This window comes from Pituophis catenifer, unplaced genomic scaffold (assembly GCF_029215685.1).
Source record: "Pituophis catenifer annectens isolate HBS135680 unplaced genomic scaffold, rPitCat1.0.hap2 SCAF_13, whole genome shotgun sequence".
Lineage (NCBI taxonomy): Eukaryota > Metazoa > Chordata > Lepidosauria > Squamata > Colubridae > Pituophis > Pituophis catenifer.
In genome coordinates, this window is record NW_027256893.1 from 8,075,708 (window position 1) to 8,349,259 (window position 273,552).

The window sequence follows — 273,552 nt, forward strand, 5'->3', positions numbered from 1 at the left end:
TTACTGGAGGACTTCCACTTGTCATCTTTACTCACTGGTGATACAAACGTTTACTCAATAGAACTACAGGGGTCTGTGACTTGGCGGTGAGAGTAAAGTCATTCCTTGCATCGACAAGTCCCTAAGTAGGTAATATTGGATATGTATTAGTGGCATAATCACAGACATTTGAGAAAAGAGCAATGGAGGAGAATATCTGTAGCTCAGAGATGAGCTATGGAGTCCTTTGGTGCTCTCTGAGTGTGGTGCTTTTCTTGTAGACATTTCATTATCCAGCTAAGTAACATTCTCAGTGCTGGCGAGTGTGGGGATTAATATCAGCCAATCAAGTGGAAACCAAAACCCTAATCAAGGAACTACCAAGGAGAAAATCATACTCCCACCAACACTGATAGGGCAATCTACTATATATAAACAGAGAACAAACCCCACTCCCTACTACCACTGATGAAGTTATCTAGTCGGGTAATGAAACATCTTGCCATCAAACAACCAAGCTCAGAGAGCACCAAGGATTCTACCAGGAAAGCAGTAAAGGGAGTTCCCACATGCTCAGATACCTGTCCTCAGAGGTGTGCAAAAAGGTGTCAAAAGCATTTCTTGTGCAAAACCTGGTGCACACCCAACAAGTCTTTCAAAGGAACATCCTACCTCCCTTATCTGAATTTTCATCTGTCTCACATCTTCAGTGTTAACAATAATATAAATTAGCCATGACATGGCATAACCTTAAGATTGCCTGATAATTCTGCATTTCAAAGTGCTCTGTTACAATCAAGCTCCAATAATAACCCGACACCAGATTCAACAAAAATGCTTACACGGGTGTGTGTGTGTGTGTGTGTGTGTGTGTGTGTAAAATGAGACTGTAAAAATAAAAGTTAGACTCAGAAATTCTGAGCAAATTTATAAGCAGTTTAGATGCAAGTGCTTGCATCTAAGACAAAGAGGAAAAGGAATAATATACAACTTTAATTCAGTAAGCCGTAATATTTTTGAGATGCTGGAAAGCAGTAAAATCAGTGGTAAGGGTTCCTCCCAGTTCGGCCGAGCCGGTAGCGGTGACGATATGATGTCACCGAACCGGTTCTCTTTGTTTGGGAGCTGGCCCCTCCTGCCCCCACGCCCCCCTGCGTTATTCTTACCTTTTATTTGGGCCCACCCCCAATCTATTGCTGCCTCCCGGGTCCCAGCTGATTGGCTAGAAGGAAAAAAACTGTTTAAACTCTTGCCGCGGGGCTTCAAAAGGCCACCCTACAGCTGATCAGTGTTAAAAGGCAGTGTGGTGGTAGACCGGTGCCTCCAAAAACAAATGAGTAGACTGGTGCCTCCAAAAACAAATGAGTAGACCGGTGCCTCCAAAAACAAATGAGTAGACCGGTGCCTCCAAAAACAAATGGGTAGACCGATGCATCCAAAAACAAATGGGTAGACCTGTACAGCTCTGCAAGCAATTAAAAGCCTGGTAGACCAGTACCTCTGCTAAATCCTAAAGAATTGTCACATGACCATCACAAAACAAACATCAATTCAGTCCCATGACTGACTCTGAAAGTTGCTACATCGGTGGATTATTTTCCTATTTCTTTTATCATTCTCTATTCGTATCTATATCTATATTTACATATTTACATATTTGTATATAGAACATTATAATTCACTCTTTGCTTAATTTTATACATTCCTATTAAGTAGTCAATAATCATTTTTATTTTCCTGTTTTTCCCCCCAGCCAGCTGTACCATCTTTGCCACACTAAATAGTAATCAGTATCGTCTTTCTCTTGTAGTTCTCTTGATGTTTGTTTGTTTTGTATGTTGTCTTAATGTATTTGTTTTTGTTAGTATATTTTTTTATCAATAATTTTTTTTTAAAAAAAAGAATTGTCACATGACCATCAAGCCACACCCACAAAATAAGCCACACCCACAGAACCGGTAATAAAAAAATTTAGAACCCACCCCTGAGTAAAATGTATTCTTAACTATCCTTAGAGGAAACCAAGCAGCATCTTTTAAAACCAAAGAATAATTCACCATCAACGTTTTCTTTTATGTTGCAAAATTCAGGATTCTAGGCACAAGTCCTGCGGTATGTTCAGAACGGATCACCCACAAAAGCTGTTTGTCATAAACAGTTTTATGAACTATATAACAAACAAGTTACATTTTGGATTGGATTAAAAAAAGACAAGCCAAAATTTGCAGTGAACCAGTTAATAGTCTGCTTTGAAGGGGGGGGGGGGGAGGCCATGATCCAACTCTATATTTGTGGCAGGAAGGCAAAAAAACCCGCAAACTGGAATGGTAGATGTTTTTGCACATTTTTCGAAATGCTGGGGCATGGGACATCAGCCCCTGAAAGAGATCAAACATCTAAAAGAATGCCCACACTGCAATGCTATGCCCCGTTCCTTGGGAGTAAGAACCAATTAGTTCAATTGGCTATGAAGTAGTTTATTTCAATAGATGATTACACTGGGATTAACAGTGGAATAAAAGAAAAGGTTAAAGATTATGTAAAAAGAAAACATATTATTTATTTATTATTTATTTATTTATTTATTTATCATATTTTTATACCGCCCTACTCCCGGAGGACTCAGGGCGGTAACAGCCAAGATAAAAATACAAAGAACATACAAAAGTTAAAAACTTTTAAAAACAGATTAAATAATTTGGGCTCAAAAAATTTAAGACATCCAATTTATCTAAAAACATTTAAAACCCAGTTTAAAAGGGAGAGTTAGGCCAGACCAGCCTGTTGAAATAAAAATGTTTTTAGGGCACGGCGGAAGATGCGTAAATCTTGGATCCTCCGTATCTCCAGGGGGAGCTCATTCCAGATGGCAGGTGCCCCCACAGAGAAGGCTCTCCCCCTGGGGGCCGCCAGTCAACATTGTTTGGCCGACGGCACATTAATGGCATATTAATGGACATAATGAATCAATTTTTATTAAGATGTTGGAAGGTATTATTTGAGAAAATCAATAGCTATAATAATTGGGATATTGTTTAGATATGTATAACAATAGTAATAATTTGGACATTTTTTACTTAAGCAAAAAAGAAAAGAAAACTGAAACAATATATGATTATGATTTACAAACAAAAATTACTTAATTGGTGTTATATAAATGGTATGGGTAAATACAGTAGATAGAATTTAGGGAAATAATCAGGAAATTGTATTAAACAGCATTATTTGAATTAAGAACTATGTCTAAATGTCAAATGTTAAATTGCTATATTTTTAAGATTAGAGATAAGATTTAAATTTGATAAATGTATTATGAGTTATTAATTGAATTAAGATTTTAGGTGGGTTAATAGAAGGGTAATTGTTTTGATTAAGTAAATATGAGTAAACTCTTTCGAAAATGGTATTACTTGAATATGTGATTTAAGATTGAGAAATAAGTGTTATGGCAAAATAGAATATATACAATTTTGTTAAAGATGACAAAAAATTGAACAAATTGATGACCAGACCAAAGCTCTGTTCCGAAAAGATGTAATTTGTATGTTTGGAGAAAAAAATAAAAAAAACACTTTTTGCAAAAAAAAAAAAAAGGTAGTTTATTTCAATCAAAGATTATATCATGCAGAAAAATCAGGTTACAAAAATTTTTTTTAAAAAAAGGACAAGAACATCAACCAGCAGGAAGCAATGGTCCAAACTGAACGTGTCTTGTTCTAATAAATTATAACACAGTCTTATAATATGTCGAAGAGCTTTAAGGTAATGCTCTAAGGTAATGCTTTAAGGTAATGCTCTTAAGTAAAGTTGGCAACTCTTACGATTTGGACTTGTGAACATCCAGAATCGGCTGGAGAATTCTGGGAGCTGAAGTCCACACCTCCTAAAGTTATCAATTTAAGAATAATTAAATTAGGAGGAGTGTTGCATTCAATAGAAGGCCCATAAAACCTAAACAAGATTTTGTATCTATTTAAGTTTAATTATTTTACACACGTACAAAGCAAGAACAGAATTTTACACATGTTTTATATGTTGCACCTCCTTGCTGTGTTATAAAACTCTCTTTCTTTTTTTCTACTGTTCAAAGGTGTGTTGAATTTTTTATTAGGTCTACGTGTGATTTTTTTTCCCCAACAGGCAGTTTCATTCTGATTTGTACAGTGTATGATTTGCAACATGCTGCTTTCACTATGAAAACTGCAAATTTTTCAACCACAAAGCTTACTGTAATTAGTTTAAGCTTTTACTCCTGATGATTTGAAGTTACCTAATTGTAAGTCAACAATTCTAAATAGAATTACGCTGATAAATAACGTGGGATAAAAATGTAAAACCACATAAGTTTCCCACAAGCATTATACAAAAACTCACAACAATAAAAGTAAAAAATACATTTCCAAATCTGCAATAAAAATGTTTTTTTTTATTTTTGCCACAGAAGATAATATTTTTAATGCAATATATTTAATGTAATATAATATGTAAAGAAGCTGGGGCAAGTAACGGGAGCTCACTCCGTTACACGGCGCTAGGGATTCGAACCGCCGAACTGCCAACCTTTCTGATCGAAAGCTCAGCATCTTAGCCACTGAGCCACCGCATCCCCTTTACCTTTTCATTGTAAGTCAACAATTCCGAATAGAATTACACTGATAAATAACGTGGGATAAAAATGTAAAACCCCATACTTTCCCATAAGCATTATACAAAAACTCACAACAATAAAAGTAAAAAATACATTTCCAAATCAGCAATAAAAATGTTTTTTTTTATTTTTGCCACAGAAGATAATATTTTTAATGTTATATATATATATATATATACATACTATATATACTATATATACACATGCTAGCTTCAAGACCGCTATTTTTAAAGAATGAATGTAAGCCCAATTGCAGAGGGAATTTCGTTCTTACTAATACTTTAACACTTTTTTAAAAAAGTTATTTTAAACTGCAGTCATGCATGAAACCAAGATAATTCTACCTTTCTGCGTGCTGATGAAAAAAATCTGGTTCAATTTGAAATGCACTCTTTGAGACCCGCTTAAATTCCAGTCCGCTTGAATCAAAAAGAAATGTATTCATTTGGAAATGGTAACACTGGTAGAGGTGGTCCTCGGGTTACGACGGCAATCGAGACTAGAACTGCCATCGCTAAGCGAGTCTTAAAAGTGCAAAGCCCTGAGGACCACATTGCTTAGTGACAATAATCCCAGCAGTCTTGGTTGCCGTCATAACCCCAAGATGCACTGGTTATGAAGGGGGACATGGCAGGAGACCCAGTAAAGGAGCGGATGGGGGGGCTGTGGAAGGACGGAGGAGGCTCTGTGCAGGTTGCATGTGGTTTAGGATAGCCTGAGGAAAGACAGTGCAAGTACAGGAAGGCCAGGCGATGTTGGGCATGGTGCCACGCAAACATGGACAGGCTAGTAAGTGGATAGCAGAGCGCGAACACAGAAGAATGAGAGGATCTGACCAGATCCGCTCCTGACCTTGCCTGCAGGCTTCCCCACTGACTTTCCTTGTCGGAAGCCAGCAAGGAAATTCGCAAATGGCGATCTTGTAACCACGGCTCTCTGTGATGCCATAATCACAAGCTTGACATCCGAGTGCCCGGTTTATGGTCATGTGATCGCAGGGAGGCTGCAATGGCCAAAACTTCAAGGATCGGTCACATGTTCCTTTTTTCAGTATCGCTGTAATTTTGACTAGCCATAGCAACAGCACGTAGACTTATACACCGCTTCACAGTGCTTTTACAGCCCTCTCTAAGTGGTTTACAGAGTCAGCAACTTGCCCCCAACAATCTGGGTCCTCATTTTACCCACCTCGGAAGGATGGAAGGCTGAGTCAACCTTGAGCCTGGCGAGGTTCGAACTGCCAAACTGCAGGCAGCCGGCAGTCAACAGCAGTAGCCTACAGGACGGCACTCTAACCACTGCACCACCATGGATAAACTTCTTGTTCCTAACCACCGCGTCTCCACAGCTCAAGAATGGCCACTGAATGGATCTAAGCCAAGGACTACCCATAAAACTTAATTCTTTAGCTACTATTTTAAAAAACACCACTATTAAAGGACAAAATTTGTAGCTCAGGGTTGAAATGAGGAATCTTTGGTGCTCTCTGAGCTTGGTTGTTTTCTTGCAGGCGTTTTGTTGCCACACTAGGTAATATCATCAGTGTTACCAGATACAGTGTTATTGACAATGTTACCTAGTTTGAGTAATAAAATGGCTGCAAGAAAACAACCAAGCTCAGGGCCCTTCATAAAAACACACTGGATATAACTTCTAGTCTCCAATTAACATGCTTTTATGCTATGGTGGCAGGTCAAAAATTGAATGGGATGGATGGATGGATGGACGGACGGACAGACGGATAAGCAAACGAGCAACATATAAATGTCATCTGATTTTGAAGCATTTGTACAAACATGATGAATATCTTATCAACGTGACTATATTCTGATCTTATCTTGAGATATTAACAACTGCGCTAGTAATTGTGAAAAGGGAAGTTCCTTCCAGTTCATGTAGTAGATCGACCAAGATGCGCATGCTAAATTATGTTTTACATGTACAGCCACTGATTAATAACTATTTTCACCAATTAAAGGAAGCTTTAACATCATAGGCTTTTCTTTATGGAGATTAACTATGTGTGCTGCATCAATTGCCAAAACTATAAACGGATAACTTTATTTGGTACACCTTACTACTACATACCATATTTTTCAGAGTATAAGACGCACCTACCTTTTTTGGTGAGGAAAAGAAGAAAAAGAAATCTCCCTCTGCCTCCCAGCAATTTTGCCTCGTTGCAGCAAACAGCCTGCTTTACTTTCAGTTTCATTTTCAGCACAGCTTGATTAGCACACGGGAAAAAAAATCTGCTCCAGCAATTTACCTCTTTGCAGCAAGCAGCAGAGCCCTGTGCAAATCAGCTGAGAGCAAATCAGCTGAGACCAATCAACTTGTGCTAATTAGGCTGTGCTGAAGCTGAAAGGAGCTGTTTTTTCTTGCTGTTTGCTTGCAAGGAGGTAACGGCTGCAAGGCAGAGGCCAAAGGGTGGGGACCAGTGGGTGGGTGGGGCTACATTCGGTGTATAAGACGCACCTAAATTTTCACCCCCTTTTGGGGGGGGGGGAAAGGTGCATCTTATACTCCGAAAAATACGGTAACTATGACGTGATGCAATAGCTGAGCTGCACCAGTGCATTAAGCTATTATTTTTTCATCGCACATGTGTTATCTCATTAACATGACCAGACTTTATTTCAGTTTATTATTTATTAGGGTTGCACAACATTTTTCAATTTGATTCAGGAGAGGTGCTCTGGAATTTACAGAAGCACGGACACAGAATTTCTTTGGGTGTCATTAAAGCCACCAATGCACAGCAGTGTCAATTCTGGAAACAGATGTACAATAAAAGATCTATTCTTGGGGGGGGGAAATTCATTTTCTTGCTACCTGCAGCCTCTATGCTAAAGAACAGGTAGATTAGGAGCATCTAATGTAAGTTCTCGATTTAAAACTACTTGTTTAGGGACTCTTCAACGTTACAACAGCACTGAAAAGAAGTGACTCACAACTTGATTCTTGTGCTTAAAACCAACGTAGCATCCTCACAGTTACAGGATCAAAATCCAAGTAACTTGGCAACGGGCATGTATTTAAAATATACTTGTACATTGCAAATACATGCCAGTTGTATTTGCACCATCCTGGTGTCACATGATTGTTATTTGGGACCTTCCCAGCCAGCTTCCAAAAAGTAAAGTCAATGGGAGAAGCCGGATTCATTTACCGACTGCATGATTCATTTAACAACTCTGGCAAAAAAAAAAAGATTGTAAAATTGGGCATGGCTCACTTAACAATCGCCTTAACAACGGAAATTCTGCTCTCGATTGCTGTCCTAAATCAAGGACTACCTGTAGTTAACATCTATTGTCTTCTCATCCTTTCCAAGAATGCTTGCAAGTGATCTATAGGTGATGACCAGGCTGAGCCCGAAGGAGGGGTCAAACGCATCATCAGTCATGAGTCCCTTTGCACCCACAAGTCCAGCCCACCTTGAATTCCTTTGACTCTTATCAACCGCCCATTTGCTTTGGTTGTTAGTAGTTCAGGTTCTTATAGAGAATAAATAAATAAAAGCAATAAATCTTTATGCTTATTTGAACTGCCCAGATTTTCAGATTTCTCCCGGCGCCTGACACGATCAATTGCAATATTTACAGTGATGCCGTGAAGGCAGATACTCACAAAATCCTTCTATCTTGTCCGCTGTTTTGCTCCAAGCCACCTGCCTGGTTTCCATAATAACCTGAATTGTTCTCCTCTCTGGATTGCTTTTCTTGAGGCTGTACACAGTCATCACCGTCCCCAGTTCCAAGGTCCTTTTGATTTGACTCTTCTCGTACTCCGGGAGCTGTCCATACTCAACGCTTTGGCTGAACATTTTCGGGTTGTAGAGAGCAAATCAGATCTTCAGAAGGCTGGAAGGGAAGCAGGGAGGAAGATGTATTATTTTAAACCTGGCCCTCCTCTTATGTTACAAATGGTTTTTGCTGTTAGTTTCCTCTTAAAAGACAAAAGAATTTCAAGAAGTGAAACTTAGGCTCTCCGTGAACCAATAGCTTGTGAGGTCAAGGTTACAGAGTTCTCCACTGGTCCCTGACTTCTGTAACACAAAGGTTTTATCCAAATTCAGTGATACAGAAAACAAAAACATGCCAACACCTTGCTGTCATAGAAGCAGAAGTGAGCAAACTACTAGCTAACATAAAACAATTCTAATGCTGATTAACAATGTCTAGGGCAGTGATGGCTAACCGTTTCCAGACCGAGTGCTGAAAGCACATGTACACCCGAACCCCCAAAATGCAATACGTGCGCAGTCCATGCATGTGCCCCTCCCCCTACGCATCCACGCACAGCCCCCTGCACGCCCCCCGCACATGCACGCATGGCCCTCCGCATGGCAGAGACCCAAAGACCAGCTGGCTGGCAGGAGGCATGCGCACATGTACAGTGGAGCTCAACTGGGGCAACGACTCGCATGCCATCAGAGAGGGTGCTGTGTGCCACCTCTGGACACCATCACGGGTCTAGGGTGAAACAGAAGAAGCCTGGTTATCGACAACCAGCTGAACGTGAGCCAGTAGTGTGAGAGAGCTGCTAAAAGAGCCAACACAATCCAGGAATAAATCTGAAGAAGCACGGTATCAAAAACAAAGTTCTAATTTTTCTCTATTCTGTGTTTGGGGGGTGGGGGGTGCAATGGCTCAGCAGTTAAAGGATGCTAAGCTTATTCAGCTGGCAGCCCGGGTTCAATATCCGAGCGCTCTGCGACGGGGCGAGCTCCCGTTACTTGCTCCAGCTCCTGAACATCTAGCAGTTCAAAAGCATGCAAATGTGAGCAGATAAATAGGTACCACTTTGGTGGGAAGATAACAGGGTTCCGTGCACCATGGCATATAGGCATGCCAGCCCCTTGACCACAGAAGTGTCTTCGGACAATATTAGCTTCCCATGACTAAGAAACAGAGATGTGTATGACCCCCTAAAGTTGGACTTGACTGGACAGGGAAAATCTTTACCTTTACTTTGTGCTGATGAGACTAAAAGTGGACAATTGTGGACCATGGTGGCACAGTGGTTAGAATGCAGTACTGCAGGCTACTTGCAATTTGGCAGATTGAATCTCACCAGGCTCAAGGTTGACTCAGCTTTCCATCCTTCTGAGGTGGAAAGGATGAGGACCCAGATTGTTGGGGACAATAGGCTGACTCTGTAAACTGCTTAGAGAGGGCTGTAAGGCCCTGTGAAGCGGTATATAAGTCTAAGTCTAAGTGCTATTGCTATTGCCCTTCCTTCCTTCCTTCCTTCCTTCCTTCCTTCCTTCCTTCCTTCCTTCCTTCCTTCTTCCACCCACCCACCAATGATGCACAGTGGTTAGAATGCAGTATTGCAGGCTAATTCTGCTGACTATCAGCAGTTCAGTCTTGACCAGCTCAAGGTTGACTCAGCCTTCCATCCTTCCGAGGTCAGTAAAACGAGGACCCTGATTGTTGGGGGCAATAGGCTGACTCTGTAAAACTGCTTAAAGCACTGTGACGCAGTATACAAGTCTAAATGCGATTCCTATTGCTATTCTGGCACTTTATTTCCGAAAGGCTATCTTGACAGAGTAGAACAGGCCAACAAAAATGATTTGTGAGATTTTAGACATGCATTATGAGGACTTGGAACCTGAGATGTTCAATCTGAGAGAAGATTCAGAGTGGTGGGAAGACATAGTATTAATGTTCATCTACATAAAAGGTGTAAATAGAGATTAGACTCTTCTCCATTGCTCCCACAAAAACTGGGAGAAAAAATAACAGGTGTTAAGCTATAGATACCTAAATTCATTTCACTTTAAAGAACAATTCTTGCTAGTTTGATCTATCCACATACAACAGTCAGTCTGTGGAGGTTGTGGGGTCTCCATCTCTGGAGAATGTTAAGAAGTCTGGACAGTCACCCCCTCAACGATCAGTAAAATGATTTTCCTAATCTTTTCAGAAGATGGATCATCTTTGTGGTTCTATCCAACCCCATAATTCCACAATTCTAATTTATGAATAAAGGATAGAAATGCCTCTCATTCATTAATTAGTAATGAAAGATAATCACTGTCCATAATGTTTTAGGTCCTGCCTCTCACTCACCGTCATCCTCATTCTAGATCAGGAGAGGTATCCAACCTTGGCAACTTTAAGACCCGTGGACTTCAACTCCCAGAATTCCCCACAGGTCATGGCTGACTGGGGAATTTTAGAAGTTGTAGACCACAGGTATTAAAAGTTGCCAAGGTTGGATACCTCTCTTGATCTAGAGCAGGGTGGATAAAAATCAATGATTTTTTTAAAAAAATCAAAAAAAGATCAGATTTTTTTGATTTAAATTGGATTTTTTTTTATTTAAATTGGATTTTTTTGATTTTTATCGAATTTATTTTAATAAAAAACTTTTGGGGTGAAAATCTATCGTAAGATAGTTTTCTATTTAAGATACATAAATAATTTAGTTTATTCAGCATGAAATGGAGCCTTAGTTATGTAGTATGAGGCTGTATATTCTGCAACATGGGGACTATCGGTGAGTCAACGGTGGGTCAAAGGAGTAGCAGAGATGACAGTTGCTCTTTAAAAATTATGATTTAAATCGAGTTGATTTAAATCAAGCCTTTTTACTGGTGATTTAAATCATGATTTAAATTGTGATTTAAATCAGCTCGATTTAAATCTAATCCACCCTGATCTAGAGTAAAAGTGATGGGGTGCTTTTTCAAACTGTAATATTAGATTTGGTACAACACTGTCAAGTTTGGCTCTTTCCCCTTGCAAAATAATGATGAGGTTGAACCTTAAGGATCAATGAAGATGTCATTTCCTAAAATGCAACAGATTTCTTATAACTTACGAGAGGTCTACTAGCCATCCTTGAGCAGTGTTCTGACCTAGGCTCTCTTAAAAAGCAGGAAGCAGAGTCTTGGTCCCGGCAAAAACCCCTTTTATTTACACGACTGTGAATTCCTTTCATTCATAGTCAGCAAGACCTGTCCAAACAGTTTTTCAAAGGAATATTTATCAACACAGACCTTATCTCGCTTGGAAAGCTGCCGAGTAACTAGTTTCCAAACGCAGTGCAAGGTAAAACTTGGCACAGAGTCACGGATAGATCTTCCCACTCTTGAAACGACCAAACGACTGAATTGTTTCCTGCAAAAGACCCCTCCCTGTTTGCTCCTCTTTTGTTTCCTATGGGAGGGGCCAATCACCTCCAAGGTGTGGCTTTACTCCTAAATCGACCCTACTTTCTTAGTTATTCTTGTCTTCTGGTAGCTCTGCGCATGCACACACTGGGAACAGGCTCCAGCTGTTCCTCTGCCTCACTGCTGTGTAGCTCCCTCTCTGCCTCCAACACAGAGTCTTTGTCCAAGCTTTCCCCAGCCCCCAGGACTGGCCCATATTCCCCCCCAACCTCCTCACTGTCCGACTTTGCTGCTAACTCTGCTGGCCACCGGCGGGCCACAACAAGCAGATGCCTATGCAAAAAATATGCTTTGGCTCCAAATTCACTGCCCTAAAATGGGCCATGGCTTATGCTTGGTTACTTCCATCTACTCTTCAACTACTTGTATTCCAGCCCTTCTCTCAAAACTTGTAGCCTCGTTTCTTCAGAAAGCCATGAAGGTATCTGTGTACTGCACTGTGGCTTGGAAGAGAATATTCAGCCTTTGAGTGTATACTTTATCATACCCATTTCCTTATTTCCAGGCACCAGCAAGGCTACCGGCTATGTTAGCCAGAAGTCCTTCATTCAAGTCCAGCAGATTCCAAGAATGAAAGAGGTCCCTCAACCTTGCAGGGCTTTGAAGAAAACCCAAACCAACAGTATGTTCAGACCACAAAAACACCAATCAAGTGTACGCCCAGCAATATGAGTCAGACTAAATAAAAATTTGAGACAGACCCAGGGTTGTCATAGAAGCCAATAAAACTTGAGCCATCGCAGACGAAGTCAACCTCAGCAAAAATTCAGAGATCTCCTAAAGTCGCAGCATGGAGCCGCAAGATTATATAGGTTGCATTTTGCCCTGGAAGGACAAAACTGATGTGGTGTCAGACGCGAGAGACGAGGTATACCCATGAAGGTCCGATTAAATTGATTTATTGCTACTTATGCCTATGCACTGGATTCTTCTCAGCTAAGAGTTAGCTTGGAGTTAGATAAAGGTTCATGGAATTCAAGGGAAGTTGGACTTCGCTTGCTTCTGACTATGTAAGGATTCTAGGCTGATCCCTCTTTTAACTCCTCCCCCAGGATCTGCCACTCCTTCTCCTACAGGTGAATGGTGACAAGTGGATTTATTTGCCTTTCCAAAAGGAAGCCCTTTTTTTCCAATTATACTGCTTTCTTTTAGGGTCATTTCTGAGCAGAAGTAGAGTTTTTTTAAAAATGCATTTTTTTAAAAAAAGAATAATACTGCGGGTAAAATTCTACAAATTAAAACTGCACTGAAATATAACCCAAAAGTAAAATAAGACTAAGATATGTAGCAAACCCTAAACTTTTAACATGTTAAATTAATATAAATCACCTCCATATATCATATTTTCATTGAATCATTTAATAACAGTGCATTAAATGGTGCATTAAAACTGTCTATTCCTCTAAATTATGAAATGTATACCTAAGAAAAATGCATTGCCATTTTTTTTTTTTTGAATCAGAGAAGGAAAAAGTCTTTTATAAAACAAATAAATTGTACATCACTTGAATTCAGCTTTTGTTATCTGGATTAGTACAGTAGCATTTTCCCCCCAACCTGTCGTATTTCTCTTGGTTATACCCCAGGCTCAAACAAACACAATATTCTCCAATACAATATATATTCTAGCTTTCAATTAATTGTGTATTATATTTCAATGAAGCAAAAAAGTTTACTGTATCTTTCTACAGTAACAAGTTTTGGGAAATACACAAAACAAATTTTTGTTGCTTTTGTTTTGAGATAAAAAACCCCACAGAGTGTTACCCTGTTTTCCGCAAAATAAGACATCCCCTGATAATAAGTCCAACCGGGCTTTTGAGGACATGGCAATAAGGCCAAGCATTTATTTCAGGGTTCAAACAAAATATAAGACAGGGTCTTATTTTCAGGGAAACACAGTACATGGATTTGTAAACAACTTTCACAGAACTAATTCACAAAGTCAATGGATATTCTACATTATCAGACTGCTCTATAAATTCTAGGGTTTGTCTATATTCAAACTGATATAGTTTTGAATAAGACCCTTTAAAAAAATCACTACGTTTGCCCACGTTGTCCGGAAATAATGATAAATTGACTATATCTACAGATTACTGCTATATAGTGTGCAGATAGCCAGAATATTCATGCAGCATATTCCACTCCTAAAGTTAATCATTGCCTTATATACACACACATGCCTCTTTTAGTTATCTTAATAAAGTTTGAGAGAAAATGTACTTAGCTCATCAAGATAAGAGGAATAATTAGGAAAAGAAAAATGTATCAAGTTTTTACAAGTTCTGCTTTCCGCAGCAGCGTTTAAAATTATCAGCAAAGTCCAAACTAAGTGTGAGGGCAGAGAAAATAAATCTTCATTTAATTTTCGCAAATAGCAGTGGGATACCATGGGGGTATTTAATCTTTCCTTTTACATGCCTCGATCCAACAAAATCTCTAATTAATTGCTAATTAGCAATGAATATACTTTTTTTTTGAACTGAGGAAATGGCATCTCAAGGTAATAAAGACTGCAATTTTTAAAAGCACAGAGAAAGAGTCTATATCCTGATGATGAATGTGTAGTTGCTAAAAGGTATAAATTTTTGTTGAAATTTTGAAAGAGAGGAAGAACAGGTTAAAGAACGTATGATAAAGTAGGCTAAGAATTTTGGTTATAATATAAAGATAAGTCAATTGGAAAATACATGGCTGAAAGGCCTAAAATTTATTGTGTTATGATCTTAAAGAAAATTTCTACAAAATAATATATCATTGGTTTTTGATGCTAGAGGGACCATCTAGATTCTAGAATGTATAAAGGCATTCAGAATAGATGTTGTAAATGTACAATTTATCATGCTTGGCAGACATGTAAAAAAGTTTTAAAAATTGATTCAAGTACATGCTTTGATACAGAGGATTTTATATATATTTTTTTTAATCTTTTATTTGTTTTATTTATATAACATTCAATTTTCATCAAACTGTGTGTGGTCTGGGTACAGTTATTTTTAAACAATCATAATACACATATTTATTGTGGTATTCATCACTATAATATTGGTAATATAATAATATAATATGATAACGTTAATACTTAACATCATCTTCTTTAAAACTTTGACATTTCCTCCTTTTATATCTCCTCCTTTTTAACTTCTGTTTCTATTGTCTAGCCATTGATAAAATATGTCCCATATCAAAAAATATTCAGTTTCTTCTTTATCCTTAATAATAAGCATTAGTCTAACCATTTCAACACATTCTAATATTCTGATATTCCATCTGAGGGAAATGTGATTAAGAAAATATTAGAATGTGCAGGATTTGGCATATTAATATTCAATTCAAGCTGGAACTTTTCCTTTTAAGGCTGATGGAAATACAATTAGAAAAAGCCATTGAAGATTATTTCAACAACTGATTACTGCAACAAGATTATTAAATGCAGAGTTAGATTCAACACTATCCACTATGGAGGAATGGTTTGTGACATTGACAGATCTTGCTGAGATGGATAAACATTTTTGATTGGATTTCTATTTGTTAGTAAAACTTTACAACCCTTTAGTTGTAAAACTTTACAAACCTTTGAATGTTGCAAGTCATTTGATTTATATTCTACACTCTGCACATTCTTCAAGCAAACTGCTTTCAATAATTACTAATTAATTTGCGTAAAAGATCATATTTTTAAAAAATAGAAGAAGACATAAACAGGAAAATGATATGCTTCAGAGGATGAGCTAAACACACCAAACCAGAATCGTTAATTTGGAGCTTAATTTATACATCACTTAATCTGGGAGATTAAAGTAAACCCAGAAGATTAAAGTATTGTAAATCTAAAAGATTAGGAATTTGTTTTCAGAAGCAGTTGTATTAAGTGAAATACAAAATATGTTTCATATTTCATTATGCTATTGTAAAGCTTAAAAATGTAAAAAGCATTTTGTAAAAATGATCCACATTAAAAAGCACCAAAATTTAGAAGTCTAATTCCCATTACAATCAATTTTTTTTTATTAAACTTTATGAAACCATATATCCTTTCAAAGAATGCTGAATTAGCTTTGTATATGCTAACTAGTTCAACGATGCTACAATATATACTTCTTAATAGAAAAAAATATTTGATTCCTTCCTTGGAAAAACAGATAAGTTATAAAAATATGCTTCAATGCTCAGAATAATTTCATCCTTTTAAGAATATATCTGACACAGAATTAAATTCTAACTTCAAATCATTACCGTACTAAAACTTAACGAGTGGATTTGTATGTCATCTAAAATTGTGGATATTTCTATAGAGTCATGCATTCATGCTACTGTGTTTTCCCGAAAATAAGACCCTGTCTTATATTTTTTTGAACCCCGAAATAAGTGCTTGGCCTTATTTTCGGGGAGGTCCTATTATTTTGGGGCACGTGGAGGAAACCAGTAGAAATGGCGGGGACCGGCTGAATATGTGTTTAAATATTCAGAGAGGGCTTATTTTCAGGGGAGGCTTATTTTAGTGCATGCGCTCAAAAGCCCAATTGGGCTTATTATCAGGGGATGTGTTATTTTAGGGGAAACAGGGTAGCATTCGTGATAGCAACAGAAAGCACCATGCTTTGATCTGGACTCATAGCCCCTACTTACTGCACACCATACAATAAAACTCCCTTTTACGACTCTGTAATCTCTTAACCCGGGGTAGAATCAGGGCAACTGAATGGAGCTGAGCGTTTACTAGCTGGATGCCCTTCCTGACGCCTATGCTGAGTTCACAGCAGATATCTTTTTCTTTGCACCCTAGGAGAGAAATATCTGCAGCTACCTAGGTTTAAACTCTCAATCTTCCGAATAGGAGGTGAGCATCTCCACCACTAGGCCACCAAACTGGTCCTGGTCCATGCCTTACTGGATCATACAATAAGGCAATAAAAACATTTCTATTACAGCATTTCCCTTCTTTTTCTTTCTTCATTTTCTTTGCCTGCCACTGTTCATGCTTTCCTGAAATCAACGCCTTTCAGTTTCCTTATTAATAAACTGACACCTTAGTCTACACTTTTACAAAAAAAAAAAAAAGTTGTACTGGACATAATCTTTTCAAATGACTTTAAAACAATGCATAAGCTAACACAGATATTGGTTCAACATCCGTTTTGCTCCCTGTGGGATGGGAAGACACCAAGCAAACCCACAACCATACTCATCTTTGTCTTCTACATTGCAAATGACCAGTAGGAAAAAACACAATTCAGCCTTCTCCAAATCTCCCTGGACAAAGAATACCTGATAGTGAAAACACAGCTGTTTCAAGTCTATAGTACAATGATGGCTAACCTTTTCGGCACTGAGTGCCGAAAACGGGTGCTCGCCCATAATGAAATGTGTGTGACCCCCCCGTGTCCCCCCCATGCATGAAATTGTGCCCTGCCCCCTGGGCATGCGCATGCGACCCCATGTGCCGCCCACCCCCCACGCATGTCCATGCAACCCCGTGCATGCACGTGCAACCATGTGCAACCTCCCGCGCATGTGCACGAGCACCCTGTGTGTGCACCACACCCTCTGTGCATTTGTGTGCATCTCCTGCATGCACCCCACCCCTCACGCATGCATGGCGGGGACCCGAAAACCAACTGGCCGGCGGGAGGCGCATGCACAGCGGAGCTGGGGCGACGGCTCGCACGCCTGCAGAGAAGGCATGTGTGCCACCTGTGGCACACGTGCCAAAGGTTCGCCATCATGGCTATAGTACAACTTTATATAGAACTAAGTCTCTAAACCCTCAAAGCTTTAGCTTCTCTGTGTCTTTCGAGATCACACCAGAAGAATTTACTCAACACCTGAAAAGACATTTGTGCTCTAAACAAAAAAACGAACAGAACAAACGTAACTGTTTATACAGGATGAACATCTGGCTGCAACAAAGGGAGCCACTGGAGGAGCCCCATCAACACCTTGGCCTCAAAAAAGGCAACTCTAAAACAAACAGATTAAGAGAAGAACAGAATTTTGGTGGTTGGGCATGAAACAAATCTTGGGGGAGAATTTAAACAGCTGCATACAGTAATACATTTCTCAATCCTTTTCTATTAAAGTTTGGACAACTGTCAACTTTCTTCATCCCTCTGCAACTTTTGAGTAAATATTGATGCCTTGAGTAAATGTGCCTCCTGCGGCTCCGAAGAGAAATATTGCACTCACTTTTTATTAAACATCTTGTTCGTTTGCATTAGGACCTAAAAATAACACAATTCGGAGAAATAGTCCTGAGATGACACAAAGAAGGGCCCGGCACAATGCAACCTTGCAAACTACAATAAATAAACAAGCAAATACATTCCGACGGATAACACACACAACCACTGTTCCTACTTATTCTGTGAAAGAGGTTTTACATGCCATGCTCCCACCTCTCTGCATTTCCACAGGTGGAAACAGCATCAAGTAAGCTTCTGCAAATTTCTGCACAAAAGCCGGCACATCCTTACAATGGGGGATTGGGGCGGGGGGGCAGGCTATGCCAAATTGCAATTATTGCAAGCAAAAGCAACAACCAGTTTGGGGTAAGGAACCAGGCAAGAATGTGGGAGGCCGTGAGTTCAAGACATGCCTTACCCATGAAAGCTGGGTGGTTGCTTTGGGCCAAGCACCAGGAGACAGTGAGGGTGTGGCTAACTGATGAGGACCAATCAGTCCGAAATAGATCTATATTAGTCTCCCAATAGGCAACAAAATGCTTGCTTGCTGTCTGAAGAAACCTAGGATAGTGGATGTGATTTCACTGAGCTATGGCTGCAATTTGAGAAACTTGGTTTACGTAGGAAAATACCCGGTTGAAGAAAAATGCATACAAACACCTATAAGAGAAGAAAGCAAATATGTGTGTGTGTGTGTGTGTGTGTGTGTGTGTGTGTGTGTGTGTGTCTGTATATGTATATCCTGTTTCCCCAAAAATAAGACCTAAGCATGAAAATAAGTCCTAGCATGATTTTTCAGAATGTTCATAATATAAGCCCTACCCCCCACAAATAAGCCCGTTAAGATTGTCAGCCAGATGGATGCATTTAGTACCATATTTCCCCCAAAATAAGACCTAACTAGAAAATAAGCCCTAATGCATTTTTTGGAGCAAAAATAAATTTAAGACCTGGTCTTATTTTCGGGGCAACACGGTGCGTATATGTATATAATGTTTATATTAATTGCACTTTCGTAGAAATACATGAAACTGATAAGCCAGTACTAGTGGTTAAGGCAATAAGGACATCATGAGTTCAAGATCTGCCTTAGATATAAATACTGGCTGCGTGTCTTTGGGCCAATCACCCGGAGACAATGAGTTCTAGTTACACTTTAGGCATGACAGCCACTGAGTGACTTTGGGCCAGTCATTCCCTCTCAGAAGAGGGAGTCAAACTATTCTTCAAAGCACCTGAGGGTAGAACAAGAATCAATGGGTGGAAACTAATCAAAGGGAAAAGCAACCTAGAACTAAGGAGAAATTTCCTGATGGTGAGAACAATTAATCAGTGGAACAACTTGCCTCCAGAAGCTGTGAATGCTCCAACACTGGAAGTTTTTAAAAAGATGTTGGATAACCATTTGTCTGAAGTGGTGTAAGGTTTCCTGCCTGGGCAGGGGGTTGGACTAGACCTCCAAGGTCCTTTCCAACTCTGTTATTCTATTCTAGAAATGGTGTGGGGTCTCCTGCTTTGGGGGGGTTGGACTAGATGACCTAAAAGGTCCCTTCCAACTCCGTTAATCTGTTAAAGAGCCCAGCCCACCTCAGAAGACTGTTGTTCTTTTTCCTTTTCCCTCTCTTTCTTTTCTTTCTTTAGGTAGGTGACATGATTAGAAGTTAGGCAGGATAGAAAGAAAAGGTCTTTTAATAAAGGGTGACATGATTAAAAGTTAGAATAAGTGATAAAAATAAGAGAAGAGGGAAGGTTAGTGTATACATCTTTATATAATAAAACAAGAGAAAACATGGAATAATTGAATAATAACAGATTGCAACTTATTATAATTGTGCATCATTATTAGAAATATATAAGTTGATTGCATCTAATAGTTATGATTGATTTTGCTGATTTTATTTGTATTAGAATGTTGGACAACCCAGGTGCCACGCTGTTCACACATTGATTTGACACATTGATAAAAAAATAAAAAACTTATTTAAAAAAACAGAAGGCTGTTGTTGTGGGGAAAATAGGAGGAAGGAGGTGTATTGGATATGCCTGCCGCCCGATGCTATTTGTAAAAATTAAAGTGTGATACAAATAAATAAACACCAAACATTCATCTCCATAATGAACAGAAATCCACGTTTCTCAATCAGGAGCTCTTCCATCTATGCCAAATCCGAACGATGGCTTGGACATGAACTGTCCAAGGAGCCTGAGTGGCGTAGGAGGTTAATGCCTCCTAAGGCAGCATTTAATATCCAGCTGCCTGCAATTACTGCGAGTTCAATTCTCACCAGGCTCAAGGTCGACTCAGCCTTCCATCCTTTCTAAGGTGGATAAATTGAGGACCCAGTTTGTGGGGGCAATAAGCTGACTTTGTATAAATATACAAAAGTATGAAGGCTATTGCTTAACGCATTGTAAGCCACCCTGAGTCTTCAGAGAAGGGCGGCATATAAATCAAATTAAAAAAAAACAAAACAAAAGCTGTTATTTCCCAGACTTTTTTCAAAAGTTTTGATGCTTTCACCTGTCACATCAAGGTTGCAAATGAAAAGAAATATATCCCAATGCAACTTCTACCTCCTAGTAATCTGCTCCTTCGTTATGTGAATGAGCTAAGTTACCTTTTCACTCTCTTTGAACTAGTAAAGGTAAAGCTTCCCCTCGCACATATGTGCTAGTGGTTCCTGACTCTAGGGGGCGGAGCTCATCTCCGTTTCAAAGCTGAAGAGCCAGCGCTGTCCAAAGACGTCTCGGTGGTTATGTGGCCGGCATGACTCAACGCCAAAGGCGCACGGAACGCTGTTACCTTCCCACCAAAGGTGGTCCCTATTTTTCTACTTGCATTTTTACGTGCTTTTGAACTGCTAGGTTGGCAGAAGAGAGATAAGCTCTGAACTTTTGCCTGCTAAATCCCTTTGAAGTCGGGTTGTCGTGGAAATGAAGAGGGGGGGAACATTCCTGGGAAATGACGAGACAAGAAGTCTGAAGAATGACTTGGAAGATAGCCAATGAGAAGCAGAGATTTGGGGATCGGAAAGGGAGGGATTGGGGGGCAAAAGGTCAGTCTTGTCCGCATCGAGTCATGATCCGGTGGCTGTGCTCAATTAAAGAAAAGATTTCCTTAAAGATTGGCAGTTTGGAAATTCATTTATTTTGAGATAGCATCGAAGTCTGACACTGGGACAAATAACGGGAGCTCACCCCATTACGCGGCGTTAGGGATTTGAACCACTGAATTGCCAACCTTCTGATCAACAAGCTCAGCGTCTTAGCCACTGAGCCATCGTGTACCTCTCTTTGAACTAGCAATGATGGTCAACTAGCCAGGATTTATACCTCAATTTCAAACTCTGGGCAATGATTTGTTTTCAACCCTGGCTTCCTTGGCTGGGATGTGGGGCTTTGAGAAGATAGAGGTGGATATCAAATGTAACTTATTATCTTGCAGGATGCAAGAGAGAGAACACAATTAAAGGCAGGACTTTAAATTAGCTCATTGCATCACTGCCGTGTTGCTTGGAAAGGCCTTGATCCTGGGTTCGCACATTAATTGCAATTTCCTGCTTTGTCTTCCTGCAAAACAGAAGCAAGTTACAGGATCCATCACATTGGTAATAAAGGCTAATGTTTTATAAATCCAGCCTTAATGGGATAACTACTATCTCTTTCAAGCAGAAACCAATTCTTGAAATGATGGAATAAATGTGTTATAATAAAGAGAAATGAATGATTTTCAGATGTATGATCCCATAATGTATAATTTCTCTACTATAAAAGGTGATCTTCCATTAGCTAAAAATAAAGGTTTCCCTATCCAGTTGTATCCAACTCTAGGGCTCAGAGGTCATCTCTGTTTCTTGGCCAAAGGAGCCAGCATTGTCCAAAAACATTTTCTGCAGTCGTGATTATATGCCGAAGTGCATCGAATTGCTGTTATTTTCCCACCAAAGTGGTACCTATTTATCTACTTGCATTTGCATGCTTTTTGAATTGCTATGTGCGCAGGAGCTGGAGCAAGTTACGGGAGTTCACTCTTTTTTTTTAAAAAAAAAACAATTGTAAAGCTGTCAAGACAGAAGCCATTAACGCAGCCCTCTAATAAGTTATAATAATAATGATGAATTAGACAGATTATCTGTAGGACAAAAAGCACTCTAGACCTATTGAGTCAACTGAGTGAAAAAGACTGAGCATGCGCAGAAGGAAGGGGCGGAACCACACTGCAGAGGGAGATAAATATTTGACAAGCACTCAGTAAAACAAATCAAAGGAGTGAAGGTTCCCATAACTGAGGAATGTCGGCACAACGATGCGTGAAAATATGAACTTCAACTTCCAAAATTCCCCCAACCATCCATGTAACAAGCTCTACCTTAAAAAATACAGGTAGCTTAGGTTAGGTTACTGATTGTTTAGTTTAGGAAAAGGGATGTTATGTTCAGATATTAATATATGTAAAAGATTTGAATTAAGAGATATATGTATGGGGGTGGAGGAAATGGGTAGATTATGAGTTGAATAAATGCCAAATTAGGATTTATTTTATATAATTTTACAGCTGAATGTTGCTCTGAAATGTATAGTATAGGGGGGATGTAATAATAATGTTAGAAAGAAATGGTTAGCATACGGGGGGTGGTGTAAAAGGATGATAAAGTATTATATAATGTGATATCAATTTGGATTTTATTTTGGAGAAGCCATGGGGGGAGGGGAGGGGGAGGGGGGTTAGGGAGGAGGGGGGAAAAAGAGGGAAAAATCTGTATTTGAAAAACTTTTTCAATTAAAAAAAAAAATACAGGTAGCCCTCAACTTACAACCATTGATTTAGTGACTCAATAGCATCATCGAAATTAGAGGAACTTACAAATAGCGGCAGAGATGCAGGTTCAAAACTGACTCGTGACCATTTTTTTACACGAACGTGGCAGCATCCCCATGGTCATGGGATCAAAATGCAGATGGCTTCGCCACTGTCTCGTATTTATGACGGTTGCAGCATCCCGAGGTCATTCTGATCTGATCCCCTTCTGCAACCTTCTGACGAGCCAAGTCAGTGGGGAAATCAGGTTCAACTGACAACCTCACTACTAACTTAACAACTGCATCGATTCACCTAACAACGGTGCCAAGGAAGGTCATAAAGTGGGGCAAAACTCACTTAACAACTGTCTCACTTAGCAACAGAAACTTTGGGATGTATTTTGGGTCTATGCATAAGTCTGTATTTATTTATTTATTTTGTTATATTTATATAGTGTAGGCCATATAGGCAATGGTTTTCCCAGTTGCAATTTATGGCTGTGAAAGTTGGACCATAAGGAAGGCTGAGCACCAAAGAATTGAGGCCTTTGAGCTATGGTGCTGGAGAAGACTCCTGCGAGTCCCTTGGACTGCAAGGCAATCAAACCGGTCAGTCCTAGAGGAGATCAACCCTGACTGCCCTTTAGAAGGCCAGGTCCTGAAGATGAAACTCAAATATTTTGGCCACCTAATGAGGAGGAAGGACTCACTGGAGAAGAGCCAAATGCTGGGAACGATGGAGGGCAAAAGAAGAAAGGGACGGCAGAGAAGGAGGTGGCTGGATGGAGTCACTGAAGCAGTCGGTGTGAGCTTAAATGGACTCCAGGGGATGGTAGAGGACAGGAAGGCCTGGAGGAACGTTGTCCATGGGGTCGCGATGGGTCGGAAACAACTTCGCAACTAACAACAAATATACTGTATATTGGAGGTGGTGGCCCTTTGAGAGCTGTAGGCAACAAAATTTCATTTTAATATATGCCGATCAGTGTTCATTCAATAAAGTTATTGTTCTATTTTGTTCTATTCTGTCGAGGTCTTAAGTCGAGGATTACTCGTACTATTTTTGGACACCTATCTGTTGACTTTGAGCAATAAACTCCAACTTTCCCTTCTCAAAGGGGATGAACAAAAAAAAATAAACCCAAACAAACAAACTCTACTTGCATTCATTTTTTTCTGCTACAAAGCCACACGCTCTCCAAACAGAAGCCAGCTCTCCCGCCAAACGACTGCTTTTCTTTATTTTTAACCCCAATTCTCAGCTGGCCTTGTGCTGCTGCTAACCCGGATCAAAGGAAAACGCAGCAAGGAAGTGGGGTGGACAACTGGTTTCCTTCCCCCTTTTTGCAAGGGCTGGGCGGAAAAAGCGGCACAAGAAAACTATGCCAGCGTGTCTCAACCTCAAGCCACTTTTTTTTTTGTTTTAATTTATTTTAACTACAAGTAATGCAAACAATACGAACATATACATACGTTATACATACATATACATAACATATACATACATATACCTAAGTACAAAAAAAGAAAGAAAAGAAATATAAATAATACAGTGCACCCTCACCCCCTTATATTTCTTCTTCTATAGCAGCTGAAAAATATATTTATGCCCTCAAAAACAGAATATATTCTTGAGTATATTCCTTTGCCTTCCGCCAACACTGATTTTATAAAATCCCCCCCATATTTCATAATTGTTTGTTTTAATCACTTTTTAAAATTTAATTTCTGTTGTTAATTTATCGTTTGTTGCCATGCTCCAAATTTCATTATCCCATTCATTTCTTTGAATATCCCAATTTCGTCCCCAGTATTTAGCCATCACTAATCTAGCTGCCATTATAAAATTTACAATCATTTCTTCTTCTTTTTTTGTTTCATTTATATCCCGTTCTTACACCAGCAACAATAATGCAATTCTCGGTGACTTATCTAAATTTACATTCAAAAGTGCTCTAATTTCTCTAAACAAGAGAAGGACTTGTCCCATATTTTTTGTGCACTATCACAATCCCACCACATGTGTTTATATGTTCCGACCTCTTTCTTGCAACCTCCAACATATATTTGTATATTTACCATCTATTTGAACCTCAGCCACTTTTAAGATGGGCGGACTTCAAATCCCAGAATTCCCCATCCAGCATGGTTCTTGAGCAAACCACCGTAGTTGTTAAATGACGAGTCATTAAGTGAATCCAGCTCCTCCCCCCCCTTTTTGAGTTTGCTTGTCGAGAGCCAAGCTGGGAAGGTTGCAAATGACAATCAAGTGACCCAAGAATGCTGCAACCGTCATAAATACACTTGTTGCCAAGCGCCCGAATTGTGATCATGTGACCGAAGGGGGGGGATGCTGCGACAGTCGTAAGTGCGAGGACTGGCCGTAAGTCACTTTTTTCAGTGCCGTTGTAACTTCAAACTGAGCGCACATCAAGGAAACCCCATCATGTATTGATTCTATAAATATAGGTAGTCCTCGGCTTACAACCACAATTGAGCCCAACATCCCTGTTCTTAAGTGAGACATTTGTTAAGTGAAGTTTTGTCCCATTTTACGACTTTTCTTGCCACCGGTTGTTAAGTGAATCACTGCGGTTGATAAAATTAGTAACCTGGTTGCCAAGTGAATCTGGCTTCTCCACCGATTTTGCTTGTCAGGAGGTCGCAAAAGGGGATCCCGTGACCCAGTGAAACTGCAACCGTCGTAACTATGAGCCAGTTGTCAAGCGTCTGAATTCTGACCCCGTGATCCTGGGGATATTGCAAAGGTCGTAAGTGTGGAAAAACTAAGTCGCTTTTTTTTAAGCGCCGTTGTAACTTTGTACGGTCACTAAACGGACCGTTGTAAGTCGAGGACTACCCGTTGCCTATCTTTGAATTTGTAAATAGAAGGAATAGTTTCATGTTAGACACACAGATATTAACAACATCTCTATCTGCAAAAGAGATAATTGCCCAGCCCAAAAGGGAAGGGCCCAAGCAATTCCTCCCCCAGCAATCGGCACCCAGATCGGCATAGATTATTAACTCCAAGGTTAACATCAGACCAACAATCAAGCAAACAAGAACCCCAATCGAGAAACTGCCAAAGAATCTCTAAGACCGCCCACACAGGGCAAGCCACCAGACTATCAACTGACGGCAAATCACCCTCCTTACTAGCACTGATGATGTTAACTAGTCAGGTCATGAAACGTCTGCAAGAAAAGAACCAAGCTCAGGGAGCAACCAGGACCCCATAGTCATCCTCCTCCTCCTTCTCCTCCTTTCTAGCACTGATGCCATTACTAGTTTGGGTAATGAAAGGTCTGCAAGAAAACAAGCACGCTCAGAGAGCACCAAGGACCCCCCCACACACACACACAGTTTCACATTTGCTCATGTAATTGCGGTGGGCTTTTTAACATTTGGGCTGCATGCTACAAAAATAAATAAACTCAAGACATGAATGGCCGTAAATCGAGGACTCCCTGCAATTAAGCAAGCAGAACAGATGGGCCCAGGCCAGAAGGCAAAAGTGCCAAGTCTCCACAGTGAACGAAGGACTCTGTGTGTGTGTGTGTGTGTGTGTGTGTGTGTGTGTGTGTGTGTGTGTGTCTGTTGTGTGTGTATTTCACTGAGAACAAGGGGTGGAATATCCCTGCAGAGCCAGGCCCAAGAAAGCAGCTGCAAACATTGTCAGCAACTGTCAGCAGCGAAGAGAAATTAAGAAATGGACTAACCACAACTGGACGAATGTGTGAAGCTGAGCCCCAGCAAACCACACACACAGACACAGAGAGAGAGAGTGAGTAAAGTGCAACCCTGCTTCCAGGGCTTAATTGCTCCAGGGCCTTTCAGGTTTTTCTAAGAGCAGAGCCTCCGTTTCATTCATCCTGGCTATATTTTGTATCCTGGTAATTGAATCATGGTTTATTTTTCAACAGCACACAACACAGGGAAGTCAAGGCTCACTTTAATTGTGAGCAGGTTTTGCAAAAGAAGGGGTGGGGGGGTTGACTGCACCATGGTGCAACCATCCCCATTTGGGGGGAGAGAGAGAGAGAGAGAGAGAGGACTTCCAAATCCAAGGAAACCAAGGTTCTTTGCCACCCACAAACCGAGGTTGGGTTCACTCGAGGCCCCTCATCAAGCAAATTCCAGCTGGTGCCTGCTTGCCTGCCTTCCTTCCTTCCTTCCCTCCTTCCCCACTCCCTCCCTTTTTCTTCCTTCCCACCCTCCACCTTTCTCCTTGTTTCCCTCCACCTTTCTCCTTCCTTCCTTCCTTCTCTCATTCTCCACTCCCTCCCTTTTTCCTCCCTCTCCCACTCTCCACCTTTCTCTTTCCTTCCTTCCTTCTCTCATTCTCCACTCCCTCCCTTTTTCCTCCCTCTCCCACTCTCCACCTTTCTCTTTCCTTCCTTCCTTCTCTCATTCCCCACTCCTCCTTTTTCCTCCCTCCCACCCTCCACCTTTCTCCTTCCTTCCTTCCTTCCTTCTCTTGTTCCCCACTCCCTCCCTTTTTCCTCCCTCTCTCCCACCCCCCACCTTTCTCCTTCCTTCCTTCCCTTGTTCCCCACTCCTCCTTTTTCCTCCCTCCCACCCTCCACCTTTCTCCTTCCTTCCTTCCTTCCTTCCTTCCTTCCTTCCTTCCTTCCTTCCTTCTTTCCCTCCCACCCCAGGGCTACTACAACTTCCCTCGGCTGCCAAACCCCGGAAACGTAGTGCATTCCCCCCCCTCACCAGAGTCCCTCTGCAGAAACAACGGGGGGGGGGGTCGTGTGAACCCCTCCAAAAGCGCCAGGACCCATCCAGAAAGAGCCCCGTCCTCCCTCCTCTCCCTTCCGAAATGGGGGCAAGGGGTGTGTGTGTGGGGGGGGTCTTCCCAGACCACCGCAGGGGCGCCTTTTCCTGCCGGGCGTGACCCCCCCCTTGGCTAGCAGGCTGCCCACCCCCCCCACCCCACCCACCCCCCAAAAAAGAGATGCCTTGGGGTCCCCAACACGGGCGGGGAGACCCCTCCTCCCCAAAGGGAAAAAAAAAAAGCCCTTCGAAAGCAGGCGGCTCTTCTCTCTTCTTGCCCCCCAACCTGCTGCGCCCTTCCCCGGCGGGGGTCTCTAGCCGGGTCGGGAGGGACCCCTCCTCACCTGCAGCTCCTGCAGAGACGGAGCGCGCTGGGATGCGCGGCGGGGCGGCGGACTGGGTGCCCCCCACTCCGTCCCCAGCCGCTGGCTCGGCTCGCTTTGCTGGCCGCCGCCGGGCTCCACTTCTGCTTCTCCGACGGCGGCGGCGGCTGCGGAGGTTGGGCCGGCGGGGCGGAGGGAGGAGGCGCCACGTGACGCGCCGCGGAGGGCTCAGGAACGGCCGCCGCCTCTCGCCTCTCCACCCGGCCTGGGGGGGGCGCCCTTGGCGGTCCGGCCGCGCAGGGGATTTGCAGCCGGGCGCCCGGGGGCGCGCAGGAGTGGCGCCCACGAAGGGGCCCCGCCCAGACAGATGGAGACCCCCCCTCCCCCTGGACATTCCTTGGACATGAATAGAATGGAATAACAGAGTTGGAAGGGACCTTGGAGGTCTTCTAGTCCAACCCCCTGCTTAGGCAGGAAACCCGACACCGCTTCAGACAAATAGAACAGAACAGAATAGAAAATAGAAAATAAATAGAAAATAGAAAATAGAAAATAGAATAGAAAATAGAATAGAGCAGAGCAGACCAGAGCAGAATAGAATAGAATAGAATAGAATAGAATAGAATAGAATAGAATAGAATGCAGAATAGGAATGGAATGGAATGGAATGGAATGGAATGGAATGGAATAGAATAGAATAGAATAGAATAGAATAGAATAGAATAGAATAGAATAGAATAGAATAGAATAGAATAAGGAGTAGACTAGAATAGAATAGAATAGAGCAGAGCAGACCAGAAGAGAAGAGAAGAGAAGAGAAGAGAAGAGAAGAGAAGAGAAGAGAAGAGAAGAGAACAGAACAGAACAGAACAGAACAGAACAGAGAATAGAATAGAATAGAATAGAATAGAATAGAATAGAATAGAATAGAATAACAGAGTTGGAAGGGACCTTGGAGGTCTTCTAGTCCAACCCCCTGCTTAGGCAGGAAACCCTACACCACTTCAGACAAATAGAACAGAACAGAATAGAAAATAGAAAATAAATAGGAAATAGAAAATAGAAAATAGAATAGAAAATAGAATAGAGCAGAGCAGAGCAGAGCAGACCAGAGCAGAAGAGAATAGAATAGAATAGAATAGAATAGAATAGAATAGAATAGAATAGAATAGAATGCAGAATAGGAATGGAATGGAATGGAATGGAATGGAATGGAATAGAATAGAATAGAATAGAATAGAATAGAATAGAATAGAATAGAATAGAATAGAATAGAATAGAATAGAATAGAATAGAATAAGGAGTAGACTAGAATAGAATAGAGCAGAGCAGACCAGAAGAGAAGAGAAGAGAAGAGAAGAGAAGAGAAGAGAACAGAACAGAACAGAACAGAACAGAACAGAGAATAGAATAGAATAGAATAGAATAGAATAGAATAGAATAGAATAGAATAACAGAGTTGGAAGGGACCTTGGAGGTCTTCTAGTCCAACCCCCTGCTTAGGCAGGAAACCCGACACCGCTTCAGACAAATAGAACAGAACAGAATAGAAAATAGAAAATAAATAGAAAATAGAAAATAGAAAATAGAATAGAAAATAGAATAGAGCAGAGCAGACCAGAGCAGAATAGAATAGAATAGAATAGAATAGAATAGAATGCAGAATAGGAATGGAATGGAATGGAATGGAATGGAATAGAATAGAATAGAATAGAATAGAATAGAATAGAATAGAATAGAATAGAATAGAATAGAATAAGGAGTAGACTAGAATAGAATAGAATAGAGCAGAGCAGACCAGAAGAGAAGAGAAGAGAAGAGAAGAGAAGAGAAGAGAACAGAACAGAACAGAACAGAACAGAACAGAACAGAACAGAACAGAGAATAGAATAGAATAGAATAGAATAGAATAGAATAGAATAGAATAGAATAGAATAGAATAACAGAGTTGGAAGGGACCTTGGAGGTCTTCTAGTCCAACCCCCTGCTTAGGCAGGAAACCCTACACCACTTCAGACAAATAGAACAGAACAGAATAGAAAATAGAAAATAAATAGGAAATAGAAAATAGAAAATAGAATAGAAAATAGAATAGAGCAGAGCAGAGCAGAGCAGACCAGAGCAGAAGAGAATAGAATAGAATAGAGCAGAGCAGACCAGAAGAGAAGAGAAGAGAAGAGAAGAGAACAGAACAGAGAATAGAATAGAATAGAATAGAATAGAATAGAATAGAATAGAATAGAACAGAACAACAGAGTTGGAAGGGACCTTGGAGGTCTTCTAGTCCAACCCCCTGCTTAGGCAGGAAACCCTACACCACTTCAGACAAATGGTTATCCAACCTCTTCTTAAAAACGTCCAGTGTTGGAGCATCCACAACTTCTGGAGGCAAGTTGTTCCACTGATTAATTGTTCTCACTGTCAGGAACTTTGGAAGGAAGAGACGGCAAGAGAGGGTTGCCAGGTCTGCTTCCAAAAAATAGCGGACAAGCTGTGTGTGTGTGTGTGTGTGTGTGTGTGTGTGGTGTTAAGTAGTAAAAAAATAAAAAAAAAATTACAATTAAATTATATTTCCTTACAAACATTTTAACAACTATTAAAATAATCACTTCCAAACTTTACTCAAAATTCAAAACATCCAATATAATAATATGCAAAATACTAAATTGCGTTTTACTTTGCGGTCGTGTGTATTTTTTATTTGACTGCGCAGCTTTGATCAATTCTTTGTGTTTAAGAGATAATTCTTTAATTTCAGTACGACGTTGAGAAATATTAAAAAATATACCATCATAAAGCTTTTGAATAAAAAAAAAATGTCCACTATTTTGTGGAAAAAAAAATAGTGAACATAATGTGAAAAAAGCGGACTGTCCGCTCAAATAGTGGACACCTGGCAACCTGTTTGTTTGTTTTTTTAAACAGTAACAGAGTTAGAAGGGACCTTGGAGGTCATCTAGTCCAGCCCCCTCTGCTCGGTCAGGAGACCTGTAGGAGGGATTCGAACCGCCGAATGGCCGACCTTTCTGATTGACGACAGCAGGGCGTTGGGCTCCAGGGCCCATACGCCCCCCAACCAAGCTGGTGTAGGTCCCTCTAGGTCAGGGAGTCTGCAATCTTAAACACTCAAAAGAGCCCTTTAGATTTGTTTCCCACAGAAAAGAAAACACCGGGAGCCACAAAACCCCTTCCCGGGGCCTGACTTTCTTTCTTAAGCGGCCACAAAACTAGCCTATGTAGTTGAATTAAATCGGGGGTGAAATGCTCCCGGTTTGGACGATCCGGTAGCGATGGTGGCGGGTGGTTTGGAGAACCGGTAGCAAAAATCCCTGGGCCCCCCGCCATGCCTAGCTGAGCCGTGTGATCATCAGAAGCTGTTTTTTTTTTTTTTTACTTTTAAAAGCATTTTTTTCTGCAACCTCTTCAGCCGAAGAGGTTGTAGGGAGAAAAAAATGCCTTTAAAAGCCTCTGGCGATCCCAGCTGAGTTGCCTTGATCGTCAGAGGCTTCTAAAAGCATTTTTTTCTGCAACCTCTTAAGATTGTAGAAAAAATGCTTTTAAAAGTTAAAAAAAAAAAAAAGTTGGCCACGCCCACCCAGTCACATTACCCCGCCCCCCAGGCCATGCTCACAGAACCGGTAGTAACAAATTTTAGATTTCACCCCTAAATTAAATGTTCTGTTTTCTTCTGAAACTTTTCTTTTCTTGGATTTATCCATGGTTGGCCTACCGGGGGGATGAACAGCTCAATAAATCGCGCACCGGCAGGTGTCACACATTGGCAGTTGTGATGCATATTTTGAGTGACAGGAAGCTGCAGCAGAGGGGTGAAGAGCCACATGTGGCTCCAGAGCTGCGGGTTGCTGACTCCTGCTCTAGGTAAAGGATGCTAGAGTTGTTTTTATCCCAAACTCCTGGGGAGGGGGGGGTCATTGTAAAGGGGAAGAGAAAGCCGGCACTGAAGAAGAGCTCTCTGCAAGGCTGGCCTACTTTCCATAAGCCGCAGTGGCTGAGGCACATGGGCGCTGGAGTGTAAGAGCAGCTCCCCCGCGGCGAGACGGGCGGCGAATAAATTGAACAAATAAATATATAAAATTTCTGTCCTGGTTTATTTTCTTTGGTGCAAATTGGTCCTGGAATGGCAAATTGCTTTGGGATTAAAGCATGGGAAAAGAGAGGAAGGGAGAAAAGGAAGGAAGATGAAAGAAAGAAGAGAGAGAGAAGAAAGAAGGGAGAGAAGGAGGGAGGGAGGGAAAGAAAGAGAAAGAAAGAGAAAGGAAAGAAAAAGGGGGAGGAAGGGAAAGAAGGAAGATGAAAGGAGAGAGAAGAAAGGAGGGAGGGAAAGAAAGGAGAGAAGAAAGGGAGGGAAAGAAAGAAAGATGAAAGAGGGAGGGAAAGAAAGAAAGGAAAGAGAAAGGGGGAGGGAGGGAAACAAGGAAGATGAAAAGAGAGAGAAGAAAGGAGGGAGGGAAAGAAAGAAAGGAGAGAAGAAAGGGAGGGAAAGAAAGAAAGATGAAAGGAAGGAGGGAAAGAAAGAAAGAAAAGGGGAGGGAGGGAGGGAAGGAAGATGAAAGGAGAGAGAAGAAAGGAGGGAGGGAAAGAAAGGAGAGAAGAAAGGGAGGGAAAGAAAGAAAGATGAAAGAGGGAGGGAAAGAAAGAAAGGAAAGAGAAAGGGGGAGGGAGGGAAAGAAGGAAGATGAAAGGAGAGAGAAGAAAGGGAGGGAAAGAAAGAAAGGAGAGAAGAAAGGGAGGGAAAGAAAGAAATATGAAAGGAAGGAGGGAAAGAAAGGAAAGAAAAGGGGAGGGAGGGAAGGAAGGAAGATGAAAGGAGAGAGAAGAAAGGAGGGAGGGAAAGAAAGAAAGGAGAGAAGAAAGGGAGGGAAAGAAAGAAAGAAAGATGAAAGGGAGGGAAAGAAAGAAAGGAAAGAAAGAGAGAAAGGGGGAGGGAGGAAAGGAAAGGAAAGAAGGAAAAAAAAGGAAGAAAGAAAAGACACACTCTTCCTTTCTCATCCCAACAAAATGAAGCCAATCAGGTTTCTCGGGAACGGCCCGGCCCATTGCCAAAACACGCAATAGATTCTTAGGCTGCAAGATCAGCCTGCAAAATCTGGGTGAAAAGCAACGCCGCCTTTAAAATGCACCCAGGCAGAAGCAGCCGATTTTTCGGGAACAAGCTCGGCAACAAGAGAACCAAAAAAAAAAAAAAGAAAACCGGGACTTCATCCTAGGCTCAACACTCAAAATTCAAGCTGCATTTGTTTTGATTGGCGTCGATGCCATTACCTGTTTTAATGCGTTTATTCCCAAGTGCTTTGTTCAGCTGCCCCTACACAGAAGTCACCTAAATTGCACCTTAAAGGTTGCTGATCACGTAGTTACCGTAACAAAGTCATAAACTTTATAGATTCATAAGCCCTTTGCGTGCCAGAAATACGGACAGTGGTTCACTTTTCTCATGGATAACTTCCCAAGCAGCCCTTGGGAGCTCCAGCTGATCTGGGAAGAACTGAGATTAGGGACTCATTAAAAGATAAAAATGAGACAACTCCTCTTCCGGTAACCAATGGTGGAGCTCGTCGGAATTTAATTAAGCTTGAATTAAAGGCCGAGGGCAAGAAGAATTCCGACTTGGACTACACTCTAAGTTAAAAGGTGCTCTTGCAAAGCTTGGAACAGGTTGTGCCAGCTATTTAAAACTACTTTGAAGCCCAGGAAACATAGGCATCTGATCAAGACGCTTCCATTCCATTTGGAAACCCATAAAATCTGTGGACAATTCATTTTTTTTTTCAAACAGGAGGGTTTTTTTTTCAAACTGGTATATTTGGGAGCAGATAGACTCAACCAGCAACAAATTTGTTCCCCATCTTTTGCACCCCAAAGAGATTTTCCTGGGAGGACCAGAAAGCATTAAACCTTTCGGATGGATTATTCACTGCAGCTAGTCCTCAACTTTACGACGAGCTGCTTAACCACCGTTGGAAGTTATGAGCAATCCAACAAAGAGGACTTATAACCCGGATCGGAAGTTCCGACATTTGCTCCGAGCAATCCCCAAACATATATGAGGTGCTTAGAAATGCGCTGAAAATAAACAGTTACTTCAGGTTCAGAAGTAGGAGGAAACAGATTTCAGATCTTAGGATAGGGGACGCTTATCCAGGGCTGGGCTTCAAAAATTTGGGTGGGCATGGCCATGGTGGGTATGGCCTAGTAGGCATCCTGCATCACGGTGGGGAGGGGCGTTTTTGCCCTCCCCAGGCTCCAGAGACTTTCCTCGAGCCTCCAGGAGGGTGAAAACGGCCTCCCCAGGCTCTGGAGAGCCTCCGTGTGCACCCTGCACTTAACTGCATCCATGGGGACTCCTGTAGGGGTGGGGCGGGGTGGGGCAGGGTGGGGCGGGGTGGGCGGGCCCAGCCAGGAGTGGGATTTGGGGGTTCTCCGAACTGCACAGAATCTTAGCTAGAGTTTATCCCGAACCCTTGAGAACCCCCAGCAGCCCACCCCCTGCGCTTATCTCGGTTAGCGAAATAACTTGATTTTGGAATGAGAAGGAAAACCAATCCTCCGTAGACCCTTCCTTTGGATGACTAGCGTTCGGAAAATTAGGTCAGGGTTTAATTAATTCGTGTGCCGCACCTTGATTACGCCACACCGCCCATCCGAAGAAGCTAGGAAATGCTGGCAGTTATGTATTAATGACATTGTTTGTATTTATCTTTCCCTTTTTCTTATGAAAGCAGTCCTAGGTTTTTAAAAGAGCGAAAAAGCAGGATAATTTGTATGTGTGTGTGTGTTTTTTTTTAATTGCTAGAACAACACAGGTATTCAAATCAATCCTGGAAAACAAAGGAAGAATGTTAGTGCAGTTTGCACACTTCTTCCCCCGTGGCAAATAATGGCTATTCAACCTGTCATAAGTCAAGAACTATCTGTAGATTTAGCTAAAACATCACTGTTTTCCACTTTTCTCACATTAACAACACAAATTCAATAATGAGTTTTGCTATAAGCTTGGGAGCTTGAAGTCTTCGGTTGCATACCCCAGCTAAATTTTGTACCATTCAAATCGGTTTAATAATCAACTCCCGTGAACCAAATTTTTCAGCCAACGACTTCCCAGCACGGCGGGTCTATTGAGGCAGTTGATGCTTCGAATCTGAATAGATTTGCTTAACTGTTTCTCAATCCGGAAAAACGCCATACTATAAACATTTCTATCATGCAAAACCTGCCAATCATTTACTCATTCAGTGACTTTGCTAGCATGAATTTCCTTCTAACTGAAAAAAACCTAGATTGGTCAAAATTTATGAGTGAAAATTTATAAGCTAGGAGTGAGCTTCCTTAGTAGCGTGTCATCTTACTTTTATATTTCCCTTTATTTATTAAATTTATATGCTGCCTAACTTACTATCCAAAGCAACAGTGGGGGGGGGGGGTTTACACAGGATATACTCGGAATTTATGTTAGCATACTGTTTATTTATTTATTTATTTGTTTGTTTATTTGTTTGTCAAACATGTACAAGATGACAAGTATAGGTATGAACATAAATATAAACAAAGGAAGAGTAAATACAAGTAAATGGGGACAGTAAGACAGGGATAGTAAGCACGCTGGTGCACTTATGCAGGCTCCCTTTACGGACCTCTTAAGAATGGGGTGAGATCCATAGTAAACTGTTTGAAGTTGAAACTGTGAGGGTTGAGGCTGTAACAACAGAGTCCGATAGAGCATTCCAGGCGTTGATCACTCTGTTGCTGAAATCATATTTCCAGCAATCTAGTTGGGAGCGGTTTATCTTGAGTTTGTATCAATTGTTTGCCCGTGTACTATTGTGGTTAAAACTGAAGAAGTTATGGACAGGTAAGACGTTGTGGCAGTACAATTTTGTGTACTATGCTTAGATCGGACCGCAGGCAGTGGAAATCCAGATTGTCCAAGCCCAAAATTTCAAGCCCGTGGCATAAGAGATTCTATTGTGGGTAGAGGAATGGAGGACTCTTCTCATGAAATACCTCTGGACCTGCTCAATCATGTTAATGTCCGAAATACAGTGTGGGTTCCAGGCGGACGAGCTGTATTCAAGAATTGGTCTGGCAAAGGTTTTGTATGCCTTAGTTAGCAATACAATGTTACCGGAGAAGAAGCTTTGCAAGATTAGGTTAACAACTCTTAGTGCCGTTTTGGCAATGCTGTTACAGTGAGCTATGGGGCTTAGATCGTTTGAGATGAGGCAACAGTCCAAAAAGTTTGTAAGCAGGCTGGGAAGAGTCTCTGAGAATGTTATGCAACTTTCTCAAACAGCGAGATTCAAAGATGCCATCCAGGGCTGGTAGCTGGTGTCCGATGATATTCTGGGCAGTTTTAATGATTCTCTGTAGAGCTTTTTTGTCCGCTGCAGAGCTGCTCCCATACCATGCAAGAATGCCGTATGTCGGGACACTCTCAATGGTGCTGCGATAATAGGACAGAAATAGATGCTGAGATAGATTTATCTTCCTGAGCATTCTCAGGAAATACAGCCTCTTCTGTGCCTTCTTCACAAGCATGTTAGCATTCAATGTGACAGCTACCTTCATGAAAATGAAACTCTCATGTTTCTTCTATGTGTCTTGCGACAATCATTGCTGCTATCTCGATTTTCTACACTGTCATGGCTCCATGAGATCCCAGTATGGAGGAGGGGGAAGAGTTGTAATTGGGACCATCTGATGGGGATGATAGGAATCCCCTGGAATTCTGTAAATTCAGGGGCTGAGGATGATGCTGTCCCAGGCCTTTCTGGCATCGGGGGAGATGTTCAAACAGACGGGGAGTTGCCTGCCCTCACAAACACAGGGGAGGATCGGCTGCAGACGGGCATTGGGGACGAGAGGCAGCAGAATCCGCTCTGATGAGGAACAGCTGCCTTTTCCATTCGATCCGAGGACACGAAGAGTGGAGCGGAGGCAAGATTCCGACTTTGGTAGGAACCAAAAAAAAAGGACAAGGCTGATTTGAGAATTTAGCTTCTCAGATTCCATTTGTAGGATTAGGAGAATTAAGAGTGGGCCGAAGTTCTTGGTGATCCTTCACCCTCTTGGAAGACATTCTGGAGGCTTCCAGAAACTCCCCTTCAGCCGCCATGCATTCTCAGCATTCCAGAAATCCAAACAAATCCGAATCCAAACTTGACTAAGGTATTGGGAAATTCTAGGAGATTCAGTCACGAGACTTCTGGGAAATACCACGTTAAGGAAGGCTCTCCTAGATAACTGACTCAAGGTATTTATCCCTGCCATTGGAATGTGGTTGTGTTAATATTCTTGATATGGGTTTGATTGCCATTTACTGTAATTACTGGGACATTCAGTTTCTTCCTTCTCCTCCCAAGACTTACTAGGCCAACCTCTGAGCTAATCCTATTAGGGACTTAAAAACCTGAAAATGAATCCATGTGGGATATTGGATGCTCTCAACTGGATCAGATTGCCCATGAATCCTATAGATCAGCAGTCAGCAACTGGTGGTCCATGAGAATATGTTGGTGGTCCGCAGAAAAATTATTTGCATTTTTTTATATTGCACTAAATCAGGGAGCCTCAAACTACGGCACCCGGGCCGGATATGTGCAATGAATGTTTGTGTTGCAGCAGAGAGTCTCCCCCTTCGGGGTCTTTTTGTGCAGGTTGGAGGGGGGCAGAAATTCCGACTTGGGGTCTGCTTCAGTCTCCTGGTGCGGGGCTTTGGGCGAAGATTAGAAGGAAGTGTTTCTGGTGGCAAAGAGCCGGAGGGCCTCGTTCCGGTGGGATTGCATCATGGCCTGGAACTGGCTGACCATCTCAGCCTGCTGAGCCTCCAGGTACCTGGTCTTGCACTCCTGCAGGTCTTCCCTCTGCTTGGAAAGCCTATGCTCATAGTTCTCAGTGAGCTGCTTCTGCTGAGCCTCCTTCTCGGTCAGATCCAATTTGAACTGAGCCAGCTGTTTTCCAACTCTTTCTCATGGTGGCTGCTTAGCTCCAGCAACTGCTTCCTGTTGGGGCCCTAAGGAGCCCGGGCAGGGAGGCGAGGAGTGGCTGGCGGGAGAAGAGTGAGTAGAGGCCGGCGAAGCGCCCCTCGATGTGAATGACATTGAGTTGGCCATCGAGTTGGCCACGCCCACCCAGTCACTTGACCACCTAGCCACATCTACCCAGCCGGTCATTAGGCAGATCATATTAGTGGTGCGTGGGATTTAAAATTATGAATTTAGTAGTCCCTGAGGTCCGAAATGTTGGGGACCCCTGCTATAGATCACCCCTCTATCAGACCAGCTGTGCCTTCATGGTACTATGAAACCTGTAAAGAAACCTGTAAAATTTTCCCATGTTGATTTTGCTGATGAGAAGGAAAATTGAGTTATTCTTCTCCATTCATGCTCTCCTTTATTTGCTTAAAGGAAATAAGCTGAGACAGCCTGAACAGTGCTGAAGAACAAACATTACTTTCTCCTGCCCACACGGTCTTTGGGATTTTGAATACCAAATGTTTACAAGAAGCATTGTCCTTCACCGAGGAGATTTGCTTAAGCAGCCAGCTCATCTTTTGAATAGCAAATTATGGTTGAGACTGGGTCTCATATTGAAAGAAGGAAGAAGGGAAAATGCATTGATATGTAAAATGCTTCAATGGTTTTACTCTGTCTTCTTTCGTTCTGAGAAGTGGGTAAGAGAAGTGTGTTTGGCTTAGTGGTTAAGATCATGGGCTAAAAACCCAGGAGATTGTGAGTTCTAGTCCCACTTAATGTATAAAAGCTGGGTGGGTGATTTGGGCCCCCTTAGGCCTGAAAGCTGGCTGATATTGAGCTCTATTAAATGGACAAATCAGGTTCCTTTTAAAGCGATATGTCAGATTGGGAACAGAAAACTCTTAAGCGAACCATTAGATGGCAGCAGCAGGATGCAGGGTTATGTTTTGCTGCCATCTAGTGGGTCATTTGGATACTGTATTTCCAATCCAAATTTGGTAATACTAGAAGGAAGGAAGGAAGGAAGGAAGGAAGGAAGGAAGGAAGGAAGGAGAAAGAAAATAAGTATACAGAGAAGGAAACAAAAGGAGAAAGGGAAGGGAAGGGAGGAAATAGGTATATAGGTTAAGGGAGGGAGGGAGGGAGGGAGGGAGGGAGGGAGGGAAGGAACTGTGATTGTAACAATTCTATTTGATCTCTCTCTCTCTCTCTCTCTCACACACACACACACACACACACACATACTCACACAATCACACACACACACTAATTGACAAGGAGAAAAAAAAAAGAATTAAAATTGATCAATTTCCACCCCTTTCTAATTCATTTCCACCCACACTGTCTGTCATGGCCAAGATTATATACTGCTCAAAAAAATAAAGGGAACACAAGCAGAAGACATCCGAGATCTGAATGAATGAAATAGCCTTATGAAATACTTTGTTCTTTACGTACAGTAGTTTATACACTGCTCAAACAACTAAAGGGAACACAAAACTACTGTACGTAACGAACAAAGTATTTAATAAGGCTATTTCATTCATTCAGATCTCGGATGTCTTCTCCTTGTGTTCCCTTTATTTTTTTGAGCAGTGTATATAGTTTTATTTCCATAATCTTAAAAGCATACAATGCCATTTTTTTTTTAAAAAATGAGTAAACCTACTTCATTAGCTTCATCAGAATCTTACACCTCTAATAAAACATCAGTAAAGTCATTCACATTTATTTTAGATCAAAAACTCACAAGGAAAGTAAGCAGAGGGAGAAGAATCTGTATACAGAAATGAAATAAAATAAAATCAACCTTTCCTATCCAAACAGAACATTTCTTCTTCCCCTTTTTCCATCTCATCTTTTTTTTAAAAAAAAAAAAATGATTTGGTTGCCAATTTATTCTTTTGTTATCATTTCCCCTCCAACAGACTCCAAGCTGTATTTTTTTTACTGTCTTCTGAGCAACCAGGGGGTTTTAAAAAGTGAAAAATCCCAGGGTAATCCCACCACTCCTTGAAAGATCATCTTGTCACCTTCCAAAGAATTTTTGTCCTTGGCTGCCATCTCTTGAAATAAACCGAGAATGCAGGTTTGCTCCTTTGCCAAAAAGGGAAAGCACAACTGAGCAGTTGGGAACCTTCTGACTTCTTTTGCAAAATATTCACAAGAAGTAGGAATCCCCTACAGAGATATATTTTCTCTCTCTCTCTCTCACGCACACACACACAAAAGGAGAGATGGTTTAATGGATTGTTTTATTCAAAGAAAAGAACATATCTAATAGAATAACAGAAGATCTTGGAGTTCTAGTCCAACAACTTTCAGTTTGCATTCAGTTTTAACCACCACGATGTAAAAAAGATGTGGAGACTCTAGAAAGAGTGCAGAAAAGAGCAACAAAGATGATGAGGGGACTGGAGGCTAAAACATATGAAGAACGGTTGCATGAAGTGGGTATGTCTAGTTTGATGAAAAGAAGGACTAGGGGAGACATGATAGCAGTGTTCCAATATCTCAGGGGCTGCCACAAAGAAGAGGGAGTCAAGCTATTCTCCAAAGCACCTGAGGGTAGAACAAGAAGCAATGGGTGGAAACTAATCAAGGAGAGAAGCAACCTAGAACTAAGGAGAAAATTCCTGACAGTTAGAACAATTAATCAGTGGAACAACATGCCTCCAGAAGTTGTGAATGCTCCAACACTGGAAGTTTTTAAGAAGATGTTGGATAACCATTTGTCTGAAGTGGTGTAGGGTTTCCTGCCTAAGCAGGGGGTTGGACTAGAAGACCTCCAAGGTCCCTTCCAATTGTTAGTCTATTCTATTCTATTCTATTCTATTCTATTCTATTCTATTCTATTCTATTCTATTCTATTCTATTCTATTGCTCAAGAAGGAGACCCTATACTATTCCAAACAAATGAAACTTTGATTTTGCTGATTAGATGGGTTTGTTGTTATAGAAATGGTTAGTATATATTATTGTGCAAAAGTCAAAAGTTGAGGCTGTGATGCTATTATCTTCTGCTGTGCTAAAAAGAGACAGAAGTAAAACATCTTTGTTTTTCCTTTTTCCTCTTCTACCTCACTTTCTTCTTTTCTTGTTTCCTCCCCTAGTTTCCCATGGTTTTCGTTTTCTTTCTATTTTATATTCTGATAAACTAATACAATTTTAAACCAAGAGGAAAGAGGAATTCCCCCATTGGTTCAGGTTGATGGGTTTTGCAGAAGCTGCTTTTCTGGGTCAATCGGCCAATGCCCGGAATAGCAATAGCACTTAGACTTATATACCGCTTCACAATGCTTTACAGCCCTCTCTAAGCAGTTTACAGAGTCAGCCTCTTGGCCACTAACAATCTGGGTCCTCATTTTGCCCACCTCGGAAGGATGGAAGGCTGAGTTAACCTTGAGCCGGTGAGCATTGAACTGCTGGCAGTGGGCAGAATTATACTGCAATACTACATTCTAACCATTGTGCATCATGGATGGATGGATGGATGGATGGATGGATGGAAGGAAGGAAGGAAGGAAGGGCAATAGCACTTAGACTTATATACCACTTTACAGTGCTTTACAGCCCTCTCTAAGCAGTTTACAAAGTCAGCCTCTTGCCCCCAACAATCTGGGTCCATGTCTAAAAAATAGTGTGACTTTTGAGGAGCCTTCTTAACGTGGACACCGAGAAGGCCATATTGTTTGTTTGCCACCGCCATAGAAATTGTTTGCTATCACCTACTTTCAACTTCTCAGTGTAGCCTACAAGGTAGAGGTCTTCCGTGCGAAATTTTCCCAGGTCTGGCCCTGCTTAGTTTATCAGTCACCTAAGATCAGCCAATAGTTTGCCCCTTGCTAGGCTATATCCAGGATCTAACCAGTTAAAAGAGCCAGTTTGGTGTAGGGAGTAAAGTACTAGATTAGAAATCAGGAGACTGTGAGCTCTAGTTCTACCTTGGACATGAAGACAGCTGGGTGACCCCGAGCCAGTCACTCACTCACTCACAACCCTAGGAAGGAGGCAATAAAGGAAACAACTCTTAAGTAACACCGTGCATTGTTCCTACTTTTTGGGGCCTGGAAGTCTTGTGGGAATTGGAGCCCAGCAAAAGCCTCTACCAATGAGTAAAGGACATCTGCAATAATACAATTCAGGAAAAGCTTGCATCTTGTAGGACAGTGATGGCTAACCTTTTCCGGACTGAGTGCCCAAGGAGCGTGCATGTACGTGAACCCCCAAAATGCAATGCATGCACGGCACAGCGCATGTGCTCCACCCCCTGTGCATTTGCGCATGCCCCCTGCACGTGCCTCTGTGCATGCACCCCCCTGCCCCCCCATGCATGCACGCGAGGGCCCCTCTCTCTCTCACACACACACATGCATGGCAGAGAGCCAAAGAGGAGCTGGCTGGCGGGAGGCGCACACACATGTGCAGCGGAGCTGAACTGGGGTGATGGTTCGCGTGCCACCTCTGGCACGCATGCCATAGATTTGCATCACGGTTGTAGGAGAACAGGCAGAGCCTGAGAGCGGAGTTAAGCAAGCCATCAGCCTAGCATCGTTATGTTCCCACAAACGGTCTCAGTCCAATCCCTCTTTGAATTCCATTGACCTTTTTCTGGTGCCAATTTAGCATTGAACTTTAGTTGACTAGAGTCTCGTGTAAAAGCTCGAGTAAGAAATCTGCAACTTAATGTACGGTCTTAATGAACTGAAACTTAATGTATGATCACGATTCTTTTGAGCCCGACACATCCTTTTGAGAAGATTCAGAAGAGAGTCTAGCTGGAAGGGTGGGACGCTGAAAGCATCGTTTGATGCCAGGAGACGATGCTCGTCTTGTCCTTTGCAACCATCTCCTTGGCAGCTGAGCATCTCAAGAGGAGAAGCCGTCACTACGGCAACCCTGACGTCATTGCCTTTGCAGAAGTACAGTGGTGGTAACTGCAGGTGGGACTCTTACCTCCCGCCTCCATGCACATTTGCCGGATTCATTCAAAAGCGGAGGATATTAAGCAAAGCAGTACATGGCTGGAACAGCTTGGCTGAGTGTCCCGAGCATCGCTTTGTAGGTATCTGGGTTCACAGAATGAGCAAATACAAATGGAAGGTAGAACATTTAAGGAGGACAAGCCTATCTGCCGTTCTCCATCTCAGTTGGTTATTTTTTGGGTATCATTTGAATTGGGTGCTTATGGCCAATGTCTAGCTTAAGATGTCTTCTCCACTGTTTGATTGGAGGCATTTGCTCCTAAAGACTCCCGAAGCAACTTAATTCTGGAAAGATAGCAATAGCAATAGCGCTTTAGATTTATATAGATCTTCACAGTGCTTTACAACCCTATTTATTTGTTGGTTCAATTTATATGCCGCCCTTCTCCGGAGACTCAGGGCGGCTTACAATGCGTTAAGCAATAGCCTTCATACTTTTGTATATACCTGCTTAGTAGGGCTTTCGCCCCCCCCAAGCGGTGTTCTTTTTTTTATACAAAGTCAGCTTATTGCCCCCACAATCCGGGTCCTCATTTTACCTACCTCGGAAGGATGGAAGGCTGAGTCAACCTTGAGCCTGGTGAGATTTGAACTCGCAGTAATTGCAGGCAGCTGGCAGCTAAGTGCTACTTAACAGTACTTTAGTCCGCTGTGCCACCAAGGCTCTAAGCGGTTTTTAGAGTCAGCCTATTGCCCCCCCAACAATCTGGGTCCTCATTTTACCGACCTCGGAAGGATGGAAGGCTGAGTCAACCTTGAGCTGGTCAGGATCGAACTGCTGACAGTCACCAGTGAGTTAGCCTGCCATATTCTAACCACAGTGCCACCATGGCTCCTATTCCTAGATATTCTTGGCTAGCTCACCACCACCACTACTGAAACTTGGGGCAGGGGTGAAATCTAATTATCTTCCCTACCGGTTCGGAAGTGCACGCACGCGTCACGTGTGATTTTAGACCCTTTGCGCATGCGCAGAGGGTCAAAAACAGGTTACTTCCTGGTTAAAAGCAGGAAGTAACAACGTCCGGGTGGTTGGGCGGAGTCTCGTGTTGCCGCCGCTACCAGTTCGCCGAACCACCCGCCTCCGCTGCTTCGTTTGCCCAACCCGGTTCGAACAGGTAGCATTTCACCCCTGGATTGGGGGCTCCTGCCCCTTGTCTGACTACAGGTAAATCCTCAACTTACAAGTTTGTTTAGTGACCATTCAATGTTACGGCACTAAAAAAACAACTTATGACCCTTTTTCACACTTATGACCATTGCAGCCTCCGCAGGGTCACATGATCAAAATTCAAACACGTGCCAACCAATTCATATTTATGACGGTTGCACTGCAGTGTCCCGGGGTCACTTTTTGCAACTATCTGATAAGCAAAGTCCATGGGGAAACCAGATTCACTTAACAACCGCGCTACTAACTTAAGAACTGCAGTGAGTCACTTAACAACGGTGACAAGAAAAAGGTTGTAAAATGGGGCAAAGCTCGCTTAAAGAGTCTCACTTAGCAACATAAATTTTTGGACTCCAAATGATGTTATTGGACAATCAGTATCTTCAAGCAACCCAGTTTAGGAGCCTTGCAGGAATGCACAACTGAACAACCAGTTGTGGGGAAGCTGGTTCAAAGGAACCACCCATCCTTACAGTTTGGAAGAACAAATGATGGGTTACTTTGAAAAGGGAAGAAATGCTACCAATTCCCTTCAGGGCTGGGAATTTCGGTACAAACGCTTATTGGGAAGGGGAAATTTAGGAGTTTGAGGCAGAATTCCACCCCCACTTTTCCTGGAACAAAATGAGGAGAGTCTATCCATAAAAAAAATAATTTTGTAGGAGAGAACGTGCAAAAATAAACAATAGACAATCTGGCGTGGTTTTGGTGTGGTCAAGGACGCAAAGATAGTTCCATAGTTTTCTTTCTTCGAGGAAACACAACTTACAGTTGTTAATTTCCACAATCCAGAATAGAATAGCATAAGAGTTGGAAGGGACCTTGAAGGTCATCTAGTCCAACCCCCTGCTTAGGCAGGAAACCCTACACCACTTCAGACAAATGGTTATCCAACATCTTCTTAAAAACTTCCAGTGTTGGAGCATTCACAACTTCTGGAGGCAAGTTGTTCCACTGATTAATTGTTCTCACTGTCAGGAAATCTCTCCTTAGTTCTAAGTTGCTTCTCTCCTTGATTAGTTTCCACCCATTGCATCTTGTCTTGCCTTCAGGTGCTTTGGAGAATAGCTTGACTCCCTCTTCTTTGTGGCAGCCTCTGAGATATTGGAAGACTGCTATCATGTCTCCCCTAGTCTTTCTTTTCATTAAACTAGACATACCCAGTTCCTGCAACTGTTCTTCATATGTTTTAGCCTCCAGTCCCATCATCATCTTTGTTGCTCTTTTCTGCACTCTTTCTAGTCTCCACATCTTTTTTACATTCACAACTTCTGGAGGCAAGTTGTTCCACTTATTGTTCTCACTGTCAGGAAATTTCTCCTTAGTTCTAAGTTGCTTCTCTCCTTGATTAGTTTCCACCCATTGCTTCTTGTCTTGCCTTCAGGTGCTTTGGAGAATAGCTCGACTCCCTCTTCTTTGTGGCAGCCCCTGAGATATCATGTCTCCCTTAGTCCTTCTTTTCATTAAACTAGACATACCCAGTTCCTGCAACTGTTCTTCATATGTTTTAGCCTCCAGTCCCATCATCATCTTTGTTGCTCTTTTCTGCACTCTTTCTAGTCTCCACATCTTTTTTACATTCACAACTTCTGGAGGCAAGTTGTTCCACTTATTAATTGTTCTCACTGTCAGGAAATTTCTCCTTAGTTCTAAGTTGCTTCTCTCCTTGATTAGTTTCCACCCATTGCATCTTGTCTTGCCTTCAGGTGCTTTGGAGAATAGCTTGACTCCCTCTTCTTTGTGGCAGCCTCTGAGATATTGGAAGACTGCTATCATGTCTCCCCTAGTCTTTCTTTTCATTAAACTAGACATACCCAGTTCCTGCAACTGTTCTTCATATGTTTTAGCCTCTAGTCCCATCATCATCTTTGTTGCTCTTTTCTGCACTCTTTCTAGTCTCCACATCTTTTTTACATTCACAACTTCTGGAGGCAAGTTGTTCCACTTATTGTTCTCACTGTCAGGAAATTTCTCCTTAGTTCTAAGTTGCTTCTCTCCTTGATTAGTTTCCACCCATTGCTTCTTGTCTTGCCTTCAGGTGCTTTGGAGAATAGCTCGACTCCCTCTTCTTTGTGGCAGCCCCTGAGATATCATGTCTCCCTTAGTCCTTCTTTTCATTAAACTAGACATACCCAGTTCCTGCAACTGTTCTTCATATGTTTTAGCCTCCAGTCCCCTAATCATCTTTGTTGCTCTTCTCTGCACTCTTTCTAGAGTCTCAAGTCAAATATATTTTACATTGTGGCGACCAAAACTGAATGCGGTATTCCAAGGCAGAATATAGGGAGAAGACCACCCATGAGAAATGGGGGTACGGCTTCTCTACTTCAGACTGATACTTAACCAGACTAACTTCTGCTTAAAATTTCTCAGGAACCTTCAAATTCTACTCTAGGCCGTATCCCACAGGTTGGCTGGGTTGAGACTTCTGCACATCCACTTCTCCTACTCAAATAAAAGGCAGTGAACACTCCTAAAAGATATTCAGTTACAGTTTTATTTATTTTTTGTCGCCTGAAATTATTCCACATTTTTTTTTTTTAAATTTTCTCTTTTAAACATGGCTACAGAACAGTAGTAGTAATCCATCAGTAAAAGCAGCTAAGGAAAAAATGTTGGCATTAGGGTTTTTTTTTTTGTCTCTTTCTTCCTCTCACTGAGTTTTGTCGAACAGGATTAAGGGCAGGGGTGAAATCCAGCAGGTTCTAACAGGTTCTGGAGAACCGGTTAGCGGAAATTTTGAGTAGTTCGGAGAACCGGCAAATACCACCTCTGGCTGGTAATGGGAGTGGGGATTTTGCAATATCCTTCTCCCAGGAGTGGGGAGGGGATGGGGATTTTGCAGTATCCTTTCCCTGGAGTGAGGTGGGAGTGGAGATTTTGCAATATCCTTCCCCTGCCACACCCACCATGCCACGCCCATAGAACCGGTAGGGAAAAGATTTGGATTTCACCCCTGATTAAGGGATCTAAGGCAGAAACAGGAGCATTTGTGGGGTTGCGTCTGTGTTAAAAAAGAAGAAGAAAAGGAATCAAGATGGCTGCACAAGGGAAGCGCAGAGCCTTTTTTTGTTTGTTTGTTTTTGAGGTGCTTGGGACTCATATAAAAATGGGGGGGGGCACAATCTTGATTCTTCTAAACACAGTTGTTGTCCCCCTGGGCAAAAGATACAAACAATGAACGTCCCCCTGCAACATTTGTACACAACATACGGATTAAGACTGGAACCAATTGTGTTTTTTTGTTGTTGTTGTTGTTTGATATGGTTATAAAAACAGAGAGTTCAGAAATACAAGGGATGTATTGAAGTATGTGAAACTATCCAACCACGTTAAAGAAAAAAACAAAACAAAACAAAGATTTTTTATTTATTTATGCGCACGCGTGTGTGTGTGTGTTTATATGCATACCTGTTTTTTAAAATCTCTTACATCCCCAAAAGAACCTGAATATTTATATTTACCTGCATAACGTTGAAAAGGAACGTAAGGCAAAACTTTTGCCTTATTTTTTGTTTTTTGTTTTAAAACAAGGATGAAGCGGCTGTTCCATTGAAAGAAAGCTTAGCGTGGGAAAAAAAATAATAAACCCAAAAGCGTATTTATAAAAGAAACCACTTTTTTTTTTTAAAAAAAAACAACAATCCTCTTTTATCATGTATCTGAATAATCACATAGGAGGGTGAAGAAAAGTAAGATAGTGGTCATACTTTCAGGAGGATTTCTTTATTGATTAGATTTTTATCCCGTCTTAATCCGGCAAACATACTTAATACTCCTTCCTCCTCCTCTTTTTCCCTAAAAACAACAACCCTGGGAGGTGGGCTGGGTTGAGAGAGGTCTAGCCTAAGGTCACCCAGCGATTTTCATATCTGAGATGGAACTAGAACTCACCATCTCCTGGTCTCTAGCCTGGTGCCTTCACCACAAGGCCAAAAAGGCTCTGAGAAACTTTACACAGGAAAGACATCTCCGGACCATCTCTGATGGTCCATCTCTGGACCTCAAAAGGCCACATGGATTCTGAACCAACCTTCTTCTCCTTGTGGCGTAATAGGCCTAGCAGTTTCCAGAATTTTCTACGGGGCGGATGCTCAGCTGTACACCAATATGGCAGAAGGGTCTCCATGCTGAGGAGGGTGAACATAAGCCAATAGTTGGGGAGAGAACCAGTGGGAAACACCTCCCTAAAAACACCACCGAAAGGTGAAATTTTGGACACAAAACAGAAACCAAACCTTGGCAAATCCTAATGCAAATGGTTGACCGCTCAATCTTCACTCCCAGGTAAAAACCGAAGCATTTTCTCTAGCCTTAAAAATAATCATATACATAAACAGAAGTGGTTTGCTTACCCCTCCTAACTTCTACACCTAACATAATCTGAAAATGCGGCTTTAGGAATTCAAAACATTTATTCCCAATAGCTCACCCAGTGTTCTGCTCTTATGTGGTATGCATGTGTTATGTGTGTGTGTCTATACACATACACACACATATATATGCACCAGGTTTATGCAAATATATTCTTTTCCCCTGGTTGAATAAATTTGAGGCATATATAAACCCAAAAAAAGTTAAGATGGGCTGGACCAAGGGTGTATATAATACAGGAGGGCAATTCTCTTTTGTTCTGTCTTTTTAAGCGCAACGACAACCAAAAGACGCCAAAATTGTTTACACGGTACTCTACGCTAAACAAAACAAAACAAAACAAAAATAAATGAAACGAACAATGGATTAACAATTCATAAATAAAAGACAGGTCCCAGACCTGTTCTTTCTGAACTTTCTTCCTTCTTTCTTTCCTTTTTTTTTTTAAATAGGCGTATTATGTAAATTGTATATACAAGAACATCACTTTGCATAATGATTGAAAGGACCGAACGACCGAACGAGGGAAGGAAGGAAAATCATATGAGCTGCTGCTAATGTTTCTTCTCTTGATTTTCGCCTACGTTCTTCTTCTTCTTTTTCCTTTCTATATATCGCTGAAGAACAGAAGAGATGGGAAAAGCATCTACGGAAAAGGCCGAGGTTAAAGGAAAAACTGAAGAAATCCGGTGCATATTCTTGTGTATATTAAAAAAAAAGAAAAAAAAAGAGAAAAAAACCTTGACACACAGTTTAAAAAAAGTACAAAAAAAAAAAAAAGCAAATCAGAACCAAGAGACAACCCCCCCTCCCCCCCAGACCTTCCCCTCTCCCCCCCAAATCTTCTTCAGGCTATTCAGTCTTGCCTTCTTCACTTCCCACCCCTTTAATTTAAAAGATGTTGAATTCGAGAGTACGAAGCTGAAAGAATTAGGTGTGGTGTGTGAATATCCACCCGGGGGAAAAAAAAATCATACTTCACTACTTCACACACACAGAGCACCTAAAAATACGGATGTCCTCAGAACCTGCTTTCTAGAGGCAAATGCCAAAAGTCTTAAGTTCTCTGCTTTTTTTTTTCCCCCATGGTTTAAGAAATCTTTCTCTTCTCTCCCTGTCAAAAAAGAAAAAAATTCTACAAATGCGCCACGAGGGGTGTTTTTTTTTTTTTTTTCACCAAGCTTCAGTATAGCGGACGTCCACTTCCTTCAAATTGGGCAATTTAGCCTGGGAGGGGAAGAAAGGAAAGAAAAAATAAAGAGATGAGATAGAAAGAACGATGGAGAATTCGTTACATGAGGGCTCCTGAGTGCTCTCTGAGCTTGCTTGCAAGTCATTCTTTTTTTTGTCCTGAGACCGTTGTAACTTCAAATAATCATTAAAAAAAAAAAACCCGTTGTTAAATTAAGGGCTGCCTGTAGGATAAGGCAGTTTGTTATGTTCTACACGTTCTGTTTGTTAAAGCTACTATAATGTACTGTGCAGGTGGCAACTGTAAAGAAACAGGAATTGTGCATGTCATGTGATTGCTAATTGGCCAGGCACTCAGCGACTGACTGTAATGGCTTTGCGACAACATGGAACAGGGATAGGGATAGCATAGCATAGAATAGAATAGGAATGAGAAAGAATAGAGTAGAATAGAATAGAGAATAGAATAGAATAGAATAGAGAATATGAAATTAAAATACAACAGAAGAGAATAAAGTAGAAGAGAATAGTTAGAAATCAAAATAGAATAGAATAAGAAATCAGAATAGAACAGAACAGAACAGAATAGAATTCTTTATTGGCCAAGTGTGATTGGACACACAAGGAATCTGTCTCTGGTGCATAAGCTCGCGGTATACATATAAACCAGCAGTCTTAGGTCATAAATCATAGTTGCAACCATTAATCTTAAATTACAAACAACAATTGATAAGGCGTAAGAAACAAACAGGAGAAGATAGCAGGAAAGAGGAGACGATGAGAAAGGATGAGAAATGAGACAGTGTGGTGGGAATTAAGTGTTCAGCAGAGTGATGGCAGAAACAGACATAAACTATCTTTATGTCTGGTTGTTTTGGCATGCAGTGCTTTTTCGCGGCATCCTGAGGGGTGAAGTAGAAACAGTTCATGCCCAGGATGTGAGCAGCCTGTAGATATTTTCTCAGCCCTCTTTCTGACCTGTGCAGTATACAGGTCCTCAATGGAAGGCAGGTTGGTAGTAATTGTTTTTTTTTTTTCTGCAGTCCTAACTATTCCGTGAAGTCTGGACCTGTCCTGTTTGGTTGCTGTGCCAAAATAGGCAGTTATTGAGGTACAAATGACAGGCTCAATAATTCCCCTGTAGTACTGTATCAGCAGTGAATATGTAAATTAATTTCTGCAAGCTAGCTTCTTGTTCTTCTGACACTGGTTAAAAAATGTTGGCCCCAGTGGTGAAATGTAAAATTTGTTACTACCGGTTCTGTGAGCGTGACTGGGGGGGGGGAAGGGGGGAATGTGACTGGGTGGGCGTGGCCAACTTTTTTTTTTAAACTTTTAAAACCATTTTTTCTACAACCTCTTCAGCCAATGCTTTTAAAAGCATCTGACGATCCCAGCTGAGTTGCCTAATCATCAGAGTTTTTTTTTTACTTTTAAAAACATTTTTTCTACAGAGGTTGTTTAAAAAAATGCTTTTAAAAGCCTCTGACGATCCCAGCTGAATTGCCTGATCAGGTTTTTTTTTTACTTTTAAAAACATTTTTTCTACAGAGGTTGTTTAAAAAATGCTTTTAAAAGCCTCTGACGATCCCAGCTGAGCCGCGCGATCATCAGAGGCTTTTTTTTTTATTTTTAAAAGCATTTTTTCGGCCGAAGAGGTTGTAGAAAAAATGCTTTAAAAAAAAAAAGCCTCTGATGATCGCGCGGCTCAGCTAGGCGGGAGGGCGGGGCAGGGATTTTTGCTACCGGTTCTCCAAACCACCCGCTGCCATCGCTACTGGGTGATCCAGTCCGAACCGGGAGCATTTCACCTCTGGTTGGCCCTCAACACCTGGTTACAGATAGATGAAGGATGCTTTAGAAATGCAACATACCTTGAGGTCTTCGTAGGTGTCTGCTGAGAGCTTGGTGCTGTTCATGTTTAAACTACAGAGGCTTTTCATGGCTAGGAAATAAACACACAAGGATGTTGGTCTCTATGCAGCTTGCAAAGGATGGCATAAAAAATGGGAAGTGGTTGATGACTGGCAGTTGACATCCTGCAGACTTTTCCCAAATCAACATCTGGACTTTAAAGAGCCCTCGACCCCTTCATTTTGGATCAGCTTGTCCCAAAATTAAGCACAGAAAGCTGATCCGATATTTTATGTTTTCCTTGATGAAAGGATTAAGGGCCAGAAGACAAAAAACATATGAAGAATGGCTGCAGGAATTGGGTATGTCTAGTTTAATGAAGAGAAGGACTAGGGGAGACATGATAGCAGTGTCCCAATATCTCAGGGGCTGCCACAAAGAAGAGGGAGTCAAGCTATTCTCCAAAGCACCAGAGGGCAGGACAAGAAACGATGGGTGGAAACTAATCAAGGAGAGAAACAACCTGGAATTAAGGAGAAACTTCCTAACAGTGAGGACAATTAACCAGTGGAATAGCTTGCCTTCAGAAGTTGTAGGTGCTTCATCACTAGAGGTTTTTAAGAGACTGGAAAGTCACTTATCTGAAATGTATAGGTTCTCCTGCTTGGGAAGGGGGCTGGACTAGAAGACCTCCAAGGTCCCTCCCAGCTCTATTCTGATTGATTAGGTGCTAACAAGTTGGAATGGACTCTTTGCAAACACCTACAAAGATTTTGAACTGGTAAAAATCATCCTCTTCTGTAGTGCATTTGGTGAGACAAAAAATAACAAGGACAGTAATGCACATATGTATTTTGGGGTTCTGATGTTGGACGGTGATTTCATGGATGTTTTAAAGTTTGTATATCGCAGGCTGTCAAACCTTAAGGTTAAGGTTTGCCACAACAAAATTCAATTTTAAGAATAAAGTAATGGTCCAGCAATGTTTTCGCTATAAAAACGTGATATAGAATCTTGGTATTTTTTTTAAATGAATTATGAATTCATTTATGAATTTAAATGAATTTGGAGATGCCAACATCAGCCTTGATAGGAAAATCCCTCACTTTGCTGAGTTCGTAAAACAGGAAAAGTAATAACATGTGCTTTACAAACCATAGTAGTTAGATTCATCCAATGCACTCGGCCAATTATATTGCTTAAAAAACTACCAAATTGAAGAATTGCAAGAAATCAAATTCACAGGCATTTAATTACTCCAAAATTGTGGCGAGAAAATTGCAGGAACTAACTAGTTCATACAGTCACCAGGAGTCAACACTGATTCAGAGACACAAACACACGTACACACAAAAATCCCCAAAACTCCATTTCAGTAATGTAAATAGACTTCACTGCAGCTCTACATAGAATTAAACAACCAAAATATTGTGCATTTAATATCTGCCCATGTGTCTGAGCTTTAATATGTATAACGTATGGGAAAAATGGATTTTTAAAGATCTAAATATATGACTTATTATCCAAAATGAGATTTCCTATATCTGAAAAGATAGGTAAACCCACGATAAATCCTCCAATCTGCCTGTTGGATTTCCTTATTGTCCCAAATGTGCTTTTTCCAAAGAAAGGGGGGAATCTTTGTTTTTCCTTGAAGACATTTTACTTCTCATCCAAGAAGCTTCTTCGGTTCTGATTTCCTTCTTGCTTTTTGTACAAATCTGTGCAGACTTCAAAATTACTTAATTGGTGTTATATAAATGGAATGGTTTAATAGATAGAATTTGGGATAATTGGGAAATTGCATTAAACAGCATTATTTGAACCAAGAACTATGTTTAAATGTTAAATTGCTAAATTTTTAAGATTAAAGCTAAGATTTAAATTTGATAAAGTAATAAAGGAATAAGGATTTAATGAGTATTATGAAATATAAATATGTTTGAACTGTACTGAAATGTATTATGAGTTATTAATTGAAGTAAGATTTAAGGTGGGTTAATAGAAGGGTAATTGTTTTGATTAAGTAAATATGTGTTATTTTTTTTTTAAAGATGCTATTAGTTGAATATGTGATTTAAGATTAAGAAATAAGTGTTATGGCAAAATATAAAATTTTGTTAAGAATGACCAAAAATTGAACAAATTGATGACTGGATCAAAGTTCTGTTCTGAAAAGATGTAATTTGTATCTTTGGAAAAATAAAATAAAAAAAACTTTTTGCAAAAAAAATAATAATCTTGAATCTAGAAACTCTATCCTATCAAATTATCATCGTTAGTTGCAAAAGTGATAATTTCAAACATGGAAAGATTAATTCCAAGGAGCAATGAACTGATTATTTTGATTTCTCCCCCCCCCATTTTTTTAATGTGGGTCATATATGGGCTATGTTAATGAGTGGTGCAGTGGCCTAGAGGTGGAGCTCTCGCCTCACATTCAGGTGGCTGTGAGTTTGATCCTATGTAGAGACAGATATTTCTCTCTCTGGGCATGATGAGAATGTATATGCTGAATATAACTCCGCATTGGCAACAGGAAGGGCATCCGGCCAGTAAACACTCAGCTCAGTGGTGAAATGTAAAATTTGTTACTACCGGTTCTGTGGGTGTGGCTTGGTGGTGGTGGTGGTAATGTGACTGAGTGGCTGTGGCTAACTTTTTCTTTTTACTTTTAAAAGCCTCTGACGATCCCAATTGAGCCTCGTGATCATCAGAGGCTTTTTTTTTTTTTAAAGCATTTTTTCGGCCGAAGAGGTTGTAGAAAAAATGCTTTTAAAAGTAAAAAAAAAAAAAGCCTCTGATGATCGCACAGCTCAGCTGGACATTGGGGGGCGGCACAGGGAGTTTTGCTACCGGTTCTCCAAACCACCCGCTGCAATCGCTACCGGATCGGGCCATCCGGTCTGAACTGGGAGAATTTCACCCCCGACTCAGCTCCATTCAGTTGCCCAGACTCCACCCTACAAGGGATTATGGGTGCGTTAAAAGATGATGATGTATGAGCTATGTTATTCTCTTTACTACACAATTCTATTTATCATTCCCCACAAACATTTTTTCTCTCTTTCTCTCCTTCTATTACAAATCTCTCTCCCCGCCCCCCCCCTCCCAACCCAGCCAAAAGAAGAGGAGAGATACTGTTGTTTGATTAATGCACTGCGCTGAAATGGTCCCTACTCTTCCCATCACCACACCAGAGTTTTCTTCACTTACAGCTCAGGGCCAGCAGGCCAGCATCGGTAACGGGCGTTTCACACAAGTTGAGCACTTGAAGCATTGTGAGGTGTTCAGAGAGGAGCCGCAAACCTGCATCCCCAAACTCCAGGGAAGAAAAGGGAAAAAAAAAAAAAAGGAGGAATGTTTATAAGCAGCAGTCAAAGGCTGGAAAATAAACAAACTCTAAACCTGAGCTTGCTTTTTTTTTCTTGCAGACTAGGTAATATCATCAATGCTGCTGATGCTACCTAGTTAGCCAAGCAAGCTCAGGGAGCACCAAGGATCCCTCATTTCATCCCTGAGCTACAAATATTCTCCTTTATTGGAACTCTAAACCTGTAGGATCATTAAAGGTAAAGGTTCCCCTCGCACATATGTGTTAGTCGTTCCCGACTCTAGGGGAGCGGTACTCATCTCTGTTTCAAAGCCGAAGAGCCAGCGCTGTCTGAAGACGTCTCCGTGGTCATGTGGCCGGCATGACTCAACGCCATAGGCGCACAGAACACTGTTACCTTCCCACCAAAGGTGGTCCCTATTTTTCTACTTGCATTTTTACGTGCTTTCGAACTGCTAGGTTGGGCAGAAGCTGGGACAAGTAACGGGAGCTCACCCCATTACTGGTCGTTGGGAGCTATGCGGTAGAAGGCGGTCTTAACCAACACCTTGAATTGCGCCCGGAGACCGATTGGGAGACTTGTGCACTATGCTATGCTGGCTGGAGAATTCTGGGAGTTGAAGTCCACAAGTCTTAAAGCTGCCATGTTTGAAGACCTCTGCTCTAATGGGTGGAACAAGTGGACTTTGAAAGAGGAAGGAAAGCATTGGAGAGAAATCTCCTCTAAAGAGCTGGGCTGCTTCTCCCAAATGAAACCACCGTCTTCCTGTGGTGATGCGCTGGGCACTCCCGGTTTGTGGTAGCGCAAGCGCCCCTGCCCATGGCGGCTTGCACGGCCCATACCTGAGTGGACCACAGGTTCAGCTGCTTGAGTGAAGGCAGTTTGATTAGATGCTCTGCACAGGCACTTGTGACGTTGGTAAAGGCCAGGCTGAGGTTCTCCAAATTTCCAAAAGAGCCCGAGCTTAAGAGACGAGCCAGGTCCGCATCCTAAAAAAAAGTAGAAGATTGCAGAAGATCAGTCAAGGAAACTCTTCCTCTTTTTTGCTTTTTCTATAGAGAAATAGGGCATGGCATCAGCAGAGGAGTCTCTGGAGTGGTGCAGTGGCCTAGAGGTGAGAGCTCTCGCCTCACAACCAGGAGGCTATGAGTTTGATCCTAGGTAGAGGTGGATATTTCTCTCTCTCTGGGCACAATGAGAAGATGTCTGCTGAACAAAACTCCGCACTGGTGACCGAAAGGGCATCCGGACATTGAACACTCTGCTGGCTCCTTTCAGTTGCCCAGACTCTACCCCGCAAGGGATTATGGGGTCGTTAAAAGAAGATGATGATGACTGATTGGCAGAGCAGTCTCTAATTCTATAAATTATACTGTACATGCCTTCTATACAATGCCCGATACTGGAATTGTGCAAGGAATGGAATTCCCTGGGACACTCCATGGAAGCAAAAGCTGGACTCTGAGGAAGCAAATAGGAAGATATTGACACTTTTTGACTTTGTTGTTGGGGGAAGATTCTTGAGAATGGGCAGTCAAGAAAAGAAACCAATGGATCATTGAATAAATAACCCAGAATTCTCACTTAAGGCACACATGGGTAGGCTCAGATTATCCCACATTGGACTTTTATGTGAAGTTCTAGCTCTAAACCAGGATCTGATGATGAGAAAGGTAGAAAGAAAGAGAAGAAGAGGATGACAAGCAGCAAGGTTGACTTTCGACTGAAAAGGAATGGAAATATGGAGGTCTTCTACATAATAATAATAACTTTATTGTCATTGTACATGTATACACAGTATACCCATACAGCGAAATTCACTTACGACCCAAAGACCAGGTCCAACATACATAACAATCCCCAAACACACTTCCACCCACCACAAATTCCCCACCCAAACCCACCCAAACATCCACACAACAGACCAAGTCATGCTGTCCAACAGCTCACTGATGGTGGCCCTTTAATTCATTGTTGAGTGCAATTATAGCTCTGGGATAAAAACTATTCAAAAAACATGTGGTCCGAATTTTAATTGTTCTGTATCTTCTGCCAGAAGGTAACATGAGTGTCATCTCCATGCTAGAGTCCACTGGCATCTAGCAGCTTGGACCCATCATTTTTAATTTCCCATAAACCGCCAAACAGAATGAAACTTTCGACCCTGTAACTCCCAACAAAGACCCTCAGTTCTGTTAACACAGCCCCCCTGTTTGCTAAAAGATCCATTCCTCTTCAGCGTGTTAAGGTTGCTGGCCAAGAGGCCATGTTCTCCTGATGGTGCCAGTGTCACTGGTATCCAGAAACACGGAACCCCCGTTTTAATTTTCTATAAACACCCATGTGGAATGCTCTTCCATTGCATCAGGCCAAACTGAATTGAAAAGTCCTCAGTGGCATCTACCTTTAACATTTCCTAGGATGGTGTAGCAGGCCTCTGTCTAACAATCCTTGGGGGGGGGGGAAACAAGCTACTCCAGTGGTGGTATTCAGCCAGTTCTATCCAATTCGGGCGAACTGGTAGAGGCTCCACCCCAGGGGTGAAATGCTCCCGGTTCGGACCGGATCACTCGATCCGGTAGCGATGGAGGCGGTTGGTTCGGAAAACCGGTAGCAAAAATCCCTGCCCACCCCATGCCCAGCGCAATCATCAGAGGCTGGGTTTTTTTAAAAGCATTTTTTCTACAACCGCTTGGCCGAAAAAATGCTTTTAAAAGTAAAAAAAAAAGCCTCTGATGATCGTGCGGCTCAACTGGGACCGTCAGAGTCTTTTAAAAACATTTTTTACAACCTCTTCGACTGAAGAGGTTGTAGAAAAAATGGTTTTAAAAGTAAAAAAAAAAAAAGTTGGCCACGCCCACCCAGTCACATTACCCCCCCCACCAAGCCACGCCCACAGAATCGATAGTAACAAATTTTACATTTCACCACTGCTCCACCCACTTTCTTAAGATCACCTTCCATAGCACAGGCAGCCTATTTAATCAGGGCCATCCTTTTTTCTTTTTTCTTTTAATACCCCCAGTGCTTAATCAGAAGGAAAACTGGGACTTTCAAAGGTAGCTAGTGTAGCACACTAGCCTAGGAGTCGGCAACCTCAAACACTCAAAGAGCTACAAAGGCCCTAACCGGAAGCCCCCCGTTCAATTCTGGAGCCAACCGGAAGTCTGGTTCCCCCACCATAGAGTGTCCTCCTAGTGCGGCATCCTTTTTCCTCTACCTGTCCTAACGGAAAGCCCTATCAATTGTGGAGCTGCCACAGCAGAGGGACGAAAGAGCCATGTGCGGCTCCAGAGCCACAGGTTACTGACCCCTGCACTAGCCCCACTAAGAGGAGTCAAAAATGATGGATGCTATCCGAGGCAGTTCCTCCTCTTGTCCGTCAACAACCTTCAGGTGCTCTCTGAAAATCGCGTCCCATAGGCTCAGGCTCACACCGAGATTCAGAAAGGGGAACTCACCGTCGATTTTGATGGCAGTGTTAGCCTGGTGGGGCCACCTTTCCTTTGCTGCAAAAAGAACAGATTCATCGCTTACAAATGTGACAACTGTGGATCTACAGCAGTAAAGCATAGGATGGAGTCCGCAGAAGGTCCAGAGTTCAAATCCACACCTTCTCTCTGCAATAAGCGTGTCCAACCTTGGCGACTTTTAAGACCCATGGACTTCAACTCCCAGGCTGGCTGGTGAATTCTGGGAGTTGAAGTCCCCAGGTCTTAAAAGTTGCCAAGGTTGGACTTCCCCCGATATACCGTATTTTTCAGAGTATAAGATGGACTTTTTCCCCTCTAAAAGAGGGTGAAAATTTGGGTGCGTCTTATACACTGAGTGTAGCCCTGCTCACCCACTGGCCCCCACCCTTTGGCCTCTGCCTCCCAGCAATTTACCTCCTTGCAGCAAGCAGCAGAGCAAACAGCCCGTTTCAGCTTCGGCACAGCCTGATTAGCACAAGCAGCTGATTGTCAGTTGGATCGGCCTCCCAACCCTCAGCTGTTTCAGGCTGCAGGGATTGCCATTTCCTATTGCCACGCAGGCCTCCGCTGTTTGCTGCAAGGAGGCAAATTGCCAGGAGGCAGGTTTTTTTTTTTCCTTGTGCTAATCAGGCTGTGCTGAAAATGAAAATGAAACTAAAGCAGGCTGTTTGCTGCAAGGAGGCAAATTGCTGGGAGGCAGAGGCAGAGGCAGATTTTTTTTTCTTGTTTTCCTTCCCCCAAAAAGCAGGTGCGTCTTATACTCTGGAGCGTTTTATACGCCGAAAAATGCGGTAATTAACTAACTGTGGTTTAGAGTCCTCTCTAATCTTCTCATCGTTCCTATCACCCATCCCCTCCCACTTATGACTGTATGACTGTAACCTTGTTGCTAGTATCCTTAAGATTTATATTGACTGTTTCCCTATGACTATCATTAAGTGTTGTACCTTATGACTCTTAATGAACATATATTTTCTTTTATGTACACTGAGAGCGTATGCACCAAGACAAATTTCTTGTGTGTCCAATCACACTTGGCCAATAAAGAATTCTATTCTATTCTATTCTATTCTATTCTATTCTATTCTATTCTATTCTATTCTATTCTATTCTATTCTATTCTATTCTATTCTATTCTATTCTATTCTATTCTATTCTATTCTTCTAGTCTGTTCTTTTATTGTGTGGAATTTCTGACCAACCAGCAGGTGGCAGCATCTAGTTAATTTGGGTGGATCATGAAAAAGCTAAGCAGGACCACATCTGGCCAAATCTTGGATGGGAGAACCTCAGGAAACAAGTCTGTGGGCTAGAACTGTATGTCAAACCAGGTCTTGGAGGAATGGCCCTTCTTTCTTTCAGAAAGCTACCACATATCCACATGGTCAGCAGGAGCCAAGTCTTAACTCAAAGGAGTCTTGAAATGGCCTTCAATGTGGGTTACATCCTACGTTTGGATCCCAGGAAGAAAACCGGTTAACACCTGCTCTTCGGAAGTAGAGAGGTGGAATATAAATCCGAGAAGCTCACCAGCTCTTTGAGTTCCCTCTGCCGGTCACAAAGCTGCTCGTACATTTTCTTCCCCACGTCAGTGCTCTCCAGCGTTGAGATGATCTGAAGCTGCGTGTCCTTGTTCTCAATGATGTTGTATTCCAGCATCAGGCAAAGGATCTGAGTGACAAGGAGAGAGAAAGGATGGCCCATCACTGGAGGTAGGCTCACAGCACGGGCCAGACGCATTTCTTGTCTGCTTTCCAAATGGGCAAACGCCTCAATTCTCCATGATCCCATAAGTTAGGAACCATGGAGCAGCCCTTGGTGCTCTCTGAGCTTGGTGGTGTTGTAGACATTTCACTCCCCAAATTAGGTAACATCATCAGTGCTAGAAAGGAATGGAGTAGAGGAATCGGAGGAGGAGGATTAGGATTGTAGGGTCCTCTTTGAACTTAGGTGTGTTCTTGCAAACATTTCATTCCCCAAACTCGGTAACATCATCAGTGCTAGGAAGGAGTGGGGTGGAAGAGGAGGAGGAGGAGGAGGAGGAGGAGGAGGAGGAGGATGGGCAGGGGGAGGACCACAATGTGGAGTTTTGGTGTTCTCTGAATTTGGGTGTTTCCTTGGAGACATTTCATTCCCCAAACTAGGTAACATCATCAGTGCTAGAAAGGAGTGGGGTCGAGGAGGAGGAGGAGGAGGAGGAGGAGGAGGAGGAGGAGGAGGAGGAGGAGGAGGAGGAGGAGGAGGAGGAGGAGGAGGAGGAGGAGGAGGAGGAGGAGGAGGAGGAAGAGGAGGAGGAGGAGGATGGGCAGGGGGAGGACCACAATGTGGAGTTTTGGTGTTCTCTGAACTTGGGTGTTTCCTTGGAGACATTTCATTCCCCAAACTAGGTAACATCATCAGTGCTAGAAAGGAGTGGGGTCGAGGAGGAGGAGGAGGAGGAGGAGGAGGAGGAGGAGGAGGAGGAGGAGGAGGATGGGCAGGGGGAGGACCACAATGTGGAGTTTTGGTGTTCTTTGAACTTGGGTGTTTCCTTGGAGACATTTCATTCTCCAAACTCCGTTCCCTTAAAACTTTCCTTTTTCAACAAGCCGGGCTGGCCTAACAAATCCTTTTAAATGATTTTAAATGATTTTAAATTCGTTTGTCTTTTTAAATTTTGGGCCAAATTGAGATATTTCCTTTTAATCTGTTCTTAATCTATGTATTATGTATTATGTATTTATGTGTTTTTACTTGGCTGTACACCGTCCTGAGTCCCTAGGGAGAAGGGCGGTATATAAATCTGAAGTAAAGTAAATGGACAAGCACTTGCCACGTAACACCTCAGATTTAACCATTGTTGATTAAAAAAAAGACAAAAAAAAGACTGGATAGTGGATGTGGCAATACCTGGAGATGCCAAAAGAGAACAGAGGAACCCTTGAAAATATAGATTCAAAATAGGAGCAAGGAGAGGGCTGAGAATTCTCTTGTGGAGATGCCCAAGGAAAGAGTAACTTCTGTGATCGTTCTATGAAGAAGAAATGCAAGTCCTATTTGCATTTGCCTTTTTATATGCCTTTACATTCCCTGGTTTCTAGGGTTTCATTTCATTGTGCACCTGTTTCTTTAAAGTTTCTTGCCATGCTGATACTCCCATTCTTTATTTCCTCATTAAATTTATGCCCCGCTTTTGTTCCCCTTTCCAATTTTTCTCAAAATGACACTTGGCTAGGTGAGTGGCCCCAAATCCATTGACTTCCAAGGGCTTGAACCCAGGGATGGGATTGAAAAAATGTTAGCAACCAGTTCTATGCCCGGTTGCTCAGTGGGCGTGGCCATGGGGGCATGGCCTACTCGGCCTCCTGCACCATGGCAGGGGAGAGGTGTTTTCGCCCTCCTCCAGGCACCGGAGGCTTTCCTCAAGCCTCCCCCAGGCTCCGGAGGCCATAAACAGGCCCATTTCCAGACTTCCGGTAGGCCCGTTTTTCATCCTCCCCAGGCTCCAAAGGCTTTGCCCAAGCCTCCAGGAGGGCAAAAATGGCCTCTCCTGGGCTCCGGAGTCCCAAAACAAGCCCGTTTCAGGACTTCCGAGAGGCCCATTTTTCACCCTCCCAGAGCCTCTGCGTGGGCCCTGCACTTACCTCACATCCAAAATGGGCCACGTGGAGACTCCTGGGAGGGAGGGGAGAGGTGGGTGGGGCCAGCCAGTCCTTGCAACTATCAGTTCGGCGAACCAGATGTAAAATTAGCATCCAGTTTGTCAGAACCGGCAGAATCCCACCCCTGCTTGAACCCGAGACAGCCCTTTACCCATCCTATCGCACCGTCTCTCCCATTCACTGGAAGAGAATCACACTAAACACAACCAGGTCTACTTCTGAGTAGAGATAGATACGTTTGCACCATTCCCTGTTGATCTGCTGTGTTTTTAAAACTTGTGATCACTGCTTCTTTCCCCGAGTGGTCCCTGCACAGAGCTGTTTGGGGTATTTCTTTGTCAAAGGAAGGACAGACCAAATGCAGGCGTGAAACATCTGCTTCCTTCTGACATGGCAAATTGACCAAGGGATAACGGCAGCCTTACCTCCACCATGGTTTGGTTGCCTCTCAGTGCCAGCAACATGCAAGGCCCCAGTTTGTTCTCAGCCAAGGAAAGGAGAAACTTCTTTGTCTTGTAGCAGGAGCCCATTAAAATGTGAACCTGCAGGAGGAAAGGAAGGTTCAAGTGAGAAAAACACAAATACACACACACAAAACATTGGCTCTTTTTCCAATGCAGCCAAAGAAGGCAAATGGACAAATCTCACAAGAATGTTTTAAATCCAGTCCAGACTTCCCTAAATGAATGTCTTCCAGATATATGGAATTATCTATTGCTCTCAACCCAGCTTGAGATTTTTTAATTTTTTAATTTTTATTTATTTTTATATGCCGCCCTTCTCTGGAGACTCAGGGCAGCTTACAATGCGTTAAGCAATAGCCTTCATACTGTTGTATAAAGTCAGTTTATTGCCCCCACAAACCGGGTCTTCATTTTACCCACCTTAGAAAGGATGGAAAGCTGAGTTGACCTTGAGCTTGGTGAGAATTGAACTCGCAGTAATTGCAGGCAGCTGGATGTTAAATGCTGCCTTAGTAGGAGGCATTAGCCTCCTACGCCACTCAGGCGTAAGATGGTAAGTGTTGGGAGCTACATCTTTGGAAAACGCTTAAGGGAAGGGGATGCTCCAAGTTGAAAATTCTAGTTTTCTGATTACACTTAGCAATAGCACTTCAAATTTATATACTGCTTCATAAGAGTTTTACAGCCCTCTCTAAGTGGTTTACAGAGTCAGCCTATTGCCCCCAACAATCTGGGTCCTCATTTTACCGACATCGGAAAGATGGAAGGCTGAGTCAACCTTGAGCCAGTCAGGATCGAACTCCTGTGAGCAGTGAATTAGCCTACAATACTGCATTCTAACCACTGCGCCACCACGCCTCTTGCTCTATCTCTAAGAAAATAGATAACTAGGTTATAGACAAGTCCATTCTTAATACAAAAGGCAACTTGCTTCTCTCTTTAATTTCTCGTGACTACCAGTCTTAGGAGATTCTTTCTCTGCTCCTTCATCTACTTCTGGTGGCCAACTTCTGCTCTTGTTCTAAAAGGACCAAAACATTTTTGTTCCAGCTCAGAGGGGGAAAATCTGTGCCTGTACATAATGTGGAGTGTTTGTCTCTCCTTTGTGAAGACGTAGGCTTTAGGGGACGCAGTGGCTCAGTGGCTAAGAAGCTGAACTTGTCGATTGGCAGTTCAGCAGTTCAAATCCCTAGCACTGCGTAATGGGGTAAGTTCCTGTTACTTGTCCCAGCTTCTGCCAACCTAGCAGTTCGAAAGCATGTAAAAAATGCAAGTAGAAAAATAGGGACCACCTTTGGTGGGAAGGTAACAGCGTTCCGTGTGCCTTTGGCATTGAGTCATGCCAGTCACATGACCACGGAGACGTCTTTGGAGAGTGCTGGCTCTTCGGCTTTGAAACAGAGATGAGCACCGCAACGACTAGCATATATGTGCGAGGGGAACCTTTACCTTTACTTCGACTTTAAATAGGAGATGAGTGAATGAGTATCCTATATCTAGCACGAGAACTGTTAAGTTTGGTATATTGTGAATGCAATCAGACTGCAATGGTAAGTGGGAATGGCCTTGGGAGACAGGGGGAAGAATCACAGCCAGGGGAGTGGTAGGAGAAAAAGGCAACTTAGCCCACAAAAGGAATGGCAGCAGGCAAACATATCAGAAGGGACTCTCCCTAGTTTCTTGGGCTGTAAAAGGGGTGGAGGGTGGGGGAGAGATGTCCTTTGAGACTTGCAAGGTTCTGTCAATGTAGCCTTACAATAAAATAGAATTAGCTGATCTGGTTGAGTTTCCTATCTGGATCATCTTGCAAAGCTGACGACGTGACACCGAAAAGAGATTGTTGAAGAACTGGCACGTACCATACTGGCAAACAGTTCCCCATCATCATCACATGCCACACCACCAGGGCTGTAGAGCTGGAACCAGCCATCCTTGCCGGCCCTCACGCTCAGCAAACAGGAATGGACCTGGTAGAAGAAAGACACATGAGAAGGTGGCCTTCAAAATAATGCTGCAGAGAAAGGAAGAAGAAAGGTGAAGACCTGTGGAGCTCTAGATACTGCCCAGTTCCTGTTCCCAGCATCCCTCCTGGTTGCTCCTGCTGATGAGGCTCATAGGAGGTGCAGTATAAGATGCTCCAGCCTTGCAGTAAAGGACATTCCTTCTCATTGGATGGGTACCCAGCAATAAAAGCTCAGCAATAAAAGGTTTTCTGACTTGCTCCTGGTTAGGCACCGGGTGTTCCATTGGAACACTCTTCTTCCAATCTGCAGCAGGGCAAGGAGTTCTGCAAAATGGACCCTGTGATCTAAACCCTGGAGCTGAGGGGAAAGAAGGAGAAGGTGACTTTGTCTCCTGCCAAGTGAAAGTTTTATATATCTGTTGCAGTTACCCAACCATTGCAGGTCTGGGGTTTCTGAAGAATGCAGGTTCTCCATCCAAATGTTTTAAAACATTGGGACTCTGTCCTGGGTGCTCAACACAAATATCTCCTCTTATGTTGATCATCTATCCATTCACCCACCCATCCACCCATCCATCCATCCACCCACTCACCCACCCATCCACCTACCCACCCATCCACCCATCCATCCACCCACCCACCTATCCATCCATCCATCCATCCATCCATCCATCCATCCATCCATCCATCCATCCATCTACCCACCCACCCATCCATCTACCCACCCATCGATCCATCCACCCACCCACCCACCCACCTATCCATCCATCCATCCATCTACCCACCCAGCTATCCATCCATCCATCCATCCATCCATCCATCCATCCATCCATCCATCCATCCACCTATCCATCCATCCACCCACCCATCTATCCATCCATCCATCCACCCACCCACCCACCCACCCACCTATCCATCCATCCATTCATCCATCTACCCACCCACCCATCCATCCATCCATCCATCCATCCATCCATCCACCCACCCATCCATCCACCCACCTATCCATCCATCCATCCATCCATCCATCGACCCACCTATCCATCCATCCATCCATCCATATCTGCAACCAACGTGGATATAACTACCCATTTGTGCACGCCACCATCACAACAACAGGCATTTTTATGATGCAAGCAAGGGCTCAAATGTTCCGTCTCGGTTATTCAAGAGACGAAAGGCATTTGTCTGGAGCATTCATTTCACACTGAAAGTTCCAGATGCAACAATTCCAGCCAAAGATCCGAGATATCCAAACCGTGTTTCATGTTGACACAAAGAGGCATGAAATCATTTCTAAAAAGGCAGCAACAGGCTCCAAACAGTCTTTTCAGGAACCATATCAAAGCCGAGAAACTAACTGCCTCATGGAACTCCAAGCCATTTATAGCCTGAATGTTTTGACAAAACAACTCATCTCCCTTTTTTTTTTTGGTGCTACGCTGGACGGAAAACTTACTTCTTGTCTTGGGTCTTCTGCAAATCTTTGAATGACGTACTTCAGCTCTCTGGAAACAGACAAAAAGAAAAAAGAAAGGGGGGGGGGGAGGAAGAAAGAGAGAAGTATGCAGTTGGTCATCTCCAAAGAAATACAGAGCACAGCTGTTGCATTTCATTTTGATTATGTGCTAAGTGAAAAGTTACAAGGAAATGTGGAGGGGACGATTACGTTCTCCTGAACTGGGGCTTTACACAGTGGGAAAAGATCTTCTGACAGCCTAGAATCCATCCACGATTGCAAGGGCTTTAATCCTCGGGGATTGGAAAACGCTGGAGTTTGAATGCCTGGAGATCCCTTGCCCATTCCACAGCTTCTTTTAGCCAGACAAACCCACAGCTGGAGACCCTCTGGAGACCATATAAACCTTTGGATGTGAGCCAAGGGGGAATTCTATGCGTGGGAAGGAGGACGTTTGGAATCCTTGATTCGTTTGTCCAGGATGGGATAATAAGGATTTCTGCCTTGGGTGGGGAGTTGGCCAAGAAGACCTGTTTTGGCAATGTTTGCTCTCCAAGCTCGTTTCAGTTTAGAATAGAATAGAATAGAATAGAATAGAATAGAATAGAATAGAATAGAATAGAATAGAATAGAATAGAATAGAATAGAATAGAATAGAATAAACAGAGTTGGAAGGGACCTTGGAGGTCTTCTAGTCCAACCCCCTGCTTAGGCAGCAAACCCTACACCACTTCAGACAAATGGTTATCCAACATCTTCTTAAAAATTTCCAGTGTTGGAGCATTCACAACTTCTGGAGGCAAGTTGTTCCACTGATTCATTGTTGTAACTGTCAGGCAATTTCTCCTTAGTTCTAAGTTGCTTCTCTCCCTGATTAGTTTCCACCCATTGCTTCCTGCCCTGCCCTCAGGTGCTTTGGAGAAGAGCTTGATTCCCTCTTCTTTGGGGCAGCCCCTGAGATATTGGAAGACTGCTATCATGTCTCCCCTGGTCCTTCTTTTCATCAAACTAGACATACTCAGTTCCTGCAACCGTTCTTCATATGTTTTTAGCCTCCGGTCCCCTCATCATCTTTGTTGCTCTTCTCTGCACCCTTTCTAGAGTCTCTGATTTAGTTTCTGAACATTTCGTTACCAGACTAAGTAACATCATCAGCAGGATTTTCTTGTCCTATTCTCCTTAGCTTATAAACATCTTGTGAAGACCTACGATTCTACAATTCCTCGCATGTAGAAAACAAGCGTTAAAGCTAAATGGCTAGTCTAGAACCTCTCTTCCTGACCTGCTCCAGCTGACTGATAAAAGCATCCTTCCATCATCACTTTGAGCAGGGGTGTCAAACTCATGTTGTCACGGTGGCGTCACGTGACGTATCGGGACTCTTTTTTTTCCCCTTCGCTAAACCAGGGCGTGGACGTGCCCAGCATGTGACGCATCCGGCCCGCAAGCCGGGAGTTTGACGGCCCTGACTTTGAGCATCCTTCCTTGGAAATTGCTGCAGGGAAAGGGTGTTCTTGTCTAATGGCTGGGAGCATGATTCGATCCTGCTAAAATTGGGAGCCAAAATAATCCAGCTAAGAAAATGGAGACTTTCAGACTGGGTGCTCTTGCATCATAAACCGCTGACAGAACGGCCCTTGAGGGAAGTGTGATCTTTTTGAGTGGCAGAGGAAGATCCAGAGTTGCAATTCCTCCATTTTTATGAATGGAGGAGGTGTAGTGGATGGGGGGGGGCAGGGGTGGGATTCAGCTGGTTCAGACAGTTTCGGGCAAACCGGATGCTAATTTAACATCTGGTTCGCCAAATGCAAGGACTGGCTGGCCCTGCCCACTTCTCCCCTCCCTCCCAGGAGTCTCCACATAGCTTGTTTTGAATGCCAGGTAAGTGCAGGGCCCGCGTGGAGGCTCTGGGAAGGCGAAAAACAGGCCTCCTGGAAGTTCCAGAAACTGGCCTATTTCCGGCCACCAGAGGGCCCCCAGAGCCCGGGGGAGGCCATTTTCGCCCTCTCGGAGGCTCAAGGAAAGCCTCCGAAGCCTGGGGAGGGCAAAAACAACCCCCCCTCCTACCGTGGTGCAGGAGGCTGAGTAGGCCACGCCCACCCAGCAACCAGGCAGAGTACCAGTGGCTAAAATTTTTGAATCCCACACCTGGTGGTGGGGTGTCTCTTTTTAGCCTTTACAACGAGGAGTCTGCCACAGAGTTTTCAAACTTCTGTGTTGTGAAAGGCTGGATCAACCCAGTTTGCATCACTACAGGAGATTATTTCAAGCAAGGAAGCACTTACTTTGTGAACTTCTCGTGTGCAAGAGCCCTGAAATGAAAACACAGGAGTATTAGGGAGGTGTTCCTCCCCAAAACAACAACAACAATAACAACAATAATAATACAAAACCTATAGAACCAATGCATATCAAGAAATGACTTTTTTTTTTTTTTTTAATTTGATTTATATGCCGCCCTTCTCCGAAGACTCAGGGCGGCTTACAATGTGCTCAGCAATAGACTTAGGAGCTACATTGTCTCTTGTCCTCTCAGATGTGCTGGACTATTAATCCCATCATTTTAGCTTTTCTGGCCAGTGGCTTTAAGGAGAGTCATTATGTTGTGGGGAACACTGTTAGCACATGACACCATTTCAAACCGAACAAAACAAGTAGAAGGAAAGGGAGAAACACTCTTTTAATAAAACAAAATAAAGCTAAAAGCACAGGTAAACCTGAACAAAAACAGCCTTTGGATGAGCAAACCCTTGATAGAAAGGTTTTCTAATTTGTTGATTAAGATTTAGGGCTGTAGGATACTTGGGATTTAATTCAGAAGGAGCAACAGAAGAGTGCAAACATGAAACTTTTTTTTGAGGTTCATTAAAGTAGCTGCATCGGCCCAGCTACCCAGATGCTTTAATGAGCCACATGCAGAAACTGCATTTATGACTTACATGGTTCAGAGATCACTTTCTAATAAGATTTGAAGCCCTGCACTATCCCAATGTAGTTATCATGAGATACATGAGGTAGACCTGATGGAGTTTTCATGCTTAGGAATTTGTTCTTTTAAAGAACAAATGGTTTGAGCACCAAAAAAAAAAATCAGTCCATGTATGTGTTTATGAAGATGTGAGAAATTAACCAAGCAAGCCAATTCAGTGAATTTTGGTTATTGTCATTTTTTTTGAGTCTGCCCCTAATTGGTGAGGAGATGGGAAGTAAAATGAGGAATTCAGTAAAAAAACATTATTAGAATGTTGATGAAGATTCTCCATCAGCCAGGCAGAATTGTCATAGCAACTGGGCTTATTTTCTTGGTTTGGTTGAGACATTTTGTTACCCATCCAAGTAGCTTCTTCAGTCTGAACAAGTTGATTAGGGTGGGCAGAGAGTTATTAGAACATCCAACTCCTAAAAATCTTAGGGGTATTTCCGCCCCAACCTCAAGGTTTCTTCTCCAGATTCCCCTAGCCTGAGGGTCAGCAACCTGCGGCTCTGGAGCCGCATGTGACTCTTTCATCCCTCTGCTGCGGCTCCCTACCACTCAAAATATGCGTCAGAACCGCCAAAGTGCGACACCCGCCAGCACACGATTTATTGAGCTTTTCAACCCCCGGTAGGCCAACCATGGATAAATCCAAGAAAAGAAAAGTTTCAGAAGAAAACATATATAGTTTAATTCAACTACATATGCTAGTTTTGTGGCCACTCAAGAAATAGTCAGGCACGGGAAGGGTTTTGTGGCTCCCGGTGTTTTCTTTTCTCTGGGAAACGGATCCAAATAGCTCTTTGATTGTTTAAAGTTGCAGACCCCTGCCCTAGCCAACTTGTTCAGACCGAAGAAGCTGCTTGGATGGGCAGCGAAATGTCTCAAACCAACAAGGAAATAAATCCAGTTACCATGACTCAACTTCCAGATTATTAGGATGAGCTTCAATTACCGCCTGTAGTCTCTAGACCACTGTCATCCCAGAGACACTGTGACCCAAAGCCAACTCAACCTGATCTAAACTTAGATTAATATCTTGAAGTTAATATCTTCAAGAGCAAAGCTGGGCAATTGGCGTTCTTTGGATGAGCATTTCAGAGTCTTGCAAAGTCTAAAATTGGGCAGGAAGGAAATATCCAACAATAGTGCGAGCAAACTACAAGAGACATCATCATCTTCTTTTAAGGACCCCATAATCCCTTGTGGGATGGAGTCTTGGCAACTGAACTGAGCTGAGTATTTACTGGCCGGATGCCCCTCCTGTCGCCAATGCGGAGTTATATTCAGCAGATATATTCTCAACGTGCCCAGAGAGAGAAATATCCACCTCTACCTAGGATTGAACTCACAACCTCCTGATTGTGAGGCGAGAGCTCCAACTCTAGGCCACTGCAGCACTGGAGCAAACTACAAGAGACATTGTGCTAATTTTCAATATGAAATGGATAAGTGCATTACACATCCAGTGTGCCCAATGCACCTATGAGTTATTTTTTTTGAAAAAAAGACAGGAAATGGTCTCAAAATTTCCTCCAACAAGACCGTAGCCTCCCCAAACTTCAATCCATGCAAAACTACTGTATGGAACCCTGGAGGCTTAAAAGGGAGTTGATCCATCCTTAAGATACATTGGGAGAAAGAGAGAGAGAGAGAGAGAGAGAGAGAGAGAGAGAGAGAGAGAGAGAGAGAGAGAGAGAGAGAGAGAGAGAGAGAGAGAGAGAGAGACACGGAGGGAAAGAAAGAAAGAGGAAGGAAGGAAGGAAAGAAGGAAGGAAAGGAGGAAAGGAAGGAAGGAAGGAAGAAAAGAAGGAAAGAAAGAAGGAAAAAAGAAGAGAGAGAAGGAAGGAAGACAAGAGAGAGGAAGGAAGGAAGGAAGGAAGGAAGAAAGGAAGAAAGAAAAAGGAAGGAAGGAAGGAAAGAAAGAAAGGAGGGAGAGGAAGGAAGGAAGAAAGGAAGGAAGAAGAGAGAGAGGAAGGAAGACAAGAGGAAGGAAGGAAGGAAGGAAGGAAGGAAGGAAGGAAGGAAGGAAGGAAGGAAGGAAGAAAGAAAGAAAGAAAGAAAGAAAGAAAGAAAGAAAGAAAGAAAGAAAGAAAGAAAGAAAGAAAGAAAGAAAGAAAGAAAGAGCAGTTGTGTCATCAAAGACGCAAATGGAAATTTCTAGGTCCAGGAGACCAAAACCATGCATTCGTAAACAGGATTTTCAGCTTGATTCATGTCCCAGGTGTGTTTGTTAATTGCACTGCAATTAAGGCCCATCGCCTCTGATTAACATTAGCAAAGCAATTAATGGTCACTTGCAGAGAGAGAGCTCCTTGCATCACATTCTCGCTCTGCCCTGGGGTCCTTGGTGAAAAAAAAAAACCCAACCCAACTCAGATAAATGACACCAAAGGCCTCTCTCCTTTTCTCCCTAGTCTTTCAGAAGAACAGGCACATTGGTTAAAAAAAAAAATGGGGCCTTCCAAGGCACCAGGCTCCCCAGGGAGCCTTAAGCTTGCAAATTGGATGATTATAGGCTGTAATGTTCACCCCGCAGAGAGATCTTCATTTCATAAACACTGGTGTCATTAATAAGCTTCAGAGGGACAATCAGGAACTGTTTCGCTGGATTCAAACACTCTGTTTGCGGAACGACATGTGGTTTGATGCGTCTTCTTTCGGTGGGGCTAGTCTTGTCCTAATACATCATCTGCTGAGACAACCATCTGCTGATCTCTTGTTTGATCCCGACAAAGGACCATGTTTACTTTTCGTTTCCATGTTTTGAGAAGTCCCTTCTTCCACCTACGTCTGAGGCTGGAACTGCCATTTTTTAAGATTTAGGTGGGTCTGACAACCTTCCCTGTGGCCATGGTGGTGCAATGGTCAGAGTGCAGTACTGCAGGCTACTTCTGCTCACTGCCGGCTGCCTGCAATTTGGCAGCTCAAATTTCACCAGGCTCAAGGTTGACTCAGCCTTCCATCCTTCCGAGGTGGGTAAAATGAGGACCCAAATTGTTGGGGGGCAAGAGGCTGTCTCTGTAAACCGCTTAGAGAGGGCTATAAAAGCACTGTGAAGCGGTATAGAAGTCTAAGTGCTATTAATATTGCCCTTCATTCATTCATCTGTCTTCATTCATGTTCGTCTGTCCATCCGTCCCTCCCTCCCTCCTTTCTTCCTCCCTCCCTCTCCTTCACCTACCTTCCTTCCTTCCTTCCTTCCTTCCTTCCTCCCTCCCTCCCTCCTTCCCTCCCTCCCTTTCCTTGGTGATGCTGGGATTAGAATGCAGTATTGCAGGCTAACTGCCCACTGCCAGGAGTTTGATCCTGACAGGGCTCAGGATCGACTCAGCCTTCCATCCTTCCATGGTGGGTAAAATGAGGACCCAAATTGTTGGGGGCAATAGGCTGACTCTGTAAACCGCTTAGAGAGCGGGCTGTAAAGCACTGTGAAGTGGTATAGAAGTCTAAGTGCTATTGATATTGCCCTTTGTTCATTCGTCCGTCCATCTGTCTGTCCGTCCCTTCTTCCTCCCTCCCTCCCTCTCCTTCACCTTCCTTTCCTTGGTGATGCTGGGGTTAGAATGCAGTATTGCAGGCTAACTCTGCCCACTGCCAGGAGTTTGATCCTGACAGGGCTCAGGGTTGACTTAGGCTTCCATCCTTCCGTGGTGAGTAAAACGAGGATGCAGATTGTTGGGGGCAATAGGCTGACTCTGTAAACCGCTTAGAGAGGGCTGTAAAAGCGCTGTGAAGCGGTATATAAGTCTAAATGCTAATGCTATTGCTATTCTCAGTTAATGACTACTCTTCTGTGAAAACCTAGGAGGTCCACCTTTCAAATCTCACAAAAGCTCAGGGGGTGATCATGTAAGTCCTTGTGCAATTATACACTAGTCATTGTTTTGACATTTTCAAAATTATTTTAATTTGCAGCTTTGCGCATATCTTTTTTTTTTTTTTTTTTTAAAGAGGGAGAAAGAAAAAGGTAAACTGCTACAACTATGTTCTTTGTGGCTGCAGTTTAAATGGTGGAACGCTGTGGGGGTTTTTTTTGTATTACAAAGGCAAAAAAATATCGATTCAGATTTTAATGCCTTTGCTTTACGATTAGACCTCTCACTGCTGTTTTGGTTACACTGTATAGAATTTTACTGTATTTTGAACAGTTAACAGTTGTGTTGACTGTTAACTAATATTAGTAGTGAGGATGCCCCAGAACTGCAAAATATATGTATTTAAAATAAAGAAAACAAATGTGTTCTTGTTCTGACTAACTACCATTTTCCCTGATTTACAGACAAATCTTAGCTATAAGCTACATCTCTCCTATTAAATCTTAGTTAGTAGTTCGCTCTGACTAATGCAAGCTATCTACCAGGGAAATAAGCAAATAAAACATCCAAAAAACAAAAACTTACTCTTTGGGGAACGGGATGGGCTGGAGCAAACTGGCCAGAGCTGGTCTCCAATCTTCGTAATCTGATCTGTAATTAGAAAAACACAATTAGCTTAAACTCCATGCAGAATTTACTGCTGTGAATAAGCTATATTTCTAGCCAGCATAGTTTGGTGTTGTGTTTGTGCATGAGTTTAACCTTAGTCTCTGGCGCCTTCTTTAACCTGATGCCCTTGGAGCTACCCAGATGAGACTTCCAATAACTCAACCCTCCTGGTCATTGACTATCCTAGATGCGAATTCTGGAAATCATAGTTTCAGCACCTTAGAGAGTACCTAGCAACGGCTATCCAAGTCCAACTTCATTTATTCAACTTCCAACTTTTTTTAATTGGCCTGATGGTGAAAAACCTAATAGTCTCCTCTGTCCACCATGTGTTTTATCTATGTTAATTCCATTTCTTGTTATTGTTGAACCTGCAATCTGCAGTTCTGTTGCCTTTTGCAAGGAAGTAGTGCTGACTTAACACAAACTTGTTACTCTATATAATCCTCCAATGGAACAAGAGTTGCTGGGATTAGAAACAGAAACACAGGCTCCATCTGACCTGTGACATGTGCTAAGGGGTCAACATGCAAATGAAAATGACCCCCTTCATCCTTCATGCTAATTTTGGAATTCCACCAGCAGGACTAGATACCTCTTCCAACACCCAGGAACAGTGTTAGATTTACTACTATGCTATTTGCACTTTTCATGGGATTCCTCTTGATGTTGAAAAGAAGGCAGGTAGAAATGCACATGTGCACACACACACATGCATATACAAGGGCATTTAACCCAAGAAAGTCATGTGCACTGTTTAGGAATATCATTTATAGAGTTCCACCAGCAGGATTAGCTGCTGCGTTGAACATCCATCCTTGAGGAACAGCATTAGATTTACTGCTATGCTATCTGCTTGTTTCATGGGATTCCTGCTGAAATTGAGAAGAAGACAGGTGGAAATGCACACATGTGCATAGACATGCATGTATAGGCACACTAAACCAAGGAAGGACTGTTTGGAAAGTCAGTGTGAGGAGCATCTTTTCGGAGTTCCACCAGCAGGATTGGACCCTTGAGGAACGACGTTAGATTTACTACTATGCTACCTGCTGTCAGGCCTGGAAGCATCTTTTTCATTGGGCCTTCAGACCTGCCATGTTTACTACTGTGGGAAACTGGGAGGGGGGAATTGTATGGAGCCAGGGTGATATATAGTCATAATAACATTCCTTTCTCAGAAAGTCAAGGCCAACTTGCCCTGCATCTGGAGGTTTGGAACTGGGAGGCACTGTCCAGTCGGGACAGTGCTTTGATTGGACCATGTGATGGACTTGTGGGTGTTGGGCAGGGACTTGAACTTTCCTTTGGGTGAAGAAAACCTGGAAACTTTCAGATTCGGGTTTTCCCAGAGGTGCCAATATGACATCTCTAATAAAATGTAACTTTGAGGAAACTCAAGCCTCGGAGATTTATTTTGTTGGGGGTGTTACTTGGAATCCTGACATTAACCCAAATCTGGATTAATTCACCAGCTCCCTGGATATTGGGGTGCTGTCCGGGGTCCTGAGCCCTGAAAGCTGATCCGAAACCCGGCGGCAAGAAGACTCTGGGAAGATGGAGGAGGAAAAGAAAGCAATGGACTGGCTCGACGACTCCCATTGAGACCATCTACTTCCCAAGACGTGGTGGAAACGGCACACCTGCCATAGTTTCATGGGCTTCTTGCTGACGTTGAGAAAGAAGGCCACTGCATTTGCCACCAGCCAGATTGGCCAAGATGTTCTCAAACCAATCGCCGGAGTGCTGGAAATGTGGCTATAAGCAGGGAACGTTCTACCACATGTGGTGGACCTGCCCCAAGTTTAAAAAATATTGGTGTAAGATAAGAAAGTGGCTGGAAGAAATAACCGAACAAAGGATAGCATTGAGGCCGGAACTGTTTCTTCTGGGTATTTTTGATGGGAAAACGGGGAAAGAACTACAATATTTAACATTACATATCTTAACCGCAAGTAGCACAGAATTGGAAACAAACAGATACACCTCCAGACCAAATTATAATAAGGAAAATTTATGAATGTGCAGAGATGGATAGACTGTCTATGGAAATGAAGGAGAGGGAAGAAACCGAGTACTATCAAATTTGGAACAGATGGTATTCCTGGCTTGAGAGCAAATGTAAAACTTAAGGTATAAGATGTAAAAGTGTAATATATAAATTGTAAAATTTATAAGAAATATAGGATATCGATTTGCGAGAAGATGTAACTATAACTTAAATGAGGATATAACTTGGGATAGTGATATATAGAAGTAGGATTTATGTAAATATGACTGTTACGAAAGCTATAGATATTGGCATGGAAAAGCTGTTATAAGTGTAAATTTGTGTCTTGTGTTTGTGGAGGCTAAAACATATGCAGAACTGTTGCAGGAACTGGGTGTGTCTAGTTTGATGAAGAGAAGGACTAGGGGAGACATGATAGCAGTCTTCCAATATCTCAGGGGCTGCCACAAAGAAGAGGGAGTCAAGCTATTCTCCAAAGCACCTGAGGGCAGGACAAGAAGCAATGGGTGGAAACTAATCAAGGACAGAAGCAATTTAGAACTAAGGAGAAATTTCCTGACAGTTAGAACAATTAATAAATGGAACAACTTGCCTGCAGAAGTTGTGAACGCCCCAACACTGGAAATTTTTAAGAAGATGTTGGATAACCATTTGTCTGAAGTGGTGTAGGGTTTCCTGCCTAAGCAGGGGGTTGGACTAGAAGACCTCCAAGGTCCCTTCCAACTCTGTTATTCTATTCTATTCTAAATGTTGGAAATTTCAATAAACATTATTTTAAAAAAGAGAGAGAGAAAGGAGGCCACTGGGTGTGCATGTGCCCCCACGCTCCCCCACAGGAACCCGAGAAACTCATGTGGGCTGTCTGGAAAGCCGTGGAGAAGGGCAACTCACAGCATCTTGAGTATTTCCACAAAGCAGCCGAGGATACGGTCGGCCTGAGCGCTGAGTTCGATGCTAATGCTACTGCAGGTGGGGCTGACCATCAAACAGTCGATCAGGTTGGGCTCGCTGTCGTTGCCGACGCTGGCGGTCATCTTCTGGTTGGCCATGTTGTTGCGTTCCACCTCCACGTGGATCTCATTGGACGTGACAATGACTGACTTGAGGCGGGATTCAGCCAGCGTAGCTTCCCGGGACATCAGGTCAGGGCTGGTGTGGAGAAGACGAAGAGGCAGATTGGGCTTGCGGTCGCAAGGCTGCTGGCAGCCATTCCGAATTTCCTTCAGGCTTGGAGAATTGTCCCGGCTGTCGCAGGAAGGGAGAGAAGAAAAAAACAACACAAAAAAGGGAAAGAATAAATAAGTTGAAGTTGCCAGACATAAATAACAGAAATAAGGGGGAAGAGAGGCCAGACAACAACTTTGCAAAGTCTTGGAAGATGTCCTTGTTTTTTGTTTTGTTTTATTGCTGTGTCCGCCTCTTTCTGTGTTGTTTTTTGTTTTTTAAAAATCTTGGCCAGCTGCAATTACATTGTCCTATTTATACCAGAAGAAAACAGATGTCTCCCAAAAGGAATTTGCAACGCAACCCCCCCATTTTGTGGCAGTCTGTGAACTTGGCCATTCTGGGGAAGAATGCAATCGTCTGGTCCCGAGGATGCAAAATGATGACGCAACGTTTCTTTCAATAAACAGCCCACCGGGAAAGTCAACTCAATTTCCTAGAAAATGGGGTTTATGGAAAAGCAAAGCAGTTGCCTCTTTGCCAGAAGGTTTCCTGAGCTCCACAGAGAGTTAATAGAGAAGCCTCCTGGTGAGCTAGTTTGTCTTCTACCAACCAAAGGTCTCCCACGTCATGCTTGCAAAACTCCAAATCTGTCCTGTTCCTCACCTTTTCACCCCAATATAAGAGAAATACCTCCACACCCACGTCTTCCTCTACCTGTCCCTGCAGAGCTTGCTGGGAAAAGGCCTGGAGACTAAAACATATGGAGAACGGCTGCAGGATTTGGGTTTGGCCAGTCTAGAGAAAAGGAGGACTAAGGGGGGACATGATAGCAGTGCTCCAGTATTTGAGGGGCTGCCACAAAGAAGAGGGGGTCGACTTATTCTACAAAGCACCAGAGCATAGGACAAAGAAACGATGGATGGAAACTATTCAAGGAGAAAAGCAACCTGGAATTAAGGAGAAAATTCCTAACAGTGAGGACAATTAACCAGTGGAACAGAAGTTCCCATCAGAAGTTGTGAGTGCTTCATCACTGGAGGTTTTTAAGAAGAGATTGGACAGTCACTTGTCTGAAATAGTATAGGTTCTCCTGCTTGAGCAGGGGGCTGGACTAGAAGACCTCCAAGGTCCCTTCCAACTCTGTTATTCTATTCTATTCTATTCTATTCTATTCTATTCTATTCTATTCTATTCTATTCTATTCTATTCCATTCCATTCCATTCCATTCCATTCCATTCCATTCCATTCCATTCCATCCCATCCCATTTCTATTCTTCTAATCTTCCATTCTATTATTCTATTCTATTCTATTCTATTCTATTCTATTCTATTCTATTCTATTCTATTCTATTCTATTCTATTCTATTCTATTCCATTCCATTCTATTATTCTATTCCATTCCATTCCATTCCATTCCATTCCATTCTGTCTATTCTATTCTATTCTATTCTATTCTATTCTATTCTATTCTATTCTATTCTATTCTATTCTATTCTATTCTATTCTTATTCCATCCCATTTCTATTATTCCAATCTTCTATTCTATTCTATTCTATTCTATTCTATTCTATTCTATTCTATTCTATTCTATTCTATTCTATTCTATTCCATTCCATTCCATTCCATTCCATTCCATTCCATTCCATTCCATTCCACTCCACTCCACTCCACTCCACTCCACTCCACTCCATTCACGTTTTGATGCAAGTGCGTTTTCCTTCTCGGATGGTTTTCCCCAAAGGGGCTCATTGGGGGGGATGCAGGTGACTGACCTGTTGATGAATTCTTCGTAGCAAGAATAAATGGCTGCTAGACAGACGGCAACGAGATTCGGAAGGACCCGTGGATGCGGACACTGGCCGGTTGGGCCGTGCATACTGGAATGACAGGAACAGGGACGTGAGATGGTGTGTCCACAAAGAGCATTGTTAAGGAAGGAGCAAGCATAAAGTCTAACAGAAGAGAACATTTGTAGCTCAGGGTTGAAGTGTGAGGACCTTGGTGCCCTCTGAGATTGATTGTTTTCTTGCAGATGTTTCATGACCCAACTAGGTAACATCATCCGTGCCAAAAGAGAGTGGGGTTTGCAGGGAGGAGGAGGGTTTGCAGGGGGGGAATGACTAGGGCAGTGATGGCTAACCTTTTTGCCATCGCGTGCCAGGAAGGGGTGGGTGGGGGAGGATCGCGCGTGTGTGTGTGTGCCCACACCCATAATTCTATGTGCCCTGCCTCTCTAGGAGTCTCTGGAGGCTGGGGACAGCAAAAAATGTCACTTCCTGTCCAATTGGAAGTTGGGAAACGGGCCGTTTCGGGCCTCCGAAGGGGTGGGGAAGGCTGTTTTCACCCTCCCCAGATGCATAGAAAGAATCTGGAGACAGGTGAGAAAGAAAAACAGGCTTTCCCCCTCCCCTCCCCACCAGGCCCTCCGGAGGCAGGAAACATCCTGTTTCCCTACTTCCAGTGGGCCCAGAAGGCCTGAAAATCAGCTGGCCAGCGCATGCATGCACGCCAGAGCTGAGCTGGCGTGCCCACTGATATGGCTACGCGTGCCACCTGTGGCATGCGTGCCATAGGTTCGCCATCACTAGGGAGTCCTTGGTGTTCTCTGAGCTGGGTGGTTTTCTTGGAGACTTTTTATGACCCAACTGGGTGACATCATCAGTATTAGAATGGAGTGGGGTTTACTTTGTAAGATAATGATATACCGTATTTTTCGGAGTATAAGACGCTCCAGACTATTAGACACACCTACTGTTTTTGGAGAGGAAAACAAGAAAAAGAAATCTGCCTCCCAGCAATACTGCTTCATTGCAGCAAACAGCAAACAGCCTGCTTTACTTTCATTTTCGTTTTCAGCATAGCTTGATTAGCACAACGAAAAAAAAAAATCTGCTCCCAGCAATTTACCACCTTGCAGCAAGCAGCAGAGGCCCACGAGAGTTGGGAGGCTGATCCAATCAACTTGTGCTAATTAGGTTGTGCTGAAGCTGAAAGGAACTGTTTCTTCTTGCTGCAAGGAAGTAAACTGCTGGGAGGCAGAGGCCAAAGGGTGGGGGCCAGTGGATGGGCGGGGCTACATTCGATGTATATGATGCACCTAAATTTTCACCCCCTTTTAGGGAGGAAAAAGGGGCTTCTTATACTCCAAAAAATATGGTATCTGCAAGAAAACCATCAAACCACCAAGGACCATACAAATCCTTAATCCAGTTCCCCCGATTTGGTTCCATTGGGATTGCAGAATGCCAAGCCCCTTTGGAAATAGTATTGACTTTTATTTTACACTTATTAACGTTTTACATTTATCACCCAGGTAACAAGTGTATTAGCATAATAATAAAGGAATGAGTGTTATAGGTCTGTGATGCATTCTACTAGTTGTTAGTACATTATTGTATTTATTTGCTTCAATCTGTTTTTGTTCTTTTAAGTTTCTGCCGGTTGCTGACCAAAATAAATATTGATTGATTCACTGATGAATGGAAACGAAACACAGCAAAGGTTTGGATCCTCCTAGGATGAGAAGGTTTGCTAAATTATGGGCCAATGTTGAGAGAAAACGCCCTTCTTTATCCCAAAGGTGCTTTTCCAAAAGGCAACTGGACTTTGTTTTTCCTTAAAGAAGTTTCACTCTCATCCAAGAAGCTTCTTCAGTTCTGGCTGAATGGTAGAGGATGGAAGGATTTAAATTCCGTGCAGTCATCTGGTTGTTAGCACTCTCTCTGAGAGTCACTGAGGCCACTTTGAGGTTTATCTGTGCCCTCGAGTTCACCTGAATAGTGCAAATGGGTGTGGGGCTTTCTTGGAGCTGCTGAAAGGATTGTGTTGTAAACAGGAGATAGGTAGTGTCATATCCCTCTCCCTTCTGCTGAGAGAGGGCTGTTCAATCTTAATGCAGATGGACTCTTTCAAACCTTAAAAGAGACCCCTCTTTTAAATCCTTCCCTCCACCACCATTCAATCAGAACTGAAGAAGCTTCTTGGATGAGAACTAGCAAAATGTCTTCAAGGAAAAATAAAGTCCAGCTGCCTTTTGAAAAAGCACCTTTGGGACAACCGTGACCTGGATGACTGAGAATCTCCATAGACAAACACCCTCCCTTGTTTTTGCAGGTAAGTTAAATGTCAACTCGCAAAGCATCCCTGGCCTGCTTTCGAGTTGCCATAGGCCAGAGGGGATGGGAAACCGGCAAAACTGCACAGCAGCCAAAAACGGATACCCATTCCACGCTTATCTCTCTCAAGACCAGCTGCCTGCAATTACTGCAGGTTCGAATCTCGCCAGGCTCAAGGTCGACTCAGCCTTCCATCCTTTCTAAGGTAGGTAAATTGAGGACCCAATTTGTGGGGGCAATAAGCTGACTTTGTATAAAAATATACAAAAGGATGAAGGCTATTGCTTAACGCACTGTAAGCCGCCCTGAGTCTCCGGAGAAGGGCGGCATATAAATCAAATTAAAAAAAAAAAAAAAAAAGGCTGTATCCCAGGGTTACCTACAGCAACCAAGGGGAGTGACCTCTACAACCCGTGAAATTGCTCAGTTGGCAAATGTGATAGATGACACACCCTGGGGGGAGGGGGGAAAACAGCGTCATAATTGGAGCGTAAATTACGTAGGGTCAGAGCTGGCTTCACTTGGCTCGAGACTCATGATTTAATTAGGGCATCTGTCAGAACCCTGACATTAAACTCATGGCAAAATGTTAGCTTATCAAAGCTACTGGCAAGGAAAGCCATTGAAGCGAAGACGAGACAAATGTCCTACAAAGGGAACAGAGATTTTGACCACACACGCATATTTACCTGTGGATAAATTTCTTTACCACTTCCATGCCTGCATTCAGTTCATTCAAGGCCAGAATATACTCCTGGGTAAAGAGCCGCAACCGAGGACATTTACCAAAATCCTTTGCAAAACAGAAGGAAAAAAAAGGAGATATTTAAGACACGGAAGTGCCAAGATCTGGACTTTCAATAAAGAGATTTTGAGGAATGGAAAAGTTTTAATCAGTATTTATACAGATATTCTTTGACTTATAACCATTCATTTAGTGATCAAAGTTACAACAGCACTGAAAAACATGATCTAGGACCGGTGCTCACACTTATGACTGCAGCAGCATCCTCATGGCAGGTGATCATAATTTGGATGCTTGGCAACTGACATGTGTTTACAACAGTTGCAGTCTCCCGGGTCATGTGATCATGGCTTGTGAACGTTTCAGGTGGTTTCAGACAAGCAAAGTCAATGAGAGAAGTCAGGTTCCCCTGAACAACCATGTAATTCACTTAATCCTTGCAGTGTTTCGCTTTACAACCGTGGCAAGAATGGTAATAGCACTTAGACAAGGGGTCAGCAACCTGCAGCTCTGGAGCCGCATGTGGCTCTTTCACCCCTGTGCTGGGGCTCCCTGTCACTCAAAATATGCATCCCAACCGCCAATGGAGACACCCGTTGGCACGCGATTTATTGAGCTTTTCAACCCCCAGTAGGCCAACCATGGATAAATCCAAGAAAAGAAAAGTTTCAGAAGAAAACAGAACGTTTAAGTCAACCACGTATGCTAGTTTTGTGGCCATTCAAGAAACACTCGAGCACAGAAAGGGTTTTGTGGCTCCCGATGTTTTCTTTTCTGGGGGAAACGGGTCCAAATGGCTCTTTGAGTGTTTAAGGTTGCAGACCCCTGACTTAGACCAATATATTGCTTCACAGTGCTTTACTGCCCTCTCTAAGCAGTTTTACAGAGTCAGCATATATTGTCCCCAACAATCTGGGTCCTCATTTTACCGACTTCAGAAGGATGGAAGGCTTCATCAACCATGAGCCTGGTGAGATTTGAACTGCCAATTGCAGGCAGCCGGCAGTCAGCAGAAGTAGCCTGGAGTACTGCACTCTAACCACTGCGCCACCGTGGCTCATAATTGAAATAACACTATTCAACCTTGTGCCCTACAGATACCCTGAGTGCAACAACCATCTTCCCCAACCAGCCTGACTAACTAACTGGGTTGGCTGGGAGGCATGGCCCACCAATTAGACAACTGGATTAAAATAACCCCACCTATTTAATTACTAAAATTCAAATGTCACCAACGTAGGAAGGTCGCTTTCCAAGATATGCCCATAACTTGTCACCATTTCTTCAATTGCTTGCAAACTTCCACAGCTCTGAAGTTGCCATTTGCAAGATTGGGTGGTTGAAAGGTTTTTCTTGCTCGAATGAAACGTGCTCCAAAAAAAGTTTGCAAAAAAAAAAAGAATAAACATGCCAAATAAGGGCCAGGCCGATTCTGAGTCAGCCAGCTGATTTTAGATGTCACGAAAAAGCAGCAAATTTGCTAGTTATTTAATTTGCTGCTGTTATGTTATTACAACACTGGTGAGCTTCACAGCTTCGGACGCCGAGCTCAGTGGATAGCTTCAGGCAGTAGGTATCCTTTTCTTTTGAACATTTGGGTCTTTGGTTTTACTTGGAAATAAGGGTTGATTGCGGGACACGCCGTAGTCTAAATTGGTCAACAAAATCGAATGTTCTCCAGAGGTTTCGGGCTATCTCTTCCATTGTGGATGGAAACTATGGGCCACCACGAACATCTGGAAGGCTTCAGGATGCATGTCCACATTAAAGACCAACCGTGAACTCATTCTTTTGCTCAGGACCTTATGTAGCCCAAATGAGAGCCACAGGGAGTCACGAGTTGAGCTCAAGGGACAGCGAGACATAAATAATTTAGGAGAAAAATACCTCTGCTGAAAGAAGGGGAAGCAGCCCAAAGATAACTAAGCATGTTTGTCAGCCAAAAGAGAAGGGGGAAATTGCGAAGTGCATCCCAGAGGTTTTACAGTGGTTAGAATGCAATATTGCACGCTCATTCTGCGCACAGCCAGGAGTTCGATCCTGACCGGCTCAAGGTTGACTCAGCCTTCCATCCTTCCAAGGTTGATAAAATGAGAACCCAGATTGTTGGGGGCAATAAGGCTGACTCTAAACCACTCAGAGAGAGCTGTAAAGCATTGTGAAGGGGCATATACATCTAAGTCATGAGCTGTGGTGGCGCAGTGGTCAGAATGCAGTACTGCAGGCTACTTCTGCTGACTGCCGGCTGCCAGCAATTTAGTAGCTCGAGTCTCACCGGCTCAAGGTCGACTCAGCCTTCCATCCTTCCGAGGTCATTAAAATGAGGACCCAGATTGTTGGGGGCGATAGGCTGACTCTGTAAAGCACTGTGAAGCGGTATATAAGTCTACGTGCTATTGCTAAGTCCTATTGCTACTGCTGTTGTTTTTGTCTACCAGAGTGGAAGAGGGCACAGCTAAATCGCCAGGTACCCAAATGAAGGTATTCCATGTTCTTTTATGTTGTTAAGGGTGCCACATTGCAACATTTGTCCTGTCCAGCAATGAAGGCAGGGATATTCTTAAAAACTAGTATGAAAAAGTTCGGGAACAGTTTTAGACATACGTTGCAAATGTGATTGGTTCAGAAGGGGTGCGGGCAGTCATGATTGATTGCCTGCTGCGGACGCCTTGTGCTCCTTTCTTTGTGAAATTCCTCAGTCCCTCGGCCGGCCAACGCTTGTGTCTGTCAGCCCCCTGCTTGGCCAGCGAACAGGGCTGCACAAACTCACAAAAGGAGTCGAGATGTTTTGACTGATTTATGCCTCCACTTAGAATGCCATTAGCATAACAAATGTTCGTATGATATCACAAATGGCAGTTCTCCAAATTCATCAGGACCAAGAAGAGATTGAGTCTTTTTAGAGCCGGGGCAATGCGAAAGCTGAACATCTGAACATTGACTGCGGAGAAAATGAAGTTGCGGAAGGCAGACCATAAATCTCAGCTTTTCATTATCTGCCCTGGTTAGTCAAAGCACCCTGGCAGTTAAAAAGGATCTTCCCCAGCAGCTCCAACAGATTGTCAACTGTCTTTTGCATACTGGAACTGACATTATTTGGGGATAATCCCACAGTGGGCTCCCTCTAAGATAGCTTTTCTTTCTTGAAGGGCCGTGCAGATTTTTTTTTTTTTAAATTGCACATGTGAAACGTGCCACCAGATTCTTGCAAGAAGCAGACACACGAGCAGCCAAGTGAAAAGTTGCAGGCAAAACTCCAGCCTCTTGGCACAAGCCGTTTCATGTTGCAATGTTTGAATCTTGCAAAACTCTGTGAAATCAGCCTGGGTGCATTTTTTATTTTTTTATTTTTTAAAGGGTTTGTGCTACTTGTAAACCAAAAGATTTGCTGCAAAGCATAAAGGTCATTGTTTCATCCTAGGGTTTGAGCAATTGATTCAGAGGAAGGTTACTGCCTAATTAAAAAAAATACTACTCAAGCAATTACGTTGCTTTCAATGGATTAAAATCTATATTTAATAGGACAACGGAGGCAGACATAGGAATATAAAATCAGGCTATTGAATCCAATTTTGTTAACACTTGATAGCAATTTTCAGGGTTTGGGAGGACGACTGCTCTCCTTCATAACATGTTCTGGCCTAGGGGATATATTGCTATAAACAATAATGTCCTTTCAATTTAGCATGTAATGTAAATCCAGATCTATATAAACCATGGTTTATGGCTGAGCATATCATGTGAACTAAGCTTTAGTAAGGTTGAGTAGGATTCCCAACTGAACCTTATTCAATGTACCCCAGTGAGAAAAACAATGGTTTAGTATAGGTGGTATAAGTCTAGTATATAACTACCATGTTTCCCTGAAAATAAGACCCTGTCTTTTATTTTTTGGAACCCTGAAATAAGCGCTTGGCCTTATTGCCATGCGCTCAAAAACCCGATTGGGCTTATTATCAGGGGATGTCTTATTTGGGGGGAAACAGGGTAGACTTCAAAATAGTTGCATTAAAGTAATATTTTGTGTTCATGACTTTTTGTCACCCAATTGATGAAGGAAACCCTGTAATGGATGAGGGAGTTTGAGTTTCTGTTCTTTATTCTAGTTATTAAATACAACCTTTCATAGTCTTAAATTTCTAGATAATTCCAAATTGCATACCCCATCAATCCTGACCTCCCAAAAGAAGGTCAGAGAGTTGAGGTGCAACAACTCCTGAGGATGAGGGGAGTGCAGTCCAAAAATATTTGGGAACCAAAAGCAATTGAGATCTAATTTCAAATACCCAATCTTTGTTTTAGTCTACAACTCTCATCCCTGGCAGCCTGGTTTATTGGATGACTGTACTTAAGGAAGCAACTGAGTGATCTATACATTGCTAAGGACTTCCAACATCAGCACGAAGATAATTTATTAGCATGTCAAACTGATGAAGTTTTTTTTTTTAAAAAAAAACATGTTTAGAATAACAGAGTTGGAAGGGACCTTGGAGGTCTTCTAGTCCAACCACCTGCTTGGGAAGGGAACCCTACACCACTTCAGACAAATGGTTATCCAATACCTTCTTAAAAACGTCCAGTGTTGGAGCATTCACAATTTCTGGAGGCAAGTTGTTCCACTGATTAATTGTTCTAATTGTCAGGAAATTTCTCCTTAGTTCTAAGTTGCTTCTCTCCGTGATTAGTTTCCACTCATTGCTTCTTGTCCTGCCCTCAGGTGCTTTGGAGAATAGCTGGAGTCCCTCTTCTTTGTGGCAGCCCCTGAGATATTGGAAGACTGCTATCATGTCTCCCCTACTCCTTCTCTTCATTAAACTAGACATACCCAGTTCCTGCAGCTGTTCTTCGTATATTTTAGCCTCCAGTCCCCTAATCATCTTGGTTGCTCTTCTCTGCACTCTTTCTAGGGTCTCCACATCTTTTTTACATCGTGGCGACCAAAACTGGATGTCTTATTCCAAGTGTGGCCTTATCAAGGCATTATAAAGTGGTATTAACACTTCACATGATCTTGATTCTATCCCTATGTTTATGCAGCCTAGAACTGTGTTGGCTTTTTTTTGGCAGCTACTGCACACAACTGAAGAGTGGCACGCTGCCACTCTTCAATAGGCAATGTTTCATTACCTATTGAAGAGAAGAATTAGGGAATACATAACTGTGTTTCCAATATTTGAGGGGCTTGTCACAGAGAGGAATGGATCGACCTATTCTCCAAAGCACCAGAAGGCAGGTCAAGAAGCAATGGGTGGAAACTAATCAAGGAGAGAAGCAACCTAGAAATAAGGAGAAATTATCTGACAGTGGGAACAATTAATCAGTGGAACAGCTTTCCTCCAGAAGTTGTGGGTGCTCCATCACTTTTTAAAGAAGAGATTGGATAGCTATTTGACTAGGATGGTATGAAGTCTCTTGTCTTGGTCAGAGGTTTGGGCTTAGAAGACCTCCCAGGTCCCTCCCAGCCTTGTTCTATGGTTTATTGAACAAACTATATAGGTTGGTCATCAAGCATAAATCTTTATGGAAGTCTTCTCATTCCATTCTATCTGGCGTGATTACTCAAAATGGATTCAAGTTTCTGGTATCGGAATTTGGAGGTTTCACGGCAGACTGTTTGCACATGAAATAGAATACTTTATTGGCCAAGTGTGATTAGACACGCAAGGAATTTCTCTCCTAAAGGTGGTGGTATCATTGAATTAATCAAATGTGACAGGCCTAGTCTAACATAATTGGCACGCAATATTCCAGCCCTCCCTTTTTCTGCCCTTCAAAGGAAAGTCTTGCCCTCGCCTACACTTTCCCACAATTTTGTGCGCATTTCTCCACAAGTGGGAAGAAGTCTCTGAGGCAGGAGCCTTCTTGGAAATTGCAAGGTGTGATTCAGAAACCACACAATCATACTTCCATAATCCCTCCTGGAAGCTCCTGCTTGGTTGTTTGGAAAGACAAGTGATGAATCGATCTATCACTTGCCTGGCTCCCTACCTACCTCTCATAAAGTAAAAAGTTCTTTGACTAAGACCTGACTCATGATTAGCATATGAAGCTTGTGAACTTGTTTTTTGAAGCTGTTTGCTATGATCTTCTTCTGGAAGCTTGTTTCGGTAGACTCTAGCTCAGAGGTCAGCAACCTGCGGCTCTGGAGCCGCGTGTGGCTCTTTCATCCCTCTGCTGCGGCTCCCTGCCGCCACTCAGCTCCACAATTGACAGGGCTTTCGGTTAGGACAGGTAGAGGAAAAAGGACGCCGCGCTAGGAGGAGACTCTATGGTGGGGGAACCAGACTTCTGGTTGGCTCCAGAATTAAACGGAGGGCTTCCCGTTAGGGCCTTTGTGGCTCTTTGAGTGTTGGTTGCCGACCTCTGCTCTAGCTTCCTACAACTTTGGCAGATCCTTAGGGTCTGCGTCAAAATATTAATCAGGCTTGACCCCATCCAGTTTCTCAGCCCAGAAAAGACTGACAAAGATCAGTTTGGCCTTATGGTGAAGGTACCTGGCTAGAAACCAGGAAACTGTGACTTCTAGTCCCACCTTAGGCATGAAAGCCAACTGGGTGACTTTGGATTAATCACCAGAAGATGGTGAGTTCTAGTTCTGCCTTAGGCATGAAAGCTGGCTGGATGATTTTGAGCCAATCACCAGGAGACTGGGAATTCTAGTCCCACCTTAGGCAAGAAAGCTGGCTCGGTGACATTGAGCCAATCACCAGGAGATGGTGAGTTCTAGTCCTGCCTTAGGCATGAAAGCTCGCTGGGTGATTTTGGGGCGATCACCACCAGGAGATGGTGAGTTCTAGTCCTGCCTCAGGCATGAAAGGCAGCTGGGTGACTTTGAGCCAATAACTCTCTCTCAGGGTTGGGTGACAAGTCCGTTGGTCAAATTCTGTCGCAACCAATGGATCATCTTTCAATTGATCCGAAAGAAACAGACCCTGCAGTTGCAAGAAAATGCTAGGAAGTTGGGGCGGGGGAGAGGGGGAAGAGAAGGTGCAGTGCGTAATTTTTTTCCAGCAGCTTTTACAGCCCAATCATGCTCCTTGATTCAACTTCCAAGGATAAAAGTCAATTAAGAAAGATGAAACAAATAGATGAGCAAAGAAAGGCTAAGACCTTCCTGCACTTGTGAAAATAAATCACAGTCTCTCCTGAAGGAGGAAAGGACATTTCTGTTCTCGCCTGTCAGACCTGTAAATACATCGCTTGTTCTTTCTGTACCGGTAACAAAATGAGGAAAGTTGTACGTATAAGTCTTCCCATTAAATAATGTCTAGAATTGGGGTCTCCAACCTTGGCAACTTTAAGACTTGCGGACTTCAACTCCCAGAGTTCCTCAGCCAGCAAAGACTTGTGGTTGAAGTCCGCAAGTCTTAAAAGTTGCCAAGGTTGGAGACCCCTGGTCTAGAAAACATTTCAGGTAGAAAGGCAGGAGAGTAGATTATGAATATTTACTTAACCATTCCATGTTTCACTTTGGGAAAATGGATGTTTTTTTTTCCACAGTTGCTTTCCATGTCTTCTGTTTTTCACAAAAGACGAAGAGGTAGCCTTTAGGAGGGAAAAGAATCACAAATTTCCCCCAAATTTCCCTCTTTAGCTAAACATGGGGATAGGACTTCCACTGAAGCATGAAGCTAAGTATTTTAGGATTACAGTTGTACCTCTGTACTCATCATTAATTGGTTCCAGGAGGCTCAATGAGTACCAAAAACGATCCATACCAAACAATTTTTTTCCCATAAGGAATATATGTAATGAGTCACAAGGTAGCCTACATCAACAAGTTCTAGCATATGCATTGAAGTACTAAACAAAGGACGAATACCGGGACAACGATTTTGATACATTGAGTACCAAATCCGATGAGTTTCAACGCAGTTGAGTACTGTACCTGCTTCTTTGTTCCATAAATACGTTACATGGACATAACAGACCACATTAAATAGCAGTATTGTGAAGGTGTTGTACCGATATATCTGAACCAAGGCAACGAAGTGATGGACTCACCATGTTATGTTTTAGAATTCTCTGTACCACTGGAGTGAACACTTCTATGACCACCATAGACCGAGGGCGCTCTCGGCAATGCTGTGTCAAAGAGATGGTTATGTTTAAAAAGAGGTGAGAAAAAACACAATCCATTGCCGTTAATGACCCCAGCGTTTCTATTAACCTTAACAAGTTAACCATCAGTTATAAGGGCTCTCTTCCCCAATCTACTGGATAGATCTTTGTGAAGGGTTTCTAAAGTATTTCTCAGTAAGGACTGCAGAAATTACTTCTCACTCATATTGCCTGTTCATCTTCTTTCTGAAGCTATCAGGTCTGGAAACCATCTCAGTTAAAAGCAAGTGAGATCTAATAGTGCACAACGGTACACTGGATTACAGTATTTAGCAACCCAAAATTCCCAATCTTAGATGGAAAGCCCAATAGATGTCAACATTTTGAATTATTTCTTTCAATGGCATAGAAAGGTCCTGTGTTATAATTGGAAACATATTGAAACAGCTGTTCTACAATGTTGTTAATAAATACAAAAGCATCCCTCAAAATGAATTTTCATCCCAGACAGTTGTTAGCTTGCTTGCTCATTTATCTTGTTATCTCTGTATCTATCTCTGTATTATCTATCTACATATCTCTGTGTCTGTCTGTCTATTATCTGTCTGTCTGTCTGTCTGTCTGTCTGTCTATCTATCTATCTCGCCATCTATCTCATCTACCCAGCCATCCATCTATCCATCCAGCCATCCATCATCTCCCTCCCTCTCTCATCTATCTATCTATCTATCTATCTATCTATCTATCTATCTATCTATCTATCTATCTATCTATCTATCTATCTATCTATCATCTATCTATCTCATCCATCCATCCATCCATCCATCCATCCATCCATCCATCCATCCATCATCTCCCTCCCTCTCTCATCTATCTATCTATCTATCTATCTATCTATCTATCTATCTATCTATCTATCTATCTATCTATTTATATCTATCTATCTATCTATCTATCTATCTATCTATCTATCTATCTATCTCATCTATCCATCCATCCATCATCTCCCTCCCTCTCTCTCATCTATCTATCTATCTATCTATCTATCTATCTATCTATCTATCTATCTATCATCTATCTATCTATCTATCTATCATCTATCTATCTATCTATCTATCTATCTATCTATCTATCTATCTAATCTAATCTAATCTATCCATCCATCCATCCAACCAACCAACCAACCAACCAACAACCATGATGCTTATAATTCATGCTAACCTTGGAGGACTGTAGTTATGGACAGCCTCGCTAGGTAGATCAGACAAAAAACCAACTCTGCAGAAAGCTTTAAAAAAAACACGTTTATTGAGAGGGGCTACAATAACAGCATCTTTAGACTGTGTTGTATCTCCTCCATTTATGCTCCGGTAAGGGAGACACCTGTCTAAGCAAACTTCTGAATGTTATCAATTTTCTTTGGATTAAAAAAAAAAAAGTTTTATCCCGTTTTGTCTAGATAACAGTTTCTGTGTATTTCCATCAAGGTGACTTACCTTCCTTACTCTCTACAAACAAAACCTTAAACTTGTTTAAGGAGCTGCCACTAAGACATTTTTGGACATAGGTTGCAAAAATTAAGACAAGAAACAAAGACATCAGAAATACCTTGCAAAAGAATTCGCACAGGTCAGGTGGTGGATGGTTGTTTTCCAGCAAAGGAGCAAGTGCCTAAAATGACGAAGGAATGATATTCATTTATATTCTGGTAGTTACCCTCAGAAATAGTCTCTATATTATTCTTCCATGTCAAATAAGAAGAACAAAAGGGCAAAACTAGTAAGGCGAAGTTACCACAGGAGATTAGATAAAAGACTTCTTCGGAATCCCGAACCGCATTTGATTTAAGAGGTTTCTAAACATTTGGGCTGAAGAAACAAACAAGATTACCTTATGAATCATACATGGAACCTCACTAGCACCAAGAAGCCCAATTTCCACGGAAGGTTCAACTGTGGTCAGGGTGGCAATTTAACTGTTACTAATAGATGAGCATCCTGGGGAAAAGTATGCAGCGAAGAGGTGTGGTTTCTTCCTCTGCTATTTGCTTTCAGGGGATGTCTTATTTTGGGGGAACAGGGTATTACTTAAGACATTCTGAAGATCACCTCTTTTTCCACCTCTGATCAATTGGGCCCATCTTTCCCCCTTGGCCTAACAGTCCTGTTTGAAGAGTTTCCTGATCTAACAAAAACCAAAACGAGGAACACAGGAATTTTCCAAAGCAAGTGGAAACTTCTTCCTTTCCAACAAAGCGCTTGTTTTCCAATTCCTAACTTCATCCTTTCTCTGTCCATTGCTAGGCAACCCAAACGCAGTTACATGCCGTAACGGCACTAAGAGTAACAGCAGCCACATAATAAGATTATGTCACTGCTGCCACTATTATAAATTATGAAGTATTGTCAGAACAGAAGATTCTTCAAGGTTTAGTCTGTCCTGGGGCTAAAAGAATTCCAGGTACCAGATTGCAAAAACAGATGTTTTTGCAATCAGACAGGAAGAGCTTCTGCAAAAAAGATGACAATTCTTTCTCAGAGCATCAATTCTTTGGAAACCAAGCTGCTTGAGTATCTTCTCCATTTGGATTTAAAGAGACAACCAACACAAATGCAAAAGCCACAGGCCTACAATAAAGCCAAACAGTGCTCATCTCCGTTTCAAAGCCGAAGAACCAGTGCTGTCCGAAGATGTCTCCATGGTCATGTGGCCGGCATGACTCAACACCGAAGGCACATGGAACGCTGTTACCTTCCCACCAAAGGTGGTCCCTATTTTTTTCTACTTGCATTTTTTATGTGCTTTCGAACTGCTAGGTTGGCAGAAGCTGGGGCAAGTAACGGGAGCTCACCCCGTTACACGGTACTAGGGATTCGAACCGCTGAACTGCCGACCTTTCGATCGACAAGCTCTTAGCCACTGAACCACCACGTCCCCTACTTTCAATCCTTACATTCTACTAAATATTTTAGACTCTGAATGTAAACGAATACTTATAATACAAGCTGTACAACAAATGGACTGTAAAATTTAATTCTTGCTGCTTCCTGAACTCCATCCTTTCTCTCCAAATATTTTAGGGGAATGAAAAGAATGTTCCCAAACTCTTAAGATGCTGCTCTTAGCTATTTCTTGACTGCGTAACCTTGGAATGAAACCAGGTTAAATCTGTAGTTTAAAAAAAATAAATCAGGGAGAAAGAATACCCTAGAGAAGTCAGACTCAAGACAGATTATTCCCCCCATAAAAGAGTTTTTGTAACTTACCACAATGATATTTTCATGCTCTTGAGCAGTTAAATTGGTCGCCTGAAAATTGAGGTTACATTAACGTTAGCTTTACAAAATTGAGATAAGATTGCATTTATACAAAATTGAGATTACATTACATTAGAGATTACATTAAGAAATCAATGGCAAATCATCACTATGATCATTAATCTGCATTGGTTCCGAGATCCATCTGGGCCCCATTTCCAATCCGCCTGGAGGATCAGCCATTAAGCTAGATGATTCTAACTGATCACGCATCACTCAAAAGATCCAGTTGCTGAGAAAGAGAACACCATCAGTTGCAACACTGGTGGACTCTGTTTCCTCCAGCAACATCTCCCATCTCAAATTCTCCCGTGACCACCAAACCAGTGGTTTAGCATCAATTGCTGATGGTGATGCAAATACTTCTCATCTTCACAATAACCACTCATGAGTTCCCATCTACAATCATTCACAATAAAGGAGCCAGGAAAGATTCCAGACAAGAGATTAAAAGTACCAAACCAAATGGACAACCAGCCTAAAATGGTGTAAATCGGCTTTTCGCACATCTTTATTATGGACAAGGAGTTTTAATGGGCAGCTTTTTAAATGGTCAGTCCTTAACTTGAGGATGGGGTGATCACACTGAAATAATGGGAATTCTGAGAGTCCACAAGTCCTAGAATTGCCAAGGTTGGACAGCCCTATAATAGCAAGGAAAGGAAAGGAGTTTCTGAGGATTTTACTAGACTATAGAGGGTGGAGCTCATCTCCGTTTCAAGACCATTGAGTCAGCGCTGTCCGAAGACGTTTCTGCAGCCATATGGCCAGCATGACGTCACAGAGTATTGTTTCCTCCCCACTGAAGTGGTACCTATTTATCTGCTCGCATTTACACGACTTTGAACTGCTAGGTGAGCAGGAACTAGGCAAAGATGGGTGCTCACCCCACTGCGCGATGCTCAGATCTTGAACCCCGGGCTGCCGGCTTTCAGCTGATAAACCCAACATTTTAACCACAGAGCCATTGCACTGCCCTATAATAGATTCTGCCTAAAAATCTGTTGTACTGGGCATCCTAGTTTGTTGGCTTGGAACTTGGAAAGCAGAAATGAAGAGACATCATTGCCAAAGACTTACCTCTGAAAGCAACTTGGAAACAATTTCTAAAGGGGCTTGATGGATGGATTCATCCTGCAAAGGGGAAGTTAATGCCATGTCCACCAAAGTCCGGATTTCTTTCAGGACCACCTCCAAGCGGCTTGGATTACTCAATACTTTCTTGTACTTGTAGATCTTTTTCTAGGAACAAAACAAACATAGATAGGATGTTTACTTAAGGTTTACTTCAAGATGACATCCAGGTTCTGTCTGCTTTTAGATCTGAAGGCAGTTTGGATGACACTTCGATTTTTAACCATGCTTTTTTTTTTTTTTTTTTTAAAGGAAAATATTTGCATAGCATTTTCTTCACTGGGTTTTGAAGGAAAACATGTGCAAACAGACCAAATGGAGAAGTGACGTGCCGGATAAAGGCTGATTTGGATCTTGATCTCCATCACTCCTCTTGCCTTCTGACGCTAATTTGTTGATTTGCTTCGATTTCATCTCAAGATTGGCACAATACCCACAAAAAGGAAAAAAAATGTTTTCTAAGAAGCAGACCTTTTTAGCACTTGATAGACCCGGTTTGTGGAGGCAATAAGCTGACTTTGTATAAAAAAGAGCACCGCCTCGGGGGGCGGGGAGAGCCGAAAGCCCTACAAAGCAGGTATATACAAAAGTATGAAGGCTATTGCTTAACGCATTGTAAGCCGCCCTGAGTCTCCGGAGAAGGGTGGCATATAAATCAAACCAATAAATAAATAAATAAATAAATAAATAAATAAATAAATAAATAAATAAATAAATAAATAAATAAATAAATAAATACATACATACATACATACATACATACATACATACATACATACATACATACTAAGTCTGTAAATGATTCGACCTGCTGAGTAACCATTTCAAACTATCAATGGTTGCAAAGGTATTTTTCTATCCGTTTTTCCTTCTGCTTTCTGTCTTTCTAGATCAGGGGTCAGCAACCTGCGGCTCTGGAGCCGCCTGTGGCTCTTTCACCCCTCTGCTGCGGCTCTCTGTCGCTCAAAATGTGTGTCACAAGCGCCAATGTGTGACATCTGCCGGCACACGATTTATTGAGCTTTTCAACCCCCGGTAGACCAACCATGGATAAATCCAATTCAGAAGAAAACAGAACGTTTAATTCAACTACATAGGCTAGTTTTGTGGCCGCTCAAGAAATAGTTAGGCACGGGAAGAGTTTTGTGGTTCCTGGTGTTTTCTTTTCTGTGGGAAACGAGTCCAAATGGCTCTTTGAGTGTTTAAGGTTGCAGACCCCTGTTCTAGATTATGAGTTTGGGGACAATGTTGCCTTCTCCTGATATTAAATTGTAAGCATTTCATTGAAACAAACAACTATATACACAAGTACTTGGGAACATGTCTTTTAGTTTATCAAATATACAAAAACTGTGGAGCAGGTCTACTAAATTTACCCATAACACTGAAGGTCAAATATACATGCCAATGTCTGTCCGTCCGTCCATCTACCTACCTATCATCTCCACCGAAAACATATCAAAAGTCTGCACAACAAACAACCAAACAAACAACCACAACAACCAACCAGCTATTAGAACCAGTGAGAGCTTTTATCACCCTTCTCCAGCGTGATCCAGCTATGTTGGTCTACAACTTCTATAACTCTCACCTGACTTCTTTATGCTGACTTTATCACACTGACTGGATGTTACCGACTGAGGAAAACCTGGTTTATGGCTTTATTTTATTTTTTTTATTTTTTCAGAATGGCTGAATTCCAGGAGAAAGCAACAGGTCTCTAGAAAATCCCACAAGATTTCAGGAAAAATCCCACAAGATTCCCAGTGCCACAAGACAAAGGACACTGGCAACAATTATCAGTAGAAGATGTCTTATTTTCAGAAAGCTTTGGAGCTGGGTGGAGATGGAGATTATAACTACAACAGGATCCACCTTCTTCATTTTTTTCTCCATCTCGGTTTCTGACAAGGACAGAATTGAATTCTAGGGATTTTAATGCAAAGTTCTCATATGGGTTCCATGGTGGCGAGTCAAATGGTTTAAGATAAGCCAATGCAGAAAAGCCCAATGTGAAAGAAAAGGAACTTCAGATCACTCAGACACCAAACAGTTATTTAAAATTTACAGAAATGTCCAGAATTTATCAGTTCGTTTCTCAACTACCATTTTCAGCAAGATCATCTTCAGATGTTCCTCATGCACCCTTCTCATCTGCCTATCATTCCATCAACCATTTTCAACTGGCCTCAAGGTCCTCAATAAGACTTTGAAGGACATATTGATCATTGCTCCTATTTTTATGGATCGCTTTTTCAAATACCAAAGTACCTAAATACACACAACACCTAAAAATAAATAAAACAGAACAACATAAGACGTATCCAGCAAAACGAACTATGTTCAATAACGTTTTGAAAACCCAGTTTTCGACATGGAAGATTGCCGGACACTAAAATCTTTAAAAAAAAATGATACCTCAACCAATCTTCAAAGGATGGTCTTCACAAAGAGATGGTTTTTAAGTTCTTCGATACCACTTTTGCACAAGGTTATTTAGAATGAAATCATTTGAATGGCAATTGCACCCAAGCCACCCACAAGGAGATCCAATGCAAAGCACACAGCAAAAAGCACAACACACTTTTCTGATATTTTTTTTTTAAATAAAAGCAAATGTTTTCAAGTCAAAGAAGACTAAGTATTTTTTTTTGCCTGGTTGAAGAAGTTTAAGAGGAAAAAAATGTGTCTCTCTTGGTTTTTTTTTTTTAGTTCATTCAAATAAAGATTGGACAGCAGCGGAGAGACGCAAAAGAAGTTGAAAACAAACATGGAACAGATGTCAACAAGCTACAGTAATTCAAATACCACTTCCCCCCATCTCATTCCCCACCATTAATTTACTCCCACCTCAGACTCCTCGTGCAAAGTCAGCCTCTAGTGTAACGTAACGGAAGAATCTTGTTAGAAAAACAGCTAGGGTTGGTTGACGCCAGTCACTCAAGAGGCTCTCAGAATAACAACAATGTCAAGAATTTCTTCTTCTTCTTCTTCTTCTTCTTCTTCTTCTTCTTCTTCTTCTTCTTCTTCTTCTTCTTCTTCTTCTTCTTCTTCCTCCCCTTCTTCCTCCCCTTCTTCTCCTCCTTCCACTCTTTCTTCTCCTTCTTCTTCCACCGCTCCTTCTTCTCCTCGACCTTCACTAAGGATCTATAACTACAGACTTTGAACTATATACTTTTTTTTCCCATGAAAAAAAATATATGCGATTGCTACTATCTGAAGAAGGGAGCTGGAGAGTACGGAACAAATTGTCTGCCACTAAAAGATGGGCCAGGAAAGATTAGAGTAGATGTCTGGAAGATACGCTGTATTTTGAAATCGATCTTCTTCAGAGTTAATTTCTCTTTGGCCTCAGTGGAAAAAAACAAAAACAACTCACCAGAATCTGTCCCTCTCTCTCTCTGTCTTCCCCACTTCTTCTACTGGCAGCTCTTGGAGCCAGAAGGATTTAAACCTGTTTGCATGGTGCACTAACTGTTATCTTCAGGAAATGTTACTGTAAATATTACAGCCCAGCCCAGGAAGGGGCTGGGAAGATACTAATAAACCTCCAGAGATAAACTGTGGCATACCTTTGATTTGTTCCTGGATGTGAACACAAAAAGACCTGGCTTGCTCAATGCAGTGAAACAGCCATTTGAGGGAGGGAGGGAGGATGGGAGAAAGGAAGGAGAGAGAACGGAAAGAAGGAGAGAGGGAGGAAAGAAGGAGGGAGGGAGGGAGGGTGGAAGAAATGAGGGAGGGAGTAAGTAAGTAAGTAGGGAAGGATTTAAGGAGGGAGGGAAGGAGGGAAGGAAGGAAGGCAGGCAGGCAGGAAAGAATCAATCAATCAATCAATCTACCCAGTGCAAATCTAGGTATCATATCTATTCTGTTCGTATTATGCAGAAAATGAGATTGAAAGTAATGAAGAGTGATGATGATGATGATAAATGAAGAGAAGGAAAAACCTGGAAACTTATTTTGCTCAATGACCAGCAAAATAAGACACAGTTGGCTATAATAAAGCATCCATGCAGCTATGAATACAGTATATAAATACAGAATTAATAGCATCAAATCTGTAACATCAACAAGACTAACCTAAGAAGAATATGTTATCCTAATCATCAGAAACTACCGTGTTTCCCCGAAAATAAGACCCTGTCTTATATTTTTTTGAACCCTGAAATAAGCGCTTGGCCTTATTGCCATGCGCTCAAAAGCCCGATTGGGCTCATTATCGGGGGGTGTCTTATTTTGGGGAAAACAGGGTAGATTTATGCTGAGATGTAACAAAAACAGTAAGATTAGAGTGTGAATGCTTTGCTGCAGTTAAAAATGACTAACTGATAAACTAAAATACAGAATTCTAAAACAACCGATGGGTATAAAAAAAAACCTAGCTATTCGGCTCTTGCAAAACAACCATACAATTCTCCCCTTAATCAGTAACATTCGGAAAGACTACATCAATCCTATCAAAAAAGCAAATACCACAGTACAAAATATATCCGGATGGCCTGAGTAATTTGCTATTTATGGTGTCAAAGAGTGTGCACAAATATCGTGACAAAAGAAATGATGTGAAAAAGATAATTAAGCCATGCTTTCATTGTTCCATATGGGCAAAACAAAGCATTACAAGAGTTTTCTTACACTTTCCTACCAAGGGAACTATAGGGAAATAATGAATCATAGAATCATAGCACTGAAGGCACCTTGGAGGTCTTCTAGTTTAAACCCCTGCCCAAGGCAGAGATCGTATAACATCCTGGACAAATCGTTTTCCAATTTTTTTTTTTCTTGAAAATCTCCAGCTATAGAACACCCATAACTCTGAGAGGCAAGTTGTTCTATTGATTGATTGCTCTCACTTAAATTTCTCCTTCGTTCCCAGGTAGGAACTCTCTAGATTGAGCTTCCACCCATTGCTTCTTGTCCTGCCCTCTGGTGCTTTTGGAGAACAAGTCAATCTCTTCTTCCCTGTGACAGCTCCTCAAGTACCAGTAGAAAGCCAGCATGTTGTCCCTAATCCTATTTTTCATTGTTGTTGTTTGTTGTTAGTTGCGAAGTCGTGTCCAACCCATCACGATCCCCATGGACAACGTTCCTCCAGGCCTTCCTGTCCTCTACCATCCCCTGGAGTCCATTTAAGTTCACGCCTACTGCTTCAGTGACTCCATCCAGCCACCTCGTTCTCTGTCGTCCCTTTCTTCTTTTGCCCTCAATCGTTCCCTGCATTAGGCTTTTCTTCAGTGAGTCCTTCCTTCTCATTAGGTGGCCAAAGCATTTGAGTTTCATCTTCAGGATCTGGCCTTTTAAAGAGCAGTCAGGGTTGATCTCCTCTAGGACTGACCGGTTGGATCGCCTTGCAGACCAAGGGACTCACAGGAGTCTTCTCCAGCATCATAGTTCAAAGGCCTCAATTCTTTGGCGCTCAGCCTTTCTTATGGTCCAACTTTCACAGCATACATACCAGGGGTCTCCAAACTTGGCAAATTTAAGCCTGGGGGACTTCAACGAAAGTTGAAGCTTTGCTTTGCTGGCTGAGGAATTCTGGGAGTTGAAGTCCTCCAGGCTTAAAGTTGCCAAGGTTGGAGACCCCTGAGGCATACAGGGCCTAGTTCCCTTAACTGTTCATTGTGGGCCTTAGCCTCCAGCCCCCTTATCATCTTTGTTGCTCTTCTCTGCAGTCTTTCAAGGTGTGGGAAGTATCTCCCCACCCCGTCCCGAAGAATGAAATATTTTGAGGAAAACTAAAAAGGTAAGGTGTTATATTTCCTCAAAGGGAGAACTTAAACCAGCCCCAGTCTCCCTGCCCCCAAGCAGAAACTGAGGAGGCCAGCTTTTAGACATGCAGATTTGGTAATCCATTCAGGACAGGATATTTTGAAACAAAGGCAGAATAGTAGGATTAGAACCAGCAGCCCCTCACCCAAGGTTCAAGACAGGACGAAAGCCATTAGCCACAATAGGAATTGCAATACCCTTTCAGAACACAAGTCCCTTCATTGCATCATCCCCCAGATGATGCAATGCAAACAGAGCAGTGCAAACAATAAGGCAGAGGTTGACCAGATTAGTTCAGACAAGCACCTAGAATTTGCATTTCCTCTTTTGCCTATAGAGCCAGCTATGACCCCTACATGACCCCCACAGGTATCTGACAACAGCCAATAGAATATTAAAGGACATGTTTCTTGCACAGGAACAGGAAGCTCAAATACAAAGCCCAAAGAAAGTATAAAAACCCACCCACTCTCAACTCCATTTTGTCAGCTGCCCAGAATTACATGTGATTCTGTTTCATCAATAAAACCCTCTTTCCAATCAGCCTCCATGTTTCCAGTGTCTTTTCTCTCAGCCTGGAATGGAACCAGATGGATATTTCTTCCAACAAACGGTTTCAGCATATTTTCTTATACGTCCCTATCAAGGCAGCTGCAAGCATAATAATAAATGATGCTAACGTCACAACACGTCTATATTTGGGAACTTCTACCTGTTTCAGGTATTTTTGGCTGGGCAAATATGAAAGAGCTAAGCTCCCTGGTTGGGTTTGGGTTTTCTGGTTTTCTCTGCCTTTTCTTCCTGAGAATAGCTACAGTGATTTAACTTTTATAGGATAAAGCTTTTTCATTTACTGATAAAACTGACTAAAAGAGAACAGGGGAATTAAGACCACTAGGGCAAAAAACTCTTTTTAAGCAATAATTTAGGGTACTGCATCATGTCATCCCATCAATTTTGAGTCCAGCAGCTTCCAAGTTGGAGAAGAACACAGGATACACATTGTAGTATCTGGAAGATACTGTATGTCTCAAAAACACTAAGACTCCGTCAACAAAGTGTATTTATGGGTCCTATCTCTACACTGTACACTGTACTCAGATTTTAGTAATAAATAATTGAATTGCAACTGGAATATTTTTTATTCTTTTTTTTTATTATTCGTATTTCTATGCTGCCCACTCTCCGAGGACTCTGGGCGGCTTACACCAAAGACAGTATACTAAATAGCATATTGCCCCCCAACAATCTGTGTCCTCATTTTACCCACCTTGGAAGGATGGAAGGCTGAGTCAACCTTGAGCCGGTGAGATTTGATCCGCTGATCTGCTGAACTAGCAGTCAGCTGAAGTAGCTGCAGTACTGCACTCTAACCACTGCGCCTTTATATAATATATAATGAACTTGTTGGTGCTCTCTGAAGATGTTACTTAAGCCAGGTAATAAAATGTCTGCATGAAAACAACCAAGCTCAGAGAGAATCAGAATCAGAATTGAGCTGGAAGGAACCTTGGAGGTCATCTAACCCAACCCCCTGCTCAAGCAGGAGAACCTATACCAGTGATGGCTAACCTTTTTTGCTGTCTCATGCCAAAAGTGGGGGGAGTATAGGGGGGTCACGTGTGTGCGTGCCCACACCCATAATTCAATGCACACACACCCTGCACATGTGCGCGCGACACCCTCCCCTGCGCGACCCCTGCTTTTGGCACGATGTCAGCATTTCAACCTGCGTTTACTTTAGTGCTGACATAAGAAGGAGAGGTGAAGGAGTCTGGAAAGGGATGTTTGACTTTTCACCTACTTATTTTCCCTGGAGATAATGTCCCTTAGGAGATGGGATGGGAGGGGGGAATTCCTTTGAGCTGGAGCGGTAGATTAGGGGTAGAATGACTTGGAAGATGGCCAATGAGTGCAGGGGAGTGGGGAACGGAAAGGGAGGGTTTTGGGTCTGGAAGTCAGTGTTGGCTTCGATGGAGTCGGGTGTAGAATGTCGTGCCTAATAAATAGGAGTTTTCCTTGAAAGATTTTGTTTGAAATGCAATTTATTTGAGACGACCTCGAAGCCTGACACACGCAATGGCCTGGTGGGCCCGGTAGGCCTGTTTTTCACCCTCCCCAGGCTCCAGAGGCTTTCTTGGAGCATGGGGAGGGCGAAAACAGCCTCTCCCGCCCTGGAGGCCCTCCAGAGGCCAGAAACAGCCTGTTTCCTGACTTCCGGTGAGGCCCAGAAGGCCCGCAAATCAGCTGGCTGGTGCGCACATGCACACTGGGACTGAGCTAGGGCAACGCTCGTGTGCCCACCAATATGGCTCTGCGTGCCACCTGTGGCACGCGTGGCATAGGTTTGCCATCACGGACCTATACAATCTCATACAAGTGACTGTCTAGTCTCGTCTTTAAAATCTTCAGGAATGAAGCACTCACAACTTCTGAAGTTAAGCTATTCCCACTGGTTGTCCTCACCGTTAGGAAGCTTCTCCTTAATTCCAGGTTGCTTCTCTCCTGGATTAGTTTCCATCCATTGTTTCTTTGTCCTATGCTCTGGTGCTTTGGAAAATAAATTGATTCCCTCCTCTTTGTGGCAGCCTCTCAAATACTGGAATAATGCTATCATATGTCCCCCTAAGTCCTTCTTTTCTCTAGATTAGCCAAACCCAAATCCTGCAACCGTTCTTCATGTTTTAGTCTCCAGGCCTTTAATCATCTTAGTTGCTCCTCTTTGCACTTTTTCCAAAGTCTCAACATCTTTTTAACAATGTGGTGACCAAAACTGGATGCAATATTCCAGGTGTGGCCTTACTAAGGCTTTATAAAGTGGAACTAATACTTCACGTGATTTTGATTCTTTGCCTCTTTTATACATATGAAGAACAGTTACAGGAACTGGGCATGGCTAGTCTAGTGAAGAGAAGGACCAGGGAAGACAGGATAGCCGTCTTCCAATATTTGAGGGGCTGCCAAGGCACCTTTGAAGGCCAGACAAGGAATAATGGATGGAAACTGATCAAGGAGAGATTCAACCTGGAAATAAGGAGAAATTTTCTGACAGTGAGAACAATCAACCCATGGAACAGAAGTTGCCTTCGGAAGTTGTAGGAGCTTCATCACTGGAGGCTTTCAAGAAGAGATTGGACTGCCATTTGTCAGAAATGGTGTAGGGTCTCCTGTTTGGGCGGGAGGTTGGACTAGATGACCTACAAGATCCCTTATTATTACTCTAATTACAGAGTAATTAACTCTGTTAATTACAACCAAGGTATAAACAGAGACAGTATCCACAGTTCAACCCTGAGCTACTGTCAGGCACAAAGGATCAGGACCATATGTTAATGCCTGTCTCGTTTTGAAGAGACTCTGGGCTGATTACAGCATAAACTGTTATGTTGCAAATCAGATTTATTGCTGTGGTCTATGTACAAGAATCTAGTCAACTGAAGTTCAGTACTAAGGGTTGCACCAGATTAGGATCTAGGGCAGTGATGACTAACCTTTTCCGGACCAAGTGCCCAAAGTGTGTGTGCATGCAAATGCGCATGTGCGCACCTGAACCCCCCCAAATGTAATGTGCGCAAGGCCCCCATGCATGTGGCCCCGCATATGCATGTGCCCAGCTCCTCAGGCAGCGCATGCGCACATGGCCCCCACGCACGCGTCCCACCCCCTCACACATGCACAGCAGAATCATGATGACCAGCCGGCAGGAGGCACACACGCATGCACGGCGAAGCTGAACTGGGGTGACGGCTAGCGTGCCCACAGAGGGTGCTACATGCCACCTGTGGCACGCATGCCATAGTTTTCCCATCACAGGTCTAGAGAATTCAGGAGAAGTTGGACTTGGACCATTTGTGGGAATGCAACGACTCTAAGCTGAAGACATGCTTAACTCCACCTCCTCCAGCTTTGCCTGCTCTTCTCCTGCAGCTACAGATACTCTCTTATATTGGAATATATAATGTTCCCTGAGATTTTTTTTTAAAAAAGGTTTGAACAGTCAAACTTGATCTTTCTGCAAATTATACAGAGTATATTATAAGTCTGCATTCTAACTTTCTGTAGAAAGTAAATATTATCCACAAGTACTTACATGGTTTGACCTGGTGTAGCTCATGCCCCTTTCAGTTTAAGGATTTTAGAGCACTTTGCAAAATTGGTATGTTTGTCCTAATTGATCTCAAGTACTTTCTCTGAGCAGAATTCCACAAGGGATTGCAAGGTCCTCCTGAGATCAACCTGCATTAACACCAATATCATTACATCACCCACTTTTAGAGTGTTGAAACATGCTTATGTGCCAACTGTGGTGATGATCTGTCAATTAAAGATAAAGGTTTTCCCTCTCCAGTCGTGTCCGAGTTTAAGGAGAGGTGCTTATCTCCGTTTCTTGGCTGAGGGAGCCAGTGTTGTCTGAAGACAATTTCCATGGTCATGTGGCCAGCATGACTTTATGCCGAGGTGCATGGAATGCTGAAGGAGTACCTATTTATCTACTCACATTTACATGCTTTAGAACTGCTAGGTGGGCAGGAGATGGAGCAAGTAACCGGAACTCATCCCATCACATGCTGCTCGGGTCTCAAACCCCAACTGTGAGTTTTCGAACTGGCATGCTCAGTGTCTTTCTTTAACTGGTGAGCCATCATGCCCACTACCCTGTCAATTAAGGGGTTTATATACCGTGTTTCCCCAAAATAAGCCCTCCCTCAAAAAGAAGCCCTCCCCCTAAAAATAAGCCCTCCCCAAAAACATTTAAACCCATCCGCAGCCGGTCCCTGCCATTTCCTCTGGTTAGGGTTAGGGAGACAGAGCTGGAAATCAGATAAGACGGCAAGAGTATCCCCGTCTTGCTCCAACCCAAAATAAGACCTCCCCAAAAATAAGGCCAAGCGCTTATTTTGGGGTTCAAAAAAATACAAGACAGGGTCTTATTTTCAGGGAAACACGGTAATCATTGAACAATATAATGTAACCCAGTCTAACTCCTTTACTTATCACGATTTTTGTAATATAATGGCTCTCAACCACACTTTTAATTTCAAATCATCATGGAGTGTTTAGCAAAACTAAAAGCAAATATCTATCAGTAGAAGATTCCTCCAGCTTGTGCCATAAATCTATTCCTGGAAGTTGAGCGAAAGGGCGATATTTAGCCATCAGAACTGAGCTACCATTGAAAAAACTATATTCCCCATGAGCAATTCTACTCTTCTTTAAAGCCACCAAGTGGGTGGTCATTCTTTCTACCTGGGTTATTGTAGGAGAAGAGCAGGATCAGCTGGAAGGTAAGGTTAAACGTGTCATCAGTATGGAATCATTGTGTTGCCACAAGAGGCGCAAGTCCAGCTCCCATGAATTCCGTTGACTCTCATCTAGCACAGTGGTGAAATCTGAACTGGTTTACTACCGGTTCACTGGCAGCACATGCGTGCTGCATGCCAAATGCATGCTGCATGTGCAGTGCACACCAAACACACGCTGAACACGTGCATGCATCGTATGCACCAAAAGGAGGCTTGGGAAGGTAAGCAGAACAGCGAGGGGAGGGGAAATCAGCTGTGCCGCACAATTTAGTTTCGCTAGAAGCAGGATTTCCGGCTTTCTAGCAAAGCTAAACCGCGCGGCACAACTGATCATCGGAAATACTGGTTCAGAGGAACCGGTAGCTTTTTTAAACTACTGGTTCACCCGAACCGGTAGTTTTTATCACTACCAGTTCTCCTGAACCGGGACAAACCGGTAGCATTTCACCCCTGCTTCAACTCCCAGAATTGCTCAGCCAGCTTTGCTTGCTGAGGAACTCTGGGAGTTGAAGTCCTCCAGGCTTAAAGTTGCCTGTTTCAGAGGATGAAAAAAGCAAAACCAAAACAAACACAAGACACAGGGGGAAAGAAAGAGCTTTTCAGGTTTTCACTCATGTTGTACAGTACCAAAATAAACACAGTTGGACTGGATTCCCATAGAGACAGGAATAATCACTTTTTCCTTGGTGGTTTCGGGTTAGCTGGACAGCTGTCAGCTTAAAACATTTGTGAAATGTGGCACAGTTCCACCCCCCACCCCCGAATCGGTTCTTGCAAAATCGATCTAAAGATGGGCTGAAACTGAGGGTAACTGTCAGCCTTCCCAGGTAGTTTAGACAAGAAACAGACCCAATGAGCTAATTGTAAAATATTGTAAAGCTACGAAAAGCAGAATCCTGCAAGTCTGAAAGTACAAATCCTCGGTCGTCACTTTTCACAGCCTAATAAATTAGGGAGGATCAGTGGTGAAATCTGAACCGGTTTGCTGGCTGCGCATGCGCGCCACACGCCAAATGTGTGCTGCTTGCGCATGTGCAGGGCGCTCCAAAAGAAGGCTTAGGAAGGTAAGTAGAACAGCGGAGGGGGATCAGTTGTGCCGCGCAATTTAGCTTCACTAGAAAGCAGGATTTCCTGCTTTCTAGCAAAGCTAAATCGTGCGGCACGGCTGATCATTGGAAATACTGGTTCAGAGGAACCGGTAGCTTTTTTTTTTTAATCACTACCAGTTTGCCCGAACCAGAGTGAACCGACAGCATTTCACCCCTGATCTAGCACCAATCTGGCCTTGAACATTAGGTGACAATTCCTGTATAGAGGGTGCAATAATAAATTCCACGGGATTTACCTTTCAAATAAAGAAGTGTACCATGGTCCTTCTAAACTAATTCTAGCGACATGACACTGATAAAACTTCTCAGCCTTTTATTCATCATGTATGCTAATTTTCATGGCCTTTCTTATCATCACCTGACCCCGGGATACTGCAATCATCCTAAATATGAGTCAGTTGCCAAGCACCTGAATTTTGACCACACGACCACTGCTGCAATGGTCGTAAGTGTGAAAAATGGTCGTAAGTCACTTTTTTCCAGTGCTGTTGTAACTTCGAACAGCCAGTAAATGATATGTTGTAAGTTAAAGACTACCTGTACTATTGATAACATGGTATGTAGACCTAGCAGGGGTAAAATGCTCCTGGTTCGGACCGGATCGCTCGATCCGGTAGCAATGGAGGCGGGTGGTTCGGAGAACTGGTAGCAAAAATACCTGCAAACCCCCCCCCCCCCATGCCTAGTGAGCCGTGTGATCATCGGAGGCTTTTTTTTCTCTTAAATGCCTCTGATGATCCAAGCTGACTGGTTTTTTTTAAAAAAGCCTCTGCCGATCAGGCAACTCAGCTTGTATCGTCAGAGGCTTTTAAAAGAAAAAAAGCCTCTGCTGATCAGGCAACTCAACTGGGATCATCAGAGCTTTTTGAAAGCATTTTTTTTACAACCTCTTTGCCATAGAAAAAATGGTTTTAAAAAGATATATATATTAAAAAAATTGGCCACACCCACCCAGTTAAATTACCCCACACACACACACACCAAGCCACACCCACAGAACCGGTAGTAACAGATTTTAGATTTCACCACTGAGACCTAGTCATCGGTTGAGGCAGCAGGATTAAAGCCGAATAAATCAGGCATGTCTAAACACTGTACATAAACTAGAAATGACGCATGGTTGTTTTCCCTTCCTTCCCAACCTCTCATGCCAAGGCATGAGCCCCAGTCACTAGAGGATTTCATGACATCAGCAAAACTTGGTCGTGATCTCAGCCCAGTGGGTTGGGACTGGAAAGGCACGCAAATGGAAATAACACTCGCCACTGTGGGATTTGCACTGAATCAACCATATCTTTCCCAAAGGAGACCCATTATCTGTTTAGCTGGGTTTTAAATTCCTATTTCTGACCCCAAAATCTTCTTTCCACTGGTACTCTCCCATTTCACCCTCCCGGACACATTTCACCTGTGTATGGTTTGCCAATTGCACAGTGGCAGATAGGACTGCGCTGCAGGGCAGGGGTCTCCAACCTTGGCAACTTTAAGCCTGGTGGACTTCAACTCCCAGGAGCTGAAGTCCTCCAGGCTTAAAGTTGCCAAGGTTGGAGACCCCTGCTCCAGAGGGTTAAGGTCATTGCCCAGAGGATCACTGGTTACCCCCTCCCTTCTTTGGAAGAGCTTTATAGCTCCCCAAGTTCACCGAAGAGACTCCAGCATTTTTTCCATGATTTAAATATAGACATCTAAAAAGATCTTCTTTTTGGTTGGCAAAATCTTTGTCTACCCCAGTGGTCAGCAACCTACGGCTCTGGAGCCACATGTGGCTCTTTCATCCCTCTGCTGCGGCTTCCTGTCGCTGGTTGGCTCCACAATTGATAGGGCTTTCAATTAGGACAGGTAGAGGAAAAAGGATGCCGTGCTAGGAGGAAACTCTATGGTGGGGGAACCGGACTTCCGGTTGGCTCCAGAATTGAATGGGGGGCTTCCGGTTAGGACCTTTGTGGCTCTTTGAGTGTTTAAGGTTGCCGACCCCTAATCTACCCTAACTTTCCAACCATGATAGGATTTCGGCTTAGACCAATTTCCTGACAGTGAATTGTTTGGGGGTTGTGGGGTTTTTTTTGCAGATGTGCTAAGTGTCAGCATCCCAGCACTGACATTGGAAATTCAGTTTATTTGGAAATTCATTTATTTTGAGATAGCATCGAAACCTGACACTGAGGCTAAAAACATGTTTCAACTTTTCAGAGAATGCATCTGGCAGAAAAGTGCTGATTTATTATGGCGCTCAAAAGATCAAACTCCGGCAACGGGAGGACATGCCAAGAAATCTCCATGATGCGTTCCTTCTCAAATTGCTTCATCTCTTCTTTCCTGGAAAGATTTGTAACTGGACCATTTGGTCTTCTAAAGCTCAAACTGGGAACCTCATGAGATCTTTTCAATTTAAACAGGAACCAGGAGATCTTCCAAAAAAAAAAGACTGCATGTATCAACTACTGATTTTTTTGACATTTAATCCACATGGTGTAGTTCTTATACTTTTCGTTCAGACTCTAGCACTTATCCTGTCCTGAACCCAGTTCAACTGGGAGAAGCTATCAGTGGTGGAACTCAATTTTTTTTTTAACTACTGGTTCTGTGGGCGTGGTAGGAGAAAGATACTGCAAAATCCCCATTCCCATCCCACTCCAGATGGAGGATAGTGCAAAATCCCCATTCCCTCCCCACTCCAGGTGAAGGATATTGCAAAATCCCCATTCCCACCCCACTCTGGGATCAGCCAGAGGCGATATTTGCCGGTTCTCCAAACTACTCAAAATTTCCGCTACCAGTTCTCCAGAACCTGTCAGAAGCTGCTGAATAGCACCCCTGAGCTAAATTCATTTAATGACCGCATAATTCACACAACAACCGCAGTTTGATTCGCCTGACAACCATGGCCAAAAAAAAAAGTTGCAAAACTGGAAGTGGCTCATTTAACGACTGCCTTGCTTAACAACAGAAATAATGCTCCCAATTGTGGTTATAAGTGAAGGACTAGCTATATAAATACAGCCAGTGTAGAAAAGCATCCAGCTGGATTCCTGAAACAGTTCAGATAGAATTCCCCAAATTTCTGCTGCAACTTTCATTTCCTTCTGGCCAAGTTTCCTTGTTCAGATCCTGGCTTTATGACAAAAAATACCAGCTCTCTTATATCAATATTGGTTCCATTTCCCCCCCCCATTACAATTACATTATCTACTTTATTTTATGGGCTTTAATTTTGTTTTTAATAGAAGTTGACTCTTTGGAATTTTGCTGAGTGTTTCCAGGAAAAAAACAGCCATGGCAGGCAATTATCTTTAAAAAGTGTATTAAATATTTGAAGTAAAAGAGGAGATGAAAACAACTTACTCGACATTGATTATTATTTTGATACGTGCCTCTGCACAAAAGGCACTTATTCACACATTTCCAGTTTGTTGTAATGTTAACTAATTTTTTTTTAAAAGGGGGATTCAAATCGCAGAGACCTATCTGTGATATTTACTTTCATTTTTTTTTTTTAAATTTGATTTATATGCCACCCTTCTCCGGAGACTCAGGGCGGCTTACAATGTGCTCAGCAATAGCCTTCATCCTTTTTGTATATTTATACAAAGTCAAGCTTATTGCCCCCACAACTGGGTCCTCAATTTACCTACCTTAGAAAGGATGGAAGGCTGAGTCAACCTTGAGCCTTGGTGAGATTCGAACCCTGCAGTAATTGCAGGCAGCTGGTCTTAATAACCAGCTTAATAACAGGGTGCCTTAAACCCCTGTACTACCAAGTTAGCGTTCAACGTTTTTCTACGAATCTGTCATCTCCTGTGCTGAGCCTTGATTTACTCTATACCGACAATCACATTTTTTTCCCCTAATATCATTTCCAAGTTCAATGTTTATACAACTATTTGTTTAGAGAAGTTACAATGGCACTTTTGATTGGTCCTTGCTCCTACAACCGTCACTGCGTTCCCAAGTTTATATGAGCAAAATGAGGATGCTTGGCAACTGGCATATATTTATAATAGTTGCAGCATCTTGAAGTCATGTGATCATTATCTGCAACCATCCCCAGCAGTGGAAGAAAAATTCTCTTAATGACACATGTTTACTTAACAGCTGCAGTGATTCGCTCAACAAGCACAGCAAAAATCAGGCATGATTCACTTAACAACTGACTTCCTTACTCACAGGAATTCTAACTTAACAACTGAAGCAGGGGTGAAATGCTCCCGGTTCGGATCGGATCGCCTGATCTGGTAGCGATGGCGGTGGGTGGTTCGGGGAACCGGTAACAAAAAAATCCCTCCCCACCCCCATGCACAGCTGAGCCGCGCAATCATCAGAGGCTTTTTATTTTATTTTTAAAAGCATTTTTTCTACAACCTCTTCGGCCGAAAAAATGCTTTTTTTTTTTTTTTTAAAAAAAGCAGCCTCTGCCGATCAGGCAAGTCAGCTGAGATCGTCAGAGGCTTTAAAAAAAAAGAAAAGCCTCTGCCGATCAGGCAAGTCAGCTGGGATTGTCAGAGGCTTTTAAAAGCATTTTTTTACAACCTCTTTGGCCAAAGAAGTTGTAGAAAAAATGGTTTTAAAAGTTAAAAAAAAATAGTTTGCCACGCCCACTCAGTCATATTACCCCCCAAGCCACACCCACAGAACAAATTTTACATTTCACCACTGAAGTGATTCACTTAACACCTGTGGCAAGAAAGACTGTAAAATGGCCCAAAATTTACTGCCCCTCCCCCGTGCATGCGCGCATGGCCCCCTGCATATGCCCCTCCTCCGTGCATGCGTGGCAGAGACCCGAAGACCAGTTAGTAGGTGGGAGATGCGCACGCGTGCGCAGCAGGGCTGAACTGTGGCGACGGCACGCGTGCCATAGGTTCGCCATCCCGGGTATATAGAGTCTTCTTCTTGAACAGGGACAGGGTCGGACTAGATGACCTTCAAGGCCCCTTCCAATTCTGTTACTCTGTGTTCTATCTGAATGATTTTGACTTGTACATCAGAGGAAGAAGTGTGTGTGTGTGTGTGTGTGTGTGTGTGTGTGTGTGTGTCACAAAACATCCTCTTTGCAAAGAAATTAGGCCTGATCAGCCAGTTGCCCAGGTAACCAGCCTCCAGTCTCAACTGCAAGCCCGACAAAGGTACCACAAAACATGAAACGCATGTGCCCATCGCTGCACACACACGTGTCAAACCATGATTGAGAGCAGGAAAAACAACAACAACAACAACAACAACAACAACAATGTGATTCTCCAAAGCAGAGTCCCGGCACAAATCCCTAAAGCTCTCCCACCTCAAATCAGCTGAACGGCGGCACTGTCCCCTTTGCAGAGAAGCTGGCTCTTTTCTTTTAATTTTCAGAGCGATTTCTAATTTCAACCGCGGCTGATTTCCCCGTCCTGAGCTACCCGTGTTTTGCAAATCGGATTAAAAGGAATGCAGATTTCTCTTTGTGGGGAGGGGGGGTTAACGCTTCAGCTGCAGCCACCATCTTTCCTAGTCCCTCCCTGCAATTCCCTTCTGACGGGAAAAGCTCTCCCCAACACCGGAAAAGATTTTCTTCCTTTCTTCCTTTCTTTCTTCCTTTCTTTTTTTTTTTTTAAAAGAAATCTGTTCACCTACCTATTCTGCTCCCCCTCCTCTGGAAAAAAAATATATTTGCTATATTCTGCTGGTGGTTTTAGCCTCGCTTCGCCATAAATGGAATGGACAGTTCGCCTCCGTCTTACTTCCCTGTCGTCAGCAAACAGCAAGCGAGCGGCAGGCTGGAGAAAAGGGGGGTTTTTTTCGGAATAAGAGCTGCTGTCGCTGCTCCTCCAGGATGTTTGGGCGACGGGTGAGACACCCAACTGCAGATGTGCTTCCTAACAGCCCTTTCTGGAGAAGCTGGGGGTTGGGTAGGGTGCAAGGAAAAAAAAAAGCAAACAAGCTTTGCTTTTCTCCGCCGGCCGCTACAATTTCTCCATTTCATCCATCATGACTGATTGCAGCCTGGAATGAAGGAGAAACTTCCTAACAGGGAGGACAATTAAACTTGTTTTCAGAAATTGTGGGGGCTTCATCACGGGTGGTTTTTAAGAAGAGACTGGACCGTCATTTGTCTGAAATGGTACAGGGCAGCGATGGCGAACGTTTCCACGCGAAGGTTGCGTGGAAATGTCGTGCACGGGTTCTAGCACGCATGTGCACGCAACAATCAGGTGGCCGGCACGCATGTGCTCACCGGTTTTGGGCCCTGCTGCACGCACAAAGGACAGCTGATCATTGCATGCGCATGTGCGCCAGAAACCCAGAGGACAAACAGGCAAGGCTGTGAGTGCCAGGCGACAAGCCTTTGTGTGCCACTTTGGGCACGCGTGCCATAGGTTCGCCATCACAGGTCTAGGGTCCCCTGCTTGATTAGGAGCATTAATTAGGGCATCTTTCGGAAACTTCACACAAGGGGCTGGACTAGAAGACCTCCAAGGTCCCTTCTGGCTCTACTCTGAATGTATTTGTGCTAGCAAAGAGCATTATGGTTTGCCCAAACAGATCTTGATTTACTGATAGGCAGACGAACGACTAAATTGCAGCTTTTGTTCTTTTTTATAACTGTTTATAGTTTATTAAATTTCTATACCGCTCTTCTCCCGGAGGATTCAGGGCGGTGTACAGCCATATTAAAACACATAGATATACAAAATTTAAAACCAATTAGAATCGAATATATATAAAAATTTGGCCCACAAATTAAAACACATATACACCCATTATAAAATTCGTATTAGGCCAGCCCGGCTTGCTGGAACAGAAGGTCTTCAAAGCGCAGCGAAAGGTACGCAGGTCGGGGTTAAGACGGACTTCTAGGGGCAGCTCATTCCAGAGGGCTGGTGCCCCCACAGAGAAGGCCCTCCCCATGGGTGTCGCCAGTCGGCACTGTTTGGCCGACGGTACCCTGAGGAGCCCCTCTCTGTGGGAGCGTATTGGCCGGTGGGAGGCTGTTGGTGGCAGAAGGCGGTCTCGTAAATACCCCGGTCCTAAGCCATGGAGCGCTTTAAAGGTGGTGACCAACACCTTGAATCGCACCCGGAAGACCACCGGAAGCCAGTGCAGCTCGCGCAGGAGGTTTGGGGGTTTGGGAACAGCTGCTCAGTTGCTAAAGTTCAGAGGTGGCATATTGGTTTTTTGGAATCACATTTTTCGTGGTATTTGGTTAATAAAAGGGTCTATTTATGCATGGGTGGGTTTATTTTTGAGTATACCCTTTTCCCCGAAAATAAAACATCCCCAGATGATAAGCCCAATCAGGCTTTTGAGCGCATGCGCTAAAAGAAGCCTCCCCCTGAAAATAAGCCCTCCCCGAAAATATTTAAATGCAGAGCTGGAAATCAGATAAGATGGCAAGAGGAGCCCCGTCTTGCTCCACGCACCCCAAAATAATAAGACCTCCCCGAAAATAAGGCCAAGCGCTTATTTTGGGTTCAAAGAAATATAAGACAGGCTTTGTTATTCATCTTTTCCTTATTTATCTCTTCACATCTATTTATATTAAAGTTTCATCCTTCATTCTTTCATTGTTCTGTGTTTCAATGTACACTTCTAGTATCAATCACAATCATTTAAACATATAGAGTACATCTATTCATGTTATCCAATCATCCAATATGCAAATACGGCACATCTTTGAGGGTTTTTTCCAGTGGCAAAATCCATTTTTTTTTTACTACCGGTTCTGTGGTTGTGGCTTGGTGGGTGTGGTGTGGCTTGGTGGGCGTGGCAGGGGAAGGATACTGCAAAATCCCCATTCCTTCCCCACTCCTGGGGGAAGGATATTGCAATTCCCACCCCACTGTGGGACCAGTAGAGGTGGTATTTGCCGGTTCTCCAAACTACTCAAAATTTCCGCTACCAGTTCTCCAGAACCTGTCAGAACCTGTTGGATTTCATCCGTTTCCTCCCCTCCATTTCAGAAATCCCTGTCACTCTGATAGTTCTCAGTGTCTGAGGAGCATCGTCCCTGATCCCCAACAATCTCCTGCCCATCCCACTCTGTTTGTTAAAAGAAAGTAATTTTAAGCAAAATGCAAAAAGCATGCCGCAAAGAAAATTCGTTTTTCTCCAAATCTTAATTCCTAAAACATTCCACAATCTTGTTATTGTGGGGAAATAGGGGGAGGAAAGAAAATTAGGTTATGTTTACTGTCTTGGCGTTGTTTGTAAAAATAAGAAGGGTTGGATATAAATTTAATAAATATACAACTCGGGACTGCAGGAAGCACAGACAGAGGGAGTGGGGCAAAGAATGGAAGAGAGGAAAAGAATAGACTTGCTAAAAAAAATCACTTAGAACAATACTCTGCAAAGTTGAAGCCCGTTGTAAGCTGTACTACTATCTGCCTAACTCCTACTAAATCAGCCCCATTTACGTCTAACTACCCAAGTTAGGTTAAGGCACCCTGGCACTGTGTGTTTCAGTTGACTTGACCATGTAATAATTCTGAGGCTGACATTTATGGGGTAACAATAAAAATGGATGAATAACGGTTCATCCCTGGCATTCCTTCCCATTAAGTCTTGGTGGATTCATCCAGAGATCAAAGGATCTTGTTGCTGGGAGAAAGCTTCAGAAACATGGATTCTGCCATGACTTGGCAATGTTAAAACACTCAATCAACAATTTTAAGGGCTTATGCGCATGCCAAACTGTTCCATATCTTTTAGGTTATAAATTACAAAATAATGAAATAACAGAGTTGGAAGGGACCTTGGAGGTCTTCTAGTCCAACCCCCTGCCCAGGCAGGAAACCCTACAACACTTCAGACAAATGGTTATCCAACATCTTCTTAAAAATTTCCAGGGTTGGAGCATTCGCAACTTCTGGTGGCAAGTTGTTCCACTGATTAATTGTTCTAACTGTCAGGAAATTTCTCCTTAGTTCTAGGTTGCTTCTCTCCTTGATTAATTTCCACCCATTGCTTCTTGTCCTGCCCTCAGGTGCTTTGGAGAATAGCTTGACTCCCTCTTCTTTGTGGCAGCCCCTGAGATATTGGAACACTGCTATCTTGTCTCCCCAGTCCTTCTTTTCATCAAACTAGACATACCCAGTTCCTGCAACCGTTCTTCATATGTTTTAGCCTCCAGTCCCCCAATCATCTTTGTTGCTCTTCTCTGCACTCAGGTGGCCAGTATGAAATTGTATTATCTGGACATAAGCAAATATTGGCATTCCATGGACTTCTAAATCTATTTTTTCCAACGTCAAGAAAAACAGGCACACCAAAATTACTTTTCATAATTTTATCCAACCTTCAGGAGGTTCCTTTCTCGTTTAGTGCCAGCGGCTGGAAAAGCATATAATTTTCAATGTTCTGGTTCCAGTGGATTGTTTGGGGGAGAAATGAGCCTTGCTCATCTAAGATTATTTTCTTATGCCAACATGACAATTTGCCTCATTTATTTTAGGATAATTTACTTCTAGAACGTGTAGACCATTGTTCAGAAGAGAGCTTTCCGTTGCAATTTAAGTATAAGTAGATTCTATTCTTGCTGGCTTGATTCCTATCTAAGCCTTGGCATGTTGTTTTCTTGGAACCACAATGAAACAGAAACAGAATAACAAAGTTGGAAGGGACCCTGAAGGTCTTCTAGTCCAACCCCTTGCTCAGGAAGGAAACCTTACACCATTTCTGACAAATGGTTGTCCAATCTCTTCTTAAAAATTTCCAGTGTTGGAGCATCCACAATTTCTGGAGGCAACTAGTTCCACTGATTAATTGTTCTCACTGTCAGGAAATTTCTCCTTAGTTCTAGGTTGTTTTATATATGCAAATATTTATATACACAATATATGCAAAGCTCTAACGTTATTACAATTAAAAATAAGGCCTAGAATTGAAAACACAATCAGGTCACTACTGTAGTTTTAAAACAAAACATGAAGACATTCACATAACATTAAAGGCTTGGCACATTGGACAGATAACAAAATCACTCATCAACAGGAAGCATCTGCAGCTGGGGGCCATCACTGAGGAGATTATAGAACATAGAATCATAGGGCTGAAAGGGGACCTAGTCCAACCTCCTGCTCAAGACAGGAGACCTATCCCCAGCCGATTTTTGAAAACCTCCAGTGATGGAGCATCCATAACCGTTGAGAAGCAAGCTATTCCACTGATGAATTTTTCTCAGTGTCAGCAAATTTCTCCTTAATTCTAGGTTGGTTCTCTCCTTGATTGGTTTTCATCCATTACTTCATGCCTTGCCCTCTGGTGCTCTAGAGAATAAGTCAGTCCCCCCTCTTCTCTGTGACAGCCCACCAAGTACTGGAAGAGGCTATTATGTCATCCCAAATCTTTCTCCACTATAAGTTTGATGCACCTCAACATAATGATTTAGCCTCCAGATCTTTAATCGGTTTTTGTTGCTCTTCTCTTCACACTTTCTAGGATCTCAGCATCCTTTTTGTATCATGGTGACCAGAATTGAACACAATATTCTATTTACCCACAATTTACAAATAGTTCTTTTATTGCAGGAATAACAATATTTTTGGTCTATTCAGGGGCTTCAAAAATTTTAACAAGGGGTTCTTTGCCTGGTTGCTGGGTGGACGTGTTCATGGTGGGCGTGGCCTAGTCAGCTTCTTGCACCACGGCCGGGGGGAGGGGCGTTTTTTGTCCTCCCCAAGCTCTGGAGGCTTTTCTTGAGCCTCTGGGAGGTTGGAAATGGGCTCGTTTCCAGCCTTCCCGAACTTCCGGTAGGCCTATTTTTCACCCTTCCTGAGCCTCTACTCACACCCTGCACTAACATGCATTCAAAATGGGCTACGTGGGGACTCCTGGGAGGGGTGGGGTGGGCGAGGCCAGCTGGGAGTGTGATTTGTGGGTTCTCCGAACTGCACAGAATCTTAGCTAGAGGTTCTCCCGAACCCCTGTGAAACCCCAGCAGCCCATCCCTGGGTCTATCCCAAAAAAGATCTCATCCAAAGGAAGAGATTGCTAGCAATATATGCAGGATTTCTGCATGTAGAAAGTGTCAGAAATAGGACAAAATAAAGCAGCTAGGCTTATGATGAATAAATCCTCTAAAGAGATAATTAATTGCCTTAATTCCAACTGCATCCATGGACCAATTTTGCAATGCACAATTCTCCTCCCAATGTTCAAGGGATGTTTCCAACTCTCCACCATTTTCTGAGTAACTCGCTTTTTTAAAGGGAGGAATGAGGCTGTTCAGAAGAACTACAGAGCATAGCCAGAACTTCTGTCATTCCTACGTAGCTGCTATCTTAAGCACCCTTCTCTGGAAATGCTCAACTACCATCCTAAATAAGGATTTATGATGCTGTTATAAAGCCCCACCTCCTGCCAGATTCCCTCCCAGGTAAACAGTTTAACATTAAGCAGACATTCAGATGGAAGAGAGAGAGAAAAATGAAAGAGTCACAAGAAGAAATCCTTGAAAGCAAGGCACAACAGCAGCCTATGGAACATACTGGCTAAAAGAAAAAAAGGAGTATGTATGCATGTACCATGTTTCCCCGAAAATAAGACCCTGTCTTATATTTTTTGAAATAAGGGCTTGGCCTTATTTTTGGGGAGGTCTTATTATTTTGGATAATACGTGGAGCAAGATAGGGGCTCCTCTTGCCATCTTACCTGATTTCCAACTCTGTGTTTAAATATTTTTTTGTTTAAATATTTTCTGGGGGAGGCTTATTTTAGTGCATGCGCTCAAAAGCCCAATTGGGCTAATTATCAGGGGATGTCTTATTTTTGGGGAAACACGGTACATAAATATATTTTCAGAGCAGTGTCATTCACAGAAATAGCTAAGATAGCAAAAGTAAGAGTACTTAGACTTATATACTCCTCCATAATGCTTTACAGCACTCTCTGAGTGGTTTACAAAGTTTCCCCCGACAATCTGGGTCCGCATTTTACCAACCTCGGAAGGAGGGAAGGCTGAGTCAATCTTGAGTCGGTCAGGATCGAACTGCTGGCAGTGGGCAGAGTTTGCCTGCAATACTGCATTCTAACCACTGCGCCCCCCAGTGGTTAGAATGCATTTTAATTTCTACTTTCCCCAAACATCTCACATATAATAAAAACAATTCACTCATTTCTTGGTTCCTTAAACAGAGGACAGCATAGACATTCATCAGGTCTTCTTCTCCCATACTTAACAATCAATTGTTTAGTGACCTCAACTCACCACCACAATTTACAACCAATGGTTGTCCTCGGCTTAGTCCTCAACTTACACGCAATTGTTTAGTGATGGTTCAAAGTTAACAATGGCATTGAAAAAAGTGACTTATGACTGTTTGTCACACTTATGACCATTGCAACATCCCCATGGTGACAAGATCAAAACCTAAATGCTTGGCAACTGGCATGTATTTATGACGGCTGCAGTAGCCCGGGGTCATGTGATCACATTTTGAGACCTTCCAACGAAGTCAATGGGGAATCCAGATTCACTCAACAACCAGGTTATTTACCTTAACCTTATTACCTGTATCACTGTAGTGCAGAGGTCTTCAAATTTGGCAGCTTTAAGACTTGTGGACTTCAACTTCCAAAATTCGGGAAGTTGAAGTCCACAAGTCTTAAAGCTGCCAAATTTGAAGACCTCTGCTGTTCTGATTCACTTAACAACTGTGGCAAGGAAAGTCATAAAATGGGGCAAAACTCAATTTGTAATTAACTGTTAAATACTGTTAAAATTAACAACTGTTCATTAACTGCTTATTACTGTTAAAATTAACAACTGTTAATTTGGGGCTCGATTGTGGTCGTAATCGAGAACTATCCATACTAGTGAACTATATCTGAAAAATGCACGCATGAACCCACATAATACAGATAATCCGCAATTAAAATCATTGGTTTAGCAACTGTTCAAAGTTACAATAGAACTGGGGAAAAAAGCCTTTTGACCAGTCCTCACACTTATGACTGTTGCCGCATTCCCACAGTCACCCGCGCAAAATTGGTAACCAGCATGTATTTAAGACAATTTCCGTGTCCAGAGATCATGTGACCAGCTGATTTCCAGCAATGGGAGAAGTCAGAATTGCTGAACAATCATGTTATTCCATTAACAAGCGCAGAGATTCATTTACTTCACAATCTTGACAATAAAGGTCAACAAATCGCATACAATTTGCTTAACAACGGTCTTGTTTTAGCAATGACATACTAGTCTCAATTGTGGTCATAAATCGAGGTCTACTTGTAATTCCTTTCGGAAGGTCTCCCCTACCACCAGAGGTAGAAGAATCGTGCTCAGGAATGTCTATCCAATTCTTGCATTTCCACTAGCAATGCAAAACATCGTTTCAGAGATCATTTTGAAATTCCACATTAAGCAAGATCTGAACCAGTCCACCCTGGTTAGAGATAGTTATTACAGTCAGCAAAATAGGGTTCACCTCCAAAGAATTCTAGCCTTTACTTAGACTCGGAGCTAGTCAAAATTGACAGGTCTATCTTGAGAGTCTATTATTATTATTATTATCTCTTTTATTCATTAAACATGAAACTCGGTCAACTGAACATTCAAAAATGCATCACAAATACCATTGACTGGTGCTAATGGCTGATACAGGTTGCTGCCAGTGTCCTAGGTATCAACCAAGTACCTTCTTAAGATGTACGATGTTCCAAGTAGCACAGTTTTTTGCAGTTCTGCTGGTGTTACTGCAGGAAGCTGCAATTTTTTGATGTGTTTTGTAAAATTCTTGGACATGGTACCAAGTGCCCCAATGACAATCGGTATCACTGTTACATGTTTCATCCATAACTGCATAATTTCGATGGCTGCGTCGTGATATTTCGTGATTTTTTTTTTCCACTTCTTTTTCTTCGACCCTGGCATCTCCTGTTACCGCGATGTCAATAAATTCTACGTTTCGGTTTTCGACAACTGTGATCTCTGGCGTGTTGTGTACCAAATGACGATCTGTCTGTATTCTTATTCTTAACTTTTATTCACCAAACATGAAACTCAGTCAACTGAAAATTGTTGTTGTTGTTATTATTTTGCAGGAAACACATCATTTTTCTCAGGCTGAAATTCAGACTTGGATTTTTGTGCAAAGTAGCAGAGGGAACACACCCCAAAAAGGAGGAACTTAATTCAATCTTACTGAACTCCATTTCAATATACATTTAAGGGTCGAAACTAGATTGAATCCCACCCCCTTTAAACTGAATAGAAAAGAAATTAAAGGAGCACAGTTAATGGGGTTACTTCCCACATGTTGTATGCCAATGTGGTGGCAAATTTTCAGTTTTCCTAGGCTTTGACAATCTCCTACCCAGCATATCAGCCTGGGAGATACGTTTCTCTAAGTGAGACTGAAGATCAATATATTGATTTACAGGGTAATTACGTGAAAGTGCACAGATTGTTTTCTTCTTCTAATGATTGTAGCAGAAACATAGGTAAACAACTTACCTTCCACTGCAAGGAATGGAACCACTGGTCTCTCAGGTAACTGTTTGCAGCCTGCAATTTTAATGAGAGAGGAAAGAAAAATGAACACAAGTGTTTGGTTTTGCTAACCCATCATTAAAGCAAAACGCCAATCGATAGCTCGCATGGACTTTGCAGCCTTGAAAGGACTTGTTTGACCCCATTAACTTAGCATTTCTGGGCCGCACTCCAGAAGCTTCCACAGGCCGCCCCCCCCCTCACTCCTCCCATAATAAGGATATAAAAGTAAGGTATTTTTATTTATTTCTATCCTGCCCTTATTATTTTTTTTTACAAATAATTTAAGTAGGCGAACCTAACCAACACAGCTTCCTCCTCCTATTTTCCCCACAACAACAACCCTGTGAGGTAGATCGGGCTGAGAGAGATTTACTGGCCCACGGTCACTCAGCTGGCTTTCATGGCTGAGGCAGGACTAGAAGTCACCCTCACCTGGCGATTGGCCCCAAGTCACCCATTTGGCTTTCATGGCTAAGGCGATGCTAGAACTCACCATCTCCCATTTTTTAGCTTGATGCCTTAACCACTAGACCAGTGATGGTGAACTTTTTCGGCACCAAGGGCCAAAGGAGCTGCCCTGGGCACATGCGCATGCCTGAAAATGAACTTCCGGTTTCTGGCATGTGCACTGGACAGCTAGTCTTCCGGGTTACTGGTGAGCATGCATGGGCTGGCCAGCGCACATGCTCACACAGGAAAACAGAAGACCAGCTCTCCGGCACATACGAAGGCCAGGGATTTTTTAAAAGTTTTTTTATTAGTAGTTCAAAATTAAAAACATTGGACATAGATATGACATCACAGGTCCCAAGCATCTTCCAACACTTTAAACGAATACATAATATACTAATGATAATATAATAATATATTCCTTACACCTTATATGTTATTTAAACATAGTACAATAATAGTAATTTATATCTTATTCCGATACAATTATACATATCATATCATATCATCTGTGAATCCCCGCCTCTGGCACCACATCTTCTCCAGCCTCCTCATTGTCTGACTTGAGTGCCAGCTTCACAGGCTGCTGGCGCAGCACCACACCAGCCTCCTCGCTGTCTGTATCAGCTACTAACTGCACAGGTCGCAGTATCCTTCCCCTGGAGTGGGGTGGGAATGGAGATTTTGCAGTATCCTTCCCCTGCCACACCCACAAAGCCACGCCCAGAAAGCCACACCATGCCACGCCCACAGAACCAGTAGTAAAAAAATTTAGATTTCACCAGTGGGATAAAGCAAGAATTTTAGGTGGCAAAAAACTGGATTTGCTTATCTGCCACTGAGTTTACCCACAAGAATATACTTTTTGGAAGTACCATATATACTCAAAGATAAGCCCATCTGTGGATAAGTAAATCCTTTTATTAACTACTAAATGCCATGAAAAATGTGTCAGCTGGAAGAAGTCAACCCTTGAACTTTTTCTATTTTAATGTTCAGAAATGGCTTATCCAGGGGTGGCACATTTTTCATGCAACTTTGGTTAAAAATTCAAGGGTTGTCTTATACACCAATGGGTTTATCCATGAGTATATATGGTAGATTAAAAGTCCATGAGTATATACGGTAGAGAGTGATGTTTACATTTACAAAACTTTTCAAAATTCATATGCAATTGTACAATATAGGTTCACAGTCAGAATGGCTTATTTAATCCCTTAAAATCCTTGCTTGGTGCATGAATCTCACGCAAATGCAGCCTCTGTTTGAGCTTATCCGGGGGGGAAAAATCACTGTATCATTTCTGGCACTGTTTTTATGGTTGGAAAAATTTTCTCTGTATTCATTTGAATGTTGCCTTCTCGTAACTTCAACCCATTAATCTCGGTAAACTTTACCCTGGATTTTCCTTGAAATGTTTTTGTTAGAATAAGAATAAAACCAAATGGCTACACTTACACACACACACACACACAAATGATGAATCACATTTTATCTAGCACCATTGTTAAGACTTATCAAATTTGTTTTTTCCTTTTGAGTACACCTAATTGCCAGGAATAGCCTTCAAAATTCAGGGAACACACTACAGGGCCAAATATAGACTCTGGTCAAAATTAGAACTTGGCCAACTTTTGCAATTTTCCAGAGATAAAAAAAAAACTAACTTGCTCTGAATAGTTTCCCCCCCCCCCCCTCTGAACACCCCTTAAGCAAGATGTAAGTGGAATACAATCCATAAGTTAATTTTCTCCTGCCTCAATTATTACCACCATTATTCATGTTGTTTTCCAGGTGACCAAAATGCTTCGTTATTTCATTTTACAATTCTCACTGCCAAAAAAAGTAGGCGAAGACGACTTTTGGTTTACATAGGTGGATTTTCTGACCTCAAACAAGAGAAGCAGTCTGCCAATATCTCAGGGGCTGCCACAAAGAAGAGGGGGTCAACTTATTTTCCAAAGCACCTGAAGGCAGGACAAGAAGCAACGGATGGAAACTAATCAAGGAGAGAAGTAACCTAGAAATAAGGAGAAATTTCTTGACAGTGAGAACAATCAACCAGTGAAGAAGTTGTGGGTGCTCCATCATTGGAGGTTTTTAAGAAGATGTTGGACAGCCATTTGTCTGAAATGGGATAGGGCAGGGGTCTCCAACCTTGGCAACTTTAAGACTTGTGGACTTCAACTCCCAGAGTTCCTCAGCCAGCAAAGCTGAGGAACTCTGGGAGTTGAAGTCCACAAATCTTAAAGTTGCCAAGGTTGGAGACCCCTGGTATACCGTGTCCTGCTTAAGGTCCCTTCCAACTCTGTTACTCTGTTAATTCATATCTGACATTCTCACCACCCCGCTATCTCAGACACCCTCCTACAGTATGCTTCTACTTCTCTGTGTAATGTGTACACCATGAATGGCTCATAATTACATACTGTGTCATAGCGTGGTTTAAATATATTTTAAATAAAACGAAACCCAGTGGCTTTTATACATCATACTAAGCCGTAAAACCAGTGAAGGCTTGGTTCTGGTGGATAGCAAATATATAAACCATGGTTTTCAAAAAAAATATAATGGCCGAGTTGGCAGAAGAAAAGGAATACCTGGCGGGACAGCGTAGGGTGAAAACCTCTACTGATCTTTGCTGTTGGCATCCTTGATGGCAGGGATGACATTTATGAGCATGGGACTAAGATATGGGACTTATTTATTAAATAGGGCTATAGATAGTCCTTGTCTTACAACCATTCATTTAGTGCAGTGGTGAAATCCAAATTTTTTTACTACCGGTTCTGTGGGCGTGGCTTGGTGGGCGTGGTATGGCTTGGTGGGTGTGGCAGGGGAAGGATACTGCAAAATCTCCATTCCCACCCCACTCCAGGGGAAGGATATTGCAAAATCCTCATTCCCTCCCCACTCCTGGGGGAAGAATATTGCAAAATCTCCATTCCCGCCTCATTCCTGGGGCCAGCCAGAGGTGGTATTTGCCGGTTCTCTGAACTACTCAAAATTTCTGCTACCGGTTCTCCAGAACCTGTCAGAACCTGCTGGATTTCACCCCTGATTTAGTGACTGTTTGAAGTTACAATGGCACTGAAAAGAGAGAGAGAAAGACAGAGACAGAGAGACAGGGGGGAGGGAGAGGGGGAGAGAAATGGAACATAGCCATCAACTTCACTTTCACGAGATTTATATCATTATTCTATTTTTTTTTTTAAATTTAAATCATGTATACAATCGCTCATCTCACAGCAATAAGCTGGGTGGAATTTAAGAGTGAAGGCAGAAAGAAATCACCAATAAAATTAAACTGGCAATCCTCATAACAAATCTCCATGGTCAAAAAAGAATCATACCAAAGGAAAACAGCAATAAAAGCCAATCAACTCGCAGAACTTGCTTAACCTCCTGGCCCAAATGCCTGAAGGAACACCCTGATCTTTAGCGTTTTTGGTGAAAGCCTAATAGAGTTGGGGGCCATCTGGTTCTCCGAAGAGATGCTGTTCCACAGGGGAGGAGCTGTGGCAGAGAAGGCTCCGTCTGGGCCTGACAAGATGACTCTGACTCAACCACATGCCACCTCCCAGGAGAACCTAATCAACGAAAGACCTGGAACTACAATGCAGGAGGCTGATCTCATAACTCCAAGGACCTTGCCTGCTCCATCGGGGCCAACAGGTTCTTCTGAAGCAACTGGACAAGGCCAGGCCTCAGGTAACTCCACGAGAGCCATGCAGCTAGAATCCATAATAGATGCCCAGAAGAATCCTCACAGCAGGACCTCCAACTGGCTCTCTGAAGGTGCAATAAGGGTGGGAAAATAAACTTTGGCTCTTGACCATGTCTGGTTAAGTCTGTTCTTTGTGTTCCTTCAGCAGTGCTCAAGACTTGCCCGGTCTTCCAGATAAACCAGACAAAACACAACTAGATGAACTAGTTCTACTTTACTGCAAAGCTACTTTAACAGAACCTTGCAAGTCTGAAGTTACAAACTTTTTAATCACCCAATTTGGGAGTGTTGTTCCTAAGTTTCTTCCTCTGACCCTTAAACCACTGGAGGCTCCGGCCTCTCTTCTCTGATTGTTTCCTAGGCAGCAGCTTTTCCCTTCTTTCCCCAAGATCATCCAAACATTCTACCACAAAGCATTTCTGATGATGCTCTGTCACCCAGAAATCCTTTGATAACTAAGGGGCCCTCTGGGATACATATGCATAATCGTTTGTACAGGTGCAATCTGAGTAAAGGTGTCAACTCGCAAAGCATCCCTGGCCTGCTCTCGAGTTGCCATAGGCCAAGGGGGATGGTGAAACTGCATAGCAGCCAAAGACAGATGCACATTCCAAGCTTATCTCTCTCAAGGCTGTATCCCAGGGTTACCCACAGCAGCTGGAGGGGAGTGGCCTCTACAACCCCACGAAATTGCTCCGTTGGTGAATGTGATTGATGACACACCCTGGGGGGAGCGGGAAACAGGGTCATAATTGGGGCATAAATTACGTAAGGTCAGAGCTGGCTTCATTTGGGAAAGTGCCAACATGAAGCTCCTAATAAATAACTGGATTTCTTTTGAAGCTCGCTCAAGGCTCATGATTTAATTAGGGCATCTGTCGGAACCCTGACACAAGGATGTCATTGTCCTTTCATTCCAAGCTGCAGCAAAGACCTGACTCAAACTGGGCGTCAGAGCCTCAGGATAACCCTAAATCAACCTCTGAAACCCAATAAGGTCCATTTGGTGCCTAGGGTGAACCAATCGATAAGTTATACTTTGTAGGAGGAGGAGAAGCAGAATCAGGGGCAGAGTCAAGAGAGGACTCAGCCTAGAATCGTTACATGTCCACAAACATTCCAAATCCAGCCCCTCTTGAATTCCGTTGAGTCTTATCTAGCATCAATTTACTGCTGTGAGCATGGTGGCGCAGTGGTTAGAATGCAGTATTGCAGGCTAATTCTAACGACTGCCAGGAGTTCAATCCTCACCAGCTCAAGGTTGACTCAGCTTTCCATCCTTTCGATGTCGGTAAAATGAGGACCCAGATTGTTGGGGGGTGAGATGCTGACTCTGTAAACCGCTTAAAGAGGGCTGTAAAGCACTGTGAAGGGGTATATAGGTCTAAGTACTATTGCTATTGCTGACCATTAGTCGATTAGATTCTTGTGTATAGGTTTCGGCAATAAATCTTCTTAACTGGAATTTAATGCATGGTCCTGATTCTTTGCACAAGACTTTCTCTCCCATAGTGGAGAACAGTTGTCAAAGAATGTCAAAGCCAACATGAACAAGTCCCTGACAAGATTAGGGTAATATCCCCAACTCCACATCATATTGGCAGTGCTCCAAAATAAAAAGTGTACATTCTAAATCTGCCTAGATAAAGTAAGGGGCCTCGGCTCTCAGTACTCATAATCCTGCAAATTGGAACCCAGTTTTAATTCCTCCATTTTCCATTCATTCCATTCAACTAGAATTGCTGGTTGGTTTTGTTTTGTTTTTTTAAATCAAAGAAATCCCAGCTTTCTGCCAATTCTATGCACAGGAGGGGGGGAAAAGTGTTAAGCTTCTGAAAACTTAAGATTTTCAGATTATCACCTTTATTTTACTGCAGAGAGAGAAGAAAAGCATCAGCGATCACTGTGGACCATACCTTGTGCAAATTACATCCTTTATTGTGTCATGACTTTAAATTCCCGTTTTTCCATCTGGATTCCCCTGGTAATTGGCTTCTATTTCAGTGCTCGTCAAGCACTTAAATAGAATATGAGCCAGCCGTGTGCAACAGCTGCCAAAAAAGCCAACACAGTTCTAGGCTGCATAAACAGAGGGATAGAATCAAGATCACGTGAAGTGTTAATGGCACTTTATAATGCCTTGGTAAGGCCACACTTGGAATACGGCATTCAATTTTGGTCGCCACGATGTAAAAAAGATGTTGGGACTCTAGAAAGTGTTTTGGTGGGCGTGGCAGGGGAAGGATACTGCAAAATCTCCATTTCCATCCCATTCTGGGGCCAGCCAGAGGTGGCATTTGCCAGTTCTCCGAACTACTCAAAATTTCCACTACCGGTTCTCCAGAACCTGTTGGAACCTGCTGGATTTCAACCCTGACAAGAAGCAATGGGTGGAAACTAATCAAGGAGAGAAGCAACTTAGAACTAAGGAGAAATTGCCTGACAGTTACAACAATTAATCAGTGGAACAACTTGCCTCCAGAAGTTGTGAATGTAAAAAAGATGTGGAGACTCTAGAAAGAGTGCAGAGAAGAGCAACAAAGATAATTAGGGGACTGGAGGCTAAAACATATGAAGAACGGTTGCAGGAACTGGGGATGTCTAGTTTAATGAAAAGAAGGACTAGGGGAGACATGATAACAGTCTTCCAATATCTCAGGGGCTGCCACAAAGAAGAGGGAGTCAAGCTATTCTCCAAAGCACCTGAGGGCAGGACAAGAAGCAATGGGTGGAAACTAATCAAGGAGAGAAGCAACCTAGAACTAAGGAGAAATTTCCTCACAGTTAGAACAATTAATCAGTGGAACAACTTGCTTCTAGAAGTTGTGAATGCTCCAACCCTGGAAGTTTTTAAGAAGATGTTGGACAACCATTTGTCTGAAGCGATGTAGGATTTCCTACAACCCCTAAGCAGGGGGTTGGACTAGAAGACCTCCAAGGTCCCTTCCAACTCTGTTGTTCTGTTCTGTTCTGTTCTGTTCTGTTCTGTTGTTTTGTTTTGTTTTGTTCTGTCTGTTCTGTTCTACTTAATGGAATTTCATCCAACCGCATCTGCCTTCTAAGAGCATCTTTCCAGTCCATCACACTTCAGGAATCCCAACGCAACGCAACCCAACCGCTCCAGCTAAAAAGACACAGGAGCAATTGTGTTGGGTCTCAGTTGCCTTGCTTTATAAACTGCAGGGCAAATCCAAGATAAATAATCAGGGAAACGTGGAATCCATTCAAATCCTGTTATCGATGCTGAGGAAACAATATTATGATCTCAGTTCTTTAAGTGGGAAAACATTCAGTCAAAACTCCCCTCCTCAAATGTCCATTTCACACAAAACGCTATTAATTTGCTCTCGGAAAAACAGCAAAAAAAAATTTTTTTTAAAAAAATAGGACCCTCAGCAGCAGATAAACATCTACTAGGCCTGCCAAACTTCCTTGAAACGTAGCCAGGAGCTCGGATTGCATTTCATTCTTTTTTTTTTTCCCCTCCCCAGCACGAACAATCCTCATCCATATTTTTGTGTGGTTTTTCTTAATCATGCTGGAAATAAAAGAAACAGGCATTCAAAAACACGGATTGTTACGTGCAGTCCAAATGTTTGATAGCTTAGATTTTTCAGAAAACAGGTCTAAAACTAATACTCTCCCTTCCCCCATTGCGATATTAGTGGGAAGATGCCAGCTGCAGGATTCGGGGCGGGGCGCAGGATTAAAATGGCTATGGTTGCCTTGGTGTGTGACATATGCCAGGAAGCAGATGTGAGTGAATGCAGTTAGTTTTCCTGAATCTCTCTCTGACTTCTGATGCCACTTTATCAAGGTATCTCCTGATATTCAGAGAACACAGGGCCTTTCCCATTGTTTTTTCTTTTTTTTTTTTTGAAGCTTTCCTGTGTCTGCTGGGGAACCCTTCAGATCAGTATTACACCACTGTTAAGAAGAAGTAAGAGATTTCAAAACACATTCTGCCCTGAACTGAACGTCGATATGTACATCTTAATCATGTTCCCGTTTATTTTATGGAGATGGGTGTGGTGGTTGCTGATGGCTTTGATCCCTTGGGGAAAATGGAGAAAAAACATCTAATTAATCAATCACAACACTGGAAACCAACTTCCTCGATCGCTAGGCTTTCAGTACTGCTGATTTGAATGTGTTTTGCCATTCAATCCAATCTGTGTTTGCTTAGGAAGAAGGAAACAAATTCAGGTGCTCTCCTTGAAGCTTGCTGTGAAGTAACCATGCATTAAAACAATGCTTGGACTTTAATATAGAAATATCTCTGGTTGTTGCGCAAGCTAGTTTCTCCAAGTCAAGGCACCAGTTTCAGAAAGCTATATACTGCTTCCCTATGATTAATCTTCCCCCCATCCACACGAACCTCAGGAGATAGTGGTAATATTTCGGAAGACCCCTCTGTATTAAAGAAAACAGATTTGAGCCCATAAGGCAACATGAGCATAAGTCAGATAAATAACAGACTAATAGAATAACATTAATAGAAATACAGGGACGTGGTGGCTCAGTGGCTAAGATGCTGAACTTGTCGATCGAAAAGTCGGCAGTTCAGCGGCTTGAATCCCTAGTGCCGCGTAACGGGGTGAGCTCCCGTTACTTGTCCCAGCTTCTGCCAACCTAGCAGTTCGAAAGCACGTAAAAAATGCAAGTAGAAAAATAGGGACCACCTTTGGTGGGAAGGGAACAGCGTTCCGTGCGCCTTTTGGCGTTGAGTCATGCCGGCCACATGACCACGGAGACGTCTTCGGACAGCGCTGGCTCTTCGGCTTTGAAACGGAGATGAGCACCGCGCCCTAGAGTCGGGAACGACTAGCACATGTGTACGAGGGGAACCTTTACCGTTAGAATAACAGAGTTGGAAGGGACCGTGGAGGTCTTCTAGTCCAAAGCCTGCTCAAGCAGGCAAGCCTATACCATTTCATACAAATAGTTGTCCAATCTCTTCTTAAAAACTTCCAGTGTTGGAGGACCCAACTGATGAATTGTTCTCAGTGTCAGGAAATTTCTAGGTTGGTTCTTTTTTGTTTTTTTTTATTAATAATACAATTAAAAACATTGGACATAGTTTGACATTTCCGGTTTAGACATTTCCGTCACATTTTACCTTACAACTAACACAATTCCTTTATGTTATACAAATATATACCTTGTTTCACAATTCAAACATGAGAATTCTTAACGTCTATAGAACTTACATCCATAACAATTTCATTCCTATCTCTTTCAAGAAACTAACATATAGATTTCTAGTAGGAGCCTGGTGGTGCAGTGGACTAAACTACTGTTAAAGTAGTATTTAGCTGCCAGCTGCCTGCAATTACTGTGAGTTCAAATCTCACCAGGCTCAAGGTTGACTCAGCCTTCCATCCTTTCGAGGTAGGTAAAATGAGGACCCGGTTTGTGGGGGCAATAAGCTGACTTTGTATAAAATAGAACACCGCTTAGGGGGGGCCAAAAGCCCTACTAAGCAGGTATATACAAAAAGTATGAAGGCTATTGCTTAAAAGCATTGTAAGCCGCCCTGAGTCTCTGGAGAAGGATTTCAAAATGCTGCCCTCCATCCCAGTTTCTCTTCCATTTTCTAGACACAGCATGAAATGAAACTCACACTGTGGTCTCTCCTTTATTTTTTCAAGGATTCTTAGAAGTCTCATGCATTCTTGGAAGTACAGATATTGCCAGAGGCTGGTACATTTTGTCGTGACAGGGCTGGTTCCCCACCGTCATTTCTTCATGATAAAGGGTGCACCAAAAGAGGCATTAGAACATGTGTGTAAGAGCCATGGTGGCGCAGCAGACTGAAGTACTGTTAAGTAACACCAGCTGCCTGCAATTACTGCAAGTTCAATTCTCACCAGGCTCAAGGTTGACTCAGCCTTCCATCCTTCCGAGGTAGGTAAAATGAGGACCCAGTTTGTGGGGGCAATAAGCTGACTTTGTATAAAACAGAACACCACTGGGGGGGGGGCAAAAGCCCTACTAAGCAGGTATATACAAAAGTATGAAGGCTATTGCTTAACGCATTGTAAGCCGCCCTGAGTCTCCGGAGAAGGGCGGCATATAAATCGAACCAATAAATAAATAAATAAATTTCTAAACTTTCAACTCATCAGTAATCCTTTATCCCGGCAATCTTCCTCCTCTCCAACCAATAGTATAATTTATTCCAGTTTTCGTAGTATTCTGTTTCGCTCTTAAATTCCAGGTTGGTTCTTGATTACTTTCCATCCGTTGCTTCTTGCCCTGCTTTGGAGAATAAGTCAATCCTCTCTTCTCTTTGACAGCTGCTCAAGTACTGGAAGACTGCTTATCATATCATCCCTAGTCCTTCTCTTTGTTAGGCTAAACATACCAGTTCCCTCACGCTTCTAGACCCTTTATCGTCTTTGTTGCTCTTCTCTGCACTCTTTCTAGAGTCTCCAAGTGTGGCTTCACGGGTGCAGTGTAAAATGATACAAACACTTCATGTGATTTTGATCCTATCCCTCTTGTTGATGCAACAACCTAGGACTGCATTAGCCTAATGCTGAAATCTATCATCAAATAACAGAGTTAATTCTCCCCATTACACATTATAATTGGACTCGAGCAAAGAGCACAAAGTCCAAAAGCTGTTTCCACGTAGAAACAAAATTAATTGTGTTCTTTTTTTTTTTTTTTTTACTTTAATCAAAGCAGTCAATTTTTCCATCTCGGCTAAATCAATCAACAACGAAACTTTGATTTGGGGTTTTGCTGATTAGATAGGTTTGCTATTATAGAAATTGCTGGTGCCTATCTATATATATATATTTACGGGATATGGTGGCTCAATGGCCAAGACGCTGAGCTTGTCGATTGAAAGGTCGGCAGTGAATCCCTAGTGCCGCGTAATGGGGTGAGCTCCCGTTACTTGTCCCAGCTTCTGCCAACCTAGCAGTTTGAAAGCATGTAAAAAAAAAGCAAGTAGAGAAATAGGGACCACCTTTGATGGGAAGGTAACAGTGTTCCATGCTCCGGCGTTGAGTCATGCCGGCCACATGACCACGGAGACGTCTTCCAACAGTGCTGGCTCTTCGGCTTTGAAACGGAGATGAGCACCGCCCCCTAGAGTCGGGAATGACTAGCACATATGTGCGAGGGGAACCTTTACCTTTTTTTTTTTTTTAATTTGATTTATATGCCGCCCTTCTCCGGAGTCTCAGGGCAGCTTACAATGCGTTAAGCAATAGCCTTCATATTTTTGTATATTTATACAAAGTCAGCTTATTGCCCCCACAAACTGGGTCCTCAATTTACCTACCTTAGAAAGGATGGAAGGCTGAGTCAACCTTGAGCCTGGTGAGATTCGAACTTACAGTAATTGCAGACAGCTGGTCTTAATCACAATGCTTTTAGTCTGCTGAGCTACCAGACCTTTACCTATCTCTTTCTCTCTCTATATATAAATGGCTCTGTGTTTGTGTTTGTGTGAGACAGAGAGAGTGAGTATGGAACACCTCGACCAATTTCAACCAAACTTGGTACAGAGATGACTTACTCTCTGGAAAAAAATACTGTGGAGGACACCCCTAACACCCTTCGGGATGAATATAGCAGCTGTGCCACCTAGCTGATTGGTCCCGATGACCCGCAGTGACCATGCGCCACCTGCTGGGCCATTCCAGACAGCGAGGAAGACGCCAAATGGGTGTCAGCCCAGGTGATTACCTCAGTGGCCAGCCATGCGCAGCCCCAACGCCGCCGGGCACCGGATGGTGGTTACCAGTGGGCGTGGGCAGCCAGATGGACGGGGGTGGGGCCCAAAGATTTATATTGATTTTGTGTATGATTTTACTTTATAATGTGCATACTGTATGTATACTTTTAAAAGCCTGTAAGGATTGGAATACCCGGGCAATGCCGGGTTATCAGCTAGTTCTTATATAAAAGTAAAAGTTGAGGTTTTATGTTACTACCTTAATCTACTGTACCAAAAGGAGTCGTAAGTCTTTTCTTTTTCTTTTTCCTCTCCATCCTACACTTTTTCTCTCCCCCTCCCCTTATTCTCATTTTTCATTGTATTTCTGTATTCTACATGTTGATAAACAAATAATTTAATTTAATTAAGTAAGGTAATAATTTAACATTTAATGCAGCACAATTTCTGACTAAAATGGTCCGACTGAGATCGGTATATGTGGGCCTGATTGGGGTAGATTTCACGGGTGATAAAATAAATATAATTTTATGTCATTTTATTCTATTTTACATGTTTATGTATTAAAATTATTGTATTTTATCCTATACCTATTGTATTTGACCCCACTCTCAATTTAAATTGTTTGTTTGGAATTTTATTGGTAACATGTATTTGAACCTGTACATTGATATGGCCTATAGGCTAATCAATAAATAAATATAAAATACCACTCACTCATCACGAAATCTCCAGAACAATAAAGCCTACAAACTTGAAATTTGGCACATATGTTCCTCTTGGCTTCTAGGTGCTCGCTAAGAAAAGATTTTTTGAAATGACCATCAGATCATTAGTATTTCATATACAGTGTTATATTCACATGCTCTGATGCTAAGGAGTTAGACTTTCTACTCCCCTTCCCCACCTGAAAGGAACTCTGTCCCAACTGCCAGTTGCCTTATATTAACACGCTCTGATGCTACCCCTTGGCTAAACTGGGCGTGGGCATGGCCAGCGTGTGACTCATCCTGCCTCCAGGCTGGGACATTCTACTCCCCCTCCCTCTCTGTTCCAACTGCCAGTTGCCTTATATTAACCCGCTCTGATGCTATGCAGTTACACATTCTACATTAAGTTTCAGGCTTTAAGTGTCAATTTATCAGCCTGATCACATAGTTCTGTAGCGAAGCACGGGCATCCAGCTAGTCAATAAGTATAAATATATAATAAAATATTGAAAGGGGGAAAAAAGGACCTGAGCAAAGAGAAAAAAAAGGGAAAGGTTCAACGGTAAGAAAGCAAAACAAGTTTTCAGTGTTGTTTACTATACCTGCAGCAGGACGGTTCCTCCAGGGATTGTCAGCTGTAAACAATACTTTGGGGCATTTTCCCAAGAGAGCAACTGAATATCTTCAATTGAACTGTAGGAAATGGAGCTTTCCATGTACCCAGTTGGCTGCAAAAGAAAAAAAAAAAAAGGGGGGGGGAATGTGATTCAATGTCACACTTTTTAAACGAACTTAACAAGGATTCGTAATAATGTTTATTCCATCACAATTTAAAAATACACAACCCAAAGGTACAATCCAAGGGGTAAGATAAAATACTAAGATAACAAGGGAGTTTCTATAATAACATTGCTGTACGTGATGCTAATATGATGGTATGACAATAAACGGTGTAAGTATAAATCTAAATTGTTAGAATCTATAGTGTAAAAATGTGTATCATTTAAACAAGATAGCTAGCATATAATTAGCAGGAAGCGATGATTAAAATGTGTTTATTTCTGTAAAGAAGGATTAAGAATCAGGCTGTTGCCAAGAATTAACCATTTATAAATATTAAAAAATAATTAATTACAATGAAAAATACAGTGAAAAAAATTTATAATCAAGGAATGCATTGAGTGGTATTTACATTTTTGTATAAAGTGGGTTTGTTACATCAACCATGTGTGCGATGCATGATAAATATACCCAATTTTTGCACCAAGGCATTTTAAAAGTTTGTGCTAAGAAAGAAAGATTTACATAGTTGCCAATTGTATGAGACTGAATTATGGAAATATAAACAGACACACAGTATGCATTTGGGTACGCGAGACAGACAGACAGACGTACGTACGTATGTACGTACGTACTCTAGACAGGAGTTCCCAACTCCCAGGCCGTGGCCCATTAGGTAAAGGTATAGGTTCCCCTTGCTAGCCGTTCCCGATTCTAGGGGGCAGTGCTCATCTCCGTTTCTAAGCCGAAGAGCCAGCGCTGTCCGAAGACGTCTCCGGGGTCATGTGGCCAGCAAGACTAAACGCCAAAGGCGCATGGAACACTGTTACCTTCCCACCAAAGGTGGTCCCTATTTTTCTACTTGCATTTTTTACGTGCTTTCGAACTGCTAGGTTGGCAGAAGCTGGGACAAGTAACGGGAGCTCACCCTGTTATGCGGCACTAGGGATTCGAACCGTTGAATTGTCAACCTTTCCGATCGACAAGTTCAGCGTCTTAGCCACTGAGCCACCGCGTCCCTATGGGCCATGGGCCATTACCGGGCACTGAACTGATTGGAATCTGGCCACAGAAGTGGCGGGAGAATATGCCCCCCGCGCACACGCATCCCCTCTTGTACGAGCAGCGGGCAAACACATGCGCACTCTGTTTCCATGAACAGCGGGCGCAAGTCCCCGCTGCTTGCATAATGGAGCTATGTGTGTGCATACCTGATCTCCTTTCTTCCCTCCCCCACCCGCTAGTCCGCAAAGACAGAAAGATTGGGGCACTCTTCCCTAGCACATATACACAAACACAAAGGTAGGCCAATAAATAACTTGTAGCCAATATATATTGTTATAAGACAGTGATGGCGAACCTTTTCAGCACCGGGTGTCCAAACAGGAACATGCATGCATATGTGCGCGCCAGCTGGACGGTGCGCTGGCACATGCATGTGCGCCAGCCAGCTGGGTTTGGCGCACACTGGAGCACCGGAAACCCGAAAACCAGCTGGCGACTGCGCGTGTGCCCACAGAGAGGGGCCATAGGTTTGCCATCACGGTTATGCTTTTTTTTCTTTTTCTTTTGGTTTATTGTGTGTCACACTGTTTGATCTGGGCAGCCTCATTAAAGTTTATAATGAGCAAAGAAACAAACAATTAAAAGATGTCACTGTCACCTCTCAATTCCCAAACTATGATTGGAAAGCTATCAACATTCCTGCAAGAACCACAGCGGAGTCTAATACAGTGCAACATTACACTGTTACTTCCCCCCCAAAAGAGGGGTTTTTTTGTTTAGGATCTCTGTGTGTTCTTTGGCATTCGACTAATTGCTTTCTGGTTTGCAAAGGACTTTGGCTGTGGGTTAAAGCTGTTGTTGTCTCATACTTTTCTCATGGAGTGGAGAAAGAACCTTCTTTTACCTTCAAACAAAGAGCTGGTTACACCGAAAGCTCGTTAACCTTCTGTTTACCCATTTACCCAGACAATTATTTCACGCTTCTAAATGGTCCCTGGGGTTCCTCCTGACTTACTTCCTACGTCATCCTGTATCTACTGGAGTGCAATTATCTTGTGCACTCAGGAAATTCGAAACCCGAGATCTCCCACTGAAAGAGTTCTATTTTAAAAAAAAAAAGTTCTGCAAGGGGAATCTTGCACCGCTCAAGAGATGCCACCTCTGAAAAACGCAGGAAGAAATGAGCCAGGGGGAGGAAGAGGGAGGGAACTGTGGACAGCAGAGGGGCAAATTTTCCATTCTGTCATGCGTGTGAGTAACTAACTGTATTCTTTAAAGTTAAACATAAAGACATCTGAATGACCCAGTCTTGGGAAAATGAGCTGAATCCACCAGGAGTGTGCCATCTTTAAGGGTAAGCAAAATGTCCTAATGGTTAAGAGCCATAAGGCTGAGGAATCAGGAGGAGGAGGAGCAGAAGGAGGAGGAGAAAGAGAGGAGGAGGAGGAGAAAGAAAGGAGGAGGAGGGGAGGGGGAGGAGGAGGGGGAGAAGAGGGGGAGGAGGAGGAAGAGGAGAGGAGGAGGAGGAAGGGGAGGAGGAGAAAGAGAGGAAGAGGAGAAGGGGAGGAGGAGGAAGAGAAAGAGAGGAAGAGGAGGAGGATGGGAGGGGGAAGAGGAGAGGAGGAGGAAGAAGAGGAGGAAGAGAGGAGGAGGAGGAAGAGGAGGAAAGAAAAGGTACTGATCACACTCAGGGTCCTGAAAAAGAAACTCATCCGTTTCTCAACTAATACATGTTGCTCACCGCGACAACTCATTGTGACAGTCTTTCTATGAATAAGCAAGGCCTTAAAGAACAGCCATTTTGTGCAAGCCCCCACAAGAATTTTGGAGGAGGGAAGAGAAGCCTAGACAGAAGACAGCAGCAGAAAGCAACTGCCCCGTATTTTGCTACAGGAATGAACCAGAATTCGTTCCTTCGGGCTAAGGAGGATGCTTGGAGCTCCCATGTTCCTCCAGACAAGCTTAGCCACATGACTCTCGCCCTCCCCACAGTCCTGGCCCAGAAGCCAGGAAATGGCTCACAACGGAACCAAAACAATCCGGCTGCCGGAATCAGCGTTTCCTTTTTGGTTCACAAGCGAGCTTGATTCTCCTGGCGTGGCAATGCCCATTAGCGTTACCACCTTGAGGGCTTATTTTACTGAACTTTATTACCTTATTTAAAAACTGCGACCTTAAAGGCACTTTCAAGCATCAAGATGGCTGTTCTCTCCCCATTTTTCCAATGGGAATACTACAGAAAAGGGTAACTTTTGGACATGCAGGACGAAAAAGCAAAAAAAAAACAAACTTTTTGGAAGTATATTACGCTACTTTTTGTTCAACTTACAACAGTTCATTTAGTGACCCTTCAAAGTTACAACGGCACTGGGGGAAAAAAAGTGACTTACGACCATTTTTCAAACTTATGACCGTTGCGGCATTCCTCAGGGTCACGTGATTTATATTCAGAATGCCTGGCAACTGGCTCATATTTATGATGGTTGCGGTGTCCTGGGATCCTGCGATCCGTTTTTGCGACCTTCTGACACAAGCAAAGTCGATGGCGGAGCCAGGTTCGCTTAACAAACCCCGTGGTTACTAATTTAACAAGTGCAGTGATTCAGTTAACAAACGTGGCAAGAAAAGTCGTAAGACGGGGGCAAAGCTCACTTAACCAATTTCTCACTTAAGCAACATGAATTTTGGGCTCAATTGTGGTCGTAAGTCGAGGACTACTGGCATTCCTTTTTGTCTTATCTGCTGAACTCTGTTTATTTAAACTATAAACTCAGACAGACACTGTCTGTGTCCTGGCCTGCAATTGCCCTGTTAAGACTCTTGAGTGGGGTCTAGGACTTTTAGGCTCCTACCATTGGCCGCGCCTCCTTCTCCTCCAGGGTTCCGCCTCCGCGCATTATCCACCAGCTTTTCTCCTCGGTTGGCCCGCCCTCAATCTTTCGCCCTGGCCAATGGGCCTCGGCCCCTCCATCCCAGGCCCTTTGCCGCAGCCCATTCACTGAAATACAGTTCACCCCGGGCTTTTGGGTGCATGGGACAGTTCGCCGCCAATCAGCTGGCTGCCAAGCCACGGCACGATCGATGCAGGGGATGGGAGGCATTGGGGGAGGTGCTGCAGCCAAAGAGCCTCAGGTGCTTGTTAGGAGAAGGAAGGGGAGGGGTGGAAGCTCCCCTGTACCTGATTGTGCCTCCCTGACACTGAAAGAGAAGAGCAGGGAGGGCGGGGGGCTAAATAACCCAGCTTCATCCAAAGGAGTTTTTATTTCGGGTGGGTATCTTAGCCTTAGAAGGAGAGAGGGAAGGAGGAAGGGAAGGGAAAAAAGAAAGAAAGGAAAGGAAAGGAAAGGAAAGGAAAGGAAAGGAAAGGAAAGGAAAGGAAAGGAAAGGAAAGGAAAGGAAAGGAAAGGAAAGGAAAGGAAAGGAAAGGAAAGGAAAGGAGGGAGGGAGGGAGGGAGGGAGGGAGGAAGGAAGGAAGGAAGGAAGGAAGGAAGGAAGGAAGGAAGGAAGGAAGGAAGGAAGGAGAGAGAGGATGTGGGTGGACCAGTCGAGGAGAAAAACTGGTGGATAATGCGTGGAGGCGGAACCCTGGAGAAGAAGCAGGCACGGCCAACGGTAGGAGCCTAAAAGTCCCATTCCATTGAGAGAGACTGCTAGCTCATCCTTAAAAACAAACCAGTCAACAGAGAACCTGAACCTAGGACCTTCTCTACGCAAAAATAGCTGAGCTGTGGCGCTCTTCCTGTTAATAAACTTAATATTTTCCAGAGACTGTTTAGCTGGACTGCTTTGCATTGTGTTTTCTAAAGAAAAGCCAGCATCCTCCCCCCCCCCCCATTTTCAGAGGGAGGTTTATAAATTGTTGACATATAAATCTTCACGGCTTGGAGGTCATAGGCCGACTCTGGCTCCATGACAACTACAATGCCAAAAACGCTATTCATCATTGACCCGGGAAAAATAGGGTCCAACTGGAAAACATGGTTTCTCTCAAGACTTTTTTTGGGAAGTTCCAGCAGTTGTTTCGCCCTACCTCAGAATTCAATCGACTCCTTCGAAATATCTGAGGTGGTTTGCAATAGTAGGAAATATCGGCAGCTTTTTTCCCCCCTTCTGGAAATCCGTTCCTACTCCCACACCATTCAAATTGTATAGCTAAATGTCTGTAGAGCTTCTCAGTCATCCAGGTCATGGTTGTCCCAAAAGGGGCGTTTTCAGGAGGCAACTGGACTTTCTTGTTTTTTGTTTTGAAGACGTTTCGCTTCTCATCCAAGAAGCTTCTTCAGCTCTGAAGGAATGGGGAATGGATGGATTGATATTCCTTGCAGACAGCTGGTCCTTTGCATCCTTTTAGAGCAGTGTTTCTCAACCTTGGAAGCTTGAAGATGGGTGGACTACAACTCCCAGAATCCCCCAGCCAGCGCTGCTGGCTGGGGGATTCTGGGAGTTGAAGTCCACCCATCTTCAAGCTTCCAAGGTTGAGAAACACTGTTTTAGAGGGTCACTGAAGCACTTGGAGGTTTATCTGTGTCCTCAGAGTCACCTGAGTGGTGCTCCTGGTTCTTGTAGTCTGCAATTTTTTTTCTCTGGAAATCCACTCCTACTCTCATACCATTCCAGGGGGGTTCATCCCAAATTGTATGGCTAAAAGTCTGTAGAGATTCTCAGCCATCCAGGTCATGGTTGTCCCAGAAGGTGCTTTTTCAGGAGGCAACTGGACTTTATGGTTTTTTCTTCGAAGACGTTTCGCTCCTCGTCCATAAAATCAGTGGTGGGTTCTAAAAATTGTTACTACTGGTTCTGTGGGCATGGCTTGATGGTCGTGTGACAATTCTTTAGGATTTAGCAGAGGTACTGGTCTACCAGGCTTTTAACTGCTTGCAGAGCTGTACTGATTTACCTATTTATTTTTTGCAGGCACTCATGTATTTTTGCAGGCACCGGTCTACTCATTGTTTGCTTTTACCGCTGATCAGCTGTAGGGCGGTCCTTTGAAGCCCCTCGGCAAGAGTTTAAACAGGTTTAGGGGATTCCACTGAAGATCTTACCTAGCCTGGTAATGAAACGTTCGGAAACAAACTCACAAGCTTGGAGAATGAATCTTTACCCTCACATCTAAGATTGTGTTCTGGGAATTGCTGTCCCAGGACTTCTGCAAGGAAACAAGCGGGTGAAGATGGGTTTAAGATAAAGAAACCATCTAAGATGTCTATGATGGAAGAATTTCTACTTGGTTGGTTCTTCTTTCTTCATCTGGATCGGTGTGTCCCAAAAGTGCTTTTCCAAAAGGCAACTGAACTTTCTTGTCCAAACACGTCAACTTTGTGGACAGGAACATTAAGTTCACACAGGAAGATGTTAAGGAAAATAGTTTGGCTTTCCTGAACTGTGCAGTACACATTAAGGAAGACAGAAGCCAAAACACTGAAATGAAACAGAAAATTCACCCGAAAACAAGAAAGTTCAGTTGCTCTTTGGAAAAAGCACCTTTGGGAGAACCATGATCTGGATGATTGAGAATCTCCATAGACATCTGGATCAGCGTGTGCTCTTCAACCTTAGCCAACAACCCACTTTTTTTATTTTTAAAATCATCTCTTTTGTTTGGAGAAGTGTTCCCGTAACTCTCAACATGTATTTTAAGCTCTTCTTTCCAAAGGAACGTCTTACTTTTGGTCTCAGCACAAATTCCCTTTTGGTAGCTGAATCAATTCAGCTCTGGCTCCTTGCCATCAATAGCACTTCACTCCAGCGTTCACCCAAAGCACCGCACCAGGAGGCTGAAGCAGACCCCAAATCAGAATTTCTGTCCCCCTCTGACCTACACAAGAAGACCCCGAAGGGGGAGACTCTCTGCAGCAACACAAACGTACATTGCATGTATCCGGCCCAGGGGCCATAGTTTGAGGACCCCTGATTTAGTGCAATATTAAAAAAAATGCAAACAATTTTTCTGTGGAACACCAACATTTTCTCACGGACCACCAGTTGGTGACCGCTGGACTAGAAGACCTCCAAGGTCTCTTCCAACTCTGTTACCCTGTTACTTCTGTTATCTCCGGCAATCTCAGCTGCAGCTACTTTCTGCCCCAGTCTATCTTCCCACTGCTCTTATTTATTCATGGTTTCATGGTCACTTATTTGAAAGTTTATGAACTTGGTTCTGTTTCTTCAACCACATAAAGGAGTGTTGCAAAATACAGAGAATGTACCCAACCCAAGAGGCCAAACAAACTAAATTCGGTCACGTAAATTGTCATCAAGCTCCTGAGCTGGATCATTTCAGAAAGACAGAAGAGGAACTGGATTTTCGAACCTAATACGCCAAAAGACGAGCTGGTTTTCGTTAAAATATATTGCCTTGAGCAAAGGATGAGAAGGAAAAGTCCCCGGAGAGCCAGATGGTCAGAAGCGAAGGAGACAAGTGGATGGATGCCACATACTTGAGATCTTCAAAAGGGTTGGCAAAACAGCTTGTGCTCTTGTTCCTGTGTTGCTGAGATTTCTGTTGTTGTCATGCATGCAAAATTCCTGAAAGTGTGAAAGGATTTGATTCTTCAGATGTTTCTGTGTAGCATAAGGGATGATTGACAAACCCAATGTGCCATGATGATTTCATAGAAATACCGAAGGGTGGGAAGGGACATCAGAGACCATTTAGTCCAACCCACTGCAGGAACACACTGATGGCTCTCTAACTTCTATCTGAACACCTCCAGCTCTATCATCTTCGATGTTGTTGTTGATGTGTTGTTGTTGTTGTTCAGTTGCTAAGTCACGTCCGTCTCTTTGTATACCTCCATACCACACCACGTAAGCTTAAATGGTCTCCGGGGGATGGTAGAGGACAGGAAGACCTGGAGGAAAGTTGTCCATGGGGTTGTGATGGGTCGGACATGACTTCGCAACTAACAACAACACCACCAACACCACACCAGGCCCCTGTCGTCCACTATCTCCTGGAGCTTACCCAAATTCATTTTCCTTGTGTTGATGACACTACCTAATCATCTCATCTTCTGCCGTCCTCTTTCTCCCTTTGCCTTCCATCTTTCCCCAACATCAGGGTCTTTTCCAAGGAGTCGTCTCTTCTCAGTATCTGAGCCTCAGCTTCAGGATCTGTCCTTCCAAAGAACAGTCAGGGTTGATTTCCTTCAGGATTGACTGTTCTGATCTCCTTGCCATCCAAGGGACCTTCAAGAGCCTTCTCCAACACACCATCTTCTGTGACTTACCATTATATGTTGATGAAGCCTATTAGAACCTTGATTTTTCCATAAAGATCACTCCGATTGTATGCATTCCTGTTATTTCTTAAAACGATTCTTAATGCCCTGATTGGATAAAGGGAGCACCTGGTTCTATTTTAAATGTTGTTATTGGTACCAACAAACAACAGTGGCTTCCTGATAGGATAGAAGAAGGATTCTCTTCATTTTCAAGATGCTATTGGTCATCTCAATTTAAAAGTTTGTGTTCTGGGCACAGATGAGCAGAATTCCTCCCACACCAGTGGACAATTGTTACACATTTCATTTTCTAAGAAAAGCAAGAAGAGCTTAAAGAAATTCTTGGAACTCAAAAATGGTAGAGGCCATTCTCTGGTACTGCTTCTTCTTTTCAGAGCAGGAGCCTCCAACCTTAGCAACTTGAAGTCTGGAGGACTTCAACTTGCCAAGGTTGGAGACCCTGTTTCAGAGGATGAAAAAAACCAAAACCAAAACAAACACAAGACACAGAGGGAAAGAAAGAGCTTTTCAGGTTTTCACTCATGTTGTACAGTACCAAGAAGTACCAAAATAAACAACAGTTGGCCTGGATTCCCATAGAAAGAGCAATAATCACTTTTTCCTTGGTGGTTTCGGGTTAGCTGGACAGCTGTCGGCTTAAAACATTTGTGAAATGTGGCACAGTTCCAACCCCCCCCCCCAAATCAGTTCTTGCAAAATCGATCTAAAGACGAGTTGAAACTGAAGGTAACGGTCAGCCTTTCCAGGTTGATTAGACAAGAAACAGACCCAATGAGCGAATTGTAAAATATTGTAAAGCTACAAAAAGCAGAATCCTGCAAGTCTGAAAGTACAAATCCTCGGTCGTCACTTTTCACAGCCTAATAAGTTAGGGAGGATCAGTGGTGAAATCTGAACCGGTTTGCTACCGGTTCGCTGGCCATGCACGCCAAAAGTGAACTGCTTGTGCATGTGCAGGGTGCACCAAAAGGAGGTTTGGGAAGGTAAGTAGTACAGCGGAGGGGGATCAGCTGCACTGCGCGATTTAGCTTCACTAGAAAGCAGCATTTCCTGCTTTCTAGCAAAGCTAAACCACGCGACAAAGCTGATCGTCAGATCGTAGTTTTTTTAAACTACCAGTTCACCCAAAATGGTAGCTTTTTCTTAATACCGGTTTGCCCGAACTGGTAGTTTTTATCACTACCAGTTTGCCCAAACCGGAGCGAACTGGTAGCATTTCACCCCAGGGGAGGATCCTTTCTGAGTTTTTTTCTCTGCCCGTTGTACAGCTGTGGGCTCCCTTCTTTCTTATCTGACTGTTCCTCGGGCCCAAGTTCAATCCCACATACCATGTCTGTGGGCAGCTAGTGCCATGTTCTAGAAATGATGCTCACTTTCAGTGGAACGGCTTGTCCAACCAGCTAGAAAAATGACTTCTGAGTTCTCCATACAGCAGAAGAGAAGATGAACCTCACGACTTCGCTAACATGTTGCCATTGACTCAACTGATGATGTGCCCTTGAGTCATTCTGGACTCTTAGCAACCACATAGATTTTCTAGATGACGATCTGTTCCTAACCTGGTCTTTCATTGTATCCTCTTCATGTCTGTAACTAAGTCTTGCTACTGGTTGACCTTTTGCAATATTATAGTTTTCTCCAAACAGCCAAGTTTTGGCCTAATATATTCAAAACATGGTAATTTGAGCCTGCTCCTTTGTGCTTCACGTGGGAACTATGATTTATTCCATGATCTATTTGATTGTTTTCTTGACTGTCCACGGTGTTCTCAATCAACTGTGGCACTTTATTGATCCTTGTTGTAATATGTGCTTTACTGCACAGCAGAAAAATGACATCCGATGACAATGTCCCTTTTAAGGAACAAGATAAGGGGATCTTCCTGCGATAGTATAAAAACACAGTAAAAATCCCTTGTGGAGGTACAGTGCAATATTGCAGGCTGACTCTGCCAACTGCCAGCAGTTCGATCATGACCAGCTCAAGGTTGACTCAGCCTTCCATCCTTCTAAGGTCAGTAAGATGAGGACCCAGATTGTTGGGGGCAATAGGCTGACATTATAAACCATTTAGAGAGGGCTGTAAAGCACTATGAAGCGGTATACAAGTCTAAGTGCTATTGCTATTGCTACAGTCTACCAGGTCAAGCTATTCCAGCAAAGAATCCATATCAAGACGAATTCATTCTTAAGGCAATCCAACATTCAGTAATTTACTACAAACTATGGTTCCAATGTGTTACAGAACTATAAGTCATAATTCACTGCTTACTCTCTGGTTCACATTCAAATTCAACTATCGTATTTTTCGGACTATAAGACGCACCTAAATTTAGAAGAGGAAAACAACCCAAAAAAGTTTTTGATCTACCTTTTTTGGGGCCTTTTCCAGTCTTTTTTCAGCCTGTTTCCATGGCTTTTTTTGGCCTATTTTTGAGGCTTTTTTCAGACCGTTTTTGAGGCTTTTTTGGTCCATTTCCAAGGCTTTTTGGGGGGCCATTTTCAAGGCTTTTTTAGCCCATTTTTAGGCTTTTGGGGGCCCTTTTCAAGGCTTTTTTTGGCCTATTTTTGAGGTTTGGAGGGCGTTTTTGAGGCTTTTTTTTGGCCCATTTTTGAGGCTTTTTTCAGCCTGTTTTTTCAGAAAAACCAGGCTGAAAAAAGCTGAAAAAATGGGCCAAAAAAGCACCGAGAACAGGCCCCAAAAGCCTCAAAAACAGGCCCCAAAAGCCTCAAAAACAACCCCCAGCCCCAAAAATGGGCTGAAAAAAAGCCTCGAAAATGAGTCAAAAAAAAAAAAAAAAAAGGCCCGAAAACAGGGCATGTGAAGGCCAAAAAAATGGCTGGCGGGTGGGCGTGGTTTCAGCAATATTCGGTCTATATGACTTAGACATTTTTACCCCCTTTTGGGAGACAAAAAAAAATGTGTCTTATAGTCCGAAAAATACTTAGCACCATATGGAAACCACCAGCCACAGTTCAGCCTGATGAAGTAGCTATGAGGACAGAATGAGGAAGAGGAGGCAATTGTAACATTGTTCATTAAATGTGTGCGTTCACCCAACTCTCAATGATTCTGCGCAGCTTACAATCATAAAAAAAAAATACAATAAAATCAATAAAACATATGAAATAATGATGTTGATTACCTGAAGTAATGCAAAGAAAAGGTAAGGTGTTTCCAAAAATAGTGTGGATTCCACACTATTTTGGTATCATTAATTTTTTTCCCCACAGTATTATCATCTCTCCTAAACTCGAAAGAAGGAATTAATTACAAACTCAAAAGAAAGGAATCTATTTTTGAGAAGAAGCTGCAAGTAAGCCTGTTCTTAAGAATATTAACTTCCAGTTATCTTTCACATTACCGTCACTTGGCTTCCTGTCCAGTACAGTACAGTCAAGATGCATTTTGAGACCACAATAACCAAAGCGCATCCTTGGGTTTTCTAATACAGTAACTTAGCATGAAACTCAAGACAAAATTTTTCTCCTGAATTTTGTGTTTAAAGTTCACTCGGTCATTCAGTCTGTCTGTTCTTTCTCACACACACACACAAAGACATATGAGGCTTTGCAAGGCAAATTTAATCCTTTCAACCCCCTGCCCCCTAATTAATCTGTGGTTAGGAATTAATCAGTAGAAAGAAAATCCTGATTTAAAAAAAGGCACTTTCTGTAGCTCACTGTCACTCATGTCGGGGGTGCCTGTGGCGTCCCAAGTGCTCTGCCAGTGAAAATGGGCTCCTGAGCTCCGTTTTCGGCTGTGACAGCCTCCTGCAACTTCTCTGCCAGTGAAAACGGAGGGCCGCACGTAGCCCTCCCAAGCTCCGTTTTCACTGGCAGAAGGACCGTGGGTTCGTCCTTCACTATTTTCAGGGCGGCCCCACTCTAAGTACTCCATGGGCTGGATCCGGCCCCCGGGCCTTGATTTTGACACCTCTGGTCTACAGCTACAGGTCTTCCAACCTGTATGAGATTTTCATCCCAGACACCCCATTCCCAAGAACTGTCCTTGCAAACATTTCTGTAGTAACAGCTGGAACAAGGGAGAACCTTCCAAATCTTCCCTTCAAGAGACGCGCAGCTCAGCGGATCTGATCCTCAAGCTTTACTTGAACGATAAAGACGTAAATAACTTCACTTGTCAACACTTCTCTAATTATCTAGACGTTCTTCAGATCATTGCAACCTCACGAAACCAAAGCAGCTGATGCAGTCATCCTTCTGTTTGGCCGTGTTTATTTTGACATACAAATTGAATGCGAAGTGGAAAAGATATTAAAAGTCAACAGATTCTTTCATATTTCAGACTCGAAGAGAAAAACAACTTGGAAGAATCGGCTGGATTTCGCACCAGAGAAATCAAAAGATTTGTTATTCGGCTTTGCATCGGCCCCACCAGCTCACAAAGGTCCTAGCCTAATCTCCATGTCAAGTCCAGTGAAATTTCCATTGACTCTCCAAAGCAAACTCTATAGTGTTACACATTACCCCGCATACTTGACATTCAGCCAGCCCGAGAGTAAATCTGATCTAGCAGAAGGAGTATTATGTTCCACCAAGGGCATCTATATAATAAAACAGGATCTGGAAACTTTTTCAAGCTCTGGACACCACCGTGCAATCCTGCAAAATGGCCCAAGTTTAAAAATTAAAAATGGCCAAAATCCCATCATGAGAATTTAGTGACCTCATCTTAAGAACTCTTGGAATATTACAATACAGATAAACTCTCCGATGGCTTCTTTTCCCAAATTAGATTCTAAGAGGGTATGGGAGCCAATTCGCTAGAGCGCTGATCGGTCACATGATTTGGACAACCAGGCTTACTGTCACCAATGAACTCTGTTGGCCCTCCTTAAGTAATTCTATGGCCCCTCTGGAAGAGAAGAGCAGGCAGAACCTGGGATGGAGTCAAGCGAGCAGCTAGCCTAGAATCATTACGTTCCCACAAATGGTCTAAATCCAAACTCTCTTGAATTCCATTGATTCTTTATCTAGTTGACCATTAGTTGACTCTATTCATGTATATAGGCATGAGCAATAAATCATCTTAACTGGAACTTAGTGTGTGGTCCTGATTCTTCGTGCCCGACACCCTTCTCCATATAAAAAAGCCCCTTCATTATTTTGATATCAATTGTGCTGACCTTTCTAACACCTTATAATCACATTTCTAATTCTGGGATTTTCCTGATCTATTGAAACGCCAACCTCTGGAATTCTCAGGGGTTGACCATGTTGGTTGGGAGTTTTAGGTATGGTAGAGTAGGCACACTTGTAAGACAAGAGGCTGGACTTACAAATATACACACAGCCTTACTCTGTCCCTACATGCTCCCTACTTAACGAGAGCACTGAAATCTACCCTTACTCTTGACCAACCTGCACGTCCCTCAAATGGCCGCAGTCCCCAACCATCATAAAGCAATGTCAAGAATGCTGGAAGTTTTAAAGCTGACACATCTGGAAGGAATCCAAGCTGGATAGAGCTAATCCACTTTCTTGGACAGGCCTATGGTTTGCAACCTTTTCTGGGGGCCAAATTTAGTCCGTTGACAAGCGGGTCTCAAAGACTTCATATTTTGCCTCGTTTGCTCCTGTTTTCTCTTTCCCCGATGTCTAACTTTACCTCAAAGTTCCTTGAAGGTCTGTATGTGTAAGCAACGGGTATCAATCACCATTATCTTCTAGATCTCTTAGTCAATGCTAAAAAGGAAAAAAAATGTACATTCTTGCCTTCCCCAAACTGAACCTGATGGGCTTATCTCTCAAATTGACACCATTCTGTTTCCCTGAAGCAAACTCAAAACGGTAGCATTCTGTTCCATTACACCAAAACAGAAAATAATTGGACACTCTTCCCTGAAGAGAACTTAAAAATAAACTACTATCACACGCTGATATGATAAATTATGCCCACAAACCATAGCAAACAATGGGTTTGCTTAACAACCAGAGTGTTTCTTTAGTGACTGCCTTGTTTGCTTAACGACCATTGCAAAAACAGTCATAACATCATGTTGGTCATCTGATCAGCCTGATTTGCAACCGTCAACAATATACAACCATAATGGGTAGACTCCATTACGATTGCATGTCAAAGATTTACCTGTATAAAGTAAGCCAGAATAATTAGTTCAGATTTGAAAGAACGTTCATTTGGAAGCTGAATTGATCCCCTCCTCAAGTAGAGAATTACACACTTTAAATATGGGTACACAATGCTGCACAACATTGTGGTTTAACCCAGTGGTGAAATCCTCTGAAGTCTGCTACGGGTTCTGTGGAGTCTGCTACTGAGTGCAGGCTTCGCGCAGCGCTAAAAAAAGAACATTTTGAAGCTTTCCCAGTCTGCAAAGGTAAGAACAGTGGAGGGGGGGGGGATCTGCTGGGCCACACGATTTTGATTAGCTAGAAAGCAGGAAATCCGATGATTCTAGCTAATATAAATCACGCGTCACAGCTGATCATCGGAAATACCAGTTCGCCTGAACCGGTTAGCATTTTTTTTTACTATCGATTCGCCCGAACCAGTCCGAACCGGTAGCATTTCACCCCTGGTTTAATCTGATCCCTGAATTCACCCTTAAAATCAGGGACACAGTTTCTCTTTTAGACTAAGATTGTATTTCTTTTTGAATGACATGATGAACCTCTAAAAAAAAAAAAAAAATACAGACACTGAAACCACACTGAATGTAATTACATTTAAAATTAGCCATCCTTCCTGTTGTTATTCTTCAGTCACCAATTCTTTGTCTCATTCTGTGATGCCAAAAAAAAAAAAAAATAGACTTCCTCTGAAGGGGTCTCAAAGATACAAGTTTTTTAAGGAAGTAGACAAGCATTATCAAGTTGCACACCTCCGGTTAAAAGGAATGTCTGCGGAACGCTGGGAGAAATTCTAAGAAATCCGACTAAGGCAAATTTGGAATCTGTAATAGCTTCCAGTTCTTGCAACAGAAACCACAATTCGAAGAGGTGCAACTTTTCCCAGGCTTCTGAATTGGTTTAAATCATTGGAGTTACAGTTCCCAAATGTTTAGAAAAGATTTTAAGAACATATTTGGAGATGAGGATGGACTTCACTGCTGTTTAGTTCTATGCACTGGAATATCTTTCTGAAACACACTGTTCAAAGCTAACAGCAAACACTGAGTTTTGCAATCCCAGGAATGCAAAAAAACAAAACAAAACCCCAATGGCCTCAGAATCTGTGTTTGGTTTACGCCAAACTGTCCAACTTTAATTTTATTCTTTGATCTCTCCTGTCAACTTTGTCTCTTCCTGCTAACCCTTCACAGAAATTTCTTCCCAAAATAGAAATACAATAGTCTATTGTAGAGACAGTCAAAAATCACGAAAAAAAGTTGGTCTGGAGGAAAAATTGAAAAGAACTTTTAAAGTATGTACTTCATCAATCATGGTTAGATTTCATCAATCATGGTTAGATTTCATCTTGTTACTACAATTAATCAACAAAATGTAAAAAAAAACAAAAAACCACTTGCTTTATCACAAATCATGCAGCAATCTACTAAAAGTTGCTGGAAGTTGGATGGCATATAGAGTTAATATATTCTTATTAGTGTGATTTGTTGGACATTCAGCCAGATGTTTAGAAGGATTTGGCATTTTGAGTCCTTCTTAAGTCCTTCCCAAAGACCTGGGATAGTCAAATGTTGCTGTTACAGATATTGCCGTAGGATGAAAGCTGTTCCAAGTCAAGCTGCCTTTTGCAACTGACTGATGGTGATTTTGTCAGTGCTAATGGCATGCAAGCGGTGCTCCAGATGTTTTTGGGATTACACCAAAGGCACCTAACACTATTGGCATTATCTTCCCTTTCTTTTGCTACAGTTTTTCCACTTTTATTTGCCGGTCTTTTTACCTTGTGATTTTATTATTACAATTATATGTATAATTGTATTATTACAATTATATACATCATCACTGGAGGTTTTTAGCCACTTGTCTGAAACGGTATGTTGCTTACTTAACCACTGCCATGATTCACTTAGCAACTGTGGCAAGAAGGGTCGTAAAATGGGGCAACATTCACTTAACAAATGTCTCACTTAGCAACATAAATTTTGGGCTCAATTGGGATCGTAAGTTGAGGACTCCCTGTATCCTGTTTGGAGGTATGTAGCAGGTATTTATCTATTTAAATAATTTACTTTAATCAAGATATTCAAGATGAAAGTGAGCAAAGGAGAAACAGAAAGGAAGATAGCAAAACTCCAATTTTGTTCCCATCTCTCCAGTGATTCATACCTAAGGCTACATTAGCTTTTGGCAGCGATAACATTAAAATGGAAGAGGGATTATGGTATATTTTCATTTTTCAGATATGAACAATTCACTCCCAGTGAGTAACTAAACGATTTGTCCATATCCAAAAACTGTGGAATCCTTTTTCACTTTAAAAGCTGCTCATTTTCATCCGCCCCCAATTTACTGAGAAGAAGGGAAATGTGCAATGAACACTTCCTAATGACTTCAAACAGAAACCAAAAGATATAAAGAAAAATATGTGTAGCTCAGGGTTGAAATGAGAGCTCCTTGATGCTCTCTGGGCTTTGTGGTTTTCTTGCAGAAGTTTTATAGCACTGGCTAGCAGATGTTACCTAATTTGGGTAATGAAACGTATGTCTACAAGAAAACAACCAAGCTCAGAGAGCACCAAGGACCCCATAGTCCCTTCCTCCTCTTCCTCCCCTCTGCAAGCCCCATTCCCCTTCTAGCACTGATGATGTTTGGGTAATGAAACGTCTACAAGAAAACAATTCGTATGTGGTTGGAGAAAAGAGCCGAGGTGGCGCAGTGGTTAGAGTGCTGTACTGCAGCTACTTCAGCTGACTGCTAGTTCAGCAGATCAGCGGATCAAATCTCACCGGCTCAAGGTTGACTCAGCCTTCCATCCTTCCGAGGTGGGTAAAATGAGGACCCAGATTGTTGGGGGGCAATATGCTATTTAGTATACTGTCTTTGGTGTAAGCCGCCCAGAGTCCTCGGAGAGTGGGCGGCATAGAAATATGGCAAACAAACAAACAAACAAACAAACAAACAAACAAACAAAGAAAATGATACAACAACATATTGATTTCAAACCTGAATTATTCTTGTTGGGGATTTTACCAGAAACTTATAGTAAAGAAAATGTATATCTGATTATTCATGTAATAACTGCAGCTAGAGTTGTATTTGCACAAAATTGGAAAAGTGAAGAGATCCCTACGGATGAGAATGTTATTAAGAAAATATTAGAATGTGCAGAAGTGAATAGATTAACACTTAAAAAAAAGGAAGATTCGGATTATTATAGTATATGGGAGTTATTCTATCAATGGTTAGAGAACAAATATGAAAATCAGAAAGAAAAGCAGAGAAGTGAAATATGGAAAATGTTTTAATAAAAGTTAAATAAGCTAAGAAGAGGACTGTTATAATAGTAGGTATGTTAGATATTAGTATCAAGTTAAGAATAGACAAAATATTAAACATGGTTGTAAATTTTAATCGTTATTGCACAAAATATTTGTACCCAGACGACACACTGTTTAATGAAAGATGAAATGTTTGTATTAAAATAAAATTAATTTTTTTTAAAAAAAAAACCATGTTCAGAGAGCAACAAGAACCCCACAATCCCCTCATCCTCCTCCTTTAGTCCACCTGTACATCAGATGGGTTTTTGAGCAGGTAGAAACAGGTAAGAATTTGCAGCAACTCTACTGGCTGTAGCATCATGAGGAATCAATTAATTAATCTAATTTTCTAGATATGCCAGACAGGAAAAAGTTGATATCAATAGGAAGAATATCACGTAAGCAAAACTTGAGGTATCCATTATTTGGCTAGTGGGAAGGAGCAAAGAGTTGGATTAGGTAAGTCTAGAACTCTAGGCAATATGACATGACTGGATCAAACCTTTGGGAAATCTAGCTGCTGATGCAAACGAAAGTTTGGAGCTTGTTGAAAATAATTTGAATGGACCCACCTAACATCTGCACAACATCATGGAATAAATAAGAATTTAGTTAAAATGAACAGGAATAGGACATTTCCAACCAGACAAATTCAAAATATTCTGAGCAGGAAATGAAACTTGCTGAAAGAATGGAGCAGCAATTATAAGAGCTTCAAAACGCAGCAGTGTTAGAAAAAAGGATTCAAGACATATTACTCTACTATTAGTAGCAGATTGAAAGACTTGGACCTTGTGAACCGAGAGCCCAACGAACTCAAATCAATCAGAAGAGAACTGGAAGGGACCTTGAAGGTCTTATAGTCCAGCCCCCTGCTCAAGCAAGCGGCCCTATACCCATGATGGCGAACCTATGGCACGCATGCCATAGGTGGCACGCGGAGCCATATGTCCCCCCTAGTCATTATTTTCTCTAGATTAGCCTGCAACCGTTCTTCATATGTTTTAGTCTCCAGGTCTTTAATCACAATAGTTGGTCCTTGCATTTTTTCCAAAGTCTCAACATCTTCTTTGTGATGTGCTTCAAAGATAATAAATGCCTGCTAGCATCCACCAACAGCTGGATCAAACCAAGGACACAGGATAATCACAGGACACTGATAAACCTCCAAAGTGTTTCAACGACCCTCTAAAAGGATGCAAAGGACCAGCTGTCTGCAAGGAATATAAATCCTTCCATTCCCCACCATCCTGTCAGAGCTGAAGAAGCTTCTTGGATGAGAAGCGAAACGTCTTTAAAAGAAAAAAAACAAACAAACAAGAAAGTCCAGTTGCCTCCTGAAAAAGCAGGAGAAAACAAAAGTCAAAATGGGCAACTCAGCTGCATTCCCTGCTATGATGTGCAGATGCATGGAAAGACATGGTGCAAGACCGAGAGGAAGTAGATTGATTCTTTGAGCAAAAGAGTCTTCTTTGGATAGCCATCAATACAATACTGGAGGAATCAAGCAGGAATATTTATGGAAACAAGGATCGTGAAACCAAAACTGGGATATATCTTGAAGACTGATGCATCTATGGGAAAAGATGACAACGCTGGTACATGGAGAGAAAAGATAATGTTGACAGTACTTGAGGTGGATCAATGGAGTAGTGGAAACCTCAAGAATAGTCTCCTAAGAACTGAGCAATGTGTCTAGAACTAGCCGGGACAAAGATGGCTGTGCTGGATGGACCGGGGAAGCCAATCGTGGCAAAGGTGGCTATGCCAGGCAGACCGGGGAGCCAGCCAATGGACAGGGCGAGGCGGCTTTGCTGGACAAGCCGGGGAGGCAGCCATGATGAGGGCGACTACGCCAGGCAGACCGGGGGAGCCAGCCTAGCAATTTGCTGTCTTGCGAAGACTTATGCAGAGCCGGGATCTTACTATAAAGTTTCCAGAATCCAAGGAATAACTCTGTTCTTTGTTCTAAGAGCACTCTTCTGCATGTCTCCTCTGAGCAAAGACTGAGTAAAAACTGGGCATGCGCACGCAAAAGAAGCGTGACCAAAAGATTGACTCAGTCTCCGAGCAGAAGAGTAGAGTTAACCCATTCCTTGGATTCTCTGCTCAGCACACTGGAGAAAAGACAGCTTGCATGGCTTTCAACCATAGAGTCCCCAAGGATCAGAAATGACTCGACGAAAAAGAACAAATAGTTGGTTCTGTGCTATCTCTCACTTGATCCCAAGAAGCTCAGAGATATCCAGTCCTCCATCTCTTTGCATCCATGACGCAGAGAGGGAGAGATCAATAGATAAGGAGAACTTCACATGCTGCTGTCCCAGTGTCTGCTTCACATCTGTTCCTTTGTATATTAACGGAGTCTCTGTGTTTCTAAGACATCAATGGAATTTCCTGTCTTTTCTCTTCTCTCTTCTGCTTCCCTCTCTTCAAAATGTAGGTGGATAAGGCTTTTCTGTCCTGTGGATTTCTTAATAAATGCACCAATCAGTCCTAGAAGAGATCAACCCTGATTGCTCTTTAGAAGGCCAGATCCTAAAGATGAAACTCAAAGACTTTGGCCACCTAATGAGAAGGAAGGACTCCCTGGAGAAGAGCCTAATGCTGGGAATGATTGAAGGCAAAAGAAGAAAGGGACAGCAGAGAACAAGGTGGCTGGATGGAGTCACTGAAGCAGTAGGCATGAGCTTAAATGGACTCCAGAGGATCGTAGAGGACAGGAAAGCCTGGAGGAACATTGTCCATGGGGGCATGATGGGTCAAACACGACTTCGCAACGAACAACAAAACTTCAGTTATAATAAATGCCTGTTAGCATCTGCCAACAGCTGGACCAAACCAATACTCTGAACCCCAGGAGCCTTTTGTGCCTTACAATAGTTGCAATTCAGTTGTAATTGCAATTAAGCAATTCTCTTACTCTGTTACTTAATTCCTTTGTATAATTTCAGCTCTCTCCTGTTCCGGGGGTTCTTCAAACACCAACATTTGATTTGTTTATAGTTACCTTCCCTAGCTAGTAAGAGAAGGTGCAGAGATTAGGAGGTCAATGTCTACCTCCATGCTTACTATCAACCTTGGCAACATTAGAACATAGACTGACAGAGTTGGAAGGTACCTTGGAGCTCAACTAGTCCAGGCCCCAGCTCAAGCAGGAGACATTATACCATTTCAGACAAATGGCTGCCCAGTCTCTTCTTGAAAACCTCCAATGATGGGGCATCCACAACTTCTGATGGCAACTAATTCCACTGGTTCATCGTTCTCACTGTTAGGAAATTTCGCCTTAGTTCCAGGTTGCTTCTCTCCTTGATTAGTTTCCATCCATTGTTTTGCCTTGCATTCTGGTGCTTTGGAAAATAGTTAGAATCCTTTCATCTCTGTGGCAGACCTTCAAACTCGGGACTTTTAACATGCAAGGACTTCAACTCCCAAAATTCCCCAGTCAGCATGTATTGCCATCTACAATTTCTAAACGACAGCAAGGAAAAGGCCAAACGAATCTTCATAAAACAGACATTTTCCACAATCACAGGGCCTCAAGAGACACCTTGAAAGTCCACGCAAGGCAGCCTTCAAGATAACTTGTTCTAAAAAAAAACAGCCAGGACTTGGGTATGGTCCAGTTGAATGAAAAGAAGGACTAGGGGAGACATGATAGCAGTGTTATAATATTTGAGGGGCTGCCACAAAGGAGAGGGGGTCAAGCTATTCTCCAAAGCACCTGAGGGCAGGACAAGAAGCAATGGGTGGAAACTAATGAAGGAGAGAAGCAACTTAGAACTAAGGAGAAACTTCCTGACAGTGGGAACAATTAATCAGTGGAATGACTTGCCTCCAGAAGTTGTGAATGCTCCAACACTGGAAGTTTTGAAGAAGATGTTGGATAACCATTTGTCTGAAGTGGTGTAGCATTTCCGGCCAAAGCAGAGGGTTGGACTAGAAGGCCTCTAAGGTCCCTTCCGACTCTGTTATTCTGTTAAATGGTCTGTTAAATGGAGTTTGTGGCCTGAGGAGTTGTTTTAGCTTTAGCGTGAATATTTGAGGCTACATTTGATGCAATTTCTATATCCCTTTCCAGTTCACCTCTTTGAATTTTTATGAGATCTCTTTGCTTGCTTTCATGCATTAGCAGCTGGGCAAAATATGCAGTTCTCACCCTATTTTGTTCTTCCAAAATTAAGCCCATCGGCCTAATCTAACCCACAGGCTGCTTTGAAAGCTAAATGTCATCCCCACTGGGGATATGGATTTATTCTTTTCTTTGATCTTTGTTGTGTTATAATGGAGACCTTTTCTATATGCCATGCCCATTTTTTCCCCTTTTCAACTGGCAGATTCACACCCCTTGCCAAAAAATACATGCCCTTCGTCCAATAGGAGATATTTAACCTATTCCCAAACAATGTTAACTGTTAATCTAATTCAATAGCACCCACGCCATAAACTTTACTTTTGCCCAGTTATAATTCAAAACAGGATACTGCACCCTTGGCACCAAGCTCATTAACATTCTGAAGTACACAATGCTTATAAGTTGGCTTGGTTTCCCCAAAAACCAAGATCCAAATGTAAGGTTTATCAGCACGATCTGAGAAAGAATGTTTTGGTAGCTAGATCTTTGCAAATCTAACTTTTTCTTGCCCATTCTTTGTTTGATCTTTTCCTGTTTGCTTTCCTGAAAAGCTGCACCACAAGGAATGGAAGTTGCTGCATTTGTCTAAAGGCCTGCTTTTTAATTTTTTTTTTTATTTAGTGTTTAGTATTTAACGTCCTGTCGCTAAGTGCCTATGGAGATTCAGGTCATGATTCAGGTAATCCAGGTCATAATTATCTCAAAGGTGCTTCTTTTTCTTTCAAAAGGCTACTGGACTGTTTTTTTATTTGGGGAGGGGGGAGGAGGGGGAGGGGAAGGAGGAGGAGAAGAAGGAGGAGAAGAAGAAGAGGAAGAGGAGGAAGGAGAAGGAGAAGGAGAAGGAGAAGGAGAAGGAGAAGGAGAAGGAGAAGGAGAAGAAGGAGAAGAAGAAGAAGAAGAAGAAGAAGAAGAAGAAGAAGAAGAAGAAGAAGAAGAAGAAGAAGAAGAAGAAGAAGAAGAAGAAGAAGAAGAAATAATTTCACTTCGTATCCAAGAACCTTCATCAGTTATAATCAGGGGTGGGATTCAGCCAGTTCACACCTATTTGGGAGAACTGGTTCTTGGAAGAAATCTTATTTTGTTTTTTTCCACTTTACAGGGCTAATAGGATTCCACTAATCCTGTAAGGAAGGAAACATTCTGGTGTTGTTTCTAGCCTAATCTTTATTGCCCTGTTTACAGAAACTGCCTCTTGGTTAACCCTTATTACATTGTAACAGCTAAGGTGAAGTGCCCTTCAACGTGAGTGACGTTGAGTTGGCCACGTCCACACGGTCACATGACCACTGAGCCACGCCTATCCAGCTGGTCATTAAGGCAGAGAACCGGTTGTTAAATTATTTGAATCCCACCACTGGTTATAATACCGTAGTTTTCTTCTTCTTCCTCAAATAAAAAATGATGCAGTTGCCTTTTGAAAGGGGGTGGGGGGTGGGGAAGGCTCTTTGAGAGTCCTGTGGCTAAGGTTACCAGACATTTAGCAAAGTGAAAACGTATCCTTCAACCTGCAAGCAGAGGCTTAACATCAAATGCGGTCCGGCTTTTTGATACTTAACAATCGTCTTGCTTAGCAATGGAACTTTTCGGTTCACTTGTGGTTGTAGGTCAAAAACTACCTGCGTTGACCATATTGCTTTCACACAAGTATAATTTTAGGTTGTTGCTTTTTTTTGCTACACCGAAAGTAGTTGGGCTGCACTCTGGGAAAGGGGGCTTGCTTCGTTTTGTTTAGAGAAGATCTGACTGATCTGCCTCCCGCTTCCCCCCAAATGCTTTGGATACAATTCCCATGAACCTGGGCCGACCACAATGGAAGCCCAACACATCATAGGTTGAAGAAATCTGGGACAAATTGAAAGATTAAAACCCATTTTGTCGATTTGAAAATGTTCTTGCCTCAGCAATCTGAAGTTTCACGCTTCTTCTTTTTTAAAAAAACAACAAACACTGTACTTACAGAAATAAAGAGGTGCTATATATCACATTAGAACAGATCCGCGGCAATTTTAAGATATGTGGACCTCAACTCCCAGAATTCTGGGTTCTGTTGTTCACACATCTTAAAGTTGCCAAGGTTCAGAAACACTGCCTTAAAAGAAATATTTGAAATTATTAGACAATTCCTTTTCTGTTCTCTCTGGACAAATGCACAATATGCCGGCAGCATTACTTTAAAAAAAAACAACTAGCAGATTTGTGCAGAGTTACAACACAAGTCATATACACACTGGCTTATGTTCAAAGAGACGCTGACCAGGGAGAAGTAGATACCAAAATACATAGACTAAACATCCCAATTAAAACTCAAAGGATTAAAAACTCTTCAACTGATGGCAATCTCAGGTCAATGTCCATAAAAATGAAGACTCCGCAAAAGATTAACTAGAAAAAGAGGGGAGACACCCCCCCCCCCCGCACAATAGACTGTCGAACAATAAATAATGTAGGCAGGGTTTTCACATCAGGTGGCAACGACACAAAACTCAGCAAATTTGAAAAATGATTCACAACCGAACGAAACAGTCTCAACTTTCCTTTCCTGCCAGCTGTTTCTCTGTTAAACATCAGTGTGTCTCACAGTCCTATGAAGTATACCAAGTTGGCTTTGAAAACAGCTGCTACGACATTATTTATTTATTTATTTATTTATTTATTTATTTATTTATTTATTTATTATTTATTTAATTTTTAAAATTTTTATACCACCCCCTCTCCTGAAGGACTCGGGGCAGTGAACAGCCAAAATTAAAAACACACAATACAAACATTAAAATACTATAAAACAAAATTAAATTTATCATTTGGCTTCCCCAATTTAAAAACCTCTAACCCATAAAATTCCCCAATTAAAAAATGTTTAACCCAGCCTGGCTTGCTGAAATAAAAAAGTCTTCAGGGCCCGGTGGAAGGTCCCGAGGTCCGGGATCAGTCGTATCCCTGGGGGTAGCTCGTTCCAGAGGGCGGGTGCCCCCACAGAGAAGGCTCTTCCCTGGGGGGTCGCCAGCCGACATTGCCTGACTGACGGCACCCCGAGGAGGCCCTCTCTGTGGGAGCGTATCGGCCGGTGGGAGGTTATCGGTGGCAGAAGGTGGTCTCGTAAATAACCGGGCCCTAAGCCATGGAGCGCTTTGAAGATGAGAACCAATACCTTGAAGCGCACTCGGAAGACCATTGGAAGCCAATGTAGCTCGCGCAGGAGAGGTGTCACGTGGGAGCGCCATGTCGCCCCCATAAGTACCCGCACGGCCGTATTCTGCACCAGTTGGAGCCTCCGAGTGCTCCTCAAGGGGAGCCCCATGTAGAGAGCGTTGCAAAGCATTTCATGCTTCCCCATGGAAATTACACTCCATTCCTTCTTCAGAGGGTTTGGCAGACTAAATTCTGGGAATGTGCATCCATGTCAAAAAAAAAATAACTTCAAATTTTAGGAAATAAATAACAACCAACATTATCCTGAACTTAACTTGGAAGCTAACTACGGGTTATATTTAGTCACATGGATTTCTGCCTCGCCCAAAGTTTGTGTTTGTTGTCACACAAGGTCTTAAAATCATTATATTTTCTCTAATCAATCGTCAAGTCAAGAATGGCTCAATTTAGTTGGGCATACTTCCCAACCCTTATTATTTTGAGCGATGATTCTTATTAGTTTGGCTTTCTTCCTTAATGTCAGACTTGACTTTAAGTATGATGTTTAGAAGTCAGAGTCACTTAACAACAGTGTTCCTAATTTAAGAACTTTAGTAATTCATTTAACAACCGTGGCCAGAGAGGTCATAAAATGAGCCCAAACTCATTTAACAACTGTTTCGCCTAGCAACATAAATTTTGGGCTCGATTGTGGTCAAGAACTGCCTGTAGTATGTGTTTCCTATTTGTAGATCCTATCTTTCAGTGTTTTCTTTCATTCAAATTAAGCTGCCATTTCTGGACTAAATTACAAATCAATGCAACTTCTCAAATTTCCTGCCCATTGTATCTCTTACCAACACAAACTTTTAAGCTCAATTATGGTTGTAAGTCAAGGAATACCCATATTTAGAAGTCACTGCCAATCCAAACACATCGAAAGCAAATGGAACCATTACAGATGATGGCAAATCTCACACACACGTCATCCATTGACTTTGAGGACTGTTGCTAACAGGAGCTGAAGTTGAACACATCTGCAGGGCTTCAGAAGGCCCACGTTTCAATGGATTGACTCAGCATAAAGTTCTTCTCAGAAGAAGCTAACAGCTCCGGTGAGAAATGGTGTCTGTTTCACTTTCCAGTCAAAAACAGTTTGTGAGTTGCAAATTCCTTCTGAAATGGGCCTTCTGAAGTTCAAAAGATCTAAGGTAGCAATAACTGACAAATGATTCCTGGATGAAATCCAGAAAAAGGGATGAATGAAATTTATCTGTGGTTCCTTCAATGATTGCTATGGTGATCAAAAAAAAAAAAAAAAGTAGTATAAAAGAACCAGAAGATGGCAACACTCAGACATAATAAAACAGCTTCATTCCAAATTTCCTGCCTTCTAATCAGTAGACTTTCCATAACACAAGCTTAGGTAAACATTGCTTTCTCTTCTCAGGCTATTCATTATTCCTTTTTTTTGTTTGTTTGTATAAAAGTCTGAAAGGATACCATATCCAAGCAACAAAGCTTAAAAAAGGGAAGGAGCAAGATTAGGCACCTATTTGATAATAACTTAAACCGTATGGCACTTTTTTTTTTTTTTTTAATTTGCTTTATATGCCGCCCTTCTCCGGAGACTCAGGGCAGCTTACAATGTGCTCAGCAATAGCCTTCATCCTTTTGTATATTTATACAAAGTCATCTTATTGCCCCCACAACTGGGTCCTCATTTAACCTACCTTAGAAAGGATGGAAGGCTGAGTCAACCTTGAGCCTTGGCGAGATTCGAACCTGCAGTAATTGCAGGCAGCTGGTCTTAATAACCAGCTTACTAACAGGGTGCCTTAGACCACTGTACTACCAAGGCTCTTTGCTTGAAGCGACCTCACTACAGCTTGGAAAATGTCCTAAGGTAACCCGTAGCTAGAGAATCCTAGGGCCTGATTCAGCGTGGTATTCAGCCAAAGGTACAGTGGGAAACAGTTCTTTCTCAAACCATCAAACTATTCCTTATGGCACCAGAACACAAAAAAACCCTTATCCATATGGAAATGAATGCGCCGATTTACATGGAACTGATATCCACCCCTGTCTTGCAAACACAATCAAATAGTTCAGTGGTGGAATTCAGCTGGTTCTATCCGGTTTGGGAAAACCGGCAGTGTCGGCTGTGGGAGGCTCTGCCCACCTGCCCGGATGTCATCACGTTCCATTTTTGAAGCTCTGCGCATGCGCGGAAGTAGCGAAGGTAAGTAATAATAATAATAATTTTATTTCTATACCGCCCTTCTCCCGAAGGACTCAGGGCGGTGTACAGCCAATTTAAAAACACAAGACACAACAATGATTAAAAATTAAAATAATTAAATAGATTTGGCCGATTTAAAACCCCAAAAATTTAAAATACCCCAATTTAAAATTATTATGTTGATAATGGCGATGGCACCTGCTGACTATATCGGGACGCCGGCAGCCACAGCCACTCGGTCTTGGACGGGTTGAGTCTGAGCCTGTTCCTCCCCATCCAGACCCGCACGGCCTCCAGGCAGCGAGACATCACATCAAGGGCATCGTTGGGGTGGTCTGGGGTGGAGATGTACAGCTGAGTATCATCAGCGTACAGATGACACTTCACCCCAAAACCACGGATGATCTCACCCAGCAGCTTCACATAAATGTTGAACAGAAGGGGCGAGAGGAACGACCCTTGTGGCACTCCCCATGCGAGACGCCTCGAGGTCGACCTCTGCCCCCCTGCCAACACGAACTGCGAGCGGTCGGAGAGGAAGGAGGAGAATCACCGCAAAACGGTGCCCCCTATTCCTAACCCTCTCAACCGCCGCAGCATGATACCATGGTCGATGGTATCAAAAGCCGCTGAGAGATCTAATAGGACTAGGACAGAGGAGCAACCCCTGTCCCGAGCCCTCCAGAGATCATCCACCAACGCGACCAATGCCGTTTCTGTGCTATGTCCCTGCCTGAAGCCCGACTGGCACGGGTCTAGATAGATAGCTTCATCCAGGTGCCTGGGCAGTTGTCGTGCCACCACACTCTCAACAACCTTCGCCATAAAACGAAGGTTGGAGACCGGACGGTAGTTAGCTAATTCAGCCGGCTAAGTAAATACCACCCCTGAAAGAGTTCGCTATCTGGCAACGCCGGTTTGCCCAAAAGCCTGAAATATTTTTGAAATGGTTTACAAATGATCCAAAAATAAGGAGAGCCGGTAAGAATATTTCGAATTCTGAATGTGTCGTGAGCACTAAAATGGCTGGGGTGATTGATTAACTGATTGATTGATCAATGAATCAACTTTTAATACGGTGACAGCAGCCCCATATCCAAGATTCATGACAGTCATTCAGATGTAAGGTATAAAATAGATGAGCTATAAAGGTTCACGAAATGCTTATAAAATCTGAGCTGCTAAACAGAATTGGGCTACTTGCCATGAGATTTTGGGATCTTGAGTTGAGAAGTAGAGAGTTCACATAATACTTACTCAAAGCAACAGGGTTTCTATTTTATTTTGGATCGTGGCGCTATACATGCTTGTTCAAACAGACAAACAGGAAAAACCTGGGACTTCTTCCATATTCGCAGAGTCTTTCATGGAATGCAATGGCCTTATATTTACCCTTGGGGATTTTTCTTTAATTTTTATCACTCCTTTATATTGTTTTTATAAATAACTCAAAGCGGCAACCTTACCTAATACTTCTTCCTCCTATTTTTCCCACCACCACAACCCCTAGGACTGTAATGGCGACAGGTGACACGTAGCCATATCAGTGGGCAGCTCAGCTCTGGCGTGCATGTGCACGCCGGCCAGCTAATTTTCGGGCCTTCTGGGCCCACCAGAAGTAGGGAAACAGACTGTTTCCTGCCTCCGGAGGGCCGGGGTGGGGTGGGGGGGGGAGAAGGCCCATTTTTCTTTTTCACCTGGCTCCAGACCCTCTCTATGCATCTTGGGAGGGCGAAAACAGCCTTCCCCAGTCCCTCGGAGGCCTGAAACAGCCAATTTCCCAACTCCCGGTGGGACAGGAAGTGATGTTTTTTGCTGTCCCCAGCCTCCAGAGACTCCTAGAAAGGCTACTCTAGGAAAGTCAACTATTTAAAAATATCTGACCGCTGGGAGATTCGATGAAGCAGATCCCAGCTACCTAAATAGAGGGAGGATACAAATGAAAAAAAAAATTGCTAGATTGGCAGAAGCTGGGACAAATAACGGGAGCTCACCCTGTCATGCAGCACTAGGGATTCGAACCGCTGAACTGCCGACCTTTCGATCGACAAGCTCAGCATCTTAGCCAATGAGCCACCGTGTCCCTACCTGTAACTAACTACCTGTAAACAACATCTTATTTTCTTATATTGAACTCCAGTCCACAGAGCATTTGCACTTGAGGTCTTTCTACCCAAACGCTCAAATATTAATTTTCGGAATGGGAAGGTGCCTCTAAAATATGCCATGTATATCGGAAGGAAGGTATAGTGGCAGGGATGGGTTTCAGCAGGTTCTGACCAGTTCTGGAGAACCAGTAGGAGAAATTTTGAGTAGTTCGGAGAACCGGTAGTAAAAATTCTGACTGGCCCCGCCCCCATCTATTCTCTGCTTCCCGAGTCCCAGCTGATCAGGAGGAAATGGGGATTTTGCAGTAACCTTCTCTTGGATTGGGGAGGGAATGGAGATTTTATAGTATCCTTCCCCTGCCACGCCCACCAAGCCACACCCACAGAACCGGTAGTAAAAAAATTTGAAACCCACCACTGTATAGTGGGGATACAGAAAGAAAAAATAACCAGTCAGAGGTGGACTCCAGACTCTGGACTGTCGCGCGGAAAGCTTCCCCACGGTTTTCTGCTCCATCAGCCGCTTGTAGAAAGCAAATTAATGATCCATGGAGAATGTATTTCCAGGAAAGCAAGTAAAAGGCAACGGTGAAATCGAAGACCTCAAATGTCAAATCATGTCATTGTTCTCACAGAACATAACCAAAAGACGGACTTGGTCTCCAAAGCACCAGAGGGCAGGGCAAGAAGTAACGGGGGGAAAAACGTATTACGGAGAGAAGGAAGGAGAGTTTTTCTGACAGTGAGAACAATTAAGTCAGCTTGCCTCCAGGAACGGTGGGTGCTGCAACACTGGAAAGTTTTGAAAAAATAAGACGAGATAACCATTTGTCCCGAATGGTATATGGCAGAGGTGTCAAACTCAAGGCCCGGGGGCTTAGATCTGGCCTGTGGGCTGTCCTGGAAGCAGCAAAGGACCAGCTCGCGGTTCCTCTGCCAGTGAAAACAAAGCTCGGGAGGGCTGTGTGGCTCCGTTTTTGCTGGCAGAGGGCTGCAGGAGGCCATCATGGCCGAAAACGGAACTTGGGAGCTCGTTTCTGCTGGCAGAGCACTCGGGCCGCCATAGGCACCCCCGACATGAGTGACAGCAAGCTGACCACGCCCACCCTGCCCATGCCCACCCCGGCCCCTGAAGTCAAACACAACCCTGACGCGGCCCTCAAACGAAATCGAGTTTGACACCCCTGGTATATGGTCTCCTCTCTTGAGCAGGGGGTTGGAGTAGAAGACCTCCAGCCCTTTGATTCTATGCCCTATGCACCGAAGCAAAGTACCCACGAAAAGTAGGTTGCCACGCTCAACAGAAGCAAGCTGGTGCAGACAGATTTATTTCTTCTGACTCAACCCTCCGTGATGTTCTCCTACAATATCCGTGATAAAGCTATCTTGGAGAAAATTATTGGAACCACAAGAAGCTGTGACTGTTGTGGTTGCAAACGTTGAGTGCGGTTGCAGGAAAACCTGCCAGCAGATAAGCCAGATGAATATAAATATTCTCTGCATCAGAGTTTGCATTTTCTGTTATAGTTCTAGCGGAGGTACGATCATAAATAAAGAGGTATATGAGATGGATTCCCATATTCTTACATAATGATATCATTCCAGCTTAACCTTAATTCCTCTGTTGTTACATTATTCTACTTTATATCCTACATCTTACTTTCCTTCTTGGTTTATAGCTTTAATATGAAGCATTCTTTTATCTCGATCCGAGTGTTTTTAATCTCATAAAACTGATATTAAAGCAATAAAAAGGGAGGCCAATTTATGGAGGGCTTTTATATCTCCTCGGTTTCATTATTCTCACCAAAAAAGGGGAGTAACTCATCATCAGCCTCCGGCCAAGCTTCAGTTATTTATTAGGAGCTTCATGTCGGCACATTCCCAAATGAAGCCAGCTCTGACCCTACGTAATTTATGCCCCAATTATAACCTTGTTTCCCCTTTCCTCCCCAGGGTGTGTCATCAATCACATTCACCAATAGAACAATTTCGTGAGGTTGTAGAGGTCACTCCCCTCCAGCTGCTGTGGGTAACCCGGGGATACAGCCTTAAAAGAAATAACCATGGAATGTGTATCTGTCTTTGGCTGCCATGCCGTTTCACCGGTTTCCTATCCGCCTTGGCCTATGGCAACTCAAGAGCAGGTCAGGGATGCTTTGCGAGTTGACACCTTGACTCAGATTGCACCTGGTGCAGACAATTATGCATATATATCCTAGAGGGCCGCTTAGTTATCAAAGGATTTCTGGGTGATGGAGCATCATGGCTCTTAATCAAATGCTTCTGCAGAAGTGCTTGCATGTAGGAGGAACTCTGGAGGCAAAGGATGAGGAAGCAAAATTATTTTTGTTTTTTGGGGTCAGAATATCATTTGTAAGAAGCCAGAGATGAAACTAAACACCAAAAAGAGCTGTTGCACCAAAAGAATGCTACTCGAGGGGAAATAACAGAATGGGAAGCTTACTCCATTCTTGCAAAGCAGACAAAGACAATTAGTGGTCAATATAATTGGAATTCTAATACGGTCTTCCTTCTGGATACTAAGAGTTCTGCACACAATCCTGCAGTCTTTCATAAGGACTAGCACCTTTGGGAAGCAAACCTTTTCAGGAAATTCCATACACAATATTACGGTCTGTTCAGGAATTGCTGGTGGGACAGCAACAAGAAAAAACCAGCCATCTAACTCAAAAGACAAAAAGAACAGGCGAAACTTGGGAGAACTGCAAAATGGCACGTTTCAAGAGTTCCATGTTGTCTAGATAGGATTAACTACAATATTTTTTTCACATGGTTAGGCAACACTGCGGGTGCCAACACTGCACACAAAGTTTAATCAACTCATCAATTAAACAGTAAAACGCTGACTGCAGAATGCATTTATTTACATGCTTGCTTGCTTGATTTATTCAGCCTCCCCGTTTGCAAATGTAACTCTGGAAACCAGCGAAACAAAAATTGTACATTATTTATTGATGGATATGTTTGCCTGCTTTGAGCTCTACAGTTCCCTCATCCCTCCTCCCCCCAGCTGCAAATATAACTCTGGAATTAAAACCCATGGAACCAAAATGATAAAAGAGCATAAACAATGGGTTTTCCCCAAACCTCATGATACAGTATATCATATAATGCCACAAATATTTAGCAAAACTTGGCTACCTAAAGCTGTTTTCCCACCCTTGAAGTTTTCAGATTTCCATGAAGGCCTGAAAAATACATGGTGGTTTTAAAAGGTGCAGGTAGTTCTTAACTTGTAACCGTTTGTTAGTGATTGTTCATCTATCTATCTATCTATTTATCTATCATCTGCCTGCCTGCCTGCCTATCTATCTCTATCATCTATCTATCTATCTATCTGCACTCACATTCATGACAAACCATTTTATACCAAATTTATATCTCGTTGATAAAGAAATAAAGGGAGACTAGTATAGATCTATTTCAAGCTACTTAGCTCTCATCAGCTAGCCATACCCTTACTCGGATTCAAACTTGGGCTGCCTGCATGTTAGGCAGTTGTATTAACCTCTGAGCCACAAGTTCTCCTCCCTTTATCAGTTTGAGCCAGGGGAGAGATTAAGTGTTTTTCTATCGAGGCACCTGGTCTACCCCAGCATGTGATGCGGGAGGGAGCATACTGCATCCCTTTCGTCTTTCAGCTCCAATCCAGAAGCCCTCAAGCAGTCGCATTCACGACAAACCGTTTTTATACCAAATTTATATTTCGCCGATAGTCTCCCTTTATTTCTTTATCAGTGAAATAAAAATTTGGTGTATATACTATATACATAGATGCATTTATTAAACACATTTTTCTGAAAAAGGATCACCAAACTCCCAGACAAGAATTCCTGCATTACAGGAAAAGCATCTTTCTGACCCCTCCATTCAGAACAAGGAAGCAGGATCCTACCTGGCCCTCTCTTAAAAAGTCATGGCAATTAAGCTGCTGCAGGTTCTCTTCTGTTTACCCAGCAAGGAAAGATGTTACACAGCAGGAGAAGGAGAAGGAGAACACAGCTTAAGAATCATGGATCAACCTGGACGCCTTCCGCCTGCCAACATGCAGTCACTGTGTATCAACATGAGCTTTGTCCAAATATCCAGCGCCGATTGCACAGAATGTTCGCTTCGAATTTAAAAGAGTACAAAGGACTAACAGGTAGGGGTGGGGCTTTTACATTAAAAACAAAAGATTGAAAAGGAGGGTGGGTGGGAATATTTTACAGGGAACTTTGCCCTAGATCAGTGATGGCTAACCTTTTTGCCATTGGGTGCCAAAAGCGGGGGGGAGTGCAGGGTGGTCGTGCGCGTGCGTACACCGATAATTCTATGCGCCCTGTCCCCCCACGCGCATGCGCATGACCCCCCCATGCTCCCCCCACTTTTCCCATGTGATGGCACAGGGGACCCGGTAACAGCCTGTTTGCTGACTTACAGTGGGCCCAGAAGGCCCAAACATCAGCTGACCAGCACGTACATGCGTGCTGGAGCTGAGCTAGGTCAACGCTCGCGTGCCCACCAATATGGTTCTGCGTGCCACTTGTGGCACGCGTGCCATAAGTTCGCCATCACGGCCCTAGATGTTTAAGCTCTGCAAATAGAGACCAGAAGGAGAAAGTGTCATAACTAAATCTTCTTCCTTGCAAAAGACATACAGGTAGTCACTTTAACAGATTTAACAGATTAACGGAGTTGGAAGGGACCTTGTAGGTCATCTAGTCCAACCTCCCGCCCAAGCAGGAGACTCTCCTCTCCTCTCCTCTCCTCTCCTCTCCTCTCCTCTCCTCTCCTCTCCTCTCCTCTCCTCTCCTCTCCTCCCCTCCCTGTGAGATTTCACAGAGGACTGTGTATTGTTCTGCCCAATGGAAGCAGGGCTATGCTTTGTGTTATTTTGCATGTGACACAACAAACAAGACACGCCCCATTTTACGACCTTTCTTGCAACAGATCTTAAGTGAATCGCTTTAGTTGTTCAGTTAGTAACACGGCTGTTAAGTGAATCTGGCTTCCCCATTGACTTTGCGTATCAGAAGGTTGCAAAAAGTGATTATGCAACTCCAGGATAACAGTCATAAATACGAGCCACTTGACATCCGAATTTTAATCCTGTGACTATACAGGATTGCTGCAACAGCCGTTAGCGTGAAAAACAGTCATAGATCACTTTTTTCAGTGCTGCTGTAACTTCGAACCGTCATTAAACAAACTGTTGCAAGTTGTTTGTCATCTTTAAGAAGAAATGCAAACATTTTAAATATCTATCTTCAATGCTTTGATCCAAGTAAACTTTGTACAGATAATGTTCTGCCCCAGCTACGGACCCCAGAGAACGCAGCACACACAAAGTCTGTACAAACCTTAGTTTACTAAATTAAATCATTCTTTTTCAAACAAAGACTGTTAATTAACTTTCTTAACAGCCTACAAGAATCCAAAGAATAAATAATCGTAATCTTACTAGGATTGGCAGAAAGCCGAGAAGCAATTTGCAGGACACTGATAAAAAAACTAAGATCCAGAGGCGAAGGAGAGTGAACGAAGTTGTTCCCTGCAAATTGCCTCAGTTGTCGTCCTTCCTTAAATAGGCTAAGGGAGAGGCCAATTAACCCCAAGCCTTACTCTCGAGGAGACCTCCTCCTGAGGAGTCACTCCTGCCTTTTGGCAGCTCTGCGCGCCCGTGCATCGAGAAGAGATTCCTCCTCTTCTTCCTCTTCACTTATGGAAGTTTCTGGAGGTTCTGAAGGCCCTGGCTGAATCCCCGCCTCTGGCACCACATCTTCTCCATCCTCCTCATTGTCCGACTTGAGTGCCAGTTGCATAGATTACTGCACCACACCAGCCTCCTCGCTGTCGGAATCAGCTACTAGGTGCACAGGCTGCTGACGTGCCACAACAGATAAGTATTGTCAATACAGCTAATAAACTGTGATTCAGTTTGAATAAAATACAAGTATCCACCACCATTTAAGGAATGCAGTGGCTCAGTGACTAAGACGCTGAGCTTGTCTATCAAAAGGTTGGCAGTTCAGCAGTTCGAATCCCTAGTGCCGCGTAACGGGGTGAGCTCCCGTTCCTTGTCCCAGCTTCTGCCAACCTAGCAGTTCAAAAGCACGTAAAAAATGCAAGTAGAAAAATAGGGGCCACCTTTGGTGGAAAGGGAACAGTGTTCCATGCGCCTTAGGCGTTGAGTCATGCCGGCCACATGACCACGGAGACATCTTCGGACAGCGCTGGCTCTTTGGCTTTGAAACGAGCCAGGAGATGAGCACTGCCCCCTAGAGTCCGGAACGACTAGCACATATGTGCAAGGGGAACATTTACCTTTACCTTTATCCACCGCTGTAGAATTTCCTCCTCCAATTTTTGGGGTTTATTTTCCAGCCAAAGAAGAAATTGTGAGTTCTCGTTTTTGATTTCCCAAGTTCCTGTTTATTTTGTTCTAGGTTCGCTATCACAAAACATGGGGGAGCGAAAACTTTAGCAGACAGTTGGTTCTTGGAGAAACACGGTCAGCTGTTTCCCCCCTAGGCTTGACCAACAAAGTCGTCTACCATTATGCGTTTTCCACAGAGCTCAGGGTCATATGCTCAGTTGAAATGTGGACAAGGACAGCTTTCTGACATAAAAAGTTGGATCAGCCCTCAAATAGGCTCAGAAGACAGCTGCGAGGGCAAAAATCCAACACTTAATCCAACACTCCAACATTTAATTCCTGCTCCTGGGATTTGACAGCATTGAGTTTCCTTGCCCCAAAAGAAAATATCAGTAATTTCCTTTCCTTTCCTTTCCTTTCCTTTCCTTTCCTTTCCTTTCCTTTCCTTTCCTCTCCTCCTCTTCTCTCCTCTTTTCTTCTTTCCTTTCCTTTCTTTTTTCTTTTCTTTTTTCTTTTCTTTTCTTTTCTTTTTTCTCTTCTCTTCTCTTTTTTCCTTTCCCTTTCTTTCTTTCTTTCTTTCTTTCTTTCTTTCTTTCCTTCCTTCCTTCCTTCCTTCCTTCCTTCCTTCCTTTTTTTGCAGCTCGTGGCTGAGCTCATATATTGTTTAAAGTTACTTCTTTTTCCCAATAGTGTTCATTGAAAATATCAACTGTCTAGGTAAGCAGTAAGGCCAAATCTGTAAAATTATGTGTGTTTTTATGGCCTCTCAGTTCAGGACTGTGATGTTCTTGTTAATTTAGCTTCTTCATTTCCCACTGTTTTTAAGGAAGTGTGGACAGCACATATAAGTCTACATGTGTGTGAAAAAAGGGTAGTGGAGACTTGTTTTCAAAAAATAGAAGTTTAGAGTTGTCTTCTTGTAAATCGTTCATAGTAGGCTTACTGTATGTCTACAGATAGCAGGGGTGAAATGCTCCCGGTTTGGACGGGATTGCTCGATCTGGTAGCGATGGAGGCAGGTGGTTTGGAGAACCGGTAGCAAAAATCCCTGCCCCCCCCCATGCCCAGCTGAGCTGCACAATCATCAGAGGCTTTTTTTTTTACTTTTAAAAGCATTTTTCTACAACCTCTTCAGCCGAAAAAATGCTTTTAAAAGTAAAAAAAAAAAGCCTCTGATGATCGCGCAGCTCAGCTGGGATCCTCAAAGGCTTTTAAAAGAAAAAAAATCCTTTTTTTTCTTTTAAATGCGTCTGACGATCCAAGCTGAGTTGCCTGATCGGCAGAGACTTTTTTTCTTTTAAATGCCTCTAACGATCAGGCAACTCAGCTTGGATCGTCAGAGGCATTTAAAAGAAAAAAACTCTGCCGATCAGGCAACTAAGCTGGGATCATCAGAGCCTTTTGAAAGCATTTTTTTACAACCTCTTCGCCGAAGAGGTTGTAGAAAAAATGGTTTTAAAAGTAAAAAAAAAAAAAATTAAAAAAATTGGTCACGCCCACTCAGTCACATTACCCCCCTCCACCAAGCCACGGCCACAGAACCGGTAGTAACAAATGTTAGATTTCACCACTGACAGATAGACCCTTCCTTACAACCAATTGTTTAGTGACCATTCAAAGTTACAACGGCGTTGAAAAAAGCAACTTATGACCATTTCTGAACAGTCATGATGGTTGCAGCATCCTCATGGCCACATGATCAAAATCCAGACGCTTCGCATCTGACTCAATAGTTATGACGGGTGCAATGTCCCGGGGTCATGTGATCCCCTTTTGAAAACTTCTGACCAGCAAAATCCATATGGAAGCCAGATTCACTTTACAACCGTGTTACTAATTGAACAATTGCAGTGATTCACGTAACTAAAGCATATGAAGAACGGTTGCAGGAACTGAGCATGGCTAGTCTAGTGAAGAGAAGGACCAGAGGAGATAGGATAGCAGTCTTCCAACATTTGAGGGAGGAGGGGATCAAGCTATTTTCCAAAGCACCTGAAGGCCAGACGAGGAATAATGGATGGAAACTAAACAAGGAGAGATTAAACCTGGAAATAAGGAGGAATTTTCTAACCGTGAGAACAATCAACCAGTGGAACAGAAGTTGCCTTCGGAAGTTGTGGGAGCTTCATTACTGGAAGCTTTCAAGAAGAGACTAGATTGCCATTTGTCAGAAATGGTGTACAGAATTCTTTATTGGCCAAGTGTGATTGGACACACAAGGAATTTGTCTTTGGTGTATATGCTCTCAGTGTACATAAGGAGAATAAAATACATTCATCAAGAATAAAAAGATATAACACAGTGATAGTCAAGGTTACTAATAAGGTATCAAATCGTACTAGGAAACAAGTAAAAACAATATAAATTGAAAGATACAAGCAACATGGTTATAGTAATAAGTGGGAAGAGATAGATACTAGTAAAGAAGAGAAGAATAATAGTATTAGAGTCTTAGTAAATTATTTGACAGTGTTATGGGAATTATTTGTTTAGCAGAGTGATGGCATTTGGGAAAAAACTGTTCTTGTGTCTCGTTGTTCTGATGTGCAGTGCTCTATAGCATTGTTTTGAGGGTAGGAGGTACAATTTATGTCCAGGATATGAGGGTTAGGGTTAGAGTTAGAGTTATAACTAACTCAATGATGTAGAAACCATGGAGCAGTGCAGGTTTAATGCTGTGAGGAACATAGAATTATTAATTCAGTTTATAAAAACTGTTTCTGTCTTCCAATTAGGATGCGCAAACTTACTGGTGGCTCTTTGCAATCAAAGCTGGTGTAGGTTTAGGTATCGCCTCAAGCCATGGTCTGCTTTAGAAGTTTGCGCTTGCTTGATAATATGAAAGCACCTATTTTCACAACTTCCAGCAAGCCTATTCAACATAACCACCTGAGTAAGAGCAACCCGCAATCTGACCTGCTAAATTCTCACATTTCTGATCTTTGCAATCTCGAGAAACGTGAACAACTATGCTGTAGGGCTTCGAATGTTGGACCAGAGATGGGAAGACTGCCATTCCAGTCTCTGACACACAAGGCAGCCCCGGGAACAGCTGGTGGGGGTGGGGGTGTCCTCTTTGTATCACAGTTGCTGTTATTGGGATAAAATAGGAGGGAGGGCCCCCGTCCCTCCTTTGAGTGTCTAGAAAAAAATTGCAGGATAAGGTATGCCATAAATAATACTTAGACAACCTCAGACAATGGTACTTTGAGCCACTCTTTCTCTAACTATAGTACCTGACAGAGAAATTATGGGAATAAAATTAGATAAATTGCTATGTACACTGCTTTGATGCTTAAGGGAGGGAGGGAGGGAGGGAGGGAGGAAGGAAGGAAGGAAATGAGAAGGAGGAGGAGGAGGAGGAGGAGGAGGGGAAGGAGAAGGAGAAGGAAGGAAGGAAGGAAATGGAAAGGAAGGAAGGAAGGAAAGAAATGAGAAGGAGAAGGAAGGAAATGGGAAGGATGACAAGAAAGGAAGGAAGGAAGGAAGGAAATGAAAAGGAATGAGAAGGAGAAGGAGAAGGAGAAGGAGAAGGAGAAGGAAGGAAATGGAAAGGAAGGAAGGAAAGAAATGAGAAGAAGGAAGGAAATGGGAAGGAAGGATAAGGAAGGAAGGAAGGAAGGAAGGAAGGAAGGAAGGAAGGAAGGAAGGAAATGAAAATGAAAAGGAATGAGAAGGAGAAGGAGAAGGAGAAGGAGAAGGAGAAGGAGAAGGAAGGAAGGAAATGGAAAGGAAGGAAGGAAGGAAGGAAGGAAGGAAGGAAGGAAGGAAGGAAGGATGGATCGATCCACGTTTTCAGATCAAGTGGAATCCAGACAGAAAAAAGACCTTTGGCTCTGGCTTACAAAGCCTGGCATCATGAGGTTTCTACTTTCATATCGTTCAAAATGCATTTGCAGCTGTGGTCTCTCCGGCACACGGGCTGAAGGTCAGCGTTGTTTACTTACGAGCAGAACAGCGGAGGAGATGGGAACACAGGTTCCCATTTACTGGCACCCTCCCTGTATTACTGTACTGGGTGAGAGGGATTAGGGAAATAAGCCGCTGGTTTTGATTGGAGGGTTGGTTAATGTACAATGTCTGATTTGCCCACAAGGACTCAAAGGTGATTTACTTTCACCTGCAAAGCTGCTGATGATGGACAACTACAGATTCAGGTTGACGGTGGGGATGGAGGAAACCTTGATTTATTTGTAGCATGCCTTGGTTAACAAGATTTACCGTGTTTCTCTGAAAATATGACCGGGTCTTATATTATTTTTTGCTCCAAAAGACGCATTGGGGCTTATTTTCTGGTTAGGTCCCACCCCACCCCCCCTCCGGTATGGTGTAGGAAGATGTTGAGACTATGGGAACAGTGCAGAGAAGAGGAACAAGGATGATTTGGGGACTGGAGGCTAAAATATATGAAGATCTGTTGCAGAAAGTGTCTGTGCAGGAATGTCTAGTCTAGTGAAAAGAAGGACTAGGGGTGCAGGGGTGCTCCTGGTTTGCATCGGTTCGCAAGAACTGGTAGTAAAAATTTGTAGTAGTTCCGAGAACCGGTAATAACATTGGCTGGCCACACCCCCGAACCGGTCCCCGGCCCGGTCGCCGCTCGCTTACCCTGCCCACCTCATCAGAGGCTTTTTTTTTCTTTACTTTTAAAAGCATTTTTTCTACAACCTCTTCAGCCTTTCTCTTCCTTCCTTCCTCCTCCTTCCCTCCTTTCCTCCTTTCCTCTTTCCTCCCTCCCTTCTTTCCTTCCTTCCTTTCTCCTCCCTCCCTCCTTTCCTTCCTTCATTAATTCCTTCCTTTCTTCCTCCTCTTTCCCTCCTTTCCTTCCTTCCTCCCTTCCTCTTTCTTCCCTCCCTCCTTTCCTCCCTCCCTCCTCACTCCCTCCCTCCTTCCTTATTTCCCTTTCTCTTCTTCCTTCCTCCTCCCTCCCCCCTTTCCTTCCTTCATTAATTCCTTCCTTCCTTCATCCTCCTTCCCTCCTTTCCTTACTTCCTCCTCCCTCCCTCTCTTTCCTTCCTTCCTTTTTTCCTTTTCTCTTCTTCCTTCCTTCCTCCTCCCTCCCTCCCTTACTTCCTCCTCCCTCCCTCCCTTTCCTTCCTTCCTTCTTTCCTTTTCTTCTTCCTTCCTTCCTTCCTCCTCCCTCCCTCCCTCCTTTCCTTCCTTCCTCCTCCCTCCCTCCCTTTCCTTCCTTCCTTTCCTTTTCTCTTCTTCCTTCCTTCCTCCTCCCTACCTCCCTCCTTTCCTTCCTTCCTTAATTCCTTCCTTTCTCTTCCTTCCTTCCTCCTCCTTCCCTCCTCCCTTACTCTTTCCTCCCTCCCTCCCTCCCTTCTTTCCTTCCTTTCTCCTTCCCTTCCCTTCCCACTCATTCCCCACATTCTGCTGCTATGAATTGGCCACAACAAACCAAATCAGCTGTGGAGTATAGTGCAGCCTTCTAGAACTGGCACAAGCCACCACCTCCTGTCCTCTGCAGACGTGCACTGCATGTTCATAATTACACACACAGACACACACACCAAATGTGAACCCAAAGGACAAATCTCTCAACCAGAAAGTACGTGGTGGAAAGGCCAATCCAGAGAGTTACTCAGAGTGAAATATGACCAGAAACCAATATAGATTCACACTCAAAGAGTATTTATCCGCCCCACCCAAGGTAGGAATAACCATAAAGGTGTGGTAGGGAAAGCAGAGCATTGGTGAGGTTGCAAGAGGGAAACGCTGCACAATCCCTGCCCTGTTCGCAGGCTTAGTTTGGGCAAACCAACAACCCCACTGCACACCGCAGCTCCTAATTCGGCAAATTCTGGAGCTGCCACTCACATCATGGTTTGTTGCCACATCAGAAAGGTTTGAAATTGGTGTCCCAACCTGCTAATTGGATCTGCAGGTTGCAGACATCCCTCAACACAGGTCTTTTTGTAATGCAGAGCTAAAGACCATCTGAAAACTTGCACTGCGCATGTCCTCAGTGAATTATGTGTGTGGGGAAACAGCTGTAGCGCAAAGCACAAAGATCCATAAAATCCCACTTGGATTTAGCAGACATCTGTATTTAACAGACACCCATTCCCCTCTATTATCCTACCAAGCAGATTAATTCTAAAAGATCGTGGTGGTTGACATCGTGGATTAATTGTACTCCAACGCATTTTGAGGAAATTTTCTACAAAAATGCACTATTTTTGCAACCTGTTCCATATACTGTTCCCTATCCTGAAAGGAGTGTTGAGGAGGAGGAGGAGTGGGGAGGGGGGAGCATTTTAAGCAGGAACAACATAGCGAGGGAACCCTCATCCACCTTATCATGAGATAGAAAAAGGGAGATGGATGCATTTTATTAAAGAGCATAGACTAGAGAAGACGGCTAACACGGTGAGTAGGAAAAACTCCAACTGAGATAGGGGTTATTCTCATCCCTGGGGATTGGCAGAAGTGGAATGGAAGGGTCTAAAAGGGATCTGAAATCATTTATAGCAGAGGTCTTCAAATTTGGCAGCTTTAAGACTTGTGGACTTCAACTCCCAGAATTCTCCAGCCAGCTGCCTGGAAAATTCTGGGAGTTGAAGTCCACAAGTCTTAAAGCTGCCAAGTTTGAAGACCTCTGATTTATAGCAAGTCAAAAAGACCACAAAGCCTGGCCAGAGGTAGGAGAAGAGCAGGCGAAGAGGGGGGGGGCGAAGTTAAATGTATCATTGGCTTAGAATCATTGCGTTGTCCAATCCCTCTTGAATTCCATTCACTCATATCTGGTATCAATTTTAGTGTCGAACGAGTTGACCGGAGTCTTGTGTATAGGATCGAATAAATCTTCTGGATTGCAACCTAACCGGTGATCTTGATTCCTTTGTGGGACCAATCAAAGATACAGAGCTAGGTCTCCAGATTTTGCTGGCTCTTTCAGCTGGGGCTGGTAGGAGGCGTAACAACTGAGCACTTAAAAAGCTTTCCAAGATAAACAGTGTTCAGATGGAGAGTGGGCAATGGCGGGAAGGGAAGGGGTGGGTTCAGACAACACTTGGCCTAATGTCAGAAGCTTTCTATAAATTGTCTCTCCAGAGCCAAAGACATTCTACTCTGATCTTGCAAAGGTTTTCAGGACTGCACGTAGCTCCTGCGGTCTTGGGTGCAAGCCCTAAAGCCTTCCAAGAGTTATGACCAGATTAAATAAAGGTAAAGATTCCCCTCGCACATATGTGCTAGTCATTCCCGACTCTAGGGGGCGGTGCTCATCTCCGTTTCAAAGCCGAAGAGCAAGCGCTGTCCGAAGACGTCTCTGTGGTCATGTGGCCAGCATGACTCAACGCCAAAGGCGCACAGAACGTCGTTACCTTCCCATCAAAGGTGGTCCCTATTTTTCTACTTGCATTTTTTACATGCTTTCGAACTGCTAGGTTGGCAGAAGCTGGGACAAGTAACGGGAGCTCACCCCGTTACGCGGCACTAGGAATTCGAACCGCCAAACTTTTGATCGAGAAGCTCAGCGTGTTAGCCACTGAGCTACCGTGTCCCCCATCACCAGATTAGGAGAACAAAAATTAGAAACATGGGGGAATCGTCACATTAATTGCATCTGATTAGGGTTTTTTGGGGGGAGTGGTAGTAAATCTTGCTTTTAGCCTTGGCCGAACTCACGTCTTCTGTCTTCCTTTTGTTCTCTCTTCTTCTGCTTGAGGTGCAGCCCCCAGCTCCTCAGCCACAAAATAAGCACAGACCTTGATTATAAATAAATTTAAAAAAACCCGTTCTACAATCATTCTGGCCATTTTATTCTGAGTCTAACCCTGGGTTGTTAGCATCACAAACACTTGAGCCTTTCCTAGGCAAAGAGATGATGATTCAGGTATCTCCAAGAGAAGATACAGAAAGCAAACCGAGAAACAATGAAAAAAAAAAAAAAAGAATGCTACCGTTAGCAAAATATGCTATTTTTTTTTTCTCTTTTCAAAACGAAAAGGAAAGGTACAGATTTTAAGACACACTGTACCCAAAGAAAGAACCCTTACTTTTTTTGTCCGTGTCATTGTGACTTGTAACCATAGAAACCACATCCTCTGCTGCTGCTATGGTAACGCTGCAGTAACCTTTTCTTTCTTCTTTCTTTGCAAATAAGGATAGAAGTACTGTAGATAAATTATTTTTGGACCTTTTTTTTTCCCCCTCTGCAAGAAGAGGTGGTGGAAGAGAAAGATAAGACAGAGCCAGGCCACACAACTCTACAAGCAGCTTTAAGAACAGCTTTTTCTTGACCTGGCACAGCCCAGATGTGCGCGGACGGACGGACTACAATTCCCCTAAATCGCTGTGTGCCAATAAAGGAGAGAGAGAGAGAGAAAGAGAGAAAGAAAGAAAGAAAGAAAGAAAGAAAGAAAGAAAGAAAGAAAGGAAGAAAGAAAGAAAGAAAGAAAGAACCCAAGCACATATTTTAAGTCAATAAAACAGAGCCACCATCAAAAAGAGAGATTCAGTTTGGTCTAGTGGTCAAGGCACAAGGCTAGAGACCGTGAGATTTGGGAGTTCTAGTCCTTTCCTTAGTCATGAAAGACAGCTGAGTCATTTTGGGCCAGTGCCTCTTTCTCAGCCGAAGGGTTGTGTTATAGAGAAAATAGGAGGAAGTAGGAGTGAGAGTGGAGTGGAGTGGAGTGGAGTGGAGTGGAGTGTAGTGTAGTGTAGTGTAGTGTAGTGTAGTGTAGTGTAGTGTAGAGTAGAGTAGAGTAGAGTAGAGTAGAGTAGAGTAGAGTAGAGTAGAGTAGAGTAGAGTAGAATAGACTAAAGTGTAGAGGAGTATAGTGGAGTATAGTGGAGTATAGTAGAGTAGAATAGAATAGAATAGAAGTAGAGTAGAATAGAATAGAAGTAGAGTAGAATAGAAGTAGAGTAGAATAGGAGTAGAGTAGAGAGTGTAGAGTGTAGTGGAGTACAGTAGAGTAGAATAGAGTAGAGTAGAGAGTAGGGTAGAAAGTAGAGTAGAGTAGAGTAGAGTAGAGTAGAGTAGAGTAGAGTAGAGTATGGAGTGGGGTGGAGTGGAGTAGAGTAGAGTAGAGTAGAATAGAAGTAGAGTAGAGTAGAGTAGAGTAGAGTAGGGTAGGGTAGGGTAGGGTAGGGTTGGGTAGGGCAGGGCAGGGCAGGGCAGGACAGGACAGGACAGAACAGAACAGAACAGAACAGAACAGAAGTACTAGTTCTTCTAGTCTACGTTTGCCCTCTTCAGTTCTTTATAAAAATAAACAACTTTATTATAAAAATAATAAAGGCGGAATATAAATCAAAGCAAAACAAAAACAATTGTTAAAAAAAAAAAAAGAGAGAGAGGTATGTTTGTCTCTTGATCTTCCGTTTTTTTTCCCCAATGGGAAAACTTAAGAAGTTTGCGAAAAAGGAGAATCACCCAATACTTTTAACATATAATTTTATGCATTTGTTTCTCTAAGTGGGTCTCATCAGCATCCCTCTCTCTCTCTGCAATTATGCACAAAGCAAACTGGAACTTTTAAAAACAAAACGGCAGTGTGGGGGGGGAATACTTTTGTTATGTTCAGAGAAAGTTGCATCCGGCAAAGTTTTTATATCTTTGTTAAGTGGGTGAAAAGCGGTGAGTAACTACATCTTATTCAAACATAATCTCAAAGTTAGCTGCTGGCCTTTGCTATTAAGCCTCTCCGTTTAAATGCCTAATTGTTTTAAATGCCCTTTCCGTGGCACACCAAGTTCAAATATTGGTCATTAAGCTTTGCTAATGATTCAGAAATTCTTAAGGCTTGTTATTCTTGGCCTGTGCCCTGGTACATAATTGGTCAGTAAAGGTTTCTGGGTCTCTTACAAACAAATGTCTCAGCATTTAATTTTTCTTCCAATCAGAGGGCAGGCAGACTCTACCTGGATAGTCACAATTTTGCCATACCTAGGTTTTTTCCCACCTAAAATTTAATTTAAAGTTAAAGTTAAAAAAAAGAAGAAGGGGAAGGCTATTAATAGAATCACAGAATAACAGAGTTGGTTTTGCAAAAAAAAAAAAAAAAAGAATAACAGAGTTGGAAGGGACTTGAGAGGTCTTCTAGTCCTACCCCTTGCCCAAGCAGGAGAGCCTATACCAGCAGAGCCCATTCCCCCCCCCCGAGAGGTGGGTTTCAGCAGGTTCTGACCAGTTCTGGAGAACCGGTAGCAGAAATTTTGAGTAGTTCAGAGAACCGGTAGTAAAAATTCTGACTGACCCCGTCCCCATCTATTCTCTGCCACCCAAGTCCCAGCTGATCAGGAAGAAATGGGGATTTTGTAGTAACCTTCCCCTGGACTGGGGTGGGAATGGAGATTTTACAGTATTTTTACAGCCACGCCCACCAAGCCACGCCCACAGAACCAATAGTAAAAAAATCTGAAACCCCCTCCACTGCCTCCCACAACCTATTTGACACTTAGGGACCGGTTCCATGGAGAGAGGCTTTTCCACGGACTGGAAGGAATGTATTTTCGTATGCTACCTGCATCCTATGGATGAGGCTTCACTTGTTTGCACGGCAAAGTTTCTGGCATGCCACGGCCCAATTCCAGGCCATGGACTGGGGGTTGGGGACCCTTGCCCTATACCAGTGATGGCTAACCTTTTCTGGACAGAGTGCCCAAAGTGCACACATGCGTGCATGCACGCTCAAACCCCCAAAATGCACTGCATGTGCAGCCCTGCACATGTGCCCCACCCCCCACACATGTCCCGTGCATGCACCCTGCCCCGTGAGCATGAACTCGCGGCCCCCACATGCACCCCAACCCTTGCCCATGCTCATGCCCCCCCAACGTGCCACGTGCCATGCGCAGCAGACTCAAAGAACAGTTGGGCAGGAGGAGGCACGTGCGCATACGCAGCAGAGCAATGGCGCACATGCCATCAGAGGGGACTGCATGCCACCTCTGGCATGCGTGCCATAGGTTCGCCATCATAGCCCTATATACCATTCCAGACAAACAGTAGTTCAGCTCTTCTTAAAAGCCTTCATCGATGGAGCACCCACAACTTCTGAAGGCAAATCACTCCACTTGTCAATTGTTCTCTGTTAGGAAATTTCTCCTTCTTAGTTCTAGCGAAGCACTTAAGAGTTATCTACCGCTTTACAGTGCTATCTAGCAATAGCACTTAAGACTTATACACCGCTTTACAGCCGTCTCTAAGCGATTTTTACAGGGTCAGCCTCTTGCCCCCAACAATCTGGGTCCTCATTTTACCCACCTCGGAAGGACGGAAGGCTGAATCAACCTTGAGCCTGGTGAGATTTTAAACTGCCGAATTACAGGCAGCCGGCAGTCAGCAGAAGTAGCCTGCAGTACTGCACTCTAACCACTGCGCCACCATGGCTCATCCTAGGTTGCTTCTCTCCTTGATGAGTTTCCATCCATTGTTTCTTGTCCTGCCTTCTGGTGCTTTAGAAACTAGGTAGACCCCCCCCCCATCTGTGTGGCAGCTCTTCAAATATTGGAACATTGCTATCATGTCCCTCCTGGTCCTTCTTTCTGCTAGATGAGACAAACCCCATTCCTGCACCTGTTCTTACGCCACTGGAGAAACCAAGAGGCAATGAGAGAGGTTATATATACTAATATAATTCCATGCACACGTCGAGCATTGTGGTCAATGCTATGAGTATTCATAAAGATAAAAGGTAAAGGTTCCCCTCGCACATATGTGCTAGTCGTTCCCGAATCTAGGGGGTGGTGCTCATGTCCGTTTCAAAGCTGAAGAGCCAGCGCTGTCCGAAGACCTCTCCGTGGTCATGTGGCCGGCATGACTCAACGCCAAAGGTGCACAGAACGCTCTTACCTTCCCACCAAAGGTGATCCCTATTTTTTAACTTGCATTTTTTACCTGCTTTTGAACTGCTAGGTTGGCAGAAGCTGGGACAAGGAATGGGAGCTCACCCCGTTACGCGGCACTAGGGATTCGAACCGCTGAACCTTTCGATTGACAAGCTCAGCATCTTAGCCACTGAGCCACCGCGTCCCCCTATCAGTATTCATCATTCAGCTTAAATTCCCAGTATCCGTCACATCTCTGCATGTACAGAACGGGAGCTTCTGTTGGGAGAGCAGCACGACGCGGTCGGCTCCGCATATTTGCAAACTTTTACAATGGCTTCTTTGCAGCCTTCCGAGGCTTTTAACAACAAGGCAGCAATCTTTGTAAAGAGAGCCGAAAACCAGAAATGGTATTTAGAACAAGACCTCCCCCCGCAAACAAAAAAGGGGGGACAGAGTCCCCCTTTCAAAAGGGGGTCTTTCTTTTTTCTTTTCTTTTTCTTTTTGCATTTCAGATCAGGCTGCAAGGAAGATGAGCTGTTTGTTTTAACTCCCCGCATGCTTCCCCCGGTGCAACATGGCACCATGTGTCAATAACAACGGTAGATAAGATGACAGGATTGTGTTAGCTTTGGGTGTCAATTTACTCCCGCAGTCAGCAGTTCTGAAGCAAATTAAAAGGCAAGGTGTCCCCGGCTTGGTTAAACGAGATTTTCATGAATGGTTGATGATCCGTTTTGTACTAATTCTGCCATATCCCATCTGGAAATAGCCCGCTCTGTGCCACACGCAAAAATAGTCATTTATTTTGATTAGTAGGTGCTATTCTTCTAGAAAAGAGAAACGCCAAATCTCTCTACGGATATTAAAAGAGCTAAAGCAGGGGTGAAATGCTCCCGGTTCGGACCGGATCACGCGATCCGGTAGCGATGGCGGCGGGTGGTTCGGAGAACTGGTAGCAAAAATCCCTGTGCCGCCCCCCCCACCATGCCCAGCTGAGCCGCACGATCATCAGAGGCTTTTTTTTTTTTACTTTTAAAAGCATTTTTTCTACAACCTCTTCCGATGAAAAAATGCTTTTAAAAGTAAGAAAAAAAAAAGCCTCTGATGATCGCGCGGCTCATCTGGGATCATCAGAGGCTTTTCAAAGCATTTTTTTCTGCAACCTCTTGGCCGAAGAGGTTGTAGAAAAAATGCTTTGAAAAGTCTCTGGCGATCCCAGCTGAGTTGCCTGATCGCCAGAGGCTTTTCAAAGCATTAGAAAAAATGCTTTGAAAAGTTAAAAAAAAAAAAAGTTGGCCACGCCCACCCAGTCACATTACCCTCCCCACCAAGCCACGCCCACAGAACCAGTAGTAACAAATTTTACATTTCACTCCTGAGCTAAAGTGCAGGTTACTTGTCATGTTTATGTAATATATGTTAGAGGTGGAGACCCTTTGAGAGCTGTATGCAACAAAGCTTCATTTTAATGTATGCCGATTAGTGTACATTCAAAGTTAGTTAGTTTAATTAGTTTACTTTATTGTCACTGCACCCCGTACAACGAAATTAAATGCCATCTTCAGTGTACATTATACATATAAAAACACACATCCTTCACATTCGATACAATTGAATTGAAAACTCCTGATATTGCATTAATATTGTACTATACTAGGAGTCAGCAACCTGCAGCTCTGGAGACGCATGCGGCTCTTTGGGCCCTCTGATGTGGCTTCCTGTTGGGTGATCCCACCACTGGCTGGCCCCGCCCCCACCCTCCCCTCCCCTCCCCATCACTCTCGCCTGGCCTGAGAAGGTAAGGGCAACGGCCTTTTGGACAATGTCCACTTGGGCATTATCACTTAGGGGTGTACTCACTTTTGTTGCCAGCAGTTTAATGGCTGCATGTTGCGTGATTTTGAGGGGACAGCACATTTATACTGTTATACAAGCTGTATACTCGCTACTTTACATTGCAGCCAAGTGTCATTTCTTCTGTATTGTCACATGAATAGAATAGAATAGAATAGAATAGAATAGAATAGAATAGAATAGAATAGAATAGAATAGAATAGAATAGAATAGAACAGAACAGATTTTTTTATTGGCCAAGTGTGATGGGACACACAAGGAATTTGTCTTTGGTGCATATGCTCTCAGTGTACATAAAAGAAAAGATATCAAGAATCATAAAGTACAACACTTAATGATAGTCATAGGGAAACAGTCAATATAAAGGTTACAGTCATAAGTGAAAGGAGATGGGTGGTGAGAACAATGAGAAGATTAATAGTAGTGCAGACTTAATGAATAGTTTGACAGTGTTGAAGGAATTATTTGTTTAGCAGAGTGATGGCGTTCGGGGAAAAAGCTGTCCTTGTTTCTAGTTGTTCTGGTGTATAGAGCCCTATAGCATCGTTTTGAGGGTAGGAGTTGAAACAGTTTATGTCCAGGATGTGAGGGGTCTGTAAATATTTTCACAGCCCTCTTTTTGACTTGTGCAGTATACAGGTCCTCAATGGAAGGCAGGTTGGTAGCCATTGTTTTTTCTGCAGTTCTAATTATCCTCTGAAGTCTGTGTCTGTCTTGTTGGGTTGCAGAACCAATCCAGACAGTTATAGTGGTGCAGATAACAGACTCAATAATTCCTCTGTAGAACTGGATCAGCAGCTCCTTGGGCAGTTTGAAAAGATATACTTAAATATTTACAAATATGTGAAGGGGTGTACTCAGTTCTATGATATACTGCACACATACTCTCTCTCTCTCTCTCTCTCTCTCTCTCACACACACACACACACACACACACACACACACACACACTATACATTTACAAAGTGACAATAAAGTTATTCTAAGTTTGCAGCGATGCAAGTCAGCTAGTCGGAAAGAGCTCTGCAAAAGCTGCAGCTCTGGGTTCAGAAGCCGACACCTTGCCTAAGCAATTCTACCAGGCCTTTTGCTGAAGCTGAGCTGCTGCAGAAGGAACTTTAATCGATGCATCTGGGAGACGATCAACGTTTGCTCTTTTGCCCAAAGAATAGAATAGAATAGAATTTTTTATTGGCCAAATGTGATTGGCCATACAAGGAATTTGTCTTTGGTGCATATGCTCTCAGTGTATAAAAAGAAAAGATACATTCGTCAAGATTCATAAGGTACAACACTTAATGATAGTCATAGGGTACAAATAAGCAATCAGGAAACAATATCAATATAAATAGTAAGGATACCAGCAACAAAGTTACAGTCATACAGTCATAAGTGGAAGGAGATGGTGGTGGGAACGATGAGAAGATTAATAATAGTGCAGACTTAGTAACTAGTGCCTAAGGTGCCTAAGACTAGACTTTGTAACATGAATAAGAATGAAAGGTCCATCATGTTGGTTATAAATGAGGGGAAATGTGGTGCAGATGGGGAGGAAAAAAAGTGAATACATTTATATCTGGCTGACAATCTGGCCGAGAAAAAGACGAAAGGAAAGGAACAGCCGTAAACAGATGATAGCGAAAAACCACAAAAAAACCCACAAAAAAACAACCAGATTAAACTATATGAATCAATGTGACCGTTAGCTTCAGGGGGGCAAGTGACAAAATTGCTTTGCGCAACGTGATCATGTTCCCAAACCAGAATTTCGAATGAAATTCTAGTGCAGAGTCTGAGAAGAAAAAAAAAAAGCTCATCATATTTGTACTTATTTTTTTCTTTCTTCTGTAATGCTCAAATACGCTTAGGGGCAGAAGCCCAGTACGGGTAGTCCTCGGGTTATAACCACAACTGGCTCACAGAATTTCCATTCTTAAGAAAACAGTTAAGTGAGTTGTGTCCGATTTTACAATCTTTTTGCCATGGTCCTTAAGTGAACCACAGCATAACTGGGTGAGGAAGTCTTAAAAGTTGTCAAGGTTGGGCACGCCTTCCTTAGAGGAAGGGAAAGATATTGGATGGACCGCGTACACCCAACCCAAGCTCTTGGCTTGGTTGGCAACAGACGCCATGTTCCCGCATTCAAGTGTTAAAATATCATCCAGGGTGTGGCTTTCTACCACCAACTCAAGAACGCTGCAAATATTTTCTGACTTCCCAGTCTAGCCTACAGCTCTGGAAATTCCTGATGAGTTCCCATCCTCATTCTAACCAGGCCCAATTCCCTGCTTAGCTTCTCAGCCTAAACAAGGGTCATTCAGGTGAAAGAACAATGGAAAATTTCGAGTCTTTAGACATCAAGTGTTGCTTAACCTCATCCTGAGTAGGAGAACAACATGAGTCATTGTTTTACACTGCGGAAAGAGAGGCAAAACCGTGAGAATATAACCAAGAGTATTCTTGCATCAGGCCAAAATATATACTGCAGGATGGGTAATCAAATGCTGGCAAAAAAGCTACAAGCTTGGTCATATTTGCAATCTGCTAGATAGGTTCCTCAACAATTCCTAAGAAGGCCCATAAAAAAAGGGAATAACAGAGTTGGAAGGGACCTTGGAGGTCTTCTAGTCCGACCTCTTAAAACTTCTTAAAATCTTCCAGTGATGGGACACCCACAGTCCCATCACTGGAACTGTGTCCACCCCAGTCCAGAGCCAAGCCATTCCACTGATTAATTGTTTTCCCTGTCACACAACTGCTCCTTAGTTCTAGCTTGGATCTCAGCTTGAGTAGTTTCCATCCATTGCTTCTTGTCCTGCCTTCAGATGCTTTGGAGAACAGCCTGATCCCCTCTTCTTCATGGCAGCCCCTCAAATATTGGAACCTGGAACGTTTGAAGAGGGAACAGCCGTGGATAGCAAATTGCAAGCTACAGATTCTGCAACTATCATTGGGAAAATGATTATGGATGCAATCACCAGGAGTTTTTGTGCCCCTTAAAAAAGATGTTACATAAACGACCTTCAACATTTTCTTCTAATTGCCTAACACGTTTAGAATATAAAGCTTTTTTCCAAGGCAGTTCAGTTCAAAATATAGACAAATATGCTGGCCAGCATCGTAATTATCTTTAATTCTCTCAATTTAGTCCTAAGACAAATACTGTATTGGCTTTTTAGGGTTATTATCAGCAGCTCAAGCCAGCCTCCTGCAGGATATCAACCGTAATCTACCATGCTGGATGAGTGCAGGTTGGCACAAGATGTTTTTCTACTTGACAAGTTAGGGCAGGGAAAGGGAGGGAGGGAGGTAGATAGATAGATAGATAGATAGATAGATAGATAGATAGATAGATAGATAGACAGATTGATAGAGGGAGGGAGGGAGGGAGGGAGGGGAAGAGGGAGAGGGAGAGCAAAGTCACCGTCCAGTTTCTGTGTTCACCAAAAGATAATAATCTGGTACTCTCCTACCCCAGTCTAGCACTTATACCACACCTCATACTGGCTTTTTGGTTGAGGAGTGTGGGGGGGGGATTGGCTCCAAATCCCCATGCACCTTCTGTGGCTTGGAGGCGCGACTAGAACCTGGGTCTTCTCATTCCTAGACCAGAACTTTAACCACTAAATTATTCTGCCTCTCCTATTTTAAGGATACGTATGCAAAACAAAACAGAACAAACAAAATAGAACCTATCAAATCTGGCCTGAAAGTTTCCAGCAAACAGCTTTCTGCACTTCATCATCATCGCCTCTAGACGAGATGGACGGCACTCAAGTCAATCAATCGCTGGATGTAAAAATGGGCTGCCAAGACAGATCTCCAAAAGACGTTCTCTCCACCCTTAGCCGGTTGTTCTCTGAGTCCACAGAGGGCCAGTGTTTCTGGTGGCATCTGTGATGTGCTACGCAACCAGCTGATGGCAACAGCTAGTTCCTTGTTCTTGGAGACATCCCCATTATAAATAAATTTTTTAAAAAATCAAACAAACTACTGATGCATTTCGAGCACGCTCTGGTTCCATTTTATTTACTAGGACTCACATTCCAAGCCAAAAGGCCTCCGAGTGGATGAGATTCCCTTCTTTCAGGAAAAAAAAAGAAAGAAAAGAAAGAAAACCAGAATAACCACATCATCGTTAATAATGACAAAAATTACAGGACGTTTTTGGCATCTTGAGGAACATTCAAAGCGCAAGCTCTTCAAAACAGGGTTAGGCAATGTTCCTGAAACTCAGCAGGGTGGTCTCTATTAAGAGAATGCGGATATTCCTTGCAATGTGATTTTTTTTCCCCCCGGGCTGCGTAATCACAAACATCAACATTTATTTAGTTTTGCAAAGCCTTCTGCCCTGTTCTTATGATGATTGCAGTACTACCGAGGGTGTAATTCGTAGCCATGTCGGGGTGGGGGTGGGGGGATGACTTGGGGGTTTGAGAGTTGAGATGTTTGGGAATGGCCCTAAAGAATGTGTTTTAGAAGGAGGAGCAAATGACCTTATTTGTCTCCTAATGCAGGGGTCTCCAACCTTGGCAAAGATGGCTGAGGAACCCTGGGAGTTGAAGTCCACAAACCTTAAAGTTACTAAGGTTGGAGACCGCTGTCCTAATGGGTCTGTCCATGATGGTCTCCAAATAATAATATGGAAGAGTATTTTAACTTACTGTACCTGTGTATGGCTTGCCAATTGGCAGCTAGGACAGCACTCCAGAGGGTCAACGTCATTGCCCAGAGGATCATTAGTTGCCCTCTCCCCTCTTTGGAAGAGCTTTATAGCTCCCGCTGCCTTAAGAAAGTTCAAAACATTCTTAAAGATCCATCTCGGCTGACGGCCCCCAGGGGGAGGGCGTTCTCTGTGGGAGCCCCGACCCTCTGGAATGGATTGCCCACCGAGCTCAGGACAGCCCCCGACCTTCTTTCCTTTCGTTGCGAGCTGAAGACGTGGCTCTTTCGTCAATTCAACTGATCCGTTTGGGGGTATACTGTCATAATTTTAAACTGTTTTTAATAGGGTCGCTGATTTTAATTTTATTTCATTGTGATTTGTATTGGAATTTGTCATTTTGTAAGCCGCCTTGAGTCCCCAGGGAGAAAGGTGGCATATAAATCGCAATAATAAATAATAAATAAATAAATCTCATTCTGGGCACCCTTTTTTTTTTGGGAACTATTACCATCTGGCAGACGGTACAGGATAACAGGGTTGGAAGAGATCTTGAAGGTCTTCTATAGTCCAGGGTCCCCAACGCCCAGCCCATGGACTGACACCAGTCCGTTACAAGCCAGAAAGTGGGCCACACAAACAAGCGAAGCCTCATCTGCGGGATGCAGGCAAACCATGCCCTCCATTGGTCCACGGAAAAAACCTCTCCCTGCGGAACTGGTCCCTAGGGCCCAAAAGGTTGGAGGCCACTGTTCTAGTCCAACTCCCTGCTCAAGGCAGGAGACCTTCTACCATCCCAACCAAATGGTTATCTAGTCTATTTTTGAAAACTTTCAGTGATGATGCACCCATAACTCCAGGAGGAGAGTTATTTCATTGATTAACTGTTCTCATGGTCAAGAAATTTCTCCTTATGTCTATTGGCTGGTTCTCTCCTTGATTAGTTTAGTTAGTTGGGTCCACAGCTTCTTATCCTGCCTTCAAGTGCTATGGAGAATAGGTAGTGTTGGACTATCACAGTGCATGAACACACTGCATGTACCATGTTTCCCCAAAAATAAGACCCTGTCTTATATTTTTTTGAACCCTGAAATAAGCGCTTGGCCTTATTGCCATGCGCTCAAAAGCACAATTGGGCTTATTATCAGGGGAGGTCTTATTTTTGGGGAAACAGAGTATTAATTGAGGAAGATTGACCAAGTCTACAAGCCACCAGGATCATTTCTTGGGTCCCTAGAGCCCCAACTTTGATGGGACCAAACATGAATCCCCAGTTTTTGTATTTTTAGGGAACTGAGATCTTTTTTAAAGAGGCAAGGTGGATTGTCTAAGCATTTGGTCTACTAGATCTCCCAACCCTTCAAAACATCACGTTCAATACAGCCGTGGCCATGCCTACTTTTGGAAGGAAGTATCCATGCCTTGCTGACACTAAAGCCACTCCAGCTAAGATTACAGACTTGTGATGTAGCAGTAATTAAATTAAATAAGTGATAAATAATGAAAATATCAATAACTACACTCCAGTTAACTGCAGACCATCAGAATTTATCACTGAAGCAAGAAAACCAAAGAACAGAAGAAAATGAAGGAATTTTTGAGAAGCATCTTTTAAGTTCACAGAGATGTGATTTTGGTCACAACAAACAGAGTGTTTCCACTAACAGGTTGAGTTTAAAACTTATTTTATTTTAATGTATTGATTGGATTTTATATGCTGCCCATACAGTGACTCTGGGCATCTTTACAATATAATATTATTGGTCTTATGCTGGGAAGTGGAAAACCAAAAATTATATGGGAAGGGCCAAGTAAGATGTCAACAGTTCTGGTGCAATCTTTTTAAAACTCCACTACAAGAGCAACAGTGGACTTGAGTTCTAATGACTCAATGAAAATATTTTCAGATTGTCATAAAGATAAAGTGGTGTTTTCTTATTTTATTTTAGGAATTGTTTCCCAATTGTTTTCATCTAGGATAGAATGCTTCTAATAATACCTGTTACCACCCATGCAAACTTGGATCCCATTCCTGCTTACATCACTTGTTGTACTTTTTATTGAGGTGTTAATATTAAATTCTATACATTTAAGGTGAGAAGGTCATGTGGTTTGTGTTTTAAGAAAAAAAAATAGACTCGACTTTTTAAACCTAGGTGGCAGTCCAAATTTTCCAGTTTGCTAAATAGGCATTATGAACAAGTTTGGGAAATGGGCTTTATAAATTGTGGTACGTTGATTAGACAATAGATCTAATCTTGTTTACTCTTCATTCTGGTGCAGGACAGAATTCCCAGTTCTATGTTCTATGTATGGGACGGGGTGGCTCAGTGGCTAAGGCGCTGAGCTTGTCGATCAAAAGGTCAGCAGTTCAGCAGTTCGAATTCCTAGTGCTGCGTAACGGGGTGAGCTCCCGTTACTTGTCCCAGCTTCTGCCAACCTAGCAGTTCGAAAGCACGTAAAAAAGGCAAGTAGAAAAAATAGGGACCACCTTTGGTGGGCAGGTAATAGTGCTCCGTGCGCCTTTGGCGTTGAGTCATGCCGGCCACATGACCACGAAGACGTCTTCGGACAACGCTGGCTCGTCGGCTTTGAAACGGAGATGGCACTGCCATCTTAGAAAGCTGCCAAGGTTGAGAAACACTGTTCTATTCTAGATTATTCCACAGGCCACCCTTTTCGCGTGTCCCATTGTGATCTGCAGCACGGAAGATCTACATGGCGGTGACAAGTATCTTGGATTTCCTTTAGAACCAAATGTGACTTTAAAAGCTTTTTTTAAAAAATCTTGGGGAGCTAGAAAGTTTTGCAGAAAGCATTTCAGCTTTTATTTTTTTAAGGAAAGCATTTTCTGCACTGAACGTTTCTTACACAGAATACAAAAAGCAGGAAGGAAGTTGAAGAATTACAGTGTCCTTGTCATTGACTTCCCCTTTTCCTCGCTATTGTTGTCAAACATCAGGGGGACAATTTTCAATTCTCAGCAATGTCATTTTGCAAACTGGTTATGCAAAAAATAGTAATCTGCATTCCCACAGAACTTCTCCAGTTGACTGGACCAGGCAGGGATGAGAAGAAAAATGGTTGGCATATTATAAGCTAATAAAAAATGCAAAATTTGGCACAAGTCTCAATATTTTTAGTAAAGGTGATACAATAATTTCCTGCTCAAAACACAAATGCATAAGATTTGGGTTTTTTTAAGTGGATCCAGCACAGAGAGTGTTAAAACACGATCCAATCTGGGTTAGTTATTGGGAATAGAGGAAGACTAAAGCTCTGGTTTAATGGGACGCGGTGGCTCAGTGGTTAAGACACTGAGCTTGTCGATCGAAAAGTCGGCAGTTCAGGGGTTCGAATCCCTAGTGTCACATAACGGAATGAGCTCCCGTTACTTGTCCCAGCTTCTGCCAACCTAGCAGTTCGAAAGCACGTAAAAAAGGCAAGGAGAAAAATAGGGACCACCTTTGGTGGGAAGGGTACAGCATTCCATGCGCCTTTGGCGTTGAGTCATGCCAGCCATATGACCACGGAGATGTCTTCGGACAGCGCTGGCTCTTTGGCTTTGAAACGGAGATGAGCACTGCCCCCTAGAATCGGGAACGACTAGCACATATGTGCGAGGGAAACCTTTTCCTTTACCTTTAAACCTCTGGTTCTGATGACTGAACCTGATTGGATCTTCCAACATTGTCCTGGGATGCGTATATTTGCCTTTGTTCATGAGGGTTAAAACACCAAACCAACTTGCTACGTAACATCTCAAGTTAATCAACTCCAAAATCAAAGCCAGCCTATCAGTTGGGATAAAGTATGATCCCCTCACAGGCTGATAACAGCTTCCATCAGTTCCAGAACGGATCATATGTCCAAATCCGGCTTGAGAGGACCTATCTTTGACCAAAACTTAAATGGAACAATCAACAATTTTTTTCTAATGCCTTCCACATCTCAAAACAATTAATAATCTAAAATGATTTTAAAAATTCACGCCTCAAAATTAGGATGTGGGATTTAAGGTTAGTAAGCTTTAGGACACCTGGAATTTTGAGACCATGTTTTGGTGCTGCCACAAAATGGCGTTCTTGGAGGGTAGCGCAGGGGTCAGCAACCTGCGGCTCTGGAGCCGCATGTGGCTCTTTCACCCCTCTGGTGCGGCTCCCTGTCACTCAAAATATGCGTCACAACCACCAATGTGCAACACCCACCGGCACGCGATTTATTGAGCTTTTCAACCAGTGGTGAAATCCAATTTTTTTTTACTACCAGTTCTGTGGGCATGGCTTGGTGGGCGTGGTGTTGCTTGGTGGGCATGGCAGGGGAAGGACACTGCAAAATCCCCATTCCCACCCCACTCCTGGGAGAAGGATATTGCAAAATCTCCATTCCCACCCCACTCTGGGGCCAACCAGAGGTGGTATTTGCCAGTTCTCCGAACTACTCAAAATTTCCGCTACCGGTTCTCCTGCTGGATTTCAGCCTAGTTTTCAACCCCTGGTAGGCCAACCATGGATAATCCAAGAAAAGAAAAGTTTCAGAAGAAAACGGAATGTTTAATTCAACTACATATGCTAGTTTTGTGGCCGCTCAAGAAATAGTCAGGCACGGGAAGGGTTTTGTGGCTTCCTGTGTTTTCTTTTCTGTGGGAAACGGGTCCAAATGGCTCTTTGAGTGTTTAAGGTTGCAGACCCCTGGGGTAGGGGATTCTCAATTCACAAAATATCTGCCATTGGGGGGGGGGGGTACAACAAGTCACAAAACACTTGGGAGGTCATTTCCCATTTTCCTCTCTAAACATTTCAAAATGCTGCCCTCCATCCCAGTTTCTCTTCCATTTTCTAGACACAGTGTGAAATGAAACTCACACTGTGGTCTCTCCTTTATTTTTTCAAGGATTCTTAGAAGTCTCATGCATTCTTGGAAGTACAGATATTGCCAGAGGCTGGTACATTTTGTCGTGACAGGGCTGGTTCCCCACCATCATTTCTTCATGATAAAGGGTGCACCAAAAGAGGCATTAGAACATGTGTGTAAGAGCCATAGTGGTGCAGCAGACTATAGTGCTGTTAAGTAACACCAGCTGCCTGCAATTACTGCGAGTTCAAATCTCACCAGGCTCAAGGTTGACTCAGCCTTCCATCCTTTCGAAGGTAGGTAAAATGAGGATTCTGGGGGCAATAAGCTGACTTTGTATAAAAAAGAACACCGCTTAGGGGGGGCCCGAAAGCCCTACTAAACAGCTTCTGAAGCAAGCTCTTTCAGTGATTAAAATGTTCTCACTGTCAGGAAATTTCTCCTCAGTTCTAGCTTGGATCTCTGTTTAATGAGCTTCCACTCGTTACTTCTTGTCCTGTCCTCAGGTGGAGAACAAATCCATCCCCTCTTCTCTGTGACAACTCCTTAAGTACCAGAAGACAGTTATCATGTCTCCTGTAATCTTTCTCTTTGATGGGCTAGATATACTAGTTCAGTGGTGGCGAAACTTTTACTCACCAAGTGCTGAACAGGTACATTCATTGCACGCTTCGCATGCACATGTGCCATCTGTGCTAACACGCGGCTCCTCCCCCATGTGCTGCATGCACAACAGCACCATCTGCGCATGTGCACAGCTTTCATGCATGCACCCCGCCGCATGCTGCACACGCAATTGCACCATCTGTGCATGTGCGCGTTTCGTGCGGCTCCGTGTGCTGCACACGCAATCGTACCATCTGTGCATGTGCGTGGTTTTCACGCGTGCAATGCATGCGTGTGAACACTGTCTGTGCATGTGCACACGGCGCACCAGTACTCTCACACACATGTGTAAACGCACACCCATGCACAGGAGAGCTCCGAAGACCAGCTGGGTCCCCTGAATTGCGCCCGTGGGCACCGGAGGCCCGAACACCAGCTGGGGCGCATGTGCATGCACAGCTGCAGGTGAGTTGGGCGACAGCTCGCGTGCCTGGAAAAATGGCTCTGCATGCCACTTCCGTCAAGTATCCCATAGGTTCGCCATCACGGTACTAGTTCCTTTAACCATTCATTGTATGGTTTAGCCTCCAGACTCTTTATCATCTCTGTTGCTCTTTTCTGCGACTTTTTAGGTCTTCAGTGTATGTGTGTTGTGGCCCGTAAGCAGCCTGTGCAGCTAGTAGCTGATTCCGACAGCGAGGAGGCTGGTGTGGTGCTGCACCAGCAGCCTGTGCAACTGGCACTCGAGTTGGACAATGAGGAGGCTGGAGAAGATGTGGTGCCAGAGGCGGGGATTCAGCCAGGGCCTTCAGAACCTCCAGAAGCTCCCTTAAGTGAAGAGGACGAAGAGGAGGAGCCTCTTCTCGATGCACAGGTGCGCAGAGCTGCCAAAAGGAAGGAGTGGCTCCTCATGAGGATGTCTCCTCGAGAGTAAGGTTTGGGGCTAATTGGCCACTCCCTTAGCCTATTTAAGGAGGAATGCCAACTGAAGCAATTTGCAGGGAACAACTTCGTTCACATACCTTCGTGTCTTGTCTTGCTTATCTTATCAGCTTCCTCCAAATTGCTTCTGGGCATTCTGCCAACCACAGTAAGCTTTCAGTTATTATTCTTTGAATTCTTGGCGGCTGTTAATGCAGTTAATTAACAGCCATTGTTGTAAAAGACTGGTTTATTTAGTAAACTAAGGTTTGAACACACTTTGTGTGTGCTGTGTTCTTTGGGGTCCGTAGTTGGGGCAGAACTGTGTGTGTGTATGTGTGTGTGTGTGTGTGTGTTATGGTGACCAGAATTGTATACGCACGAGAGGACACCATATTGAATAAGTATTTTTATAAGAAAAATGAAAATAACCTGTATGTACATGAGGTACCTCAGTGCTGTAAAGATGAAAATTGTGAGATAAAATGAAGAAAATTACTTAATAAAAATCATTTTTTTAAAAAAAGGGAATGTTGACTTTTTAATACCAAGCCAAAGATCCAAGTTTAATCGAACCTATTGATCTCTGACGCCCCAAACACTTCCAATCCTCCCGACTCGATCCCCAATTCTTAACATTTATTTCAACCATACCGCAGTTGTTGCAATTCTGCAATCTTGCTTTTTCTAAAAGCACATGTTTATTCAAGGGTTTCACCAGCTCCACCCAGGCCTGTGGGCACTTCGGTGATGTCAACCATGATGCATCCAGAACGTAATCCAGTTGTAATAGGGACTAAAAGGCTACACGCCCTTTCCACAAAAGGGAATGAGGAAACAGTCACAAGAGGAGGGTCTGGAAAATGACGGAAAAGCTGACAGCCAAAACAGTAAGAGCCCGACTGTGTTGCAAAAGAATTCTGGGGAAATTGCTAAATTCTAGCATCAGCCATCTCAGTTGCTTTGACCTACAGAACATCAGAATAATTAAAGAGTTCAAAAGGACCATGGAGGTCTTCTAGTCCAACCCCATGCTCAAGGAGAAGATCCTAAACTATTCTGGACAAATGGCTGTCCAATCTCTTCTTGTAAACCTCCAGTGATGGAGCACCCACAACTTCTGGAGGCAAGTTGTTCCACTCATTTAATTGTTCTCACTGGCAGAAAATTTCTCCTTAATTCTCAGTTGGATTTCTCTTGAACAAGCTTTCCACTCATTATTTCTTGCCTTGCCCTCAGGTGCTTTGAAGAACAGGTTGTTCCCCTCCTCTTTGTGATAGCCTCTCAAATATTGGAACACTGCTATCATGTCACCCCTAATCTTTCTTTTCACCAGACTTGACATGCCCAATTCTTGCAATCGTTCTTCGTATGTTTTAGCCTCCATCACACTAATCATCTTTGCTGTTCTCCTCTGCACTCTTTCTAGAGCAGGGGTGTCAAATAAAAAGGGAGTCAAAAAGAGGGCTGTGAAAATATCTACAGACCCCTCGCATCCTGGACATAAACTGTTTCAACTCCTACCCTCAAAACGACGCTATAGGGCTCTACATACCAGAACAACTAGACACAAGGACAGTTTTTTCCCAAATGCCATCACTCTGCTAAACAAATAATTCCCTCAACACTGCCAAACTATTCACTAAGTCTGCATTACTATTAATCGTCTCATCGTTCCCCTCGCCCATCTCCTTCCACTTACGACTGTATGACTAATTTTGTTGCTTGTATCCTTACGATTTATATTGATATTGTTTCCTGATTGCTTATTTGTACCCTATGACTATCATTAAGTGTTGTACCTTATGATTCTTGATGAATGTATCTTTTCTTTTATGTATACTGAGAGCATATGCACCAAGACAAATTCCTTGTGTGTCCAAACACACTTGGCCAATAAAGAATTCTATTCTATTCTATTCTATTCTATTCTATTCTATTCTATTCTATTCTATTCTATTCTATTCTATTCTATTCTATTCTATTCTATACTATACTATACTATACTATACTATACTATACTATACTATACTATTCTATTAACTCGATTTCATTGAGGGCCGCATCAAGGTTGTGTTTGACCTTGGGGGCTGGGGTGGGCGTGGCCAGGGTAGGTGTGGCCAGCTCGATATCACTCGTGTCAGGCGCTGAGTGCTCTGCCAGTGAAAATGGGCTCCCAAGATCTGTTTTCAGCTCTGACGGCCTCCTGCAACCCTGTGCCAGCGAAATGGGAGCTCGGGAGGGCCGTACGCAGCCCTCCCAGGCTCCGTTTTCGCTGGCAGAGCCACTAAAGGCTGGTCCTTCGCTGTTTCGAGAATGGCCCTGCGGGCCAGATCTAAGCACTCCATGGGCCAGATCCGGCCCCCAGGCCTTGAGTTTGACACACCTGTTCTAGAGTCTCAACATCTTTTTATGTATCGTGGTGACCAGAACTGGATGCAATATTCCAGGAGTGGTCAGCAATAATTTAATCAAGAGGGAGTTGCAACCTATTGGAAAATCAAACCTGTATTGTTGCAAAGATTCCCGTTTGTTCTATCGACTTCCCCTAGTCTCATATTCCTGGCTCTACAGAACACCATTTAATCTGAAAAAAAAAAATACAGTGCAAAGCAAAGCAACGGAAGTAAAGCTACTGTATTCTTTCTTTGTTTTCTTTACACTTCAACTCCATGGGGCAGCCCCCAAAGTGGATCATTGTCAAAATGCAAAGAGTGTGAGAAGCCGATAAAGGTGAATCATTCAAAAAAATACAGCTTGAGCAACACTTCAAATAACAGGAAACCAAAAACGCGTCTGAAGGACAACGAAGTTGATCACGTAAGTGGTGCAACATCTAAGTGGTTTATTCGGGCACCTTGTTTTGTTCTGTTGCTTCTCTTTCTCCTCCTCTGCAAAGCGTGGAGGGGAAGCAAGCAAGTAGAACTGAGAGATAACCAGGGTTTCCTTTGTGGCTGTTTAGAGTCGGGTTGCAAACGGCACAACACAAAAGGCCAGGGAGGCTTCAGGACACACCTTGCACTAAACCTGCCTTTTTTGAGACACCCAGCGATGCACAAGCAGGTTGCTCAATTCTCACCGTATCTGCACTTTTAAAAACCTTTGAAACTTATTTGGTTGCAATATTTGTGATCTGTGTCTCACAACATTCATACCTTGGAGCAGGGGTGAAATGTAAAATTTGTTACTACCGGTTCTGTGGTGGGGGGTAATGTGACTGGGTGGACGTGGCCAACTTTTTTTTTTTTAAACTTTTCATAATGCTTTGAAAAGCCTCTCTGCCAATCAGGCAACTCAGCTGGGATCGTCAGAGACTTTTCAAAGCATTTTTTTAACCAACTCTTCGGCCAAGAGGTTGCAGGAAAAAAATGCTCTGAAAAGCCTCTGAGGATCCCAGCTGAGCCGTACGCGATCATCAGAGGCTTTTTTTTTTTTTACTTTTAAAAGCATTTTTTCGTCGGAAGAGGTTGTAGAAAAAATGCTTTTAAAAGTAGTAAAAAAAAAAAAGCCTCTGATGATTGTGTGGCTCAGCTGGGCATGGGGGGGGGGGGCGCGCAGGGATTTTTGCTACCGGTTCTCCGAACCACCTGCCGCCATCGCTACCGGATCGGGTGATCCGGTCCGAACCGGGAGCATTTCACCCCTGCCTTGGAGGACTTCAAGGTGTTAAGCAGGAAACTCTTGCAGAAAAATTGCAGAGAAGAGCAACAACAGATGAGGAAGGGGACTCTGGAGGCTAAATATATGATGAATGATTCCGGCAACCACAAACCATTTAGTTAAGGAGAACTTTTTTAACAGTGAGAACAATTAATCGGTGGAAAGGCTAACCTTCAGAAGTTGTGGGTGCTCCAGCAATGGAGGTTTTTAAGAAGAGACTGGACAGCAATTTGTCTGAAATGGTACAGGGCAGTGGTGGCAAATCTTTTACACACTGAGTGCCGAACAAGGTACGCGCTTCGCATGTGTGCTATCCACACGAATGCATGGCTCCTCCCACATGCGCTGTGCATGCAACTGCACCATCTGTGTATGTGCATGGCTTTCTCCCCCATTCACTGGGTGCGCAATCGCAACATCTGTACATGTACGTGGTTTTCACGCATGCAATGCATGTGCATGAACGCCATCTGTGCATGCATGCGCAGCGCACAAGTACTCGCACACACATGTGGAAATGCACACGCGTGTGCAGGTTAGCTCTGAAGACCAGCTGGGTCCCCTGAATTGCGCGCATGTGCACCGGAAGCCCGAACACCAGCTGGGGCGCGCGCGCATGCGTAGATGAGTTGGGCGACAGCTCGCGTGCGCAGAAAAGATGGCTCTGTGTGACATCTCGGGCATGCGTGCCATAGGTTCGCCATCACAAATTGTGATCACATGATTCAAGAACGGTGCAACTGTCATAAGTACATGCCAGTTGCCTGTACTTTTGATCACATGATCTACGGGGAATATGGCCGTAAGGGTGAAAACTGGTCATAAATCACTTTTTTCAGTGCCATTTTAACTTAGAGTGGTCACTCTAAGGTAAGTCGAGGACTACCTGAATAGGTTAAAGAAGCAGCTATTTTGTGGGACTTTCTGAGTAAAACATGTCCTTTCAAGACCCATTTTTAGAAAGAGTCTCTTTCCCACAAAATGGAATTAACCCACGTTTTGTCCCCTTCTAATAAATGCAGAACTGCCTGCCGTTTGGATAATCTCCATAGAAGGAACCAAGACACGCATAGGAACTGAGGCAGAGAGGCTATATAATTTAACCAGGGTGTAGAGTGAAACTGGGTGTTGCAATATTTAAATCGCATTGATACTGACCTATTTTCCTACTGCCTCTATTTCATTTAAATGCCACCGAGCAAATATTTTGTCATCCAGCAGAAATGCGCACTTTTGCTTACTGGTGAGCAAAAGAATGCCTGACACGGATGCCTCAAATTCCATTTTATAAGACAGACTAGCGTTCGTCAGTGATGACCCGGCCAGCATGTGAGTGACAGAATTTAAATCTGTATTTTTAGAAAAGTCTGGAAAGGATAACTTATAAAAGGAAGGAAGTTTGATGCACAAGACTAGTGTTTTCCAAAATTACCCGCTTTAAGAGATGTGGACTTCCAACTCCCAGAATTCCCCAGCCAGGAATTCTGGGAGTTGAAGTCCATACCTTATAAGGTGGTTAAGTTTGGGAAACACTGGTCTAGGGCTTCCCAAGTCATGTGAGCAGGGTTGGGCTGCTGTGGGTTCGCAGGGGTTTGGGAGAATCTCTAGCTAAGATTCTGTGTAGTTCGGAGAACCCCCAAATCCCACTCCTGGATGGCCCGGCCCACCCTGCCCCTCCCCTCCCAGGAGTCCCCACGCGGTCCATTTTGGATGCAAGTAAGTGCAGGGCATGTGCGGAGGCTCGAGGAAGCCCAGAAATGGGCCTCCGGAGCCTGGGGAGGCCGTTTTCGCCCTCCCAGAGGCTCAAAGAAAGCCTCCGGAGCCTGGGGAGAGTACAAACACCCACCCCTCTGCCATGGTGCAGAAGGCTGACTAGGCCACACCCACCCAGCAACTAGGCAGAGAACCCCTTGCTAAAAATTTTGAAGCCCACCCCTGCATATGAGCCCAGCCAATCATAGTTCATTCACTAAATTAAAGGTAAAGGGTAAAGGTTCCCCTCACACATACATGCTAATCGTTCCCTACTCTAGGGGGCGGTGCTCATCTCCGTTTCAAAGCCGAAGAGCCAGCACTATCTGAAGACATCTCCGTGGTCATGTGGCCAGCATGACTAAACGCCAAAGGCGCACAGAACACTGTTACCTTCCCACCAAAGGTGGTCCCTATTTTTTCTACTTGCATTTTTTTACATGCTTTCGAACTGCTAGGTTGGCAGAAGCTGGGACAAGTAACGTTACGTCACCCCGTTACGAGGCACTAAGGATTCGAACCGCTGAACTGCCAACCTTTCGATCGACAAGCTCACCGTCTTATCCACTGAGCCACTGCATCCCCGTTCACTAAATTATATTTATACAACTCATGGCCCAGGGTAAAATGTACAAAATCTAAAACGGGAACACCTGGATTCCAGTTTGCAAGCTGAGTGAGTGTCTGTTGCCGCTTGTGCTACTGCCCTCAGTTGCCCCGGCTGACGCACAAAACTGACTCTTTAAACACATAAAGTGCCTATTTCCTTTCCTCTGGGACTCCAAAGGCGGAGAAGCAGTCCAAAAGGGGCTGTTTGGGCTTCACAGCCTGAGGTTAGACCAAACGTTTGACTTGGGTCAGTCTGGATTAAAGAAAAATATTCAAGAGGACCTCATTGGTTTACTTTCATCCAGAATTTGGCAGGACTGAAAAAGGATAAAGTTCAATACTCAATGAGGTTTTGGCCACAAGAAAACTCCTGAACGAAAACATCTGGAGAGCGTTTGGAAAAAAAATAATAATCTTCAGGAAACTTTTGATTTACATTAGGGCAGCCTTTCTTTCTGTTTCAAGCAACTGGAATGGCCCGGGCAGGATTTATATGCTGATCTCCATTTCCGCATCTACACCAGTGCTGGGTTGCACCCGGTTCGGACCGGTTCACAAGAACCAGTAGTAAAACCGGCGGGAAGCCCAGCCCACCACCCCGGATGTCGTCATCAGTGATCTGCGCATGTGCAGAAGCAAGGCGCGCGTGCAAGCGAAGTGAGTGCGTGCGAGCGAGCGATCCCATTGCGAACTGGTAGTAAAGGTAAGTAGAACCCACCCCTGATCTACACATACAGCGCGCACACACACACACAAGGTTGTAACACACAACTAATCACACATGGGTCTCAATAGGAGAGCAAGCAGGAAGAATGTCTATGGAGAGTCTCAATCATCCAAGTTATGGTTGTCCCAAAGGAGCTTTTCCAAAATTGAACTTTCTTGATCTTTTCCTTGAAAACGTTTCGCTTCTCATTCAGAACTGAAGAAGATGCTCAGATGAGAAGCAAAACATCTTCAAGGAAAAACGAAGTCCAGTTGCCTTTTGGAAAAAAAAAAAAAGCATCTTTGGGACAAACAAGAAAAATTTACACTTTCCTAGCTATTTTATTTTATTTTATTTTATTTTATTTTATTTTATTTTTATTTTATTTTTTTATTTTATTATTTTATTTTATTTTATTTTATTTTATTTTATTTTATTTTATTATTTTATTTTATTATTTTATTTTATTTTATTTTATTTTATTATTTTATTTTTTTATTTTATTTTTTTATTTATTTTATTTTATTTATTTTATTATTTTATTTCATTTTATTTTATTTATTTTATTATTTCATTTCATTTTATTTTATTTTATTATTTTATTTTATTATTTTATTTATTTATTGTATGTATTTATTGTATGTATTTATTGTATGTATTTATTGTATGTATTTATTTATGTATTTATGTATTTATTTATTTATTTATTGGTTCGATTTATATGCCGCCCTTCTCCAGAGATTCAGGGCGGCTTACAATTTTCCCCCTCCTTGAAATTTGAAAGCTCAAGATGTACCCCCACCCCACCAGACAGGCGTCCATTACAGGCCATAACCAAGGGACACATGTCATGACATCTTCGCCCAACTGACATAATTCACATTGTATGATGACATCACGATACGTGTGGCATCACTTTCACTTTGCCTCCTACCATGACCTCAATCGAGAACTTAGTATTGATTAGCAATCTTTTTCCTCATCGCTCTTCTCCAGTTTTTCACAAAGCCACAAAGCCCTGATCCATTCAACTAAAATTTAGCATTACTAGTTTGTCTGTGAGTTATTCTGGAGTGAGTGTCTGTCACGTAAGGGCCGAACTTCAGAAAGAAAGCCTGCTCGGTTGGAGAACATCTGAGGTGAAAGCAACAGAGTCAGAATTATATCCCAATGCTCAGCTAAACTGCATGGATCCACACTAGTCAAAACAAGCTATCAGTTTACACACACATGACTATTAGAAGACAAGCCACAGTTTAGACGGGTGGGAGGAATCTCAATGTTGTCATTTTTTTTTTAATTTGATTTATATGCCACCCTTCTCCAGAGACTCAGGGCGGCTTACAATGCGTTAAGCTATCGTTAAATATCTAAAGATACTGCATAATTGTGCATTAAAAATTTTTTAAAAATAAATTATTATTTTTTTAAATTAAATTAAAAGTAAAATAAAATTGTCCATTAAGACAGCCCCTCCAAATTAAAAAAAAATTTTTTTTAAAATAAACACATACAGATGTTGAGCTAATGAGCGGAGTTTTCTTCTTTCTTGCAAGAAGCAATGCGTTCAAAATAATAAGCCAAGCACAACAGTGGCATCCAGATAAAAGGATGCAATTGGAAGGCGAGATAATGATAAATTTAAGGCTGGGCCAACAATTGAAACTGCAGGTTGATGTCATGTTCAACCGAGAGGAAGAGAGGTTGTATTCAGCTGGTTCACACCGGTTCTCCTGAACCGGTAGCAGAAATAGCGGGTGAGCCCGCCCACCTGCCCCAACTCTGTGCCATCCTATTTAGGGACATTTTTGAGGCCGGGTGCACGCGCAGAAGGCCGGTAGTAACATAATGTGGAACCCACCGCTGGAGAGGAAGCATTCTCCAATATTCTGGAGGAGGAAACAAGACAGCGTTGCTTATATGGCCCAAATTATCTTGCTTGCAGAAGACTTCCATGTCTCCAGGGAATGTCTGTGGAGATATTCTCAGTCATCCAGGTCAGAGTTGCCTCAAAGGTGCTTTTTTCAAAAGGCCACTCAACTTTCCTTGAGGAAAACTGCCAGAACTGATGAAGCTTCTTGGATGGGAAACAAAATGTCTTCTTCTTCAATGAAAAAACACTCCAGTTGGCCTTTTTGAAAGAGTATTTTGGAGTCTCCTGGGAAGGTTCCACATTAGATCATGGATCGCACTAGAAGGTTCCAGATTAGATCCTTCCTCTTCTTCTTCTGGAGACAGCATGTGTTTATTCCAGTCAACCTCTGTGGTCCCTAATGAAAGGACTTCAAGAAGCAATTGTTGGAAACAGCTCTTCCTGAGATCCGAAGAAAAAAAGGAGCATGCATATGGTTGCTAGGCTATCACTCCTAGCATCTTTCGCCAAGAGCAAGGAAAAAATGCCAAGGATGCTCTTGGGAGCATCGGAGGAAGGGACTTGAGAGGCTCCAATTGGTCTCAACGACCAGCAAAATCTTCTGCGTTAATAAGAGCAGCCATTTGTGTGTGCTTAAAGCGTGCTCTTTCCAAAATCAGTGCCTTGCCAATGACTTCTCTGCCAAAATGGGGGGAAAAAAAGAGGAAGTTTTCAGTTGGTCAAGCTACAAACTCCCACTCTTTCCTTTTTCATTTCTCCCCAAGAGAGAATCAAACTTTGAGGGAATGGTTTCGCCAAGCACATCATCCCAAATGTTTTTTGGAGCCAAAGAGAAAATAACAAACACAGCTTGAACAAGTCTCATTGCAAAAGTAGAACAAAAAGAAATATAAAAAAATATAGATTTTTCTTGCCTCCCTTTCCTTCCCTCCCTCCCTCTCCTGACATATATAAGCATATTATTTCCTTCCTTCCTTCCTTCCTTCCTTCCTTCCTTTCCTTCCCCCCTCCCTCCTTCCTTTCCTTCCCCCCTCCCCTCCCTCAGAGTTTTGCCACTTAAGGGTTATCTTCCTACTAAATAGCATATTTAGTTAGTGAGAAACCTTAGAAAAACAGGAAGAAAGCTGTTTTAATGCTGAAGATAATGTGCAGGATTAGCTGCATTTTTAAAAAATGGATTTGGGTGAGTTTTAAAGCCATTTATTGACATAAAAATCTCTAATGAGCAGCATTTCCTACTGGCCTGATTTATCATAGGCCCAGACATCTCCCCCTCCCCACCTTCACTAAAACCCTCGATAAAGCAAACCCCAAATGTTTTATGCACAAGTTCAAGAGGATACGAAATGGATACGTTCCCATTATATGTGCAATCAGGATGGAAAAATAGGTAATATATATACGTGGCCTCTTCTGGCACCGTCCCAAAGCTTTGATGCGAAGAACTAGCACAGAAAGGCACAAACAAATTAGAACAAGAATAAAATAAAACCCTTTTAAGAACAGAATAACAATGACACGGCCCATTTCAGCAGAACTGACTGACCAAATGGATAGGAGGAAGAGAGCAGGGGTTCAAACTGAAAGCGGTGTTAATTTGCACAGACTCAAAACGGTGCTCAGTTCCTTATTTTCTAAAATAGTAAAAAAAAAATCTTTTCCTTCGCCTCCCCAGGCCAAAAATGAAATTTGCACCGGGGTGAGGGGGGAGTACTCTGGAGAAACCAGCAAATTTGCTCATGAAAAAGGCTGAAGGTTTTATTACCAAGACATCAAAACCACCTCGGCTGAACATGCGTTCATTGCACTCTGTCCCTTAAACCTGAGAGCGTGCCCACTTATCTAAGTCCCTCCTCTATAATCTGGCATGAAATATATCCTCCCCTTCCAATAATCCAGAGGGTATTTATAGTTACTGACACAGCTGCTTACTACCTCCGCCCTTTCCAGTGTGCAAACTGGCAAACGGACACAACTCAGGCACTCAATAAAGTACACCTCCACGCAACTCTGTTGAAATGGAAAACCTTCGGTCCCAATTTCATTGTGTCCAACCTTGGCTGCACACCAGCTGAGTTCTGCAATTTGGGAACGGGATGGGAAAATGATTAAACACACCGGCAGAGAGCTTTCCCGTTAAATGCCCGTTGAATTCAGTTCAACAGGAATTTAAACAAACTCCAGGGTTATGATATGCTCTAACCCAGGGATCAGCAACCTGCGGCTCTGGAGCCGCATGTGGCTCTTTCACCCCTCTGCTGCGGCTCCGTCACTCAAAATACGCGTCACAACCGCCAATGTACAACATCCACCGGCATGCGATTTATTGAGCTTTTCAACCCCCGGTAGGCCAACCATGGATAAATCCAAGAAAAGAAAATTTTCAGAAGAAAACAGAAGGTTTAATTCAACTACATATGCTAGTTTTGTGGCTGCTCAAGAAATACTCAGGCACGGGAAGGGTTTTGTGGCTCCCAGTGTTTTCTTTTCTGTGGGAAACTGGTCCAAATGGCTCTTTGAGTGTTTAAGGTGGCAGACCCCTGCTCTAACCGCTACACTTTGGAGTATGGCCAAGGGTGCTCTTCGGCACAGAAAATGTTGGCCTCCAGGATTGGCGCCTAAGATAGTCTTAAGGGCTATGCAGCTGGGTGAACAGCTGAATCCAGAGTTGCTTTTTGGTTAGTGAGATGGACAGCATGGAAGTTTTAATCAATAATGAATTAATGAATGACCTGAAACCCAACAGCCTGCATGTAAGTCTCCCCAGTATTTAAGACAGACACAGGGAAGTAGTAACCAAGGAGTTGTACAGACAGTCCTTGACATACGGCTACAACCCACCCAACATTTCCATGGCTAAACAAGGCTAAGTGAATTGTGCTCCCTTTCGTGACCCTTTTGTCATGCTTGTTAAGCAAATAACTACAGTTATTAAATGAATCACGTGGTCATTAAGCAAATGTAGCTTCCCCCACTGACTTTGCTTGTTAGAAGCTCCCTAAGGAGGTTGCGAATGGTGATACAAGGGGCCCAGAACACTGCAACTATTGTCAATATATGCTGGTTGCAAAGCACCCCAAAGTTTGATCACACAACTGTTGGGATGTTGCAACAGTCATAACAGCTAACATCAAAAACGTCATCCAAAAAGCACAACAAAGAATGTTCTTTCTGTGCCAGCTCAGGAAGCTCAAACTGCCCCAGGAGCTGCTGATCCAGTTCTACAGAGGAATTATAGAGTCTGTCATCTGCACCTCCATAACTGTCTAGTTGGGTTCTGCAACCCAACAAGACAGACACAGACTTCAGAGGATAGTTAGAACTGCAGAAAAAACAATGGCTACCAACCTGCCTTCCATTGAGGACCTGCATACTGCATGAGTCAAAAAGAGGCTGTGAAAATATTTACAAACCCTTCGCATCCTGGACATCAATTGCTTCAACTCCTACCCTCAAAACGACACTATAGAGCACTGCACACCAGAACAACTAGACACAAGGACAGCTTTTTCCCAAACGCCATCACTCTGCTAAACAATTAATTTCCTCAACACTGTCAAACTATTCACTAAGTCTGCACTACTATTAATCTTCTCATCGTTCCCACCACCCATCTCCTTCCACTTATGACTGTATGACTGTAACTTTGTTGCTGGTATCCTTACGATTTATATTGATATTGTTTCCTGATTGCTATTTGTACCCTATGACTATCATTAAGTGTTGTACCTTATGATTCTTGATGAACTTATCTTTTCTTTTATGTATACTGAGAGCATATGCAATATGCACCAAGACAAATTCCTTGTGTATCCAATCACACTTGGCCAATAAAAAATGCCATTCCATTCCATTCCATTCTATTCTAAAATGTGAGAACTGATCATGTCACTTTTTTCCAGTGCTGTTGTAACTTTCAACGGCCATTAAATGAATGGTTGTTAAGTCAAAAAAATGACCTGAATGTTACTAAAATTTCCCTTAAGAGGTCCAACAAGAAAAAAAAAGTCGAAGGAGGTGACTTCCAAATTTCACATTCCTGTTTCGAGGGCAAACTGTTAAGTTTACTAGTAGTAGTAACCCATTCTTGCTTTTCAGGCATTTTGGTTCACTTTCCAGTGTAAATATTGCCTTTGGAGCAAGGACGTGTCACGCCCTGCTAGCTTGTGTATTGCAGCCATCTGTGAGAGCCTGGCACATCTCTATGACAACCAACTGGCAAAGACAGGAAAATGTGGTACAAGGTTACACCACGTCTTGAAACTGCTTTACAGTTCTGGGGCCGGGAGCAGGAAGATGCGTGTGTGTGTGTGTGTGTGTGTGTGTGTGTGTGTGTGTGTGTGTGTGTTTCCCCAGTTAAGCATCAGGCACAAACATGATCTTTAGAACCAATGTGCCCGTCTCCATGCGAATGCCAGATCACAACTGATCCTCTGAAGGAAAGGTGCGGAAAACACAACAGAGCTTGGAATTTGCTGGAATCGGAATATGTCTTTGCTGGAATTGTCTAGTTTAATGAAAAGAAGGACTAGGGGAGACATGATAGCAGTCTTCCAATATCTCAGGGGCTGCCACAAAGAAGAGGGAGTCAAGCTATTCTCCAAAGCACCTGAGGGTAGAACAAGAATCAATGGGTGGAAACTAATCAAAGGGAAAAGCAACCTAGAACTAAGGAGAAATTTCCTGATGGTGAGAACAATTAATCAGTGGAACAACTTGCCTCCAGAAGTTGTGAATGCTCCAACACTGGAAGTTTTTAAGAAGAGATTGGATAACCATTTGTCTGAAATGGTGTATGGCAGTGATGGCAAACCTTTTTGCCGTCAAGTGCCAAAAGCGGAGGGAGCGCAGGGGGTTGCACACATGTGTGACCATGCCCATAATTCAACGTGCCCCACACCCCACACATGCGCACGTGACCCCACCACCATCACGCTCCTCACGCTTTTGGCACGTGATGGCTCGATGGGCCCGGTAGGCCCGTTTATCGCCCTCCCCAGGCTCCAGAGGCTTTCTTGGAGCCTGGGGAGGGCGAAAACAGCCTTCCTCACCACCACCACCACCCCTGGAGGCTGGAAACAGCCTGTTTCCTAACTTCCATGGGCCCGGAAGGCCCGAAAATCAGCTGGCCGGCATGTACATGCATGCTGGAGCTGAACTAGGGCAACGCTCACGTGACCACCAATATGGCTCCGCGTGCCACCTGTGGCACACGAGCCATAGGTTCGCCATCACGGATGTAAGGTTTCCTTCCTGAGCAGGGGGTTGGACTAGATGACCTCTAAGGTCCCTTCCAACTCCGTTATTCCATTCATGTCTGCCTGACACATTCTTATTTTTCTTTTTTAATTATGAAAAGGAGCTTAAGGGCTTTCATACAAATAAATCGATGAAATACAGGCACAGGTTATATAGAGAAGCATCTCCCCATAGTGAAGGAGAACCGTTGTAGCTTAGAATAAAAGCTTGGTTTTCTGTTTTTGTTTTTTTTTTAAAAAAATGCTTATTAAATTTATATACTGCTTTTCCTCTGAGAACCTCACAGTCGGAAAAGGATGGATAGTCCTCCACTTATAACAGTTCATTTAGTGACCATTCAAAGTTACAACAGCACTGAGGAACGTGACGTACGACCATTTTTTCACAGATACCGAAAATAAGATCCTGTCTTATATTTTTTGAACCCCAAAATAAGTGCTTGTCCTTATTTTCAGGGAGGTCTTATTATTTTGGGGTGCGTGGAGGAAACCAGAGGAAATGGCAGGGACTGGCTGCGCATGTGTTTAAATATTTTCGGGGAGGGCTTATTTTCAGGGGGGGCTTATTTTAGCGCATGCGCTCAAAAGCCTGATTGGGCTTTTTATCAGGGGATGTCTTATTTTCTTTTCTTTTTTTCTTTTTTATTTTTTTTTAAACAAAAAAACATTTAATACATCAGTCATTCCTTCCATGTGACATCTTGGTATTGTCTCCAATTGTTCTTCTTTTTGTTATTTCTTCTGTCTTTGTTCTCATCGAATCAATTACATCAATTAATCACTAACCAAATATTCTGATTATGTCATTTTTATACATAACTATTAATTTACTTATTTGTATCTCTTTTCTAACCAATAGTAAAATTGATTCCATATCTTAAAAGTATTCTGAATCTTCTCTTTCTTTAATCATCAAAGTCAATCTATTCATTTCTGCACAGTCTAAAATTCTTTTAATTACTTCTCCTTCCAAAGGTATTTTCTCTGCTTTCCAGCGTTGTGTATAAACAATCCTTGCAGCTGTTATTACATGTATAATCAAATCAATATTTTCTTTGCTAATTTTTTCTGGGAGGATACCCAATAGGAACAGCTCTGGTTTTAAATCAATACATTGTTATATCATTTCTTCCAGCCATATCTTGATAGTACAGTGCCTTGATAGTACAGTGGTCTACGCACCCTGTTATTAACACAGCTGCCTGCAATTTACTGCTGGTTCGAATCTCTCCAAGGCTCAAGGTCGACTCAGCCTTCCATCCTTTATAAGGTAGGTGAAATGAGGATCCAGTTTGTGGGGGCAATAAGCTGACTTTGTATAAATATACAAAAGTATGAAGGCTATTGCTTAACGCATTGTAAGCCGCCCTGAGTCTCCGGAGAAGGGCGGCATATAAATCAAATTAAAAAAAAAATATCTTAAGGGGGATGTCTTATTTTCGGGGAAACAGGGTACGACCTTTGCAAGCATCCCCATGATCATGTGATCAAAATTCAGATGCTTGGCAACTGCTTCAAATTTATGACGGTCAGTGTCCCAAGGTCACGTGATCCCTTTTACGACCTTCTGACGAGCAAAATCAGTGGGGAATCAGCCAGATTCACTTAACAACCGGGTTACTAACTTAACAACTGCAATGATTCCCTTAACAGCCCCGGCAAGGAAGGTTACAAAATGGGACAAAATTCACTTAACTGTCTCACTTAGCAACAGTAACTTTACGGCTCAGTTGTGGCCATAAATTGAGGACTACCTATAGAAAGATCTATAAGTAAAAGGAAAGAAGAAGGAAAGGATCTATCAAGAAAAGGGCAGAAATTAATGATCTAATTCAGTCCTCCAGCAATAAACTCAGCTTGAAAACTTCACCTAAAAAACTTTCAAATACATTTTCAAGCATGCTAAAAAAAATCAAGTGAAGACTCTGACACCGTTTATTTCAGGAGAGGGTTGTTTTTTCCCCCCTGAGAAATGAGAAGCCCGAATGAAAAATGAAAAGCCTCAGTCAGAATTACATTTTTAATGAAACAGGATGGAGATCATCAGCGGAGAAGGTGCAAAGCCATAAACTCTCTTAAAATTTGCATTTTAGCTGCTGTTTCAGTTCTGTTCCCACAATTTTAGCCCCTTCCCCACAGTCTTCTTTCATTCTTACTGTTTTGAGTCAAAACTCCAAAACCTGACACCCACAATAACCTATCACTATTTTGTTTTGCTTTCTTAATGACGACATCCTGCTCAAAATATTAGTAAACCTTCGAGTGTAATGGGAGGGGGGGGGGAAATTGCTGTGTGAATGTGTTCTTGCATTTTTTTTATAGACGTAATTTTTATGAAAGCTTTTCAACAGGAAGATAAAAGCGAAGACAAACTAATATAAATCAATAAAGGAAATCAAAGAAAAAGCAAAAACCGCAAAAGAAAAAAAAAGGTGCAAAAACAGGACAGAAATTTGTAAAAAGATATAAAGAAACACTTTCTAATATTCCTCACTGCAGATATTACGATGAATTTAATTTAACCCCTCTCTCTCTCTCTCTCTCTCTTTCTCTAAAGTTACATCCATATTGGGCTTCTTTCTATGATCTCTCCTATCTAATCATCAAAACCACAATTACAAATTTACATTTTCCGTTTTATGGGGGGGGGGGGAATATTATGTAGCTTCCAGTCACTGATAAATATAGATCAGGTCTTTTCTCTAATCAAAGAAGTCAATGGATCCATTTCAGCAAAATCTGTCAACTTCATCAACCATTCCTCTACAGTAGGTAGTGTCAAAGCTTTCCATCTCTGGGCAAATAATAATCTTGCTGCAGTAATCCTAAATTGAAATAATCTTCCACGGCTGTCTTCAAAGAGTTGTGTCTTTCTACAACCAACATTCCTCCCCTTCCAACTCCTCTTCAACCCCCTCCCCAAAACTCTCCAAGACAACAAACCTGGTTTGACTTTCCTCCTTACACCGAGCTTTCCAATATTGGCCATAATGTACCCATCAACACAAAACGTGGGTGTGCCCTCCTTGCACAGTTCTGATGTATCCTGATGTTGCTGTTTTGAAAAATGTATTTGAAAAACAAAACGATACAGCTGGCCCTTGATTTACAACCATTTTGTTTAGTGGCCAAAGTTACAATGGCACACAAACAAAGATGACTTGTGACTGGTTCTTACTCTTATGATCGTTGCCGCATCCCCATGGTCACATGATCAAATTTGGGTGCTCGGCAATCAGCATCTTTATGATACTTGTGGCATCGTTGGGTCATGTGATCATCATTTGCCAGTTTCCGATTAGTGGTGGGTTTCAAAATTTTTTACTACTGGTTCTGTGGGTGTGGCTTAGTAGGCATGCCATGGCTTGGTGGGCGTGGCTTGGTGGGTGTGGCAAGGGAAGGATATTGTAAAATCTCCATTCCCTCCCCACTCCAAGGGAAGGATACTATAAAATCTCCATTCCCTCCCCACTCCAAGGGAAGGATACTATAAAATCCCCATTCCCTCCCCACTCCAGGGGAAGGTTACTGCAAAATCCCAATTTCCTCCCGATCAGCTGGGACTTGGGAGGCAGAGAATCGATGGGGGAGGGGCCAGTCAGAATTTTTACTACCGGTTCTCCGAACTACTCAAAATTTCCGCTACCGGTTCTCCAGAACTGGTCAGAACCTGCTGAATACCACCTCTGTTTCCGACAAGCAAAGGCAATGGGGGAGGACAGGTTCACCGAATGACTGTGTGATTGCCTTAACAACCGCAGTGGTTCCTTTAAGAAGCGTTGCAAAAAAAAGCTGTAAAATCAAACTCAACTCACTTAATAACCCGCCTTGCCTAGAGTAACAGAAATTCTGATCCCGAAAACTGTGATGGTAAGTTGAGGACTACCTCTAACTTCGCCAAATGCTTAAACCAGGGGTTGGATTAGAAGACGTCTAAGGCCCCTTCCGAGTGTCTGCTATTCTGTTATAGCACTTGGGAGCTTTTCAGGCAGCTGGGTTGAAGTCTGAACACAAATGAGAGGTCAAATGGCAAATGAAGTAGACCTAGGACCATTTTAGCTATCAGTGACTAGGTTCACCCACGGCACTAAGTCACAAATCGTGTTCTGTGACCAACAGCGATTGGCTTTGCACAACACGCGGTTCAGGGACATGAACGAATTCCACCGCTGGCATCCTAACCCAGCAGTAGTAGGAATGTGAGAAGCAAAACAGAAGCCATCTTGACGACTTCTCCCTGCCTGCACAACTTCACAGCCTCTTAAATCCCTTCCGAAAGGAACACGGGTATGACGAAGAATAACCCGTTTGGAGACCGCTGAGAAAAAGGAACTTGTTTTCTTTACGAAGCAACTGGGGATTGCCACATTTCTGCCGAACAATGCCTGCAAGAGTTCTCTGAAGCTCCACAAACCGCCCCCCCCATCCCCCATGTCTTTTCCTGGTCTTGCTGAAGACTTAAGTTGTTTTTAACACCGGCAAGACTTTGTGTTCCAGTCTCAAGTCAACGGTTGCTCAATGAAAACAAAAGCAAAAGAAGATGGGGGGAGGGGGGAAAGGACCCTAAAATCCTCTTCTGCCTTACCACCTTCTCCTCTTCCTGCCCCCTTCTAGAGATTTCCGTGTCAAGCAGACATTTCCTTCCCCTGGAAGACAAGATAAAAACCATTTTGGAAAAGGAGGAAGCGGTTGAAATGGCTCTCTGGAAACGGCCATCTTCCCGTTTCGCAGAACCGCTGATAAAACGGACAGGAAGTTGTCCAGAAGCTCTCGCCATCCATGGCTGTGGGTCCCAGTCCCTGTGTGTTCCACAGGACATTGGCTGATGGGGACACTGCAGGATCCCTTAGATTTAAATTTCCTCTGGAAAAAAAAAAACCGCACCTGTGCTTAAAACAATAGATCACCACTTGTGTGTGAGAATGTGCTGAATTCCGCTCTCTGTGGCAGCGTTCCAATATTTGAGGGGCAGCCACAGAGAGGAGGGGATCAAGCTATTTTCCAAAGCACCCGAAGGCCAGACAAGGAATAATGGATGGAAACTGACCAAGGAGAGATTCAACCTAGAAATGAGGAGGAATTTTCTGACAGTGAGAGCAATCAACCCATGGAACAGAAGTTGCCTTCAGAAGTTGTGGGAGCTTCATCACTGGAGGCTTTCAAGAAGAGATTGGACTGCCATCTGTCAGAAATGGTGTAGGGTGTCCTGCCTGGCCGGGGAGGGGGTTGGACTAGATGACCTACAAGGTCCCTCCAACTCTGTTAATCTGCTAAAACAGCAAAAAAGGATTGGAGTGAGGGCTAGGAGATAATGAGTAAGGGCAAATGGAGCGTCATTTTGAAAAAGATGGTTTCCAGCAGCTACAAAAGGTTGCAATGGATGTTTACATACTGATTGACAACAGCTTGAGAGAAGAGTAATAAAGATTATTAGGGGGCTGCAGGCTAAAACATATGAACGGTTGCTGGAATTGGGTATGTCTAAGTTTGCTGAAAAGAAGGACCAGGGGAGACAGTATAGCAGTGTCCCAATATGGGGCTGCCACAAAGAAGAGGGAGTCAAGCTATTCTCCAAAGCACCTGAGGGCAGGACAAGAAGCAATGGATGGAAACTAATCAAGGAGAGAAGCAACCTAGAACTAAGGAGAAATTTCCTGACAGTTACAACAATTAATCAGTGGAACAACTTGCCTCCAGAAGTTGTGAATGCTCAAACAGTGGAAGTTTTTAAGAAGATGTTGGACAATCATTTATCCAGAATGGTATAGGCCAGGGCTTCCTATCTGAGTAGGTGGTTGGACTACCGGTAGAAGACTTCCAAAGTCCTTTCCGATTCTGTTATTCTGTTCTGTTATTCTGAAAAGCTACATCAGCTACATTTTTGTTCACCCCATATGTTGCTATATTTTAGAGTTACAATCTTACTTTTCCTTTTTTTCCCCCTATGTATACACTGAAATCTGTTTATATATCCCTTAGCTTCTCATAACCTCAAAAGAGTTGAAAAAGCTACACTAGAGGAAAATAAATGTTGTTTTTGCTCACCACACAGTTGCTACTGTATTTTAGAGTTACAATTTTACTTTTACTTTTGTATACACACCAAACCTTAGCTTCTCATCACCTCCAAAGAATTTAAAAGGCATATCTGTGCTTTAAATATGTGCAAATGGCGTTTTCTTATCATTCTTTTTTCCGTACAGATATATGTACTGGTAGTAACCCAGAGAACATTTCAGCAAAAAGACCCAGAGAAAAACACAAATTCCAGTTTCAATCGCAAATTCTGGTTTTTAAAGCCACCGCTATTTATCGTCTTCCTTGAAACCCACAACCGGTTTTAAAGAAGTCATGAACGAGAATGTAAGAAATGAACCAAAAATTAGGCATTAAAAGTGCATTTAAGAGATGAAAAGGCAAAGAGAAAAAGTATATTGGATAACTAGATTCATACATTAAGCTTACCTGTTAAACAAACTATAATTATAACTCTAAACAGTTATAAACAGCCACCTGGGTGACTTTGGACCAATCACCAGGAGATGGTGAGTTCTAGTTCCGCCTTCTGCATGAAAGCTGGCTGGCTGATTTTGTGTTTTTTTTTAATTTGATTTATATGCCGCCCTTCTCTGGAGACTCAGGGCAGCTTACAATGTGCTAAGCAATAGCCTTCATCCTTTTGTATATTTATACAAAGTCAGCTTATTGCCCCCACAACTGGGTCCTCAATTTACCTACCTTAGAAAGGATGGAAGGCTGAGTCAACCTTGAGCCTGGCGAGATTCGAACCTGCAGTAATTGCAGGCAGCTGGTCTTAATAACAGGGTGCTTTAGACCACTGTACTACTAAGGCTCTGAACCAATCACCAGGAGCCAATCACCATTTTGAGCCAATCACCAGGAGACTGGGAGTTCTAGTCCCATCTTAGGCAAGAAAACTGGCTCGGTAACATTGAGCCAATCACCAAGAGACGGCAAGTTCTAGTCCTGCCTGATCCATGAAAGCAAGCCAGGAGACCTGGGACCAGTTCCTCTCTCTCTCTCTCTCAGCCCAACCCGCCTCACAAAGTTGTTGCGGTGCTGAAAACAGGAGAAGGATTTAGTGCAGTGATGGCTAACCTTTTTGCCATCACGTTCCAAAAGCAAGGGGGTCGCACGCGTGCATGCCCACACCCATAATTCAATGCGCCCGCCCCCATTTGCCGACTTCCGGTGGGACCGGAAGTCCCTTTTTCGCTCTCCCCAGGCTCCAGAGCCTTTCTAACAGCCTGGGGAGGATGAAAACGGCCTTCCCCACCACCCCCCGGAGGCCCTCCAGAACCGGAAGCGGCCCATTTGCCGACTTCTGGTAGGCCCGGAAGCCTGAAAATCAGGTAGTGAACGCTGGAGCTGAGCTAGGGCAACGCTCGCGTGCCCACCGATATGGCTCCGTGTGCCACCTGTGGCACGCGTGCCATAGGTTCGCCATCACGGGTATAGTGTGTCCGATATGTTTGCCACCTTGAATTATTTGTAAAAATAATAAAAGCAGGGTAAAGGTAAAGGTTCCCCTCGCACGTATGTGCTAGTCGTTCCCGAACAGACTTGATTCTGTCTTAATGCAGCTTCTTTGTCCATCCAAGACAAGCGTCCTATCCTTTTTTGACCTTCGTCGGCTTCCAGCTGTTTGAATCAGAGCTCTTCCATGTTACCAGACGGTGTGTGAATGATGGTTCCAAGTCTAATGAACACCTTTTACCCTAGACGGTGACCCACATGTGAACTATCTGGGTCAGGCGGAACCCTCCCTTCTCAAAGCCTTCAAAGGCTGTGGGTGACTTATCGAGGTGACTTGCCTTTCCAACTAGAGGTTTGGTCTTGTGGTTAAGCACGTCATCCGGTACACACACAGGACAGGAATGGGGAAGCGTTACAGATGAGTGCCTCTTGGTGCCTGCACACCCATCTGGTGTTTAATCTTCACGACCAAGCCTGTGAATCACAGAACTTCATCACTCCCTTCTCAGAGAAGGCTGCAAATCAGGGGTCTCCAACCTTGGCAACTTGAAGACTTGTGGACTTCAATTCCAGAGTTGAATTCTGGGGGTTGAAGTCCCCAAGTTTTAAAAGTTGCCACGGTTGGAGATTCCTGCTGTAAACAGCCGTTGCGACTCGCCCAACTCTTGGCTTGACACTCGCAGCTCTACGTGATTAAATAGGGTGGTTGTTTTTTTTTCCCCCCTGCTACATTCACAGACTCTGTGGCCAGGCTTGGGAAGGGAGGGATGGTGTGGGGGGCGGGCGGGCAGAGAAATGCTTTTCCAGGATCTCTTGAAGGAAACCAACTTGCTGCTGAATTATTGCTAAAGGTTGGGGCCATAAATAGCTTGTGAATCATAACTCGATTAGCACGTCTTCCGAAGGAGGAGGTCTCGGAGGAGACAATAAAACACAGAGGTAAAAATCTATCGCATTTCAGCAGCTTCACAGCAGCGTTTTGGGGGGGGGGGGGGTGCTGCAAAAATTTTTGAATGCAAAAATATAAATAAATAAATGAGAGAGAGAGAGAGAGAAAAAGTCAGAACTGTGAATCGTCCTGTGTTCGAAGGGCCGTCCGTCCGTGAAGTAAAAGATTTTTTCGCGTGGTTAGCTTTAAGCGGGGTCCATCCCGTCTTCTGCTCGCTCCTTACACTTCCTTTTTCCAGTGTTTGGTTGCCAAATAAATTCAAGGAAGGAAGAAGCCACCCTGGCGTGACCTTCTTCAACCTCCAACCTTCCAAATTCACTGAGACTCCATATCCCAGCACTCCGCACTGGCGGGGCGGGGAGGGGGGAATTCAGGAAATTGCAGTCCTCAAATATCTGGGGGAGGGAGGGGGGACGGGTCTTTACAGCTTTCCCTCAAGTCTCATACCTCTGCAAACACCATCATGCTGAGGTCTTAGAAAGAAGTGAATTTACTCAAGAAAAAAAAAAAATAGATCTGACACAATACAAAAATCAGTAAGTTTCAGTGCTGAAAAATTATGAATTATTATGAATTATATGCACCTTGCGTAGCATCTGCAAAAACTTTTTGCTTAAATGGGGCAGAACATCCTTCCCTCAGTGTGGCTGTGGTGCCCCTTGTCAGACACTGGTTTACATACAGTGCTCCTCGACTTACAAGTTTGTTTAGTGACCATTCAAACTTACAACGTAACTGAAAAAAGTGACTTATGACCAGTGGTGAAATCTAAAATTTGTTACTACCGGTTTTGTGGGCGTGACTTGGTGGTGGTGGGGGGGGGGCGTTTAATGTGACTGGGTGGGCGTGAAGTGGAAGAAAGTGGAAGAAAGGCAGCTCTGAATAAACAAATATATTAAGAAAAAGAATGAATTGTTTAAGAATAAAAAAAGGATAACTATGTATAAATAGTAAAGTTAGAATTTAGGGGTAAATGAAGATGATGAATGAAATATGAAATATTGAGGTATTTTCACAAAAAAGGAAAGGGGGGAAAGACGATATTGACAAAAAATTGTAATTGAGTAAAATGTATTTGAATTTGACTAATTGTATAAAATAAGAAACGACCAACACTCTATTCAAAAAAAAAAAAAAAAAAAAGGAAGATTTGGGTGAAAGTGGGAGAGGAGAAAAGAAAAAAACCAATAAAATTTGTTTAACCCCCCCAAAAAAAATATTCTTTTTTTATTCTTTTTATTGGCCAAGTGTGATTGGACACACAAAGAATTTGTCTCCGGTGCATAAGCTCTCGGTATACATACAAGCAACAAAGTGCTCCTTGTTTATCATTTTATTACTGTTGTCCATGTGCTTTATGGCCTACCCTAAATAAATACTCAAGTCTTGTTAACTAGCCAGCTGGCAGATTCAACCATTTCAAGACAGGTCATCCGTTTCAGGCCATCTGAAGGTTCACAAAACAGTTGCAAAGCTTTTTGTAGCCTTCATTTGACCCAAGAAAGGAACTGCCTCTATGGATGTGGGAGTGAGAAAATGTCCAACTCAGGAAACCCTATGCAGCATTTCCAAGAAGAAATCCTACAGATCCTACGTCCAAGTTTTACTTACAGTATATGGTCAAAATAACTCAGATCTATTTCTTTAGATATTTTTTCCCTGTAGAATGGGCGAAATCAGCAAGAGATAGAAGGGTTTAAAAAAAACGACAACGTATTCCTTAGTACAGTAGTGGCCAAAATAGTGGAAACCTTTTAGGAAAAGTATATTTTTGAGGTTTGATGGCTAATAACACCACTTTTTTGGGGGGGTTTCAAGATAATCCTATTCCATTGCTGGAATGGCCTGGGAATAGCCAGATCTTAACCCAATTGAAAATCTATGGAGCCGACTAAAGAAACTTGTTAGTCAGAAGCGACCCAGCAATAAAACCCAGTTAATAGAAGCAATCGTTCAATCTTGGTTTCACATTAGAACAGCTGCAGAACTAAAAGACTTGGTTCACTCCATGGGAAGACGTTGTAAGGCCGTAATTCATGCTTAAGGTTACCCAACTAAGTATTAACTGACATGGTGATAATTTTTGTATATCTCGTTTTTTCTATGGTGATCATTCTTGTGTATCTCGTTTTTTCTACGTGTTTCCCTTTTCTTCTTTATACTGTAACTGCTATTCTAATAGCAAATCCCTCATCAAAGTTATTGCATTACATTCTTGATTAAATTATCTTTCCACTGATATATAATTTTATGGTAATTCTCCCCCAAAAAGTGGCATTATTAGCTAGTTTTAGAAAATACCTTTTTCCCAAAAGGTTTCCACAATTGTGGCCACTACTGTATATATTTAAGTAGGGAATATACTGTGTCACCTCAGTCCTTTAGTTCCTTCAAGGACTGTTTATAGTATCGTGTGAGATTCGTTTTTAGATTTTCCAAAACCTACTTCCTAAAGAAATTGTTGAATGGGTTGTTCCTTCTCTCAATGTAGGCTTTGTTTTGCATTCCTGCAGTACACACCAGCTTTGGTAACTACGCAGAAAACGTTCACACCGTTTTCAGAACAGGGGATACTTCCATCTAAAGCAGAAAAGCAAAAACAATCCAGATTCGGTTGTACAAGCCAAACAAATGAAACAGAAAAATATTTCAGCCACATAATTTTACCAAAACAAAAGCAGGACGGAGGGGGGAATGACCCTACCCTCACTTCCATTTGCTTGCTGGGCAGGCAAACGGAGACACCTCAGCCTTTCTCACAAAAACAGTACTTAGATGGTTGATTTAAAAAAAAATAATGAATTATGAATAGCATTAAGTGGCAAGCACCAAATGTGAAGTCTTTCCTGCTGTCCTTCAGCCTTAATCCGAATCACAGATTTAAGACACTGAATAATTGTGTTTATTTCTACTGTTTTAATCTCCAGCCTAGCTCCACAAGTAAAGCCATATAGAATTTTGGATGAGATTCCAAAAACAATGCTTCAAAATATATTGGGGCATAAAGAGAGGCCTAGTCAGGGACTCTTTAAAGCAGCTGTGTCTTCATCTTCAACAGCAACAGCATTTAGGCTTATATAAAGGTTCCCTTCGCACATATGTGCTAGTCGTTCCCGACTCTAGGGGGCGGTGCTCATCTCCGTTTCAAAGCCGAAGAGCCAGCGCTGTCCGAAGACGTCTCCGTGGTCATGTGGCCGGCATGACTCAACGCCAAAGGCGCACCGAACGCTGTTACCTTCCCACCAAAGGTGGTTCCCTATTTTTCTACTTGCACTTTTTACGTGCTTTCGAACTGCTAGGTTGGCAGAAGCTGGGACAAGTAACAGGAGCTCACCCCGTTACGCAGCACTAGGGATTCGAACCGCTGAACTTTCGACCTTTCGATTGACAAGCTCAGTGTCTTAGCCACTGAGCCACCATGTCCCTCTAGGCTTATATATCTTTACAGCACTTTCTGGGTGGTTTACAATGTCAGCATATTGCCCACGATAATCTGGGTCCTCATTTTACCGACCTTGGAAGGATAGAAGGCTGAGTCAATCTTGAGCCCTGTCGGGATTGAACTCTAGGCTGTGGGCAGAATTTGTCTGCAATACTAATACTGCATTCTAGGCACTGCGCCACCAGGGTAAATCACAATTTCTTGCCCTTCACTGCTGTTACACAACCCCAGGAAAAGACACGGCTGCTTTAAAGAGCTGTGCAATGTTTGCGCTTTTGGCAGAGTCCACACCACGATTTTTAGAATTCCATCCAAAGCACTGAGCAAGCTTAACACACCAGGGTGCAGCTACACCTACTTAGAAAAAAAGTGGTTTCTTCTTCTTTCATCTACACTGTAAATTCATCCCAGGCACATAACATCTGCTAAAATGCAGTGGGCACCCACGGTTTGTGTGATACCTTTCCACACTGCCACAGGAACTCAAAACGTTGGCACGCTGCCTCAAGCTGAGTCTCATTTTCAGGAAACAATTCCTGGCTTGCTGAGACATGCAAAGAGTTTTTTTTTTCTTTCACAGCTGAGTATTTCAGCCAGCTGAAGTGACCGAGTGCCCAGCTGTTCCTGCCTCGCTCTTAAAAGATTCATGAACATGAGCCTGGCACAGAAATCATGAGAAGCGGCTTTTAATTCAGTGACGCAGGGAAAATCCTTTGGCTTCCCTCCCCACCCCACCCCCACCCTTGCCAGCTCTCTTTCAGCATTTTGTCCAGCTGGAAAGAGAAATCCAGATAAAGTTTAGCATCGGAACAAAGCCAGAAGCCAACCTTCAGCAAAACATTTCATTTTCGAGTCATTTAAAATCACACCCGCTTCAGTTCTACCCTCAGAATTCCACGTTTCGATCCATCACTTAACAAAGTCAATTTAGTTGAGTTTACTTTATTGTCATTGCACCCCATACAACAAAATTAAATGCCATCTTCAGTGTACATTATAACTATAAAAATAAAACACAAACACACATCTTTCGCATTCTATACAATTGAATTGAAAAACCCCCGATATTGCATTAATATTGCACTAGACAGTAGAATTCAATATAGTTATTGCTCTGGGATAGAAGCTGTTTTTCAGCCTATTTGTCCTTGGTTTTATTATCCTGTACCGTCTGCCAGATGGTAATAGTTCAAAAAAAAAGGGTGCTCAGGATGAGATGGATCTTTAAGAATGTTTAGAGTACAGGTAGTTCTCGACTTACAACGGTTCAAAGTTATAACGGCACTGGAAAAAAGGACCGTGGCAGCATCCCCATGGACCCGTGATCAAAATTCAGATGCCTGGCAAGTGGGTCATATTTATGATGGTTGCAGAGTCCCAGGGTCACGTAAAAACCTTTGGCGACCTTCCGAGAACCAAAGTCAATGGGGAATCCAGATTCACTTAACAACCCGGGGTTATTAATTTAACAAATGCAAAGAAACGTAAGGAAACTGCAGCAAGGAAAGTTGTAAAATGGGGCAAGCTCACTTAACAAACATTTCACTTAGCGACATAAATTTTGAGCTCAATTGTTGGTCGTAACTTGAGAACCACTTGTAAATCTCAAACCATACTGGTCAGGAGCAGGAACGGATAACCAAAATAATCCAGAGGATTCAAATTCTCCTTCCTTACAAGACAGGGCTATAATATTATTATCCAGTTTAGCTCAAACATAAAAACAAAGGGAATGAATTTGCACAACATTGGAAAAAGCAAGGAAACACGTACGGAGGAAGATACCATTAAAAAAATATTGGACTGTGCAGAAATGGACAGATTGACACAGAAGATAAAAGAAAAAGAAGAATATTTTCGAACTTGGGACTTGTTTTATCAATGGCTGGATAATAAAAGAGGTAGAAATTAGGAACTTAATAAGTATTACTATGTAAATGAACTGACCCAGACAGTACACTGTTATTAAGCATTAAGTATGTCAGGAGAAAACAAATAAAAAAATATACAAAACACAACAACAAAGGAAAGGGATAATTTTATGGGGGACAATTTCTATTAAGGATAATTAGTCCTGAAGACTCAAGGTGACCTCCAGAGTTGGAACAACATGCTTACAGATACCTTTGCTGACGGAAAAAGGACGTGTCACCACCTGCTACTGGCGAGCATCCCAGAGTCAACTGGTTGGCCATTGTGGGAAACACAACATTGACATGGGCCTTAAGTCTGGTCCAACAGGATGTTCTTTATGTCGAGAATCATAGACCACAAATAACCACCATGTGTTTACATTGGAGCTTGCAGACATTACAAACAGGGGTGTATCTAGGGTGGAGCTCCTCCTGGTTGCAGGCACCAAGGAAGTACATTGTTTGATAATCTGGAGGCAACAAGCAGGATTTTTGGAAGACCGATATGGAGTCGAGGCAGCTGTTTGGCAGGAGCAACAGAAGAGTTGTTGTTGTTAGTTGCGAAGTTGTGTCCAACCAATCGTGACCCCATGGACAACGTTCCTCCAGGCCTTCTTGTCTTCTACCACCCTCTAGAGTCCATTTAAGCTCACACCGACTGCTTCAATGACTCCATCCAGCCACCTCATTCTCTGTCGTCCCCTTCTTCTTTTGCCCTCCATCGTTCCCAGCATTCGGCTCTTCTCCAGGGAGTCCTTCCTTCTCATTTGGTGGCCAAAGTCTTTGAGTTTCATCTTCAGGATCTGGCCTTCTAAAGAGCAGTCTGGGTTGATCTCCTCTAGGACTGACCGGTTGGATCATCTTGCAGTCCAAGAGACTCGCAGGAGTCTTCTCCAGCACCAGAGTTCAAAGGCCTTGATTTTTTGGCACTCAGCCTTCCTTATGGTCCAACTTTCACAGCCATAACAGAAGAGTGGGGTATTTAAAAATGTCTCCCTCCAGATGTGGTTTATTAGTTACACCACAGGACCTTTTGTGTATACAGGCAGTCCTTGACTTACAACAGTTCATTTAGTGACCATTCAAAGTTGCAACGGCGCCGGGGGGGAAAAGGCGACTTATGACCATTTTTCACACTTATGACCGCTGCAGCATGCCCATGATCAAAATTCAGACGCTTGGCAACTGACTCATACTTATGACAGTTGCAGTGTCCTGGAGTCATAGGATCACCTTTGGCGACCTTCTGAAGAGCAATGAGGAAGCCTGATTCACTTACTAACTTAACAATCGCGGCAAGAAAATGGGGCAAAACAGATTTCTCACTTAGCAACATACATTTGAGGCTCGATTGAGGTCGTAAGTTGAGAACCTCCTGTATATAGCAGTATTTGCTTGAAACACGGATGTGATTTTCTCCATTGCCTCCAAAATGCTCATTCTTCAGATTAATAAATCATCTCCTCTTTTAAATTTAAATTTTAAACATAAATTTTAATCTGTTTAATTATGGGGTATTTTAAAATTCAGCCTAAATTATTTAATTCGTTTTAATTTATTTTAAATTTTGTATTTCTGTGTTTTATCTTCTGGCTGTTCACCGCCCTGAGTCCTTCGGGAGAAGGGCGGTATAGAAATTTAATAAAATAAAAATAAAATAAATAAATAAATAATAGCAATAGCACTTAGATTTATATACCGCTTCAGTGCTTTCCAGCCCTCTCTAAGCAGTTTACACAATCAGCCTCTTGCCCCCAACCATCTGGGTCCTCGTTTTACCTTCCTCGGAAGGATGTAAGGTTGAGTCAACCTTGAGCCAGTCAGAATTGAACTCCTAGCAGTGGGCAGAGTCAGCGTGCGACATTGCCTTCTAACTACTGCACATCATGGATGGATGGATGGATGGGAGGGAGAGAGGGAGGGAAGGGAAAGGAAGGGGGAAGGAAGGAAGGAAGGAAGGAAGGAAGGAAGGAAGGAAGGAAGGAAGGAAGGAAAATAGCAATAGCCCTTAAACTTATATACTGCTTCATGATATTATTATTATTATTTTTAATTTGATTTATATGCTGCCCTTCTCCGGAGACTCAGGGCGGCTTACAGTGCGTTAAGCAATAGCCTTCATACTTTTGTATATTTTATACAAAGTCCGCTTATTGCCCCCACAAACTGGGTCCTCAATTTACCTGCCTTAGAAAGGATGGAAGGCTGAGTCAACCTTGAGCCTGGCAAGATTCGAACTTACTTTAATTGCAGACAGTTGGTGTTAAATTATAGTGCTTTTTGTCTGCAGAGCTATCCAGGCTCTATTTTACAGCCCTCTCTAAGCAGTTTACAGCCTATTGCCCCAAACAATCTGGGTCCTCATTTTACCGACCTCGGAAGGATGGAAGGCTGAGTTAACCTGGAGCCTGGTGAGATTTGAAGATATTTCACAGGCCACACCAAAATCTGAACTGGCAATTCATTCATTTCCACCCATTGCTTCTTGTGAAGCAAGTGAAAAGCATCCAGATGGGAAGAATCTACTGCTCAGCGAAGCTGCATTTGGGGCCATCGTTCCACCCTTAATCAACCCTTCGATCAGCAAAAACTGACTCATAAGCAGCCCTCAATATCTTAAGCTGCCCCGGGCTTTTGAAGCCCGATCTCGTTCTAACCACCACACATCACATGAGCACCCAGAAAAATCTTATCAACGACACGATCTGTTTTTTTTTCATCAGTATCGAATCTTTCCTTCCTCTTTTCTAATCAGGAACAAACAAAAAAAAAGAAAAAAGAAAGAAAAAGAAAAAGAAAATGAAAATGAAAATGTCATGTCAAACTGAGCTGTTTGTTTTTAACTTACCCCCAGTTATGTCCAGTGGTGAAATCCAAACTTATTTTACTACCGGTTCTGTGGGTGTGGCTTGGTGGGCGTGGCAGGGAAAGGATACTGCAAAATACCCATTCCCACCCCATTCCTGGGGAAAGGATATTGCAAAATCTCCATTCCCACCCCACTCCTGAGGAAAGGATGCTGCAAAATCTCCAATCCCTCCCCACTCATGGGGAAAGGATATTGCAAAATCTCCATTCCCACCCCACTCCTGGGGAAAGGATATTGCAAAATCTCCATTCCCACCCCACTCCTGGGGAAGGATACTGCAAAATCTCCATTCCCTCCCCACTTCTGGGGAAAGGATATTGCAAAATCTCCATTCCCTCCCCACTTCTGGGGAAAGGATATTGCAAAATCTCCATTTCTTCCCCACTTCTGGGGAAAAGATACTGCGAAATCTCCATTCCCTCCCCATTCCTGGGGAAAGGATTTTGCAAAATCTCCATTCCCACCCCACTCTGGGGCCAGCCAGAGGTGGTATTTGCCGGTTCTCCGAACTACTCAAAATTTCCGCTACCGGTTCTCCAGAACCTGTCAGAACCTGCTGGATTTCACCCCTGGTTATGTCCCGACTGGTTTGGTGGTCTTGGTAAAAACGCTACACTTGGAATTTGTTTTGTGAAACTTTTTTTTTAAAAAAAACTCCTAAAATCACAGCAAACTGCAGAAGGGTTACTTTTAAGGGTCTGGGTGGGTTTTTTTTTTTTTTTGCAATTTCTACCTTTTATCCCTTACGGTAAACTATAATTAGGCCCCAGGGCAAAAGACTAATGATGACTGTTCAGATTTCCAACCTCAGAACGTCTTTAATCAAGGCAAGCCAATTGTAGTTTTGGAAGTCAGTTTTAAAAAAATAAATTGTACTTATTTTATCTGTTACAGTCCTGCCTTCCAGCAGTCGGCTCACCTTATTTTGTCTAATCCCTAGACAACAACCCTGTGAGGTAGGTAGGTAGACGGGTGTGTGCAACCAAAATCCGGTGTTGCAAACACAAACAACAATTTGTAGAAAACGAGCTTTGTTATTTGTTCTGGTTTTATTATTTTAATTTTTTTTTCCAAGGGGTTCATTGTAAGCCTTTAGACCAGGGGTCTCCAACCTTGGCAACTTTAAGCCTGGCGGACTTCAACTCCCAGAATTCCCCAGTCAGCAACTGGCTGGGGAATTCTGGGAGTTGAAGTCTGCCAGGCTTAAAGTTGCCAAGGTTGGAGACCCTTGCTTTAGACTGATTGAAAAAAGAAAGGAAGGAAGGAAGGAAGGAAGGAAGGAAGGAAGGAAGGAAGGAAGGAAGGGGGTAGCCTAAATATATAGAAAATTGGTATTCTTTTAGCTTGTAAGGAAGGGACCCCAATGGCCTGCTTTTAAAGTTTGGAATTATTTTTTATCTTCTCCAGTCGGACAGTAAAGCTAGATTTATAGGTGTTCTACCTTATTTTGCGAAATCATCTCAATCTCTGGGGCACCCCATGTTCCAACAAGAAAAGCTGAACTTAAAAAAAAAAAGAAACCCACCAAAAACTGAAAATTCCCTTTCTGTTATAATAAAAACCATTATCCCAGCTTTATCTTCTCAGCTGCAAAAGAGAAACGAAGAAATGATGAAATCGTGTTCCCTTTTAACTTCCTTGGGGGAGGTTAATAGATAACTTGGAGACCGTACTATTATGTCCTGTCCTGTGTAGTCATTACGCAGGCAGGGTCAACGAGAACTTAGCAAAAGAAAATATGTCCTTCAAGCCTCTGTTTTATTCTGCAAATGACAGAATATGTAGGAAATAAGAGACTAGTAGACTTTCCAAATTGGGATCGGGGGGGGGGGGGGGGGGGGGGGTTGGTCTTTTCTTCAAGGGAATGTCACAGCAAGGGACTGGTCTTGGACTTAATTTGCAATAACAATAGCACTTAGACTTATATGTCGCTTCACAGTGCTTTTACAGCCCTCTCTAAGTGATTTAAAGAATCAGCATCTTGCCCCCAGCAATCTGCGTCCTCGTTTTACTGACCTCAGAAGGATGAAAGTCTGAATCAACCTTGAGCCGGTCAGGATCAAACTCATGGCAGTGGGCAGAGTTCGCCTGCAATACTGCATTCTAATGACTGCATATCATGGACGGATGGACAGATGGATAGGAATGGCACTAGTGATAGCATTTAGACTTATATACTGCTTCACAGTGCTTTGCAGCACTCTCTAAGCAGTTTACAGACTATTGCCCCCAACAATCTGGGTCTTCATTTTACCAACTTCAGAAGGATGGAAGGCTGTCTCAACCTTAAGCTGGTGAGACTCGAACTGCTGGCACAGGGCAGAATTAGCCTTTTAGTCACCTGGCTAGACACAAGAAGGATGTTAGGCATATAGGATCTGAAAGATTGAGGAAGTGACTGTGAAATACTTATCATATATAGCAAAAGCACTTAGGCCACATGTGTCAAACTCCTGTCATCGCGATGGCGTCACGTGATGTATCTCAACTTTTTTGTCCTTCGCTAAACCGGGTGTGGGTGTGGCCAGTGTGTGACACATCTGGCCCGTGGGTCGCGAGTTTGACACCCCTGATTTAAGACTTATATACCGCTTTACAGCCCTCTCTAAATGGTTTACAGAGTCAGCCTATCACCCTCCAACAGTCTGGGTCCTCATTTTACCGACCTCGGAAGGATGGAAGGCTGAGTCAACCTTGAGCTGGTGAGAATTAGCCTGCAGTAATGAGTTCTAACTACTGCACCACCACGGCTCTTAATAATGACTTAATAATTACTTGGATGGGGCATCAACGGGAAATCCCAAAGCTCTAGGAAAAAGTCAGAAAACATCCCGGGAGACAGTCATTCACACTGCATTCCTCTCCCACCACAACTGAGCTCTTCACCAATGCCAATCACAGTAGGTATGGTTAAATCTATGAGGTCACCAGGCATTGAGGTCAGCTGAAGCTAATGCTATATTTACTGGGAGGGAAGTCGCATAGAACCTTATGCCCGTTGCCTTGAGCTGTATCGTGCAAAAGAGGAAACATGGAAAGTTGTTGACTGGGCTTTTATATCAGCCAGTAAGAATTCCAGACCAAATTATAATTTAAAAAATATATGTTTGTGCAGAAATAGATAAACTGTCTATGGAAATGAAGGAGAGGGAAGAAACCGAGTACTATCAAATTTGGAACAGATGGTATTCCTGGCTTGAGAGTAAACGAAAAATCGAAGGGATAATCTGTTAAATAGAATATGTAGAAGGTAAAACCTAAATAGAATATGTAGAAGGTAAAACCTATATTGAAGAAATATAGGATATGAAACTGAATTGTGAATAGATGTTACTATAATTTAAATAAAGATGTAATTTAAGGTAGAGAGATATAGAATTAGAATCCTTGGAAATATGTTTGTTAATGATAGAGATACCGATATGGAAAAGCTGACATTAATGTTAAATTTTTGCTGTGTCTTTTTCTTTGTTTTTCTTTTTGTTGTGTTTTTTGTATTGTGTGTTTTATATATTGGAAATTTAATAAATATTATTTTTTAAAAAAAGAAGAAGAAGAAGAAGAAGAACTCATCACTTTATGAACAGAAAGGAAGGAAGGGGGGGGAAGGGAAGGGAAGAAAAAAAAACAGCAAAAATCAATATATGAGCTATCACGTGTCATTTCTTATTGCTGTGGTAATCAAACACATTTAATGAATGTTTTGCAATGTTCTTATATTATAAACAAATATAAAAACAGGACAACGCCTCCAGAATTCCACCAGTGAAATGTACCCAGAAAAATGCTGTTATCTGAAATTTCCAAACAGCTTCATGAAGGATACAGTGGGAAAACAATATATGGGAACAAGTTTCCATCATATTACCACATTAACGATAGCATTAATCTTCTCAATTAATGATGGAACAGCTGGCTGTAAAACACATTATATGTAGCTGTGTTCAAACCTGTACAATGTTTACGTCAGGGATTTCATGGGCGAGAAAGAGAAAGGGGGGGGGAATGGGGGTGTTTGAGAAGCAAAACCCAAACAACCCCCCCCCTTTCATTTTGATTTGAGGGGGGAAAAAATTCTCAAATTTCCTAAGGTCAAAGATCTTGGTTTTGCTTTTCACTTCAAGAATAGATGGTGCAAGAGTGAAGTTTTTGCTGGATCAGGAAAAATCTCTCTGGTTCCCCCCCCCCCCCCCACCATCAGCAGCAAAGATGCTTACTAATAAAGCAAGAATAATATTTAAAAAAAGGAAAATGTGAAGATCAAAATCAAGCAATAAATAGCTGTGTGAGTGATGATATTATCGTGTTACTGTATTACAGGAACTGAAGCAGATTTAAAAAAAAAACAAAAAACCTGTCACTCATTTACAGTAATTACTATTCTGTATATTCCTTTCTGATTATATTAGCCCTGTTATATTTTTGGTTGCACTTTGTCGTATCTTCTGGTTGTTATAATTTATTGAAATGCCAACAAAACATTGTAAAGTGAATTCCTAACCACAAACCACAGCTCCAGCTCAATATAAAGCACGGAGAGGAAAAAATATATATATATCAGCATACGCATCAAAGGTTTCAGTTAAGGTTTGTCTCATTTCAGTTTTGCATTTTGCATTTATTCATCAGGATATGCCAATCTAGTGAATGAGCTAGCAAAGGAGGATACGAGTTTCTTTGCAAATTTCTCTACAAACAAACAAAAAAAAAAGTCATTTGCATTGAAAAGAGGAACTTCTAAAGTCTGACTTGGCTTTTTATCAAGTTAGAAGCCCAGCGCAAACTTCTAAGTCAGTGATGGCTAACTTTTTTGCCATCTCGTGCCAAAAGTGGGGAGAGTGAGGGTGGATCGCGCGCGCGCATGCCCACACCCATAATTCAATGCAGCCCCCCCCCACGCATGTGTGTGCAATCCCCCCCAGGTCAGCCCGCTTTTGGCACGCAATGGCCCAGTAGGCCCATTTTTTTTTGCCCTCCCCAGGCTCCAAGAAAGCGTCTGGAGCCTGGGGAGGGCGAAAAACGGCCTTCCTCACCCCCCCGAGGCCCTCCAGAGGCCGGAAATGGCCCGTTTGCCAACTTCCGGTGGGCCCAGAAGGCCCGAAAATCAGCTGGCGGAGCCGAGCTCGCGTGCCCACTGATAAGGCTCTGCGTGCCACTTGTGGCACCTGTGCCATAGGTTCGCCATCACGGTTCTAAGTTCTTTACCTCTACAATAATGAGGGCTGGAAAATTGTCCCATTGGTTGCTACTTTAAATCAGAGAGTGGTGTTTTTTTAAAAAAATATATAAAATGAAAAATAAATGCCTTAGCTACAGAAGGAAAAAAAAAATCTTTCTCCAAAGGTAAATTATTCACAACTGGTCTTGCAGAAAATTCAACCGTCGTGAAAAGATCAGAGAGCATTATAATAGTAACAAACCTAAAAGGATGTTATTTAATACTGGTATAGTTAGTTTTTTATTAGACTAGCATGTTCAGGTGTTCCTGCACGTAAGGTTCAGAAACAAACAAATATTTAAACTCCTTTCACGTTTGTTTTATAAAGCTGCCAAGCCCAGGAGGCAAAATAGATTATGTCCCTGAGAAAGCACTTATCCGAAGATGAAAGTTTGTAAATATTAAAATTGTTCTTTGGGGAAATTGAGCGGTAAAACCCATATGCATACAGCCTTGGGGATAAAAACGAGGTTACTCTTTAAGTATGAAATCCTGCACAATGGAAAACTACATGCGTGCTGCAAAAATGCATCTGATTTAAAGGACAATGAAAGGGGGGGGGGGGAACCAGCAGGACAACAGGGCAGATTTGACAAAAATATGTTATGATCATTTATGTGCTAATAACTGCACATGGTATTGTGTCTGGTCGAAATCCTCAACCAATCAAAATCTGTAGAACAGTGTTTCTCAAATCTTGGTAGCTTGAAGATGGGTGGACTTCAACTCCCAGAATCCCCCAGACAGCAGCGCTGGCTGGGGGATTCTGGGAATTGAAGTCCACCCATCTTCAAGCTTCCAAGGTTGAGAAACACTGCTGTAGAAGAACCAGCTTGGATTTTTAACCAAAATTAGCTGCACCAAATAAACCAATGCCTGTATCTGGATATTTGTCTTTTTTTGTTTGTTTGTTTGTTTGCTAAGCTATAATGTGATCTGCTTGGCTTTGGATTAAGGGTGCTGTGGGAATTCAGGCCTTCTGTTCAGTAATCCCTGATTTTCAACTTCGTGCTATGTGTAACTGGTAGCTTATTCATGAATCTTTCGTTTAACCCAGGCACATTTCTCTGAGACCCCTGCCAAAATGTCACCTTTCTTTTCCCCGAGTTTGTTTTTAATTGGAAATTTTTAATTTTAAAAAAGTGTTGAAAAAGTAAACAGTCTTAACAGATTAACAGTGAAACAGACGTTGGGTAGGTAAGGGCGAGATTCAGTGTTTCTCAACCATCTTTAAGATGAATGGATTTTTAATTCCTAGAATTCCCCAGTCAGCTAGCACAGCAGAGTTCATACAATGATGATCATAGGAACTTTACTGTTCCAATAGATCCTGAGTCCTTCTTCTAAGCCGGAAGCAGATAGTGCCCCTATGATTCCTACAAGACTGGATTTCTCAGCCTTGGTGAGTTGACAACAGTCATAGTAATGGGGGCCCCTAGGTTTGTCCATAGGTCAGGTGCAAAAGATCAGGTCCATATGTGAAGGTCCCATTAAATTGATTTATAGAGAAAAAGAGCGAGAGCAGGAGAAAGAAAGAAAGAAAGAAAGAAAGAAAGAAAGAAAGAAAGAAAGAAAGAAAGAAATAGGAGAGAAAGAAGGAAAGAGGGAGAGAGGGAGGAAGAGATAAAGACAGACAAAGACAGCAAAAAGAAATAGGGAGAAAGAAGGAAAAAGGGAGGGAGGGAGGAAAGAAAGACAGACAAAGACAGAAAGACAGACAAAAAGAAATAGAGACAAAAGGAAAAAGGGAGGGAGGGAGGAAAGAAAGACAGACGAAGACAGACAGACAGATAGAAATAGAGAGAAAGAAGGAAAGAGGGAGGGAGGGAGGAAAGAAGGAAAGAAGGAAGGAAGGACAGAAAGAAAGAAAGAAAGAAAGAAAGAAAGAAAGAAAGAAAGAAAGAAAGAAAGAAAGAAAGAAAGAAAGAAAGAAAGAAAGAAAGAAAGAAAGAAAGAAAGAAATTGATTTGTGGACTTTTAACTCCCAGAATTCTTTAGCCAAGCACAGCTTTGTCCAGCCCTCTTAACGTTGCCAAGGTTGAAGGACACTTGTCCAAAGTTGCTTCCTGGATCTCTCACTGGGGCAACTGTTGAAGAACCAGAATTATCAACTCTCTACCTGGGTTTTAAAAGTGGAAAAGAAAAACTCTCATGGAAAAAAAACTACCCCTTTCTAAAAGAAGAAAATACAGCTGAAGACTTTTATATCAAAGGCCAAACTGCCTTTGTTCCCTGTTTTATATGTATACATATAAAACAGGGAACAAAGGCAGTTTGGCCTTTGATAGATCAAGCATAAACACAATTGATACACCTAGGTTGATCTTCTTCTACTTTCATTTGTAAAAGATCTCTTCTGGAAAGCAGCAGGAAAAAGATCCTTCATTTTTTGGTCAAGCACAGCCCCAAAGAGACAATGAAGGGGGGGGGGAGAAGGAGGCTGGCTGGGGAATTCTGGGAGTTGACGTCCACAAGTCTTAAAGTTTCCACGGTTGGACACCCCAGCTTTAAAGGAAAAATGGGGGTACATGCTTGCTTTGAGGGTCTTTGGCCTATTTCAAAATCCAAAACAGAAAAAGATATTCCTGAATATGTGAAAATTTTACTTGCAGATGAAAATCCTAAAATCAGGCAATAGCCAGATTTTTTTTTTTTTTTAAATCTATGGCTATAAAAACAAGGACTGTCGTAAACGAATCAATGATTTAGTATCAAGCAGAAAGAATCAGAACTATGCATGAAGTTCCAGTTCAAATGATTTATTGCTCATGCCTATGCACAAGAAGCTAATCGCTTTGCTGGCTTTGCTGGCTGGGGAATTCTGGGAGTTGAAGTCCGCCAGGCTTCAAGTTGCCAAGGTTGGAGTCCCCTGATCTACATCTCTTTTCCCAAGCAAAAGATGGAAATTTTAATTAGTTGAGCCTTGTCAGTGAAACTATTACAGGTAGTCCTCGCTTAGAGACACCATTCAAAGTTACAATGGATTGTCCCCCAGAGCTATTGACGGCTGTTTTTCAAAGTTATGACATCTGTCACATCATTGCATTTTTGGTAACCAGCTCGAAATTACAGCCATTTGCAACATCTTTGCAATCACGTAAACATCCTTGCAATCATGTAAAGAAGTAAATCAGCGTTTACTTCTCGTTTCCAGAAAAAAAAACAAAAAACGTCCATTGGAAACAACAGATTTATTTAACAACTGGTATGTTTGCTAAATGTCCACGGTGTTTATTTATTTATTTATTAGTCCAATTTATATGCCGCCCTTCTCCATAGACTCAGGGCGGCTTACAATGCATTATAGCAATAGCCTGCATACTTTTTTGTATATACCTGCTTATTAGGGCTTTCGGCCCCGCCATAAGTTTGCTTAATGATCACAGCAAAAAAGGTTATACCGTCGGGCACAGCCATGGGGAGTGACCTCTTAACAACTGCCATGACCCATGACTGTCATTTGGGGGCTCAATGACGGTCTTAAGTCAAGGACTACACCTTGACTTAAGGCAGTGATGGCAAACTTTTTACTCACCGAGTGCCGAACAGGTACTCGCTTCGCACGCTTCGCTAATGTGTGGCTCCTCCCCCATGCGCGCAACTGTACCATCTGCAGCAGCTTGCGCGTGGCTCCCCTGTGCACTGCGGGAACAATCGCACCATCGGCTCATGCGCATGGTTTTCACGCACGCAATGCACATCCGTGCATGAACGCGCTGCATGCCAGTACTCTCGCATGCACGGGCAAATGTGCACGCATGCACAAGAGAGCTCCAAGGAGTTCCCCTGAATTGCACGCATGCGCACCGGAGGCCCGAACACAAGCTGGGGCGTGCGCACATGCGCAGCTGCAGGTGAGTTGGGCGACAGCTCGTGTGCCTGGATAGATGGCTCTGTGTGCCACATCGGGCACGTGTGCCGTAGGTTCTCCATCACGGACTTAAGGAGAAAGAAGTGGAAAGATCGTGAACAGACAAGAAGAGATGGAATAATGATGATCCAGGAAATGACCAGCCTTTGGATTAATGCTATGCAGGGGGAAAAAAAACCACAGTGCAACCCTGCTACTCTCCAGCCAATTCCATGAGGAATTTGCCTGGGATCATCTTTCAAAGAGAAAAAGGATTACAACAAAATTCCCAGGGGTGGAGTGGAGTGATGTTTCATTTTGGGACGGGGGAGGGGGAGAGGGGGGACAAGACCTCAGGTGTCAGTGAAGATCTCCTGTTTTAGCATACCAGTCTCTCGCCAGGATTCTGCCACTTCCCTAATTTTCCATTAAATCTCCAGGGACCTGAAGGGAGGGGAAAGGGGAGGGCATCTGAAAGACCGGGGGAGTGGGGGGGGAAAGAAGGGGGACTGAAAGGGGCAGAAAGCTCACCAAGAAATATAAAAGACATTTTGGCCATTGGACAGGAGAGTAGAAATACAAAAACTTTTTTTTTGGTAGTGGGCAAGATTCAGCCGGTTCGGGCGAACTAGATGCTAATTTTACATCTGGTTCGCCGAACCAGTAGTTGCAAGGAGTGGCTGTCCCTGTCCCCCCCGCCCCTCCCCTCCCAGGAGTCTCCATGTGGCCTGTTTTGGATGCCAGATAAGTGCAGAGCCCACATGGAGATTCTGGGAGGACGAAAAACGGGCGTCCCAGAAGTTCCGGAAGTCCGGAAACGGGCTAGTTTCTGGCCTCCTGAGGGCCTCCAGAGCCCGGGGGAGGCCATTTTCGCTCTCCTGGAGGCTTGAGAAAACCCTCCAGAGCCTGGGGAGGGCGAAGATGCCACCACCACCCCGCCGTAGTACAGGAGGCCGGGTAGGCCACGCCCACCATGGCCACACCCATCCAGCAACTAGGCAGAGAACAGGTTGCTAAAATTTTTGAATCCCAAAATTCAAACTTTTGGCAAGTAAAACATTGGATTAGCTGATGTTCTCATGCCTGGCTTTTCTTTCCTTCCCCTTGGTTCAACGGTATTCAATACTCTGGGTCACAGATTGCACTAAGCTGTCACGTGATTCGCCTGGGTTTTTTTTGCAGGTAAGGTGAACCCAATCATTTCGAGTAAAATAATCACACCGAGGTTAAAAACAAACCCTGGGACTACAATGCATTCCAAGCTCAACCGAGATGAGTTCATGGTTCTTTATTCCCCAGGGTTTTAAAAAGAAAAACGTGGCAGTAATAAATTGTGCTTTATAATATTATCCCCCAATCAAATCACGGCTATAAAACTTCAACTAAGGATTCAACACAGTATTTCAGTTTTTGATTCACAACAGATCTATGGCTAAGTTAATACATCAAGGTGCCCTGCAACTATTAAATAAACCACTGGAATGGAGCTTCCTTGGTGATCTTTAAACTCGGTTGTTTCCTTGCAAACGCTTCATTACCAAACTAGGTAACATTATCAGTGCTGATAGAGTGTTGAATTTGCTCTCAGTTTATATTCTAGTGGCTTGCTCTGTGTTTACCACTGGAAGACAGCCCTGGATTTCATAACCCTGATTTTAAAAAAATGCAAGGCAAGGTTTTTATATAGTACACCAAAAGTCAGATGCGAACCTGGTAAATGCACTCATTTTTTTTTTTAATTATATTGCTCTGTCAAGAAATATTTTCAGTTGGCTGTTCTGACTAGGCTTGATTTGAAAACCCAAAGAATTAGGAAACCCTCTCCTACCTCAATCATGTGAACAAAATGCAAGCTTGTCACTGAAACCAATCACAGATAAAAGCCACGCTCTGTAAACAAACAGGAAAAGAGAACTGAAAGGGAGATGGAGATAAATAAGAGGAAAGAAAAAAAACAACGATGGCAGCAATCCATATATACCCTTACTTAGCAATAAACCCAGGGGTGTCAGTCAGGCTTTACTGCTAGGCGAGATCTCCATAAACTTTGATCACACTCCAGCCACAAAATGAAGAGCCAGAGGCCGAGTGGATAGACCACAAGAAGTCCTAAAGATCTCGCTTTGGCTAATCAGCATGTGTGAACTGTCACAGGTTAGGAGGAACTGAGCATAGTCCTCGCGCTATTTATTATTTGCACCATTTATATGACGCCCGGTGAGTCATGCACCACCTTCATCAAAAGGCCCAAAGTCCAGAACAATCATTAATTCTAAACACAGGTTAACTGCTGCTAATGTCTACCTGTGGTTGGCAACGATCGACTTCAGAGAGCCAACTGGAAAATGGCTGCTTCGGACGACACAACTGGTGGGTTGTGCAACCACAGCAAAGCTGCAAGGAAACCGGGTTAATTAACCCTTCTGCAATTGACACTGCAGCCTTATTGTATATTCTCTTGAGCCTGTTGCTTTCTGGCAGCCTACCTTGCAGGGTTGTTATGGTGAACTGTAAAGAGATGCTTGGCTCACCAACGCCTTTGCAAGAAGGCCAACATTCATTACAGGCACGGGAAGAAGTAAACACCCACGGTTCTTGAGCCGAGATGAAATTTTAGTCTCATAAAGAACACTTAAAAGTAGCTTTTAAGTGTATATAAATAAATAAAATAAAAATAAATAAAAGTATATAAATATGATAAAATAAATAAAAAATAAAATCTACGGTATCTGCAATCTAGCCTAAATCCAGCAAGATGTGATTATCTGAGACGGGAGAAAGCAAACGCACCATTTTCTGCAACCTAGAAGAGGGAAAGGGATATTGCAGGAGATTTAATACAATCATTTCAAATCCCAAGGAGGAGGAGGAGGGGCTTCCTCCAGCCTTCTGCTTTTTAGACGAGGTGGAGTACAACCCTCCCCATAATCCTTAGGTTGCTCATCACGCGGACTTCGAAAGAGCAAGAGGAATAAAGAGGAACAACCCTGGCTCTGAAGAGACCGAAGTTCATAAGGGTGTATCTTTCAGACTCCAACTGAAAACACAAAATGCATGTTGTTTCTTGAACCAGCCAACTGCTCCGCGTGTACAAAGCCTATTTGCCTTCCGTCGTCCCAAGGTTTGATTTGTTCTCCATTCTTCCTTTAATTATAAGTCAGCATTTTAAAGAGCCAGCCAACCTGATTAAAAAACAAAGAAACCTCAACCTCCAAAGAAGGAAACGATTAAAATCTAAGTAATCGGGGCCTCTGAACGCTGAAGAAAAAGAGGAAGCGAAATCTTCCATCATGAGGTGTCATGATGAATAATTCAATTACAATAGCCATCTAAATAATGGGAAAGACAAGCCCTTCACAAACAGGATTTTTTTTTTGTTTTGTTTCTTTCTTTTTTTGCTAACCTTCTCTCGTCTCAACCTCAGATATTCCAAAACTGCCGAAGGACAAGAAGATGACAATCGGATTAAGAACAATAAAAATTAATACTTTTGTGTGTGTGTGTTTTTAAAAAGCGGCCTAAAGTCGAAAGGTTGCTTCTGTTCAAAAGCACCTCTGTTGACCTCAAAGATCATCCTTCCTGCATGCCAGGTTTTGCAAAAAAATTATTTTGGTGGTGGGGAGGTTTTCCAGCTCTCCCCATCCAGGTGTTGGACCACAACTCTTCCCTTACCGCCCCCTCCCACCGCTCCCCAAGCACAGAGAAGGGACTGGGTGTCTTTGTGTGGGAGGGACCATGTTCAAAACCCAGGGGCCAAAGAGCAAGGAAAGGTAGTGAGAGAACGGGGCCCTCTCTGCCCAGAACAAGCAAGCAAAGTCTACATTGAGCAGATTGTGGGGACACTGCCCACCCCCCAAAAAAACCACAGATGTGGCACGAAGGGCCAAGCCAAGGTGGGTTTTCAAATCCCACCGAGCCAGGTCTTGGGGGCAGGGGGGGCAAAACCAGCCCGAGGGGTTGCCTTGCAGCTTGGCTGCTTTTGCCTGACACCCCAAGACCTATCTCAAGGGGGGGGGGGTTGTTTCAAACAGCCCGATGTGCAAACCCAGATAAAGGTGTGTGGGGGGGAAGGAAGTATCCCCCAATATAGCCCAAGGGGGGTGGGGGGCGGAGAGGGTCTTCCTGGCTGAAGCCAGTGTGGGAGAGGCACACTTTTTACTTCATTTTATTTTATGTATGTTATGTATGTTCTGTGTTTCCCTGAAAATAAGGCCCTTATATTTTTTTGAACCCTGAAATAAGCACTTGGCCTTATTGCCATGCGCTCAAAAGCCCGATTGGGCTTATTATCAGGGGAGGTCTTATTTGGGGGGAAACAAGATAGATTGATAGATTGATAGATTGACAGAGATAGATAGATAGATAGATAGATAGATAGATAGATAGATAAATAGATAGATAGATAGATAGATAGATGGATGATAGATAGATAGACAGACAGACAGTCAGAGATAGATAGATAGACAGACAGACAGTCAGAGATAGATAGATAGATAGTTAGATAGATAGATGGATAGACAGAGATAGATAGATAGATAGATAGATAGATAGATAGATGATAGACAGATAGATAGATATAGTTGATAGATATAGATAGTTGATAGATAGATAGACAGATAGATAGATAGATATAGATGGATAGATACTGTGTTTCCCTGAAAATAAGACCCTGTTCTTATATTTTTTGAACCCTGAAGTAAGTGCTTGGCCTTATTGCCATGTGCTCAAAAACCCAATTGGGCTTATTATCAGGGGAGGTCTTATTTGGGGGGAAACAAGATAGATTGATAGATTGATAGATAGATTGACAGAGATAGATAGATAGATAGATAGATAGATAGATAGATAAATAGATAGATAGATAGATGGATGATAGATAGATAGACAGACAGTCAGAGATAGATAGATAGATAGTTAGATAGATAGATAGATAGACAGAGATAGATAGATAGATATAGTTGATAGATATAGATAGTTGATAGATAGATAGATGATAGACAGATAGATAGATATAGTTGATAGATATAGATAGTTGATAGATAGGTAGATGATAGACAGATAGATAGATAGACAGATAGATAGATATAGATGGATAGATACTGTGTTTCCCTGAAAATAAGGCCCTGTCTTATATTTTTTTTGAACCCTGAAGTAAGCGCTTGGCCTTATTGCCATGCCCTCAAAAACCCAATTGGGCTTATTATCAGGGGGTGTCTTATTTTGGGGGAAACAAGGTATGTATGTATGTATGTATGTATGTATGTACGTACGTACGTATGTATTTGGTCAAGCGCACCCATAACGTTGATATCTAAGCATGCAAAGGCGTTCTAGAGGCAGAAAGGAGAGGCGCCTACCGTGGCGGAGGCCAGGCTGTGCTCGGCGAGGGCCAGGTGATGAGGCTCCCAGCGGCGCAGGAATTTGGAGGTGAGGATCTTGCTGAGGAAAGTCCGGGGGTGCCGCACGACGCACACCTGAATGTCCCCTTCCTGGAGCAGCTTGTACCTCATGCCGCTGCAGTGGACGCCTCGCCGGCACGGGGCGGCTCCGGGTTTGGTCCCTTCGGGCGCTTCGCCCAACAACGGCTTGCTCTCTTCCAGCGGGCGGGGGTCGCTGCCGCCCCCGCAGCCGCTCGTGCAATCCATGGCGCCCCCTCCCCGGGCCGAGCCAGCGAGAGGGAGGGAGAGAAGGGAGGGTCGTCTCTAGCCCCGGCCGCCCCCGGAGCCGCCCGGAGCCCCCATGCAACCGCCCGCCGCTCTGGCCAAGCCCGCCCAGACAAAAGGCGCTAGTCCGGAGGGACGGTGCGGGGCTGGGCTGGGCGTCTGGGCGGCCAGGCGGAGGGACCGACGGCTTCCAGGCAGGACAAAAGGGGCCCGCCGGGTCCTCTGCTTGCACGTCTGGATGCGGGCGGGCGGGCGAGCGGACGCGTGTCTGGGAGCCAGGGGCGGCGTCGAGGAGCCGCCGCCGCCGGAGGAGGAGAGAGGAGGAGGAGGAGAGGCTGGAAGCGCCTGGCAGGAGCCGCTCCGGAGCTTCGCTCTGATTGGCTTCGCCGGTCACGTGCGGCCGCTCTGACGTCAATGCCAACCCCGTGCAGCTGCTCCTGCCGCCGCTGCTGTTGCTCTCGCCCGCGCCCTGCCCCGCGGTGGCGCTGGAACGGCTGGCTGGGATCTGGGGGGATCTGGGGGTCGGGGGTGGGGGAGAAGGGGCTTGAGTTGGAGGGATTGGGGGCGGTCTTTGGAGTCAGTCGGAGGACTACATGTCCCATGCCACCCGTGATCCTCGTCCTGCCAGGCGGTATGATGGGAAGGGCAGCCCGTCCCTTCCGGAGGGCACCAGGTGGTAGAAGAACATGGCTCTCCTTTCTTTCTTTCTTTCTTTCTTTCTTTCTTTCTTTCTTTCTTTCTTTCTTTCTTTCTTTCTTTCTTTCTTTCTTTCTTTCTTTCTCTTTCTTTCTTTCTTTTTTCTTTCCTTCCTTCCTTCTCTATTCATTCCCATCTCCTTCCTTCCTTTCTGCTCATTCCCCGTCTCCCCTCCTTCCTTTTTTTCTTCTCATTCCCATCTCCCCTCCCTCCCTCCTCCCTTCCTTCCTTTTCATTCCCATCTCCTTCCTTTCTTCTCATTCCCATCTCCCCTCCTTCTTTTCTTCTAATTCCCATCTCCCCTCCCTCCCTCCTTCTTTCCTTTCTTCTCATTCCCATCTCCTTCTTTCCTTTCTTCTCATTCCCCGTCTCCCTCCTTCCTTTTTTTCTTCTCATTCCCATCTCCCCTCCCTCCCTCCTTCTTTCCTTTCTTCTCATTCCCCGTCTCCCTCCTTCCTTTTTTTCTTCTCATTCCCATCTCCCCTCCCTCCCTCCTCCCTCCCTTCCTTTTCATTCCCATCTCCTTCCTTCCTTTCTTCTCATTCCCATCTTCCTTCCTTCCTTTTCATTCCCATCTCCTTCCCTCCTTCCTTTCTGCTCATTCCCATCTTCCTTCCTTCCTTTTCATTCCCATCTCCTTCCCTCCTTCCTTTCTGCTCATTCCCATCTTCCTTCCTTCCTTTTCATTCCCATCTCCTTCCCTCCTTCCTTTCTGCTCATTCCCATCTCCCCCCCTCCTCCCTCCCTTCCTTTTCATTCCCATCTCCCTTCCTTCATTTCTTCTCATTCCCATCTCCTTCCTTCCTTCCTTTTCATTCCCATCTCCCCTCCTTTTCTTCTAATTCCCATCTCCCCTCCCTCCCTCCTTCTTTCCTTTCTTCTCATTCCCCGTCTCCCTCCTTCCTTTTTTTCTTCTCATTCCCATCTCCCCTCCCTCCCTCCTCCCTCCCTTCCTTTTCATTCCCATCTCCTTCCTTCCTTTCTTCTCATTCCCATCTTCCTTCCTTCCTTTTCATTCCCATTTCCTTCCTTCCTTCCTTTCTTCTCCTTCCTTCCTTCGCCACTCTTTCGCCCCTACCCCCAATACTCTTTTCGCCAGCCAGCACAGAACATAGAATCCTCGGGCTGGAAGGGACCTTTGAGGTCTTCTAGTCCAACCCCTTGCTCAAGGCAAAAGATACTATCCCAGTCCATCAGATGGTTGCACAATAGGATTTGTAGTCCGGCGTTGACTAAGGAATTTTGACAAGTACGTTTGATTTTTTTTTAAAAAAAGAAAAGTCTTTAACTGATGGTCCTTGATTGCCTTGAACGTGTGAATTCAGAGATGGGTTGGCATAAAACACGACTGAGCTAAAATGGGATTTTCTCAATTCCTCCGTTTTTCGATTGACAAGACTCGCTGAGCCGTGAGCGGTGAATGAAGTCGCCCAATGGGAGTCCAGTAACACACCTGATGAGATTATAGTGGCGCGTTTATATTTTAGCTTGTTTTTCAAACCTGCCCTCCAATTGCATAGATGTGATTTATCCTGAGGAATCTGCACCCGAAGCTTTTTATTAAAAACACACGCAAGGTGTGATTGATGGATGGATAGAATGTCATGGCGAAAATAAAGGTGATTTATATTCCATGTTGAACCAGCATGCTTTATGATACTGAGAATTTATACCTTAACCTTTGCAAAACAAGCCAAACAGTATCAATTAAGTGTGGGGTAATCTTCCAATTAAAAAGATAGTAGCTGTTTATGTAAAACAATGCTGTTTTAATTGAGTTTGAATTTTAAATTGAATTTGAATTTAAATTCAACGGATTGAAGGGTAACGTAGAGAACCTTGAAATAACTCTCACATGATATTAAACATGATAATGAATAATGGAGCTCACATGACATTAAAAAGCTTATTTACTAGTCACAATGCTACGCTTCAGTGCTTTATAAAATAACATACTCTTAGAAAAAGTATCATATTAGGTCCAAACAAAGACTTGTAACAACTGTGGAAGCAACCATAAAAATAAACAATACTCACATTTCCAGATAAAACAAAATTCTTGTCAAAGATCCGTAACTAGAATGCAGTATCTCAACCTGTAGTGTTTGAAAAGAGTTTTGTCACGCGCCAAATACTAAAAGTGCACCAGGATTTCTTCTTAAGTTACTTTCATTTTTATGACTGTTATGAAAGTTGCAAATATTTAATCATTCAGATTGAAATAATCAGTACTGGGCTTGCTTTGGTTAAGATATTTTAAAACTAAAATCTGGGTGTGGAAATGACAGAAGAAGGCCTTAAAAAGTAAAAAGCCTGATCTGAGGACTGAAGGAGGAGGAGGAGGAGAATTATAAAAAAATGACCGCCTTCAAAACACTTATATAAAACTAATAAAAAGTAAAGGTAAAGGTTCCCCTTGCACATATGTGCTAGTCGTTCCTGACTCTAGGGGGCGGTGCTCATCTCCCTTTCAAAGCCGAAGAGCCAGCGCTGTCTGAAGACATCTCCGTGGTCATGTGGCTGGCATGACTCAACGCCAAAGGCGCACAGAACGCTGTTCCCTTCCCACCAAAGGTGGTCCCTATTTTTCTACTTGCATTTTTTATGTGCTTTCGAACTGCTAGGTTGGCAGAAGCTGGGACAAGTAACAGGAGCTCACCCCGTTACACGGCACTAGGGACTCGAACTGCCGACCTTTCCATCGACAAGCTCAGCGTCTTAGCCACTGATACCATCTGTTAAAAATGCATATACAGATTGGATTTATTATTAGGGGAAGTCTTATTTGGGGGGAAACAGGGTAGATAGATATAGATGGATAGGTAGGTGATAGATAGATAGATAGATAGATAGATAGATAGATAGATAGATAGATAGATAGATGATAGATACCGTGTTTCCCCGAAAATAAGACCCTGTCTTATATTTTCTTGAACCCTGAAATAAGCACCTGGCTTTATTGCCATGCGCTCAAAAGCCCGATTGGGCTTATTATCAGGGGATGTCTTATTTTGGGGAAAACACGGTATGGACCAGCTCCATTAATATTTCTTGTCTAAAGGAATATTCATATAAAATGTTTTACAAATGGTACATAGATCCATCAATAGTCTCCAAGATAGATAAAACATGCATAATAAATGTTGGAAAAGTTATGACCGTTGTAGAAATACACTATACCCAAATAAAATAATGATTGTGTTTTTTTAAAAAAAAAATTAAGAAAAAGTAAGAAAAGTCTGTTCTAAAGAAACGCTGCTCCACAAGTGTGTACAATGGAAGAAACAAAAGAAAAATGTTCTTTCAATATCAATTTTTTTCCCCCTGAAGGGTCAATGCAGGAGGTCATAAAGCTTTTCCTTGGCTCATTTCTCAATATTAAATAGATCTGGTAATTACATGGATATGACACCACTAGCAGATTCTAGACTGCAGGCTAAACTGGGAAGTCTTGGAAGAAGGCCAAATATTTCTATACTGCTGATAAAACTATATGACATTTCACTGAAGTCATCAGGAAATGAGCTTTGACGTAAAGAAAACTTCTCTAAAGTTGCCCAATTTGAACATGAATCTTTTCGTTGCACTTACTGGTATAATGTTACAAAAGAGAGCCAGTTTGGTCTAGTGATTAAGGTGCCAGACTAAGAAGCCAGAGAATATGAGTTCAAGTCCCGTCTTAGCCATGAAAGCCAAGTAGGTGACTCTACCTCAGCCCAAGCCATCTTACAGGATTGTTGTTCTGGAGAAAATAGGAGGAGAAAAGTGTGTTGGATATGCTCATTCTTTGAGTTATTTGTAAAAATAATAAAGACGGGATACAAATCGATCAATTAAAAATGAGTAGTTAAAGCAGAGTTTCTCACTCTTGACAACTGTAAGATGTGTGGGCTTCAACTCCCAGAATTCCCCAGCCAGTATGCTGCAACAATCATGAAGACAAGTTAAAAGTAATTTTTTTATTAGGAATAATTAATCAAAGGCTAAAGAAGCAACTCCAACATATCATTTTACATATAGTAACAGCAGCACGAATTGTTTATGCCCAGTGTTGGAAACTTGAAAATATACCAGCCAATGAGAGGATCATACGTAAGATATTAGAATGTGCCGAGATGTATTTATGTTAGAAATAAAAGGCAAAGAAGAAACAGAATTTTACTGGGTTTAGGATAAGCGGTATAAGCGGTTAGAACAGAGAAACAAAAATGTATAGAAATAAATGTAGATAACTGTAAGAGACAGATGACACAGTACTGTTAAAAAATGCTTATTGTTCTGTAAATTGGAAAAATGGAAAATATTTTTTTTAAAAAAAAATAAAAGTAATTTTTTTCAGAGTTGTCCTGCCCCAGCTACGGATCCCAAAGAATGCAGCACACACAAAGTCCGTTCAAACCTTAGTTTACTAAATAAACCAATTTTTTACAACAATGGCTGTTAATTAACTGTATTAACAGCCACCAAGAATTCAAAGAATAATACTGAAAACTTACTGTGGTTGGCAGAATGCCCAGAAGCAATTTGCAGGAAGCTGATAAGATAAGCAAGAAAAGACAGGAAGGTATGTGAACGAAGTTGTTCCCTGCAAATTGTTGTTTCCTCACAAACCCTGCGCGGGTTGTGATGGGAGGGTCCCGATACTCCCATGTTACACCTCTCCTGCGTGACTTGCATTGGTTACCGGTTGCCCTCCGGGTGAGATTCAAGGTGCTAGTGTTGACCTATAAAGCCCTACATGGCTTAGGCCCAGGATACTTGTCGGACCATCTGCAGCCAGCCACGGCTTCCCATCGCCCAGTGCGTTCTCACAGGGATAGCCTTCTCCAGGTGCCGTCCGCTAGACAATGTCGGCTGGCGGCCCCCAGAGGTAGAGCTTTCTCTGTGGGCGCGGCCACTCTTTGGAGTCAATTCCCCCTGGGGCTTCGGTTGGCTCCTGACCTTCGCACCTTCCACCGCGAATTAAAAACATGGCTGTTTACATCACCCAGCCTGGACTGAGGGTTTTTTTTTTATTATTTTAATGGGTTTTAAGATATGTTTACGTTATATATTTATACATTTATGTATTTTATGTATATGTATTTATGTATTTTATGTTTTATTGGGTTTTTTTTTACTTGTTGTGAGCCACACTGAGTCCTACGGAGATAGGGCGGCATACAAATTATATTAAATAAATAAATATATTAAATAAATAAATTGCTTCAGTTGGCGTTCCTCCTTAAATAGGCTAAGGGATTGGCCAATTAGTCCCAAGCCTTACTCTCGAGGAGACCTCCTCCTGAGGAGCCACTCCTGCCTTTTAACAACTCTACGCGCTCGTGCATCGAGAAGAGGCTCCTCCTCTTCGTCCTCTTCACTTAAAGGAGCTTCTGGAGGTTCTGAAGGCCCTGGCTGAAAGTCCGCCTCTGGCACCACATCTTCTCCAGCCTCCTCACTGTCTGACTCGAGTGCCAGCTGCAGAGGCTGCTGGCGCAGTACCACACCAGCCTCCTCACTGTCCAAATCAGCCACCAGCCGCACAGGCCGCGTATGGGCCACAACAAAGGACAACAAGAGGGAAAAAATATATATATTTGCATCTCAGGCTGATTTTCTTAGCTTTTCTAGCCGGCTGTGGGTATGTGTCACAGTCATGGTGAAAGAGTATAATAGGAAGCTATTTATGAGCTGCCGGTATCTATGGTGAGCCATTCTTCTGCTGGAAGAACAGCTCACTAAAATGCTGGAAACAAACACAGGTAATCTTCAACGTACAACTTTTTTTTAAACAACTATCCAAAGTAACAATGGCACTGTAGAAGGTGACTTATGACCGTTTTTCACACTTATGACCTTTGCAGCATCCCCATGGTAACCTGATCAGAATTTGGACGCTTGGCCACTAGCTCATATTTATGACGGTTGCAGTGGGGTCCTTGGGTTATGGGATTGCTTTTTGCCACCTTCCGATCAGCAAAAAAATCAACGGGGAAGCCAGATTCACTTTTACAACCGGGTTACTAACTCAACCATGGCAGCGATTCGCTTAACGACAGCGACAAGAAAGGTCGGTAAAATGGGGGGCAAAATTCGCTTAACATCTGTCTCACTTAGCAACAGAAATTTAGGGCTCACTTAGGGTCATAGGTCAAGGACTTTGGTTTTAAATTATTGGGGTTTTAAAATGGTTCAGCCAAATTTATTTAATTTGTTTTATCTCTATTTTAAATTTTGTATTTATATGTTTTATTTTATGGCTGTTCACCGCCCTGAGTCCTTCGGGAGTAGGGCGGTATACAAATTTAATAAAATGAAATGAAATGAAAGGACTATCTGTAGGCTTTTTTCAACCAAAGACCTTCCCTTTTGATGTTAGATATTGAATTTTAATGTGTGGGGCAGTGGTGGGTTTCAAATTTTTTTACTATCGGTTCTGTGGGCATGGCTTGGTGGGCGTGGCAGGGGAAGGATACTGTAAAATCTCCATTCCCACCCCACTCCAGGGGAAGGATACTGTAAAATCCCCATTCCCTCCCCACTCCAGGGGAAGGTTACTGCAAAATCCCCATTCCCTTCCCACTCCAGGGGAAGGTTACTGCCAAATCCCCATTCCCTCCCCACTCCAGGGGAAGGTTACTGCAAAATCCCCATTTCCTCCCGATCAGCTGGGACTCGGGAGGCAGAGAATAGATGGGGGTGGGGCCAGTCAGAGGTGGTATTTACAGGTTCCCTGAACTATTCAAACTTTCCGCTACCAGTTCTCTAGAACTGGTCAGAACCTACTGAAACCCACCTCTGGCGTGAGGGCCAAGCTTGCGGCCAGAAAATGTTGCTATGAATAGTGAGGTCGAATCTGCAAAACTGAAGTTTGTTGCTGAGGTTTAGGGAAGAGGAAGAGGAAATAAAGTAACATGTGAATAACGTTATGCAAGAAGGCCAGGGCAGATGTGGAACTAAAACTGAGCTATCTGAATATTGAACGCTGTACAGACGGGATATATTGGGAGATAATCTTGCTTTTCACTTTCTGTTCTTTGAAGTAGGACCTATATTGCTTTCAAAGTTTAAACACAATAATAATCCAGAAGATCCTAAAAGTTGTAGCACCAAGAAAATGACATGCATAGCTTCAACAGTTTGCTAATCCATCTTTAGCTCTTAGTTGTTCTCACAGGAAAAGAACTCACTAACCTGGTTAAAGATTCTCATTTGGGAATATAAAAGTTTCCATCCATTCCCTTTATACCTGTCTGATATGCCATAAGTCAGTGATGGCGAACCTATGGCACGCGTGCCCAAAGTGGCACGCGAAGCCATGTCGCCCGGCATGTGCAGCCTTGCCAGTTTGTTTTCTGGGTTTCTGGCACGCATGCAAGCACGACGATCAGCTGTCCTTTGCGTGTGGCAGTCCCGAAAACCAGTGTGTGCATATGCGCTAGCTAGCTAATTGTCGGGTGCGCATGCACACCAGAACCCGGAAGTTTGGCTTTTCCAGAGCACAATCCATTTGCATGCACGACAGTGCCGAAAACCGGCCTGTGCGTGCACACCAGCCAGCTGATTGTCAGGCACACATGTGCTCTAGAACCCGGAGGTTCAGCTTTTCTGGAGCGGGCCCCTGACAAGCGTGCGTGTCAGAGGTGGGTTTCAGCAGGTTCTGACCAGTTCTGGAGAACCGGTAGAGGAAATTTTGAGTAGTTCGGAGAACCGGTAGTAAAAATTCTAACTGGCCCTGCCCCCAACTATTCTCTGCCTCCCGAGTCCCAGCTGATCGGGAGGGAATGGAGATTTTACAGTATCCTTCCCCTGCTATGCCCACAAAGCCATGCCCACAAAGCCATGGCATGCCCACCAAGCCACACCCCCAGAACCAGTAGTAGAAATATTTGAAACCCACCGCTGCTGTGGTTACAATCAGAGGTATTCAGCCAGTTCGGACAGATTCGCCCGAACCGATAGCGGAAATTGCGGGTGGGCCCAGCTATGCTCACCTGCCCCGGCTCTATGCCGTCCCATTTAGGCAAGTTTTTGAGGTCAGGCGAATGCACGGAAGGTTCGTGTATGGGCAAAGCGCATGCGCGGAAGCCTGTGGGCATACGTGGACGTGGCACATGCACTCATATTTGTGAACTGGTAGGGAAAGTAAGTGAATAGCACCCCTGGTTACAGTCCATTTCTTTCGGAAAACTAGACCATGCTTGCTATCCCTCCAAATCTGACAGCTTTTGGGTGTAATATCTATTAGAAACTCAAGAGTTTTGCTTTGATCTTAGATAGAAAAGAAGAAGAGAGACAGTTTGGTGTGGTGGTTAAAAGTGCCGGGTTAGAAGCAGGAGACCATGAGTTCTAGTCCTGGATCAGGCATGAAAGCCAGCTGTCTGATTTGGGTCAACCATTCTACCCCAAATCTAGGAAAATGAAAGTCACTTCCATAAGTTAGGTTATCAAATGGACTTGTTTTGGAATCAGGGTTGACTTAACAAACCATGACAGCAAGATGGGAAAGAAACTATGATGGTGTTACCCTTTGCCCTAAGCCAGTGATGGTTAACCTTTTTGCCGTCGTGTGCCAAAACCGGGGGGAGTGCGGGGGTGTGCCCACACCCAAAATTCAATGCCCTCTGCACCCCACCCCCTGTGCATGTGCACACAACCCCCCCCCCCCGTGCTTCTCCCGCTTTTGGCAGACGACGGCAAAAAGGTTACCGGTGGGCCCGGTAGGCCTGTTTTTCACCCTCCCCAGGCTCCAGAGGCTTTCTTGGAACCTGGGGAGGGTGAAAACGGCCTTCTCCACCTCCCTGGAGGCCCTCTGGAGACTGGAAACGGCCAGTTTCCCGACTTCCGATGGGCCCAGAAGGCCCAAAAGTCAGCTGGCATGCGTGCTGGAGCTGACCTAGGGCAACGCTCACGTGCCCACAGATATCGCTCTGCGTGCCACCTGTGGCACGCGTGCCATAGGTTCGCCATCACGGCCCTAAGCCAATGTTTTTCAATCTTGGCAACTTTTAAGAAGTCTGGGCTTCAGCTCCCAGAATCCCCCAGCCAGCAGAGGTGATGATTGGTTGGGTTGTTGAAGTCCACACATCTTAAAGCTGTCAAGGTTGAGAATCTTGATCAATTCTGTCTGAACTTGGAAGCCAAGCAGAGTTAGAATATGGATGGAAGACCAGGAACTGGAGGCTAGAGTGAGAAGATTAAAACAAAAAACAAAAAAAAAACCTTAGAAAATAGGAAGTTGCCAACAAGCGCAGCATGGATGTGTTATTAAGTCAACAGCAACACAGCATGATTCAAAGACGGCTTTGCTTTTCCTTAATTGAATAAACCTCATTTGGCTGAACCTGCGCAAGAAGCTAAGCCAGAAATCATCACTTCCAAACCACAGTGGCTAAGCCCATACATGTTCAGCCCAACTTGAAGAATGACATAATGGTTTAAGGAGACGGGCGAAGCAGGCCTGGGAATCTGGAACCGTAAAACGGCTCACGTGGAATCCCCAGGGATCGATCTGGATGGCAGAATTGGCTGAGGGAGGATGGGAGCATGACTGAAAGACCGAACATCAATTTCCGAACATTTATTATTTATTTATTTATTTATTTATTTATTTATTTATTTATTTATTTATTTATTTATTTATTTATTTATTTATTGGTTCGATTTATATGCCACCCTTTTCTGGGGACTCAGGGCGGCTTACAATGCGTTAAGCAATAGCCTTCATACTTTTGTATATACCTGCTTAGTAGGGCTTTCGGCCAACCCCCAAGCGGTGTTCTTTTTTATACAAAGTCAGCTTATTGCCCCCACAATCCGGGTCCTCATTTTACCTATCTTCGAAAGGATGGAAGGCTGAGTCAACCTTGAGCCTGGTGAGATTCGAACTTACAGTAATTGCAGGCAGCTGGTGTTATCTTAACACTGCTTTAGTCTGCTGCGCCACCAAGGCTCTACTCTTACATCTACATCTACTCTTATATGGAGGAACCCTGGTTCCCGTAATGTGCTATTCATGTAATTTCTAAAAATTCTGCAGCCATAGAATTGTTGACTCTCTAAGTACACTCTTATAAATAATGGAGTTTTTTTTTTCATTGAAAAATGTATGAAGGGTATTGTGTAACAAACAATGTCTCAGTAAAAGAGTATATTTTGTAGCTCAGGATTCAAAGGAAGAGTCTTTGATGCTCTCTGACCTTGGTTAATTCCTTGTAGATGTTTAGTTACCAACTAGGTAACATTATCAATGCTAACCCAGGGGTGAAATCCAGCAGGTTCTGACAGGTTCTGGAGAACCGGTAGCAGAAATTTTGAGTAGTTCGGAGAACCGGTAGCGGAAATTTTGAGTAGTTCGGAGAACCGGTAGCGGAAATTTTGAGTAGTTCGGAGAACCAGCAAATGCCACCTCTGGCTGGCCCCAGAGTGAGGTGGGAATGGAGATTTTGCAATATCCTTCCCCCAGGAGTGGGGAGGGAATGGGGATTTTGCAGTATCCTTCCCCTGGAGTGGGGTGGGAATGGAGATTTTACAGTATCCTTCCCCTGCCACGCTAACCAAGCCACGCCCACCAAACCACACCATGCCCACCAAGCCACGCCCACAGAACTGGTAGTAAAAAAATTTGGATTTCACCACTGTGCTAACCCCATTCCTTTCTAGTATTGATGATGTTATCTAGTAGGGTAAGGAAATGTCTGCAAGAAAATAACCAAGCTCAGAGAGCACAAGGATCCCTGAAAAGAGACTCTCTTCCAAAGAAAGCATGGTTTGGCAGAGGAGATCCTCTTAAAAGCATTTAATCCAGAATCTTTAATTACTTAACTATACCAGTGTTGTAGCTCCATGTCTCTTGGGCTCCTATTTCTCTCAATAGTTCCATCATTGTAAGAAATAAAGGTGTATTTGAGTCAAGCTTTCTGTGATGCAACCATAGCAATAGCACTTATACTTATATACCGCTTCACAGTGCTTTACAGCCCTCTCTAAGCGGTTACAGAGTCAGCATATTGCCCGCAACAATCTGGGTCCTCATTTTACCCACCTCGGAAGGATGGAAGGCTGAGTCCACCTTGATTGAGCCTGGTGGGATTCGAACTGCCAAACTGCTAGCAGCCAGTGATCAGCAGAAGTAATCATGTTCGTTTATTGACTTTTAAAGTGGTTTGCTATTCCTTCCCTGACATGTTTTCAACTTCCTAATCTTGTTACAGATCTAGAATTCCCAGGTGCCCCTCACACACGCATCTAAGTAGTAACCAGGGCTGAATCAACTTAGCTTCTTAGATCAGCTATGGTTGACCAGATGCTATTGTCTGTGAATTGTCAGCTTGTTTTATGGAGGCCCAGACTGGATTCAAACCAGTAGTGGGTTTCATTTTATTTTGCTACTGGTTCGCTTGTGCGCACGCGTCCAGATGGGTGGGCGGAGCCTCCCACCACCGCCGCTACCAGTTTGCCCGATCCGGGGTGAACCGGTAGCAACCCACCACTGATTCAAACAGCACATCAAGATACAGTGGATTTAAGAGAGTTTAGCTTGTATTAATCCAACTGTTGCTAATTTGTACATCGGAATTTAGAGCTTAGAATGTGCTGCGTATTCATCTAACTGCTATTTAGTCAACGGATTCCAAATAACAAAATCGTTATCTGGTACAATGGTTGAACCAGTCGTTGTGATTTATGCAACCGTATGGCAATGTATGAACCCAACGTTTGTGTTTATATGTACAGAATGCTTTTATTTAGTACGGAAAAATCCCAATTTTTTTTTTTTTTTAATTCCTTGGCCGAGTTGAAGTCTATATCTTTTGCATTTTGGGGATATCATTATGAGCCACGGTGGCGCAGTGGTTAGAGTGCAGTACTGCAGGCTACGTCTGCTGCCTGCCGCCTGCCTGCAATTTGGCAGTTCAAACCTCACCAGGCTCAAGGTTGATTCAGCCTTATGTCCTTCCGAGGTCAGTAAATTGAGGAGCCAGATTGTTGGGGGCAATAGGCTGACTCTGTAAACCGCTTAGAGAGGGCTGTAAAAGCACCGTGAAGTGGTATATAAGTCTAAGTACTATTGCTAAATAAACAAATATAAAGAGAAATTTAGTCAAAACTATTCTGTTATATTGTTACCAGTGTATGTGTTAATATTTTTTTGTTCTCTCTTTGTTTTTCTTTTGTAAATGATATATCCTGACAATACACTGTATTCAAAATGTTTATGAATAAAAAAAAGAAACCTTAGATGGTTTCAAAGAGGATTTCTCTGTTTAATCAAACTTTGGAAATAAATGAGGGTTTGATGAGGTTTCCCCAGTTTTGTTTATCCGTGAAAACATTCCCTTCTGCAGAAACTAAAATACCTGGAATTATTTCAAGATCACGCTGACCTGCCTGGGGAGGGGACCTGGAAAGCCACAAACTAAACAAGTGAAAGTATTCCCAAATGGATCAAAAGGCTGAACTTACACGCTATAGCCAAATTAGCTTTATTCTCTGTTTTATGACCACTTGGCGCATTCTGAAGTTAGCAATCTTTTCCAAGACTGAGCCGACCTTTAGAGCCAATTAAATCTAAGGGGTTAGAGGAAGATGTCAGAGCGTCTTGTATGACACATTTACCCTCGGTTAATCAGAATAACTCAATTATTCCAATGTTCTGGCCTTCCGCGGAAGAATAAAGTAAGCCATTCCAACGGAATTGTCCCCAAACGCAACCATCTTGATTGGGCAACTTCAACATTCAACCTGTTACACAAATACAGCGTCCGAAAGATCTAGCTAAATCCCATTTTTCTTTTTTTTTTCTTTTAGAGGAAAGCACTTCACCTGATTTCTGCCCTTCTCAATCACAATAAAGACGTGTTATGTCTTCAATGGCAGCAATAAAATGCACAAGAACAGCCGTAAATCTATTTCTAGATCAAAACGTGCCAGAGATGTTCCCTAAGCATTTCGTGAGATCGGTACTGGGTGAAAGAATGAAGTATAAGGTTCACCGGCCTCATATAAATGTCCTTCACTAAATGAGGGGATTTAGTCATCAAACCCTTGTCATGGACAGATCATTCTCTCCTTCACTTAGACTTCCAAGCCGCTTCCCCCCGCCGCAGGGAGACAGAACCGACCAGATGGTTCTGTCCCAGGTGCCTGATGGACCCCGAAAGGTTCCTGACGGAGCTTGGGCCATTTCCTGAGACCCTGGCACACGACTCGATTGAAGACCTGGTGGTCACCTGGGAGAGTGCGGCCGCCGGAGGTTTGGACCGCGTCGTGCCTTTGTGACCTCTGACCTGATGCCGATCTCAATTGGCTCCTTGGTTCTCCGAGGAGCTGAGAGAGATGAAGCGTCAGAAAAGACGCCTAGAGAGCATTTGGAGGACTAGTCAATCCGATTCTGACCGGACACTGGTGAGGTCTTATATCAAGACCTACCTAATGGCAATAAAAGCGGCAAAATCTAACCATTTTTCCCCTCTTATCGCATCTGCAGAGAACCGCCCAGCCGCTCTGTTTAGGGTGACCCACTCCCTTCTTCAGGGAGGAGTGCGGGAGGATCCCTTGCAGGGTCGAGCTGAGGTTTTTATGCAATTCCTGCATGATAAAGTCGCTCGGATTCGGGAAGGCTTGGACTCCGACTGGGTGAGTCCAGGGAGGGAGACAGGGGTAGGTCTTGAGAATATTACCTGGGAAGAGTTTGTCCCTGTGGCTCCCGAGGACATGGACAGGATTCTGATAGGCTTAGTGCTGCCACATGTTTATTGGACCCGTGTCCCTCCTGGTTAGTACTGTTAATGAATCCTGCTGCATCAGTCTGCCTGTGTGTGCTTTCTGGGTTTGTTTTTTGCAAGAAACTCTGACAAAATGTGTCAAGATGTTTTAAATAAAAATTGTTTGGTTTTCTTGCCTCAACATTCATTAATTGATACAATCTCTCCTTTATCTTTATGTTTCTTCACATTTTTTCTTTGATAACGTTTCTGTCCAGTCTTTGCTACTTCTTCTCTGGCTTTCTGAGATGATCAAAAGTCAGAATATCGAAGGAAAACACAAAAACAGATGCCCAGAACTAAAAATTTAATCATGATTTATTTTTCTGGGTTTCTAAAGGGATGCAGTGGTTCAGTGGCTAAGACACTGAGCTTTTCAATCGAAAGGTCGGCAGTTCAGCGGTTCGAATCCCTAGTGCTGCGTAACGGGGTGAGCTCCCGTTACTTGTCCCACTTCTGCCAACCTAGCAGTTCGAAAGCACATAAAAAATGCAAATAGAAAAATAGGGACTACCTTTGGTGTGAAGGTAACAGTGTTCCGTGTGCCTTTGGCATTTAGTTATGCCGGCCAGATGACCATGGAGACGTCTTCAGACAGCGCTGGCTCCTCGGCTTTGAAACGGAGATGAGAACCGCCCCCTAGAGTTGGGAATGACTAGCACATATGTGCGAGGGGAACCTTTACCTTTTTAAAGGAGAGGGATTGAGGCTTTCCCACTCAATGTTGACAAGTAACTGGCAGTTAGGATGAAGATTTTTTTTTTTAACAATTTGTCTTCTTTTTTAAAAAATGGAGTATGGTTCTTTAAGCACTGGACAGCTTTCATACTCTGCTTCGTCAGTCCAACAATTACTAATTTCCACAGAAACTGATTCATGAGCCAGCCAGTCATATAAATACCAAACATCCTGCAAATTTATTGCAAAGATACTGGGGTGGATAAATTTCTTTACTCTGGTACGATAACAAAAATTTGGAACTTGGAAATGTCATGCTAAAGAGGGACTGTTTCCTTGCAAGAAACAAGGCAAAAGATTGGCTAAGATTGGGGTCTGGCAAGATCCCATTGCAAAATTTGCATCAGATACAAATCCATTCTGCAGCTTCAGATAAGAGCCACCTCCTTTATACAATGAATAGAATAGAATAGAATAGAATAGAATAGAATAGAATAGAATAGAGAAGAGAAGAGAAGAGAAGAGAAGAGAAGAGAAGAGAAGAGAAGAGTAGAGTAGAGTAGAGTAGAGTAGAGTAGAGTAGGATAGGATAGGATAGGATAGAGACTAGAATAGGATTGAATAGAGACTAGAGAACAGAACAGAGAACAGAACAGAGAATAGAATAGAATAGAATAGAATAGAATAGAATAGAATAGAATAGAATAGAATAGAATAGAATAGGAGAGAAGAGAAGAGAAGAGAAGAGAAGAGAAGAGAAGAGAAGAGAAGAGAAGAGAAGAGAGAGTAGAATAGAGTAGGATAGGATAGGATAGGATAGAGACTAGAATAGGATTGAATAGAGACTAGAGAACAGAACAGAACAAAATAGAGAATAGAATAGAATAGAATAGAATAGAATAGAATAGAATAGAATAGAGTAGAGTAGAGTAGAGTAGGATAGAGACTAGAGACTAGAATAGGATAGAATAGAGACTAGAGAACAGAACAGAACAGAACAGAACAGAACATTCTTTATTGGCCAAGTGTGCCTGGACACACAAGGAATTTATCTCCGCTACATAAGCTTTCAGTGTACATACTAACAACAACATAAGATAATCATAAGATACCAATAGAAGGTAGTAGAAAAGATGAGGAGAACGATAATAGTAAAACAGCCCTACTACATGGGTAAACATCCTTAGACATAAGACATTGCTGGGGGAATTTGGTGTTCAGCAGAGTGATGGCATGGGGCAAAAATTATCTTTGTGTCTAGTTGTTTGGCATACAATGCCCTATAGAGGCGTCCTGAGGGGTGGAGTTGAAGCAATTTATGTCCAGGATGTGAGGGGCCGGTAGATATTTTCTCAGCCCTCTTTTTGACCTGTGCAGTATACAGGTCCTCAATGGAAGGCAGGTTGGTAGTATTTTTTTTTTCCCCTGCAGTCCTAACTATCCCGTGAAGTCTGGACCTGCCCTGTTTGGTTGCTGTGCCAAAACAGGCAATTATTGAGGTACAAACGATAAACTCGAATAATTCCTCTGTAGAACTGTTAGGGTTCTAGAAATGTTAGGATAATAATTCTGGCTCATCTTACAAAACTAGGGAAAGATTAGGAACAGGGGTGCTATTCAGCAAGGTTCTGACAGGTTCTGGAGAACTGGTAGCAGAAATTTTGAGTAGTTCGGAGAACCGGCAAATACCACCTCTTGGCTGAGTGGGGTGGGAATGGGGATTTTGCAGTATCCCTCCCCTGGAGTAGGGTGGGAGTGGAGATTTTTGCAGTACCCTTCCCCTGCCACGCCCACCAAGCCACACCACGCCCAGCAAGCCACGCCCACAGAACTGGTAGTAAAAAAATTTGAATTCCACCACTGATTAGGAATGTGTGTAAAATGAAATGGGGAAAGATTCAATAGAGCTTGACAGTTTTCTCATGCGGAGAAGATATTGTTTTCTCCTGGTTCTCATTCAATTTGATGAAAAGGCATCTGCTTGGAAATGATTTCCAAGAGATGGGAAGTCCAGTGGTTTATTAGAGGCTACACCTCTCGGTGTATTAAGTGCTGATGACAGTAGGGTGAGACAACTGGACCACCAGGGAAGTTGATGACCCAAATCAATCCACACAGTTCCTTTTGTCCTCTTCAGAAAACACGTTTGGCCATCGGTGTCAAGCATTGTGTGAATACTTTGAAAAATGGGCTTGTTAAATGAAGGCCCTTGATCTGAATAGAAAGATGTTTCCTATTAGGACCAGTTTGCATTTGAAGGAATGGCAGATCAATTCCTTTCCTGGCCTTCCTTTTCTCTCCAAGAGAAATGATTTTTTTGGGAGTTTGTCTTGGAACTTATTTTCTCCCGGAGTGTCGAGAGGGGAACACAGAGAGCTAGAGGTGGACACTAGCAAACACCCCAGAATGTTAGAACAATTAATCTGTGGAACAGCTTGCCTCCAGAAATTGTGGGTGGTGCAACACTGGAAGTTTTTAAGAAGAGATTGGACAACCATTTGTCTGAAATGAAATAGGGTCTCCTGCCTGAGCAGGGGGTTGGACTAGAAGACCTCCAAGGTCCCTTCCAACTCTGTTATTCTATTCAGTGAAATGCTCAGGGGTGGCATGTAGTGTGATTTATTTATGAACACATTCCCCAAGACTCCGCAAATGCTCTTATATTTATCAATCTGGTAGATTTTGAATCTGTGTGTCTTCCTGGAGCACAAGTCAACATGAAAAATATTCCTACTTCCATTTCTCCGCACCCCACCTCTCAAGTGTATAGTGAAATACTTGAAATTGAAGGCGAGAAGGTGGCACAGGACAACTAAGTGAGCTTCTGGGGCAGAGGGAAGGTTTAAATCTTAGTTTCTTAATTCCTAATCCAACATCTTAAACTTGTATCAGGGTTGTAAGAGCCTGTCCCCTTTTGGTTTTGCAATCTTTTGCAACTTATCTTGGTCTTTCCAACTTCCATTAAATCCCAAGAGAAGACTTTACGAAGGAACTCCAGTTTTGTTTTTTACTGCTCCTCCATCCCCCAATAGATTTTAGATTTTGAGTCTACAGTAGTGGCCAAAATTGTGGAAACCTTTTGGGAAAGGGGTATTTTCTAAAACTAGCTAATAAGACCACTTTTTTTGGGGGGGGGGGGACTAGCACCATCAAATTATATATCAACGGAAAGATAATTTAATCAAGAATGTTATGCAATAACTTATATGAGGGATTTGCTATTAGAATAGCAGTTACAGTATAAAGAAGAAAAGGGAAACATGTAGAAAAAAACGAGATATACAAAAATGATCACTGTGTACTTAGTTGGGTAACTTTTAGCATGAATTACGCCCTTACAACGTCTTCCCATGGAGTGAACCAAGTCTTTTAGTTCTGCAACTGTTCTAATGTGAAATCAAGATTGAAAGATGGCTTCTATTAACTGGGTTTTATTGCTGGGTCGCTTCTGACTAACAAGTTTCTTTACTGGGCTCCATAGATTTTCAATTGGGTTAAGGTCTGGGCTCTTCCCAGGCCGTTCCAGAAGTGGAATGTGATTATCTTGAAACTCCAAATAAAAAAGTGGTGTTATTAGCCATCAAACCTCAAAAATACACTTTCCCCAAAAGGTTTCCACAACTTTGGCCACTACTGTATGTGTCTTCCTGGACCTCAAGGCCACATACAAAATATTCCTATCTGCTTCTGATATTTTCCCAATGTACAGTGAGATATTTTGGGTTGAAGACTAAAAGGTGGCCCGAGACAACTAAGTGAGCTTCTATGGCTTATCCTTGTCAAGAGGGGATGTCATGTCCAGTGGTGAAATCCAATTTTTCTTACTACTGGTTCTGTGGGCGTGGCTTGGTGGGCGTGGCAGGGGAAGGATACTGCAAAATCTCCATTCCCTCCCCACTCCAGGGGAAGGATATTGCAAAATCTCCATTCCCACCCCACTCTGGGGCCACCCAGAGGTGGCATTTGCCGGTTTTCCGAACTACTCAAAATTCCCGCTACCGGTTCTCCAGAACCTGTCAGAACCTGCTGGATTTCACCTCTGGTCATGTCCTTGAGAAGAAGAAGAAACAAAACCTTTCTGAGGTTGAGCTACCATCAATGGAGGCAGCAACTCTTCTCCTGCCATGTCTTCCCTTTGAGAGAAGTCAAGAAAAGAACATGAATGAACTCAACGCATGGGAAGAAAACGAGGCCGGCAGCTTTTGATGTGAATGAGAGAGAGAGAGATGTGCCGAAGTTATCTGAGGACAGACGGAGGGGAGCCGAGCCTCCTTCAGCCACGTGAAAGGAAGGCATCATCTCTCGCATACAGAGCAGCGTTCTGCTCCAGGGCTTGCACTCTTGCCGACCTCAATCCTCTCTCCCCAAACACGGGATTTAACATTTCAAAGGAGCCACCCTTGGCATTTGCAGCCCCTACCCCGGGGCTTAAAAATAGCATTGGCTGTCATCTATATACGCTGCAGGGAAAGCAGTGTGGCTCTGGAAAAGGATGCTATGTGGGGGGTGAAAGTTCACCTTTGGGGTTTTATTGTCCTCCTCCTCCTCCTCTGGATTCTGGGAGTCAGCTGGCCATGCACGAGACATAAGGAAAACGTTTCGGAGAATTCATTGTGCCGTGAAACTCTGCAACTGCACGTTTTGAAGGAGACACGAGCTCCGCAAAGGTGACATTCTCGGGGGCTGTCCTTTCGATTGAACAGCTCTGGAATTCCTCGGCGACTGGATGCCAAGAGCCGCGTGCTCCTAAATTTTCAAACGGGAGACCGTCTTCCGTGATGTACCTTCTTCCTCTCAACCTCTCCCACACAATGGCCTGTCTTTCTTCATTTAAGCTTAAATCCAACCGTTCGTATCACTCCTTCTGGTCAGTGGTGGGATTCAAATAATTTAATAACCGGTTCTTTGCCCTAATGACCGGCTGGGTGGGCGTGGCCATGGTGGGCGTGGCCAGGGGTGTGTGACAGGCAGCGCTCAGCCTCCTGCACCTCCCTGGGAGCAAAAATGGGCCGTGGGGGACCCCTCGCACCCCCATTTTGGGCCTAGTAGGCCTCCCTGAAGCCTCCTGGGAGCGAAAATAGGCCGCGGGGGGGCACACACGCTCGCGCCGTTTTGGGCCTAGTAGGCCTCCCTGCACTTACCTGGGAGCCAAAATGGGTGTGTGGGGACTCCTGGAAGGGGTGGGGTGGGGAAGGGCGGGGCCAGCCAGCAATTTAACAATCAGTTCACCAGAACTGGCCCGAACCGGCTGAATCCCACCACTGCTTCCGGTCCTTTGTGTGATGTGACCATTCCTTTGTTGCTAATTTGACTTCAGCTAAACTTCCCCTTGGGATCTAAGCGTGCAAAGAACATCTGGAGAATGAAAGTGGAACCTGTTTCCTCCACCAGAACCAGCTTCCATTCCCAAGTTGACGTGACCACGGAGAAATCCTTGTGGCCATTGGAACTCTGGAACTAGTACCTTTTTGGGGGGGTGGGGAGGGAGGGGGTCTGCCCTAACTTTGAACGTCCCAAAGGTGCTCTTCCAAAAGGCAACTGGACTTCCTTGGCTTTTTTTCTTTGAAAATGTTTTGCTTCTCAACCAAGAAGCTTCTTCAGTTCTAACTTCAGTTAAGTGAATCTGGTTTCCTTGTAGTCTTTGCTTGTCAGAAGGTCACAAAAGTTAGATCACATGACCCCGGGACACTGCAACCATCCTAACCAAGGTGGCGCAGTGGTTAGAGTGCAGCACTGCTGGCTACTTCAGCTGACTGCTAGCTGCAGTTCGGCAGTTCAAATCTCACCAGGCTCAAGGTTGACTCAGCCTTCCATCCTTCCGAGGTGGGTAAAATGAGGACCCAGATTGTTTGGGGCAATATATGCTGACTCTGTAAACCGGTTAAAGAGGGCTGTAAAAGCACTGTGAAGCGGTATATATGTTGAGTGTCAGCCATTCCCTTGACACATGATCCCGGGGACTGTGACAAGCCAGAAGAACAGAGACACGGTGAAGGGGGGTGTTGTAGCGTTTAGCAGGGCACGGTGATATCAGGTGGTGGACGGTATAGGGAATCTGGGGACAGGGTCAATAAAACGATGTCAAAGGAAACAAGCGCCCTTCAATACGAGGGACAGCGAGATCCGGAAGTAACTGAAGGAGTAAATAGCGTGGTCACTTTAAATGCACAATTGAGCAAGGGCGGGGCGCTTGGGGGCGTTCTATAAAGCCAGATAAGCGGAGGAATCGGGCGTCTCCGACTTTTTCATCTGAAAACTTCAGCGCTTACTGTGTGACCACCGTGTAAGCTACGATTAAACCGGATAGCTTCACCTTTGAGTGTGTGCGTGTGGAGTTTGTTCGGCGGAGCACAGGTGGTTCCAGAGGAGGCTGACAATATAAGGGATATTGCTATTGCTAACTATGAGTCAGCTGCCAAGTGTCTGAATTCTGATCACATGACTATGGGGATGCTGCAATGGTGGTTAAATGTTGTGGTCCGCCAGCAGACTGCAGAGCTGGCAGTGGAGTCGGACAGCGATGAGGCTGAGGAAGAACATGGGTCAGTCCTGAAGGCTGGGGAAGGCATGGATGAGGGCTCTGCGTCGGAGGCAGAGATGGGGCCAGGGCCATCTGGGAGTGATGTGCGGACTCTGGAGCTTCCAGAGGCTGACAGCAGAGAGGCAGAGGAACAGGAGGAGCCTGTTCCTAGTGCACGCATGAGAAAAGCTGCCAGAAGGCAAGAGCAGCTAAAGCAAAGAGGACGACTCAGGAGTAAGGTCAAGAGATGATTCGCCCCTCCCATAAGGCTTAAAAGACCAGCAACGGCTCTTGGGCTCTTTGTCGGAAAACAACGTTGATAGATTTGTTTCTGGTCTTGCTGCATTTATTTCTTGTCGGCGTCTTCTGCTTCTGAACTTTTGCCAAGAAAAGCCTTTGGCAGGTTGCCTAATTAGACCAAGGTTGGTGATAAGGCTGAAGAATTTGTGTTATGAATTAGTTTGGACTACGCCGAATGAGTTAATTCTCAGCTGTTCTAATAAAGTCTGTTTGTTTCGAACTGATTGCGTCTGATAATACCTACTTGGGCCTGGGTCACAACAGTAAGTCATTTTTTTCAGGGCTGTTGTAACTTCGGTCACTGAATGAACTGTTGTAAGTTGAGGACTACCTGCATATCAAACTGGCTCTCAATCGTGACATAATTTTTATTTGCGGACCAAAGAGCCAAATTGGTCATGGGAGATCTTAAGGCTTGTTTTGAGCTCCACAGCTTTTGAGAAAAATTTTAACATTTGTCTGAGCTCCGTAGATTTTATAAGATTGGTGTTTTTCCCCCCGTTCTTTATTTTGCTACGGGTGAGCTTTTTTGGGGGCCTAAAGAAAATACAGAAATAAAGGGACAACGTTGAGCTTAAGGCTATCAATGTTCCTCCCCAACTCATTGCTGTTTCAAAAAGCACCTGGAACAATACACAGATGTGATTTACACAAAAAATGGTAGAATGTTCTGAGAAACAGCATCATGTTTTGCCCCAGAATTCTAGGGGAAAAAAATCATTATGGCGAAGAGGTTTTCTGCAAAATAGAGCTTTGAATATGACTTTGTAGTAGAGGAAGTTTGGGAGAGTTCAGTTTTTTTTTTTTTTTGACAAAAATTTTATTTTTAAACAAATATAAAAAAACAAATAAAAAACCATCTTCAATGTAAGTACAAACAGTGTGTCGGTTGGTTACAAGTCTAGGGAGAGTTCAGTTCTGTGGAAGCTAATTATTATTAATTCTTGGTGTATGTGAAGCTTGCTGTAGAGAACAATAGGCAGAGTTAAGCAAGTCATCAGCCTAGAGTCATTTGGTTGCCACAAAGGTCTAAGTCCAACCCCTTCTGAATTCTGTTGACCCTTATCTGGCATCAATTTAGTATTGAGCTTTAGGTGACTAGATTGTTTATAAAGGTAAAGGTTCCCCTCACACATATGCGCTAGTCATTCCTGACTCTAGGGGGCAGTGCTCATCTCCGTTTCAAATCAGAAGAGCCAGCGCTGTCCAAGGACGTCTCCGTGGTCAAGTGGCTGGCATGACTAAGAGCCAAAGGTGCACAGAACATTGTTACCTTCCCACCAAAGGTGGTTCCTATTTTTCTACTTGCATTTTTTACGTGCTTTCGAACTGCTAGGTTGGCAGAAGCTGGGACAAGTAACAGGAGCTCACCCCGTTATGTGGAACTAGGGATTCGAACCGCTGAACTGCCAACCTTTCGATCAACAAGTTCAGCGTCTTAGCCACTGAACCACCATGTCCTTGTGTTCTTGTTTATAGGCTTGAGTAATTTTTCAAAATATATGCTTTTTTATCTTGATTAATTTCAGATCAAAGAATATAATGGTAATAAGCCTGCCTTGGGCTTTATCGTTTTCACTACCAAAAAATTACATCTAGATTAGTTCTGAATGTTCATCGAAAATCAACGGCTGAAAAGTTTCAAATCAGAAGCGTCCAACCTTGGCAACTTTAAGACTTGTGGACTTCAACTGCATGCTGGCTGGGGAATTCTGGGAGTTGAAGCCCACAAGTCTAAAAGTTGGACACTCCCTGCTCTGAATCATGGAGCAAAGAACCTTAGGAAAGCTAAACTCATCCTCTCAAAATTCCTTCTGGCTCCCAATACATACAAGCTATTCTTAGACGGTTGCAAATGGATAATGTGCGTGTTTAAGAGAGAGAGAAATTTCGTTCTGGTAAAATCTGCCCTTCTGGATTAGAGCAAGGAAGCTGCAATAGAGTAAGGATTTCAGATTTGGGGAAAAGCCAGTTCCTAGTCCTCTCTCCCAAGAGTCAGTGCCAGAATCTTACCCTTTCCCTAAAAGTGTATTCACAATTCAGTCATTCCTTCTGATAATGTGTATCCGAGCGGATAAAAATAATCCTTTGCCCTTTCGTAGATGCAGGATGGTTTTTTCCGTCTCCTCTGCTCGTGAAAAAGCTCGTGTTAAGCATTTGAACTAGGGCTGTCAACCGATTGCAGATGTTTTTTTTTTTTAAAGATACAAGTAATGTGTGGATAGTCCTTGGCTTACAACCACAATTGAGTCCAAAACTTCTGTTGCAAAGCAAGACAGTCGTACAGCGAGTTTTGACCCATTTTGCGGGCTTTTCTTGCAAGTCGAATCCCTGCGGTTGTTAAATGAGTAACACGGTTCTTAAGTGAATCTGACTTCTCCTTGATTTTGCTTGTCAGAAGGTTGCAAAAGGGGATCACATGACCTCAGGACATTTGCCGAGCGTCCAAATTCTGATCACGTGACCATAGGGATGCTCTAATGGTTGTAAGTGTGAAAACAGTCATCATTTTTTATCCCCAGGGATGTTGTAACATCAGATGGTCACTAAATGAATGGTTGTAAATCAAGGACTACCTGTATAGGGTTTAAGTATTATATATTTCATGGAGCCTGCCCTTGCTCCATGAAAGTTTCATTAATTAGTGCCAATCTGGATTGTGTTTATTGATTGATTGATTAGCACAAGGGGGGAAAAAAATCTGCTCCAGCAATTTACCTGTTTGCAGCAAGCAGCAGAGCCCCGCGCAAAACAGCTGAGAGCAAATCAGCTGAGAGTCGGGAGGCCGATCTAATCAACTTGTGCTGATTAGGTTGTGCTGAAGCTGAAAGGAGCTGTTTTTTCTTGCTGTTTGCTTGCAAGGAGGTAACTGCTGGGAGGCAGAGGCCAAAGGGTGGGGGCCAGTGGGTGGGCGGGGCTACATTCAGTGTATAAGACGCAGCTAAATTTTCACCCCCTTTTAGGGGGGAAAAAGGTGTGTTCTTAATACTCCGAAAAATACAGTAGGTAACATCATCAATTCTAGTGGACATTTCATTGGGTAATGGAATGTCTGCAAGAAAGGAACCCAGCTGAGAAAGCACCACGCCCCCCTTGTTTTAACCCTGAGCTATAGATACATTCTCCTTTGTTGGCACAGCAAGTGGTATCAACCAGGGTCCAGTTGATTCGTCCTATAGGAAATTGAGCAGCAGGTTACTTTCTGAGCTCTAAACCAGGGGTCTCCAACCTTGGCAACTTGAAGACTTACGGACTTCCAATCCCAGCAAAGCTGGCTGAGGAACTCTGGGAGTTGGAAGTCCGCAAGTTTTCAAGTTGCCAAGGTTGGAGACCCCTGCTCTAACCCCCCCCCTTGGAGAACACTGAACTGACCTTTTAACAACAGAGACGGTGATTATCTCCACACTCAATTACTCCTGTTGCTTGTAGGCAGGCTGTTGCAAACATCCCATTTATCTCCACTCCCTATTTCGTTTCCATGTCACCCTTTTCATTAGCAAATAAATATAAGAAAAGCTTTCATGCCAGAGACGGCATATATGTATGCAACCATAAAGTGTTTATTTGGTTAGTTTATTAACCATCTGTAAGATAGTTCAGTTTTGGTCTGCATCCTTCTATAAAAGAGTTCAAGTTTTTAAGAAACCTCCGATACATACAATGCAAAGTAAAACGACAGCACACAGTTCAGACCAAAATACAAGACTTTGCCTTACGTTTTATAAAAACCCGGTCAATTCAAACTACATTAAAAAAAAAAAAAAAAAAAAAAAACAAGGCCACAGGCTTTTGGTTATCCTTAATACAGTATTTTGCCAGAGTTTTGCACTGTGACCACAAAAGCCCGTAGGGCACAATCCATGTGCTTTAAATTAAAACAAACACAAACACCCTTTTTATGTACCCCAACATTATATCGAACATGTAAACAAAGTACCGCTTAAATCCAAGAACCGTTTCCGTACTCCGTTTTGTAACATGTAAACTTCAAAAGTACACCAGGGAGAGAGAGAGAGAGAAAGAGAGAGAGAAGAAAAAAAAGAGGAGTTCTTAAACTGCCCGTTTAAGCAACGTTTTCCACGAAAAGGAACAGGCAGGCAGGCTTAAGGCATCTGAAATTATCCTAAAGCATTATAAAGTCACGTAAAAGTGGTCTGACAGTTGGAATGCTCCGATTTGGACGCAGGAGTTCTTATGCTCTTCTAGGAGTGAAGACTGACTCAAATCTTTGGAGTGCGGAGACATTTGGAGAGGGTACGAAGATGTGGAGATGCCAGTGGAAGGTATCTAAAACCGAAACTTCTTCTCTTTAGCAATTCTCACAACGGGGAGATTTCAATGCGGTTAAAGTACAGAATTTCTCACTCCCACTCCAAATTCTTGGACCGATTCGCTTATCTGTTTGTTTTGCAGCTTCGTTTTGTTTTTTTTTAAAAGTGAAATGAAAGAAAGCATATATGTGGCTGAAGACAGTTCACTCTGAGAAGTGAAAAGATGGTATCAGGCCATTTCCTCTGTGCTGCCAATCATGCAATTGACAGCCCTTAAAGATTTATTACGGTCTACATGTCCATAGAGGCTGCTTTGACCATTGCTTGCCCAATGAATAATAAATAAATAAAAACCCAATGGGATTTCTCAGAGTTTGCCCCCTTTTTAAATTAACAACCACTATTAAACACTTGGAAAAGAAATACAAAGAGCACTGAGAACACAACTTAACACATATTAATATCATCTGTTTTATTGCAAAGCCCAGTTTTCATTCATTCATCACAAAGTGCTACTCAAATTGCACTTTTTTCTTCTTCTTCAAATGCAACCACAGACATTAGCATGCAGGGCAATCAAACAAGCTCCTTAACTGCTCCTCAAATCAAAATCTATGCAAACTAGGAAGAGATCTGGGATCCCTTAAAGCTAGGACACGGAAAAACAAGTATACTGCACATCAAGTATTAAATTTGTTCAGATGCCATATATGTGAGTCAAAGAGATCTCCGTTTCTGTAACACAAAAAACACATGGAGGATTGACAGCGCAATCACCTAGGTAGGAAATACTCTAGGAATGGGGAGAAAAAAACCAAATATACAACAGCATGTATTGACACTTAAAGTGCAAAGGATAAACAATAAATAGAAAAAGGAAACAACACTGCAGCTTTCTACCAACAGGCTTGATGAAATGTTTTTTTTTTTTTTCACATGGTTTTTGTGTACAGATGTTCCCCAAATCCAACACTAGGTATAACCTTGGGTACTTTTAATTTAAAAATGAAAGACTGGAAAATTTGGGGGAAGCTTCAACCTGAATCTTAGGAAAGTGCGGATAGTCAAAATAGACAGATTATACCTTCCACCTCAGGATTCGCTTCGAGTAACACAATTTCCTGCTGACATGGTTAGGAGTTAGCTTGGATTGATGCTTGGGCGACATCTGTTTGATGTTATAAATGGGTTTAGAAGGATGGAGACGGATCGGTTTATTTCATTTATTTGATTTTGGAGGCTGCCCGATTCCAACTGACTCGGGGTATACCTCACCACATTAAAATGAGTAGATAAAAATTAACCACCACCCCCCCATGACAAAACAGTATGTGTTGAACTCTCTTAAGGTAAAATATGACATCTGAACAAATCCGGTTGACCGAGTTTATAATGCAAAAGCGATTTTGGAGGTCTAGTTAGTACAACTTAGCATGTCCCATATGTTTTACAGAAGACTGTGAATATAAGGGTATTTTATTATTGGCAATCTGCGGGTCTTGATATTGTGAACTCTCTCATGGCACTGTGTAATTAATTTCAGGTAAATTTGCATGGTGTGTTTCAAAATCACTTTTTGATCTGATTCCTATGTTAATCTTCCGATTATCTGGCTTGCAATTTCAGTAACCTAGTGGAATTCACAAGCTCACTTAAACTGTGCACAAATCAACTGATGATATGTACAGTGTAAGTGGGATTATTGTTATTTTTTTAACACTTGGTGTACTATTTCTGATTCTGTTTCTGATTCCCATGTTATTAATGACTCAGGATATTTAATGTTAACCCTTAAGGTAACAATTAGAACAACATATACTTCTGCTGCTGCTGCTACTACTACTACACGAACAAGAGAAATACAGTAAGTATTCTGAAATTCAGCAGTTCAACTGTAAAACTTCCAATGGGTGGAAAGTGTATTTTCCGGTGAAGATGAGTCAGAGATAGAACAGTAATAATTGCTTACTTTTGTAGATGGCTATGAATCTCTCTTTCCCAATGGGAAAAACATCTCACATTAGCTGTTCACTTTTAAAGAAGTCTGATACTATTAACTCTCCAGAACGGATGAGTAAAGGGCTCGACCCCAACAGGCAGAGATCCAAGCAAAGCATATAGTGTTGGAAAATAATTGTGTTTTCCCTTTTTTTTTTTTTTTTTTTTGGCCCATTATACCTGCATGGGCCTAGCCAAAAAGCATGATTGATTTTTTTTTTTTGAAAAACACATATATAAACGCCGTAGTACAAAACCCTCTGCTTCCACCATGCTAATCGATATTCTGTGCTTCCTTTAGAAAAGGCCCCTTGGAGAAAAGTATAAAAAAGGTATGTTTCTTTAAATAAACGTGTGATTCTATTAATAAAAACACTGTGGCTATGTTGGAAGTATAAGAAACATCTGAATTACACCTTCTGGTCTGGCTACACCTCAACAAGTCGATACAATGCTTAAAATTTATACCCTGAATTCATTTCGTGTTGAATTTAAAAACAAAACAAGACTTTTACCTTGAGCTTTCCTAAAGATGGCTGTGAACACAATTAAGATCAGATGTATTTGAGCCCCGTTAAAAGCAATGTAGCCATAATAACCTTTGTTTAAAAGCAGCACCCTTCCATTTATGTGGACAAATCACAGACGCGTACAGATGCATTCTCCAGATGCAGTTTTTAATTTAAGAAAGAATTAAATGAATCTCACCGTTGCTACGTGGGAGAAACCAGTTAACATGACCAACAAGCGTGGAAGACTGACCCAAAAGTTATGGTGCAAGCAAGCCGACCAGAACCTTTTGCACGCAGAAAAAAAGTAGGTAGCCTGCCTCTTTTTTCTTTCTTTCTAGCTTTAAACCTTTTAGCTCATGATGGCCTAAAGCAGGGCTCTCCAAACCTGGCAACTTTTAAAGACTTGTGGACTTCAGCTCCCAGAATTCACGGCTGGCTGAGGAATTCTGGGAATTGAAACCCACAAAAGTCTTAAAAGTTGCCATGTTTGGAGACCTTCAGCCTCAATAAATCAAAATGAACTCCCTTTGAAGACTGGAATCTTTTGATCAGATGCTGGAGTTTTGACAATAAGCAGCAAGAAATAAACGGAATGATTCAAGCACCACCCACTGCTTTCGTATATGCATAGAGAGTTGGTCAACTAGGGTAAGGAGTCAAGAGAGATTCCAAGAGATTCTGCCCTCTCTCCTAGGTAGGCCTTTCCCAAAGAAGCACCCTGTCTGTCCATGGTTGCATAGTTGTGGAGGCAAACATGATTTTGCCTAGGAAGCTGCAAAAAGGCATCAATCATTGACTCACTTCTTTGTTGCGGAAGTACATATTCTTGCAATCGCTTTGCCTGTAGATGGTTCTGATAAAAACAGGGGGGAAAGGAGGCATATTGAGTTGAATTTGCCATAAAGCCTCCCTCCCCGCCTCCCCCGGGGTAAAGGTTCCCCTTGCACATATGTGCTAGTTGTTCCTGACTCTAGGGGGCGGTGCTCATCTCCGTTTCAAAGCTGAAGAGCCAGCGCTGTCCGAAGATGTCTCTGTGGTCACATGGCCGGCATGACTCAACGCCAAAGGTGCATGGAACTCTGTTCCCTTCCCACCAAATGTGGTCCCTATTTTTCTACTTGCATTCTTTACGTGCTTCCGAACTGCTAGGTTGGCAGAAGCTGGGACAAGCTCACCCCATTATGCAGCATTACGGATTCGAACTGCTGACCTTTCGATTGATAAGCTCAGCGTCTTAGCCACTGAGCCACCAGGTCCAACCCAACCCCCCCCCCCCCCCCGGGGTAGAAATCAGAATTGAGCAATTAGGAATCTGAAAAGTGCTGAGGTTCTGATGGAAAGGAAGAGGGAGCAAACGAGAGGTTGCCCAACGAACAAAAGGCAACCCCTTCTGATGGCCTTTCTGCTAGCGGGCCTACTGGGAGCCCAGATCTAAAGGATAAATACAGGTAAGTAAATCCTCAACTTCCTATTCACTTAATGACCATTCGAAGTTAGGAGGGTGCTGAAAAGAGTGATTTACAGCTGACCCTCACCATCAGGCGATCAAAATTTGGGGCACCAGTATGCATCAGTGTCCTGGAGGGGTGTGTGTCCCCATGACTTCCATTTTACGCCCTTCCCGGGGGGGAAAGAGGGGGCCCTTCCGACGAGCAAAGTCAATGGGGGAAGCCAGATTTGCTTAACGACGACATGAATCACCATGGTCAGGGCTCCCGGCGTCAAGTGGAACAAAAATACGCAATAATTATACTAAACGCAGTGAGCAAAGTTTAGCTTTTGCATTTATGCCGATTATTCTTCTTTTCCTGAAAAGCAAATGGCAGGCTATTTTGGGGAGGGTTTTTTTTTTTTGCCACAGTTAACTATTCAAATTCAAGGAAAAAAAAAAACTTACAGGCCATTGATATTGTTATAGCTAAGACCAAATATTCTGGGTCAGTGGGTTGGTATATTTTGTTTTTTCTATTGGCTAAAAGTTACTTTAGTGACTAATTAGGTCCTTTGGACTTGTTGGAAAATTGAAATTCCAAAGAGAACTGGTTTTGTCAAGATGTCATTCTTTACAACACGGTTTTCAGCTACGGTTCAATCTATGTCCCCGGGGCTTACAGCATAGTTACAACATCATTAGTCATATTACAAGTGGTAGAGTTGACCGATACTTATTGTAACTTATAACTTGTAAATATTTAAAAGCAAAATATTTTCTTAGAGCGAGCGGTGAACCTTTAGTGAGAACATAAACATAGAAGCTCTGTTTTACATTTATAATCTACCGGTTTCAAATCAACGGATCATGTAATGTGTGATTTTATTTCTCTAAAAGGGTTATACGTTAAAGACTGCAGGACAGGAGTTAGCATCCAGCTGACCAGGGACAAATTAAAATAATAGTCATAATCCAATTTCTTGTTTCCCTACTTTCTCTACAAACTTTTTACTGTATTTCGTTTTAGTTGGTAGACAATCCTCTTTGACCTAATAGGCAGCAGGTGGCAATGATAAATATGGAACATTTAAGGATTAAAAATAATTTCTAATACATTTACTTAATCTGATTATATTCAGCTCAATGAAGACATTTTTATCTCCACTGACCTAGGGAGCCTCCTTTCTATTCAACTCATATTAGGCACTTGGGTGGTTTAGTTAATACTAGCAGGTTCAATACTTATATTCTTGATCATACAGTAAATGACTAGACTTAAAACAACAACAAAAAAAACCCTGACCTCAAAGAAATTTCAAGCTTATTCTACAGTAGCAGAACCTGGTAGCTCATAGAGCTGTTTCAATGAGCTGAAATTATGAAGAACCCAAGTCTAGGTTCTGAATTAGAAATAAACAGTAAACTGACGGCTACTAAAATGAATCACTTAGGAAAAACAAAGAGAAAGACAGTAATGTTATGTTGGTTTTGTCAGTTTCACATTCAGAATACAGTACATATGTTCCTGACCTTACTGAGAACAGAACTTGATACATTCAGATTTTAAACCAGAATGACGGAACGAAGTAAGGGAAATCTGCCCAGTGGTGGTTCAACAGATGTGCCTTTAAAGTTATCCTTCCACAGGTAGGAAGGGGGGTATTGTTGCAAATCTATACAAAGAGTACTGCAGAAACATCAGAAAAATGTAGTTGTAGCTGTAAACCTTTGAAAGTGTGGTGAAAACAGAGAAAGAATAGAGTAGAGTAGAGTAGAGTAGAGTAGAGTAGAGTAGAGTAGAGTAGAGTAGAGTAGAGTAGCGTAGCATAGCATAGCATAGCATAGCATAGCATAGCATAGCATAGCATAGCATAGCAGAGTTGGAAGGGATCTTAGAGGTCTTCTAGTCCAACCCCCTGCTTAGGCAGGAAACCCTACACCACTTCAGACAAATGGCTATCCAAAAAGGGAAACTAGTAAAAGATACAGGCGGGTTATAACATACCAACTGCATTTGATCTCCAAATCTGGTGTCCTTAGAGACAACCCAAACCTAAAGAGTTTCTCAGCCTGAAAATGAACCATCTATTAATCGAATAAAATCAATTAATACAACAAGCAATGCATATTGAGAGTTGGGTCATTCTGGGCTGCCACCATCTGCAACAGGAACTACACACAGCTCCTAAGAACCAGCCCAGCCCATTTACTCATTGCAAGTATAGGTTGTCCTGCCCTGAACAGAAGCAATTCTAAGAGCAGGCGTGGACGCAATCTTTCCTAAGCCTTATGCCGTTGACTTTGCCCTAAGAGCCTGTTGAAATAAAAAGGGGGACAGTTTAAACTCATCATTCATTTCCAAGGATGGCACTGTTATAACAAGGGGACAGAACTGCCCAGGTAGTGATGTTGTCCAAGGCGATTTTAGACTCAGAATTAAGACAAAACGAGAAGAACGTACGTGCAGCTATCGTTGAAGCAGTTTTACAGTAGACTTCAATATTATAATAGCCCTGCACTTTGATGAGTTCAGCAGCACCTGTGTTGAAAAAGTTGGCACTCACTGCAAGTTTTTTGTTATTGTAAAGTGCCTTAGGCGTGACAAACACCAGCTCTGTGATTTTGAAAACTACTGAGGTAACTATGGAAGAGAGTAAGATACATTACAGAAAAGAAATCTAGGGATGCCATTTTAATCATCCAGAGCGGAAAACACAACCAGAATACGAAGGTGTTTTTCACCACCATTAAATGCTCGTTTTTAAAAATGAAATTAATGTTTGACTATCGTAAACCGGACACTTTGAGAGCCAGGTACAAATATGCCTTGTTAATCTTTCCAAACTCTTTAAAAAACAGTTTGCCAAAGGTGGACAAATAGGTGTGACTTGTGTGGTCAAATATGTGAATTGCAACACACTCTGAAATAAAATATGAACAGCTGCTCTCCAATCTACTAGCGGTAGCCTAGGCATAGGACTACAGTATGTGCAAAAGTTCAGAGTGTGGGAATTATTATTTTTTTTAAAAAAAACAGAACCAAAAAAAAAAAAAAACCCCACAGGACTTTCAAAGAGTCAAACTAAACACAGCAAACAAATTTATAAAGTAGCATCGGGGAGAAAACTTTCTGCTTTAATTACTTCTCCCCAGCAGAAATGCAGATACAGAACTGATTGGGGGTGAGGGGAGGATCTCTTCCCTTTAAACCAGGGGTCTCCAACCTTGGCAACTTTTAAGACTTGTGGACTTCAACTCCCAGAATTCCTCAGCCAGCTTTGCTGGCTGAGGAATTCTGGGAGTTGAAGTCCACAAGTCTTAAAAGTTGCCAAGGTTGGAGACCCCAGCTTTAAGTCATCCTTATAATCCTGCTATATAAAGGTGAGACAACAGCAACTTGATTTTGAGACTCAAGATTGACCGATATCTAATTTGGCTCCAAGACCACAAGTCAGGAAAATAACCCTACAGATTGATGGGAGTCACTCTGAATCATGGCAAAACCTTTCTCTATGAATGGCAATGTTAGCCAAGGCCAGCAAATGAATCAGACTAACTGAACATATCTGTCCGACAGAATGTTCCCTGTGAAAAGACTTTTAGCTCCTAGAAAAGGAACCAATTTGGGCAAAGTTAAAATACATATTTTAACTTTGCCCAAACAGCCCTCTGTACCCCTTAAATGCAGCGCTATTATTAAGTTGTTTTTACTGCATCTTAAGCATCGTAAATTACCTCCCGTGCAAAGAACTCAAAAGCTGGCTTTTAAGAGAAAAAGAAAGGAAACAACCCAGCAAACTGCAAAGCTCCTGTTGTGACCCAGGCCCAAGTAGTTAGTATTAAATACAAACAGTTCGAAAATAAACAGACTTTATTAGAACAGCTGAGAATTAACTCATTCTCAGCGTAGTCCAAAGTAAATTAAAGCAAATTCTTCA

The 273,552-nt window shown here is 42.9% G+C and overlaps 2 protein-coding genes across 2 annotated transcripts in view; both read right to left on the reverse strand.

Annotated features, from left to right (window-relative positions):
- Positions 1–28,006, reverse strand: part of PLCG2 (phospholipase C gamma 2) — a 106,056-nt gene extending 78,050 nt beyond the window's left edge. The window contains exons 1-2 of the mRNA XM_070952877.1: positions 27,928–28,006; positions 8,261–8,493 (exon numbers count right to left, since the gene is read on the reverse strand). Of these exons, the coding sequence (XP_070808978.1) occupies positions 8,261–8,456 (196 nt within the window). The 5' untranslated portion in view covers positions 8,457–8,493; positions 27,928–28,006. The remainder of the gene's footprint in view (positions 1–8,260; positions 8,494–27,927) is intronic.
- Positions 28,007–49,283: 21,277 nt separating this feature from the next.
- CMIP (c-Maf inducing protein) lies at positions 49,284–239,496 on the reverse strand. Its single transcript, XM_070953238.1, has 21 exons — positions 239,154–239,496; positions 133,657–133,782; positions 120,436–120,486; positions 93,767–93,928; positions 92,636–92,677; positions 90,978–91,040; positions 89,313–89,393; positions 81,253–81,356; positions 78,221–78,325; positions 76,172–76,525; positions 73,186–73,251; positions 68,094–68,120; positions 65,809–65,857; positions 64,246–64,353; positions 62,348–62,464; positions 59,812–59,952; positions 58,270–58,317; positions 55,651–55,797; positions 54,690–54,795; positions 51,494–51,564; positions 49,284–49,655 (listed from the first exon to the last, which is right to left on the reverse strand). Exons 1-21 carry the CDS (start codon positions 239,439–239,441, stop codon positions 49,602–49,604), a joined length of 2,310 nt encoding a protein of 769 aa, XP_070809339.1. The 5' UTR covers positions 239,442–239,496; the 3' UTR covers positions 49,284–49,601.
- Positions 239,497–273,552: the final 34,056 nt, after the last annotated feature.

Excerpts from the sequence above, each read along its gene's own strand:
- CMIP (XM_070953238.1), bottom strand. The coding sequence starts at position 239,441 with ATGGATTGCACGAGCGGCTGCGGGGGCGGCAGCGACCCCCGCCCGCTG. Across the intron at positions 68,121-73,185 it reads CCCATCCCGTTCCCCAAAGA|GGCTCTTGCACACGAGAAGT; the intron begins GTAAGTTTTTGT and ends TTTTCATTTCAG. Across the intron at positions 54,796-55,650 it reads TGAACCTGTGGTCCACTCAG|TTTGGGGATGCAGGTTTGCG; the intron begins GTATGGGCCGTG and ends TCTTCCCTGGAG.